The sequence below is a fragment of the Leucopleurus acutus genome, assembly GCF_964270905.1.
Source record: "Leucopleurus acutus genome assembly, chromosome: 16".
NCBI lineage: Eukaryota > Metazoa > Chordata > Mammalia > Artiodactyla > Delphinidae > Leucopleurus > Leucopleurus acutus.
This window is the reverse complement of record NC_139158.1, coordinates 29,669,659-29,903,423: the sequence shown is the minus strand read 5'-3', so window position 1 is coordinate 29,903,423 and position 233,765 is coordinate 29,669,659. Positions and strand designations below refer to the sequence as shown.

Below are 233,765 nucleotides of genomic sequence, written 5' to 3'. Positions count from 1 at the left end.
GCGACAGAGTAGGGGGAGGGGAAAGAGTCAGAACGCAATTCAAACCTAGACGTATCCTAAGGCTACAAAAGCTGAAGGTAACCGCGAGCTTCATCAGCACCCGGCTGGACTTGAGTACTGGCGTCACGCCTTTTTGGGACTCAGTTTACCTGCTGTAAAAGGGGGCGGGGGGGGCAGGGACGGTGGACCTTACCTTGAAAATTTTGGCCTTTCCTAAAGTGGCAATTTTCCACGGTGGGGAAGATCAATCAGTGCCCCCTTTATCTCTCCAAATTCTGGCTGCTGGAAGGTCTGCCCCCTCAGCGGGGCGGGCCGGGGATTTTGGTAGATGGAAATCTGCCTAATAGGGTTCCGTGACACCTGAGTAAAGAAACTCCCGGCAGGTCAGACCTGCAGCACTAGGGTTGCTTCTTGTTTTTACTTTGTAAAACACGTTTTAAAACAATAATAGTGCACGTGGTTAAACATTCAAACAACCAAGAAGTACACAGAAAAGTGAGTCTCTTCCACTCGCTGATGCCCCTCCCCAGCGGTAACCCCTCTACGTCCTTCAGGAGGCTGATTTTGCCCAAGGTGGCTCCCAAAGGAGTCCACAGACCTTTAAATCTCAGGTCACGTTGAGCTGGGTGCTCTACAGGCATTGCTTAATTGGAGCCAGATGGGGAAGTGTATGTTACTCATTTTTGCTGATGAGGAAACTGAGGCCCAGAGAAACAGGAGGACCCTGGAAGCTGCTGGGCCTGTGTGTGTTTGGAGGCCAGAACCTGCCCTTTTTTCTCCATGACTGTCTCTTGCCCCTTTAGGTGAATTACACAGCAAACCATTAACCCTCCAACTGCTGAAGGTGAAACAAATCTTCATTCATTCATTTATTCACTCTGACAATATTTGTTGAACATTTATTATATGCCAAACCTTGTGCTAGGCACTGGGGAGAATATTGACCCTTAGCCCAATTCTGTCCTGGGCACAGTTAATGGGACACAGTAGACCTTAGATAACTGTGAGGTGTAGAAATGAATGAATGGATGAATGAATGGTGAACAGGGCAGTATCGCCTCCATGGAGCTTCCCACTCCCGATACAGGAGAGAAATTTAGATACATCTTCTTGGCTGGTGTAGGAAGCTGTGTGTTTCCTTATTTTTATAAGTGTGGTTGTTTTGGAAATGGCATGGATTTTCGGCGAAGACCAGAGAAATGCTCTGAAAGCACAGGACATTCAGTTTTGGTACATTGTTGCTTGAAGGCCTTTCAATATTTATTTTTTAATTGAAGTAGAAAAAGAAAAAGGCTGTGAGGACAAACCAGGACGTTACCGGTTTTCTGAAGTTTCGTTTGTTGGGGCATAAAAATAAGGGTGCCTGGGTTTGAACCTTGGGTCTGCCGCTTATTAACTGTATGACCTTGGACAAGTCAATCCCTCTGTGATTCAGTTTCCTCCTGGGTAAAATGGGGATAATAGCAGTACCCACCTCACAGGGATGTTGTGAAAATTAAATAACAATATATGTAAAGCGCTTAGGGCAGTGGCACGCGGCATACGCCAAGCAACAGCTATTCTTAGTCTTATCATAAAGGTAATAATTGTTAATATTGTGGTAACTTTTATTCCCCAATCTTCACGGATTCGTTTCTCAGGGCTCCGCCCATAGGTTTCCCATTCCCGCCTATCCCTAAGATACTGCGGACTGTCCTCCTCTCGCTCCGCCTCTTTTCCAAGGTCGCCGGCCTGAAGTTGCGTGATGCACCCCGGGCCTTGTAGTTCCTTCGGAGAGTCTTGTCAGCAGGGGCCTCGCGGGCGAACTGCATTTCCCAGCGTTCCTCGTGACGGCGCCGTAAAGCGCGGCGGTCGAAGGGCCGGTTCCGGCTGAATGTCAGTGCTGGACTGTGGGCCGGGGGGGGAAGGTGGTTGGCAGTCTCTCGAGCACCTCAGCCGCTGCTTCTTCCGCTTGTGCCGCCGCCGCGGGCGCCTGGCCTCTCGGCCGCTTGGGCATGAGACCGTGAGGCAAGCGACTGGCCGGGGCCGCCGACATGTTTGGCCGCTCGCGGAGCTGGGTGGGCGGGGGCCATGGCAAGTCTTCCCGCAATATCCACTCCTTGGACCACCTCAAGTGAGTGTACTGGGGGCAGAAGGGGGAGGCCGCGAGGCTGGACTTGGGGATGGAGGCGCATAGCCCCTGGCCGGGGGCGCTGGGAAGTGTGAGAGCGGAGGCGGAGGGCCGAGAGAGGCGCTCGGGAAAGGCTGTGCGGCGGTTAAGCGCTAGGGCTCTGGACTTAGGGCGCCTGAGTTCGAACCCTGACCCCGTAGCTCCTCTCTGTGTGACCTTGGGCAAGTCGCTCCGCTTTTCAGAGTCTCAGTATCCCCATCTGTAAAGTAAGGGGATGAGATTTCGGTTTACGGATGCAGACTTCGGTCTTGCTGGGGCCGGACGATGGGCACCAAGCTTCCCCGGGGTGGTACTTCTTAGGCTGGACAGCTTACGGGTCAGAGGTCTGTATCCTGGAGTCAGACAGATGTGGGTTTGAACTTAAGTGGATGAATTTAGGCCTCAGTTTCCTCAGTTGTAAAATGGATACAGTGAGAGCACCTGCTTTCTACGATTGTTTTGAGGGTAGGGTCAGAGAATGTACGTAAAGCTGGAAGCTTCTACAAGTGCTCAATAAAGAACAATAATTAAAAAACAAACTAGTGGGCTTCCCTGGTGGCGCAGTGATTGAGAGTCCGCCTGCCGATGCAGGGGACACGGGTTCGTGCCCCGGTCCGGGAGGATCCCACATGCCGCGGAGCGGCTGGGCCCGTGAGCCATGGCCGCTGAGCCTGACCGTCCGGAGCCTGTGCTCCGCAACGGGAGAGGCCACAACAGTGAGAGGCCCGTGTACCGCAAAAAACAAACAAACAAACAAAAAAACAAAGTAGTTTCTTAGGGGAGTCTAAAGCGTCAGAAGTAGAGCTCCGAGGGAGGCCGGTGGCAAAGGTGGTCCTGGGAAGCAGGAGTACACAGAGTGGCTTTGCAGTTAGACTGGCATTCAAATCCTGATTCCACCATTTAATGGCTTTGTGACCTTGGACAAATTGTTTCACCTCTCTGAGCCTCTGATTCCTCATCTGCAAATGGGAATGGTGAACATTGTGCAAGGATTCAGTAATATTGTGCGTGGAAAGAGATCGATCCAGTGTCTGTTATACAGTTGGTGGCCAGTAATGGTAGCAGTGTTTATCAGCTGGGCAAGGCCTTCCCAGACCACCCTACCTAAAGTGCCTCCCCTGCCTCAATTCCTTTCTGTTAGATTTCATTCATTTGATTAATCTCCACTATCTGCAATTATCCTGTGTGAGTTTTTGTTTTGTTTTGTTTTGTTTTTTACTGCTGTTCTGTTTGCTACTAAACTGGTACTTCCCGGAGGGCAGAGATGGCTTGTTTTGCTCAAAGCTGTATTCCCAGCATCTAGCTCTGAGCCTCTCACACAGTAGGAGCTCAATAGATACTTAAAGAATGAAAAAAAATAATGAATCGGGGAGAGGTGCAGAGCATGCAGGCAGAGCCTAGGATATTTTAGCGGGGGGCGGGGGGGCGGGGTGGAGGTGAAGGAAAATAGAGACCTTTGAAGAGGGAATGACTTCAGGGAAGAAAATACAGTGTTGAGGGGTGGGGGGAGAGAGTGGGGGAGTAAGCAAACCTTTGGTGGTAAGAAATTGGCTGATTTCCAGAAGGAGCTCTCAGGATTACTAATGGGAAAGAAGGATGGAGAGGGCGGGCAGGGAACAGTAGGAGGAAGACAGGGGCCCCTGGAAAGTGTTGGTGGGAGGGAAGTTAGATGGGGGCTTCTCATTTGGCTGGGGGTAGGGGTGCTGTAATTCTCAGCTGTGTCCTTTCTAGCATGGAGCAGGTGTTTAATAAATGTTTGTGGGTCTCAAAGAGTGGGCGGCAGGAGGGATCATTATGTAATAAGGAATGGTTTTTGGGGGTGGTGATGAGAGAGGACATGGGGAGGAGAGAGGCCTAGGGCAAGCACGGGGCTGTGTAGGGAAACAGGAATCTTAAATGGGAGGGCAGCTGGACGGGAAAGGGAGAGGCTTAGAGATTTCAGGAATTTAGAGAGTGGGTGGATGAGGCCGAGAAGAAGGGAAGGAGGGGTATCTAAAGGAGTTTGGGCCTGCTGCCAGCATCCAGGTATCTGCAAGCTCTCACCTAACTCTGCCTGATTCTAACCCTTTTAAATTACTTTAGTAATTATTGAATGCATTTCGGTGCCAGGTGCTTGTTAAGGAATTCCTGTGTGTTATTTCCTTTAGTCCTCATAAGTCTTAGGAGTTGTCAGAAATATTATTGTTTCCATTTTTTAGACTGGAAATTAAGGTCCAAAGAGGTTCAGTCACTTGCCCAAGGTGACAACAGCTGAACAGTGTCAAAGCCAGGATTTGACTTCAGTGTTTGCACTCATTACACTGTCTTTTTGAGTAAAATTTCCTAAAAGTCAGTTTGGGAAGACTTTCAACTTGGCTGAGTCTCACTGCCCAATGGCCATCTTCGCCCTCTGCCCAGCCAGGGAATGGTGAAGGTTCTCAGGTTCCTTTGAAGTATCCTGGGAACTGCCCAGGTTCATTGTTCAGGTCACACGGCTGTTGGGTGCTTTTTGGAAACCAGAGCTGCCTGCCCTGGATCTGGTGGATCAGCTGAATCCACACTGTAGCCTGAAGAACCTGGCGATTTGTGTGTTGGAGGGGGGCTTAGAAGATCCCAAAGCGACTTGGGAAAGAGTGCCATAAACAGCTAGTGCCCACCCCAATGCTTGGGCACAGAACAGCCCGTTCCCTGAGGGAGCTCGCCGGCTGGTGGGGGAGATAGCCATAGAGCCAGTGACTGTGGTATGACAAGTGCTGGGATCACCGTAGGTTCAGGGCTTTGTGGGAACCCTTCTTGGGAGCCCTCTGGAGGAGGCAACCAGAGCAGAATTGTCAAGGATGAGCAGGAGCCACCGTGTGGACACGGCCCTGGGGTCTGTGGAGTGTCAAGGTGGGGCTGGTGGTTATGGGACACAAGGCTGGAGGTGGAACAGGGCTTGGGCCTCCTCTGATACAGAGAGCCACCAACCGTTGCGGGGCACCTGGGACTAAAGGGTTTCCCAGGACGTGGGACTTTCAGTGCTAAAACTGGGAAAGTCCTGGGCAGCCAGTACTAATTGGTCACTCTACCAGTGACAAGTGACAGTTCCTAATACACTGTTGCCCTGACCTAGGGCAGTGTGGGTAGAGAGGAGAGATTAAGATATTTAAACGAATTTAGAATTGACAGTTTTGGGAGGGGGGCACGCAAAGCATCTGAGAACCCTCTTCCTTTTTTTTTTTTTTCCTAAATAGACTTTACTGTTAAGAGCAGTTTGAGATTTACAGAACAACTGAGAAGATAGTACGGGCAGCTGGAAACCCTTTTTGAACCACATTATTCATAACATTCCCGGCTTTCAAACTGTAAGGGAATCTTGCTTTAAGACAGGGTTTTACTTTTGCTAATTAATGGAAAGCTGTGTACTGTGGTCTCTGTCTACTGAATGGAGTTAGTGATTTAGTTGAGGCAGATTGAAATAGTAAGAGGTCATTTGCTACACATCATGGGTGGTTTATTGCCCAGACTAGTGGCAAGGCTGTGACATTGACAAGCGGAAACCTTGACTGATGGAATTGCCTGATTGCTACTGAAGCATCACCTTCACTAGGGACTGAGTCCACAAACTGCTAGAACTTTCTTGGTGCTGGGTTGTGTTGTTGCCTTAATTCTAATCGCCTTTGTGTATGGGTCAAGGTTCTTGGTGTTGTTGCCTTAATTCTAATCACCTTTGTGTATGGGTCAAGATTCTTGGTTTTAAGTGACAGAAGCCCAGCTGGAATTGCCTTAAGCCCCAAATGGAACTGATTGGCTCTTGCCACTGCGCAGGCTGTCCTAGCTAAGCCATGGCTGCGTCTCAGTGTTCAGACGAAGCTGTCTGTATGTGCTTCTTTCCAGTTCTTGTCTCCGCTTTCTTCTGGGTTGGTGTCATTCTCAGCATGCTCCAGGCTTACATCATATCAGCTTAGCAACCCCTGGGAAAAAGAGAGCTTCTTTTCTTAATATTGCCAGCAGAAGTCCAGAAATGAGCACCATTGAACCAGCCTGGGGTCTCATGCCCGCCCCTGAGCTAGTCACTGTGACAGGGGGGCATGGGGTACTCTAAGTGGCCCTTCCCTGGAGTCAGGGTGGCATCAGCTCCTTCCAAGCTAGTGGACAGAGAATGAGAGAAAGGGATGGTTCAGCGTAGGAAAATTAGGGAGAAGAGGAATGTATACCCAGCAGGCAGACATTCACCTACTCTTGGTATATTCAACTTTTGCCTAAGATAGCACTGATTATTTTTAGAGCTTGGGGTACAATATCGCCAGATTCATTTTCTTAGAGTGTCATATTCATCGTATCACTCATAGTGAGTCCGACGCATCCATTATGTCAAGTCTAAAGTTCCCCCAGGCCATCAGAGCACTCCAGACTGTTCCCACCCATCTAAGCTTGGGAGCACAGATGAAGACCCTCTAACCCCAGCTGGGGAGCCAGGAGCATCCTTGGTAGGCAGACATCCATTTACATGGAGACATAAAGGATGAGTGGTTGTTACAGGCAGTAGGGGGCAGGCTGGAAGGGGGGATGCTGCAGGCAGAGGAAACAGCGTTTGAGAAGCCTGCAGGAGAGAGACACAGGGCAAGGGGGTGTGTAGGGCCCGAGAGCAGAGCCATGAGGCGGGAGAGGTCACAGAGCCTAGGTCCCACTGGGCCTTGTAAATTCTGTTGAGGAATTTGGACACTAGGCTGAGAACAGTGGGGAGCCGTGTGCTGTGGTCTGGCCGAAGTTTGGAGAATGGACTGGAGGAGCGTCCCCTCAGGGGCTGCTTCTGTCTTACAGTACGTGAGGGTAGTGCCTGCAGTAACCCAGGAGTGTTTCTTGTGCCATTTCACGTTGATGGTCCTTCTCTCACTCACTGTTGCACACACCTCACCTGTCTGCATCTGTGCTGTCTCCAGATGCCGAACTGTATCCTTAAAATACCAATTCTTGGGAATTCCCTGGCAGTCCAGTGGTTAGGACTCAGCACTTTCACTGCGGTGGCCCGGGTTCAATCTCTGGTCCGGGAACTAAGATCCCATAAGCTGCGTGGCATGGCCACAAAAAACAGAACAAAACAAAACAAACCTAAACAATTCTTTCATAAAAATTGCCCTGGTGACTTAAGCCAACAAGGAGTTTTACTGTCATCTGCAGCTTCTCCTGTTCTTGCTCCCACCGTCTCACTCAACATGTTATCATAAGGTCCTCTCATCGCCAAAGAGTTAGACCAGCTGGTGGGTGCTCTGGGCTCTTCAAGCTTTATCCCACCTGTGAGTTAGATCCCCAGGAAGCTGGCCAGGGTTCCTCAGGCATGACCTTTCACTATCAGAAATGGTCTTACTTGAATATATGTTTGTTTCCTTCTCCCAGATTTGAACGTAAGCTTTGTGAGGACAGAGGCCTGGGTGGCTTGTTCACGTGGAAATTGTCAGATGCCAGTACGGGGCCTAGCACGCAGTAAAAGATCAACAAGAATTCGTCATAGGATGAATGAAAGAGGCGAGTTCTGGCCTGACTTTTCCTAACAGCAGTTTGCTCTTGCCAGTTTGGGCACCGCGCCTGTGCCAGAGCTGTGACTTTTTCTAGGGCTGAAAGCCCTGCTACGGCAATCTCGCCGTGATTGCCGGCTCCCCGGCACCTCAGCATCTCAGTCCCGGCCTCACTCGCTGGCCCAGTTTGACATCTTTCAGGGGTGATTCATCAGGAGAAGCACCGCCTTTAACACCTTTTGCTAGTCTTCTAGTCTGCCTCCACCCTGCCGGGAGCTTCTCCTTGTCCTGCTGGCCAGAGGGCTGGATCCTGACCAAATGGAGGTTTTCAGGACACAGAGTAGGACCCTCTGGGAGGTGTCTTCCCTGGTGCTGAGGAGGCCACACAGACACAGGCTCCATGTCCCCTCACCCCAGACGTTGTTATTTGGGGGGTGTGCTTTGGGGGAATGGATTTCCAGTCCCCCTAGGCCCTATCCTTCCTCACACTCTAGCTTGCACATGTTTCAGTATCTTCCAATGGGAGCATCCTAAGAGACATGATACAGGTCATAAAACTTGTATGAATTTGAATTTAGTATGTCTGTCTCTGAAGTGGACATAATTATTATTAACTGTAATGGTTTAACTTGTGAAATAAGTGAGTCTCTTGAGAAAGCAGAGTCTGTGGAGGAAGGATTTGTTTACAGTCCGTGGTCCTTGGTGATGAGCCTCTAATGTATTGGTTGCACGTTGGTAACAGGCTGCAGTTTTTCTGTCTCCAGGCGCTTCAAACTCCTAAGCTTGTCTCTCAAAGTAAAGTTTGCTCATGTGCAAGAGTCTGAAATTGGGATTCTACATTCTGCAGAACTTCCTCTGGAGATATGATAATGCCGGCTCTCTTCCAATAAAGTGGAATAAGGGTCAGTGATAAGCACTTATCTTGAGATCTGATACGTGTTGTCATGCCTTTTCAGTTTGTTTATTTGGTTGTCTTGTGTGCTAGGCATTCATAACTTCATGGAAATGCTTGGCTAATAAAAGCGTTTAACTCATTGTTTGCATCTTCGGTACTATAATGGTTACAAGCAAGGGGTTACTGCCTGGGTGCCCTGTCCTTGTGTTGGGACTCTGGGTGGGTCCTAGCCTCCCAGAGCCTCAGCTCCCCAGATCATCAGCCCTGCAGGATTGTTGTAAGGGTTTAATGAGTGAACACATCTGAAGCATTCAGAACAGGGCCTGGCAATAGGAGACTGCAACTGTTTTTATATTTATTTATTTTTTTTAAATTAATTTAGTTTTGGCTGCGTTGGGTTTTCATTGCTACACGCAGGCTTTCTCTAGTTGCAACAAGCGAGGGCCACTCTTCGCTGTGGTGCGTGGGCTTCTCATTGCAGTGACCTCTCTTTGTTGTGGAGCATGGGCTCTAGGCTTGCTCTAGGCTCTAGAGCGCAGGCTTAGTAGTTGTGGCGCACAGGCTTAGTTGCTCTGCGGCATGTGGGATCTTCCCGGACCAGGGCTTGAACCCGTGTCCCCTCTATTGGCAGGCGGGCTCCCAACCACTGCACCACCAGGGAAGCCCAGGAGGCTGCAACTGTTTTTATGATGATGATGGTAAAAATATACACACATAGAGTTTGAGAGAAAATGTTATCATTGTAGCAGTTACTATCATTGTAAGAGAAAAATCTGTCACTGTCCTTGGAATCTTATCTAGATAGGGAACACAGCTTTGCACATAGAGATGGCTGTTAGCTTGTCGATCATCTGAGCCATTAGGAATCTAACGCCCAGGAACTGCTGTGCCGTCCTTTTAGTGGTGTACTACGTAGTCACTACTGATGCTTGAGAACAGTTGCCAATAACAAAAATGCTTTTATTTTAGCCAGAGGTGGGAAGAAAGATGGGCATGGTAATGGACATACAGCATGAGCTCAACTATGTTAATATCCATAGCAAAGAAAAAGACCCAAGGAAATAGATTGCAACTCCAGCAGTGGTCATCTCTGGGCAGTGGCATGATTGACAATTGCCGTTTCTCTTTTTGTTGTTGTTGAGGTTTCCAGCCTTTCTAAAATGAGTGTTACGTTTAAGACCAGAAAGTTATTAAACTATATTAGTATCTCTGAGGTAGTTGAATTACTTGATCTTCCAAAGTCCTGGAATTAGATGCAGCATTAAAATATTAATCTTTAATCCATTCAGCTTTCTTTCTTTTCTCCCCCCACTACATTTAAGCAAACATATATTGAGGGTCTCTTCCAAAAAGATTACCTGAAACAGTGTGCTAGGGCATCGTGAGGGCAAAAGGATGAGCCAGTGCGGTGGGAATTTAGAGCTTGAGATCTAGCGGGTGTTTCCATCTACCAACAACAAACATTTAGACAATGAGTATTTTAAAACACTCCCATTTACAACAGCATCAAAAAACCCATCAAATACCTAGGAATAAATCTCACAAAAGATGTGCAAGCCCCCATCCAGCAAACCTTGAAGGAAATGTAAATGTCATCATGTTACACTCTCCAAAAGATGTCAGTTCTCTCTGTATTTAGCTATAGGTTTAGGGCAGTCTTAAAGGAAATTTAGCAGGTATTTTTGTGGAAATTGAGAAGGTGATTTTAAAATATATATGGAAATTCAAAGGACCAAGAATAGCCAATATAATAATAAAAGAAAAACAAAAGGAAAGAAGTTGGAAGACTTACATTATCACATTGCAAGATTTATTATAAAGCTACAGTGATCAGACAGCATGGTGTTGGCGCAAAGGTAAACAAATAGATCAGTGGAACTAGAGCATCCAGAAAGAGTCCCATGCGTGGTCACCTGATTAATGGCAACAGTGACATCGGTGTGCTTTGGAGAAATGAGGACCTTTTCAGTAGATGATGCTGAATCAACTAGATAGCCATATGGAAGAAATGAATTTTGGCCAGTATCTTACACCATATACAAAAATGAGTTTCAAATGTACTCTAAGTCAAAATGTGAAAGGTAAAATAGTAACTTTTTAAAAGAAGAAAACAGCATTTCTTCATGACCTTGGGGTAGGTAAGCATGTCTTAAGGTTGATACAAAAAACACTGTCCAAGGGAAAGATTGATAAACTGGACCGCATTAAAATTAGGAACTTTTGCTCATCGAAAGACCACTGTAAAGAGAGTGAAAAGGCAAGCCACATTCAGAGAAAATGTTTGCCATAAGTATATCCAGTAAAGGATTTGTATTCAGAATGCATAAACTCCATAAAATTAATAAGAAAAAGGTTCTCTACCTAGAAAAAATGGGCAAAAAACTTTCACAGACACCTCACAAAAGTAGATATTTAAATGGCTCTGAACATGTGAAAAGACACCCAACTTCATGCGTGGTCATGCGGTGAAACCCTGGCGCGGCATCACCACGTGCCAGCAGATGGCGCCACTGAGAAAGGCAGAGCGCATTAAGCCCTGCCGAGGTGGGGGATTGGCTGGAGCCCTCTGAGCCAGCCTCTGCCCTTTGGCTGCAGATGAGCTGCTGAGCGAGCGTCCCTCAGTTCCTGTCCTGGCCTGTGCCGTGCTAGTGATGTGCACAGCCCCAGGTTACTGCGAGTATGAGGGTCACAGGAAGGCCGGCACACAGGGCCAGGCATGTAGGCCATGCACCGCACATGGGAGCGCCTAGAATCTTCTTTTCAAGACTTAACACCCTCCCCTTACCCTGGGTTTGTCTGTAAGGGCCTCCTCATAGTTACTAGAATTTTTTTGAGGGGTTATTTAGTGAAGGCAATGATAACAGTAATAGCTGGCACTTGTGTCATCCATGGGAACTGCCAGGTTAGTTGTCTACCTTTTTACTTGTTTGTTCCTAACGACACCATGATAGGTAGGTACTAAAGTATTTAGGTGCTATTGCCTCTCCTATTTTACAGGTGAGATAACTGAGGTACAGAGATTAAGTAACTTGCTTGACATCACCCAGCTAATACCAAATGTTCCACTTCCTGCTCTGGTTTCTCTGGACCTTCCCATAACTCCTGCAGTGAAGTCCTCTTTTCATGACTGTTTGGATCCAGCCTGATCTCTCCTTCCTACCTTCTTGGAATATTCTTTGTATAATGTAATAATGATTTTAATAGCCCCCCTCATAACAACCACCTTATAATAATAGTAGCAGCAGCTAGCCCTGCATCCGTTGAGCACTTACTGTGTGCCAGGCACCATGCTCAGCTCTTTCTATGTGGTATCACATCAAATCTCTGGAACAGTCCAGCAAGGAGGCCTTGATGGTTGTAGAAGCTGACGCCCAGAGAGGTGAAGTGCCTTGTCCAAGGCCACTTATAGGAAGAGACAGGGCCAGGAATCAAGCCCAGGTCTGTCTACTGGACTCCAAATGTTTGAACTCTTCACTACCGCTCTGTTCCACTACTTGCTGTGTTTGGCATTTGGCCCCTTGACTATGTTTGGTCTTGTATGCTCTGATCTACCTCATATTCATGGAGATGGTCCCCTACCCTTCCTCCATTCAGCATTTATTTAGTGCCTACTGTGTTCCAGACATTCTGGAGTCTTTTGAGGTCACCAAGATCAATAAGATGATGTTCCTGACCTTGAGGAGCTCAGGTCTAGTAAAGGAGGCAGATCATTGCCAATCAGGGTGGTCTGTGCAGCAGCAAATGCATATGGATACAGAGGTGCCAGAGAGAAGGCTTCACCAAGAGATGCCTGAGCTGTATGAGTAAGAGTTTGCTGGTTGGTTAGGGCAGCAAGGGTATTTCAGGCAGAAAGCACAGTGAATAGAAGTCAGGGCTGATCGTCAAGATTTTAACCTCTCCTATCCCTATTGGGGGTCTTCAGAGCAGACCCACTTACTCAGGCTGCTGCCTCCTGGGCCAGGAGTGTGATAGTGAGGTGATAATGCATGTTGTCCTCTACGCAGAAGGAAACACCAGACTGGGGAGAATCCGCCTCTCCCCATGTTGCCAACAACGCCTGTCACAGCAGGTGAGGGGCGTACTGTTCACTACATGGGCAGTGTCACTGACGGCCATGGCGTGAGTGATGCCGTGGCTCTGAAACAAGAGTGGGAGCTCCTTCAAAATGCAGATTTGGGACCCTGCACCCAGGGCTCAGATTCTGGGAGTCCGGGTCGGAAGCCAGAATCTGCAACTTAAGCAGGTGATTCTGACGTAGGAGGCCTGTGAACCACAGTTTGAAAAACTCTGCTCTTTGAGCCTTTTGAGGAAGAGGCACTCGAGGCAAGATGGAGATGTGGATTCATGAGTGGGTCCCCTGGATTCATCCCAGGGTGGGTCAGTGCTGTGGAGTCACCTAATCACAGGGGACCACTGGCCTCACCCCCCCCCCACCCCCCACACAGCCCTGCCGGTGGATTTGGGCACAGGTGCTAGAGAGTTCTGTTTTGGGAGAGCTATGCTAGTTACTGCATGTTAAAAGTTGCATGTAGTTTTAATTAATTAGATTAACTAAATGATTAAAAAAATGATTATAGTGTGTCTTTAGACAAACAGCACAAGCACTAATAACTAAAACCCCCTAAAGCAGCAGATGGCCCCTGTGGTTCCATTTGCAAGATTCTACCTCTTTACACCCTACCCATTTTTAGAGATCTTCAATGGTATGACCTATCTAGCCTTTCCCTGCCTTTCTCTCGCCAGTCCCCCACCCCCAAACTGAAGGTGGCCAGAAAAGAAGTCGGGAAGTGAATACTCCTGAGTCACTCCCTCTTGCTGCCCCCTTTTCCTTCCCAAGCCGTGACAGCTGAAGTTGCCTCAGTCTGCCAGCCCTGGAGACACTCTTAAAACCGTGCCAGGTGGCGCTCCCAGGGCATCGGCCAGGCTGCTAGTCCCCACACTGCTCAGGAGTGGCCTCTGCGATTCTTTGGCTTTTGCCCTCACCAGCGGCAGAGGGCCTTCAGGACTAGGCCGGGCCCGCCTGTCCCTGCACATTCAGGTGGGTGAAGTATTGAATACATGGCCATCGCCTCTCAAACCCACTTCACTTTACTCTGTACACAGCAAATAAGAGCTGTGCCCTTGAACTGCAAGCCACCTGCTTCATCTGAGCCATCAGTTCTGTGCTTCATGGGGGATTAAGGGCATTCCAAGGGTGATCACGACGGCACCTGATTTGTGCTCCAGCCACTGGCTCTGGGACCACCCTCCCTGCTGTGTGACTCCACGTCTGATCTCTGCATCAGCCAGGCAGCGGGTCTTAGGCTTTTGGCACTGAGCCGTGTGTCTCCACTTGCTCCGCCAGCGTCAGAATCACCCAGGAGAGTGAAAAAGGCCGATGCCTGGTCTTCCCTCAGTGCCGCTAAATCTGAGTCTCCGGTGGGCTCAGTGGCCCCGCTTTGTCCAGCTCTCCAGGTCATTCTCTTGCACACACTGGAGTTTGAGGATGGTTGTCTTCAAAAGCTTGACAGTCTTGCCTCAGTTTGGGTTAGTGTGTCCCTGGTTATTGAACACTTCGAATCATTGTCTGCCATTTTTCTCGGGTGGTGAGTTATGTCTCTTCTAAATGGGAATTGTGCTAACAACTGTGTCTGTAAAAAGCACAGCCAAATTGTCCCTAAAATGTTGCTAATGGTCACTGAGCTTGGCTTACATTTCAACTGGTAACCTTTAGTTCTCTTTTCTTTTCCTTTCTCTCAGATATCTGTACCACGTTTTGACCAAAAACACCACCGTCACAGAACAGAACAGGAACCTGCTGGTGGAGACCATCCGATCCATCACCGAGATTCTGATCTGGGGGGATCAGAATGACAGCTCTGTATTTGAGTAAGGGTTTCTGGTTTTTTGCTTTTTGATTCTTCTTCTTCCTTTGAATAATTTTCTAAATGTGTACCATGAGTCATTCCTGATGATGTCAGGGTTTGATGCCAATTTGGTCCTGCACAGATATCTGTCTCTCTCCCTCTCTGTCTCTCTCTCTGTCTCTCTAAAATGTCCTTGAAACACTGTAAAAATGCCTGCTGAAAATGGGAAAGTTATGGAAAACAGTGTCCCTAGAAAAATTTGAAAAGATCATGGATAATTTTCCAAGTAATGTCTGATTATCTCCCCCAAAGGAAGGAGAAAATGTCTTGAGTAGTTAGATTCTAAGTGAACTGAAAAGACCCTTCCCCAGGTGGAGACACTAAGGGCTAACATTGATTGTGTTTACTGATGGGTGGCCACAGTGCTGAGCTCTTGATGAGATAATCCTTCTAAGTCTCCCAACTACCCGAGGGTAGAGGACCATCATCATCCCCATCCCCTTCCCCATCTTCATCCCCATGCCCATCCTTATCCTCATCCCCACCCCTTTTTATGCTCAAGGTCAAACGGCTCACACCTAGAGCCCATGGAGGGATTTATCCTCACTCTCATACTTCCTAGGTGAAGAGTCTCAGGCCCGCCTCAGTTTGCTCATCTTTAAGTGAGAGAGAGCAAGTTCCCTGCCCAGTGCCTGTTACAGAGTTAGGCACTCAAGAAATGTTAGCAAATGATCATTTTAAAAGGTGTCCCTATTGGGACTTCCCTGGTGGCACAGTGGTTAAGAATCGCCTGCCAATGCAGGGGACACAGGTTTGAGCCCTGGTCCGGGAAGATCCCACATGCCACGGAGCAACTAAGCCCGTGCGCCACAACTACTGAGCCTGCTCTCTGGAGCCCGTGAGCCACAACTACTGAGCCCGCATGCCACAACTACTGAAGCCCATGCGCCTAGAGCCCATGCACCACAACGAAGAGTAGCCCCCGCTCGCCGCAACTAGAGAAAGCCCGCACGCCACAATGAAGACCCAATGCAGCCAAAAATAAAATATAAATAACTAAATAAATTTATAAAAAAAAAAAGGGCGTCCCTATTGGACAGTTAAAAAGCAAAGACCGTAACCCATGAACTACTTTCCTCAACAGACCTGTCCCAGCATCTGAGTGCAGAAGGATTAGGGTTATGACAACCACCAAACACAGATTTTATTTTTATATAAAATAATCTCAATTATAAGTGTTGAGGCCACTTAAGAAACACATTTAAAACAAATACAGGTGTTCCATTTCCAACCTGGCTTCTTACTAGATATTTTGATTTTCTGGATAGCTCTATATTTTCGTCAGCGAGGTTAGCTAATACGGAGCTACTTGTGGAAAATGCAAATTGTTTAAAATGCAGACCTGTGACACTGGCTGAGTTCCCCAAGGGAAAACACGAGTAATAAATAGGTGTTGCTCATAAATGGGACTAGTTGCCTTTCAGGGTCCATGGGGAATTCACTGTTTGTTGGTTGCTTGATATCTGTTTATGGAAATGAGAAAGACCCTTGGGTTAAAGATTAGAAACCACGCCACCTTTACTAGAGTGGCCGAGTCCATCCGTCGTCTTAGGAAAACTGCCGAGCTCTTAGAGGCCCAGTTATTCTTAAAGCACTGCCCCAAAGAGGCCCCAAGAGAGCTTGTTTTTAATCGATTTTTAAGGTTGGGATAATTTTAAATTTAGATTGTACAGAAAGTTCCCATTTACCCCTCACACCGTTTCCCTGTTAATATCTTATATGACTAGAGTGCATTTCTTAAAACATCACCATTACATCAACTCCAGACTTGATTTGGAATTTACCAGTTTTTCCATTAACATCCTCTTTCTGCTCCAGGATCCCAATCCAGGCACCCACAGTCATTTCAGTTGTCACGTCTCCCCAGTGTCCTGTGACAGTGTTTTAGTCTTCTCTTGTTTTTTATGACCTTGATAGTTTTGAGAAGTACTGACCAGCTGTCCTGTAGAATGTCCCCCAATCTGGGTTTCTCTCCCGATTAGCCTGGGAATTTTGGGGAAGAGTGTCACAGAGGGGAAGTGTCCTTCCCATCCCAGAATGTCACCGTTCCTGATATCCACATGATTCCTGGAGAGGTTAACCTGATCACTTGGCTCAGGTGGTGTCTGCCAGGCTTTTTTACTTTAAAGTTACTCTTTCCCCCTCCCCTACAGTAGTCTCCGAAAGTGAGTTGCTAAGTTCAGCCCACCTGGACCTTGGGGGCGTGGGAATTAAGCTTCACCTTCTTAAAGGGGGGAGTATCTACATACACTGTTTGAAATTCTTCTTCGTGGAAGGTTTGTCTCTTCTCCTCATTTATTTATCTATTCAATCATTTATTATATGCATCCCTTGAAGATCTTGCAGGTTTGGTTCCAGGCCACCGCCATCAGGCGAATATTGCAGTACAGCGAGTTACACGAATTTTTTTGGTGTCCCACTGTATATAAAAGTTACGTTTACACTGTACTGTAGTCTGTTAAGTGTCCAATAGCATTGTGTCTGAGAAACAATGTACATACCTCAGTTAAAAAATAATGCTGTTGGGAAAATGGCGCCAATAGACTTGCTCAACACAAGGTCACCACAAACCTTCAATTTGTAAAAAAAAAACACAGTATCTGCAAGGCACATGTATATCAATATGGACTCATGGATATTTATTTTATCCTCTGGATTATAATCCCATACTACGTTATTTATTTTTTTGCTGGCATTGTTCCAGCTTCAGGCACTAGGAGCTCTTTCAGGCTGCTTCCTGTGTCCCTTTGCCTCAGCCCCATCCTTTTGGTTTTTGGAGCACTTCCTTACTTTCTGGTACTCTGAGGTGCTCCAGGCTCATCTTGCATTTTATCTGCCCCAGCCCTAGAATTAGCCACTTTTCCACGGAGCCCCTTACTACCCTAGGGAGTTTTAAAAATCCAGGCTCCTGGATTTCACACTAGACCTTCGGAATCTACCCCTGGGCAAGATGTAGGTACAAGCATTTTAACAAGTTCCCAAGTCGGTCTTGGGCTGCAGTGAGCTTGTTGGGTGATACTTGGGAGTCAGTGCTTTGTACAACCTGCCTCAAAGGAAGACACGATAGGTCCAATGAATGAAATATTCTGGGGATCAACATGGATGGCATTTGTAGGCACATGGGCTCCCAGAATCAGAGTTGGAAAATAATTTAGAGGTCTCTTTAAGGTCATATTTATTTATTCATTTACCCTTTCATGAATTCAAACAGAAGATCTGCAGCACTGAGCAAGTGCCAGGCCCATGTTCCTGCCACTTGACAGCAGAGGGAAGAGGGAGACCCAACACTGAGTCAACCAACAGACCCACGGGACTGCCGGGAATTGTTCTGAGTATCCCAGATGAGAGATCATCTGGTCTTAGCGTGAATACAGAGAACACCAAACTAGAAACGTCATTTTCTTCCTTTAAAGACAGGCATTAGGGGGGTCTGCATTTCAAGACTAAAAGAGCCAATGTGTGCCTCCCAAAGTCATTGCCCCCAGGCTGCATGTAGACAAATGTCCCGTCCAGGACAAGAAAGGCAAAGCAGACTTGGGGACCAGCTGGGGTCCCATGACCACATCAGCACCTTCTCTTTCCTTCCAGTTCTCATACCCTAGATGTGGAAATGACAAACTTGTTAATTGAGAAACCCAGACTCTTAATATTCAGCATGATCTTACCCCTTTGTAGGGAATTACTCTGGTTCCCAGGTTGTTGGTGAACACTCAAAGCTATGAAAGCAAAGGAAAGAGGCTTAGTGAGGAAAACTGAGCTTATAAAATATTGGATGGAAAATGCTGCTTGTTGGGTTTATAAGTGTAGGTAGGTCACTGTGTAATCATTTAGTCAGGAAAGATCTTTCCCACTCTGTCAGAAATCACTGCTTCCCAGAATCAGCACTGTTCTCACGTTCCGGGAAGAGAGTCTGAAAGGTCGCGTTTTTCTTGATGGAGGACAGCATCGTGGGAGCTGGGTATCGCAGAAGCCGAGGCCACACGGGTGGTGTGATCTGGCTGCTCTGCGGATGCCTTTGTTGGGGTGCACACACGTGTGCTGGGCGTGCAACCAGAGGACGACATGCATTTCCACGTGTAGAAGCAGACCACTGACACTTTCCCATTCTCTCCCCAGCTTCTTCCTGGAGAAGAACATGTTCGTCTTCTTCTTGAACATCCTGCGGCAGAAGTCAGGCCGCTACGTGTGCGTTCAGCTGCTGCAGACCTTGAACATCCTCTTCGAGAATATCAGTCATGAGACCTCACTTTGTAAGGACAGTCCTGACACTTGCCTCTGCACCTCTGAGTGTCAGCTGCGTGTCGTTTGCCGTGGCATTCATGTTGCTGTTTGAATGTCTGTGCTTACTGTGTGTCTTGGTGTGCTTGGGCTGCCATAGCAAAATACCCAGGCTGGGCAGCTTAGATGACAGAAATTTATTTTCTCATAGTTCTGTAGGCTGGAAGTCCAAGATCATGGTGCCATCAGGGTTTCTGGTGAGGCCTCTCTTCCTGGTTTGCAAATGGCCACATTCTCTTTGTGTCCTCATGTGTTCTTTCCTCTGTGCACATGGAGAGAGGGAGAGTTCTGGTGTCTCTTCCTTTTCTTAGAAGGACACGAGTCTTCTCGGATCAGGGCCCCACCCTATGACCTCATTTAACCTTAATTACCTCCTGAAAGGCTGCATCTCCAAATACAGTCACCGAAGGGTGTGGCTTTGGCCCCTGACCTGCCTGCTTCAGTCCCACTGCCCGACTGACAAGGGTGTGACTCAGAGCCTCTTCCTGGCCCTCGATCTTGTCTGAAACAACCAACCTGCGAGGCAGGTGCTGTCAGTGCCCTCATTTAACACCTAGAGAGTTTGAGTCACTGGCCCCAGGTGACAGCTCTATCAAGGCAGGAATTGAGAATGGGTTTCAGCCCAGGTGAGCTAGCTCAGTGGTCCTCAGCTGGGGGTGACTGTGCTCCCAGTGGACATTTGTCAGTGTCTGGAGACATTCCTTGGGGGCGGGTCCTACTGGCATCTAGTGGGTAGAGACCAGGGATGCTGTTAAACATCCTACAACACACAGGACAGCCCCCAACAATAAAGGATTAGTTAGCCCAGAATGTCAACAGTGCCGAGGGTTAGAAACCCTGGTTTAGCTCCTAATCATCCGGGCTTGATCAGGGCTTGATCACGAGCTTTATTTTCCAAGATGACTGCACCAAGCCCCAGGCCCTGCCTGCAGGAAGCAGGGAAGAGAAGACAAGTGATGGAATGTCTATGCCACAGGCAGGCCCTAGGTCCCCAAGACAGGTTTTAAAAAGTTTCTGATGGGTGGAGAGAGGTAGAGATGGTGGCATTCCTCCTGAGGAGGGAGGAGGGAAGGATAGGAAAGAGCTGCAGACTGATGGCCACTAGATGGTGCTGCTGTCCCAGGAGACTCTCCTTACGCGCTTCCCCATGTCTGTGAGTTGCCAAATGTGAGTTGACTCACTCTCCCTGAGTGGTTTCCCAACAGCTTTTGTTACCCTGGATATCAATTGCGTGTGGTTTCTGAAAACTCCAAGAGGGGAAGGCCCAGCTCGCTGGTACGGACCATGGACTCAGACCCAAGCAGTTCTGAGCCCTGGTTCTGCCACAAACACCCCAGGTGTATTCTGGGGAGTGAACTCTCCAAGCTGCAGTTTCTGCATCTGTGAAGGAGAGATAATGCTAGTACCTGGTGATTAGAGTGGTTTGAGGATTGAGTGTGACAGTGGGTGTGCAGAGTGTAGGATCGGGTCTGGCAGGTGGAAGTGTCCAGTTAGAGTTGGTTTTATCATGAAATCCAGCATTCCCCCAAATGACTGTTTTCTGATAACCCAGCTAACCCCAGGGCTACTGGATTGAAGAGGGGGTTGAAAATTCTGGGCTTTCTGGATCATGTGGCCTTTCTTGTACTAGGACTAAAAAGGGTGCTGTGCTATAAGAAAACCCAGGCAGATGCTGCTGGCCATACAGGGGAGTCCATCAGAGTGCTTTCATAAGGCCTGCCAAAGCAGCAGAAATTACTCACAGTTTACAGAACTTGGATGTATGGGGGTGAGAAGGATGGGTGAGTTTTGCTTTTTTTTTTATTTTCTAATTATAGAGAGAAAATGTCCTCATTATAAAACAACAACAACAACAAAAATCAAACATTAAAAAACTGTAGAAAGCAAAAGTTCTATAGAATCTCACCCTAAAAGTTCAGTGGACACATACCATTTTGCTGTTTGTTTTATTTTTCCCAACTTACTAGCGTATCTTAGATTTTTCATATTGTCCGTTCATGCATCCCTACCTTGTTTGGTTTAAGAGCTGCGTCTTGCTGGGCCATAACTTATTTAACGTGACCATGGGCGTTTAGGTGGTTTCCGGATTTTCATTATTACAAGCAGCCATTTCACGAGAGCACCTGTTGCCTGTTGGGTTTGGTGACCTACCTGACAGAAGGCCTGAGAGCCTGAGATTACTTATAGACTCCTGGGTTTATTATAAAAAGAGACCACAGAAAGCTGGCCAAACAGTAAGGGGGTAGTAGAAAAATCCCAGTCGATTAATAGAGGCACCTCCGCCACCCCCATGGTGGCCTCACCAACCACAGAGTCATGTCGTGGAGGCCCTGGTAAAGTCCCTGCTGGGGAAGGATGGGAGCGTGTGGCTCTTCCACTTCAAGACTGCAGCCGAGACGCCCGAGCTTGCACATCTCAAGCTGCCAGCATAGGCGTCTGTGCCCCTGGTGGCCCGGCAGCCACTAACCAGTCACAGTGGGGCTAACATTCCTTCTCCGGCAAGCCCATTCATCCCCAGCCAACCACAGCTGGCAAGACAGCATGAAAAGAAGTGCTTGAGGCATCAGCATCACCTGGCTGGTTGTTACAGGTGTGGATTCTGGGTGGGTAGATTGTGGACTGTTCAAGGAACAGGATACTATATAGCAGGAAGGAAGAAAAAGGAATGCACTGCTAGCACACATGCAGCAACATGGATAACTGAGTTGTGGTGATGAGTGAAAGAGGCCAGACACCAGAGGGAGATTCCTGTATGAGTCCATGTATATGAAGTTCAAGATCAGGCAAAGCGAGTCTGTGGTGCTGGAAGTTAGGCTAGGGGCTGGCTTTGGGAAGAGAGTATTGACGGGGCAGGGGTGTGAGGGACCTTTCGGGGAGCTGGAAATGCACTGCCTGATCTGGGTGGTGTATTTATTTGCAAAAATTCATCAAGCTGGACACCTAAGTTTTGTGAGATGTGTGCGTGTGTGTGTATATACATATATATATGTATATATACACACACACACAGGTATGAGTACTTAAGATTCATATATATGTACATTTTCACATATATCAAGCTTTAGATTTGTGATATATGTAACTTCATTTTTTTTACAAGATATTAAATATAGTTCCTTGTGCTATACAGTAGGTCTTTGTTATTTATTTTATATATAGTCGTGTGTATCTGTTAATCTCAAGCTCCTAATTTATCCCTCCCCCACCCCCCTTTCCCCTTTGGTAACCATAAGTTTGTTTTCTATGTCTGTGAGTCTGTTTCTATTTTGTAAATAAGTTCATTTGTATCATTTTTTTAGATTCCACATATAAGTGATATTATAGGATATTTGTCTTTCAAATGTATGACTTAATTCACTTAGTATGAAAATTTCTAGGTCCATCCTTGTTGCTACAAATGGCAGTATTTCATTCTTTTTTATGGCTGAGTAATATTCGTGTGTGTGTGTGTGTGTGTGTGTGTATCTAATATCATCTTTATCCATTCATCTGTTGATGGACACTTAGGTTGCTTCCATGTCTTGGCTTTTGTAAATAGTGCTGCTGTGAACATTGGGGTGCATGTGTCTTTTTGAATTAGAGTTTTCATCTTTTCCAGGTATATGCTGCACAGGAGTGGAATTGCTGGGTCATATGCTAGTTCTATTTTTAGTTTGTTAAAGAACCTCCATACTGTCCTCCATAGTGGCTGCACCAATATACATTCCCACCAACAGTGTAGGAGGGTTCCCTTTTCTCCACACCTTCTCCAGGATTTGTTATTTGTAGACTTTTTGATGATTGACATTCTGACTGGAGTGAGGTGATACCTCGTTGTAGTTTTGATTTGCATTTCTCTAATTAGCAACGTTGAGCATCTTTTCATGTGGCTGTTGGCCATCTGTATGTCTTCTGCCCAATTTTTGATTTGTTTGTTTGTTTTTTTGATATTGAGCTGTGTGAGCTGTTTGTATATTTTGGAAGTTACGCCCATGTTGGTCACACTGTTTGCAAATATTTTCTCCCATTCCATAGGTTGTCCTTTCGTTTTGTTTATGGTTTCTTCTGCTGTGCAAAAGCTTACGAGTTTGGTTAGGTCCCATTTGTTTGTTTTTGCTTTTATTTCTGTTGCTTTGGGAGACTGACCTAAGAAAACACTGGTATGATTTATGTCAGCGAATGTTTTGCCTATGATTTCTTCTAGGAGTTTTATGGTGTCATGTCTTATATTTAAGTGTTTAAGGCATTTTGAGTTTATTTTTGTATATGGTGAGAGGGTATGTTCTAACTTCACTGATTTACATGCGGCTGTCCAGCTTTCTCAACACCACTTGCTGAAGAGACTGTCTTTTCTCCATTGTATTTCTTGCCTCCTTTGTTGAAGGTTAATTGACTGTAGGTGTGTGAGTTTATTTCTGGGATCTCTATTCTGTTGCATTGATCCATATGTCTGTTTTTATGCCAATACCACACTGTTTTGATTACTGTAGCTTTGTAGTATTGTCTGAAGTCTGGGAAGGTTATGCCTCCAGCTTTGTTCTTTTCCCTCAGGATTACTTTGGCAATTCTGGGTCTTTTGTGGTTCCATATAAATTTTAGGATTATTTGTTTTAGTTCTGTGAAAGATGTCATGGGTAATTTGATAGGGATCACATTAAATCTATAGATTGCTTTGGGTAGTATGGCCATTTCAACAATACTAATTCTTCCAGTCCAAGAGCATGGGATATCTTTCCATTTCTTTAAAGCATCTTCAGTTTCCTCTCTCAGTGTTTTATAGTTCTCAGCATATAAGTCTTTCATCTCCTTGGTCAGGTTTATTCCTAGGTATTTTATTATTATTTTTTGACATGATTTTAAAAGGGATTTTCTTTTTTTTTTTTTTAACTTTCTCCTTCTTATATTTCATTTTAGTGTAAAGACATGCAACAGAGTTCTGTATGTTAATCTTGTATCCTGCTACCTTGCTGAGTTCATTAATCAGTTCTAATAGTTTTTGTATGGAGTCTTCATGGTTTTCTTTAGAGAGTATCATGTCATCTGCATATAATGACAGTTTTATCTCTTCCTTTTCAATTTGGATGCCTTTTATTTCTTTTTCTTTTCTGATTGTTGTGGCTAAGACTTCCAATACTATGTTGAATAGAAGTGGTGAGAGTGGGCATCCTTGTCTTGTTCTAGAATTTAGTGGGAAGGCATTCAGCTTTTCACCATTGAGTATCATGTTGGCTGTGGGTTTGTCATAAGTGGCTTTAATTATGTTGAGTTATGTTCCCTCTGTACCCACTTTGGTGAGAGTTTTTATCATGAATGGATGTTGAATTTTATCAAACGCTTTTTCCGCATCTAATCATCTATCATCTGCGATGATTACATGGCTTTTGTCTTTTCTTTTGTTGATGTGGTATATCACAGTGATTGATTTGCATGTGTTGAATCATCCTTGTGACCCTGGGATGAATCCAACTTGATCATGGTGTATGATCTTTTTTATATGTTGTTGGATTCAGTTTGTTGAGGATTTTTGCATCTATATTCATCAAAGACACTTGCCTGTAATTTTCTTTTTTTGTTAGTGTCTTTGTCTGATTTTGGTATCAGGATCATGGTGGCATCATAGAATAACTTTGGGAATGTTCCCTTCTCTACAGTATTTTGGAACAGTTTGAGGAGGATCACTGTAAATTCTTCTTTTTATGTTTGGTAGAATTCCCCAGTGAAGCCATCTGGTCCTGGACCTTTGTTTGCAGGGAGTCTTTTTTGTTTGGTTGGTTGTTTTTTTAATTACAGATTTTATTTCACTTCTAGTGATTGGTCTGTTCAAATTATCTATTTCTTCTTTTTTTTTTGCGGTGCGCGGGCCTCTCACTGTTGTGGCCTCTCCCATCGCGGAGCACAGGCTCCGGATGCGCAGGCCCAGTGGCCACGGCTCACGGGCCCAACTGCTCCGCGGCATGTGGGATCTTCCCGGACCGGGGCACGAACCCGCGTCCCCTGCATCGGCAGGCGGACTCTCAACCACTGTGCCACCAGGGAAGCCCTATCTATTTCTTCTTGATTCAGTTTTGGTGGGCTGTATGTTTCTAGAAACTTGTCCATTTCTTCTAGGTTGTCCATTTTGTTGGCATATAACTCTTCACAGTATTCTCTTATGTTTTTTTGTTTTTCTGCAGTATCGGTTGTTATTTCTCTTCTTTCATTTCTTATTTTCTTATTTGGGTTCTCTCTCTTTTCTTCTTGGTGAGCCTAGTCAGAGGTTTATTGATTTTGTTTATCCTTTCAAAAAAGTAGCTCTTGGTTTTATAGATTTTTTTTTCCTATTGTTTTCTTTATCTCTCTTTTATTTATTTCCTCTCTGATCTTTATTATTTCCTTCCTTCTGCTGACTTTAGGTTTTGTTTTTTCTTCTTTTTCTTTTAGGTGGTAGGTTACGTTGGTTTTTTTTGTTTGTTTTTTTAAGATTTTTCTTGTTTTTTGAGGAAGGGCTGTATCGCTATGAGCTTCCTTCTTAGGATTGCTTTTCCTGCATCCCATAGATTTTGTATAGTGTGTGTAACCTCATTTTTAAACATATTAAAATTCTTAGGACCACACTTCAGATCTACTGCCTCCTCTCTTAACGTGGGCCCCAAGATTGACCTCAGGAATTGTTATAATTAGGAGATTTGGAAAACTACAGACATGACGTCCTACCTGCAAAGCCTGCTCTGAGACTGTGTTCTGAGGAGCACCCAGCCCACGCTGTGGCCCATCTCATGACCCGTGCTCCTGGATGGCTCTTAGTGTTGTGTTTGGTGATTCTAGCCTTTTCAGTATACTGTGATTGGCCTAAGTTAGGTACCTCTTTGGCACCAAATAAAACTTAACGGTTTATTTCTGTTCCGCCCAAGGACAACAGTCATGGTAACCGGAGGACTGGTGGTGGAGGTTAGGAATCTCCAAGCTTTAGTGAGAAGATGAGGGGCGGCAGCTCATGTGATTGGGTGCTCCCTCTGTGCTCCTCCGGCCCTCAGTGCTTTTTGTGCATGATCTCCTTTAATCCTCACAATGCCCTGCCCCACGAGGAAGGTCTTCTTATTCCTGTTTTCAGACAGGGAAGCTGGGGAGTGGGGCAGGTAAGTGTCTTGCCCAAGGTCACCCAGCTAGGAAGTGACAGAGGCAGTGTGGGTCCAAGTTTACCTTTGAACCCAGTGCCTCTGAGACATGAGCATGACAGGAAGCCCTGCAGGGCTTCTTAACACACGGAGTGCTGGGCCCTCCCAGAGATCTGAGTGGGAGGCCAGGGCTGGGGCCCAAGCCTCCGCACGTCTGACAAGCTCCTGTGCTGTCGGTCCCACGACCAGACTTTGAGTAGCAAGGCTGTGCCCCACCCTGCTCCCCTGCCTCACCGCGTCTGCCTGTGGTACATGTGTGGGTCACGTCCTGCCTTTCCCTGTCAGTGGGGAGGCAGCTGGGATGGTGCAGAGCTCACAGGCTGGCAGCCCGAAAGGCAGACAGTGGGCATGGCAGCACTGGCTTCACAGGGTGTCTGGTAAGGACTCAGAGGATAACGTGTCTGGCCAGGGCCCAAGACCAAGATTGCAGACAGTGGGCCCATGGGTCGCAGTGGGTCTGTAGACCCATTTTCACTGGCCAGCACAGCTTTCAGAATGAGTTGATCTAGTGGCTGACATTTCAACATCCAAGATACAGCATTATGATCTGTGTTTTCCAGCTTCCTTTGCACAGTTGGAAGCTCTCACCACGCTGGGCCTGCACTTCTGCAGGGGCTGGGCCCTGGGAGCTTAGCAGGGGTAGCTGCTCTCCTGTGGCTCCAGTGCCCACAGGGCCTCGTCATCGAGTTTTCATCCTTGGCCCCCATTAGTGCATGGTATTAACACAGGACATCGGACCTGAGTTTGAATTCCATCTCTGACTTACTGTCTCTGTGTCCTCGGGCAGGTAATTAGCCTTAGTTTTTACTCATCTGCAAAATGAGGAAGACAAGGCCCACTCTGCAGCATCATCATGACAGTGAATGATAATGTAAAGCAGTCAGCCTGGTGCTGGGCAGGTAGTGGAGGTTCAGCCTCAAGTGGCCTTTATGAAATCATGTTGCCTTATGGGAAGGAAAAAACCACGCGGAGCCCTTTGTGGCATTCGAGGGTGACAGTGTGACTTTTGATGGCAAAATGGGGCCAGCTTTTATAAGATACAGTGCAGCTTTCCCTCATCCGTGGGTGGTTTGTGAAAATACCCAAATACCAGCTCGTCTGCCCCACCCCCCGGCTCTCTTGTTGAACTCTGCCAGCAACGAAAGAAAATGCTCAAGTGTTCTTTTCTGTGGTGTGGGAGGCAGGGTGACCCGACTTTTCTCTGGCATTGCTCTTGAACTTTCTAGTGACTACACCTGGTGGCTGATTTCTTTGCTGGTTAAAGGTTAAGCTGCTCCCTATTAACTTGACTGGTTCAAGTACTGATACATTCTCATGGTCATCTGCGTGTTCCTGGACTTTTCTCTGCTTGCCTTTCCTCCAGCATGAATTAACTAACCTGTTTTCTTTTGTGTTTTTTTTTTCTCCCTCTAGATTATTTGCTCTCTAATAACTATGTAAATTCTATCATTGTCCATAAGTTTGACTTTTCTGATGAGGAGATTATGGCATATTATATATCGTTCCTGAAAACGCTTTCGTTAAAACTCAACAACCACACGGTCCATTTCTTTTACAATGAGGTAAGTAATTGCAGAGGGGCACGTTTGGGTGGAAAGCTAGCCAATCAGAGCAGCCCCTTTGGTCTGGGTGGCCTCTGTTTACAAAGCACTTAGGCATTCACTGTTTCCTCATTTTCATAGCAACACTGTTTGACCTTGGCATGCTTTAAATTTCTTTTTTATTTAACAAGCTACCTTTTCCGTTTTTAATGTAAAATGCAATTTGCACTACCTGAGAGCATGATACTCTTGGTAGGGAGAAGTGCCCAGAAATTAACTTGGGGTCGTGTTCCTCTGTTGGCAAAACAGGAACTTCAGTCAGGCCCAGCTTTGCCACTTCCCTGCTGTGTGACCTTAGAGAAGTCCCAGTCCTCTGAACCTCAGTTTCCTCATCTGAGAAATGGGGATGTTAGTTTCTACCTTGGAGGGTTTTCCAGGGGTTGAATTAAATAAGCTGATGTCTTCAAAGCAACTAGTATATACCTGGCTCCCTAAAACTGTACCCATTGCCATTCCTTATAAGCTAAAATCCCTGGTATTCCTTGAGAGACTCACTAACAATTTAAATAAATAAATAACTGTTGTTCTCACAATGAAGAGGAGCTTGAACAATCAGGTCAATTTATCTCACATTCCAAAAGGTACAGATGCTGGCTGTCTTGGGGCTGGCTCATCCTGTGGCTCGACCACTTCATCAGTGACCCAAGCTTTTCCATCTTCCTACTCTGCTGACCATACAGTTGGCATCTGTCTTGAGGCTCAACCCCTCATGGTCTCAGGATGGCTGCAGGAGCTCCAAACATCACGTACTTACATGCCACTGCCGAAAAGCCTGATGAGATCACATCCCTTCTTGTGCCCCCTTCTAACTTTCCAAAAAACTTCTTTCCCAGAAGCCTCCCAGCAGACTTCCTTTCCTGTCTTGCAGGTCAGAGTTCTGTCACATTTCTCTCACAGTGTGTCTGACGTTGGGGAGTGGGCTGGCAGGGCAGTTCTGGCTCAGTCTCTCCGAGGCTGCAGTCATCTGAAGGCGGGGTTAGGGTCGGGGGATCTGCTTCCAAGGTGGCTTGCTCACATGGCTGACCATTTGGTGCTGGCCATCGGCGGCAGGCCTTGGTTACACAGGCTCCTCCAGGGTCTGCTTGAGTGTCCTCACAGCACGGCAGCTGGCTTCCCGTAGAACAAACGATCCTAAGAGACCAAGGCAAACTGTAATGCCTTTCAGGACTCGGCCTTGGAAGCCACATGCCATCACTTCCACTGTATCTTTAGGCCGCACAGGCCAGCCCTGACTTAGCGTGAGAGGACGCACAAGTTGTGACTTCAGGAGGAGAGGGTCATTGGGCCATCTTGGAGGCCACGTGCTGTCTGCATGGCAGGTGTCTTCTGATCGGTGGTCACACATGCTGCACAGCCTGTATTTGAAGTCAGACCATAGTCCCAAACATTTCCTCTGAGTTCGGGCAAAATTCATCTAGCTGTCTCCACGGGATGTGGCAGCAGCAGCCTGCACCTTGACTTTCTTTGTCTAGATTTGTAGTGGCGAGAGCTGGCCTCAAAGGGGAGAAGTACTAGCTGCCAGTCACAAAGTGTGGGGCACTTTGGAAGATGGACATTGTGCGGCCCAGTGCCTGGCACACAGTTGGTGCTCACTAAACGTGTCCAGAGACCAGAGGTGTGCTGTTCGCGTTCTCCCAGAGGCTCTCCCGGGTGGAAGAAAACCCACCTGCAAAGTTCAGACCAGAGAGGGAGCCAGATTGTTCCCCCACTCGGGTGCAACTGGGCTTCTGTGCACCTGGTGGGGAGGGCAGAATGTGGGGATTCTGGGGCCCGAGTGATGCTTCTGGAAGAGTGTCCTGCTGATCACCAGAGGAGTGGTAGGAGGCTGATTTTTGAGGTGGACTTAGTTTCCTTTTCTGTGGACCAGTGCAGTAGCTACCACCTGTTACGTGCACATCTGCTTCTAGTGCTCAAAGTGCCGTTGCCTTCATTAGACAGGTGTCACCTCGCTGAAGGTCATGGGTTCCCTCTTCCCCGCCCCTCACTGCCTGGAGGTGCCCTCCAGTCTGATCCGGAGCCATGTGGAAGACTGGCCAGAAGAGGGCAGCAGAGTGCGCCGCAGCGTGCTGTAGCCCGGATCCTGTGTGCCTTTTCCTTAGGGCTCCGTCAGTGGAGTTCTTTGGTTCTGAACTGTTTTGATCTGTTCTGCTGACCCCTTTTTAATGGCAGAAGATTCCCGAGACCCTCCTTTTCCATGATAATGTTTACACTTTTAGTGTTTCCAAATAGGGAAATATATATTATAGATTCTGAATGTAGTCAGACTTTGCATTTGCCTTTTATTAGTAGAAGCGGCATCTAATCATAACAACTGGCATTACTACCGAGTGCTCATTAGGTATCAGGTGCCAGGGTAATCACTGTACCTGAAATAGTCTCATTTAATCCCAGCAACCATAAAGTGGGAATTATTATCCTCATTTTATAGATGAAGAATCGGAGGCTTAGAAATATTACATCACACAGCTAAGAAGTGGTAGGAAAGATCATGAACCCAGGCTTGGCATTTCCTGGACCCGCTTCTGTTTCTTCCACGGTCTCACCTTCCCAACTCTCCCCACATTCCCCATTGGGAATGAACCACTGGCTTAAGGGTCACGTGGGTACTTTCTTTTTTTTTTTGGTCTTTTACTGAAGTCTCTGATAGGATTCAGAAAGCTGGGATAGGGGCCAGCCTGTCTTATGGGTCTGTAACTCATTTTCGGTACTTCTTGTGTTTTAGCACACTAATGACTTCGCCCTGTACACAGAAGCCATCAAATTTTTCAATCACCCCGAAAGTATGGTTAGAATTGCTGTAAGAACCATAACTTTAAACGTCTACAAAGGTAAGGTTCCTTATGAGCTCATGCCTCATCCGGTTTCTAACTTCACTGCTAGTGCTTGCTCTCCTGAGTCCATACAAACAATTCCCTGGTGGTAACAGAGCTCATTTATTGTAGCTGGGGCTGCCTGTCTCATGAAAGGTTGTCATCACTGAACATTTAGCTACCCCCTTACATAAATTTGTGTGCCACCACCTTCTGCATTTTAAAGCCCAGCTCGTTGCTGATACCCAGAAGTCATGCATGTCCTAAGAGAGGCACATGTGGGACTCGGATTGGCCATGTGATAATTAGGTAAGGCAAAGCTGTCTTTGAAATGTGAGAGTTAAATTCTTACCTTTGGCCCGTAAAATACACTTCAGTATAGCCAGGGGGTATGTTATCTTTAAATAATGTATGAGAGCATTTCTTGTCGCAAACAGCAGGGGGCAGTATTGCATTCTCAACCGACTACAAAGCCCAACAACAAATTCCTCCTTTCTCCCAAGAAGTACTTGATGCCCAAATCATTGCCTCCAGGAGAAAGCCCTTCCGTGGCTCCCCGCCTGCACTAGCACAAAGGCTGACTGGACACGAGTTTCCCGACCTGGAATTGCCCTCCAAGGCTACGGCCTCTCTGCCTAACACCGGGGTTATTTCCCGTGTAGTCACCACCCTAGAGCTGGGATCCCATTTTCTCAGGGACCAATGTTTTGACCTTCATGAGTTATGATGTTATTAATTGAGATGACTCCTAATTGGGAGGGGGCGGGAGCTCCTCGGGGACTCACTCCAGCCTGGTTCTGGGGTTGCCTTAAATTGGAGAGCCTTTGAAGAGCCCAGAGGGGCCCATCCGGGGGTCGCAAACTGAGGACCTGAGGGCCAAATCCAGCTCTCAGACAGGTTTTCATTGGCTTAGATATTTTTTGAAAAAAAAATATAGTTGTCAGTATTTAAAACTTGGGAGAGGTTGGGTAACAGTCTGGATTTCTGACTTGAAAATATAGATGTGGCTGTTTGGGCCCACAGTCCTGCAGGGCAGTGGTGAGCTGACGCGGAGAAGCAGCTTCCCCCTTTGGGGTCAAGGCCTGTGCTGCCCCATTCACCCACTGGGCCGGCTGGCTTCGCTCACCAAGTTATTGTTGGCCAGCCTGTGGGCTTCTGAGTTTGCGACCTGGTCTGACCCCCAGTCTGGCCGCCTCCTGCTCTCTGCTCTCTCTGTTCTCTTCTAACCTGCGTCTTTCTGTCTAGACGCCTCCTGCCCTAGCTCTCTGCCCCTCTGAGCAGCTGTCTCACCCTCCCAGTTCCTAACCCTGTTAACTGTTGTCTGTTTTTTGCCTTTCCTTCAATGACGATTCCCGTGTTCCTTATTCCAGTGTCATGTAAGTTAATAACTTCTGGTTTTCTGCTTTCTTAACTTATCCTTACATGCAAATACAGGAAACTTGCTTGAGAATGGTGTAGTTTTCATTGTAGTCTAGCTAAATGCACTGCTGATAAGTAGGCTTCCTAAAGCACTATTTTTTTTCTTTTTTTTTTGTGGTACGCGGGCCTCTCACTGTTGTAGCCTCTCCCGCTGTGGAGCACAGGCTCTGGATGCGCAGGCTCAGCGGCCATGGCTCACGGGCCCAGCCGCTCTGCGGCATGTGGGATCTTCCCGGACCGGGGCACGAACCTGTGTCCCCTGCATCGGCAGGCGGACTCTCAACCACTGCTCCACCAGGGAAGCCCCTAAAGCACTATTAATGTCTACCTTTATTAATTAATTTTATTAATTATAAAAATAACGTAAGAACTACCTTGATGAGTATAGTTTTCTGCATAAGGTAACCATTTTAAAGTATTTCCAGGAAAGACAGAAAAGATTCAGATTATAGTAGAGGGCTTTTTATTGTGGTTTTGTTGTTGTTGTTAATATCCCCCAAGTTATATTTGGTAGCTTGACTTTTTTTTTTTCCCCTCTTCTTTTGTGGATTTTCTCAGTGGATAACCAGGCCATGCTGCACTATATCAGAGATAAAACTGCTGTCCCTTACTTCTCCAATTTGGTCTGGTTCATCGGGAGCCATGTGATCGAACTTGACAACTGTGTGCAGACGGATGAGGAGTAAGTGATCCCCCAGGGTGCCTGTTAGGTAGACAGGGTGCTTAGGGGAGAATTCCGTTTTTGTAGAGAGAAAATAAACACTAGAACAAAATTTACCCACCTATGTGTTCGCGGAATATGGACTTCCATACTCTGAAAGGTTCTGCCCATCTTTCCACTTTGCATAACAGTAGGAAGTTGGAAACAACTCAGATACCTCCCAGAGGGGAATAGGGTAAGTGAATCCAGTACATCCATAGATGGGGTGCTAGGCAGCTGGTAAAAAGATGAAGATGATCGGCCACTGGTAAATGGATGAACAAAATATGGTATTTGCATGCAGTGGAATAGTATTTGGCGATAAAAAGGAATGAAGTACTGACACATATACCATGGATGAACCTTGAAAGCATTATGCTCGGTGAAAGGATGCGAGGGACAACCTAGTGTATGATTCCACTTATATGAAATGCCCAGAATAGGCAAATCCCTAGAAACAGTAGATTAGTGGTTTCCTAGGGCTGGAGGAGGGGTGTGTGGGGGAAATGAATATACTAAAACACATTGAATTGTGTACTTTGGGTGAAGTTTTTGGTATGTGAATTATATTTCAGTAAATCTGTTAAAAAAAAATTAAGTTGGTGATGAATATAAGTTCCAGAACAGGATTTCTCAGACTCTGCACTATTGATCTTTCGAACTAGGGAATTCTTTGTGTGGGGCTGTCCTATGCGTTGTAGGGTGTTTAGCAGCATCCCTGGCCTCCACCCACTAGATGCCAGTAGCACCCCCTTTCCAACTGTAAAGACCAAAAATGTTTCCAGACACTGCCAGACTTCTCCCTTAAGGAAAAATTGTATCAGTTGAGAACCACTGCCCCAGGGTGACAGCTTCGCACAGATCTGGTAAGAGGCACACCTAGATGGGGTAAGGACGATGAAGGGACTCAGGAAGGAGGTCTCCTGGGGGCAGAGGGCTAGAGAGAGAGAAAATATTAGCTTCCATATTGGGAAAGAAGCAAGGTGAGGTGGATGGCAGATCTGATGGGGCATTTGGGAGGATAAGGACCCATATAGATATGGATAGTCATGGATATGAGGCATAACGAGACACAGCTCCAGAAAGAACAGAAAGTTATACGAGGAAGGAAGTGAACTCCTGGTCCTCCCTGGGGCTCTGCAGTGAATGATTATAATGTCAACACCAGTTGCTGATGACTGCTGGGTGGGGATGGGTGGAGGGAACACAATGAAAGGAGGTCATTATGTAACATCTAAAATGGCTCAGTCGCAAAATAGAGGTCCTTGTCGATTTTATAGAAATACAGGAGGAACTATCCACAGAAACACCTAAAAGAGTTGAAAACCGCTTCCTCTGGAGAGTGGGCAGGGGTTGGGGAGGCGAGGCCAGGAGCTGCTGTGTTTTAATATCAGCTCATCAGTACTATTCGATTTTTAAATCCATCTGCGTGTATTACTTAGATATTTTTTAAACTAAAGGTTTAAAAAGTGAAGTGCATTAATGATCCTGCTGGAGGAAAATGAACACAGTATCTTATTAAGTGCGGGGAAGGGATTGCAAAACATTGTGTATAAATAAATGTTCTGGGTCTCATGGGAGGTAGATTCATGGGTGCTCATTATAGTATTAGGCTTTACAATGTGTATTTGCTATAAATATTTACTAAACATCTTATTAAAGCATAATAAGGAATAATTATCCAAAATTATGTAAAAGAAGCAAATTTTTTTTTTTTAAAGCATATGTGATTAGATGGATAGACATGTAACACCTGCCTTTTAGATGTGACTATAGGGACGTGGAAATAACGTAATATTATCTGTTAGTGGTGGGACTAGGAGACTTTGATTTCTTTTTGCTTTTATTTTCTTCGTCTGTCTTCTACAATGACCATCTATTACTTGAATAATAATCATAATAAAAATAAAAGGTCTTATGGTAGCTAGATTGCTCTTTGCAACCGACAACGCTTAGGGGGAGGTGAAAGTGCCCCGTCGGCTGTTTCAAGGCTTCGTCCTTGGCAGAGACCGATCCACTCTTCACTGGAAGCAGGCAGGGCCTCCTGGGCTTGGGGTGGGGTGTCACGTCCTTGCGCTGTGCCCCCCATACGGACGGGGCCTGTGGGTCGGACGCGGCTGCTGAGGCCTGCTTCTCTCTTCAGAACTCCCCTGGAGCATTTAATTATCGCGGATTTGTTGTTCCATTGATGCTGCTGATCTTGGGCGCCAAGGGATCTTGCCACTTGGACCAGTGGCTGCTCTTGCTTGAAATGGCTTGCTAAGAGCTTCATTGGGTTTTGCTTTGTTTACCGCTTTGGTTTTGGGCTGTTGTGGTGATGGTGGGGTGAGTTGTACTGAGGCCCCCGGAAAGTGGGGGGACCCCATGAGTCCCCTAAGATCGAATGAAGCAGACCTGTCCATCCTCTCTTTCTGAAATCCACTGGTCGGGCCAGGATGGGTGTCTCTCGGGACTGGCTCAGGTATTCGTTTGTGAATGAAGTGCCACCTGCGACCTCAGTCTCAGGCCATTGGTTCTAGGCTCTGAGCTTTGGCGTCCGGGCTGAGATGGGCATTTCTCCCGGCAGGCATCGGAATCGGGGGAAGCTGAGTGACCTGGTGGCTGAGCATCTGGACCACCTGCACTATCTCAATGACATCCTGATCATTAACTGCGAGTTCCTCAACGACGTGCTCACAGACCACCTGCTCAACAGGCTCTTCCTGCCGCTCTACGTGTACTCGCTGGAGAACCAGGACAAGGTGGGCCGGGCTGAGGGTCGTCTGTAGGAGGGGAAGAGCAGTCACCCCAATAGGACGGGGCTTTGCAAGGGACCAAGCCTTTGAGCCTGAGGGAGATTCTTTTCAAAGCACGCTGGCTTCCCTTTCCTTTCCTCTTATTTCCTGAGAGGGGGTGGAAGGAGAGGGAGAGAGAGACAGAGTATATGTGTGTGCGTGTGTGTGTGTGGACTGTAAATGAATGAGAAAAGATTACTGACATCAGAAGGAAACAGGAAACCTCTACAGATTCAGGCTTTTGGTTTCTATGCATCCTTCTCTTGAGGTGTTCTCATCCCTGGTAACTTTTTCGGATAGTTGCCAGAGGTAATTGATTTGGAGAAGATCCAGCCAGCCACAACACTTGCACAGAATGGACAGGAGGGGATGGAGCGCACCTAGGAAAAGATTCCGGGGCAGTGATTGTCCACAGTTACGGCTCGAAGCCCTTGTGGGGATAGAGCCTGTTCAAGTGCATGTCCTCGGATGCCCTCTCACTCCTCTCAGGGATGCTGGCTCAGTGGGTCTGGAGTGGACCGGGAACCTGCCCCGCAAGTGATTCTGAGCTGGTGGCTCTCGGTGCCCCCGTGAGAAATGCCACTTCAAGGAGGGGAGACCTTCGGCCAGTACCTCTAAGAGTTAAGGGACAGAGGCCTTGGCAGGAGGCGGGACAGAGCCAACTGGTTACTCTGCAGGGGCTTCGGCCTCTGCAGATGTGTCCCAAGGAGGTATAGCTTTCTTTTTGGAGATGGAACATGGTGCTTCTTGTTAAAAATAAGTGAATAAAAGAAAATTGCAACCCTAACGAGATCTGCCAGCTGCAGCTCTGGGAGGCAGAGAGAAAGCATGGGAATTGGAGTTTTCAGACGTGGGTTTAAACTCTGCCTCTTCCCTTTCCTCATTCTGCGACATTGGATGAGGCAGTCAACCTGCCTGAGCAAAACGAGGGTCTTGAAGATCCTCACGGGGTTGGTAGGAGATGGAGCTTGTTGAAGCCCAGTACAAATGAGGGGCTTCTCGGAGACCAGAGTGCCCCAACTTCTCCCTGCCCCTCTCCTGAGAACAGGCCCCCTGGGGCCTCTCCTGCCGGGCTTCCGGCTCTCGGTGCCCAAGCTGGGGGAAATTAACATTCTTGGTAATTTAAGGAGCTAGTTCTTCTCTCGGGTCCAGCCTCTAATCCATGACTCATGGTGAAAGATTTCTCAGGTGGAAGAATAGCGGCCTTGCAAATGGTATCGGATAGGATTAGGTTGTGAGCTTATTTTGCAGGGTGGACTTTGCCACCAGGAAAGAAGAATCTTAGGGTCTTGGAGGAAGTCGGGGTGCTGGGCGCTGCTCCTTCAGACAGATGGCTTCTGGCTTCATGGATTTTGTGCTGCTCACATGTGTAACCCAGGTTTCTCTTTCTCTTTCCCCCAACCTTCACCAGGGAGGAGAACGACCGAAAATCAGCCTGCCGGTTTCTCTCTACCTTCTGTCCCAGGTACGTCTGATCGTTCACCTGTGTCTCCAGCACACTGGGGGTCCTTGGAGTGCTGCTGCCTTTCAGAAATTTCCCAGGCCACATTGCCCCATCTTCCCTCTCTGTGTCCCCCATCTTGAAGTAAAGTAACGACACTGAGTAGAGGGGCTATGTATCTTCTTCGTGGTAGTACTTGGAAATTTAAGGAGAAATAAATCAGACCTGACAAATATGTAGCTGGTTTCTACTGTGGGGCCTGAGGTTTCCAAAACAAGCAAGGAGTCTTCTAAATACCCTGGAAATGTGGGCTGGGTGGCCCCTGTTCTCAGCCATGTTGAAATAAGCCCCAAACTGCAGGACCCAGTGTGTGTACACACACAGCAACCGGGGCTTAACAAGCTTCTACTAATGAGGCTGTTTTTAAAGGCTTTTGTCATGGTTCTAGTTCCGAGATTACCTTATGGAAAGTGTCTTGTAGCAGGCTTAGCACCCAGATTTGTGTCTTGAGCCAATTTATCTGCCTCTCCCTCTTAAACAAGTGTGTTTCCTTCTCGTAATTATATAATATTTACAAGAAGGGAAAAACTCCATGGTGACCCAGTTACATAACTTTAAAAATATTTTTATTACAAGCAGTCCAGACTCTCAGGCCATCTCATTAGACTGTCAAGTAGCCAGACGTTTGACCAGAGCTCTGTTCCCACTTTTGCAGTGGCCCAGGTATTTATTTGCTTTGCTGAGAGCATGTCCTTCTCACTTGGTCCCTGGGCCGTTTTGAGTTTGAGGCGGGTCTGTCTCCTGTTGGCCTCTTCTCAGTGGCCGGGCCAACCAGGATCCGCATGTGGCCAGCTCACGTTGCTCCCGGAGTCTTGTTCTGGGGGCTCTGTTTGTTCAGAGCTGCACGCCGACTCCTGAATGCCCCTCTGTGCGATGGAGCTCCGTGCAAGCCCCGCCCCTCCTGGCAGCAATTTCCGCCGCCTCATTACAAATCCGCCAGCTTCTCCTGCTTGGGATTCTGGGAGTCTGGCAGGACCCGAGCAGGCCAGATGCTGAGCCACAGGAATCCCATGGCAAGGCCCCCAGGACCCTTCAGCTGCTGGTGCACCCCGAGGAGCACGGGGGTCAGGACACACTTTTTCTCCGAGAACCCGTTTTCTCCTGCTTTCCTCGTGAAGGACCAGCAGCTCAGGCACCTAATTACTTGTTTCAGTCTCTCACAAAAAGCATTGTCATTGGCGTTCCTCATCCTGAGTAAACGGCTCTCGCTCCCCTGCATTTCCATGGGGCTTTATCATCACGTTGCCCGAATGTGTGAAAACCTCGAATTGGGTATAAATCCCGGTCCTTAATTAAACTCTATATCAGAACATCCTTACAAATTATTTTACAAACATCGCTACTAAACCAAGAAAATTCACATTAACGATGTTAATTTGGTGTGACGAGGATGCTGTCCAGCCGAAACTAAACCACCACTGGGGACAAGAGCGTGACTCGGACAGGCTGGCCCAGCCTTTCGAGTCTGGCCCACACACGCTTCCACGTACCTTGCAGTGACCGGCCCTCCCCAGGCTTTTCTCCGTCCAGAGCCCAGGAGGGAACGAACACCATGTATGTCCACACCGGCCTTAGCAGGTGCTCGCTGAATGTTTGTGGACTGAATTCCTTCGTCATCATCATAGTCACCCATGCTTGAATGCCTGCCACAGCCCTGGACATGGGCTAACCCATTTGGTCATATTGTCTATGGTAGCGTTTCTTTGGTGTTTTAAAAACAGGTGTGCTTTTTTTGTTGTTTTTAGGTAGGTATCACATTTGTCTATTCTGCCTGTACCTTTAATCTGAATTGTATTTATTTTTTTGAACAATATATTCACCCTACTCAAACAGTACAAAATAACATGTAGGGAAAAATCTCCCTCTTACCTCTGTCCCCCACACACCCAGTCCCGCTCCCCAGAGGCAGCCAGTGTTTTAGTTTACGCCTTTCCTTTTTTTTTTACAATATTTTTTTTAATAATTTTTTTTTTCAGTTATAAAGTTCAAACAGGTGAAAACCAAGCTGCCTTTCTACTTTTGTTCAGTCTCCTGGTTTCTCTCCCCAGAGACAGCTATAGTTACAGGGTCTTCCCGGGTCCTTCCAGAGACGGGGAGAACTCTGCCAGGGATTCTCAACTGGTGGTGATTTCGCCCCACCCAGGGGGACGTCTGGCAGTGTCCGAAGATATTTCTGGTTGTCACGCCTGGGGGAGGGGCTGCGGCTGGCATCTAGTGGGTAGAGGCCAGAGATGCTGCCAAATGTCCTCCAGTGCCCAGGACAGCCCCCCACAGCAAAGATGTATCGCCTGACAGTAGTGCCGAGGATTCGAGACCCTGTTCCCTGTATATATAAGCAAATACAAATGGGCGCACACACCCTCTGATATACAGATGGTCGGTACATCCCACACTGCACTGTGGTACCGTGTTGCCTTTACATTTTAAAAGAAACCAGCAGGTGTGTCTGAGCCAGCTTTGCAAGGCGGTTTTGGTACCCTGATTACTCAAGCCATTCCTCTGAACGCTGGGCAGCAGGGTGGGGTGGCCGGGCCATCCCCGACAGCCCAGCACCTTCTGATGTTGCCTCCTGGCACAACTCGGTCTGTCTCTGGCTTGTGCGGCTTTTCCTCCCCATGGCTTCCACACCTCCCAGTGCTGCCCTGGAATTCTGGTGCGCTCAAACCCACCGCAAGGGTCAGAGCTCATTCCAGGATGGGATCTCCGCATAGACATCTTCTGCCAAGTCCTCGATTGGAGCAGGGCTCGCCAGCCCCTTCTTCCATGTAACCGAAGTGCTGGGCCGGTGCCTCCTAGTCTTATCCTAATTGGATTTGACACTGAAATGCCTGTGGAGAGGAAGGAGGGTGTGGGTTTGGCACTCCCTTCTCACGTTGCTCCACTTCAGCCAGATTTGGCTGCAGCCGGCCTGAGGGACAGTCTCGCTTTGATGCACTTCCTTCCGCCGAAGAACAGCCAGCCAAATAGGTAACAGTCTGAAAGAAGGAGGGCCCAACCCTAGAAGGAGAAGAGTATAACTGGTTTCTCCCCAGTGTGACCCATTCTTTGGGTTTTGCACCACCAGGATTGCTGCTGAGACTCATGTAGCCCAGCCTTGTTGTTTCAGATCAAGGAAGGAAGAGGTTGAAAGTCTGCACACTTTAATGTGCATCCCATTTTTTTTCCCCCTCACCAGGTCTTCCTAATTATACATCACGCACCCCTGGTGAACTCATTAGCTGAAGTCATTCTGAACGGCGATCTGTCTGAGACGTACACTAAGCCCGAACAGGATGTTCAGAGAAGCTGTGTAAGTCATTAGTGGGGGACTGTTTTGAGACCCTGATAAAAAGCCATTGCTCATTTTGTTAATGTGTGTTTCTTTAAAACCAGAAACCAACATCCTGCTTATTACAGCACTGATGATGCATAAGCTGGTCTGGGATTCAGGGAACCTAATCAGTCTTGACATGCATACCCAGAGGAATCTGGGGTCGGGTACTAAGAGTGGATGTGACTGAGCGTGTGTTATTGAACATGGAATTGTCCTGTTTTGGGGCCTCGGTTGTGTATCTGTGAGACACTGTTACTGGGTCCGAATGAGAGAATACTTTGTCCGAGGCACCAGCATCTACAGAGGATGGGCAGGGAGCATCTGTGAATGACACGGGCCCCATGAGAGGGTAGTAGGGAGCAGTGGGGACTGTGACAAATTGGAGGGTGTGTATGTCCTTTGTGAGCAGCCGTTGCTCACCCCAGCCTCCAGTTGTTCTGCAGGAACGTGGATGCTGTATTGCCAGGTTTTCTCATGTTTCTGGAGACACTGGAAAGCTTCATTTTTAGGCAGATACTCCCAAGTTTTAAATTATCACCAACTGTGGCCTAAACAGCATGTTTGTGGTTTGTGCATGTTTGTGCTCTGCTAAAGGGAAACCCTGATCACCAGGGTGATGACTTCTCCTGAGGCTTTCCCTGCTTGGCCCTGTGTCTTGCCTGCCTTCCCTCCTCCCATCCTGTTCACACACACACTGAGCTCCAGGCTACCTCAGTCCTGGCCCTGCTTGCTTCTTCCCCAGCGTGCTCTGTGCTTTCTTCCCTCCACACCTGTGCCCTTAACCCTACGCACTGCCTGGAAGGCCCTTGCTCCTGGTTCCTTCTCGTTAAAGGTCTTACCTGCTCTGAGCAGGCGTCTTGTCTGTCATTGGATCTGCTGCAGCGTAGGCTCCACATACACGTCTGAAATGAGAGGTGTTTACACAAAGGCCGTTTCATGAGAGCTCTGTCTCTGCAGCCCGGTTCTCAGTCGGCACGCAGGTGAAGGGACTGGGCTTACCCTTGGGCAGTCGACTCTGGTCATATCTGAGCGAGTGGGTGGAGAGTGATCCTGGAGAGTGATCCCGGAGCGTGAAGGGCCAGCACTGCATGGAGTACAGTTACAAGAGGTCCCTGCCCTTCTGGGTTTTCCCCTGTACAGTGTCTTGGCCGGGCCACTGTGCTTTTTAAGGCTCATTAGAGCCTCTGAAAAGGTTTCCAGAAACCTTCTGTCCTCATTGGTGGTGGCGTTAGTTCAGCTGAATTGAATAGGGCCTTGTCATGGTTCTTGTCTGGCCTATCCCTTCTTTGCTTCATTCAAGAAGTATTTATTAAGGCCCTTTGGCTCAGGCATCATGCTATCTCTGGGGATATACAAAACCTAGATAGCCCTTGTCACGCTGGAGCTTTACAGTCCAGCAGGAGAGACAGATTTTGATTAAGCTTACAAGCAAGTGTACTATCTCAAGTCTTATATGTGCTCTAAAAGGAAGGAGTAGTGTTTGGTGAGAGGATTTAACCTGGAAGTGATGGGGTGACGAGTGATGAATAGGAAGGGCTCCCCTAGTGGTCCATGTTGTGACAACACATGGGCTAGAGAATGTGGAGTTGGCTTAGTGTTGATGCAGCTGGAGATAATTTGTTTGCAACTTTCCTAAACTCGCTTTTGCTGAATGAATGCAAGTAATGGAATGTTGAGTCAGAAGAATCAGCAGGGCCCCCAGGCAGGGCTGCTGAGGACCCCTCCAGCCAGTGGGTTACCCTGGGCAAGTCGTTTTACTCCATTTAGAAAACAGCGAGTGTAGGTCCCACTCGGGAGGGCCGTGGTGAGGATGGGGAGAAGATAGATTTAAAGTGCCCATCAAGTGCTTGACAGGCTGCAGTCTGGCCCTCAGAGCTGCTTGGTTTGGTCTTTACAGTGTTTGAAAGAAAATTTTATGAATCGCCAACTTTAACATTTGGGAAGTTTCACATGAAAGTCCAGATTTCAGGATGGTCTTGAACAGTCAGAAGATCTGGTCCCGGTTGTGCATATGTTCCTGCAGGAAGCTTCTCAGAAGCCGCCCGCATCAGATGAGGCATGTGTCTGCCGTCAGATTTGCCCAGTCCGCCCCCACCCAGCCTGCTGTTAACTCATACTAAATTTATGTTAATAACAGACCGGAATGGAGTGGGTTCCTTTGGACTTTGTTTTGTCACATGATTTCCAGAGCCCAAGATAGCTGCTAATAGCTCATTGCAGAATGTCTATAAGACCCTATAAGACCCTCGCTGCCGAAGTTAGACTTGGTGTTCCAAGAGGTGGACCCAGAGATTGTTGGGGTGCTTGGGTTTGCAGGGTTTTTTCATTGCAATTCATTGACGTGCAGTTGCAGGAAATGATACAGAGAGATCCCTTACCCTTTCCCTAGTTTTCCCCCAGTGGTGACATCTTGCAAAACACTAGTACAGTGTCACAGGCAGGATATTGACATTGATACATGGAGGATTTGCAATTAGAGCAAAAGCAAATTGCAGGAAGTTACTGGTGACCTCTCAGCTTAGGATACCCACTTTAGTTGAACCCTCTAATTGGCGGGATTGTCTAGGAGATCTGTTCTTTTTCCCAATGGCCTCCCCTTGGGATGAATTCCTGCCTCCGCTGTGATAGATGCATGGCGCTCGTGTGGCGGACACCTGAACTGAAAAGGAGATTCTTTTGAGTGTGGAAGGAATTGCCAGCCCAAGTGAAAGTGTCAGCCTTCTACTTCCGGTTATTGCCTTTCCCTGGGTGCGAATTCGAAGTTTGTGTATTCTGATGACTGCAGTTGAAATTCGGGAAGAGTTTATCTCATCTATGACTTGTTTGACAATAGTCCTGGTAAGATTTACCTTCCTTCCCTCTGAGCAAGAACTGTCTCCTATTGTTTCCTGCCTAACTCGGATGTGGTTTGATAATGCTTGTTTTAAGTTTCTTGGTCTTTTTTAACCTACTTTCTCCTTCCCGTAATTTGTAGATAAGTTACTGGTATTGCTTCATTTTACCAGCAGACATTTCACAAAACCAAACCAAAATTGAAGAGAGAGAAGCAGAGGGGAGAGTAGAGTTATTTGAAAAGTCTGTAATTTAGGGTTAAATTGAAAACACATCAGCATGGTTAGATAAATGTCTAATTGAAATTCATCTGTGCATTCAAATCATATGGTTCCTGCTAAGGGATAATTCTTGCTATAATTTTAATGCAGAGCAGATAGTGTTTCTTGTCGGGGGAAGCAGAGTAAGAGAACACTCATTCTGAAACTGCTAACATCTCATTATTTTTGCAAAATGAGCATACAGATTAGATTATGGGATATGCATCATTACCTGTAGGTACTTTTTTGTTTTTGAAGGGACTTTTTTCATCCTGGGTTTCTGTGGAATCGCTTCCTTGGTTTTTGCATTCATTCATCCATTCCCTGAGTGGAGATGCACTGGTGCCCAGGCAAGACACGACCCCTGCCCTCACTGGGCTTCCCAGCCCCCCTAGAGGACAGGAGACGGTGTCTTAGAGACGTCTGCGTCGCCTGTGCTGTCCCAGGACTGGCCGGGGATGCTCGGGGGCTCACAGCAGGCACGAATGACTCAGTGGGTGAACTGGCGGTGGGGTCACAAGGGCTCTTGTGATGTCCTTCATGACTCTTAGAACCTGACCCTCACATGCCACCTTCTCTCTGCTCAGAGGCACAGTGGGGAGGGAGTGGCAGAGGGGTTGCTTTTGGTGCTGTTCCACATTCTGTCTGGTGCAATGGACTCTGCAGCCAGGCTGCCTGGCTCCTCGTCTTACTAGGTGTGTCCCCAGTCAGGCTAGTCCACCTCTCCGGGCCTCAGTGTCCTCACCTCTCCAATTAGAATAAAAACAGTGGGTTTTCGGAGAGGATTAAATGCAGCAGCGTAATGTGCTTATTCCGAAGTCTGGCAGACATCACGGCCTAAATAGCAGATGTTAGCTTCAGAAAGGTCTTAGAGTGAAGTAAGTCAGAAAGAGAAAGACAAATACCGTATGCTAACACATATATACGGAATTTAAGGAAAAAAAATGTCATGAAGAACCTAGGGGTAAGACAGGAATAAAGACACAGACCTACTAGAGAACGGACTTGAGGATATGGGGAGGGGGAAGGGTGAGCTGTGACAAAGCGAGAGAGAGGCATGGACATATATACACTACCAAACGTAAGGTAGATAGCTAGTGGGAAGCAACCGCATAGCACAGGGAGATCAGCTCGCATAGCACAGGGAGATCAGCTCGAATAGCACAGGGAGATCAGCTCGAATAGCACAGGGAGATCAGCTCAGTGCGCCAGGAGGGTGGGATGGAGGGAGACGCGAGAGGGAAGAGATATGGGAACATATGTATATGTATAACTGATTCACTTTGTTATAAAGCAGAAACTAACACACCATTGTAAAGCAATTATACTCCAATAAAGATGTAAAAATAAAAAAAGAAAGAAAAAGAAAAGAAAGGTCTTAGTTTCTGAGGCTTTGGAACAACCCTGCATCCCCTACTTGGGACGTCCCTTCTTGGGATGGTTAACACAGAGGCACACTTAGTGTACCCCAAAGGGAGGTGTCCTGTGACCAGACACAAGGGCGCAGAGGGTCAAGTGTAGCAGCCATGACGACTACCGTGACGACAGCGGTGACAGCACCAGTTGTGAACGTTGCCGTGTAGTGCCAGCAGCTGAGCCTCTGAGTGCAGCTGGGCCTCCACCTCAGCTGGCCCCAGATTCTACTCTGGAAAGTGCAAATTCTTAGCCAGCCAGCGTGCATTTACGTGGTTGGCTGCCTCTGAATTCAGAGTGGGGACAGAATTCTGGGGCAGAATAGGCTTGTTTGTCCCAAAATGAGAACATCTGCTGTCTCTCTATAGGCACCAGTTCAGCCAGTTGGGATGGTCTCCAGGTGATTCTTGGGGGATCCAGAAGGGTGAGCGCACACTCCAAATGTTAGCCACTGGTTCTCTACGTGACACCTGTCCTTCCTGGGAGCTGGACCCTCTGTTGGCAGAAAATTCTGCTGGGGCGTGGTGTGTGGAGCTGGCAGCTAAGGAAGTAGCAGCCTGGCTTCTCTGGCTTGTGTGTTTGCAGAAGCAGAGAGTTCATCATTGGCTTGGGTCCCCGGGTTGCCAGTGCATGGCAGGCTTTCCAAACCAGGCTTGAATCAGACGGCAGCAGAGGCCCCCGAGAACTGAATGCATCGGGCAGAATAGCCCTCTGCGGCTGGGATTAGAGTTCCCCCATATCTTTCGGTGCCCCTGACCTTACCTGTGACCCCCAGGGTAACCAATGCTGGTTCCAGAGCACACATGTTCTTCTTCCTGGAAGTCGTAATCGGCTTCTGGGAGGGGGTTGGTCGGGAACACCAAAGGGAAAGAATAGACTTGTATAAATCAAGGGCCTTAGCTGGCACCGTTTCAAGCATTCCCACAAAGAACTAGAATTTGTGTGTATTCTCCCTTTTTGCTGGGCCGTTGTGGTCTAGCCCATTATCCCTCAATGGGGTTATAGCTCCCAGGCGCCCCCGCTGCCTGCAGAGCCCTGTGTGTAGCAGCGCTGGCTCGTAGGCCATGGGGGTTTGACAGAATCAGAGAGAATCCAGGGTGCAGCACATTCCACGTAGGAACCGTCGCCTCTCCCTTCCTCCTGGGTGGAAGCGGGGGGCTGCACAGCTGATGGAAGCCCTGCGGCGTGGAGGCTCACAGAGGCATGGCCTGTAGCCAGGGCCACCGGCGACTGACCTGCGGGGTTGAGGGGCAGGTCCTGGTCCAGGGAACAGAGGAGGGCCAGGGATTCTCGGGATGGCTACAACCTGGAGGAGCTGACAGGGCAAAACACAGTGGGTAATGCGGGGGTGGGCACGGAGAAGGTTCTGTGACTCAGGCCTGAGCTGGCTTTTCTGTCTGCCCAGCAGCATGACACAGAACGGACTGGGGCAGCCACCGGGCTGGAGACCGCTCAGAGGTGGCTCGGAGGGGCGAGGCAGTGTCACTGAATGGAGACCTCCCCTAGTCTGCATTGAGCCATTGGTGGCTTCTTCCAGGTCTCGCCTGAAATCAGGAAAATCAAGGGTGGGGACAGGAAAAGGAGGCACCCACCACTTCTACTGTCTGTGCCCTGGGGCTTTGTGAGTTTTTAATCAGTGGCCAGGCCCCTTTGGGCATTTGAGGTGTTTTTTTTTTGTTTTTTTGTTTTTTGCGTACCCGGGCCTCTCACTGTTGTGGCCTCTCCCATTGCGGAGCACAGGCTCCGGATGCGCAGGCCCAGCGGCCATGGCTCAGGGGCCCAGCCGCTCCGCGGCATGTGGGATCCTCCCAGACCAGGGCACAAACCCGTGTCCCCTGCATCGGCAGGCGGACTCTCAACCACCGCGCCACCAGGGAAGCCTGGCATTTGAGTTTTGTAACTAGACTTTGGGTTCCTTGAAGCTGGGACAGCATTATTTATTCATCTGTTCGATACATAATTACTGGGTGTGTACCAGGCAGTGTTCTAGGACTAGAGAGACACGATGAACAAAACAAAGACCCCCTGACTTCCGGGAGCTTCTCTTGTAGTGGGAAGAGAGACAGGAACCATAAAACTATTAATGAACAGCAGAGCATGTTCTGATGTGAGACGAGCTCTGGAAGAGCAGCTATAGTGAAGCAGAGGAGGGAGGGGGGCTGTGCTAGGAAGCTTGGGAGGAGTGCACTTCTCCATAGGGTGGCCTCACGGGGAAAGTGACATTAGAGCGTAGATTTTAAGGAATTGAGGGAGCAAGTCATGTAGAAATCTGGGGGGAAGAGCATTTGGGCCAGAAAGAACAGCCAGTGCAAAGGTCCTGAGGCGGGTGTGCCTGGTGTGTCAGGACCGGCAAAGAGCAGCGTGGTGAGGCAGAGTGTGGTGGGGCATGAGGCGTGGTGGGGGATGAGACGGGGCGGGGCGGGGGGGGCGGTAATGAGAGTCCGAAGCAGGTGGCGCCTTTCAGGCCATCGGAGGACTCAGGAGTTTACGCTGGGGGAAGTGGGAACATCCTAACCTCAGGGTCCACAGTGTTTGTCATGCAAGACAACTTCAGTTGTCTTGAAATAATGAATCTCAACAGGGACAGCAAGCACCGTATCTCTAAGGAGCAAGGAAATCCCGTCCTGGTCAGGGCCAAAGTCCTCCATCCAGGAAACTGGGTTTTGCTCGGGGGTTGGGGGGGGGTGCTTCACCTGACAGGAGGCTGGGGGTCCACACATGGGTAAGAATAGGGCTACTCCGGTCACTCACTGCTCAACCTAGGACAAGTCATCATGGCGGGTGGGTGTAACTCTCATCCTGGAGGACGGATAGTGTGGTTGCCCCCGTGAGCTCTGAGTCCTGGCTGGCCTGAGATTGACTGCCCGCTGACCACTTGCTGCGATGCTCATAACCTCAGGGGACCCCCCCCCCCCCCGCCCCGGGAACCTCTAGCCAGGTATGGGGGCAGATTCTTGAAAGCTTCATGAGCAAAGAAAAAAAAAGAAACTTGAAAGGGCTTTATTCGGGCCATCGGTATTGTTCTGGGTGAAACTTGGACTGTGGGTGGTCCGTCCCTAGCAGGAGCAGCGCCCCTCTGTCAGGCACTGACCGCATGCCAGACTGGTTGGCGTGCTTGCTGTCCCTCCTCCCCCACCTCCCACCACGGTATTCCAGGAGCACCCACCCATTCCAGGCTGGCGCGGTGCTGCCCTCAGGGGCTGCAGGACAAGCAAGATGGACAGATGAGGTCCCTGTCCTGACATCCTGTTGGGGAAACAGACGGTAAACAAGCATGTCAACACAGATCTAAGGTTTGCGTCTGGGAAGACATGGAAAACAGCTTTGGGAGATGACGGTGAGGGAGGTGAGGTGACACCGGATCTGAGGACGAAGGATGAGGAGCTCACCTTGATGAGAGTGGGGTGGTGGTGAGGGTTGGGATGGTCAAGGCACGGAAGATGGTGGGCCAGAGACCTTGCTGGTTATGAACTGGCTGTCTGGGATCGGAAGAGGGGCCAGAAGGCAAGCAGCGTGCTGGGTCAGTGGGGGAGGGGGACGTGTAAACTTTACAGACGAGGAGCGCGCTCCTTCGCCTCCTTTACCAGCTCATTTTAGGCTGCTAATAACCCACGGAGTGAGGTAGTGTCATCATCACATTCTCTGCATGAGGAAGCCAACGCTAACTTAACAGGGGTTAAGGGGTCATTCTGTCATCCCCCAATTGTGCGGGACTGCACGCATCCAACCCCAAGTCCCCAGGCTGTTTCTACTTCGTGCTCTTCTGCCACCATCCCCAATGATGGTCTCCAGGTTAGCGTGAGATGTGGGGTTCTGGACCGAACATTTCAGGTCACTGAGAGTCACCACTATTTCATAGTTCATTATGTTTTCTTAGAGGACAAGATGTAAAATACTCTTTCTAAAGAAATACCAGCTAAGTGCTTGGTTTGTCACTGTTTAATCAGGGTACAGGGTATTTTATTTTGCATGAGCGTTGAACATGCCTCTTCAATCATAAATATCTTGGGATTAATTCATCCTACAAGCATTCATTAGTTCTTGATGGAGTGCCAGATGCAGCGTCAGAGGGACAGGCTAGGCAATGCTAGACGTTGAGAGGGACAGAGAAGATGACCAGGGATGGGGAAGGACGGGATGAGGCTGGTCTCCTACAGACCCAACAGCACCCCGAGGTTGCTTTCTAAGAAGTCCCAACACCATCTTGACATGACCTGCGGGTCCCCACAGAGTCTGAGCACCGTCTGTGTGCAGCGCAAGGCGTCTGAGCACCGAGAGGGCTCCGATTCCAGATAAATGCACACTGCTTTGGGTTATGCCTTGGCCGCCACAACACTCCCTGATAATTGGCCGATCGTGGGGAAGAAAGCCACGCTCCTCTTGTTAATGGAAGTGGCCTGTTACCTCTTCATGTTTCCCCCGCCACGGGTTTTATTTTCGCCATTAAGCTCAGCTGTGTGGCCCAGTCGCCTCGCTGATGTGGCTGCAGTTGTGAATTCTGGACACGTGTGTGGGCTTTGGCTCAGCAGCCCCGTGTCACTCAGGGTTTGGCATGTAGCACACGCACCCATACATCACCCAGGAGTTCATTGCGTCTGATGTTTGCTTGCTGATCACCTCGTTCTGGAATGAGCATAGGCTCGCTTGGCGGCAATTAGCGGCCCTGCTTCCCTGTGAAGCCAGTTGCCAAGCTTGTGCTGCAGTGCCATCGGTTACGGTTGGCGTAAACCTGGGTCACTGTGACCCCTGTGACATTTGGAGCTCTGTGCATGTGAGACAAAAATGGGAAATAATTACACACTGTGCTCGTCCCTAATGCCTGTCAGGTCAGAGGGCCACCCAGTGAGTGATGTGATGTGTGGACTGTCCCCAAGCAGGGCTACCTGCTCCTCCGAGCAGTGTGACCCCGGTATGGCAGGGCCTTTACATCCACCCTTCAGGGGACTGGGCTCACATGGGGAGGCTCGGCAGGTGCTTGTGGGAGGGAGTGAACGCTTGAGTGGGGCAGCAGAATGGTTGAGCACGTGGGGAGCGCTGAAGCTGCACTTCCCAGGTTCAAACCACTGCCTCTCATGAGCAGTGACCTAGGGCAAGTCCCTCGCCCTTGGCAGCTCCCTCCCGCTTCTGTTGTTTGCAGGATAAAGTGAGTCAGTATATGTCAAGTGCCCAGAGCAGCGCTGGGCACATTGCACATGCTCACTGGGTGTTAGCCATGGTTGTTATCATTACCTGAAAAAAATAACAAGAAAGCACGTTACTACCTCTGGGCACCTCACGGGAGCCCTGCGGGGAAGTGCCAATGTGAGGCCCATTTGATACACATGGAAACTGAGGCCCGTAGAGGAGAGAGCAGCAAGCAGGGTGCGTGGGACAGCGAGCCGGACTCCGACGGCTCCAGCGCCCCGTGGATCCCACCCTTCCTTTGCGCCGTACACCCTGCAGGGCCAGAGGCTGGAGGTCAGGGAGGGGGGCCGGGGCCCAGGAGCACTTTGGGGAGGTGAGTCTCACGCACTCACAAACCAGAAAGCCAGCGAATGGTAAGTTGCTAGTTTGATTGGATTTTAAAAGTTAGCCCCCCTCCCCTGCCATCTCTTCCAGCCTAGTGATCTATTTGCCAGGGCGGGGGTGGGAGGGCAATATTCGAAGGTGAATAAATATTTCTAGAGTGCCTCTTTGTGGCAGGCGTCATGCCAGCAGTTTTGTGTTCAGCATCTTACTTCAGCCCCATGGCAGCGTGTGATGGAGCTGCTGTTGTCAGATGGGGGAACTGAGGCTCATTTGGTCAGGTTCGCTGCTCGCTTGGCCAGCAAGTGGGTCAGAGATCTGGGCTCAGGTCTGCCCTTACGCTGCGCATGTTTTTCTTAGCATCATGACCTGCCTTCTTCCATAGAGGAAAACCTGTCTCCTAGTTCTCAAGTCCCTTAGAAAGCTGTTTGAGCAAAAGGATTCTAGTTGCTTCCTCAGAAGGTGAGCAGACTAGGGCCTGGGAAAGCCTGGAAGGTGAGCTCTCTTAGCTTGACCATTGTGACAGCTCCCACAAATCCAGACAGAATTCCGGGCCATGTCACCTGTCCTTTCCCTTACCTGCCCCTTCCAGCCACCAGTCTCTTTCTCCCTCCTTTTCTTCTCAGTCAGGATTCTGCCCTGGGTGGTCTGCCTCTTGTCCCCATGCTGCCTTCTCCCCTCCCCTCTGCAGCACTGAGTGGCACCAGGAAACCCACTCAACAGGTTGTATGTGCCAAGGCAGGGGCCACAGACCTCTTTTGCCAGGCCATGAGCATCACGAACTCCTTCTTGAACAACTGGCTGGAGAGGCCACCTGACTGGCTCAGCACCACCCCCTGCTGCTACCTGGGAGCTGGCCAAGCACACTGTGTCCCAGGGCACCACCGCTGTCACCACGTGCACCAGCTCCAGGTGGTCCTGGCCTTGACAGAAATAAAGGTGACTGTCCAGAGCTCTGAGCTGGCCTTCAAACCATTCTCCTCTACTCCCATGTATTCCGGTGACCTGCTAACACTCAAGACTCAGACCAGTCATTTCCTTTGCCACAAAGGCTTCCAAAGCTCCCCCACCCACCCACCCCTGTCCTAGCACAGTTCCCCACTCTTCCTCTGTGCCCGCAGTGTCCTCTGTCTCCTGGTGTCCATGTGGGATGCATAGCAGCACGTTGCAACTCCTGGCTGGACTGTGAACTCCTAGCCCAGCGCCTGGTGTTTAGTCGGGGCTCAGCCCCCTGGCTACTGCTGCGAAGCCAGCTTCTCGAGTTGTCTGATTTGCTCCTAGCTTATGTTTAGGGCATAATGACGATCTGAATTTATTGGAAATCCTCTAGCAAACATTTTTTAAAATCGAGGGATAACATGAGTCAAGTGCATAAAAGTGCAGTAATCTTCGCTGTACTGCTTGATGGCTTTGTACCTATGATTACATTAATGTGTGCAGGCGTCTCCCACTTTTCAAAAGTTTGCTTGAGGCTGCTTCTCTGTTACCAAAGACCACTTTGCAAAAGACTGAAAGAAATCTAAAGAGGATTTTCACTTTTACGAAAAAAGGTGAAAAGTGAAAATAAGGTACAGTGTTGGTTTTGCAGCAGCCGTTACAGAGGCAGTGCGCACCCCAAGCAGTGGGAGCGGCCTCACCAAGCTTCTTCCCGGGAACCACACTCAGCACCTCAGCGTCAAACCCCCGTAGCTTTGTACTGTCTCTGTGAGCATCTGCTTTATCACAGTTTATTTTGCATATCTGTTAGCAAGATGTGTCCTAAGGCAATTGCTTCTTGCTTTGCACCGTCCTGGCTTACAGAAGGTTTCATGGGAATGCTCTACTTTCAGATTGCGGGGAAAGCTTGTAATTCAGGTCAAGATAGAAAACATCTCTGGCATCCCATGCAGCTCCTTCTCAGTCTGTAACCAGCACCCCACCCCCCTCCCACCAGCTAATCACCACTCTGACTTTCAGAGGTGCCTTTTTTAAAGTTTTTTTTTAAATTGTGGTGAAATACCTATAACAAGTAATGTTTACAATGGACTAACCATTTTTAAGTATACAATTCAGTGGCGTTAGGTACATTCTTTAAAGGTATTCTTTACATTTTAATGGCACTGGTAATACTTTCTTGGGGTAAAACAACTGAATGATACAGAAGTGACTAGAGTAGAAAGTGAAAGTTCCCCCAACCTCAGTATCTTCCTCAAAAGGAACCGCTGTTTTCAGTTTGTGTATCCTTCCAGACCTTGCTCTGTGTACCGTCATGCAAATATCTATCAACACAGGAAAACATGGTGTACATGTACATGTTTTAAGTTGATAGTTTTGTTTTTTAACTGTGAACGGAATCCTCGACTGATCGATTGCAACTTGGTCCGGTCTGTGTCAGGGTCTTTCAAAGGGCTGCACCAAGAACTAGTGGAGGACATTCCGTTTGATGTCTGTGGCATTGGTGATACCGCCTCTCCGTTTCCACTCAGATGCCCGGGCCTTGCATGTTTCCGTCCTTCCTCCTGACCCCTTGCCCCTGACCCCTCTCACTGTCCTTGCAGAACCTGTTCTCAGATCCCACAGCCCCTGAAAGGCCTTAGTTATCGCTGACCCCTGGGGAGTCACCTTTTCGATATTTAACTTTGAAGCAAGGACCAAAGGTCGGAGGCATGAAGGCTGGCGGAAGGCGTTGCTGGCCTCCAGCTGCCTCTGACCCCAGAAGCCAGCCTGAATGTCCCAGCCACAGAGCCCAAGGCTCCCCTCCTGCATCCCCCACTCGGGTACCCGGCGGGATCTCTGGAGTCAGCAAGGAGCGCCCCGAGTCTCCATGCCTCCTGCAGCTCAGACTCCAGGGCCCTGGGAGGTGAGCCCTTGGTGAAACCCGAGCCTGCGGCCTTTGGGAAACCTAGACCTTATTTGCAGAAGGCTTTTCTCTGAGGCATGCGTGGTGTGCTTTCTTTATGAGAAGATAAACCCAAAGGCCTTCTGTTTTTTGACTCTGAAGTGAGCTTTCCCATTTCTTCTGGTTGATTCCACGGTGCTGGCTCTTCTACTAAGCACACCTCCTGAGATGTTAGGCTCCTTTCTTAATCGCCCCTCTCTTTTCTTCTTGTTCTCTCCATCATGTTGGATGTGTTATGATACAGGCCACCATTCAGCAGCCTGTCAAGGCTTGCCCTGCTCCAGGTTCCTGGTTTAGTGGGAGAGCACAGCAGGGTGCGAGGTGGCCCTTCTCCTGGGGGCTTTTCGTCTGGAACATCTGAGGTTGTCCAGTGTAACACAGAGATTCCTGGGGGGCTAGCAGCCAGAAGGCTCTTGATGAGAAGCAGCAGAAATGATCAGGAATGCCTGCCCACATTTCCCAGCCACGCCATATCAGCTTCTCCATGATAACTATGGGATCTTGATGTTGTTAATATTAACAACAACAACAAAAATCAGGCTTTTTAAATATAGAAGAAAAGGGGGGAAAATAAAGTCTATAACTCCAGTGTCCAAAGGATCCCTGTTGAACTTTTTTAGAAGTTAGCATGCATACATGATTAGAAATTTCAAACCAAACAGAAAGGTATAGAAATGAAAAACTCTTAAGTGCACTTCTGTGGGTGTGCACACACAGTACCACCTGCCTTCTTTCTTTCCCCAAACATGAAATGCTAATATATTCTTATGCAGCTTTCCAGGAAAAGTTGTGTTTATACCATCATAAAGCTTTACCCAAAAGGGACTCTGCTTTATTTCTTGTTCTTGCTTTTTTATCCTGATGCTGTTTCCGCATCAGCATTATCTAGATATAAAAAGTCCTCAGTCTTTTTTAACATCTACGTGGATTCCCGCTTTATGGACAGACCATAATTACCTAATCACTCCCCTGTTGATGGGCATTTAGGTTATTTCCAGCTATTTACTGGGTAGGTTGCATTTTAAAGGTTTGAAATGTCCCTGTTAAGCATCCTTCCCCCCTCCCTCCCCAACAACTGATCATGGAGAAAAGCAGACCCCTTGGAAAGTTTTTGAATTCATTTTCACAGTTGACTTTTTTTTTTTTTTTTTTTAGTATAGTCAGGGAAAGGAAGGTAACTGTTGTTTGCTTAGTGCATTGCCAGGCTCTGAAGGAACTTTCTACCCCTGATTTCTTTTAGTTCTAGGAAGCCAGAATTGCTCCATGTTTTAGACAAGTAGCCAGAAGCTCAGAGAGGCCCCACCACTCATGTAGGATTCAGCTGGGGTTCACACCGCTCTGACCAGCCCTGGAACTCGTGCACTGCTCCGCTTCCCTTAGTGCTGCCGGTTTTTCTGTACATCTAAGTCTATACAGAGCTCAGGGAGAGGTTTCTGCATCTATCCATGTGAATTTCTGCTCTCAGCTTCTAACTGAGTGGTGTTTTGCTCTGAGTTTGGTCTCAGTTTTCTGTTTCTGAAAAGCTTTGAGTATGGTATGCTCTAAAATTCACTGGGAGTAAGTGGTAATCAGAGGAAACAGTCACTTCATCTTGGGGCCCTAACTTAGCGGGTTTGGGTCCTTTAGGAGAGGATGAGGGGGGCATCCGGGGCTGCGTTCAATCGCACAGCGTCCTAAGTGGGCTCTGATTGATGCTGTCTGTCAAGTGGTGCGTGCCCGGAACGCTCCCTTCTCTGGGCTCTTGGTTATTGGCATCTGTAATTCACTATCTGGGTTTCTTGGACAGTAGAATCATGTCTCAATTTATCTGTCATTTTTGTGGATGAATGATCCAAAGTAGGTAAATAAAAATTAATGTCTGGATTTAGATGCTAATTTAACTTTCAATTAGGTTTTGTTTTGAGTGTTATTGAAATTAATCTGTGTTCTTGGAGCACATTCCACTTATTGGCAAGGTACGGTGGCCCCCAGAACACAATTGGTGGTTGTTTGGGGTGAATTCATAAGATGGATAGACCATATCAAGATAATGGAAAAGTTTACTTTAAAACTTTTCTGTTTTTCAATGACAAAATGATGTCGGAATATCATCCAGACCCTGGAGAAAAACACTTCAATCAGAATCCTGCCCCAAACAAATCGGGGACAATTTTTTTGTGTGTGTGGTCTTTGCTACTTTCTAGACCTGGTTCATTTGCATGTAAATACTTTTTAAAGAGCACTAAACATGGAACTGAGTTTGAGCTCCTGGTGAAGCACTGTTATTTTAGAAAGAGCGTGGGCTTTGGGATTGGGCAAGCTTCAATTCAAATTCTGACTCTGCAGCTCAGTAGCTGTGTGACATTGGGCAAGTCACTTAACCCTTCTGAGCCTCATTTCTCATCTGTAAAATGGGACTGATAATCCCTACATCTCATGGTTGCTATAAGGACTGAGATACAGCCATGTTTTCCACAACGCAGGATATGAACCATGGTGACACACAGGTCTTTTTCATTTCTCTTAGAAGCCTTCCGACTTTTCAGGGGAAAACGTCTTCCTTGGGGGCAGGCTTCCTTTGGGGACGAGCTTTAACTTATCACTCATACTTGCCAGGCTCCCCTTCTAAAGAGAGCCAGCATTTGGTTACATCCAATACACGTTGCTTTTTCTTTTCTATTTTTTATTGTTATATTAGCAAGGTACACTGGTGTTCCATTTCTGTTGTGATATACAGTTCCTTTTAAAATAAATATATTTAAATTAGAAGTTAATAGTGTGCTGTGGTTAAGACATAAATTGTGCAGATGGTAAGTGGTTTTGAATCCCAGCTTTGCCACCTCCTGGCTGTGTGGCCTTGGGCGGTCACGTAACATTTCTGAACCTCAGTTTTCTCATCTGAGCATAACATGGGCATAGCAACAGTACTATTTTGTGGGGTTTTTGTAAACTTTAAGTGAGATAATATAGTCAGAGCCCTTAGAACAGCATCGGGCACATAGAAAGTACCATAAAAGTACCACTTTCAAAGTGTGTTTCTGACCTTTGGGAAGCAGGGAGCTGGTGTGGGTTAAGTGCAGAGTGACTTAGGACTGTGGGCAGTAAATGGTAGCTGGTGCTGTGGTTTGGATTATTTAATAGTGATGATGTTATAATAGTCGTAATAATCAACGAGGAGGTAGAATTTGTTGTATTGAAAGGAATTTCTTGGGGCAGAGACTCTCAGGAAGCTTGAGAGGAGCCAGTGAGATTGCAACGTTCAAATCCGTCTGTTACCTTGGTTTGACTTTCCAGGCCAAGCCCAGCATTCGGTGCTTCATTAAACCCACCGAGACGCTAGAGCGGTCCCTTGAGATGAACAAGCACAAGGGCAAGAGGCGGGTGCAAAAGAGACCCAACTACAAAAACGTTGGGGAGGAAGAAGATGAGGAGAAAGGGCCCGCCGAGGATGCCCAAGAAGACGCCGAGAAGGCTAAAGGTACAGAGGGTGGTTCAAAAGGCACCAAGACGAGTGGGGAGAGTGAAGGTGAGTTGCGCCCGTGAACGCCGACCTGACAGCCAGGCTGTCCTCTGTGTCTGGTCCCCCTTGTGTGTCAGTGGGTGCAGCTGTCATTCCAGGCACCGGTGTACCTCATTCTACACAGCCAGCCACTGGGAAGCAGCTGTGGGCAGATCTGGTTCAAGGCCTGCCCTTGTCGGATGGGTGGCTTGGAGCAAGGCCCTTTCCTTTTAGCCCCGTGCCTCCGTTTCCCCATCTGTCAAAAGAGGCTAACAAATAGTAGCCTCTTAATAACAAAGTATACTTTGTTATTAAGAGAACTAAACAGATTAATACAAGTAACATGCTCAGAGCAGTGCCTGGCACATGTCATAAGTATCTCCCGCTACTGTTACTACTGCTATTATTGTCAATCTTTATCATTACTGCTGTTCTTATTACTCCCGATAACCCGGGATTATGATTTTTGACAGAAGTCATTATTTCCAGTGCACTGCAGGAAGAAAAATAGCCCATGTTTAATGAAATTAGGTGCTTTTAATAAGATTGCGGTTTTTTGGCATCAAATGATCAAATATAATCCCCTAGATTCTTACATAAAGATTTTTTTCAAGCCCTCATCTGTTTAGAGTGAGGTACACTTGTGTTTGGTGCCTATGTGCTCAATAAACAGAATCGTTTTGTCCTCTTTTCTGCCGTTGTCAGGAATGATTCTGGTTTATTTTTCACCTCCCTGTCGTTTAGATGCTAACACCTCCTCCATCTGGAGAGCGTTGTCTGCTCTGGGATGAAGCAAGCTTGAACTGTCCAGCTGCTTGTGTCATGGGCCAGGCTCACAGCCACACAGATGGGGTCTCTGGCCATGGCCCCAGGCACTCAGGGTGGAGGAGGTGATGGGATCAAGTGGGGTAGGGGCTCTGCTCGCCAGAGGGGAGCTCCCACCACACCTCTTGGGACAGACACGGGCTCTCCTCAGCTCCCAGCTGTGTTCTGCTGGGGGTGTGGGGAGCACTTCCTGCGAGCCATCCTCCTGAGTCCTGGGCTAGCAGTGGCTGCTCTGCAGTCAGCTCCCCAGCCCATCAGCCCGGACTGTGTGCGTCCAGGGCCTCTGAAGCTGGAAAACAGAGCAGCTCAGTAAATCAGTGACTGAGAACACATTTGTTCTGGGGAGTTTGCTGCAATTGGGCAGCCAAACCCCACCCCATCCCCACCCTGCTGGCCCCATTCTGATTTTCTTGGCAGTTCTCAGCGAATGCCACGATCACATTTCGATAAGTATAACCAGAGTGTCTCCCCAGTGCCACCAGCCCTCTTTTTAAGGCTGAGATCTCTAGTACGCTTTTATTTCTGTTCAAAGTGTGCAGTAAGCATCTTGGTTTAGGAATTCCTTTTTGGCTTGGGAAACCTTTGCCAACAAATGTCACTTTGGTGGGGAGGTGAGGGGCAGACACAAGGTAAGCCATACGTGTTTGCTTATTTGGATCGTTTTGACTTTTTTTCCAACTTGGGAGAAACCTGTCTTCTTAAACCCCTGGGTTTAGCTGTCCTGTAGCCATACGGGGGGGAAAAATGGACGACTTCACCCCATTTTGCACCCTGTGTTCTCGTCAATTTTGTTTTGGAAAGATGCTACCTCTTTTGTTCCAGTCCTTTTAAGGGCTGCTGTCTAACCAGGCCGGGGCCGTGACTAACCGTGGTGTGGACAAGGGCAGGCTTGGCCTCAAACACACAATCAAGTGACTCAGCCAGGCGGCCCAGTCCTGGCGCACAGGGGCTTCAGAGGTTCAGCAAGGCTGCTGTCCCAGCTCCCAGGTTGGGGTCGGGGGAAGGACTCCCTGCAGGCTGGGCCCACCTGCCCTGTGCAGGGGGCACGGGGAGAAATGTTCACCAGCCTCCAAAACACTGTTTTCTGGGCGGTTACTCAGCCAGGTTGTGCCAGGCAGGGCCCAGGAATTTCCCCAGAGGCTTTACTTGGACGGCTGATGCAGACTTCAGAGCCCGGCGGAGCGAGGCTCTCCGCGACTCCTTGGCTTTGTAGTGCCCTCCTGCTTTCTCGAATGCATATTTGTCTTCCCACCCAGCTCACTGTAAATAAATACAACTTTCACAGGCCTGTCCAGCAAAGAGACACCTAACTGGGCAGCAGCAGCTGTATTCTGGGGCTTTTTGAATTGTTTATTTGATCTCTTAGTTAGTCTCCTGTTTGAAGGTGTTCTCTCCTTAGACTGTATCTGTGTTTGGGTGAAACCACACAGCTGTTAATTCCTGTGACTTGGAAGGGTGTCAGGCACATTTTCAAGCCAGAGGACAGTGTAGATGGGGGAGGTGCCTAGGAGATGGGAGATGTGACCTATGGTCCTGTCTCACCAGCTAGACCTGTTGTGTGCCTTGGATGGCCTCCTCAAGCTCTGGACCTCATTTTCCCCATCTGGAAATTGTGACTGTAGGAAATGTAATGACTTTTTATTTTTTTTAATGTTAGGCTATGTTAGGATTCTTGTAGTTGTAAGATTTAGACATTCAACTCAGACTAGCTCAAGCACAATAGGCAGTTACCGTTCATGCGACTGGGAGGCCTGGGCGGGGCTGGACCGGGTGCACAACCATTGGCCGTGAGAGGCTCGCATCCTGCCAACCTACCACCGAGTGGAAAGGGAGCTGCTCCTTCCCACGGGCTGCAGCTGGAGTCTGGGAGCCGATGCTCGTTGGTGCTGACGGACCTGGCTTGCCCACCCTGTAGAGGGATGTTCTGTGCTGAGTGGCCAGGCCCTGTGTTTCTACCCTAAGGTGACTGCCTCAGAAAGAAATGAGGTGCATTTATCAGAAGGAGGGGGCGTGGGTGCCAGGCCAGCAGAAACAGCAGGTGTTCCCTTAGAAAGCCACACTATTTCTGTGTACTCCGCCATTTTCCTCAGGCCGTCTTCTCCCTTCCTGTATTTTATTTTTCTTTTCCATTCCCTTCCTGTTTTGAGGTGGACATGTGGCTGTTTTCTCCTCCAAGTCATTTCTTCTCTAGCGTGCTTTCTTGCATTGTCCCTGGATCTAGGGGCTTGATGACAGCCTTGACTCTGAGTAAAGAGGTGCTGGCGCCAGTTCCCCCCTGCATACCCTGCCATTTTCATCCATTTCAGTGGTGAAATCTTTACTTAGAAAGGTGGCGTAAAGCACAGGAGTCAAAAGACATGTCACGAGTCACAGTTCTGCCATGACCTGATTTGTATGTGGCATTGACTTGTTTTTTTCCTACAAATGCAGCACCCAGAATTCACACCTCCTCCACATTTAAGCCCTGACAAGAGTTGTGTGAAATGAATATGCACCCCTGGACCCTCCACTCTCACCCCCAGTTTGCAAAGAAATGGGCTCTGCCTCGGGTCCCAAGTGATGGGCAACTCATTCTGAAACCAAAAAAAATCACAGGGCCCCCTCACTTTTCAGAATTTGAGTGCTGAAAGGAAGACCAGGGTGCCCTGGTCCCTCTGGCCAGAGGCGAGTCCACCCAGATGCACTTCCATGTCAGTCTCCTCTTCAGTCTGGAAGGACCGTCATCTCTTTTTGGATTCAGTTAGAGCAGTAACTTAATAAATGGGCCTAGGACAAGAGACTGAATCGTTTGAACTTCTTGTTTGAAAAATAGAGTTTGACCTATGGAAAAATAGGTTTTTTGCTTATGGAAAAAGTGTAGGCATCAGTTTCACAGCCTGACCTTCAAAGCTTACTCCTATCTTGAATCCCCACGTGGGCATGGAGGGAAGGGAATGGCGCTGACTTTGAACCTGCCAAGTCAGCTGGGCGTTGGGGGTGCCTAGGAGTTTAGAGCCCCAGCTTGGCTTTTTTTTTTTCTTTCTTTTCTTTGAAGTTTCTACTGAAATGAAATGGAACCTGGCCTCATTTCTGCAAAGCCAGAGCCAACCCCAGGCCCGGCAGTTTTCTGATTGGGGCGAGCCAGGGACTAGCTATCAGGAGGTCGGGGTCTGCATCCCAGACACCTGTGGCTCAGCCCCCGAGGAGCTGTGTGACCCTGGGCAAGTCATCACCCTTTCTGTGCTTCTTTACCGATAGAGGGGGCTGCACGATGCCCAGCCCTCAGGTTGTCAGCGATGAGAACATCGGTGCCTCAGCATTTAGCCTGTGACACATGAGCACTGAATAGGAGCCCTGGCAAGATGAAGAACAGAGTGAGGAGCCTGGAAGGGGGACTTGAGCTTGGCTCGGGGGACTCTGTGCTTGGTCACCCCGGCGAGTTTCTGCGGGGCCTGTTTCTCTGTTCATTTCTGTAACAAATAATGAGGTGGCTGAGTTGTGGTGGGGCATGGGCCACTGGGGTAGAGAGGTGTGGGAGCACCAGCTTTTCCAATGGGCTTAACTAGTATAAGGAGAAGGATTGGAGGTCAGTTTAGACAAATCCTCTGAAAAGCAACTTCCCAGAAAAAACATTCTGAGTTCAATCTCGTGCTGTCCAGTAAACGGTAATAAAAGCAAAGGAAGGGGTACCCCCAGACACTCAGCACATACACACCCTGTCATTGCCAGGCTTTGTTGGCCTCTTGCAGTTCTACTCCAAAGCCAGCCAGTAGCATGTGGTCCTTCCCATATTTCCTAGGTAACCAGCAAGGGCATCTTTCTCCTCTTTCCCTTAACCTTCTTCTGAAGGCTTTCTTATCATCCCCTTCCCCTCTTTTTATTGTCTGGCCTCACCGTGATTGCTGGAATGTTGACCACAGAGGACAACTGAGAAAATCCTTGAACTTGGAAAGTCAAAGACTGTTGGGAGGTCATGCCTGTCATTTCCCTGAAAAGCACTTTGTTTACCAAATACTAATAGATTAGAATGCCCATCATCCTGGGAAGTTGATGAATTATGGCTGTTATTTAAAAAAATCAAGTGTGTCAGAGTACTGGGGAAGCTCACAGGTTGGGCCAGAGTTGTCATATCAAGGGACGGAGGTTGACGTCCTTGGGTCCTGAGAGTCCTCGGGCCTCTCCTGCACATTTGCATCGTGGTGCAGCCATCACCACCTTCCAGCCCCAGAATGCTTCATTATCCCAAACTGTAACTGTACCCACAAAACATCTCCCCATTTTCCCTCCCTCCTGCCCCTGGCAGCCACTACTCTGCTTCCTGGCTCTATGAATTTGACTAGTCCGGGTGCCTCATATAAGTGGAATCAATACAGTATTTGTCTTTTTATGACTGGCTTATTTCACTGAGCATCACGTCCACAAGATTCATCCATGTTGTAACATGTGGCAGGATTTTCTTCCTTTTTAAATCTGAACGATATTTCATTTTTTGGATATACTACATTTTGCTTATCCTTCCATGCATTGGTGGACACCTGGGTTGCTTCCGCCTTTTGGCTACTGTGAATAATGCTGCTGTGAATATGGATGTGCAGATCCTCTTTTGCTTTTGGAGGTTTTTGTGGAAACAGTAGAGGCCAAGGAGGGCCCAGTCAGGGCCTGCTGAAGCCAGAGGAGCTGGACATTTGGCTTCTTGCTCCCAGCCTGGCAGCTTCACAGGCATGTCCCTCCACTCCCAGAGGCTCAAAACTCAGTGGTGTGAGGGGTCCCCCCACCAGCAGGCTCGGGTGCTGGAGCCTTCACGATCATGGGCCACGGTGCCTGGCACAGGAGCTGATATCGCACAGATGCTCCTTTACACGACACAGCTGACGGGCAGAGCTGGAAGAGGCGCCTACAGCAGCCAGGGGCAGAGCCCACCTCCTGACCCCTCTGCGCCTCAGTTTCCCTTCCGTAAGCTGCCGAGATTCCGCTAGATCAGCATTGCCCCAACTGTGGACATGGAGATGGCTTTGGGTGGGACAGAGAGGGCCTTGAACACCATAGTGTGAGGATTTTTGCCGAGAGCTCAGCTTCAGGGGAGCCTCGTGGTGGGTGTATGTGTCTGACACCCCCTCACTTTCCCTCATCTCCCCTTTCCATGCGTACAACAGGCCTCAGCACTGTTTTGTTTATTCATCGTGTGTATATTTCCACAGTTGCTTTCTGTTTATACTGGTTTTATGCTGATTGTAGCAATTGCTAAAAATATTTTATTTGAAAATAATTTCAAATGTATAAAAAGTGAAAAAAAGCAAAAATAGTATAAAGAACACCTGTTTACATCTGGAGGCACATGATGCCCTTCTGTCTGTCCTTCGTAGGTGATGTTAATTTTGGCCACCTGGTTAAGGTAAGGCCTAGTTTCTGCACTGTATTGTTACTTTCCCTTTTCTTAGCAACTAATTAGCAATCCATGGGGAAACACTTGGAGATAATGCAGATATCCTGTGCCTCATTAAAATTCTCCCTTAGAACCCTCCTGCACTGTTGGTGGGGATGTATTGGGTTGGCCAAAAATTTCATTTGGTTTTTTCCATAAGATGGCTCCAGTAGTGCTTAGTTGTCTTTAACTTCATTTGAAACAATTTTGTTAGATTGTATTGTGATAGCTGTCATATCAGTGTGCATTTAAAAAAAAAAACTTACCAAAATTGGTGAATTTTTGTGTAGACATTTTAATATTGAAGATGGAAGAAAAAAGCAACATTTTCGGCATATTATGCTTTATTATTTCAAGAAAGGTAAAAACACAACTGAAACGCAAAAAAAAAAGATTTATGCAGTGTATGGAGAAGGTGCTGTGACTGATCGAACATATCAAAAGTGGTTTGTGAAGTTTAGTGCTGGAGATTTCTTGCTGGACGATGCTCCAGGGTTGGGTAGACCAGTTGAAGTTGATAGAGATCAAATCGAGACATTAATTGAGAACAGACAACGTTATACCACACGGGAGATAGCCGACCTACTCAAAATAACCAAATCAAGCGTTGAAAATCATTTGCACCAGCTTGGTTACGTTAATCGCTTTTGTGTTTGGGTTCCACGTAAGTTAAGCGGAAAAAAACCTTCTTGACCGTATTTCCTCATGCGATTCTCTACTTAAACGTAAGGAAAGCATTCTGTTTTTAAAGCAAATTGTGACAGGCAGTGAAAAGTGGATGCTGTACAATAATGTGGAACGGAAGAGACCGTGGGGCAAGCAAAATGAACCACCACCCGCCACACCAAAGGCTGGTCTTCATCCAAAGAAGGTGATGTTGTGTATATGGTGCGATTGGAAGGGAGTCCTCTATGACCTTTTTCCAGAAAACCAAACAATTAATTCCAACAAATACTACTCCCATTTAGGCCAACTGAAAGCAGCAAAAAAGCATCGAGAATTAGTCAACAGAAAACGCATAATCTTCCATCAGGATAATGCAAGACTGCATGTTTCTTCGATGACCAGGCAAAAACTGTTATATCTTGGCTGGTAAGTTCCAATTCATCTGCAATATTCACCAGACATTGCACCTTCAGATTTCCATTTATTTCGGTCTTTACAAAATTCTCCTCATGGAAAAATTTTCAATTCCCTGGAGACTGTAAAAGGCACCTGGAACAGTTCTTTGCTCAAAAAGATAAAAAGTTTTGGGAAGATGGAATTATGAAGCTGCCTGAAAAATGGCAGAAGGTGGGGAACAAAATGGTAAATATGTTGTTCAATAAAGTTCTTGGTGAAAATGAAAAATGTGTCTTTTATTTTTACTTTAAAAACCGAAGGAGCCTTTTGGCCAACCCAATAAACTGGGTGCAGCCACTGTGGAAAACAGTATGGATATTCCTTTAAAAACTAAAAATAGTTTTACCATATGAACCAGCAATCCCACTCCTGGGCATACATCCAGAAAGAACAAAAATCCTGATTGGAAAAGATACACATACCCCAATGTTCATAACAGCACTATTTACAATACCCAAGACATGGAAGCAACCTAAGTGTTCATTAGCAGATGAATGGGTAAAGATGTGGTGTATATGTGCAATGGAATATTACTCAGCCATAAAAAAGAATGAAATAATGCCACTTGCAGCAACACAGATGGACCTAGAGATTATCATACTAAGTGAAGTAAGTCAGACAGAGAAAGACAAATATCATATATCCCTTATACATGGAATCTAAAAAATGCAAATGAACTTATTTACAAGACAGACTCACAGACATAGAAAACAAACTTACGGTTACAAAAGGGTAAGTGGTGGGGAGGGATAAATTAAGAGTATGAGATCAACAGATATACACAACGGGACCTACTGTATAGCACGGGGAACTATATATTCAATATCTTGTAATACCCTGTAATGAAAAAAAATCTGAAAAAGAATATATATATGTTCAAGAATATATATATGTGTGTGTACTTTGCTGTACACCTGAAACTAACACAATATTGTAAGTCAACCATACTTAAGTTAAAAAAAACTCCCCCTTAGATATGGCATTCATTGATGATTCTTGCTGACCCAGTCTTTACCAGGATGGTGGTACAATGTTGGTTTTCCAGTGTCAGCACTCGGTATTCCATTGTAAGCAAGATTCCTCCCTTCCTCCCACTCATTTATTTATTTATCTATCTCTTCTTGGCACAGACTCATGGATTCCAGTTTTTTAGTGCTTTATATTTCATTACTGTGTTTAACTAATTTGATACTCAAATCATCCCAGATTTGGCCCTTGAGAACCCTTTCAAGCTGGCTCCTATATCTTTGTGATCTGCCCCCATCATTTTTTTTCAATCAGTCCTGACACTTTCTGTCATAACAAGGTATTCAAGGTTCATTTCCCACCTACTGTGCCCTTCCTCAGGGTTCATTTCTCTGAAAAGCCCTGGTTCCTTTCAATGGGTGATGGTGTTAGAGGCCAAGATCTGGGCACCAGATGTGCTCATGACTACGTGGGGTGTCTTGCTTTTTGGCCCTTTCAATGCACAGAGCTAGGAAATATGTGCGTGTATGTATACAAAATACACATTACCGATTCCTCCAATTCCAGTCAATTCCCAGAGGGTCCTTTCTTGCCTTCTCCCCCTCCAGATTTGGATGTCTCTTCTTTTACAGCGAGAGCCCTGGCTCCCAGTGACATCAAAACATTTACGATTTGCTCAATCCTATAATACATCTTTTAAAAGTTCCAGAACTGTTCATTGTTTGATAAATAAAGAGTTCAGGGTTGTTTGCAGTTTCCTGCTCCCCACCACCACCAAATACTTCATGTATCCCCAGTCCACAAATTGAGGGTATAGAGTCAAGTATTGTGTCATGAACTACTTGGATCTGTCTGCCTTGCCTTTCTTTTCCCCCTTCAGGATAGGTATGGTATTCATTTGAAATATATTTTGGTCTTTTTGTTTGTTTGTTTGTTTGTTTTAGTTTAGGGTTCTCCCTTCTCATTCATATTGATTTAATTTCTTTTTTTTTAATAATTTGGAATGTTAACAAACTCAAAACTTTTGCAAAAGGGTTTGTACAAAGAAGTGTCCTTCCTCCCACATTCTCTCCATCCTGTTCCCCTCCCTCTTGTAGATAACTAACTTATTGTTCTCTGGAATATCCTTCCTGCACTTCTTTGTGTAAAAAGCAGCAGAGGTAGGTATGCTTCCTTATTTTCCCTTCTTTCTTAGATGCAGGGTGTAGCCCACGGTGTATGCTCTTTGGCACTTGGCTCTCTTCACTTAGCACTATCTCCGGAAATCACTCCGTATCAGTTCACCAGCGATCTTCCTCATTCCTTTCCCAGCTGCACTGTGCATACTATAGTTGATTCAACCAATCTTTATGCTCAGACATTTAGGTAGTTTCCAGTATTTTGTAATTACAAGTAATAGTGCACTGAATACCCTTGTAAGTGTGCATTTTTATATCGTTGGAGGTGTATCTTCCAGATAAATTCCTGCGAGTGGGATTGCTCAATTGAAGGATATAGGAGTGATTTAAAGTTTTCGTTGAAAATGTATTTAAGTAAAAAAAAAAAAAAAAGTGGGAGTTCAAATAAAATGATTAATAACAAATAGTACAAGCAACACACAGACATGGCAGGAATTGTAAAGGCAGGCAAATGACTGAAGTTTGAGCAAAACTGGGCTAGAGTGTTGCTGCAGTCCCTTCAGACTCCAAAACAGAAACCTGGTGGGGTGGGAGCTCATGGTAAAGAACCTAATAACTGAGGGTCAGATGGAGCCCCCTGGGAATTCATCATCAGCACCTGGGTCCTGGCCTCAGGGACCATCAGTGGAAATCTGTGTCCACGTGAGCCCACTGTTCTGCTTTCCCTGGTGGCGGCAGCGTGACGAATGCACCTTGGGAGGGGAGCTAGGCCTCTCTGAGGCAGGTGTAGTGTCAGCAGAGAGGTGTGGCAGTGGGGGCCCACAAGGCTGTGCAGAACCATGCCGGACCTCCTGGTGTGGCATAAAGAGGGGTGCCCTTTGACCCTCGATCACCAAGACAGGCCAGATGCTCTTCGGCAGCCACTTTTGAAGATGGCTGTAGAATCCATTTTGGAACGGTGAGAATCTGGCGAGACCCTCTCCTCAAAAACCTATTACCCACTCCTCTCATGCCCACATAGCATTTTGCATACAGTTGCAGGGAGCTGGCAGACCTAGGTAAGCATCACTACTTTTAAGAGTTGTCTGGATAAAATTGTTTAAAAGAAGGGGAAAAACCTGTTTGGCTTTGAAAGAAGCGTTGTGTATTTTACCTAGAAAACTAAGTGGAGCAGCTCATCCCACAGCCATGCCAGCTGGAGGAGGAGTATGTCGGGGGAACAGGGGCGCAGCTGTGAGAACCAGGGTGCCACAGCCGAGGTTCAGAAACCTCCTTGTGCATGGAGATTCCCTTGTGGGCCTGGTTCTGCACCAGGACATGACCTAGGAGGTGGGAGGGGGAGCAGGCTTGGCTTCTGCTGCTGCTTTTCTAGCTGTGTTGAGTCATACTTCTGGGTTTCTGTTTCTTCAGATTCAGTATTCAGGACCAAACTAGTGGGTTTCAGGCCATTGTGTGGGAAGCTCCAGAATTCCAGAAAGGAGCTTTAGGGGCCTCTGTGGAGGCCGTGAGGGAACCCGTGGTTGGAGATGTTCGGGCACCCGCCCACCCACTCTGTACCTGGAGCCGCTCTGCTCTCACCTCCTACCATGGTGGTGCCCTGGGAAGTTGTCATTCAGAATTAACATGCACCTGCTCAGCAAAGTTTGGTGAGCACTCGACTGGGTTGTCTTTAACCTCTCCTCTATTCCAGAATTCTCAGAGTCCAGGGAGATTAAGAAGCCAAAAAGGGACAACCATGTCACAGCAGGTGGAGGCACTAGGGCTTGGCCCCGGAACCTTGGGGAGTCCTTGGAGCTGAGTTCCTGCTGTGTCAGCCAGGCAGTCGAGGAGGAAGGGGGCCTCGCAGCAGTATGGGAAGCAGGTCAAAGGTCACAGGGCAGAAGCCGGAGACTGGCACCATCATCTCACTTGGTAGTCTTCAGATGTCTTTGATGACATGCCCTAGTAGTAAACAGAAATAAATGCATTATTGAGCATGCATCTCCCCAATAGATATACATTTATTATAAACTGTACATATCTGTATTAATGTACAAATGTTATGTACATCATAACACAGAGTAGATTTTTAAAAGATGATAATTAAAAATAAAAGAGGTACTGCCTAGCGAATCATCTGGCATACCCACTGAAGTGTGTCTGCGCCCCACTTTGGAGAAGACGGGGGTAGTTGGGCGGCATCTGAAGGAGGCTGGTGGAGGGGAGGATGCGAGTACGAGAGAGAATGGTGCTTCTCAGACAGCAGTCTGCAGCGCCTCCCGCCCTTTGCCGTGGCCGCAGGCTGCGTGGACTGCTGTTTACTCCGTAGCTCTTGGTGAATTGATTCACTTGTTTTTTCTTAAATTTAGCTTCATCCTAAGCAGTAACATCCACAAAAGAACAGGTTTTGTGTGCAGCTAGAATTTTCTTCTAATGCACATTAAAATAAATACAAAACTATGCAGGCACATTCCACTTAAAAATCATGTGTCAGCCCCCACCTGTGTGAGAGGGTTGGCCCTGTGGGAGACTCTGATCTGTGGTGTCTGACTCCAGACCACATTGGGAGGGAAGGGCCTGGTGCAGGCAAGCCCCCTCCTCCGGGTCCGGGCCCACGTGGGCATGTGGGGATGCAGTCCTCAAGCCAGAGGATAGTTGCAAGCACGGTCACGCCTAACAGAGTCCCAGAAAGGTGGCGAGGATGCGACATCCCCCGGTGAAGGCACTGTGCACACACTGATCGCAGGCTGAGTGGGGCGCCCTGCACGCCACAGCTGCCGTGCATCATTGCCAGCCCTGCCTGCCACCAAAACCACCCCCGGTGGCCTGTCATCCATTGCTCCACTCCAGAGATGTGTAGTGAGCACTTGCCGTGTGCCAGGCCCTGGACTAGACACTGGAGTTCTGGTGGAGAACAAGACAGATAAGGCAGCTACTCTCAGGAAGCCCACATCCTAGTTGGGGAAGGCAGACAAGAAACAAGCAAACCAGTAAATAGAAAACAGAAAATCCAGGTGCAGGTTTCCCCCCCGGGATCCAAAAGTAGAGTGGTCCTATGAAACCTTTTGGAGGGCAAGATGGCGTAAAGCCAAGACGCAATTACCTTAGACATATCTTGGTAACAGATTCACAAAATAAATGGAGGTAAAGCACCAATGCTCCCAGACACAGTTCAGAGCCACGGCAGCTTGACGCTGAGGTGCTGAGTGGGGTTCCCGGGAAGGAGCTTGGCGGGGCCGCTCCCGCTGCATGGGGTGCCTGCCGCCTCTGTAACGGTTGCTGCAACACCAACGCTCAATGCTATTTCTGCTTTTTGCCTATTTTTGTAAAAGGGAAAATCCTTTTCAGGTTTCTTTTGGTTAGAAAAAGAGGTACTAATGTAGGTCTTTCATAAAAGCGAAGTGGCCTAAAGCAAACTTTTCGAAAAGGTGGGGATACCTGTAGTTATACATGCTATAAAGTAAAATCAAGATGGGGGAGGGGACAGATCTATACAGGAGAATTCCCAGTAACTTATGTAGCTGTTCCTCCCTCAGGGAGACAGAACAGAACTCCTTAATCCTTAAGTGTGGGCTGTGCTTAATGACTTGCTTCCAAAGGGTGTGGGATGCAAGGAGGAGGAAAAGTCACTTTCCAGTGGAGAAACTTGACCAACATTCTCTTGGCCAAATGACTCAGATGAGCATCCGCAGCCATAAGTCATGTCCGTAGCCTGTGCCCTTGATAGGATGTGATGAGAGGAGCACTGCCCCTCTGCGGTCTTCCTCCCAGAAACCCGTAACCCCAGTCTAATTATCAGAAAGACGTCAGTCAGAATGCCCCAGATTGAGGGGCATGCTACAAAATGAAGACCAGTCTCCTCAAACTGTAAGGAAGGAAGGTCTGAGAAACCGTCACAACCGAGAGGAGCCTAAGGAGATATGACAGCTGGGTATAACGTGATATCCAGGATGGGATCCTAGAATAGAAAAAGGGTATTAGGGAGAAACTAAGGAAGTCTGAATGAAGTATGGAGTTTAGTTCATGATAACTAAAAGAGGTAAAGGAAAAACCAGTGGGGAGGGTGTCTGAGAAGACGTCTCTGAGATGGTGATGTTTGAACTGAGCCCCGAATAATGTGATTGAGTTGTGCCTGGGTAGGGAGGACTGGGGTGAGAGCGTTCCAGGCAGAGCAGACAGCTCTGTAAAGATCCTGGGGCAGAAACAAACTCACTCCGGTCAAAGACAAGTGGGAAGGAAGCTCAGCACAGCTGGCGGGGCGGGGAGGGCCCCGAGGTGAGGTCAGAGGTGGACGGGGGCCAGGCCGTGCGAGGCCTTGATATCATGAATGGCATTTGGATTCCATCCCGAGTGTGATGGGAAGGCAGAAGGGGACCTGGGCTAATTTCCACTTAAAATCACTTCATTCGGTGTGGACCACAAACTAAGGGGGCGAGAAGAGAAGCAGAGGCCACGTGGGAGGCACGAGTCCAGGGGAAGACGATGACAAGGCCGTGGCAGAGCCCAGGTCCGCGGCCCATCATTCCTGAACAGAGAGGCAGATTCACATTTCATCCTCTGTTTCCCCTCATCATGTCTCCCGAAGATGGGGGGCATTACCTGAACTCTGGGTTCTAAGAACTAAGTATTTGAAGGTCCACACCTGTGCATCAAGGAACTCTGTAACAGGACACCTCACGGCACAACAACCGTCCACCTCTAACTCAGGATGTTTTCCTTTGTTGGTTCAGACCTTTTTCTCAAAATGAAAGTGTGCACCGTGCTCAAGTCAGGTGCTACAAAAGTTGCCCCTACTTAATTGGGAAAAATAAAACGGGGTCCCTCCCCCTCTCTGCTTTCTGGAAGTTGTTAAGTGGGAAGGGAAAACAAACGCTTCAGTCATGTCAGAGCCTTTCTACAGTGTAAACAGTTTCAGAATGTTTTCAGTGAATTTGGTTATGTTTTATTAACCACGTATCATTTCTTCCACGCTCCTCAACTCCTCTGGGAAGGAAGCATGGTGTCAATAAAGTAGAATAAATAACTGTTGAAGAAAAAAATCTTGAAATAAATCATTGCGATCTGTGCTTTCTTGTCAAAATCAGGGCCCCATTTCTCAACGCTACCAAGATGAAAGGAGAGAGAGGTTCAGGCCTCGGTCTTATTTCCCCCCAGCGTGCGTATTGCAGGGGCCCCACCGCCGCCGTCGAGCGTTTGCTGGACGCGTGCGGAGCAGTCTGCCAGGCTCCTTCTTGAGCACGAGAGTATCTGTAAAGCTCGGTCTGGGGCCTTGTGGGCTCATCCTGGTGTCTGTGTTTGCTTCCAGAGATAGAGATGGTAATCATGGAGCGCAGCAAGCTCCCGGAGCTGGCGCCCAGCACCTCGGTGCAGGAGCAGAACACCACGGACGAGGAGAAGAGCGCCGCCACTGGCCTGGACAGCGTCCAGTGGAGCAGGTAGTCGCCAGGGCTGCGGGAGGGCTGCCCCCGAGCCAGCCATTGGGGGCTGGGGGTAGGGCACCGCTGCTCAGTCTCTGGGATGTTGTGGAAGGGGGTGCCTTGGCCGGGTGCCCACAGAGGATAAGCCAGGCCTCTTCCTGCCCCCGGCCCCTGCCGATGGCCTCTTCTGCCTCCCGGCCAAGCCGTTATGCTTCTCCACCAGAGACACGGCTCCTCTCGAGAGGCCACAGGGACACAGCTGGCCCTCAAGGCCGTGGTATTCGCCCCTTGGAATGAATGACCGAGGCATGGCACTACCACCCCAAGCACTTCGGTGCTGGGCCGCGTCCTAACGAGTGTGGCCTTGTACCAGCCACTCCTGGCCATACTCTGCTGTTCCCAGAAAGGATCCCCTTGGGGGAAGCGTTTGGATTTCATTTGCTGCCGCCATGTGCACCACCGTCCGTAGGGCCTGACCTCGTGACTCAGCCGGCACGATTCAATGCTGGATTTAACGCTGCTGTCCACCTTCAACTTCTTGCCTGATTGTTCATTTCAGTGATGGCTGCCCAAACTACATCCTCTGAAAGCTTCCAGATGCCACATTGCCTGCAGCCTTGCTGTAGCACCACCCCTTCCAGAAGGAATTGGGTGGAGGGCTGCTCCTGAAGTTGCAGCAAACTGTTAGGAGGGCTTCTTCATCCTTATCAGATGGCCCTACTGCGCAGATGCCTGCAATAACCTCCTAATCCCATATTAGTGGTAATAAATGCACAGCAACATGGTTTCTCTGTCAGCCTGCAAGGCATTCACTTCCTGAACTCTCACGGTGGGGTGGATGAAACACACACACACACACACACACACACACACACACACACACACACACACACACACACACACACACACACACACACACACACACCCTATTTATTAATGCAACTTAAAGACTCGAAGCAGGCTAATTTTTTCCTCTGTGTCTTGTTTACCTCTTTCTTGGCACGTGTTTCAATTGTCTAACAGACAGGATTAATTTTTATCAGTTGCACAGGGAAGCCACTTTTAGTTTTGGTTAAATAAAAGCCATTGCAGCACAATGTGGGCCGTCAGTTGTACTGACAAGGACCTTTCTGATTTTGTGTTGTGACAACAAAATGTGACACCTGAAGCTCTGAAAATTAAGAAAATCATTCTAAACACAGAAAGGGAGGGGGAAGCAACCTTTAGGTGCTTGCATGGCTTTAATTTGAATATGAATCATTGAAAAACCAAAACTGACATGTCGTGGGGGATGCTTAGGCTAATGTAGGCGCATCTACTTAATAGAATATTAGCGGCTGCTTTTCCATGAATACTGTCATGATGTGTTCAGTTTCTTAGGATCTAATAAATGGAAACAGCACGTATTTTGCATAGTATGGTAATACTGTAGCTTTCCTAAAGGAGGAAAAATACCCATGTATTGTCAAAAACAAAAAGTCAAGCGACCAGAAAGTTACGTTGGAGTGTTGGAGCTGAGACTTCTTTTTTTCCTGAATTTTAATGAAGAGAGGGGTTTTCTTAGAGTTGATTGAGATTGTTTCTTAACTTTCGGTGACCTTGTCATCTTCTACCACGTGGTTCATAATGGAAGCTGATCCTGTGTCTTAAGTTGGGCCACATGCAGATTTGTGACCCCCAGGGACTCTGGGCAGGAGCTGCGCTCTGCTCTGAGACCAGGTGCTAGGGAGAGACTGTCCCTGGTGTAGAGTTGCCAATACCTTTGCAAAGGTATTGAGTTGTTGGCTGTCAGAGACACCGCCACGGACTTCTGTCCTCTCACCTGCACTGAGCCAGGAGGAGGGCACTGAGGGTGAGGGAGGGGACAGTTTGTCCTTGACATGAATTGGATCTTGACATTGGTCTATTTGTCCAAAGAAACAGCATAGTACAAAGTGGAACTGTCCTTATATTTGCCATACACTGTGGGCTGTATCTGCATTCATGGTTAAATATAGGCGTAAGAAACCAGAAACCATTCACAACATTCTCTCTTTTCTTTAAAAAAAAAAAAAATCCTTTTAAAATTTAAAAAGTAATATACATTCAAAAATGTAAAAAAGCTTGAAAAGTATAAAGAAGGGAAAAAAGCTCTCCATAATTCAAAGGCAGGTGTTATTAGCATTTTGGTGATTTCCTGCCAGTCAGTTTTCAGTGCCAATATAGTGGGAATTCTGCCCTTCTTCTCCCCAATAGCTTATACCCCCAATAGCCATGTATATTACTTTTTATTCTTGGTTTTCTCTAATATCAAACCCCAAGCATCTTTTTCACTTTATTGTACTCTTAGTAAACAAAATTCTAATGGCTTCATAATACTTCGTCTCATGCAAGATGGTATATCCACTGAGCCCTCCCTCTGCTACTGGGCATTTGGTTATTCTTATTATTCCCAAAGGAAAATACAGTCCAAATTCCAAGCAGCTGGCTTACAAGAAAGTGTTTTATACTTTATCCTGCTCTTACGTTTGGAAGCGTTATTGCTAGGGGCTTAGAAAAAAACAGATCCACACGTGGCAAAACTATTCACGCATTTGAATGGTGATGACAGGTCGGGGGCTCCAGAAAAATAGAGCCTGAACATAAATGTTCCTTAAAAGTTTCTTCCTTTAATTTCTGTGTGTCACGTGTTTGTTTGAAATGTTATGACAAGTGCGTTTCACTGCTTCTGCATTTTTCAATATAATATTTTGAATCGGTGATACATTTGTGGAGTATCAAAATTCAAAAAAGTATAAAATGTTTTGCAGTGAATAGTCTCCCTGTTTCTCTGCTGCACCATCTCGCCCCCCCACTTCCCCGCCCAGTCAGCAGTGTTGACAGTAGCTTGTGTCCTTCCAGGGGTAAAGTGTGCCCTTGGTCACTCATCGAGTTGCTGTGTTCTCTTGGCTTCAACCTGGCATCCGGGGGCAGCCGCAGACAGTCATGGGATCAGAGCCTCCTGCCTACAGGCCAGATCTGTGCATACTCTATTATCCTCGTGTTGAAGAGTCTTTCCGGGCCAGGCCCTTCACCTGGAAGGGCAGCATTTAGGGTGTGCGGTTTGTGATATTTGCAGCCACTCTATAGATCTCACCCACAAAGCATCAGGCGAGAGACTTCCTATCGATCCCTTCCAGTCCGGGAAGGTCAGCCCAAGAAATCACTGGGCCAGGACCTGCCAAAGTGAGATCGTGGAGAAGTGCCTTTGGAATACTCAAAATAGAAATCCAACAGCAGCTCTCATGTATGAGCACTTTCCACCCTGTGCCTGGGCCTGTGTTAAATGCCTCTCTGTTTTCATTTCACTTGAATCTTCACTGTAACCCCGAAGGGTTTAATCCCTACCTTGCAGATGGGGGAAAGCTTTAGGTAATGTACCCAAGGGTTTGCAGCTAAGTAGAGGCAGAATCAGAAGTCGAACCCAGGCAGTTCTTGCTCCAGGGTCCACATTCTAAAATTGTTCAGACTTGTTGGTACCTTGTCTGCTAGTGTGAGTCTATTACATTGCCCCGTTTTCTTCATTCTCTTGCCACTCTTTGAAGTGATGATGTGGCGTGTCCATTCTCTGTCTGCCCCCCTGGCATGGAAGTGCCACAAGACCAGAGACTTGGTATTATTTATCCCCAGTGTCTGGGACAGCGGGTGAACGATGCCGAGTGATTAAGTGGTTGGTTCGTTCCTTAGTCGGTTTACCCTGGAGACGACAGCTTCGCACGGGCGGGGCCTGCCTCTCAGTCCCCTTTGTGTCCTCCAGGCCTGGTGCTGGACTGGGCACACAGCGGATGTGCTGCATGCTGGCGGTGGGGCTGTAAAGGGCTAAGGCAGCTGCTTCCCGTGTGCAGGTGAGGCTCGTGCGTGCCACGAGGCTCATGCGTGCCCCTCTTTTCCAGACCCTTCCTGGATATGGTGTACCATGCCCTAGACAGCCCAGATGACGATTACCACGCGCTCTTCGTGCTCTGCCTCTTGTACGCGATGTCTCATAACAAAGGTAAGCTGCTCAGCTTGTCCGCCTTCAGGGAAAAGGAAAGCTGCTTTCCTTGAAGAATTTCCTTTCTGGTTTTGGCAGACTCCCACAGGACTTCTCTTCAACCTCGTTAGAATTTCTCAGGTGCTTTTCTACAGACTAAAGCCGCGGGAATCGGTTACTCAGGCAGCACGGGGCTGGGGCAGGCAGAGGGGGAGTTTCAAGTGTTGACCGTCCAACCCAGCATGACTGTTCGCACTGTGCTTTGCTTTCCACCCCTTGGTTTACAACTGACTTAGGCTTCCTACCTCTTTCCTAACATCAGAACAGAAATCAGTCAAATTGTAATCTTGGTTTTGCTATTTATAAAAGTTGATGTGTTGTTCTGGGTTCAGAGCTAAAATAGACTCTGAGTGGATTGTGTGGAAGCGTAGGTTTCCTTTCTGAAGAAAGGTGTGGTTCTCTGGCTTCCCTTGTTGAGGCCGAGTGGTCAGGATCAGACTCCCGCGGAGCTGACAGATTTGATTAGAATCCATTCATTTACTTCCTCTCTGAGAACAGTCGCTGGTGTGTGTGCCACCTGGCTTGACACGGGCAAGTTCTCAAAGCACCACATCAGAATCTCTTTGAAGAAGTCAAGAATATTCCTCTGGCCCCTGCCAAGTGCTGGGCTTGGCATAGATGAGACTTTGCATCAAGTGTTGTTTTAGTAGGTTTTTCATGAGCTTATTGGGAGGTAGTTGGAGGTGGGTTTTACTAAGACAGCCTATGCCTGGAGTCATTTAGAAAGCACTCAACATAAAGTATGTACTTACTCTTAAATCATTAATCATGATAAGTTGATTAGTGGCAACAGGAAATATAGTGAGAGGCCTCCTCTCTCATTTGTCCTCCAGTGCTCTTCTTCACAGGCAGTTCACGTTAACAGTTTCTTGTGTGTCTTTTTAAAGATATCCATGCAAACCCAAGTACAAGTGTACATTATTTTATTTATGTGGGTTCCCCCCTCCCTGCCCAACGCGGAGGTTCATTCTTTATCGTCTGTTTTGTGCCTTGTTTTTCTCACATCATCATGTATCAACACGTCACTTCCCATGCCTATAGAGCTGCCTCATGCTTTTTAATCCTGTGTCTGTGCCATCACTTAGTGTGCCATCCCCTTACTGAATGACACTCAGTCCATTTCCAGGCTTTTCCCACTAGAGACAGGACCGGCCATGATGGCTCTTCTCCTGTATAAGTCATCGTGCTCACGTGCAAGGGTGTAGGTCTAGCCCGAGACTTCCCTAAAGGATGCCTAGCAAGCTCCGAATCCTCCGTCCACAATCTCGTTCACTCCCATGGCTTCTGCGACTCCCTCCAGCTCCTGCCTTGGTGACTGGCACACGGGAGCCCTCAGTTAGTGGGAGTAAACAGAACTCCAAGCCTGACCGATGGGAGTCGGTCCCACCCGTGGATTGCCTGCCGTTCCCCCGACCCTCACCTTCCATGCCCGCCTCACTCCAGCCCTGCAGTCTGAACTCCTGACCCTTGCACGCTGGAGACTTCTACCTAGGTGATTGAGCAACACTTTGAAACAGTCTGTCTACACCACACTCATCCCCCCAAAATATACCCTGACCTCATCACACTTCCTGCCATTTCTGGTTCAGTTGAAATTGCCAGCCAAGGTTGAAACTGCCACGACCTTTAACTCTTTCCCTCCTTTGATCCCAGCATTGAGTCATCAGGTGTTGTCATTTCTCCCTCTTCAGCCTATCTGATCAGCAGAATTTAACTGAGCACAACTCAGTGCCTGGCTCTAAGTTAGGTGCTGGGGGCGAGAACCAAAGGCACAAGAGCAAGAGAGATATGAGCACGTCATCCCGGTGGCCATTATCGCAGCCTCCCCGAGGGGTCGAACACACGGCCATTTTATAATCCATCCTCCACAGCACTGCCAGGTGATTCTCTGTAAGACTGTGTTGACCGTGTCCTTCCCCTTTTCAGAAACCTTTGGTGCTTTCTTCTCTCCCTTGAACTCCAGTCTCCTGTACCTGCCATTTTGAGTATCTGGATCGCACCCACCATTCTAACTTGACCTGATTCCACCAACTTCCCTGTCATAGACCCTTGGCTCTGGCCCAGGGAGTCAAACTTTACTACGCAGTGATTGAACTCTTGCATGGAGATAAACTTGCAGTGGCTGTCACCGTACTCACTGAACTCTTTAATATTCTTTTGGTTGCAAGGCGCGGAAACCACCTCACATTAACTTAACAAAGAGAGAGAGTCTTATAGGAAGGCCCCTGGGGCAGCTCATGGGATCCAAGAAGTTGCCGAAAAGCCAAGGGAAGGGCAGGACCAGCTCTGGGGACTTCCCTTAAGGTAGATCGTGTTGTGGGCCCATCAAATCCCAGGCAGGGAGACTGTCTCCGTTCAGGTTTCAAACTGTTGGGCAAGAGATCTCATTGTTCCAGGTTGGTGATATGTCTAACTCCAACAGTCAGTTATGGCTGGGGGTGGGGTGGGTGAGAGTCAGGGTCACATAGCACAGAGCTGGCTCCAGGGGTTTCAGCTCTGTGTCTGGAACTGCTCCCAGAGAAGGGAGCTTCTTTGGAAGGCTGGCAGCTACCCCAGTCAGAGCCAACACGCCTACCTGTTCTTGGCTGATCTGCCACCTTCTTGTATCCATCTGTTTTTTCCTGCCATTTTCTCTGCCGTAACATCACCACCTATTGAAATTCTGCTCAACTGTCAAGGGTCTGCTGAGAACTCACCTTCTCCTGGAATTTTCTCTGATCCCTTCAGGTGATACTCACTCTGGGTTAGTACCGCCTAGTGTGGCAGGCACATTTTATACTTTGCTGGATTTGATTTGCTAAAACTTTGTTAAGGATTTTTGCATCTGTGTTCCTGAGTGTTATTAGTCTGTGGTCTCCCTGTAATTCTCTTGTTTTGTTTGCTCTCAAGTTATGCTTACCTTATGAAATTAATTGGAAAGTATTCCCTCCTCCTGAATTTCTTGGAGGAGTTTTGGTAGAACTGGTATTATTTCTTCCTTTATTTTACTATTTGGTAGAATTCACCAGTGAAGCCATCTGGGCCTGGAGTTTTCTTTGAGAAAAGGTTTCAAAGTATTCAATTTCTATAGTAGATATTGGGCTATTAAAGCTTATCTGTTTCTTCTGTTCAAGTTTTGGTAGCTTGTGTCTTTCAAGGAATTTGTCATTTCATCTAAACTGTTGAATTTATTGGCATAAACTTTTTTACTATATTCCTTTATTATCCTCCTTTTTTTTTTTTTTTTTCATTTTTCCTTTTTTCTCGGTCGTGCTGTGCAGCATGTGGGATCTAAGTTCCCCGACCAGGGATCGAACCTGTGCCCCCTGCAGTGAAAGCACAGAGTCCTAACCACTGGACTACCAGGGAATTCCCCTTTTATTAGCCTCTTAATGTCTGTAGGATCTATAGTAGTGCCCCCTTTCTAATTCATGGTATCAGTAGTTGAGGTCTTCATTTTTTTTTCCTGATCAGTTTGGCTAGAAATTTATCAATTTTATATTAATTTTATTGGTCCTCTCAAAGAACTTTCTTTTGGTTTCATTGATTTTTTTTCTCTGTTTTATATTTCATTGATTTCTGTTCTTTATTCCTTACCTTTAGCTGCTTACTTCAATTTTAATTTACTCTTCTTTTTGTTAAGATGGAAGCTTAAATCATTGACTTTTTTTATGCTACTCAGTTTATTTTATTTTACTTTTGAAAATTAACATACAATAAAATTGACTTATTTTTTGTGTAGTTCCATTAATTTTAGCATATTTATGGATTTGTGTGAACACTGCTATAATCGGGTGTTACATTGTAGTTCTATCAAGCAAAAAATTCCCTCATGCTATTCCTTTTCAGTCATAGCCTCTCAATACCAGTCATTGATTTTTAAACTTTTCTTCTTTTATAAAATATGAGTTTAATGCTGTACATTTTCCTCTAAGCACTGCTTTAGCTGCCTGCAGTAAATTTTGATATATGTGGTTTAATTTTTATTCAGTTTAAAATATTTTATAATTTCCCTTCTGATTTCTTTTTGTCTATTCTATCATCTGTGTAATTTCTAGCTATATTTCTATTATTGATTTTTCTTCTGGTTTGATTTTAGGTTATATTTGTTATATTTTCCCTTTTTTTTTTTTTTTGGCATGCCAGATTTATTTATTTATTTTTTTGGCGGTACGCAGGCCTCTCACTGTTGTGGCCTCTCCCATTGCGGAGCACAGGCTCCGGACGCGCAGGCTCAGCGGCCATGGCTCACGGGCCTAGCCGCTCCGCGGCATGTGGGATCGTCCCAGACCAGGGCACGAACCTGTGTTCTCAGCATTGGCAGGCGGACTCTCAACCACTGCGCCACCCAGAATCTGGGAAGCCCCCAGATATTTTTTGATTGGTTGACAGTTACTATGAATTTTATGTTGTTGGATGCTGAATTCTTGCTTCCTTTCTAGATTTCTGGGCTTTGTCCTGGGACAAGGTGAAGTTACTAGGAGTCGTTTGGGTCTTCTTAGGCGCTTGCTTTTAAGCTTGGTTGGGGCTAGTCCAGAACACCCTTTAGTCTCTGGCTCACTTGACCCCAGTACAGAGGCCGTCCCCTTCCAAGGGCTCTACTGGACGAGCCATGATTAGGTAGTCCTTCCACGCTGGCCGCTGGGAATGTGAGCTCTTCTCAGCCCCGTGTGAGCTCCTGGGGTTGTTCCACCTGCCTCCTCCCAGCAGGCCTTTCCCTTTCCTCACCTGCATGCACAGGGCAGAACACAGCGGGAGCCTAAGAAGGAACCCTCTTGCCGATCTGTGCAGTTCCCCCGTCTCTGCTACTGTCTTATATCAATTCCAGCCACTTGGCCTCTCTGAACTGCAGACTCTGCCTTCTCACCTCAGAGAGACTGTGAGCTTTGTTTGGGTTTTCTCAGTCTGTGGTGAGTCCTGGAAACTTTCCAGACGGTGACCTGGAGCAATCACTGGGCACACTGCCTTAGTTTCTTCTCTCTCAGGATCACCCTCCTATGATGCCTGTTGTCCTGTCCAGTGTCTCATAACCATTGTTTTAGATGGTTTGCCTTTCTTGGCTGGAAGCTGTAGCATTTAAAAAAGAAAGTTTTATCAAGGTATAATTGATAAACAGTGAGCTGCACATATTTAAAGTGTACAATTTGATAAGTTTTGACACATTTATACACCCATGAAACTATCACCACAGTCAAGTCAGTGTACGTATCCATCACTCCAAAAGTTTTCTCCTGCCCTTTGTCACCCCTCCGTCCCTCTCTTCTCCCACCCCTCTCCCTAGGCAACTCTGAACTGCTCCCTGCCACTATAGCTTCGTTTGCACTTTCTAGACTTTTATGTAAATAAAATCATGCGATAAGTACTCTTTTTTTGTATGGCTTCTTTCAATCTGCATAATTATTTTGAGATTCGTCCATGTTGCTATGTGTATCTGTGGTTCCTTTCTTCTTATGTTTGAGTAGTATTCCATGTGTAAATGTACCACAATTTGTTTACCCGTTCACCTGTGAACGGACGTTTGGGTTGTTTCCAGCTTTTGACCATTACAAACAAAGCTGCCGTGAACACTTGTATATAAGTCTTTGTATGGGCATGTATTTCCATTTTTCTTGGACAAATGCTGAGGAATGGGATGACTGAATCATGTGATAGGTGTGTGTGTGTTTGTTCTTAAGAAACTGTCAAACTATCTTCCAAAGCGAACGCGTGCTTTTACATCCCACCGCCAGTGCACGAGGGTTCTGGTGTTCTGACACCCTCACCAGTGGGTGGCACGACCACCTTTTTTATTTTAGTCATTTTAATGGGTACATAGTGGTTTCGTATTGTGATTTTAATTTGCGTTTCCCTAACGACTAATGACGTTGAACAGCTTTATCAGTGCTTAGTCTGCCGTCTTCTCATTTCCTTTGCCCGTGTTTTAATGGATTGTCCATTTTCTTATTGTTGAGTTTTGAGAGTTCTTTATATTCTATATACAAGTCCTTTATCAGATGTGTTTTGCAAAGATTTCCTCCCAGTCTGTGGCTGGCCTTTTCATTTTCTTAATAATACCTTTGGAAAAGCAGACGCTTTTAATTTCCATGAAGTTCCCATGGCACTTGTTTATACTTTTGCTCTGCGTGTTTTCTCTCCCACTCTGGACCGCTGGGCCTCTGAAGGCAGAGACCGTGTCGCTCTCAACGGCCTCCTGCAGTACTCAGCTCGGCGCCCGACACCCGGTCAGCGCTCAGCCAAAGCTTGCTGACTGATTGCCTCTCAGCCGAGTGGCAGCTCCCCAGCGCTGCTCTCTTCCTGGCAGCCGGTGCTCGGTGCTCAGGGCCTCCGCAGGGAGGGTGCTGTTGGGGGCGGTGGGGATGCCCAGCTCCAGAGGGTCAGGGGGCACGTGGGTGAACACTTCGTCTTATGGGGGGCTGGCTTTCTGAGCAGGCTTCCTTCCAGGAGCCCCGCCGTGTGCTGGGGAGTGGAGAAGTGGTGGCTGGCACGCCACGCTCCTTCGTCCATGATGTGGCCAGAGAGACGACCCTGCCGAGGTCCTGCTGGGGAGCCCACCTCTCTTCCTAAGAGTGGGACTGTGTATTCGAGGGAATTTAATTCCTTCTTCCACTTCCTGCTAATGCTTTTCATTTATTTATTCATTCACCCTTCTGACAAATATTTCTGAAGCCCTTCTTAGATGCCAGGCACTGTGGTTAATATTGAGAACACAGCGGTGAACCAAACAGAGATTCTCCTGGTGGTGAGTGTGGCTGCTGCGGAGGGAGCAAGGCGACAGTGGTGGAGGAGAAGGCAGCGTGACGGGTGTGATCTGTGATTGTGGAGGAAGCCAGGGGTGGTGGTGCAGGGGTCACTAGCTTGGGTGGTCAGGGAAGGCTTCTCTGAGGAACAGACATCAGAGCTGAGGCCTGAAGAATGGGAAAGAATCGGCTCTGCAAAGATCTGAGGCAGGAGTGCTCCAGGCAAAGGGAACAGCCTGTGCAAAGGCCCTGAGGTGCAAAAGACCTTACAGGTTTGAGGAGCAGAAAGCCGGTCAAGGTGAGGCTGACCAGGTGGGCAGGGACCAGATCGTGAAGGGCCTTGAAGGCCACAAAAAGGAATTTAGATTTTATCCCAGGTGCAGTGGGAAACACCTAAAGAATTTTTAAGTAGAAGAGTGACATGGTCAGATGGAAATTTTTGGAAGATTACTCTGGCTGCTGGATGGAAAGTAAGTTAATGGGGGTGGGGGAGTGAGTTGCAAGGCAGAAAACTGGGAGGCTTGTGAGGCAGCTGTTGCAGTAGTCCAGACAGGGGTAATGCAGACTGAATTATGGCGTATTGGCCACGGAGATGGAGAAAAACTGGCAAGTTTTACGATACATTTTGGAGCTACAGCCAGGACGAGCTGATGGACTGGATGTGGGGGGTGAGTGAAAGGGACACTGGGGCAGCTGTGTGTGGCCATTTATGAAGACAGGGAGACAAGGGCAGGAGTGGGGCCGGGGGCAGAGATTTCTGCTTGATTTGGGTGGGAGTGGGCACCACGGGAGGAGTCTGTGTGATGCCCAGGGCCCTGCCTCCTGCCACTGTGTGACTGGTGGTGCCATTTCCAGAACCAGCAAGTGTGGGCTATGAAGCAGGTTTGGAGAGGAAGCTGGAGAGTTGAAGTTCAGCACCCTGAGGCCCAGGTGCCTGGGGTACCCGCACGGGAAACTGCCTAGCAGGGGGAGCTGCCGCTTGGTTTATGCTCCAGTCTGGCCTGCAAGCACAGGTCTGCATTTGGGGGGGGCCATTTGGTGGTGGTGGTGGCGGCGGCGGTGGGTGGGTGGGTGGTTGCTGTTTTGGTTAGGCAGCAGGCAGTTAGCTGCACTTAACCTTCAGCCTCTCTTTTCCAGATCCGTGCCCTCTAAGCAGGGCCCCTAATGAAATGGTCTCTTTCCGATAGATTTTCCATCATAAGACAATTTTAACATAAAAGCAATGTTAATAAAAACCAAATGTTAGCTCAGGCCTTCCAGTAAATCATAATAGATTAGATGCTGCACCGAAATGAATATCACAGTGGAAAGGGTTGACCGGTTGGAGGAAGGCTCTCGCTGTGATTCAGTCGGGCCCCGTGATGAAGGCTGGTTCCTATCTGTAATAGCAGATGCAGCCCTCTCTCCTTTGTCAAGTCTGCAGGGCCCTGGCCCAGGGGAAGGGGAAGGGGGGTGAGTTCTGCAGCTTTGTCTTCCTAAAGGTTCCCCTGCTCCACCCACTAACCCTTCTACCCTGCCCCCTCCATTTATCATTGTTTACACAAGAGGAATCTTGGGCTTTTTGCTTTTTCTGTTTTGCTGAGAAGTTACTGGAACATGGATGAGAGGTATGGGAAAGGTTGAAAGGTAACAGGATGATAAAGGGAGGCTTTTGCTATGTGGAGAGTTGGGAAAATATCATTTTGGATCTCGACTGACACATAATCAGAACTGGAAGTACATTGGAAATTGGCCCAACATATGGTTAGCTTTCGAAATAGTTGGTCTATAGTCTTCCAAAGCTGGCAATGCTTGTGTGACTCCAGCAAAGGAGACCAAAAGAAAGAAAAAAAATTTTTTTTAATTAATTAATTTATTTTTGGCTGCATTGGATCTTCATTGCTGCATGCAGGCTTTCTCTAGTTGCGGTGAGCGGGGGCCACTCTTCCTTGCAGTGTGCGGGCTTCTGGTTGTGGAGCATGGGCTCTAGGCACACGGGCTTCAGTTCTTGTGGCACACGGGCTCAGTAGTTGTGGCTCGCAGGCCCTAGAGTGCAGACTCAGTAGTTGTGGCACACGGGCTTAGTTGCTCCGCGGCATGTGGGATCTTCCCGGACCAGGCTCAAACCCATGTCCCCTGCATTGGCAGGAGGATTCTTAACCTGCACCACCAGGGAAGTCCAAGAAAAAAAATTTTTGACTATTATTTTTACCTGGCACTATTGTGGTCTCTTTATGCAGGTTTGTCTGTCTACTTCTTTTTATGTAGCTTTGGTCTGGGTCTGTTCTACCCTTGTCCTGAATGGGGGTTTCCACTAAGGAGGAAGAATCTAGAACCCAGAGGGGAAGCTTAGGAGCTGGTTACTGACATCACGGAGCCACACCCTTCCCTTCTATTTGGGATTCTTTGAATTAGTTAGTTGGGAGTTTGGCCCCCACCAGGCTGCAGCCCGGTGCTTGTAGGGTGGGGGTGATGACAAGGGAGACCCGTTCTGACTCACTGGGGCAGAGCGGGATCTGACCCCGGTGGGGAGGGAGCGAGGAAGCGTGTGGTCTGCTGGAATCTGGACGTGCGAGCGCGGCTTCCCGGGCCATGTGAAGTGCATCTGGGTTTCTCTGGAATTTGTCACTCGGCACTTAGGGGGTTGAAGCAAATAGGACAGTATATTATCTACAGTGTTTATTTCAGTCAGAGGGAAATGGCTGGCGAAGGAACTCGATCGGGTTTGCAACAAAACCTGCATCTCAGTGACTGGAAACCTGTGTGTGTGTGTGTGTGTGTGTGTGTGTGTGTGTGTGTGTGTGTGTGTGTGTGTGTGTGTGTGTCTATGTCTGTCTGTCTGCCTGTCCATCCGTCCACCTGCACATGTGCTGTTTCCCTTTCACATGCATATCATTGTCATATTGTCACACTGACCTTGTTCATTCACAGCTGTGAGCCACTGTTTTGTTTGGACCCAGAAGAATGTCTTAGAGACAGTGGTGGGAAAAAGAGAGAGACGGGGAGGGAATGAGGCACCTGGCCAAGCAGGAACTTTGGGGAAAGAGCGGAGATGCCCAGAGGGGTTCTTCACAAAGTTTTGCCATGTGTTGTGTGGAATGGACCCTGCTCTCTGCCTCCCCTTGGCTGGTGGTAAAACCTACTGCACATAGGATGCATTGCAACATGGAGTCTGTTTTGGGAAAGTGCTGGAAGCAGGGAGATCACCTTGAGTGGCCAGGGGGATGGAGGCTGCTCTAGAGTTGGCCATGACAACCAGATCATGTCACCTGCTAGCTGCCCTCCAGGGGTCCTGGCATCCAAGCCATTTCTGTCCCTCCCCTAGCTTCTGCCTCATCACTTCCACCCAAAGCCCCGATCCCACTCTCCCCGAGCTCTCCCATACTCCCTGCCCTGCCCCTTGGCCTGGCAAGTCCTGGTCGTCCCTGAGCAGCTCATCCTTCAGAATCCAACCTAGCTGCTCGTCCCCTGCACTCCCCACAGACAGTTCAGCATGCCTTCTTTGGGCCTTCTAGAATAGCTTGACGTTAGCTTTGGTTAGCTTGTTTTCCTTTCTGTCCTTTTGTTCTTTCATTCTTTCTTTCCTCTTATAACACAGCTGATATAGAACTACATTAAGCCACGTTCAAAGTAAAAATTCCCATCAGTGCAAGGTAACGACAGGTAACTATTGAACGTGACCGAGTGCTGCTTCTTACTGCGTCCTGACAGCAACCCTGGGACGGGCAGTTTCTGTAATTATTCCCATTGAACATGTAAGGAGGCTGAGAGTCCAAGAGGTAAGTATCAAAACAAAATTCTTCCAGCACCTGGCACCTGGCTCTTTCCCCTTCCATCCCGGCCACAGTGCAGCAAGAACCCTGGGAGAGAACGAGCCCAAGGGCACGAGGAGGCCTTGCGGGGCGGGCGGTTGCTTTTGTCAGACCAGAGGGCAGGCCCCTCTCAAACTGTTGCTGTGGTCAGCTCACCACACAGGGGGTGCCACCCCCTTCCCAGCTGGATCCTGTCCATCTCTGGAATCAACCTAGTTCTAACTGTGCCTCTAACGTGGTCTGTGACCTTGGGGACGTGACTTAACATCTCTGGGCCTTAATTTCCTCACTAAAGGAAGAGGTTGCATTGGAATCTGGTCCTGTGATGTCTTGAGGTTTTTCAGTCCCCCTGGTTCCCCCGCTTCACGGAGGGTGGAGCTACCAGCCGAGGAAGGTCAGGATAACCTTGGCAGATTTTTCTTCCTGTTGAGAGATTTTGCCACAGATTTCCTCATTTTTGACAAATTCTAAGGGAGTCAGGGCAATAATAGGCAAGAGACAAAAAAGGGAACTCGCCATGGAAATTCAAGAGCTGCTCCGAGTCTGCCTCCCAGGCCCTCACGGCTGCCGCTGCGTCCCCGGGGGAGCCAAAAGCTGGCTCCGTCTTCTTTGAAGTGGGGTGACGGGTTGGGGGTCATGGAAGTGGGTGATGTGCCGGGCAGGCCGGGGAGCCATTGTTTTCCCCAAAACTGCTGCTGACAGTTCCCAGAGGGCCAAGAACGAAAGGGTAGAGAGAGATTCACACGGTGTTGACATTTCTGGAAAAAAGCAAATGGTAGAAAGATTCAGTTGATGTCCTTCTTGCCATTTAATAAACCAGAATGCTTCAGAGTTAGACATTTAGCATCAAAACGAGATACAGAATCCACAAATCAAATTTTCATCACAATCAAATTTTTGGATGAAGCCACATCGGTGCGGTGTGAGAGGGGGACCTGCTTACCTCCAGCCCTTGGGCTGCCTCCACCCGTGTCATCTCCTTGGCATGACTTAGCCTCCGCTTCGGAGTTGGAAGGAATTCAGTAGCGCAAGATATATTGTTATGCTTTATTACGTCAACGTGTGAGTGTGGGAGTTACTTAGAATCCAGACACTCAGCTCCTCGCTGCTATCCTGCAGTATTTTGTCAGGGTTCTAAATGAAGCATCATCTAGTACTCAAGGGGCCGTATTTCAAGAGTTCCCAGAAGTGCCACCACCCCCCTTTTGTAGAATAACAGGAAAAGACGTGCTTCAGGCACAAACAATCCTTCCAGCTCCCCAGGCGTGGAGCAAGTGAAATGTTTGTTTCTGCGAGCTTTTCTGCAAGCCTAGTTTTCCAGAGCCGGGCTCAGCGAGAGGAGAGGGATTTGGAGCACTGCCCGTCTCACACCTGGTCTGGCGAAGTGACCCCAGCGGGGTCGTCCTGTCGCCCTAGCCCCCAGGTCCTGCTTTAGGAAAAGTGATGCTCGGTTCACTTAGACTCTGAGTGCGCCCTCTCTCCTTTCCCAAGCCCCCCACCCCACCCTCACCCTCCCCCACCCCACCCCCACCCCCGTCTCATCTTGGTCATTGAAATGCTGTTAGATTTCCCTGGAGGAAAAGTGATTCCTCTGCCCCTTAAACGTAGCCCCATAGATCCGCTCTCGTGCCTTTCTGTGAGCCCGGCATGGGGCTGCCGCCTCTGTGTTTCCCACGTGGGGGCCCAGCTCTCCAGTTTGGTGTTAAGAGCAGGAGATGCAATTGGTGGGCACGATTGTAGGTTCCTTTCTGTCTGGTCTGTTTCCCCCATTGTGGGACGGGTCTCACACAGGGGTACCCTCGGGGGGTGCGCAGACCAGCCCCGAAACGGCAGCAAACCCCACAGGGCCAGAGTTTCTCCTTTTCCCACCCCCTTCCCGCTCCTCTGACTGTGCCCAGGAGCATGTCACAGTCGGGCTAGTGTAACCTCAGCACCTTTCACATACCTGCCGATCGCCCTTTCTAATTCAGAGCAGGCCTCGGGCCACAGTGAGTAGCCAGTCAACAGTCTTTGGCTGAAACGTAAAAACCTTGTTGCTGTTGGTATTGCAGCCATGCTGATTTCCCGTTTGCAAGTAGTGTTAGAAAATGTATGTTTTAAGGAATTCCCTGGCGGTCCAGTGGTTAGGACTCGGCGCTTTCACTGCCGAGGGCCTGGGTTCAATCTCTGGTCGGGAACTAAGGTCCCTCAAGCTGAGCGGCGTGGCCAAAAAAAAAAGAAAAGAAAAGAAAATATATGTTTTAATATATTTACTTAAGTTCCAGTTACAGAAAACTCTGAGGTGAGTCATAGTACAGGCAGCACCTGGTCATGGCAGGAATCACAAAGACGACCGTGGACGGCCGAGGTTGAGGAAGACCCGCTCGAAGGGGCCTTTCAGGACACGGAGGGCACTCGGTATGGCAGCTGCGCCTACAGCCGGCCCCTTCCCTCCGTTTCAGGCATGGATCCTGAGAAACTCGAGCGGATCCAGCTGCCGGTGCCCACTGCGGCCGAGAAGACGACCTACAACCACCTACTGGCTGAAAGACTCATCAGGATCATGAACAACGCAGCCCAGCCAGGTGCCCGGGCGTGCAGGCGGTTCCCAGGGTTGGTAGAGTTACGGGGACCAGGCCCCACACTGGCACCAGGAGCCCTGGCTTCTAGATCTGGCCCTGCTGGGAATCTAGGCAGACCTCAGCCATTCCCCTGCCACATACCCCCGTGTCCTGGGCCACCCGGACCCCTCCCGTCCAGCTGTGTCTTCGTCTCGAGGTCTCCTCCTCTTTCCTTCCCCCATGGTGTTTGTGCCAGACCCTCTCTTTCTTCTCCTTCCATACTCAACCCTGCTTTGGTCAGTTTTGCCTGTGTCTGCAGCCCTCCTCTTGGGGTGGCCCAAGGCCACATTTGAGCATGAACTAGGCTGAGAGTATGAGTGAGGGGGAAGGTTGATAATACGAGATGTGCCCAGTGTCTGGCACGTGTCAGCCTAGTTTTGAGGTCTTGGCCAGCACCGACCTGCAGCCACATTAGGGGCCAGAAAGAGCAAGTGGAATGAACTAGCACAGTGGTTCTCAGCTGGGGGCAGCTTTGTCCCCAGGGGACATCTGTCAATGTCCAGGGACATTTTTGGTGGTCACAACTTGGGGAGGGGTTGCTACTGGCATCTGGTAAGCAGAGGCCAGGATGCTGCTAAACATCCTACAGTGCACAGGACAGGCCCCCACAGCAAAGGATTATCTGGCCCCAAATGTCAATGGTGCCGAGGCTGAGAAACCCTAATTGCAAGGCAGGGAGAGAGGCCATCGGGGCGTGAGTGAGTGCGCAGGGAAGGGCCGGACGGAGATGCAGCTTGGTGGAGAGAGAACCGCTGGGCTGAGTGATCAGGAGCAGTCCAGGGGGTGGCCCCAGTCAGGCTCAGGAGAAGGGCAGGCGTCCAGGGTTGGGACTGCAGATGAGGACCTCAGAGTCAAGGGGGGAGGTGGCCAGAAGCACAGTGTGACTGCTGTGGAGTGAGTGCAGGGGCTTGGAGAACCGGGTCCAGGGCCTAAAGGGTATCAGTAAACTCAACAAATGTTTATTGAGTGCCTCCTGCATGCCAGCCTCTGTATGCGAGGGACGAGGGTATAGGAAGTAGGGGACAGACGTGGATCCTGTACTCCAGGAGCCACGGCTGGGGGTCTGTGGAATCTAGACCTCAGTGTGGGGTCAAGGCCAGAACTAACACTGTGGGGCTCACAGATGTTTTGTTTGTTTGTTTGTTTTTGCGGTATGCGGGCCTCTCACTGTTATGGCCTCTCACGTTGAGGAGCACAGGCTCCGGATGCGCAGGCTCAGTGGCCATGGCTCACGGGCCCAGCCGCTCCGCGGCATGTGGGATCTTCCCGGACCGGGGCACGAACCCGTGTCCCCTGCATTGGCAGGCGGACTCTCAACCACTGCGCCACCAGGGAAGCCCTCACAGATGGTTTTTAAAGTCACAGGAGAGGAGAGAGGCGTGTCTAGGACTGAGCTCTGGGCCACTACCGATCTCTGAAGGTGATATAGAGGGGGAGCCAGCTCCAGAGCCTGGGCCAGGCCCCACGTGGGAGGGGGAGGGCCAGGAGGAAGGTGTCCTGGGTGGCAAGAAAGATGTGGGTGGCTCAGGACCAAGGGGCGCTCAGTGGAGTCAGTTTCCACGGGAGGTCTAGTTGTGGGAGGCAGAGCACGTTCCTGAGGTTGGTGGCCCCAGACCGGTTGGCAGGAGCTGTGTAACTGGACGGGCCTCGGTGATGGGGAAGGTGGAGCATGGCCTGGGTGCTGGGGAGGAGCGTCCACGGTGGGGAGGATCGGCAGGCCCCCTGAGGACGGTGTATTTCTGAAGAGAAGAGGTTGGGGCAGCTCAGAGGGACAATCTGGAAGCTTCGATGAGGCCTCAGGAGTTTGCTGCTCCCTCTGTTCCCCTGGAGATATGGACCAGCAGGAGGAATAGTCAGCAACTTGGCAGGAACTTGCAAAGGAAGAAGGGTCTTGGTGGAAAATCACCATCCGCTTGCCTGGAGGCAGCAGGAGGGGCGTTTCTGACCTGGCCCACAGCGCATCTCCGCATCTCCGTGGAGGGGCAGGCGGGAGTGAGACTGTGCTCCGGAGAACTCCTGAGCTTGGAGGAGGGCGGGGGGAGGGGGTGCACTGCCGGGCCTGGGCCGCGGTGCAGAAGTGGTGGTGGGGCTGGGACGGGGAGAACGGCCGAGCTGAGACTAACCAGCCTCTGCCGGGTGGCCCCTGGGGTTGTGTCGTGCCTAGGAAGGCCTGGTTTTGCTCGTATGTAACCAGTTCATTTTTGGGCAAACAGATTCCCTCTTCTCACCTGTTTGCTGCCCTACCCCCACCCCTGCCCTAACACACACACACACACACACACACGCACGCACGCACGCGTGCGCGCAGCGTTAAAGACCAGCCAGGGAGGTGTGCAGTGGTGTGTCTGCCTTGAGTTTTTCCCCAGTGGTCCATCCTGGTTCCTGTTGTTTCCAAGACCTCGGAGATGTGGCCTAGAAACTACCCCCTCTCCTGGCCCCTCCTTCCACGTGGAGGCCTCTCCCCAGAAATGAGATTAAAGACTCAGGGGGAGTTTGCTAAGAGCAGAATGCCCTTCAGTCAGGCGGTCACGGGTGCTTTCTAGGGACGATGCCAGATGTGGGTTTTGGCATTCAGCGCACCTGGAGTCCACCACAGCCCAGGGTGAGACTTGGGACAAGCCACTTCACTTTTCTAAACCTCAGCCTTTAGAGAACCCATTGCAGTGGGGTTTTAGAGAGACTCCTTGAGGGAGCGTCTCTAAAGCACCCAGACCATGCCTGGCTCACAGCAGGACACCAGGTTGTGTTAGTCAGAACTTGGTTGCAGTTGACAGAAACCCAACTGAGACTCGCTGAGACAATACAAACAAACAAACAAGACTGTTGGCTTGCATGACTTCAAGTCTGTTGGGCGCTGGCTTGAGGCACAGCTGAATCCAGGGCTCAAACAATGTTTTCAAGCCTGTCTTTGGGCTCTGTGGCCTTCTGCCTTGGCCAGATGACTGCCTGCAGCTACCACCACCTGTCTCTGTCAGGCTCTAGACTTGCTGTAGCAGAGACGCTGGGCAGCCTGGTGGAAGGGAGGACTCAGGGCTCAGTTTGTAGAACACGCTGGTGAGGTGACCACTGCGGACTATAGTGCTCGGGCCATCAGGGCCCCACCGCTGTCCCTGTCCTCTCCGCAGCCCAGCACAAGGAGAGGGTCTTGAGCCCGGTGGTTCCAGTAAGTTGTGGAACTGCGCCTTACTGACTGTGACTGGCTCCCTTGCTCACCCCCTACCCAGTCACTGTGACCAGGGGGCTGGATGGCCCTGACCAGCCTGGGGGAGGGGCCACCCCTGGGACAGGGGAAGCAGGACCAGCTCCACCCAAATCACATGACCGAGAGCAGGGCTGGTGGATCTCCAAGGGAAACTGGGGGTGCTTGTCCCTGAAGAAAGGGAAGGAATGCTGGACAAGCAAAGTGACCGCAGATGGCCACTTTCTAGGCCTTCAATAGTAAGTAGTTACCCATTTTTCCTGCCTCCTCTCCCCCCATAAGGGGACTTTGGGTAGCATTTGGTACAGGCGATTTTGATGAGAACATTCAATTGTAATTGATTGGGAAGGAGGTTGGCACATGGGGGCTCCCTCTGTACAGCCACTGGATGTCGGGGGACCTGTCAGCTGACCTCCAAGTCGGGAAGGCAAGAGACTGCCTGTGAGGGCATGCAGCCCGGGGTACGCGCGGCTGACCCCGGTGTGCTCTGCAGATGGCAAGATCCGGTTGGCGACGCTGGAGCTGAGCTGCCTGCTCCTGAAGCAGCAAGTCGTGACCAGCACGGGCTGTGTCATAAAGGACGTACACCTGGCCTGCCTGGAGGTGAGGCCCCCTTCCTCCTGCACCCGTGCCCCGGGGGAGGGCAGGAGGAGGTCGAGGGAAGCTGCTGCATCCAGACTGCAGCCCGGTCCGCGGCACCACTGCGAGGAAGCTGGGCCCCAGACCCCTGCCGCCCCCTCTGCCCACTTGCTCCCGCAGACCTACCCTTCCACTGAGATGGGCCCGAGAAGCCCACTTACTAGTGAGTTTTAGTAGTTCTCTTGTATTTGGCTCTGAATTTGTCTCTGGGATTTTTTTCTTTTTATATTATGAAAGTTTTATACGTGTACAGATACACATTTATTTATTTATGGTTTATCGTGCTACTATGTTCATTCATTGTTTTAAATAGCTTTCATTGTCTTCCCTCTTATTTTCCATGTTTATTTTAGAAAGTTTAGAAACTACAGAGAGGTAAAAGGTAATGATAGTTGACACTTCGGTGTGTGTCTTTCCAGATACCACATACACTCACACACACGTTTACAAGTGAATTTTTCTTTTTATAAAAACAGAGTTATCAAGGCCATGTTGTAGAGCCTGTTTCTCTCATGTAACTGTGTATCAACAGCTTTCCATGTCATCACATTGAATCGTCTGTCCTTTGCCCATTTTTATTTTGAGCTCCTTCTCCCCCACCCCCTTACGAAGAACCACTTTATAGATTAAGATTATTAGCCCAGCGTCTGTCTTATATAGACTCAGACTTTAGAATTTGTGATTTACCCAACTCACTCGCCTCCATGAGACCTGCCCCCTCACACCCTCCCTCTCTTTTAACAGGGAGCCCGAGAAGAAAGTGTCCACCTGGTGCGGCATTTCTATAAGGTAAACTGCCGGAACTCAGGGGTACAGCAGTGTGTGTGTGTGTGGTATAAACCAGACTGTAGTGTCTTCAGTTATTTCTTACACCCTATGGGTCCTGAGTAAAAATGTTCAATTTCATCCTCTCCGGAGCAGTGGTCTCTGCACTTTTCTGTCCATGCTCTTGTATCAGTACAGCTTTTGAGGACTCACCCCTAGTATGGGACTGTTTATTTATCAATTATATATGAATTTGTTTATTGATGAATTTACATGTAAATGATGAATTATATACAGATAGTCATATGACTAAATAATACATATGAACTTATGTGTTCATGAATTACATATGCTTATACATATAAAATTACTGAATTACATATGAGTTTATAAATTATATGCATGTGTATTATTTATATACATGTACAGGCAGACCTCAGAGATCCTGTGGGTTTGGTTCCAGATCACCACAATAGAGCAAATGTCACAATAAAGAGAGTCACGCAAACGTTTTGGTTTCCCAGCGCTAATCAAAGTTATGCTTACACTGTACTGTGGTCTGCTAAGTGTGTGATAGCATGGTGTCTAAAAAAAGAGTACATACCTTAATTAAAAATACTTTATTGCTAAAACATGCTAACTATCATCTGACAACACAGGGTTGCCATGGACTTTCAATTTGTAAAAAAAATTCAGTATCTGTGAAGCAGTAAAGCAAAGTACAATAAAATGAAGTGTGCCTGTGTGCACATACAGGCTCTAAACATTTATCATGAATGTAGTGAGAGCTGGTAAAGGACCACCATAACTTTCAGTATTTGGAAAACTTGTAGATCTGTCTTCAGTTTCCAGATGATTCGTTTTAAGATACTGCATTGTGATGGTTTTGTTTACCTCTTTTCTTAAGGCATAATATAGCCTTAAGAAGGCTCATCATTTGTCAGCAACAGTGGATTAATCCATATGCCAAGCAGTCTTAGTTTCTGACTCTTTGGCCTCCACATCAGATCTCTCCAGATCCAGTGAGTGGTGGTTTCCCCTTGTACTCTGGCTGATGAAGAGATCCTCCCTGGAGGAGGAAAGGCGTGGGCCCCACCCTTTTCTCATTCACTTGCGCTGTTATTCATTGTTTGTACTCACAGCAGTTTAGCTGTGAGCTAGATACACATATGAACGGGAATCTTTTTCTTTGTAAGAAGCTTTTTAAGCCACCGCCCATCATTGTCAGTGTTCGTTGAGATAAAACCAGGTCATGTAATCTGGAAGTGTACCTTGCCGCGATCAGATGACGCCACGCAGCTGCAGTACGGCGGACATGCCCAGACGAGGGTGGTACCACTGTGGGCCCCACGCACCGGGGCAGAAATCCCAGTCTCCCCTTAGACCGGCCCAAACCACACTTGGCCTTGAAGTGAGGATACGAGTCCTCGGCAGAGGCATCTTTGAAGCTCTTTCCGGTATAACTGCTCTTAGTTTATTCCCCTGCCCCCCACCCCCACCCTGGCCCCCAAAGAGCTTCTGGATTGCAAAAACAGGAAGACATATAGGTAGGCATCTTCCCAGAGGATTTTTCTTTCTCACTGACAAAAGGAGAACTGTATTTGAATTGCAGCTCCCTTCTCCCAACCCAGATTTTTCTCTCTTGTATCCTAAAAGGTTTGCACCCTAAGTACAGTATCTCACAAGCTTATGGATATTCTCAAGGGTTGCTATTTCTGTGGTTATTGCATGGTTCTCACACCACACAAGAACTTCCAAGTTTACCTGTGGTTCTGATCACTGGAAAAACATATAGAGGACCTATTGCTTTTCCCACCCCCAACTGTGTGTGGGGTGGGGGGGCGGGGAGGGCGCTTAGGAGACAGGCCAGGTCTAGCAGCCCTGACACGCTCAGCCAAGTCTCCCCTGCCCTCCCCCGTTGCAGGCCTATCCAGGGTGGTCATAATGACTTGTGTGCATCAACTCATTTTGTCTTCCTATTGCACAGACGTGGGCTCTCATCCCAGTCTTGCAGTGAAACAAAGAGAGGCTCCAAGAGGTACGGCTGAGATTGGCCCCTGGTCTATGTGTCTCACAGCCAATTCCTCCCCGCCACCCTGTTGTGGGAGGGACCTCCGGGGCAGAGTCATCTGGGCTGCAGGAACTCCAAAACCCCAAAGGCGCACCTCAAAAACAAATGGAACAAGCCGTATAATTTTAGAGTTAAGCATATTTAATCATACTCTTCCTTTCAGAGGTGTGGAGCCTCATAGCTTTAACATGACAACTTAACCGAGATTCTTATTTTCTCCAACCATTCTCAGCAAGCAGATGGCCTTAAATACTTGAAACGTTAACCCTTTTTATATTTTAATTATATATGAAGTTATTTTTGTTGTTTTTACTTAACTGCCTTGACACTAGAAATCTAACTACACATGCTTGAAAAAAAGGAGAAAAGTGTTGAGGTTCCATTTGATATTTGGGCTTTCTTTTGGGTGTGTGTATTCTTATTCACGTGTGTATTTCACTTCCTGGTGATTTACCAGAACTCGCTAATAAGAAACAGATGGTACCAAAAACCTCAAACTGGAGTTTATAATACTTTGTTGTTTATGGGGAAAAAATGTGCATAATCTTCTCTTTCCTTCCTTTCTTTTTAGGGAGAAGAAATCTTTTTGGACATGTTTGAAGATGAGTACAGGAGCATGACGGTGAGTGAGGGGCCAGACGCGCTTGTGGGTATGCAAAGCTTGTCCTGCCGAACCAGGGGAGAACTCGTCTCATTCGGAGCTTTCCATCCGAATGACAGAGACTGGTGGGGAAGTGCATTGAAAACAGTGCCTTTTGATCCCCACCAGTGAAACTTCAGATGACATTCACTCCCCCTAAGTTGGGCTGAGTCATAAGATGGTTCAGAAAGATTCACTTTGATATGAATAGTATTTGATTGAGGACTTAGTCCGTGTCAGGTGAGTCCGTGTCAGGTGTGTGCAGCATGTCGTACATGTGAAATCTCTTAATCCCCATGTCAGCCTGATGGGAGTCACTGCTATCATTATCCTGCTTTTGCCGATAAGGAAATAAGAGTCAGGGAGCTTGAGGGAGGCGCCCACATGTGCCCAGGCATCGAGGAGCAGAGCCGTCACCTCCCAGTGCCCTGCCCTGCTCTGCATATTGTGCTGCCTCCTTCTTCTCTGTGCCACCAGAATGTTCCCGCACCTGGCTTTCCCTCGAACCTGCAGTGCCAGCCCGGGGTCTCCCCTGTCTTGCAGAAGATTGCAGGTTGCTCTGTTTTGTTCATTCGCCTCTGGATCCCCAGCACCTGCCCCTTAGTTGACACTCAGTAACTAGATGATAAATCGCCCTTTTCACGGACAAAAGAGTGAAGTGATTCGGGAACTTTACAATAAACCCAAGGGTTTAAAATGTCAAAAAGAAAAAGACAGCGTGTGCTGCGTGGCTCCCTGGCCCGTCTCCGGGCGTCTGGATGGCTGGGCCCTCACCACATCCTCGCTCACAGCACATCTGAGGCCTCGCGGAACCTTTTCAAGGGAAAAGTGTAAATTGGTATAATTCACCTCCAGAAGTGCCCCAGCAGTGACCAGGCCTCCTCTCGGTGCTATGTGAGCCGCCCGTGTGCGCCTCACACCTTTGATGCCCACGCCCCATTATCCCCTCGACCCCCCCCAAAGAGTGTCTCAGTCTTCTACTCTTTGGACCATGAATTGGAGTGGAGTGGAGTCAGTGGTCAGCTGCCGTCTTATGTTATGCCCGTGACGTCCCCTTCCACAACGTAATTCTCCAAAAGTTTGGCTTCTTGTTTGGAAACGTAAGACTCGTGTGTCACTTGACAACACAGTAAAGCTTGGGCTCCTAAACCCCTGCACAGTTTCTGCTTTTGCTACTTACTAACTGGAACCCTGAGCGGGTTGCTTACTTCTGAGCCTGGATTTTTCCATCTGTAAAATGGGGCCCAGACCACACAGCTTTCCAGGCTGGTTGTGAAATACCTAAGGGCTGCCTCCTATAGAGGTTCAGCACCACGGATATTCGGTTCCCCTCCCTCCTGCCCTAGGGAGCTTCCTGGGTTTTGTTTGTTTGTCTCAGTGACACATTTATTGCATGTTTTGCACAAAGCCTGGAACTCTAGGGAAGGAACAGCTGGCATATACCCAGCACCCCTATCTGAGTTGTTAGCTCAGACTTAAGGAAATCAGCACTAAGCTCAGCGAAGTTGGCACAGCCTCTCGGGTGCTGCCAAAGCCAGGCCTTCACTTCTGACCCTTCACTGTTTCTCCTGTCACCTCTTGCTTCATGCAGAGGCATAATGGGCAGGAATCCTAGAGGGGGCTTGTCGGAGGTGGTTGAGAGCGGAGGGGTGGAGAGGAGGGAGCTGCGAGGGAGCCGAAAGCAGGCCGGGAAGGCCCTGCGGGAAGGCAGGAACCCCAGGTGCCCCGGAGACAGGGCTCTGCCACCCCCACTCTGGCGTAAAGGAATAGCGACGGTAGACCTCAGGCCTTTGGAGGAAGGCTTCACGGGTCCAAAATAAGAAGGTAGGCAGCACGTGCGAAGGGGCTCCCTGTTCACCAGGTCTCTGGACGGCCGGACCCTCTCCACAGCTCTGCCTTATTTAGTCAGCTTTATGTTACAGGAGGGGAAAAAAGTGTGATATGATTGAAGCCCACTTTCTAAAAGAGACATGAAAAAGCTCATGATGCTTAAAGGAGTAAAATTAATTCTATAGAATATTTACCTTTGTGAAATGTCATTCCTTTATGATGCCAGGTAAATGAAGTGTCAGTGTTCAACAACACGTGCAATTAAGGGGTCAGTACTGACGCAACAAAGTTCCAGGAGGGGTGGTGATGTTAGCATGTGTCTTGGTAATCGGAGAAGGCTTCCTGGAGGCGGTGTGGAAGGAGGCAGACAGCTCTGCCCCTCTGGCCCAGTGGCTGTGGGCACGCGCCCTCCCTCCGAGCTCAGCGAACCCCTCTGTAGTATGGGACAGCCCCGGCACCCGCCCAGTAGGAGGTGAGCCCTGCAGGGGCCTGGCGAGTAGTAGGTGCTTAATAAGTGACTTGGTTCTGTTACCCCAGGTAAGAAGCCAGGGGGGACAAGGAAGGAAGGGGGAATGCGGGTTGTGTTGTGGAAATCATAGTGGGTCTGGAGAAGGGCAGGCCTGGGTCCGTGTCATGGTTCTGCCGCCAGCCGGCTGAGTGCGCCCACATCCATTCCTCGGCTTCCCCAAGCCTCCGTTTTCTCGGTAAGTTCGGCAGCCTCCCTGCTGGGGTTGTTGGGAGGCTTGGACAGGGCCTACGTGCAAAGCCGCTAGTTCTCTGCCTGCCCTGCAGTCAGGTCCCCTTAAACGGGGGCCACGTCGCTACATCTGCTGTCATCGTATTGGAAGTGCCAGCGAAGGAGGCGGGCAGCAGTCAGGCTTCCGCACACAGGGCAGACCACCCTAAAGGGACCACCGTAAGGGACTGGCCTCCTTACTGAGGCCCCTCTCCCTGCTGCGGCGAGGGGAACAAGAGGGTGAGAAAGAAGAGCTTTCCACAGCAGGGAGGCAGCTTCTCCAGAGTGTCTGAGCTGTCACTGCAGATGAGGGGACATCTGCAACTTCAAAAACAACAAGGCACATCTCTCACATCTGGCTGCCTCGAGGCTTCACTCAGTCTGAATCTCAGTTGATGTGCTCTTTAATATGTGCCGATGGAGGTGAGAGGCCAGTGTCACCTGCCCCAGCACCTTGCTCCCTTCAGTGAGCTTCCCTTCGATGTCTGTCTTCTAGATGAAGCCCATGAATGTGGAATATCTCATGATGGACGCCTCCATCCTGCTGCCCCCCACGGGCACGCCGCTGACGGGCATTGACTTTGTGAAGCGGCTGCCGTGTGGTGACGTGGAGAAGACCCGGCGGGTGAGTGGGCGCTGGACTCAGCCTCTCCTGGGCTGCTGCCCTCCAGGAGCACCTCCGGAGCGGGGGGCGGAGGGTTCCCGACCACATCCAGACCTGCCTTCCAACACGCCTTCAGGAGAGCCAGAGCTCTTCCCTCGCACCCCGCCACCAGGCCTAACTTCCCCAGGCGCGCTGCCCTTTGTTAAAGCAGAGATTGAAATTCCATCGTATCTGGCCACGGATACCGGATGTCGGTGTTGGTGGCAGGCAGGCTGCCTTCGCTGGCGCGGAGCTGGCCCCAACCCCAGAGCTCTGAAAGAGGAAGCGGGGCCAGGCTTCTGCGAAGGAGCATGGGGGGTGAGCAGTCGACAGTGCAGGTGAGGCTGCTGTGAAATCAGCCCCGTGAGGCCGGGTCCCCCAGAGATGGTGGTGTTAAGGTATCTGAGGGATCTTGGGGACGAGGCACACGCGAATGCAATTGTGATTCTCGCTGGCCTGCAGGAGCGGTGTGTGAAGAGATTAGTTCTCAGAACCCAGCTGCAGTGTGCGCTTCCGTTATCAGCTCTTTTTTCTGAAGCAATCTCCCAGCGCTGTTCAGGGTATTTTATCTCCCTGGTAAGATCAGTTTCTTTCTTAGAAAGCACCATAACCTTTTCCTAGAAAATCGTTCCCTGGAGATGTGGCGGTTAGTGGATAAATTAGAGGAATTCATTGCACTCGGCTCCCGTTATCAGGCCGCATCTTCCTCTGAGTTAATCCAAGTGTAACCAGAGTGGCAGAAGTGTTTTAACCTTTAGATTTTGAGGAGCGGGATTAACTTGCTGGATCTGCCGAAAGCAAGAGGATCCCATGGCCTTCCTGCTGGTGATTTTGCCTCAGATGCCTGGCGGGTGGGGGTGGGTCACAGAGGAAGTTGGGCCTGTGTCTGCAGTCAATCCACATTCCCTGCTGTCTGACCAAACCCACAGCCCTCACCGCAGGACCCACCCTCTCTCCGGGCCAGTGACACCTTCCTTCCTTGTGCTCCCAGCCAGGGCTGTGGGCCCCATGGCCGGGCACGTGATTGTTTGCGGGCGGCAGTGTTTGCACTGGGCATCCTTGGCATCGGCTTTTACGGGGGGATTGGTTCTGACAAATGCATGTCATGTCTGCACTCCTCCATGGAGTGGACACGCTCACCCTTAACCTTTGGTTGGCCTAGGAGATGCTCCCAAGCAGGGTAATGGCAACACACCCAGTCAAGCTGTTGTATCCCCAGGCCAGAGAGGACCCCGTCCCCAGGTCCTCCTTGGACCCTGAGCCAGAAGGTCCAGAAGATTGTGAACGTTGAGAGCTGCTGCTCTGGGCTGCATCCTGCCTTCTTTTCAGTCCACAGTCTGTCAGGTTTCCTTAACAGTCATATGAGCTCATAGCCTGTGTGATAAAGCAGATCATTCATATCAGTTCTTTGTATGAATTTCCTCACGTAATTCTACAACCACCCTAGAAGGTTGGCGCTAGTATTATCCCCATCTTGCAGAGGGATAAACTGAGGCACGAAGAGGCCAAGTGATTTGCTCAAGGTCCCCCAGCTAATAAGTAGCAGAGCCAGAACTCAACCTAGGCAGCGTGGCCATTCTGACCCGCTGCCTGCCACTGCCGCCTTCATTGTGTTTATTAGCCCCACTCCTCAAGGAATCAGAGTCTAGAGGGCGAGGTGGGAAGAGGCAGTGCCAGTCCATGGGCCAAGGCCGTTTCTAAAGGAACATGGGGTCAGGTCCCTAATCCTACCCGGGGAAGGAGGTGGAGCAGCACAGAGGGCTGGTCCTTGAGCCAAGACTGTGGGGAAGGGCTGGGCAGCTGGGGGAGGCAAAGGCCCAGAAAGACGTGGCACATTCCAGCACCACCGACAAAGAGGGGACTGTGGCCGGAGCCCACCGTGAGGGAGGCTACGTGGGAAGTGATGGGGCTGGGAGGAGCTGAAGGAGGCAGTTCCCAGAGGCCTTGGAGCCCAGCGAGGACCTTGGCCTTGTTGGCTGGTTCCTGGCATCATGTCCTGCTGGCTTGGGGCAAACGATCTTGATCCACAGGAGAAATTCAGGGGTGAGATGTATGGCAGAGGGAAGGTTGCTTGGGCTTTGGGGTTCCTGCTCCCTTCTGAGCCACTGTCTCCTCACCCAGAAAGCAGCAGTGCTTGCCCTGCCAGCGTCCTCAGGAGGACTCAGCAGTAAGGCAGAAACACAAAGGCCAGTAGGTGCCTGAGGCTGGGGTTCTTCCTCCCTTGCCCTCACATCTCTCTTAGTTCAAGTTCCCAGGACTGTGCTGCACGCCTCCCTTGCCCCAGATGGGCTGCATGGCCCAAACTGCTAACTGAAGCACAGGCAGAGCCCCTGGGACGTCTGGGCTTCCCTGGGGTCACTTGTGTCCGGTGAGTTTATAAAAGCAACTCTCAAGTCCCAGCATCCGTGGGTTTAGAGCCAGGGAGAAGGTGGCAGGATGAGATAAAAGGGGGCTGGCCATCTCAAAGCAGAGCCATCCACCTGAGAGAAGCTTCCGTTTGTGACTTCCAGGATCCGTTTCTGAAGGGGAATTTTGACCCTTCGCCCCAGTCCAGTTCCTGATGCAAGGCAGCTGTCTGGAATCCTCCAGAAGCTTAGCTCCTCTGCCCATTTCAAGCATCAGAACACAGCAGTGTGCTTTGAATTTGAGCTAAAGGAAGTGTATGGTTTAGCAAGCAATTGAGGGCTTATGTGGTTTGTTTCATGTTCTTTGCTTGTATCCAGAGAACATTCCATTTCGTCCTGTTGGATTCAAAGGTTTTCCTTCCCTTTCTTTTTTCCTTCTGCCGAGTATAGGCTTTTCTAACTTTTAGGAGGCTGACCCTTTTCAGAAATCCCACCCTTTATTTTCCTTAAGGACTTGTCAAAGTAGTTCAAACCACCCTTACTGGTAAATCATTCCTTCGTACGTTCGTCAAAGAGCCGCTGGACTCCTGAGGGTGCAGGAGTGAGTAGGGCATGCGGCCCCACTCGGGGCCTCTCATCACATGGAGAGAGGCAAAGTTTATGAACAAGTGTGATACCAGGCTGCAATGAGGGCTCTGAAGGAAAGAGGGGGCACCGCTTTGGAGAGAGTGATCAGGGGAAGCTGCTCGGCCAAGGTGACATCTGAGCAGAGACCTAGAGAGTGAGAAGGAGCCAGCCAGGCAAAGATGTAAAGGAGGCACTTTCCAGACAGAGGGAGCAGTAAGTGCAAAGGCTGCGAGATGCAGAAGAGTAAGGCATGTCCAGGGAGCAGGGTGACTGGAGCAGAGTGAAGGAAGGGGTTAGGAGAGGAGGGTCAGAGCCTTGCAGACCGCGGGGAGACATCTGGCAATAAAGTCATGTTTTCCCTCTTGCGTTTTGCAAGTTACACCATTTATCCTATCATTCGACATATTTATCAAGCATTTTCTAGGCACTGTGCTAGATGCAAGAATAGACAGAAAACAAATAATACAAAATAAGACCAAAATAGCAAGAGTGCCACTGAGCCATCCCAGCTAAGAAGGGAGATTCATGTTGAAATGAGGTCACAGGAACTACTGGCATCTGATGAGGACATGCATGCAGAACCTTGGACTTGAGCTGGACCCACCCCACATGGAAGGGCAGTTGAGAGAAGCAGTTAAGAAAGAACACAGGCTCACAGACCAACCAAGGTTCAATCCCAACTTCAGCTGTGTGACCTTGAGCAAGTTACTTAACCTCCCTGAGCCTCAGGTTCCTCATGTGTCCTGCCTGTCAGGTCTTGCCCAGAGTAAATGGGAGAGAGCAGCAGTGAGGTGCCTGAAGAGTCGTAGAGCATTCTAGCATCTTGAGTGGGAAAGAAACAGAGTCTTTTAATGATCTAAACCTACTGAAGCTTAATGCTAGAGAAAAGAGAGTTAGGGAGAGGACTTTCTGGTGAATACCCAAAACTGAATTTAAGCCACTAGCCATCTTTTCTTTTTTAAACATCTTTATTGGAGTATATTTGCTTTGCAATGGTGTGTTAGTTTTTTCTGTATAACAAAGTGAATCAGCTATACATATACATATATCACCATATCTTCTCCCTCTTGCGTCTCCCTCCCTCCCACCCTCCCTATCCCACCCCTCTAGGTGGTCACAAAGCACCGAGCTGATCTCCCTGTGCTATGCAGCTGCTTCCCACTAGCTATCTCTTTTACACTAGGTAGCCATCTTTATGGAGTAACCATGGAAGCCATCATGAAATAAAGATATTTGCATGAAGTTTTATTTGTCCCTCCGTACGTTCTGTGTCCCTGTTCCCTCGTAAAACCACAAACAGTTTTTGTGTTCATCGCTATTGACATTGAGGAAATAGGCTATTTTTCTTTTACTCTTTGGATGTATATTACACATTAAAGAAAATACAGTAACATCTCATGAAGTTTGGAAGGTAGGGGGAAAGAATTTCCTGTGATTTCATCACCCTAAACAAACAATACATTTTGTGTGTCTTCTCCCATTTTTGTTTGCAAACACATCTTTTCATGGTTGCGTGGGTATGGACCCATGGACTTGTATTCATCCTTGCTGCTTTTCTCTCTCCATTGTAGAGCAAGAAGTTTTTCATACTGTGATACAGTTTTAATAAGCCTAATTTCTTACTGCTGCATAAAAAGTTCATCTGGTGACTTTTGCCATAATTTACTCAGGCATTTTCCTGCTGGTGGACATTTTGGTTGCTCCCAGTATTTCATTATTTTCAACTAAACTGTAATGAGCAGCTTCACAAATACAGTGTTTCCTTTCTTTTGGCTTATTTCTTTAGGATAAGTTCCCAGAAGTGGAATTTCTGGTTCAAAGGGTATGAATATTTCGTTGTGTGACTCCACATATTGCCAAATTGCTTTCCCAAAGGGCTGTGCCCACTTTAACTGCTTCAGCGCTCTTTTAAGAATGACTGACTTGCACGGCCTCGGTGGGCTCCTAACTTGAGTGACTGTCGCCTGAACTCATCAGCTTGTGCACCCGGCAAGGGCAGCGGGAGAGAGGGCTCGGACCAAGCGTTGCTCCAGGGCTCAAGGTGTCCCCTCCACTGTCTCCCACCCTGTGATCGGGGTGGTGGGCACTCCATTTCCAGAGCTCCAGCCCAGGCTCGGGGGATCCACGTGACTCGCCTGACTCCAGTATGAACCAAGCTCTGTCTGACTCGGAAGCCATCCCCCACCCCACTCATGGGGCTCTCCTTGCCAGGGCTTACTCCCAGCTGCATGGAAGCAAACCGGAAAAGTCTCTTCTTTATATTTGAGCTTGGTCAGCCGTCACGCCTTTCCAAATCTAATCTCTTCTTCCAGAATCAGTCTTTGTATCGTTCTATGATAGCATCTCAAAGAATAAGGATGCCTTTTTCCTTTTCAGTAATACTTTTAAACTTGCACATTTATTTAGCAAAGTCAAGAAAAACACTCAATAAAAGCCTGGGCCCTAATCCTTCAGTCTTTTGAAGGCAAAGGCATGTGGTTGGAAGAACACAGACTTTGGAGTCTGGTTATTAGTTGAATCACCTTGGGCAGGCTACCTAACGTCTCTAGGCTTCGGTTTCCTGTCTATAAAATGGGAACCATGCAGGGTTGTTAAAAGGCTCGAACGAGGTGACACAGTACAACCCTCACCTGTACCTGGCAGGCCATGGGTAAGCATAGGGAGTGGTTATTGTTTTAGAGGGCAGTGGGATGACCTGATGACCCTTATCCTGGTATCTCACCTTTCTTTTGTGGATTCTCGGAGTTGTGGGGCTGGTCACCATGCCTGCCAAACCCCATAGACGCCCATGGGAGCCCCGCTTTCGCCCAAGTGGAGTACTTGGCCCTGTGGGAACATGCCCTCACATTCATGGGTGTGGGCTTCTCACATGCTCTTCCTTCTCTTAGGAGTTGGGGCAGGACACAGGAAAAGTATTATTGGGGGTGTTTATTTTGTTTTATATTTCTAATTATTTTATTATTGTTATTATTTTGTATTCCTTGAAATATCTTCCATTTTGTTACTTGAAGAGCAAAAGCAGATGTTTTATCAAAAAGGTCTACCTTAGGAGCCAAATTCCAGGCTCCTTTAATGTTGGAAGGTTTCTGGTTTTCAGAGTGATCGGGCTGTAGAAAGCCACACACCTTTCTCCTTTCTCATCCCCCAGCTTTGGTCCTGCTTGATTTCTTTGCCTTCAGAACTCCGAGAGGAATGGGTTTTTGTCACAGAAAAACCCTTCTTCTGTTTTATTTCCGTTTTCTGTTTTATTTCCCCTCATCTCTGAGGTCAGGACTCCTTACTTGAGAGCTCAAACAGCCAAGTAGTTTAAGTGACCACCCACATCTTGGGCTTTCTGCACTTGGGCTGGGTTTGAATTCCCTTGTGTATATGCCTAAGTGACACAAGTATCAAACATTCCTGGTTTCAGTCCCCACCTCACTTCTCTCAAGTGTGAACTTGATCACCCTGCCCCTCTCAGCTCCATTCCTTCCTGCTTAAAATCTTTACATTGCAATAAGGTGCCCATGGTGCCTGGCACGCAATTGGTGCTTAATATAGAAAACCTGTGTTGCTGGGTTTATAGTGAAACTACAACTCTTTTTCTTCTGATTATTAGATGTCTTTATGAAGACTGCACTTTAAAACATTAAAAACAATCTGATCAATGCCACCACCACCACCATCATTATCATATAAAAGCTTATCTTTTCTCTAGTGCTTCTGGTTGACAGGGGATACCTGACCTCACAATAGGTCCAGGAGATAGGACTGTTCTTCTAGTTTTCTGCATTAGGAAATTAAGTAATGGGCCCAAGGTCTCCTGCCAGTCCTGGGCCAAGGCAGGATTAGGGTTTAGAGGTGCCCACGGGCACCCTGGTTGTCTGGGTCATCGGGAGCCAGTGCAAGCCTGGCTCTTTGCGAGCAGTCATCTGTCCCCCCGCCTCTTGCTTTGGGAGGCACCTTGTCTTATAAAGGGCAGCCTCCCGTCTCAGTGACCCAGGCCTACAGCCTCAGAACTTGGAAACAAGAGGACCCAAAAGCGGCTGCATGGCTCACCAGTGGCGACAGTGGTTTGTCCCTGTCGCCTCCCTGTGCCCAGATGTTGAGTGGCGGGAGTAAGGGGTGGCTGCCCCTTTACGGACCCCGTGCTGGCTCCTGCCTCGCCAGGGTCATCTCAGAATCTCCCAGCAGCCCCGTGCGGTAGAGACTCCCGTCCCCATTTCACGCAGGAGGGAATGGAAACTCGTGGGGGTCAGGGGCCTTGCCCAGCGTGGTGGAGCTGAGAGTCCAACGCGGACCTGTATGTCTGACTCAGGAGCCGTTTGCCTCGGGCAGGCCCACCAGCTACAAGTCAGGGAAAGTGGCCCAGAGGCCACCTCCCCTGTGGCTGCCCCTCCCCCTCCTGGCCTCTTGTTGGTGGGCAAGTCAGCCCCAATCTAGGACTCAAGCGGAGGGTACCTCCAGAGCAGGCTAACCCCAGGGTGAAGGCTGCTTTCTGCACAAACTTGTCTGGCTTCCAAGGCCTGGGATTCTGCTTTGTTTCTGCTCTCTGGAAATGCCTGCTCACACTGGAGTCTGCCAAGACTCCTCGATGGGCCAGGAATCCCTGTGCTGATGGGGGCCACCTCTGTCCCCAGAAAGCTGGCTGGGGAAGTCTGAGGGGCTCTCGGGGCACTGACATCACTGCACACTTGCCAGGTGGCAGATCCTCTGCCCTGTCAGTGGCACAGCCCCTGTTGTAAGGCCAAGGGCCAAGGCTCCTGGGTGAAGGGCTGCCGGGTCTGGCCATCCCTGAACCCCACCAGCATCTCACCTTCTGTCTCCCTCACCCCCACATCCAGTAGGTAGGTCCTTGAAACACTCATGATTTGGATTTCCAAATTCCGTGCTGGTTTAGTTGGAAGAGGCCTGGTTCTTGCCCTCCGTAGATGTGAGCAGGGGGCAGGTCACTTGGCCTCCTTGGGTCTCAGTGCCTCATCTGCGAAGCGGGGCTGCCTGCTGAGCAGGTGTGCCATGAAGGTCACATGACACTAGAGGAAAGGTCTTGGCAAGTGACAGGTGCTCAGTGAGGTGAAGTGGCCCAAACCTGAACCTGTGGATAATTGAAAACAGGGTGCATCCTTGATTATTTTTTATCTTGGCTCTGAAAGCACCAGAACCGTGATACTCAGAGAGGGGGGCTTTATTTTGTTTGTTGTAAATCGAGAGTCACTGTGTGATTTCTCCATATGGAGCATCTCACCAAAATGACTTCAGTTTCCATCTTCTCTGCTCTCCGAACTGTTGGTCCAGGCCATCCGGGTGTTCTTCATGCTCCGTTCCCTGTCACTGCAACTGCGAGGGCAGCCCGAGACCCAGCTGCCGCTGACGCGGGAGGAAGACCTGATCAAAACGGATGACGTCCTTGATCTGAGTGAGTTGGTCACCCCAAGTCACGGCGGGGGTGGGGGTGGGGCACCACCAGGCTGGCTCACGCGTCGCTCGGAGGGTCATGTGCGACCTGCATGTTGTACTGGGATTGATTCGTGACCATGAGCTAACAGAGTGTGCTTGTCACACGAAACTTTCGAAGAAAGGGCCCTAGATTCTGGGCACCTTGAAGTCAGTCTGTGGGCCCTGCTTTCTGGAGACCAGTGGGCGCTGTGCGGGGGTTTTGCTGAAAGATCTGTGCACAGTGATTGGGGTCTCAAGCGGGGGTGGGCACAGCTCCAGGGTCCCTACCCTCCGTATAGTCATAGCAGCACCAATCTGATTGGTTTTGTGTATTAAAGGTTGTCTGTATGATTTTAATGAGGATTCTAAAGGATTCTGCTGCTAAAACAAAGAAAACTTTCAAAAATGCAAATCACCAGCATTTAGGTAAAGATGATGGCTTTGGAAGCCAGAGAACCATGTGCTTAGCCTGCAAGCCTGGGCTTCTTATTTAACCACGCAGTGCCTCAGTGCTCTACCTTGCAGTGTGAGGCTGAGATTTAAAGGAGACAGTGGGTATAAAGCCTGATCATGTTCCCGTAACCCTTCTCATATTCATATAACTCTCTTTTTCCTCTGTTTGCTGTGGGGCACGTGCACACTGACGGGCAAGATAGTTTTTTGTTTCTTAAAGACATTATGATATTTTAGGACTCTTTGGTTATAAGAGATAGAAAACCCAACTTAGACTAGCCTAAGGAAAAAGAAAGGGGAATTCGCTGATAACCACTGTCAAACCAGAAGTAGTTCTGCCTTCAGGCATGGCTAGATCTAGGGACTCAAGCAGTGTCATCAGGAAGCTGCCACCCTCCATCTCTCAGCTCTGCTTTCCTTTGTTCTGGCTTCATCCTCCAGGGGGCTCTCACCAAGTAGTGACAAGATGGCCAAGATCTGCTGAACTGGCTAAGCAGCGCTGACAAAAGCAGAGCTTCTCTTTCCCTATAACTTTTTAGAAGTTGGCTAGGCCAAGGTCACATGCTTAGCTGTGGTGCTGGGAGGTGGGACCTGTTCCTTTTGAACCCCATCACCTGGGGATGAGGAAGGAGGGGGCCCTCAAAGGAAAATCACAAAGAAGAGATGGGAGCTGGAGAGGCAGGAGCAGCAGATGGCCACTCTGTAGTGTACAGTGATGAGAGGGCCCTTGTTTTAAATCAGCGTTATTGAAATATAGTTTACATCCAATAAAATTCACCAAGTTTTAGTGTACAACTGAATGAGTTTTAACAAAACTCATTCAGTTGTGTGACCAGCGATTATGATATAGACCATCAAGGGCTGACTTTTGAGCCAGGTACCCCTGCCCTGCTCTGTATTCCCTCGAGCAAATGATTGAAACCACCACAGATTCTGTTTCCTCACCTGTAAAATCAGGATGATCTTCCTTACATTACGGGGCTGTTTTGAGACTTGAGTGAACTGTAATATGAAATAGAATATGCCCAAGCATAGTGCCTCGCATATGCTCAGGAGACCGGAGTATTACCCAATAATCAAATGCGGTGGTGCCTGTGAAGAGCAGGGCACGCTGCCTGACACACGGAAGGTTCTCGGTAAATGATTATTATGGGTTTTACCTGATTGTCCGACTCCTTTTTCTTGCCTCCTCTTGGTTTCTGCTCTTTTTTCCTTCTCTCTCAGAAGAACAAGGAAGCTACGTCCCCTCTGTGCTCTATGCCCATCTTCTTTGGCCCTTTTTCCCCTTGAGAAATGGTCACAGGGGTTTCTGTAAAGGTTTAAGTTGATGGAATTGGCTGGAGAGACCCATAAACCCATCTTTCTCTGATTGGATTCAAGGAAAGAGAGAGAAACAGTGTGCTTTAAAGGGGGCCACTCCATCAAGGCAGCAAGAATGTTTGCATCCCTGAAATGGAATTAAATTTTATGCTGGGAATTCATATTCCCTCCCTCCTCCCGCTAGGAATGGCCTGCTGAAACAAAGGTTAAAAGTATTTCACTTATCAATTTTAATTGATTAGATTGCTAGTTGAGATCACTTAACTGAGCCTTTTTGGGTAGTTGGCCATTAAGAAAGTAATGGCTGGCGCTTCCCTGGTGGCGCAGTGGTTGAGAGTCCGCCTGCTGATGCAGGGGACGCGGGTTCGTGCCCCGGTCTGGGAAGATCCCACATGCCGCGGAGCAGCTGGGCCCGTGAGCCATGACCGCTGAGCCTGCGCGTCTGGAGCCTGTGCTCCACAACAGGAGAGGCCACAACAGTGAGAGGCCCGCGTACCGCAAAAACAAACAAACAAACAAAAAGGAAAGTAATGGCTGTCTGTCTTTACCCAACCTGATTGCAAATTATGTCTTTGCTAAAGAGGGTGCTGTCCAGAAAATACTATGAATTATGGATTTTATGAGCATATGGTACTAGAGTAAGATACGCATGTGTTGACTTTTCTTTTTGGTGTTTATTCTTAAATGCTGGAGCTTCTCACCTTCCATTGGGGAAAAATTAACATGCTTTGCACTTCACAAAAATGCCTTCCTGTGTATACTAAAGGTAGGAAACCTCCTAATGTAGGCGAAGGCATTCATAGGTGCTGAATGTTGGAGGCTGGGCTTGCTTCTTATGAGGCCGTGTTTTGTCTCCCTGAAGCTTGAGGAAGCTGACTCAGGGAGAAGTGTTTGGGGGTTGGTCAACTTTTATCTAAGGTGATAGGGTCTGCTTAAAGGAATGCCAGCTCTGCAGCAGGAAGAGACTTTAACTGTATTTGCTAAACTTGTCACACTTTGATAAGAAACCACAGCATAAGAGCACTCAGGAGCCATCCCACATGTCCAGCAGCCAGCTGGGGGGCCAGGTATGGCAGGTGAGCTCTGTCAAGGCGGCTTCCAAAGAAGAGCATCAAAGAGGCCATCACCCCTTCGGAAAAAATGTGAACCGTGCTGAAAGCCTGTTTCGTTTTCACTGGAAAGAAGTGTGGTGTGGGGAGGAGGTCAGGACTGGCAGCCATAAAGGAAGGAGGGGAAGGTGAGGGAGGGAGGGAGGGAAGGGGGAGGGGAAGGGAAGACTAGAGTAGACTTGACTAGGTAAAGTCGATTCGATTTTAGAGGGAACATAGAGTCTCTGTACACGCGGGCTTCAGCTTCAGAAGTTTGTGCCTTGTGCTAAGCCTCATTTCCTTGGCTCCACCGTTTCTCTTTTAACCACCCCTGCTCCCCGCCGCCCCCAGTGTGTTAAAGCAAAGGGAAGACATCATGTTACTGCATCTATAAATACTTCTCTCTAACAGTTAAGGAGTTTGGGTTTCTCTCCTTGATTGAATTGGTTGCCGCCGTTGCAGATGGTGAGCTTCCCCAGCCCCGACGCTGCTCTGTGTAGAGCCCGGAGATGGGGCGCGCTCTCCTGTGTTCCAACCACCTGGCCCCATTGACGTTTGGTTTTGCAGCCCCTGCTGTAGTTGGAAGCAAGCAGCTTTGTGACCTTGCTCAGGGTCTTAATGCTCGTGAGGCTCAGTGGCCTTGCCTTTAAAATGGTTCTAAAAGACCTTGCGAGGAGGGCTGTTGAAGATCAAAAGAGATCACGTTCATGAAGCGCACGGCGCCCAGCTTGGCGCGTAGCAGGTGCTCGGTGAATGAGAGCTGGCGTCCCCTCAGCAGCTGCTGAATCAACGAGATAGAACTCATGCTGCAGGATGCTGAGGGGTTGGCATTTTCTGCTTTGAGGAGCGCATCCTGAAATATTTAGATCAGTTCATCACTTGTATGATGACGCCGTTTTGGGGGGTAAGAAAGACGGCTCTGGCTGCGTGGCCCAGATGAAGGGCGCTGTACTGCATCCAGGCATCCAGGAGGGCGGGGCACTCCTGCACAGTCACCGCCGGGCCTACTGACCGACAGCCCAGTAGTGTTCTGAGGACAAGCAGAGGAGAAGCCAGGTTCCTGCCCGTCTGCCTGCGTCCAGATAACATGGGCAGTGACAGTATGGGAAAGTCCCCCCTAACCCAAACACCCAAAAGAGATGCCAGGCAGCCACCAGGCATCCTCAGGAAGCATCCATGTGGGCACTTGACATTCACATAGTTGTAACCATGCCATTTGCGGCACGCACCTAACCTTGTATTCTGGTTCTTTAAATCCATTCAGCGAAACCCATCCATTAATTCAGCTTACTGAGCACCTGCTGCATGCCAGGCACAGTGCTGGGATCTAGGATGTCATAGTGAACTGAAGTCAGACTTGCTCTGTGGTGCTTACAGTTGGGGGCAAGGGGAAGGGACCATAAACAGGTGAGGAAGTAAATACTAAAGGCACAATCACAGGTTGATTGAGGTGGCTCTGTGGAGGTGATGAACAGGGTCCAGGGCTAGAGAATAACTAGGAGAAGAGGGCTCACAGGCTGGCGAGGGAAGCCTCTCTGGAGAGGCACAGGCAAGGAGGGACCAGCAGATTGCATGAGAAAATGCAGAGATGAGGCCTGGGAGTTCGAGAAGATGTCAGAGTGGGAGGCGAAGGCGAGCGTGAGCTTGCTACAGCCTCCCAGAATCCTGGAGGAGGCCCATGCGGCTGGCAGGAGAGGAGCAGGGGAGAGAGCGGCTGCGATGCGCAGGATCTCAACTCCAGTGCAGTGGGAAGCCATCAAAGGGTGTCCACGGGGACAGCCATCCTGAATGTTCACTTCTAGAACCGGAACTGCTGGGTCAGACGGTGCCAGCAGAGGCCTGTGAGCCATGTCGAGGGTCTGGAGAGGCCATGTAACCTAGTGGTTATGAGTGTGGGCTCGGGAGCTACGCTGTGCCGGGAGAAATCCCAGCTCGGCCCCTTGCCACCTGCCACCATATGACCTTCAACGAGTAACTTAATCTCTTGGCACTTCAGTTTCGTCGCATGTAAATCAGAGCTGTTGGGAGGAGTCAGTGAGTCAGGGTATGTGGTGCGCCTGGCACAGTCATAGGGAGGCCAGTTAAGAGGTTGTGATAGGGCCAGTGGCAGTGGGGAATGAGGCGTGGGGACGCAGCCTTCCCCCCCTGCCACGTGGGAGCAGGCCGCTCCATCCTGGGGGCAAACACCTGGGGCTCTTCCTTGTCTCCCCTCCTTCTCTCAAACTCAACTTCCTGTTGGTCAGCACACCTAGGTCGCGCTTCCCTCCAGATATATCCGGGATCTGACCGTCTCTCCCAGCTCGACCCCTCAGTGCCTGGCTTGCCATCATCTCTCACCTGCACTGTTGGCAGCAGCCTCTTAACCGGTCACTGGCTTCTGCCTGGTCCCCTACAGTTTATTCTTGACACTGTGTGCAGTGTCATCCTCTTAACACGTTAAGTCAGATCACGTCCTTCCTTTGCTCAAAGTGGCCTCCATCCCACTCTGACGAAGAGGAGAGATGTTTACAGGGGCCTATGAGGCTGGGCATCACCCGATACCACCTGGCTCTCTCTGCGTCTTTGCTGTTCTTCAGACACACCAGGCGTGTTCCCACCATGGGCCTCTGCTCTGGCTGTGTCCACCCCCCACCCCCCCGCCGCCTGCAGACCGCTCGTGCCCCAGAACAAGCACAGCTATGGGCACGTACAAGGCCCACGACGCCCACATGTGGCAATCGTACTCCAAATTCTCCATCTACATTTGAATTCTGGACCAAGCCCCACTCTCTTTATTATCCTCTTGTTAATGAATGTGAATGTGAATGTTATATATTCCCTGTTTCCCCAGTTTCCAGCACTCTGTGTGCTTCGTCCTAACGCCCTTGCAGGCGAGAGCTTTTAGACAAAGTGGACATCTCTGGCTGTACTCATCTGAATGCCTAAAGAGTCGTTTCCAGCAGGAGTATTGTGAAGCTCCCTAAGCAAGTTATGTGGTTGGATTGTAAGTCCGTGAAAATGTGAGCTCGTTGATTTGCTTCTCTTGCAAGGCCAAGGCTAGTTTTGTGGTCCTGTCAGTTCTGCAAAATCCTCTACGTTGCCTTATTTTGCTGATGGCCCAGTCACTGTCATGTGCCTCATCTTGGCAAAAATGAGAAAAGAGCATAAATAGTAAAGACTCTGAAGACAAACCCAGAATGCGGGACATTTAGACAACTTTTCACAAATGGGAGTGTCAGGGAAGAGCAAACGGAATGGAGAGGGCCAGGGTACTGTTCTAGATTACTGAAATGGAAGAGACATGACAACTGTCGCCTGAGATTGGATCTTGGATTGAGGAATAAAAACAAAGTGGCTTTAGAGGGCTTTTTTTGGTGAAATTGGAAAAATTTGCACATAGATTGCGATTGGATAACGTAATCGAGATCAGTATTACCTTTCTTGGGGATGTTGATGGCATTGTGGTTCTGTGGGAGAATGTCCTCGTTCTTAGGAAATACAGGCTGAAGAGTTTGGGAGTAAAGTGCCATGCTGCTTACAACTTTGGAATGATTCACAAGGTAAAAATGTGTGAGTGTGTGGGTATAGTGAGGGAGGAGGCAAATGCCACTAAATATTAACCATTGATGAATCTAGGTTAAGAGCATATGTGTTTATTGTACTGTTCTTTAAATTTTTTTGAAAGTTTGAAATTTTTCAAAATAAAAGCTTAATGAAGTGGAAAGAGAAATCAAGTCCTTGAAAAGTCCGACATTTAATTAACAAGGAGTGTAACGTTTAGGATTCGGGGCTCTGGATTCAGAAAAACCTGGGTTTGAATCCCAGCTGTGTGGCCTTGAGCAAACTAGTTAATCTCCCTGAGCCTTTTCCTCATCTGTGAAAGTGGGGAGATGATACTGCCTGCTTCAGAACCGTGCTGTTGATAAAGGGTGAGTCCATCAGAAACTGCTCAGCACCGTCCTCAGTGTGCGAAGGCTTTCCTAGTGGAAACAGTCAGTAGCATTCTTCGTTTGGACGGCGCACTGGGCACGGAATGAGTCTTCTGAACTAGCAGGTGCTCTTCAGGAGTTCTGAGAAAGCAAAGCCTCGTGACTGTTTCCGTCCAGGGGATACACTGAGAAGTGGAGGAGGTCACACAAGCTTGTGAATTAGATAAATTTCTTGGAGAGATGACTTTCAGGAAAGTGGGTGCCCGCTAACTGGAGAAGAACTGAAACCTGTAGGGGGAGGCTTGATTCAGACCCAGATGGCTCCTCAGGGACAGCTTAGTTCAAGCATTCAGGCCTGGGGCTCCGGAGAACTGGTTTGTTTTGTGCTGACGCTGAAGAGGACTAATGTTGTTAGCCTGAAACCCAAGAGGCAAGTCTGGATGTGGCATTTGAAGTCCCATCTCAGGCAAGTGTGGTTTCGTGGCTCTTCGGCCTGCACTCCCCCACCGTGTTTTGTCTTTAAAGGGAATACGGTCCAAGCTGGGTCTCTTCACATCCCCACCTGCTGACTTGGAACCACTCCTGACCCTGCTCCAACCCCAGGGCCAGGGGGTCACCAGCCATCCCACCTCTGCAGCTCTGCCCCCTCCCCAGCCCAGACTCTCTGTGCCCAGTGTCTTCCATGTGGGATCCCAGCCCATGGCCTTGCTCCACATTGGTCCGTCTACCCTGCTGCTGTGTCTGAAAGGCAAATCTAGCCCACACTTGTAGATTTAACACATCACTTTCCTCACTTGTAGATTTCAGAGCCCCTGGCCTTCCACCTCTGCCTTATGTCTCCCTGTGTCTGAGCCCACCTGCCTGCGATGCTGCTTGCAGGTTCCTAGACACAGCCTTCCTGCCTTTCCCCTCTGCTGGGCCTTTGCCCAGGTGGCCCCTCTGCCAGGCTTGCCCTCCCAGCCCCGCTCCCAGCCTCCCTCCTCCTCAGTGCTGGGTTGGGTAGCCCTCCTCCTCCACCCTCCCCAGGCACACCTCAGACATGCACTTAGCACTTTGTTTTTTCTATCCCTAGTACCTGGCACAGGGCCTGGCACATAGTAGGCACTCAAAGAAGCCTTGTTGGATTGAACTGATTAAAGCTTTAGCACTCTCTTAAATTATGCATAAACACATAAGGCACTTTCATTAACATGAAAGTGGCATTTCTAAAGGTTGTCTTGAGTAATTTGAGGCAGCTGGATTGTGAATTGAAAGCATGATGTTTGTTCATCGTTACCATAACATTTGAATAGTCAGGTTCCCAATGCAGGCTATTCCCCCCCTGTTGAAATATACCAAGAATCTTAAACCCACCTTGGTATTTTCTAAAAATGTAGATTGTCCTGATTTCAACAGTTGAGCTATTCCAAATCATTTTACCTAAGGGATAACATGCTGCTCTTTTTTTCCCTATCCTTCTTTGAAACTAGAACCCTGAACTAGACTGATCAGAAAAAGTCACGTTTGAATTAAACCACCAATTCTCTAAGGAAACGGAAAACATGGAATTAACAGCGTTTCCCGCCCCCCCCCCCACCCACCCATGAATTAGGCTGCTTCTCTGTGTGCTTGATGAATAATGTTGCTGGCCCCTTTTCAGAAATGAAGTAGAAATATGGAGAAATGAAATTTGTATCTTATAAAGTGACTGGAAATGTGATTATAATACAGCTGTCAGTTTTGTTCAAGTGGAAAATTTTAAAGTAAATCCAGTTGCAGCATTATTTGGTTCTTTTAAAGCAGAGTGATGTAGCCATTTCCTACGTATTGATTATTTGATTGGTACCTGTCTGCTGGACCTTTTTTTTTTCCTCAGTAGCACTCATTGATGTGGTTTAATGTATATTCCTGTAATCTTTCCCTGTTTTATAAACTTACAATCATAACTGAGCTACATTAGAGAGACATGTTCTGCTGAAATCACAAGGTCACCTAATGGCTGTGCCCTCTGTTGTTGGTTATGTATTAAAGTAGTCCTAGACAGTTCTGAAGAAGACAAAAATTATTATTTTTTCCCTCTACAAAGCAGAATTTCTAGATTCCGTTCTGTGCATTGGGGAGATGAGGTGTATGAGTGTAGAGACTGGGTTCTGAGCTTTCTCCTTCTTTGCCTGTTAAAATGATCGTTTCTGCTGAAGGCACTCTACAATTGAAGTATTTTTTTTCCAAACCCCAGTCCTTCCCAGGCATTTGAAAATGGGGCCACGGTTTTGATTTCTCTGATCACAGGGGACCTGTGGCTTAGATTTGCTAAAGGAACATCTTCTGAGGCATGTCACACCCTTAGGAAGTGGTTGCGGCCGCATCTCAGGGCAGCTGGGAGAGTGGATGGGTGTCCAGGTAGTGGTGGGGTCCCAGCTTTAGCACTGTCACACTCTGTGTCAGACATGACCATGTTCCCCTAACCTCAGATCTCTCTCTGTACCTCACGGGAGAGATGCTGCCTGCCAGGCTGAGCACAGTGCTTGGCGACTTTATGGGGCCCGGCCAGCAGAGGCCAACAGAGTAGCCCCTTGTACTTGACCATCTTTCCCTGTCAGCAGACGGAAGTTTGGTCCTTGTAGTCACTCGGGCCAAAAGCCTTGGAGAATCCTACCTCCTCTCATCCCTTCAGCCAAGCTCTGCCAATTCTGCCAGTTCAGGCATCAGATAGATCCAGAATCTCACTCCTGCTTAGAGCTTCAGCGCCTCCACCCTGATCTGAACTCTGGAAGCCGCCCTGTGGCTGACGTGCATCTTCCTCCACTGCCCATTCTCCCCTCTCCTTCGTACAGTGGCCCCTCCAGAGTCCTGCCTGGGCTCTTCAGAGCCTTCGTGAAGAGGCCCCCGCCCTCCTCCCCCTTCTCTCCCTCCTGTGCTCCTCCAGTCACAGGCTCGCAGGTGAGTCCCGCCCTGGGCACTGAAGCCAGCCTCTGTGATCACTTCTTTACTCTGGCTGATGGCACAGCGGTGGCAGTGAGCTGCCACAGGAAACAGAAATTCATGGGGTAGTGGGGTTGAGGGTTAACATTGAGTTTCAAGACATCCCTCGCTCCAGCCCGCTCGGCGAGGCTGTCTGGGGCTCTGCCTACACAGGCCTCCCCACCCCGAAGCCGCCGGTTCCTGCTCACCTCCACCGCCCTGCCTTGCCACCAGGGACCGCACGGGATCCAGTGACTGCTCAGGCCTTGGAGCGGAGTGTTGGCCTCTGGCCCTGCTCTCTGACTAACCACAGAACCCCCAAAACAAAGCTCTGGGGAGACTGAAGCAGCGACAGGCAGCGTGACATTTACCAAAGGTCTGTGACAGACGCAGGCGCCTGCCCTGAGCCTGCCATCTCCCTCGGTCCAGGACACCGGTGCCACCGTCTCCAGCACCTGTCTTGCTGCCAACCCTGCTCTGATTTCAGCCAATCCTCAGCCTCCAGCCCACCCCCGTCCCCCATTAAAGACCAGGAATGGGGGGAAAGGGACCAGCACCTTCCTCCACCTCTTGCTGAGGAGGGAGACGTGTTGCATTCAGATGAGGCAGAAGCACTAGGAAGGTTGACACCTAGAGTCCTAAGTATGTTTTGAAGTCGAGGCATGGGAAGCAACTGGAATAACATAGACTAGACCATTGAATCTGCCTTAAGAGAATGTCCTGATTAAAGACTGAAGGAGTCCCATGAGGAGGACCGCCCTCTTCCCAGCACAGCAAGCCGTCTGCACTGATTTTTCCAATGAATGTCAAATGTAGTTTGCTCTGCTGAGCTTTCGAGAAATGTATGGAGTACTGATCTTGGGACATTGAAATGCTTAAATTGTCATTTCCACTTTGACCTGCCTGGAAATAGAAGCGAAAATTGGTTTGCCACGCTGCCCTGCCTGTGGCTGCATATCAGAGGAGCTGCCCTGGGGGTGGCTCACTTGCCCCTAACTCTGCAGGCCAGGGTGGGGACGGAGCGGGCAGTCTCTGGTCCAGGGCTCCCTGTATCAGAACCCGCCATGTGCCTCAGAATCACTTTAGGAGCTTCAAAAACTATCTGTGCCCAGACCCCATTCCAGAAGGTTCTGATTCACTTGTTCTGGGGATGGGCCCTGGCCTCTCTAGTTGTAAGTGCTCCCTAGAGGATTCCATCGTATAGCCAGTGTTGCAAAACTTTGGGTTAGACAGAATGAGGAAGTTTCTGGAACTTAACACTTGGTCTCTGCTTTGCTGATCTTCATGAATTCCAGTTCCCTCTCGGAGCTCTCCTTGCCCACCTCCTGATCAACCAGATGTCACCAGGGAGGCTGGCTTTGTGGCATGATGCAGCGGCCACATCTCTCTCTAGGTTCTGACGTCCACTTGTCAGGTGGAAAGCTTGTGCCGTGCAGGTTACCCTTACAGATCCCTTGGGAAGGTGAAGCGTAGGAGAGTCACGTCCCTCGGTGAGCCAACACAGCCGGTCTTCGCTCCAGGGCTGAAATTGACCTGTCCAGAGCACCAGAGGAAGAGGAGGTTGGCTTCCTGTGTGAGCGCGCAAGTCTTTACCTGGGAGCGTCTTGCTGGGCACTGGGAGGGGCCCCTAGGGTAGAGGCAGGAGAGCCTGAGGACCCTCGAGGGAGGCACTGAGTCTCACCTGCCCCTCAGGCTGTGCTCCTTCAGTGGGGTGGCGGCCAGAGCAGCCACAACATCTAAACTTACATTTCTCTCCCCAGTCCCTTCCTGAATGCATGAGTTTGTGTAAGTTAACTGTGCATGCAGTGTGCTTCTGCCTTAGTTGAAGGCAGATCACGTCACCTCTCCAGCCTGGGGCACCTTTTTTGAGAAACGAAGCGCCTAGTGACCGGCTGGGCCTCCTAGACCGCCACCCCAGCCCAGCCCTGCTGCTCCATCCAGTGCATGCGGGCTGGGCGAGAACCACCCTTGCTGACCCAGCAGTCTCTGCAGCACTGAAGCCCCAGCCCATTCCTAACTCTCCAGGTGTCCTGGACCAGCGCCAGACCTGGAAACAGCCTGCTCTGCTTCAGGCACAGTTGTAAAAATGCCTTGGGAGCAGACAGCCAGACCAGGAGCCTCAGGAGCCATGGACTGAGCCTGCCTTTCCAGGTCTCCCCACTGTTTAAATTGTTTTGCTTATAATTGAGAGCTAAACGTCCTCATCCCATCTTCCCTTCCTTCCTCCCTTGGTCTGCTCAGGGCCGCCATTCTTTTATACCAGGTTCAAGGTGAAGTAGACCTTTCCTCTCCCTGCCAAATCCTTGTGCAGAAAAGCCCCGTGCAGCTTCCTGGTTTTCAGTTTGGCACATCCAGGTTATCTTTTGCGTTCATCTGTTTCATCACCCGTACCCAGGCCTTTGAATTTTATAGTATGCTTTACATTTTTCTAAGTGCAGCTGGGGTTTTCCAGAGCTGTGCAAAGCCAGGAAATAGGCATGTCGTTTAAATAACTCCAGTTAACCTTTAGCCTGTAACTGGTGCCTCATAAAATGTGCCTCCCTCCCAGTGATGGCTTGCGTTCTCCAGAGCAGCAAAATTGATGAAAATCTACCGCTTTCTCTGTTCCCCGCTGGGCCCCCTTCCCTTTGCTCCCTTCAGCCCGATGAGCCCCAGCACCAGACTCATACAGAGGAAGCTGGAGGTAGAAACATGAGGGCCAGGCAGTGTCTCCTGAAGGTTCTAGACTAGATTTATGCAGCCTGATGCCACTCCCTGAGGTCTCCTGGCCCCTGGCTTTAGCTCTTCCCTTCGTGCTCAGCATCCTCTGCTGGACCCCACAGGAATGATAATAGGTGCCACCTGTTGGTCCATTTCCTTGGGCCAGGCACTGTTGTAAGTATTTGACATGGGTTAACTAGTTTAACCCTCACAACCTGGCCAAGTAGGTCGTGTTATTATCCCCATCTTATGCACGAGGAAGCCAAAGCACAGAGAGGTAAAATAACCTGCCCAGCGTCACACCCTGCCAGGAAGTGGGGGAGCCAGGACACACACACAGGATTCAGACCGCAGAACTTGAACACTTGACTCTGGGCTACAACCCCTCCATCCATTCCCTTACCCACTAACGTGTCCATCGTTTACAGAGTGGTAAGCACTGCCAGGGCGCTAGAAATGTGAAGGAAGAAGAATAAGACACAGCCCTCCCTGCAGGCAGCTGGCGGCGTTCTGGCAGGAATTACAGCAGCAGATGGACAATGGGTGCTTTGATGGGAACTGCAGGGTGCAGTGGGGAGAACAGGGGGGAGTTGGGCCCTGGCTGGGGGTGGGGGTGAATAGGGACAGGAATTGCTTCTGAGAGCCCCAGCCATTGAGCTAAGTGTTGTTCTGAGTGGGTGTTCAGAAGGCAGACAAGCTGGGCAAGAACGTTTCAAGCAGGGGGTATCCTAAGTGAAGACAGCGTGGGTGGTATGGCAACCTGGTCATACCCTGTGTCTAGAATGTTGAGTGATGTGTTTGTTTCCTGTGGCTGCTATAACAAATTTCTACAAACTTAATGACTTAAAATGATACATACATTTATTATGTCACAGTTCTGTAGGTCAGAAGTCTCACTGGGCTAAAATCACTGGCCTGCTTTCCTTTCTGGAAGCTCCAGGGCAGAATCGTTTCCTTGCCTTTTCCAGCTTCTAGCTGCCTGCATTCTTGGCTCCTGGCCCCGTCCTTCATCTTCAAACCAGCTGCGGTGGGTTGGACCATTCTGATATCCCATCACTCTCACCTCCTTGTCTGCCTCCCTCTTCGACTTTTAAGGACCTCTTCTGGTTAGACAGGGCTCACCCAGATAATCCAGGATCATCTCCCCATCTCAGAGCCATTAATTTAATCACATCTGTGATATCCCTTTTGTAAGAAACCTTCACAAGTTCCAGGGACTCAAGTATGGACATCCTTGGAGGCCATTATGCTGCCTACCACGGGTGGGATGTGGAAACTGGCAGCAGATGGGGCGGAGGCCCTGCGTGACGCCCTGCAGTTAAGGAGTCCCTGAGAACCAACAGCAGATGCACCGGCTAGGGACAGCTACCCCTCGGGTGCTCCTGGGTTATGTGACCAGACCCCACCTCCCACCACATCTTCCAGAACCTTCAGCCCATGTAGGGCTGAGGCATGCCCGGCAGGGCCCCACTCTGGTGGTACAGGTTAAAACTCTTCTCTCCATGCCTCCCCACTTCCTGCCACCATCCCCAGGTGGTCCCTGGTCTCTGCCCACTGACATTCCCCAGGTCGCCTCCCCCGGTTCCAGCACCCGGCCACTTCCTGTCTTTCCTGCCAGTCTTTCCGTCCTCTGGGTTCCTGGTGCCGAGGCTCTTCCTGTGGTTGGTGTTCTCCCAGGCAGCTCAGTCTCCCTTCTCCCCAAAGCTCTCCTTTTGACCTAAAAGGCTCCAATGTCACCTTCCATGGCCATGTGACCCCCCCAGTCCTGGACCAGCACACAGACACACACACACACCCCACCACTCCCTCGGGTCCTTAAACCACAGGGGTCCTTATGGTTTCTTCCCCCATGCCATTAGTCTAGGACAGCCGTGCTAAGAGTGCGGGTTCTCTCCAGCCGATTTTGGCCAGGAGGAATTTTAATCAAAAGCCCCTATTGGGTTTTGAGAAGGACCTTTTTCCAGGAAAGGATTAGAGGGTTCTGGTCATTAAATGGTCTGTGGCAGAATGTTAGTCCTTGACTAAACTAGCTGGATGTAAAAATGAAATAAAATAAATGTGTTTTGGGGTTGTTGTTTTTTTTGTTTTTCTCAAGAAATGAGAACATTGTTGACCATGATGGAAAAACATTCTGATTCAGGCCTTAAGTATATGTATGAGAATTGAGGTTTTGCAAAATTGTGCAGACACCTCCCTCGATTTTGATAGGTCTTGTTTAAAAAAACAGAACAAAACAACACAAAACCCACCATAACCTTAGATACTGCGTGTGTGCACGCGTGTGTGTTTAGGTGTATGTGTGTGCGTTCGAGCACCTGTGTGTACGTAACAGGAAAGCACAGTGGCTTGCTTTATGGAATCCACATCCACTGATTTACAGTCACTCTCCCCTCAGGGCCAGGGACCTGTGCTCATGGGTGGTGCCACTTCCCCACCCAGGCCGCCCCACCCCTACACGCAGGTCCAGCTTTCACTTCCTCCTGCTGGGAAGACAGCGTTTCTCCTGAAAACAAGCGACAGCCCCCACCCCATGCCCTAAATGACACCGGGTGACACCAAGACAGGAACTCATTTGGGTGAAAAGTTGGGAATTGAAAGTGAGACTGGACAAGGCTTAAATCCTGATGGGTTTACGGGTGAGTTGGGAATGAGTTGTGTGTCCAGATGGCCAAAGGGATGCCTCTGCATTGGCTCTGCAGCCATTTACTGAGGCCCTGCTACGTGCCAGCTGGGCCCAGGCCAGTCACTGGGAATAGAGACAGGGGGGCCCTGCCTCTTCAGTCCCTTTCTACAGCCTTCCCTCTTCTCTTGAAAAGAAAGACACACACTCTTCCTAAGGCCAGACTCACGTGCAGCCGGGTCCAGGGTAGCAGGTCCTTCCCACCCGGAATCTAAAGTTTTAAAATATCCATGTTTGGTGAATCTATATGCTGGTTTTGCTGTTTGGTTGTGTGTGGGTGTGAAATTGTATTTAACTCAGAAAATTGTGGGAGGTGGAGAGTCAGATGGATGGCTTCCCTGCCTCATCAGGGAGAGAGTGGGAGCTCCCCATCAGGGTCTAAGGGTGCAGCTCCTCCTCCAGCAAGTCCTCCGGCTTATCCTCCTGGCTGTGACCCCTGCAGAGCCTGGTCAAGGGCTCTGAGACATCCTGCAGACCCGAAGCCGCTGAGCAGGTAGGCGTGGTAGGAGCTGCCCCTCATTGGCAGCTCATCAGACACCAGGCACTGTCTGAGGGTTTATTGCAGACGCCTCACCCCACAGCCTGGAGGGGCCCAGCTAGCACCTGACCCCAGGCCCGTTCTCCTCCAGTGCCCAGGCTCCCACCCACCAAACCCCACCACCACCTCCCCTATCCTGTGTCACCCAACTCTTTCAGCCCTAAAGCCTTATTCCTCCTCAGCACAGGTAATAACATTTCCAGTTTCTCCAGTGCTGGTTTTGGCCGATGGTGGAGCTTGGAGACCAGAATAAACACGAGGCCCTGGTCCAGGGTCCCAGCCCTCTCTCCTGACCTGGGGACCCTCTCCTGCCAACCTCCCCCTGCCTGTCGAGCTGCTCTGTCGGCTGGGAGGGCCAGGCAGGCCGTCTGAGGGGAACCTGTCGTAGAGTTTGCCTCGGGAGAGGGAAGGACGGCCCTGAGCTGCCTTTGCCTGTGATAACCTACCAGGATGGAAACCAGTGGTGGGCTTTTGGCCTGGTCAGGGAGAGAGTGTGGGGAACACAGGCCCCTGTCCTCTGTCAGCAGCACATCTAAGCTCAGCTCTCCCTTGCTGCTGTCGCTGTTGACCAGCAGAGTTCAAGGCCTGAGCCCTCCAGGGCCACCATGCCTGCACAGTCGGGCCCTTAGCCTCCTCTCCAGCTGCACCACCCGCCCTGGGTCCTGGCTGCATTGCTGTCTTTAGTTTCCCTGACCATGCTTCTGACTCTCACACAGGCCAGGCCCCTCTGCTTGGGACGCTCTCTCCTGCCACCAGGGCCCCTTTGCTTGGCTCACTCCCTGACATCCTTCAGATCTCTGCTGACAGCTCACTTCCCAGCAGAACCTTATCTGGCCACCAGATCTCTCTCTTCACTGCATTGGCCACTCACCCGTAAACCCATCAGGATTTAAGTCTTGTCCAGTCTCACTTTTAATTCCCAACTTTCTATTTTCGTGCTGCTATTTGATTCATGTGGGCACCAAGCTGCTTGGGGCAGGAACCCTGACTCTCTTGTTCACGGCTGAATCCTAGGACTGACAGCGTAACGGGTCCTTGGGTGAAGATTTGCTGCAGGTGAATGAATGGAAACAGGAGAGTGGCTTAGGGTCCAGCCTGCAAATGGGGGCACTGACTTTGTTTTCAAAAAACAGACAGTGATTCCAGGGGCCAGGGGCATACTTGGGGGCCTCTCCGTTCTGACGGCATCTGACATTCTCCCTGGCTTTGGGTTGGTCTCTTTGCTCACTGGGAGTTAGAATGAGATCAGGACTGGACTTGACGGTCCAGCATTCGTCTTCTGAGCGTGCCCAGCTGTGTGAGTCATCTCCATTGTGGAGGGAGGCAATCTGAAACTCTACAGGTCAATCGATGCGTCCAAATGTGTAGTAAATCACACCGCTCTCTACCTGGTGCTGCTTCCAGTCCCTTGAAATGCCTGCCCTTGTGCAGCTGCTCTGGAAGACACTGCTTAGGGAGAAGCAGCCCAGGCACAGATGGTGACTACCTCGAGGAAAATTAATACTGTGCCATCAATTCCAGAGGCAGAAAGGGCCCGTGGCCAGATGGCTGTGCATTGGCTGGAATAACTCAGGGCGGTTGTGGGCCCTGGTTTGGGGAGGCCCCTCCTGGCCTCGCCTATAAATCAGTGGTTCTTCTGCCGATAGCAAACAGATGGCTTTGCAGGGGTGGGAGAAGGGAGTCAGCTCCAGAGCCCCTCTTCCTGGGAGCCTTTCGTCGTTGTTGTCTGAGGGGTTGAAAGGCACCTCTTTGACACCTGTTCCCAACTGGGGCCGAGCTCTGGACTCGTTCACAGACGGGGCTGAGAAGCCCATATCCTTGTCCCTGGTGGGATCGTGGGAAGGGGCTTTCAGCCTTGTTGTCAGAGAAGAACATGACAGGCCCATTTTCATGCCGCAAGCCTTCGTTGGATGGTCAGAGGGCACATCCGTGGCTTATAAAAGACAAACGGTGTGGCGATTTTACGGAAGGAGAGAGAACGATCACCTCAGATTGAGTCCCCAGGGAGGGAGCTGCTGGGAGGCAGCAGACTGGCGATCACAGCCGGGCTCAGGCCAAGTCCCAGCTCTGTCAGTCACCACAGGGCCTCGGTCTCTCTCTTCATCTTTACTAGTGTCTGTTTTTCCATCTGCAGAATAAGGATAAGGAGGCCCAACAGCATAATATACGACTGTAAAGAAGATTTGGTGAGAAAATGCATTTAAGACCATTTAGCACAGCGCCTGTGCGTTACAGGCAGTCACTGCGTGCTGTGGTCTTGGCTTGCCAGACCCAAGACCAACCTCGCAGCTTACTCGTAAGCGGCTTCATCTCGTGGTCTGCGGCCCCGAGTGCCGGGTGCCGCTTTCTCCAGGTCAGGCCGGGCTGCGCCGCGGGAACAACGAACCTCTGTTCCCTAACATGGTGAAGGTTTATTTCCTGCTCACGCTGCTTGTCCCGCGTGGGTCAGCGGGGTGCCCTGCTCCTCACATCGCTCCAAGGCTGGGGCGACGGAGCCTCCACCGTCCCGTAGCTGCGCCACCTGGCACGCCCCTTCTCGCAGTGAAGGGCAGGGAAAAGCGACAGAGCTGCTTCAGCCAGAAGGGCGAGCCTTTTGCTCACTGTCTCTGTGGCCTCACCACTGTCAGAGGGTGGAGAGACAGTGGAGGGTGGGGAGATGGGAGGGTGTGCCTGTTCGGTGCAGTGAACGTCTCTGCCATGCTGGTGAATACACATCCTCTGCTTAATCCCTGGGAGCCTCTTAGTTCAACAGCTGGCAGTTGCGGGACCAGTTGCAGGACCCAGGCCCACCCCCTACTCAGCCAGGAAGAAATCTGAGGGACTGACCATGAGGGAGAAGCAAAGACCGAAGCTGAAAGGCAAAGGGAAAATCTCAGCAAAAAGGCCTTGACTGATTTCAAGATGTTAGCAAGTTCTGGGCCGGGCTGAGATGGGGCAGGCCCACTCAGGGAGCAGGGTTCATTTGCAAATGGTCATGTCCCTAAACCATCATCACTCTTGCTGGCTGACCATCCGGCACCAGAGGAAGCTCCAGAACTGCCCTTGGGTCCCCCCCCCCAGCACTGCCACCAGAGAAGAGGGAGGCCGGCAGAGCATGGACACCACTTGACCATCTTGGTCGGCTGCCCCTGCAGGGCTTCAGCAGTGTGTGGACTGAGGGAGATAATGACACGGGTGGCAAGGCTGAAGCCTGGGAGGCGGAAGGGCCGGAAGGGGCTGTGGACATGAGGTTTGGGGCCTGGCTGGCCCGGGCCCCACTTGCAGCTCTGCCAGTTGGTGGTTGTGTGCCATGGGAAGTGACCTCACCTCTCGAGCCCTCTGTTGCCTCCTCTGTGATGTAGGAAGAATAATAAATCATGGGTATTCAACCAGGATGTCATGAGGATGGAACAAGATAGCGTGTGTAAAGCACAGAGCCGCGGTTTGCTGGCAGTGCACCGTTACTATTATTGCTGTTGGTGGTGGCGTGCTTGTTTTTGAAGAAGATTTTGTCTGAGAAACTTCTTTGGTTTCTAGGGTATGCACACAGCACCAGAGCCAAGGATGAGGCTCAGGTGGGGGTCCCTGGGCTCATGCCCTGGCCTGACAGGCGGCGGCCCTGGATGTCTTGGTTAGGAGCCTGGGCTGGGCCTGTCCCCCCAGCTCAGGTCCCCACTTGCTTCCTCTGTGCCGTGGGCAGGTGACTTCATGTCACCCATGGTATGGGGATAGTAACCATTTCCCCCTTCTAGGGGGTATAATGAGGATTCTGTGAGAGAATCCATGTTGTTTTCACAGTGCTTTGCCATAATAAATACTTGGGACAGTAACTCAGGGGTAGCTACTTTCCCTGTTAAAGACTTAGCCGAGACGTGTGGCCCTCAGGTAGTGGCAGTTGCCGAGTCACTTTATACCACTGCCCCGGAGACGGCGTGAAGGCCTGAGTGCCTGGACACAGCCCCAGTGCTTGCCTTTCAGGAGCCTGGTGTCATCTTTTAAATCAGTGCTACCCTGTCTCTTCCGTTCAATTCATGTCCACTCCTCTCAGCAGAGGCACCCGGGTACCAGTGTTCCCCATGCGGGAAGTGTTCAAGTACCACCTCGGAGGTGTTTGCCACGTAAAAGAACCAAGTGTATTATTATTCGTTTAATCTTTTTCTTTGAGTCTGTTCACAATAACTCCCTCGCAGGGCCAGGTGGGCTAGGTTAAGCTAATCCTAACTTTTACCAGAAATCTTGGGATCCATAGTAATTAATAAGCGTATAGTTTTCTCACTACACATGAACATAAATATCGAGCGACTAAAGTAAAAGTAACCATTCACACGTGTGCCTTCTAAAGCCACCTCACGTTCCCCCCGGGGTCTGCACGTAAGGTGTGCTTTTAGTCACCCCCAGGACCCCACCGGCCTGCAGAGCCCCGTCTGGTTCCCAGGGCGTCCAGGAAGTAGCGCCCCCTCCCTTGGGCTTGGCTGTGATTTTTGTCTTACAGCGGTGGGGTGGTAAGGCAGTTGCACAGCCACATTTAATATTCAGTGCTGTTATTTTTAATTGACGAAATAAACCCAAACTACGACTTATTTTTTACGGCCACCTATAGATATTAAATGAGACAGATTTTGCTTGGTGGAGCGTGGGTTTAGAAGGCTGAGCTGGCGTAATACAGGGGGTTTCGATCCCAGATTTCTTTTCGCCCCAGGGAAGAAAGTTCTATTCCTGTCTCAACACTTCTTCCAGGGAATCAGGGAACATATACCAACAAATTATGTATCACAGTCACCAGGGATATAGATTTAAAATGCTGATAAACTAGTCTGGAATCTGCATTTGTTACCAAGTTCCCCAGGGCGTTGGAGGCCACACCTGGTTTCAGTGGTCCCCTTACATGGGTTCACGGAGTGGGGAGGGGGTTCTTGTGGAATCTTTCTGCACCTCTGAAGAGGTAACATCTTCATTTTACATCTTTGAGGACTGAGGCTCCCAGAGGTCACGTGATTGGCCTAAGTTTACACAGCTAAGACACAGCAGAACCAGTCTGGGGACCCTGGCTGCCTGGCCCCCAAGACTCCTTGCTTTCTTCTTCACGGCCTAGGCAGAGTCAGGCTGTCCTTAGCCAGGAGGGCTGATGTTCATGGGCTGTCCTCCGTGTACCACTTTTCGGCTGGGTGTGGGTAAGGGCCTTGATGGGGCCTAGAAAAGAGAGAGAGCTGCTGATAGAAGGCCCGCAGTGATCCCCGGCTGGGCAGGCCGAGGAAGCGCAGCGCTGTCAGCGCTGAGGCTGTCTGATGCACAGCCTCAGTCTTGAGAGTGTGCCCGTGACCCCAGTCATGGCCAAGACCATCTCCAAAGGAGATGATGGGCAGCTGGAGTCAGTGCTCTGCAAACCTTTTTTTCCCAAAGAGCCTGGAGATGATGCAGAATCACAACCTCAGCTCTGGTTGGAAAATGGCCTCATACTTAACGCCGTCTCTGCCCCTCACCCACCCCTAGAGTGGTCACCCATCCTGGGAACAGTCAGGTTGGGATCCTGCCATTGAGTCAGTAATTCCATGTTTTTCTTTGCTGTTTAAAGGTCACCAAATAATACAGAAACACATTCATGTTGTTTAAATTAAAAGATCAGATAATACAGTGTGTAGAGTAAAAAGTGAAAGTACCCTTTCACCCCTCCCAGCGTCCTGCGGCCGTTCCCTAACCCTCCAGCCTCTACGGCGGTAACTCTCAGCTCGGGCTGGGCATATCTCCTCCCAGACCTTGTTCTCTGCACTAGTGCACATAAGTTCATACTCGTAGGCACAAACTCTGCCTCATTTATCACCGTCACCCCGGTCCAGGCACGGGCCTGGCACTTAGTAGGCACGTGATAAATGCTTGTTGAATGCATGACCATCGCTGTAGTTTTTACACAGATGGGATCACGCATATCTTGGTCTGCATCTTGCTTTTTGCAATTAACAGTGGGGCTTTCCTTTGTCAGGACACACGGATGGAGCTTGTTTGCACATTATGCGTTGAATGGAGGGGCCCGAGGTGCTGTCCTCGGGCAGCCACTCCCGTTGATGGGCGTTTGGCCAGCTCCCCACTGTTCACTGTCCCAACAACCCAGGAGGGTTGGGCCTGGAGAGCAGCTCTGCTTCGCTGTGAAACCGCTGGGGTAGAGTTAGGTATCTCGCCATGTACGACAGCTTCTATCAAGTTGCCCTCCACGGAAGCTGCTGTACCCATCAGGCCTCTTGCTGACAGCATAGGGAAGGCCCATTTCCTCACCCCTCGCCCTCAGTGACCACTGTCAGCCTTCTTCATTTGTGCCAGTGTGATGGGCAAGAGCACAGCCATCTGCTAGGCACCGTCAGCCTGGTTAAGTGGGCAGAGGGGCCTGCAGGAGCTCCACCTTCCAGACCCCAGGCAGCCTGGGTGCTCGCTGAGGAGCCCGGGCTCAGCTCCCGGCTTGGGTTCAGCCCACCCAGCCCCTTGAGGCGCCACCCAGACCAGTCAACCCCGTGCTCTGCTCCGTGGTTCCCATCCCCCGCTTTGCTCCTCGGAGAGGCGCCAGAAGAGACTTCCAGCCCTTGGCAAGCCTGCCTCCTCCGTGTGCACTAGGGGGCGCGCAGCTGTGTCCTCTCAAACCTCCACCATCCTTCACACTCAAGTATCTGTTTAGATGTTCCCAACCCCCTGCTTGGCAGTTGTTTATTTTAACACAGTACCAGAAATATGCTTGCTTAGTTATTTGATTCTCTGCCAAGCCTCCATCTCATAAAATAATACATCCCCTGTATGAATTCTGGTTCCTCAGAAGAACCACAGAAGGGGACCTGCCTCATAGGACTAAAGCTTCATCAGTCCCACGGGTGGCCCATCAACATTCATGTGGCTTGAAGAAGAGCCCTCAGAATGTTTCATCCTTTTCCCATGTTTGTGGATTCACTGAATGATTCTTAGGGGCTGGTCAGGAAAGGGACCATGGGGTCCTCGAACTGGAATTCTTATACCATGGGTAAGGGAGCAGAGGGTGATGTCTGAGGGCATCTCAAATAGTGCCGTGGAGCCTCTGCAACCCCACAGCAGACCGTTTTATTTCTCCATCTCTTCCACTAACTCCCCAGCCACCTGCCCACCCTGGCCCCCCAGCATGGAATCGGCAGCCCCGTGTCTTCAGAGGCTCCCATAGACATCGCTTTTAAAAGCTACCCATCTCCTTTCTCAGTAAAGTCCTGAGGTAAACAGTTTTCCGTCCTATGTTTATATCTGCCCCGACTCACACCATGAACTGCTTCTATTAAAAGACACAGGAGGGCTTCCCTGGTGGCGCAGTGGTTGGGGGTCCGCCTGCCGATGCAGGGGACGCGGGTTCGTGCCCCGGTCCGGGAGGATCCCACGTGCCGCGGAGCGGCTGGGCCCGTGGGCCATGGCCGCTGAGCCTGCGCGTCCGGAGCCTGTGCTCCGCAGCGGGAGAGGCCGCAACGGTGAGAGGCCCGCGTACCACAAAAAAAAAAAAAAAAAAGACACAGGAGATTGATAACCGGCATAGAGAAAGGTATCACTTATTCTGAAGGGTGAAAGGGAAGTTGTGCGTGGCTTTCAGTAAAAGCTCGCTGGCTTATTCAGCTTATTCAGTGTCAGCCACTCCATGAAGAAGGCTCGCTTTGTAGGGGTGCTCCGGGGTCTGAGAGAGTAGGGCCTTTGGAGGCTGGAATTCTGGCCCAGCCGCTTGGGGTGGCAGAGCTGTGCGCCCTGGGCAGCTCCTGCCCCCCCTCCCCCCACCCAACCCCGGGGCTCAGAGCTTCCCACCCACCTCTGCAGGGCTGTCAGGAGGTGCAGGCACCACAGAGGGAGGGGCCCTGGCCCAGCGGCAGGGAGAGGTAGGGAGGGAGCGGTGCACCCCGAATGCCTACCCCCCAGCCCTCCAGCCTGCCCTGCCGCTGGTCAGCTGGGTGACTTTGCAGAGACACTGAACAGTAGCCTGAGCTTCCCTTCATCTGGAAAATGAGGAGAATTGTCAGGAAGGCCCTGAGCACAGTGCCTGAAACACAGCAGGCTTCTAAGAAATGTGAACCAGAGAGTTACCACTGAGGCTGCAAGATGACCTGCTAGGCTTCTGGTAACTAAGCTCCAGCCCAGGCAGGGCCGGAGCTTTCCCTTCTAAAGCACCCCACTTCTCTTTGCAGGGAAGGCATGTCCTGAACAAGGGTGCTCTGAACCTCCGTGGGCAGTTCTGAGCAATGTTACCCACAACTGCCAGGGGTTTGCTTGGTCAGAATGGTTCCCCACCAGCCGGCCCATGCCCACTGCAGGGTCCACTTGGGCCTGATATGCAGGAGCCCTGCGTATGTGATTGGAAGGAAGCTCTTTAAGCTCTAAAAACACACTGAAACCAGTCCCTGGCTCACAGGCACTCCCAGCGTTTCCTTGAAAGTGGATTTGCAAATACAAATTCAAACGTAATTGATTCCAGTTCTCACCCCAAAAACTTTTGGTTTGCTTTCTCTCTTTTTTCTTCCCTTCTTTTGTTCTGGGCCCAGCGGTAAGAGTAGGGGCTCCTGATACATGTCAGAATGTATCAGGGTTTGAGTACCAGCTCTGTTGTCTATTAACTACATGACCTTGGACAAGTTCATTAAACTCTGAGGACCCCAACTTCCTCATCTGGAAAACAGGGTTATTGTGAGAATTAAATTACTTAATATACCAGAAAGTGCCTGCCAGCACCTGGCCTGTAATATAATGCTCGGGGCATGTCAGCTGTCATTATTGTCCTCATTGTCACGACTGTCCCCAGCCCAGTGGGAGACAGGCCAGGAGGCAGGCAGCCTCCCTCCACAGAGTACTGAGCTTTGCGTGCAGCAGCGGGGAGCCAGAACCAGCGAGGACCGTCCTCGCCTGGACCATTCCCTCAGGACCCATCCCTGGATTCTCGGTCTCCGGAGTCCCCACACCCTCCAACCCTATGGAGCTTTGGGAGCAGTGCATAAAAGTGACCTTTATCTCACGTGAGCTCAACTAGACCTGCTCAGCAAAGCAAAGAGAGGGAAAGGCCGCATAGAGTGGCTCATTCTTGTCATCCCTCACACAGAGCCTGGGCCCTGGAGCCAGGGCCTCTGGAGAAAAGAAGCAGCTGTCCCTTAGCCAGTATGAGGCCACATCTCAAAAACGTGTGTTTGGAGTGCATCGCGGTCTCCTAAAGACCAGCCGACACAGCCTGCGGTGCTCAGCCGAAGAAACAGCAGGCTCCCGGTGGCAGGGGCCGTAGAGCACGCCCTGGCGGGCACTTGGGTGGTTTTGCCCAGACTTGGTTTTCTCTTTCTGCTCTGCTCCCCTTGGTGGAAGGAGGGCAGCTTTCTCTCTGTGCTTCCTGGCAGTGGGTAGCCACCAAATACCTGCCTCTTGGAGCAAAGTAAACTCATTTTTGAAGAAGTAAGCATCAGCCAGGCCTTCATGGGAGGGTGGAAACCCACCAGGCAGAGGGCACAGATGGGTGGAGAAGGGCAGGCTGTGCACAGGACTGACCGAAGAGCAGGGAGGGGAGAGGGGAGAGCAGAGCGCACAGAGGATATGGCGGGGTCGAGGGGGCCTCTCACAAGGAAGGAAAAGCTGTGCTTTGAGCACAGGTGTGACAAACTGGGATGTGCGCTCCAGAAAGGTCCTGCCACACCATGGTCACGGGCAGTGGTGAGGCAGCAAGACCTTAGGCGGGCAGCTGGTGGAAGGGGCCTCTTGCTGGATCTGGAGCTAGAGGATGATGGCACGAACCAAGGCGGCCCGTGGGGATGGGGCCAAGGGCCCAAGGGGTAGAGAGGGTCCTTTGGCCTCATGCCCTGTTGGAGAGGGTGGGCGTGGGGCGAGCGCCCTTGGTTAGTCGGGCAGGTCTCTCTGGCCACACCGCGCCACAGTGGTTTAGCTCTGCCTTCCTTTATAACGGTGCTGTTAGGAAGCAGGACTGACCCCAATCTTCTAAGTGATGCCCAGGTCTCAACCTCTTCTCCGGGGTACTTGCTGGCCCTGCAGGGCCCTTCCCAGCCGGTGTCCTAAGGAACTGCGTTGTAATAGGCCCTGCTGCTGTGTCACCTTTTGGTGACAGAAGATGTGGCCTCTGGGGGCTCAAAGGGAAACTGAAAGGTGATGTGAGTCAGGGGTTCCATAGGCTTGACCCAGAAGCTGCGAGCGCCAGTCCCAGTCAGGCCGTGCCGGAGAAGTTTCCAGCCCTAACGGGTGATTACAGTAAACGGTCTGGAGGCCCCTGCCCTCCACGAAGGCCAGCCTTCACCTACAGGTGCGAGGTTGGTGGGAGGAGGCAGACAGTGCTCACTTGTGGCTTAACGGGCCCTCTAGGCACAGCTGCTCAGGCCAGGGGCAGCTGAGCCCCGCAGGAGACCTGCCCTCTGAAGTTTGAGGCCTTTGCAGGCTCTGCCTCCCCCGCCCAACCCCCAGGCCCATTTATCACAGCTGCCTGGTTCACCCGGCATTTCCCTTCTTGAGAACTGACCTCACGTGTCCTGTGTGCATCTGAGTTCTTTAGAAAGAATCTTTCCCTTTTTTTCCTTTGGGGCCCTGCATGCCTGCCTGGGCCCTCACCACTGCCCAAATATGCCTGCTCTCATTTCCCTATTGCCTCTGCCATGGAGTTTATAACATAACTCAAATGTGAAAAACCAGCTTTGCATGAATTTTACTTGAATCATATTTAAACCAATAAGTCTGTAGAATGAATGCAGTTATCCTTATTGTGAAGAAGTGGGGGCCCCTTTAAAAGGGCCGTGGACCTTTAAACATACCCCTCCTTGTCAGGGATGGAAAAAGTTGTCCCCCAGTGGATCAGCCACGAAAAAGCAAGTAACCTTTCTCAGCCGCTGGGCTTCCTCAGTACCCGGGATGCCTTTGAAGTTTCTACTTTCTTCTTGGGAGGTGTGATCAAGCAGAACCAGAATGAAAGTCAGATTTTCCGTGACTTGTTTCTTCTTTGAATAGTTGATAATCTTTTTTTTAAGTTGGTAATCTTTTATATGACATTCAGTTTCAAATGTGTGAGCTTGGGGTCTTTGATGTAAATAGCAGGAAAAAGTGGGCGGTAATGTTATGGAACGTGGCCTGCCTTTTCTAGGCTGTGCTTTAAGAGCAAAAACCAGAGAGAAGAGAGACAGGAAGGGGAACAAGTAGCCGAAAGGAGAGTGGAGAATGAACAAGAAAGGGTAAGAAAAAAACCCCGTGAGGGATGTAGGCTGTGTGAGCCCTGATCCCAGCCTGGCCACAGTGTGTTCTCACTCTGGGTCCGGGGCTCTCCCTGCCACCCATCTTCACCTTGCTGGCACCTGGCTTCTCCCCACAGCCAGCTCCGTCTCACGGGGAACGAGCCAGCCGCATGGCCGGGCAATTGGCCGCACGCCTCTGGATGGTCAAGGTGTGGTAGCGGCGTAAGATTGCCACCAAACGGGGCCTTTGCTTTGGGAGTTAATGTTTTTCATTAACTTCTAATTACATAAATACCGTACAAATACGCTGTCCTCATAAGAAAACAAAACTAAGTAACTCCTGCCCCTCTCCCTCCCTGCCCCATCCCTCCGACTTCCCCAGGGGTAACAGATTATAAGTCGGGCCTTGTGTCCTTCCAGACCTACCTCCCAAGAAGTACATGGGGACCTATAGGAGAAATACAGGACCACTGAAATTTTTATAAAAATTTTTATTATAAAAGTCTTGTCGGTTCATTGTGGAAAATTTAGAAAATACAGAGAAGCATTTAAAAAATCACTTATAACCGTACCGTAACCGTAACCCGAAGATAACCATGAGTTTGTTTTACAAAAAACGAGGTCTTTCTGTGCGTGCTGTTTGGTCACCTTCATTTTTCACATCAGGCCCCACGGGCACGCCTTTCCTCATATCAGCCACTCTTCTCAGTGTGCTTTTCAAGAGGGGGTGCCTGAGACGGTTTGGGGTGGTGCATGGATGAATATTTTGTGCATTTAAATAGTTGTCTTCTGTTGACAGATGATGCTAATTTTGCACTTCTGTAAATGATACAAAGTTTCCTTTTAAAATAAAGTTAAAAGGGAGGGACAGAACTTAAGGAAAATATCAGATAAATGGTACAGATGGTGGTACAACCATGGAAAAATCCCTAGGGTGGTAAAGAAATGACTGAGGTTTAGGAAACACTATTTTAACAGCATTTTTTAAGACTGCCTATATAACACCCCGTCGCGAGAGTCTGCCAAGGCTTAGTTTCCTTTTACCCATGAGTTTTTCCCTACTTAAGCCCTCTACACACACACACACACACACACACACACACACACACACACACACACACACACACACACACACACACACACACACACACACACACAGAGTGAGCCGTACCATACAGTTCTAGAAGTGGGCTTGCAGGTTCAAGCTCAGTTGGAAGATTTCCTTCCTTATTGCCAAGTTTCCCTCCAGGAAGGCTGTACCAGTATGGGCAGCTGGGTAAGTAACCAAGCGCTGTTTTCCTCATTTAAATCACAGCTGTAAGTAAATGCCTCTCATCACTTACCAATTCCTTTATCTGAACGATTTAATCACTGCCCTCAGCCTTGACAGATTTCATTCTCTCTCCCTGTGTTCTGGGGGCCTGTGTAAGTGCCTTTTAATATTTCCATTGTGTGTGTTAATCTTTAATTAGAATTTGATGTATCAGAAATATTTTTAAAAGGCTTAGTTCAATTAACTTCATTCCCTGCCGTATTATTTTATGTCTTTCTTTACCTGAATCATTAATGGCAAAGAGTGCTGACATACAGGACTGAGTTCAGGGCTATTCTAATTAACTCCGGAAGATGCCGTAAGCAATCCATCAGACCCGGGATAGCGTTACAGCCCCATGTATTTACTGGTGTTTTTCAACATACCCTCCCCTGTGCGTGAGACCCCCACCAGCTTTCCGGCCCTGCTGAACATCTGTTTTGTGAATGGCCTGAAAACATCTTGCCCCAGTGTCTTAGAGTAAGATGAGGGAAAGGATTTTGTGATTTGTTTTGTTTTGGATTAATTGATGGGCTGCAAGTTCCTTGCGTTTTAATAGCAGGATCGTAAGCCTCTTTCTTCATCAAGGCCTGGTTCACTGTTGGTCAGGGTGTGGTCTTGGCCAAGTCTGTCTCCTCAGCTGGACCAGGGGGACAAGGAGGGGGCATCTGCCTCCTCAGGCGATGCTGTAAGGCAGTGGTCTGCGGACTTTGCTGCAAACCAGAGTCGCCTGGAGACTCCCAGTGCCCGGGTCACACCCTGTACTCGTGAAATCAGATGTGCAGGGGTGGGAGCCGCATGAGTGATTTTAAAGATCCCCGAGTGATTCCACGTGCAACAGAGTTTGGGTGCCACTGCTGTAAGGTTTAATTAGGCCTCTGTGGCAGACTCTAGCCTGCTGACTAACAGAAGGGTGCTCCGTGCCCACCCCTCAAAAAAACTGGTTTGGGGAGAAGTTGGAGCACCAGAAGTCAGTCCTGCTCAGCCCCTCTCTGCGGGAGGGCCGGGTGAGCCTGCGTGCTGGAGAGGATGTCTGCGTGACGCAGACGGCAGGCCCGAGGAGCTCTCAGCCTCTTGTTCTAAATTGCCACCTGGTAGCTCTACGTCCCCTCCTGGGAGAACTGCCAGACTTCTCAGTAAGGAGAACCGGCCTGGCTGTGGCTTCTTCACTGTCATAAGCGCTGATCCTCCGTGTAACCACCGGTACAGCTCTTTGGGCCCTCACAGGTCTCCAGTCATGTGTCCAGAGACCCTCGCGGGCTCCACCCGCTAAGTCCAGAGTCCTGAGCTCTGCACTGACCACCGGTGCCCCGGCCATCAGTGGCCCTCACTGTGAGATGCCCTGGCCCACTCCCAAGGTGATGTGTCTGAGCTGCAGCCTCTTCAGGTGTTTGAACCTTCCCTTCCAAGTATTAGATGCGTAGCAGTAACTTTCCAGCCCATTCGTCCCACGAGGCTTTCCTGCCCCCTACACGTGGGGGCCAGGACGTCGAGAAAGCCTGGCAGTGGACGCCAGACCCTGCCTGTCCTTGGATGCCTGGCTGCAGAGAAGCAGGAGGCCCATGAGGACTCCCCACCCAGTGCAAGATGGAGATGCAGAGCCTGTTGCCCTCGGTGAGTCCCCAGTGCTGCAGAGCACTGTGTGGGCGTGTCCGCTGTGGATCTGCAGGGACCTGAGGTGACTCATGGACACTAGGCTCCCACACTGAGTGAGCCGGGAGCCAAGAGTACAGGTGGCCGGGGCACCCCACTCCTTCCAGGTCAGGGAGCTCCCAGGCCCTGGCTCACGCTGACTGGTGTCACCAAGGTTTCCTGAGAAGTCATTCTCAGTCGGAGCTCCTGCCAGAAGTGAAGAGGGGCCACTTCCCACAGGCCATACATGGTCAGATCCCTGCTTTCTCTTTGGGTCCCTCTAGCCACGAGCCGCGCATGGCTATCTAAATTTCAATTAATGAAAATAACATTAAGTAAGGCGAAAGATTCTGTCCCTCAGTCACACAAGCCACGTTTCAGGTACTCAGTAGCCACATGTGGCTGGCACGACAGAGAATGAAAAATTTCACTTTATTTTCATTTAAATAGCCACACGTGCGGGTGGCTCCCATCTTGACAGCACAGATGAAGGGCATTTCCATCAACGCAGAGAGTCCTGTTAGGCCAGTTGGGGGGATAAAGTCAGGAAACAGGGAAAGCACAGGTCTTGGGGTCTTTCAGAACCCCGGCTCTGTGTTCTGAGAACCCCTCAAGTGCCCTCATCTGTGGCCTGGAGGGCAGGTGCGGCAGTGATGATCACAGAAACAGTGGTTACTGGGCACTGATCCCCTGCTTGTTTAGTCTCCAGTGCCTGGGAGCTAAGTGCTCTCATCACCCCTCTTTACAGTTGGGAAAGTGGAGGCCCAGAGCCTGCCCTGCATGTAAGCCCCCAGCACATGGCAGGAAACAGAAACGGTGAGGCTTGCGAGCCTTGTCCAGCCAGAGCTGCACGTGGGGGTTAGAGGCACGGCTGCTGGAGGTGTCTCCGCCCACTACCCAGCGTCCAGGCAGACCTCCGCAGCCTGGCTGTCTCCTCTTTTCCTCGGCCCGTGCCTTATTATTTATCTCCTGGTGGACAGCCTGACTAGCTCCCACATAGAGAGCAGAAAAGGCACCGCCCGCCTTTTCTTTGCCTTCCTTTTGCTTGATAAATTTGAATCCATGGCATCCTAGCTCTGCAGACGTGCTCTGTGCATCAGGCTCAGGGAGGCAAGGGGTTTTCAGCGCCCACCATGCTGTCGCAAGGAGGTGGGTGTGCGGGGCTCTCAGCTCCCCGGATTCAGTGCTTCCTTGCCATCTGTTGCTCCCTTCTACCATCCCGCCCAAATCTCTGTCTCTCTTAACCTTTCCCTTTCTTTCCCTGTTGGTGGATTTCCTCTGCTAAGAAATCAGCAAAGCAGCCAAAGGCAGTGACGTTCACACAACCCAGCCAAAACGGAGCCACTCGGCTCTTGCTCTAAAAGCAGCCGTGTCTGAGCACAGCTGGTCAAACGTCGTTTCCCTGGCTGGTCCAGATTCATCCAACTTAGCATAGAGTGTGACCCACGGAGTCTTCTTACAGGATTGGGGTTTGGTTTTAAGTGGTTTCAAGTGTGTGGAGGCACTTGGGTCTGACTCACCGTGGGTATTTCCTGCCTGGGGTCCTGGGAATTGACCATACTGAAAATCACAGCGGCACAGCCTCGGGCAAGTGGATAACTCTGGCGAGGTCTCAGTTTTCTCATCTGTGACCTGTAGATGATAGTACCTTCTTCGTTGGATTGTTTTGAAGCACAGAGCCAGGCACTTATTAAAATACTCAATAAACTGCAACTGTTAACTTTTGAAATTAGCATAGATGTGCATTTGCAAGTGGCACTTTTTTTTTTAAATTGGAGTATAGTTGATTTACAATGTTGGATTAGTTTCTAGTGTACAGCAAAGTGATTCAGTTATACATATATATTTTTTTTCAGATTCCTTTCTCTTATGGGTTATTATAAGACATTGAATATAGTTCCCTGTGCTATACAGTAGGACCTTGTTTATTTTATATGTAGTAGTGTGTTTCTGCTAATCCCAAACTCCTAATTTTTCCCTCCCCACCCCTTCCCCTTTGGTAACCATAAGTTTGTTTTCTATGTCTATGAGTCTGTCTCTGTTTTACAAATAAGTTCATCTGTGTCATTTTTTTAGATTACACATATAAGTTATATCATATGATATTTGTCTTTGTCTGATTTCACTTAGTATGATAATCTCTAGGTCCATCCATGTTGCTGCAAAGGCATTATTTCATCTTTATGGCTGAGTAATATTCCATTTTGTGTGCGTGTGTGCGTGTGTGCGTGTGTGTGTGTGTATACCACATCGTTATCCATTCATCTGTCAACGGACACTTAGGTTGCTTCCATGTCTTGACTGTTGTAAATAGTGCTGCTGTGAACATTGGGGTGCATGTATCTTTTCAAATTAGAGTTTCCTCCAGATATATGCCCAGGAGTGGGATTGCTGGATCATGTGGTAACTCTGCTTTTAGTTTTTTAAGCCACCTCCATACTGTTTTCCATAGTGGCTGTACCAATTTACATCCCCACCAACAGTGTAGGAGGGTTCCCTTTTTTGCAAGTGAAACTTCTGAATAGTCTGTTTGCAGGATTTGCAAATTAACTTTTGAAGAGTCTCTTTATAAGCAGGGTAAGCGTTGCCTTCCCATTGTGTAAGCATACTTTATACTAATAGGTTTATTCAAGTTATTTGTTTATGGTCTGTCTGCATCCACCAGACTGTGAGCTGTGTGAAGACGGGGACATTCTTCTTCACTCCTGCATCCTTAGTACTTGGGGCTGTAGCAAATACACAGTAAATATTGGCTAAATTGATAAATAAAGGACCGATTGGGAAACCTTATTAATTTTTTTTCATATCCTTAGTAAGCCCTTTTTTCATGTATATTATAAGTTCCAGACTGGGTCTTAATTAGAAACTTCCAATTAAATTCCTGAATTAAGTTTCAGCAAATAACCGCAGGCAAAACCTTTAGTTGCCATGGCAATCTTCCCTGAGTCCCCAGTTCTGAGCATCTGGTTACACTCCTTGGTATGGCTTTAATAAACAGCCGTTACTGACAGGTTCCCCAGGTCCTGAAGCCCGGCCCTCCACCAGCCCTTGCTGCCTTGTTCCACGTACTCCAGCCCCCATGAAGGACAGCAGTCTCCCAGACTCCTCATGTTCTCATATGTCGCTGACCCACGGCTCACACACTTCCCCCTGCCAACTGCAACATATCCTTCAAAAGTCTGTGAGGACCCACCCGCCTTGAAAAACTAAAGTAAAAGGAATGAATGAAGAATGAATTGCTTTCCTTATTTTGCTCTTCATGAATTTCATAGAGTGGTTCATGTTCAAGTTTACTTTCAAAAGAAGAAAAAGCTCAGAGGGGAAAAATAGTTGAGATTCTTGATTCTTATCTTGTTTGAAACGCAGTTTAGTAATTTAAAAGAAGGCCATCTGATTGGGTGCCTAGGATTATACAGAGTTAGCTGATAAGATTTAGTTTCATATTAGCTGCATCACTTTATTTTTTTTCTTTATTTTTTATACAGCAGGTTCTTGTTAGTTATCTATTTTATACATATATATATGTATATATATATATGTTAATCCGAATCTCCCAATTCATCCCACCACCATCACCCCACCACCACCTTTCCCCCTTTGGTGTCCGTACGTTTGTTCCCTACATCTGTGTCTCTATCTCTGCCTAACTGCATCACTTCAAATCATACGCTTTGGAAGTGTTGTTCTAATGCCCAAACGTCTATCGATACTCAATTTGAGCACTAGCGATTAAAAACAGAAAGCAGGCAGTTTGGTGTGTGAAGGATACAGCGTTTGTTTAAGCCCAAAGGTATGGCTTGTCTCCACCAGAGGTCTCCCATATTTTACTGTTAATGTTTGAAGTATACTGAATTCCCACCAGCTAATTAAAAATCAGGCTGCTGTGCCAGTAAGCATTCACTCCGTGAACTAATTTCTGCCAAACGGCCATAAATGTGTCCCCTGGTATGAAATTTAGATGTTCTTTCCCATCAGAAAAGAGGTGTGTGGTTTAGTCCCAACCTCTTCATTTCAGGGAGAAGGAAACTGAGGCCCGCCCGGAAAGGTCACTTGCCCTAACTGAGGCCACACAGCCTCGTACGTGCCCAGCTGGGATTCAGACCCAGGCCTCTTCTCGCTCTCAGCTCACTATTCTCACCAAACCCTTCATGCTCTCGCCGAGGAGTTTAGAATGCTAATTCTGTTATTCCTAGGTGACAGGCACTATTCTAGCACTTGACAAATATCACTGAGTCTCCACGGCAGCAGTACTGTAGTGCTGTCATCACCCCATTTGATGGATGAGATACCTGAGGTCCAGAGGGTGGACAGCAGCGTGCTGAGGACCCGCACCAGGCAGTCTGGCCCCTTCCCCATGCTCTTCACCACCAGACTATGCTGTCCCAGGAGGCTAAGACCCAGAGAAAGGACAGATATAGAGGCAGGACCCAAGTGATGGGCCAGGGAATGCGTGTGGATGCCCCTCCAGACATTCTGACCAAAATCAGGCAAAGAGCTTGAAACCCCAAGGGACAGGTGAGAAGTGGGAGGCTAGTGCTAGGCCGGGAAGGGTCAGATGCAAAACCGTATCAAAGAGGAACCCGCGAGCCCTCTGGAGGGGGCTAATGGCTTGATTTGGCCTGGAGCACTGCTCTCTCCCCCTGCTTGGTCAATTCCTGGGCTTCTTTCAGGATTCAGTTAAAACTTCACCTCCTGCAGGAAGCCTTCCTTGACTGCGACCTGTGTCAGTGGGCTTCTTCTGGCCTTCTGCAGCTGCTGGCCTTTCCCTGCCATGGCCTTTGTCGCATTGTAATGTAATGGTCACTTGTTTGGTCTCCCCCGTGGAACACAGGAGCCCCTGAGGGGTGAGCCTTGCCCATCTCTGTGGACGCCTTTGCCAAGCACAGGGTCCAGCCTGGAGGAAAGTGCTTCAGAAATGTTGGAATGAAAAGTGTGAGACAGTGAAGGGGAAAGAGGATATGAATGGTTCTATCTACAAAGCCATTTCCTTCTGCCACCGTCCTGTCTTGAGAGAGGAGGGTCCTGGTTGGATATTAGCAAGACAGAACATTCCCCACCCAAGAAGGGCCTTGAAGGTCAAGCTCGGAGCCATTGACCAGAAGAGCCCCCTGAAGTCCAGCCAGCATCTGTGGGTGCACAAATCCCCCACAGATGCCTGTGTGACGCCCAAATATGTCTTCTCTAGTGATGTTAATAGTATAAATCCTGGCAGTTTTAACACTTGGGGGAAACACTCTAGCCCATGTCCTCTGCCAGAAGGAACCCCCTTCCTCCCACCCCTGCCCAAGGAGGGAAAATCCCCTGGGCCAGATCTGCTCTCTAGAATACCCTGTGTACTTTTCTGATGAAGTATCATAAAGAGGAAATCTGAGGGAAAGAGAAGATTCGGCCCTGTCTTCAAGAACCTTCTGTCCAGAGGGAAAAAGGAGATGTGCCCACATGACCCAAGCAGAGAAAATCACAGGCCTTCTCTGTGCCTCATCTCATCTGCTCCTCACAGAATCCCTGTGAAGTAAGTGGTATATCCATTTTTCAGATAAGGAAACTGAGGCTCAGAAAGGTCACCCAGAGCAGGGACCTCCGTCATCCCTGTGGCCAAGCTCCTGGCACCCAGTGGCCGCCAGGCAAATGCCAGGGAGAGAGACTGGTGGAAGAATAAAAGAAGGAAGGGAAAGGCGGAGCCTTCATATCCTGGGGAGGGGCCCAGAGCAGAGAAATCTTGGGGGTGGGGGGCACCTGGGCTTCTGAAGCCCAGGGTACCCTCCTTCATTGGCTGCTGGGCTTCTGAGTAGCAGGAAGGAGGGAGCCCCACCCAAAGTCCATTCTGTCTATCTCAAGTCTGTCTTGCAATGCATGGGGAAGAGCTTAGGTATTCAAATCTTTTCTTGGAAATCTCAAGTATTCCATTCGGCTGCCTCAGAATTAGGTTAACTTTATTTACTCATGCTAAACAGGGCCATTTTCTGAGAGGAAATTATGCAATGTCCTATGCAGATGTGGCATCTGGAGAGTGAGCGTCAAGATAAGTGTGGTTGCCAATGTGTTATAAAGATCAGATCGCTGTGCCTCTGGTGGCAGGCTGTGTGTCACTTGATAAGGGGATATGCCATGCTCTACCTGGAATTGCCGCTCACTTGGATTCAGATTCTGGTAATTACATTTCCACCGAGTCGTCTGTCTGTGAACTTTGTTGAGTGCAAAGAAGGAACAGGGAATAAAGCACTTGCAAGTGGCGCATCCTCATGTAGGCTCAGAACAGTCAGAGGGAGCTGCCCCACACACGTCCAGACGTGTGGAACAAGAAGAGTCAAATTCTTGCCCTTTGTTCTCCCGAGAAGAGAGTCTCTTGAAATTTTCCAAGGGGAATGGTGAAGACAGACAGGGGATGGGTTTTCTTGGCCACTTTGTGAAAATCAGTCACATTATTTTACTAAACATGACATGTGCTTTCCAACCAAGAGTGAGGAAGCAGCCATGGAAAACCCATCCTCGGGAAGCAGGTAGAACTGGGCCCGAGCCCAGCTCTGTCCCCAGCCTGTGCGGCTGGCCTCCCCAGGCCTTCAGCTCCTTGTCTGAAAATGGCAGCAGGCCCTCCCTCCAGCTAGTTCTTGCTCCTGGGTCACTTAATAGTCACCAAGGCACCAACCCGTCACACGGTAACTGCTTGAATAATTGCTGAATGAACAAATGGCAGACTTATCCACCCATATCAACAAAATGAGTGTTGATGTAATATCCTCGGTGGCCCTGGAATCCACTGGGCGATGTTAAGATTCTACAAGGTTAAGAAATGCTACAAAGAACACTACAGGTACCCCTCAGGCCCCAACTCTTCCTGTTAAATTCAAACTCGGGAACCAAATAGATCTTCACGGCGAGAATTAATAATAACCTTTGATTGCCCAGCCTGAGTGTGTTACGCACGCTGCTGTGTACTTCTGCACCTTTCACAACAACCCTAGGTGGTCAGTTTTTTCCCCCAACATTTTCTTTTTAAAAATTTCAAGCATGCAACCAAGATGACGGAATTGTATACGGAACACCCTGTACCCATCATCCCCGTTCTGCCACTAACAATGTACTGTACGGTTGACCCTTGAACAGTGGTGGGTCCACTTATACATAGATTTTTTTTCAATAAGTACTACCTCTATTTTCATTTTATAGATCTTTAAGTGTGGGGAAAGGTTTGTGTTGGATTAGGGATCACAGTATGTGGAATCAAAAGAACTAGGGTTTAAGTCCTGATTCTATCCAGTGTTCAGCTAGCTTCCTGCCCTTGGGTGCCATTTATCACTTCCTTTGTTTGGTTTTTCTTTTTTCGTTTTTAATTTATTTTTATTTATCTTTGGCTGCATTGGGTCTTTGTTGCTGCGCACGGGCTTTAGTTGCAGCGAGCGGGGGCTAGTCTTCATTGCAGTGCACAGGCTTCTCATTGCGGTGGCTTCTCTTGTTGCAGAGCATGAGCTCTAGGGGCACAGGCTTCAGTAGTTGTGGTGCGTGGGCTCGGGAGTTGTGGCTCGCGGGCTCTAGAGCGCAGGCTCAGTAGTTGTGGTGCATGGGCTTAGTTGCTCTGCGGCATGTGGGATCTTCCCAGACCAGCACTCAATCCCGTGTCCCCTGCATTGGCAGGTGGATTCTTAACCACTGCGCCACCAGGGAAGCCCCACTTCCTTTGTTTTTGAGGCAGAAAAAGCACTAAGTGGATTTTCAACTGCACAAGAGGTCCGCACCCCTAACCCCCTTGTTGTTCAAGGATCATCTGTACTTCTTTTATCACATGTCTACTCTTGTATCCAGCCATCAGCCCATCTTTTCTTTCTTTTTCCTTGTTATTTTTTTCTTTTTTGCAAAGTCAGCTGCAGACATCAGTACCCTTCTCCCTAAAAACATCAGCATACATATGGTAAAGTAGAGCAATACAGGCCTTTTATTACCCTGGCCTACAGATGAGGCAACCAAAGCAGTCAGGAGCTCAGGGTCAACACAGCTAGAAAGTGGCAGCGCCACATCTCAACCTCAGGCAGCCTGGCTCGTGACTGTTCCCTGCAGCCATCCCTGCCTTTCGAGCTGTAGTTATGGGGTGGGGAGCAGAGCTAGGTGCCTTGGGAGTGTTTCAGGCAATTGTCTCTTGGAGCTCTGGGGGAGGGGCCGGTGGCAAGGACACCGAAGGCCAGGTCATCAGTGTGGGTTTGGGGATAGCCTGGTGATCATGGATAAAATATTGGAGCCGAGCACTAGGTGACAGTTTCCCTGGGTGGTTGGGTTTCAGTACCTATCCTAAGACCTGCATCCCTGATTGCTACACCCCCTTGCAAACCCGAGGAACACCTGTACCTTTCCCCCTTTATTCTTGGAGGGACAAGACTCATATACCTGGCAGTAGAAATTGCCAAGACCTGCTCTCCATCCAGGAAATATCACACTTTGCATCTGCCCTGTGCCGTGCTGGGAAGGAAGGCTTTAGGGAGCTTCAAAGAAGACACAGTAATTGATTGCTACTTGCAGCAAATAACCCATAAGCTGTTGCTGCGTTGATGGAGAAACAGTTACTTAATTTTCTTCAAAGGATTGATTGGACTGTCAGGAGACGCAGCCAACCTAATTGAGTGTGTGCTGGTTCACACCCTAAGTGGGAACCGTCACATCTCTTTCTCCTTTTGATTTCGGAATGTCATGGGCCGTGTGTGGAGTCTCCCCTTGGTGCTCAGAAGGCTCCAGAAGGTCTGGGTGTCACCCGTACAGGACCGTTCTCCTCCTTTCTGGGTCTGTAGAATCACCAGGGCCCGGTTCCCTGTCACCCAGCTCTGCCAGGTTACATTTGAATCAGCACAAGACTTCCTTTTCTTGGCACTCAGAGCAGCTCCCAAGGAAATGCATGTGACTTTCTCATGCCCCAGAACGGCTATCGTTTTCAGTTTTGTAGCAGATGTTGATGGAGTGGTGACATCTGGGAGATGGATTGCAGTTTCCCAGAGGGCATCTGATGGACTGCCTTGTACCGCCTGTGCCTCCCTCTCCTCCCAGACCTCCCCCAGAGAGCCTGATGGGGCCCGATGATTCATCAGCTGCTTCCCAGCCCTGCATTACTGGTTAAGGCCTCTCCCCTCAGCTGCATCCTGTCATCAGAGAGCCACGCCAGGCTGGTTTTCCGTGGAGTGGCTGTCAAAGCTGTATTCAGTGCCACAGGGTACCTTCTCTGTCTCAAAGGGCTGCCATCTGCCCACTAGTCTGAAGGCTTCATGAGGGCAGGGGCTCGGCCCATCCTGCTCGCACTGTATCCCTGCACCTGAATGGAGCCCCAGGGCGGCAGGTACCCAGCGTGCCAGAAAGAGGAGGTCCCAGGGCTGCCACTAGAAGGGGCCGCCAAGTGCCTGGTGAAGGGGGACCTTGCCCAGGAGCACACAGCCGGTTCACGCCATCAGCCACCATGAGATCAAACCCCTGGGACCTGCCTGCAGAGAGCTCTGGTCATTTGACTGTCCCCCTGCTGGACCCAACCAGTATCCTTCACCCTTCAGATCTAGCCGGGATCAGGGGTGCCCCCTTCTCTGAAGGAAACGGGGGTCTCTCCTCTCTCTGGCCCCATCCTGAAGACTAAAACCCCAGGTCACAATCAGCTTGTTCAGGATGCTGTGAAGGCTGCATGTTCACTCTGGCTTCATAGCTCATCACATTGTGTCAGCCATGTGCCGTTGGGGATGTTACTTGACATCCTGCAGTTTGTGTCCTTGGGAATCAGTGAACCCGCCTCATAGGATCCCAGGAACTTGTCAAGTTGGAGCTCAGTGCCTGGCCCACAGAAGCACTGGTTGTGGTGTCAGCACAGAACTGCTGGGGGCAGGGGCGGGGGCCCTGTCCAAAGACAGCCCTGACAGTCTTTCAGCATGTGGTTTTTGAGAACCACAGGCCCGAATGGCCCGGCATCCCCCCCGGACGCGGCCACCAGCTCCCAGGGAAGTCAGGCATCTCCACGTCTTAGCTCTCCCTGCGAGGGCCCACGGTCCCCTGCAGTTTCTTCCTCACTAATCCCTGGCACACCTGCAGGTCTGGAAGAGAAACCCAGCCTGCTCTTGGATCCAGAGAGAGGCCAGGACCACACATTCCTTGCAAAAGGACTCAGATGCTTTTCTGCTCACAAAGGAAATCCTGGTCTCCTATTAGCTGTGAAGGGTCCCTGTGGGCCTGTTATCTTAGAATCCCAGGGTAAGCCTGCCTTTCTCAAGGAATCTGTACCTTGTTCCCAGCCCTTCCTGACCTCTGATTAACAGAAGGCACCTGAAAGACTTGGTAGTGTTTACAGAGTTGGTAATCTAAACTCCAGCTGTGGTGGTGTTCCAAGAATTGGCCCTAAAGCCCAGGGTATTGGATTTCAAAGCGCTGGAATTCAGCTGGCCTAGAAATCCCACTGTAAGGATAAAGACCTCGATTCTAAATGTATCTGCAGCCACCAAGCCAAGAATTAAATTACGGTATTGGCATCCATACTTTATTATGAAGGGATCATTTAAATACAGCAAAAGTCAATCAGCCCCATTTATTGCTCAGTAATGAGCTATGGCCTGTCAGAGGGAGCTGTGGAGGAAGAAGGCTTCAGCCCGGGGGGCCTAAGAGGACAGCCGTTGCAAAGTCCTTTGCCTTCAGTGGGGGAGGACCAGAAGATGTTAGCATCTCTGCATCCAGTGACAAATACTTCTTCATCGCCTGCCACTGCCCAGCCCCGCTCCTGTGGGTACAACAGTGAGTGAGACAGGTCAGGCCCTGCCTTCTTGGGGCTTCTGTCCAGATAGGGAGCAGGCCCCAACCAGGGAGGAAGGAGTAAACGGGACCCTTGGAGGCTGGCAGGCGTTAGGGATCAGCAGGGGGCTAAGGTGGGTAGATGTGGTGGAGAGTGAAGGGGTGGCTGGGCCCATCACCCCACAAGAGTTCTGAGAAACAGCCAAAAGCCATGATTTAGTTTCTCCCTCTGAAGAGCCTTAGTCTAGAGCCTGCATCCAGCAAGCGTGACTTTACCTCAGGCGGAGGGGTTCTGACCAGTGAGTCAGGGCTCCAGAAAAAGTCGGGGCACTCCCAGGCAACAACCACTGCTGTGCTGGGTGCGGCCCCAGGCCTCCCTCAGATCTCTTGATGGTCCTGCCAGGGTTATAAGTAACCTGAGATGCAGAGAGGGAGGTGGCTTGTCCAGGGTCACACAGCTTTTAATGGCAGAGCTGGGATTTAAACCCAGGTCTCTACAGCTCCAAAACCCAAGCCGTTCTTACCCAGACAAGTTGCGCTGATTCTGCACTTCATGGCAAGGTGCCTCTTTCAAGCTTTTTCCTCTTCTCCTCCTCTCTCCCAGCGTCTTAAACTTCTGTTGGAAAATGGCTGCACTCCTTTCCCTTCATGCTGCTAAACTCTGCAGGACCTTTCGTGCATCCACATCAGCCCTGGGCTGTTTCTCCAGGCTGGTCCTCCATGGTGTGGTGTGCAGCCCCTTGGTGGTGCTGGAAGAATTTTAGGATTTTAAGTGTGCCTGGATACAGTAGTAAATTACACTAAATCACGGTTGCAATTCTCTATTGCTGAGTAACAAACCACCTTAAAATTCAGTGGCTTAAAACAGCTACCGTCATTCACTTTGCTCAGAGATCTATAATTTGCCCAGGGCTCAGTGGGAATAGCTTATCTCTGCTACACATGGTACCAGCTGGGGACTAGAGGATCAGCTGGGGGCTGTGGGTCCAGGGCCTTGGTTTCTCTCAGTCGGTGTCTCCATGGTTGCTTGGGCTTCCTCACAGCATGGCGGATAGGTTCCAAGAGCATTTTCATGACCTTGCTTAGAAATCATACAGGATCGCCTCCACTGTACTCTGTTGGTCTAGGCAATCACAGAGGCCCACCCAGGTTCAAGGAGAAGGGACACAGACACTACCACCTGATGGGAGGAGGGTCAAGGTCACACTGTAAGAAGAGCACATAGTGGGGGAGCTATTGCTGTGGCCAACCATAGAAAGTATAGTCCACAAGAAAATACGTTTCAGTGCCCCTCGGGTCCTTTCTGTTACATCAAGGAGAAGGTCTCAGATTGGTACTCGTTTGTCTTAGAACTTCTCTGACTCCTGGGACTCCCTTTTTATCAAAAGAGCAAGCTTTAGGCTATAATTTAATAAAAATATCTTTTCAATCTATTTTCATGGTCACCTTATTTATTGTAAGTAATTCCGCTTTTCCATTCATTGTAATGATAGGAAGTTAACTTTAAAATACATTTATTTTGGTAAAACATGAGTGCTTTCAAGAGAAGAATTGAGGACAAGTTCTACTTTGCTGCTCTAGATTTACTCTCACATGAGCATATGAATAGGAGGTTCCTTTGTCTGTTGTAGCAAAAGTTTATAAACAACCTGAATGGCCATCAGCTGGGGAGCTGTGAAATCATTAAGAGTCACGACTGCAGTGGGAGAGAATGCAGCTATGAAAAATAGTGAGGCGCGTCCCTGCGTGCTGATGTATCACCAAAACGCGGGCTTCATTGGTAAAAGCAAAGGGTGTATGTGGCATCTGTGAAAGGCAAGGCAGGGGGTGGGGGGTACAGCTACATGTATACTTGGAAATGCAGAGTGGACAGATAACAAGACATCAGTAGTGGTTGCCTCTGCAGAAGAGGACCGGGGAGATTTACCATCCACTATAAAAAATTCCACATCTTTTTTTTTTTTTGAAAATTGACCCGTTTCAATCTCTTGAAAACAAAAACACGACACAACATCAGTTTTGTTTTTTTGTTTCGTTTTCTTTTGTTTTGCCATCTACAATTCAGTTATATCTAAATTCTAAGACCAGAGTCCCCTGCCCAGAAGCAAAGAAAAAATTCCACACCTTTTAAAATAGGAACATGCTAATGTATTATCTATTCAAAGCGATTGATAAGCTTAATGTCTTCAAATAGAATAAAGTGACAAATCTTTCCCCCTTTCAAATAAATGAACCGAAAGGCAGTGCCTAAGGGTAGGAGGAACACATCACCCCTCCCTGGAGGGAGGTTCCTTCTGGTCCTGGGGTGCAGTGGAGGCGTCTGTCATCCCACCTGCTCTGCCCCTAGGGCCCGGTCCCTCCCCCCATGGAGACTTGGTCTGCATTATGGTTTGTGGTCCCGAGCCCCAGCATCCCTGCCGGCCCCCAAGCCCCTTGCGGCAGTGCCAAGCCTCATTCTTCACGGTCTGGTTCCCTAATACAGGATCTAACACCCACACGTTTGTTGAACTGGATGCCAGAGCTCTTCAGCTCACACATCTGGCCAGTTTGGAAACGTGCACACCTGTGTGCCCAGAGGCGCTGCCGGTTTCTTGCCGTTGCCCTGGTCTCAATGATGGTCACTGCACTTCGAGATCAGGGAGAGCCGTCCGGCCGACAGCTGGGCCTGGTGCTGCTTCCCAACCCTGGCTGGGCCCCGGAAGGACCTGAGGCCCTTTGTGTAGGAGAGTCACTTTTTTTTTAATTTAAGTACACAAACAACATACCTCTTGGAAAAATCAGAACACTGCATATAAATTAAAACGACCTTGACCCCTCACCCACAGTCCCACCTCCTCCCCTCCAAAGAGATAATCACTCTGCACCCTGCCAGACATTTTCTTAAACTTTTCTTTTACACACACATACTTGAGTCCATAGAAAATATACAGTGTGATTTTGTGTGGTTTGATTTTATACAAATTGTGTCATACTGCATGTGTCATGCAGCAACATTTTCCACTCAGCAGCACGTTCTTGAGACTAAACCTTGTTGAAACATCTAGAGATCTCATTCCTTCCTTGTTATTGCCATATGTTTTTACACCGAATAAACATACATTTTTTTAAAAAGCTTTCCCTTCTCACCGGACATCTGGGTCATTACAGCCCGAAATCCAGCTGTCAACATCCTTGTTCCTGTCTCTCAGCCCACGCGTATGTCTTCCTGGGAACATACCAATTGCCGGGTCATAGAGTGTGAAACTTTCAGTTTTAATAAATAATGCTGATTTGCCCTTCAAAATGGCTATGTTAATTAATTCTACAAGCAGCGTTTGAGAATGTCAGTTTTTCTGTGGCCTCCCCAGTACCTGATGTTATCAGCCATTTTTATTTTTGCCAGTGCGGTGGGATCCAGTTCTCATTTGTCTCCTGATTTAGCACAAGGGGGAGCACCTGTGTGTGTGTTCATTCTCTCGTCTGTGAATGGCCTGTGGAGTTCTTCATATTTTCTCCTTTATTCATCTTTTGCCTTTTAAAGGTATTTTGCAAATATTTCCCCTCGTCTGTTTATGGGCTCGTTTGTTATCCGTGAGGTAAATTTTAATTTTGAGTAGTCAGTTTATCAGCCTTACACTTATTTATTCATATGTATGGATCCTCATTTCTTTTTTAGAGAAATCCTTCCCTAAGGTCATATGGACAGTCTGATAAATTTCTGTCAGTTTAAAAACTAAAGCCCTCGGCCCCACCCCTTTTGAAGTGAAGTTGGTGGGGGAAGGACGCAGGAGACCCAGGTGGGCCGAGAGATTTGAGCAGTGCCAGTGTAGGGGTGGCCCGTCACCTGCACGGGCCTCCCCCGACCACAGGCCAAGCCTCAGAGGCCGCCACGCACCCCGACATAGCCGCCCGCTTCTGAGTCCTCCCCACAAGCCTGCATCCCTCCCTCCCGCTACCTGGGTACCCGGCACGCCTCCCCCCGGCTCAGAGTGAAATCCACGGGCGCCTGCTCCCAGGCAGCAGGTGAAGGACTTGGACCGTGGGCAGAGCTGGGCCCCGTTCCACAGCTCTCTCTCCTGGGTCCTCCTCCAACGGGAATGCTCACAGCCAGCATGTGGAGCAGCTGAGGGGAGAGCCCAGGGGGTGAAGGCGTTTCCTGAGATGCCGCCCCAGGGGCCCGCAGATGTCACCCCAGCCAGACTCCCTTGATCTCTCTGCAGGGTACCCATATGCCCTTCTGTTAGTCCACGGAAGCCGCTTCATTTCTCCTTAACTGCTCCCACAGCTGCTGAAAAGCCAAGGGCTCCCTCCCTCTTGGAGCCATCCTGTCTCACTGGTGACGGTTGCCTCTTAGTTTTCTTACAAAATCTCTCACGGGGCTTTGATGTCTCAATTGCATTTCTGAAAGTTGTTCCACTTTGGGGTTTTGTCCTTCCTTTTTTGTTCTTTGTGACAGAGGTGGTAGGTCTATTTTTCCCCCTGAAGTCCCTAAGGCCCCTGGGCTTTGTAAAGGGGGTTGCCTGCCGACAGACCCCACTGACACCAACGCCCTGGCTGTGCCCGCTTTCCCGGCTCTCACCCGCACATGAACCTCTTCTGTGAATGTGGGGAAAGAAGAGCCAGGTTGTCCTGTTGAGGGGGGAAGGGAAGGGGGAGAGAAAGAGAAAGGAAAAAGGAAAGAAAAGGCATCCTTTATGAGTTTAGTTTTCTCTTTTTAAAAAATAAAAGATTCTAATTGGGGAACATGTTTTAAGTATTGAGTAAAGAAAATAAACTCTACCTACCACAAAGAAAATGTTTGTAAGAAAGAGTGTGAGGGCTTCCATTTCTGATAATACAGAAGACTAGTGTCTTCCATGTGGAACTAGAAATTCTGGATACAGTCATTTTTAGAACTCTTCTTAAATACTTGGCTGGACCCTTGGGAAAGGGAGGACGTTTCTTGCCCTCAATAAGAGAATGTGCAATCCAGACCGTTGAGCCTGTCTGGTGCTGGTGTTTGCCACGGGGTATCTGGCTGTGCCGGGTGGTCATATGCTGGGGAGGAAAGACAGAAACACAAGGTCTTTCAAAGCTGAGACGATAGACCGGAAGGCATCCCATGAAGCCAGGATCTCAGACGGATTATGCTCTCAGAGGGTTAAACTGAGGTAGTGTGGGAGGTGGGGGGAGGGGGAAGAGGAGGGAGGGGAAAAGAAGATGGCAGAGGAGAAATGTACCTATCATCCCTTAGATCTAAATGAAAAGTAAAAATGGAGAGGGAATGTGTGGCGAAACCTTGGCAAAATACCTGAGTCCAAGGGTTTTTTGTTGTTGTTTTGTTGGTTTATAAATTTATTTATTTTATTTATTTATTTTTGGCTGCGTTGGGCCTTCGTTTCTGCATGCAGGCTTTTTCTAGTTGCGGCGAGCAGTGACTACTCTTCATTGCGGTGTGCGGGCTTCTCATTGCAGTGGCTTCTCTTGTTGCCGAGCACGGGCTCCAGGCGTGCAGGCGTCAGTAGTTGCGGCACGCAGGCTCAGTAGTTGTGGCTCGTGGGCTCCAGAGCACAGGCTCAGTAGCTGTGGCGCACGGGCTCAGTTGCTCCACGGCATGTGGAATCTTCCCGGACCAGGGCTCAAACCCGTGTCCCCTGCATTGACAGGTGGATTCTTAACCACTGCGCCACCAGGGAAGCCCCTGAGCCCAACTTTATCACATGTGCTTGGGGCTAGAATTGTTACTATCTGTGTTACCTTTCCCCCCAACCGGCCACCAATAAAATGAAGCCAAATATTAGGTCACAGAACGTATTGGGGTGATGAAAGTGTTCTACAACTGGAGTGTCACCGTCAGTGCACAGCTGTAAATTTACTAACACTCAAACTGTACACTTAAAATGGGACAATTTTATGGTATATAAATTATCCCTCAATAAAGCTGTTTACGAAAAAAAAAACCCACCTACCATTCTTCTAATCAGGACTGTCGTTTTTTGTTTTTTGTTTTTTGCGGAACGTGAGCCTCTCGCTGTTGTGGCCTCTCCCGTTGCGGAGCACAGGCTCCGGACGCGCAGGCTCAGCGGCCATGGCTCACGGGCCCAGCCGCTCTGTGGCATGTGGGATCTTCCCGGACCGGGGCACGAACCCGTGTCCCCTGCATCGGCAGGTGGACTCTCAACCACTGCGCCACCAGGGAAGCCCTCAGGACTGTCTTTTAATGTTTCAGTATATTTCTCTGTGCTTGTATTTCTTTGTAGGGATACTTTTTTTTTTAACATATCAACATCATAGTTATAAAGTTTTTATCACCTTATTCATTTAAAATTGTAATGTCTTTTCCAATGCCATTGCAGTTATTTGTAAATAGGATTTTTTACTTGGGTCTTTAATACGTATTTCAAAAGTACATGTTGAATACTTTCTCATTTTAAAATAATTTCAAGCAATACAGTGGTATAGAGGGCAAAAATTAAAGTTCTCCTGTTGATACCACAGACACACACACACACACACACACACACACACACTCTCCCACCCACCCCAGTTCTCACTTCCCTCCCCATAGGTAACCACAGTTCACAGTTTAGTTAAACATAATTTTTAAATGGATATATAATTTTCCATATGATGGGAAAAAAATCATACTCAAGTGTTTCCCCTATTTGGGGGCATTTAGGTTGTTTCCTAGTTCAGCTGTTTCTTTTAAAACATGTTACAGAGGGGCTTCCCTGGTGGCGCAGTGGTTGAGAGTCCGCCTGCCGATGCAGGGGACACGGGTTCGTGCCCCGGTCCGGGAAGATCCCACATGCCACGGAGCGGCTGGGCCCGTGAGCCATGGCCGCTGAGCCTGCGCGTCCGGAGCCTGTGCTCCACAACGGGAGAGGCCACAACAGTGAGAGGCCCACATACCACCAAAAAAAAAAAAAAAACACATGTTACAGAGGGTTTCACTGGAGGGAACTCAAAGCAGACTGTATATTTAATGGCCCTGCGTTACTCTGGTGATTTCAAAGCCATCAAGGACAAGCAGTAAATTAGACCTCAAATCTGGGAGTAACTTCCAGCTAAGAGAAGGGACCGAGCATAAGCTGAGGACCCCCTGCTAAATGCTTTACCTCCCTGTTCTCATTTTAAGGCATCAGACACCTCAATATAGGGGACATTATTCCCATTTTACAGATGGCAAACCGTGGTTTAGAGAGGCCAAGTGCCTTGCCCCAGATGGCGCATCATCTAGCGTAGAGCTCGGCTCTAAGTTGTCAGACACCAAACTGAGGTCTTGGTGATTCTATAACCGAGCGAGGGGCTCTTCCTTTCCTGTCTTCACTTAATCTAGGTGAATGCCGTCACAGGTGTAAACCACCAACGCCTGCAGGGAAGCACTGAAATGTTACTGGGATTCCGGATTTGTTGGTTATTTTTTTAGGCAGGTGCAGTGCCGAATCCACAGCTAACATTGTACTGATGCTTTATGTGCTTTATCTGAGTTAGTCCTCACAAACAGTGCTTTGAGTGGGAGGGGCATGATCCCCATTTTTCAGATGAGGAATCTGAAGCCCAGAGAGGTACAGTAAGTTGCCTACCATGACTTGGAGGAGGGACTCAGACCCAGGTGTGTGTGACTTCCAGCCCAGGCTCCGGTGCCAAGCTGCATTGCCCGGCAGAACACAAGTCAGCTGGAGTGTGTCCGTCAAGCTGGGCAGCGGACTGCGCCTCACGATGCTCTCTGTCCCCCTCTACCACAGACAACAGCGACCTGATCGCGTGCACGGTGATCACCAAGGATGGCAGCATGCTCCAGCGGTTCCTGGCTGTCGACATTTACCAGATGAGTTTGGTGGAGCCTGACGTGTCCAGGCTGGGCTGGGGAGTGGTCAAGTTCGCAGGCCTTCTGCAGGTACGATGGCCGAGAGCTCCGGAAGCTCTTCTCGGTTGGCTGTACAAACACCCACAAAAGTGTCATCTTTACGGTCAAGTTCTAATGATATAAGGGCCACGTGAACAGATTATCATTGACAAAAGTTAGAATACCTCACAGATAAGAGCCAAGTCCCCTTTGACCAAAACCCAATTCTGACTCCTTTCATCCGTTATCAGATACGGTGCTTTGCCGAATATGTGTATGACTATAACTACGTGTACTGTTTTTAAAAAGTGTACAACATATAGTTGGAATGGGGTGTGTGTGTGTGTATTTTTTATCCTGTCACATTGAATGTATTGTAAACTTTGCTTTTTTCACTCAACTAATGTTTTGGAGAACTGACTGTGTTAGTCTCTGCAGGCTTACTGGTGTTCTTTTAACTGCTTCCTGACCACACACCAAGGCAGAGTTAGCCAGCACCCTGTGGTTGCTTCCAGCTTTTTACCCTTACAGACAGTGCTGCCGTGAACAGAATTGCCCTGACTTCCTTGTGCACTTGGGCCAACGTTTCCCTAGGGAAGATACCAAGAAGTTGGGCTGTGCCTATTTCCTCTCTAGAATGATTGTTGCCACTGGTGATTTATGGACGTTCCTGTGTCCTCCACCTCTCCAGCATGCCTGGGCTCTAAACTGTCAAACGTCAAGCTGAAGCCTGGGTTTTCTTAATGTTTGTCTAAATGATGGGTGACTAATGCCAGCTAGTTGGTCGAACGAAGCGTGGAACCAGATGAGTTGAAAACAGCCTCCAGCTCACGCGCTCCCCAACCATCACCCCCGCCAGACCCCCAGGCCCTGAGTTGCCCTGCGCTGAGTCCGTTTTCTTGCTGGGCAGTCCTGGTTGCTGGCAAGGCCTTGCTGGGGCGACCCACATCCACCTCTCCAGGGCAACCCACTCCCCAAGAGGGCCACCCACGTGTTTGAGGATGCTGTTGCAACCATTTCCCAGCCTCCTCTTTTTCAAGATCTTTCCATTTAAAAAAAGTCTTTTACAGAAGGTGGTGTGAGAAGCAGCTATCTGAAGAACCTCTCATTTAGAAAAAGACTGTCCATTAGGTGACTTAGTGCTTCTTATTTATCTAGGTTTATGATCAATTTCCTTTAGAATTTAGTGTCAGGAAAGTGTTTTTATCCCTCAAAGGATTAACACATGTCGTCCCTCAGACAATGAAAGGCACATAAACCTTTTCTTTTGGTTGTCTTCCAGTAGCTTCCATTCGTCAGGCCATTATTACATGCCAGCCTCTCTCTCCGTCTTAAAAGCATAATATCTCATCTAATTCCCACTGCAACATTTTGTGCCAGATTGAATGCCTGTGAACAGTATCTGTCTTGCTTCATGAGCCTTTTCAACATTTTCCCCACCTTTCTGACTTTCATGTCTGTCTCCTGTCTCCTGCTTTTATCTGAAACCTTACTTAGTGGGAAGCAAATTCTTTGCACAGAATCCAATCTGAGGTTTTAGATTGGATTTGTCCTGAGGATACTTGCTGTACGTGAGTTCTCCTCTACCTTTCAAGTGTAACTTTCTTCAAACGTCTGCTAAGTGGTCCTCCCCTGTTCCTTTCTCGGAGTTAGCTATTTCCTTTAGGGACCAGGAATTTGTCAGAGACATACAAATGGGAGCTAAGGATGCCCCCTTCTTAAGAGAAGCAAGGAAGGAATTGTTACGCTGGAGGAGATCACACTGGAAAGGACTAGGAACTTGGGTTTGTTATCTCTAGTTCTCCGAAGCAAGAATTGTTGGAGTCTGTTGGGCTCCCTGAGGCCCCATGTAGAGGCTGGTGTCCCGTGTGTTTACTAGCTGTCTCAAGTTCTCGCGGGGATGGAACCGGCCGCCACGGCCAGCATCAGCCACTTGAGCTGTCTGTGCTTCCCACCGCTCACTTCCCGCCAGGCCTGGCCTGGCCTGGTTTGTGCCCATCCTTGACTCTCTCAGACTTGGGGGGCTGATGGTCTCCTCCAGAGCAAAAGCAAAGTTCAATCTGGGGGACCTCATTCTAGATGAGACGTGAATCCACAGCTTCCGAGCAGCTACCTTCCCCCTGAACCTAACAGACACCCTTTCTTTGGCCTCCTCCCCCGCAGGACATGCAGGTGACTGGCGTGGAGGACGACAGCCGCGCCCTGAATATCACCATCCACAAGCCTGCATCCAGCCCCCATTCCAAGCCCTTCCCCATCCTGCAGGCCACCTTCGTCTTCTCGGACCACATCCGCTGCATCATCGCCAAGCAGCGCCTGGCCAAGGGCCGCATCCAGGCGAGACGCATGAAGATGCAGAGAATAGCTGGTGAGTGCAGCCCTGGCGGGTGTCCTCTCGGCAGTGGGGCAGCAGCTGCCGCAGGCCGTTAGCATGACTCTCACGTTGACCTTGAGAACCCTTGTGACTCCTCTAGAAGAGGAAACATATGGTTCAGGAATGAGTTGTGTTTTGGTGAGAGAATGGAGAACCTTGAGTGTTTGGTTTCTACAAGTCTAGGGCTGCTTGGAAGAGGCAAGCCCTCCCTCCCAGGCAAGAGGCAGCTGTCAGTGTGGGACGACGGTTCTCCCTCCCGCACACGGACGTTCTCTAGCGTATGCCTGCAAAGCGCTTCGACGTTCCTCTGCCACCTCTGACCCTTAAAACAACCCTTGAGATGAGTGGGGCCTGTTCTGCCCATTTTACAGAAGAGTAAACTGAGGCTCAGTGACTTGCCCACAGCCACGCAGGCAGTTAGTTGGCAGAACCCAAACACAGAACTTCCTACAGTAAAGCCCATCCCTTCCTCCTCTCCGTTCCCAGCTCTCATGAGAGGCAGCCCTGCCTGGTGAGGGGCCATAACCCAGCACTGGATTCGGAAGTGTTATTTCACATTGCACCGGGACTGTGGTGAATCTGTGAGATGGCCCTACACCGCCCAGTATCAGGAAGGCCCCAGCTTTCTTAGAAGTGAGGGCACTGAAATGAGGGCATTCCCTTCATCAGGGTGGAAGGCACAGCGTCTCCTCCTCGGGGAAAAGGCGTTCTGTCAACTCCTAAAATCACGAACAGCCTTTCAGCTCAAGCACCAGTGGTCGTTCTGGTGTGGTCACTGGGAGGCTTTCCAGTCCACTGGGAGAGAAGGGGAGCGTTCTCGAGGGGTCACCTAAAAAGAAACACTTGGAGGGCAGGGTTTCTGGATATCGCGAACTCAGTCATTTCCTGCACGTGCCCCGTTGATTTGCGCAGGCCTGCATCCCATATAGTCCTCACCTTATTTCTCACTTAGCTGAAACTTGGCCTCCAAAATCATTACAGAAGCATTTTGTAATGTGCAAAGTGACTTAAATCATTCAGTCCTTTCTCTTAAGATTTATTTCCAGAGGGTTGTTTGTTTGTTTTTTAATGTAAAGCAATTTCTCACAGCTGGCATCAAGGCTAAATATTTCATTTGAAAATTGAGAATTATGCCGTAAAGTGGCTGTTAGAACTAACGCCTTGGGTATTTCTCACATTGATTTTAAAAAGCCCCTCCAAATTGCTGTATCGTGAGATTTCTGCGTGGAAGAGAGGACAGCAACGGAGACACACACATAAATACACAGGCACACGTGCGTGTAAGTTCTGTCTCACACACTCTTCCCCACACGCATAGATTTATGAACTGTCACAGCAGAATTGGCCCCGTTTGCTTTGGGGTCTGAAACTGTACCCAGGGCTAAGCCTTGGTAGGGTCTTTAGTGTATGGAAGCCAAGAATCCGAGGTGAAGATGGGCCTGGCGTTCATCTCTGAACCGCTCTGTAGGCACTGCTTGTGTTATGAGCCTCAGGCGGGACCCTTGGTGTCACGCTGGTCTCCCCAGCTCGAGGCTGCTGGCTGCCTGCTTGGCATTGTCCGAGGGATGTGCCTGGCAGGGATGTGGCCACACCTGCTACAGCCGTGCCACCCAAAATCTTGTCACCTACATTCCCATCCCACGCACGTGCTGAGCTTGAACCACCGGTTTGTTTGAACGTAGCCCTCCTGGACCTCCCGATCCAGCCGACAACTGAAGTCCTGGGGTTTGGTCTCAGCTCGTCCTCCACCCAGCACCTGCCTTTCCGCTTCTACGACCAGTGCCGCCGGGGCAGCAGCGACCCCACAGTACAGCGCTCTGTGTTTGCGTCGGTGGACAAGGTGCCAGGTAAGCCGGCCCCCACCCTGTGCCACCTCCTGTCCCCTCCGGGGAGCGGGAGAGGGGTGGTTCCAGGACCTTCTCTGTCTTGAGCCTGTGTAGGCTTTCCTTCCCCTCTCAGAAACCCCGTTTCTTAGAACTTATCAAAGTGCTACACAAGATTAAACACAAGCCCCAGAAAGAAATCTTGGCTTTCTCTTTGGTGTTCTGCCGCCGGGGTTTGGTTTTCCAGAGATTTGTTTGAAGGTGTGGAAGAACTTCTCAGAATTAAGGCTAAAAATTTCTTGGAAATTTCTTGGAAATATGTTAGATTATTAGTAACGAGGTTGTGGGAGAGTCATTTCCTCCATGTAGGATGACTAGAAAGAACTAGTGTGTGCAGTTCCTGTTTAAGCCCCTGAAGAAGTGAGACTTCAGAAGAAGGTCCCGCTGCCCCTGGGGCGGCTGCCACTCTCTTCTTTCTGGGAGCCTCTCTTCCCACTTTCCCCGAAGCGCATCTCTAACTTTCCTTCCTGCCTCTCCAAAAGAGAAGCATGAATAGAAAGTTCAGGGTCACCTGGTGAAGCTGAAAGTACTGGTTCTCCAGAAGGGCCGGCAGGCTCCCCCTTCCTGTTCTGACATGTCTGCTTTAAGTAAATCCATATGCATCCCAACCCCTCGAAAGACAACCTTGCCCTTGGTTACAAAGCTTCAGAAAACTGGCCAAGCTGTCCACTTCTCCGCAGTTAGGGCTTCGAACCTCAATTGCAAATGTGGCAAAATGTTTTCAAAAGCAGTTATACATTTAAGAACAAAATCTAGTGAAAAGAACCTGACCCAAACAAGGATCCCTGTTTCCCCTCCACCCCGTGATTCATTCTGATTTCATTCTTTGATTTGATTAATTCATTTCAGAAATATAGTATATACTATAAGCATATGATTTCTTTAAACCCAAACAGGACATGATAAAATGAAAAATAAGACTACTTGGCCCCAGAAGTGACCATGGTTAACAGTTTCTTGCATTTCCTTCCAGAAATGTTTGCTTGTCTGTCTTTACACCCGGGGTTATACCATATGTGTGATGCTACATCTTGCTGTTTTCACTTATTGACAAGTCAGTGTTACGTGTAAGCACATGTAAATCGACCTAACGCTCATTCACTGTTGTGTGGTATTTTATCATATGGACGGAACAAAAAAGTCTTTTATAACATTTTGTATTGATGGACATTTGAGTCATTTCCAGTGTCTTGCTCTTCCATTGTCAAAGTGAACCTCCTCGGGGTATCTTTGTGTAAGTGTGCAAATCTCACGTGTCTATGGGATAAATTCCCAGCAGTGGATCTGCTGAGTCAAAGGGGAGGTTTTTTCATCTTAATATATGTAGTCCCAACATGCACTCTGGAAATAGTGCCCCAGTTCACGCTGCCACCCACTGCCTGCAACTGCTTTCATTCTTTTTTTTTTTTTAACATCTTTATTGGGGTATAATTGCTTTACAATGGTGTGTTAGTTTCTGCTTTATAACAAAGTGAATCAGTTATACATATACATATGTTCCCATATCTCTTCCCTCTTGCATCTCCCTCCCTCCCACCCTCCCTATTCCACCCCTCCAGGCGGTCACAAAGCACCGAGCTGATCTCCCTGTGCTATACGGCTGCTTCCCACTAGCTATCTACCTTACGTTTGGTAGTGTATATATGTCTATGCCTCTCTCGCGCTTTGTCACAGCTCACCCTTCCCGCTCCCCATATCCTCAAGTCCGTTCTCCAGTAGGTCTGTGTCTTTATTCCTGTCTTACCCCTAGGTTCTTCATGACATTTTTTTTTCTTAAATTCCATATATATGTGTTAGCATACGGTATTTGTCTTTCTCTTTCTGACTTACTTCACTCTGTATGACAGACTCTAGGTCTATCCACCTCATTACAAATAGCTCAATTTCGTTACTTTTTATGGCTGAGTAATATTCCATTGTATATATGTGCCACATCTTCTTTATCCATTCATCTGATGATGAGCACTTAGGTTGTTTCCATCCCTGGGCTATTGTAAATAGAGCTGCAATGAACATTTTGGTACATGACTCTTTTTGAATTATGGTTTTCTCAGGGTATATGCCCAGGAGTGGGATTGCTGGGTCATATGGTAGTTCTAGTTTTTTAAGGAACCTCCATACTGTTCTCCATAGTGGCTGTACCAATTCACATTCCCACAAGCAGTGCAGGAGTGTTCCCTTTTCTCCACACCCTCTCCAGCATTTATTGTTTCTAGATTTTTTGATGATGGCCATTCTGACTGGTGTGAGATGATATCTCATCGTAGTTTTGATTTGCATTTCTCTAATGATTAATGATGTTGAGCATTCTTTCATGCGTTTGTTGGCAGTCTGTATATCTTCTTTGGAGAAATGTCTATTTAGGTCTTCTGCCCATTTTTGGATTGGGTTGTTTGTTTTTTTGTTATTGAGCTGCATGAGCTGCTTATAAATTTTGGAGATTAATCCTTTGTCAGTTGCTTCATTTGCAAATATTTCCTCCCATTCTGAGGGTTGTGTTTTGGTCTTGTTTATGGTTTCCTTTGCTGTGCAAAAGCTTTGAAGTTTCATTAGGTCCCATTTGTTTATTTTTGTTTTTATTTCCATTTCTCTAGGAGGTGGGTCAAAAAGGATCTTGCTGTGATTTATGTCATAGAGTGTTCTGCCTATGTTTTCCTCTAAGAGTTTGATACTTTCTGGCCTTACATTTAGGTCTTTAATCCATTTTGAGCTTATTTTTGTGTATGGTGTTAGAGAGTGATCTAATCTCATACTTTTACATGTACCTGTCCAGTTTTCCCAGCACCACTTATTGAAGAGGCTGTCCTTTCTCCACTGTACATTCCTGCCTCCTTTATCAAAGATAAGGTGACCATATGTGCATGGGTTTACCTCTGGGCTTTCTATCCTGTTCCATTGATTTATCTTTCTGTTTTTGTGCCAGTACCATAATGTCTTGATTACTATAGCTTTGTAGTATAGTCTGAAGTCGCCTGATTCCTCCAGCTCCGTTTGCCCACTCTTATTCAACATAGTTTTGGAAGTTTTAGCCACAGCAATCAGAGAAGAAAAGGAAATAAAAGGAATCCAAATCGGAAAAGGAGAAGTAAAGCTGTCACTGTTTGCAGATGACATGATACTATACATAGAGAATCCTAAAGATGCTACCAGAAAACTACTAGAGCTAATCAATGAATTTGATAAAGTTGCAGGATACAAAATTAATGCACAGAAATCTCTTGCATTCCTATACACTAATGATGAAAAATCTGAAAGTGAAATCAAGAAAACACTCCCATTTACCGTTGCAACAAAAAGAATAAAATATCTAGGAATAAACCTACCTAAGGAGACAAAAAGACCTGTATGCAGAAAATTATAAGACACTGATGAAAGAAATTAAAGATGATACAAACAGATGGAGAGATATACCATGTTCTTGGATTGGAAGAATCAACATTGTGAAAATGACTCTACTACCCAAAGCAATCTACAGATTCAATGCAATCCCTATCAAACTACCACTGGCATTTTTCACAGAACTAGAACAGAAAATTTCACAATTTGTATGGAAACACAAAAGACCCTAAATAGCCAAAGCAATCTTGCTTTCATTCTTAAATCCAGTCTTAGGCTACAAGACTGATCGTAGCCCTGCCTCTGTTTTCAGCCGCGCAATATGAGATGATTCTGCCTGCTCAGGGGTCTGGAGGCTTCTTTGTTAAAAATTCTCCAGGTTGCTTTCTGCCCTGTAGAGATGGTTGCTAAGTAAATATAAATGATGACCATGAGTCTAGGTTAACTAAATACACACTGGCCTGGTAAGAAATCATTTCTTTCTTCCTTTTTTTTTTTTTTTTTTTAAACACACAGTTGTGGGCTTCCCTGGTGGCGCAGTGGTTGGGAGTCCGCCTGCCGGTGCAGGGGATATGGGTTCGTGCCCCACTCCAGGAAGATCCCACATGCCGCGGAGCGGCTAGGTCCGTGAGCCATGGCTGCTGAACCTGCGTGTCCGGAGCCTATGCTCCGTGACGGGAGAAGCCACAACAGTGAGAGGCCCGTGTACTGCAAAAAAAAAAAAAAAAAAAAAAATCAATAAACACACAGTTGTAATTTTATTATAACATTTATATAAGCACCGCTTCGTAATTTTTTAAATTGAAATGTAATTGACATTTAAGATGATATTACTTAAGAAATCAGTTCTTTAGGGTCATCAGGGCTTCTCTGAGCTCAGGAACTAATGGGTTAAGGAGAAAAGCTTGGTCCTTATTTCCGCTCCCCCATCTTTGGGACAAGGCAAGTGTAAATTAATAAACAGAGCCGGATGTCACGGTCTTCGGCCTCTGCATAGCCACCCCTCTGTTTGCAGAAGGCTTTGCAATTACTTACTTCTCCCATCCTGCCTGGGCTCCAGGGGAAGAGTGAGGTTATCCAGTGCTGGGGGTGTCACCCTGCCGACAGTGGCCCAGGCCTGCTGCCTCACGGGTTGGGGAGTGGGCAGGGGGGCACAGCTGGAATGCCCAGTGTCTTCTTGCTGGTCCCAGGGTTGGGATACGTGACACTGGGCCAGTTGGGACTGTGGAAGTCAAAGGCGGCGCCTGAACGCAGCCATCCACCCCTTGGCAGTGTCTCCCCCCCCGACAGCCCCTGGTGGTGGGGACATTCTCTCAGCTGTGCCCCGGAGGGCAGCTGCTCTGGGGCCTTGGGTGAAGAGGGCTCGCTGCCCCCCTGTCCTCGCCTGGGCCAGAGGTGTGACCTGAAGAGTGAGCCTTAGCGTGACTCGAGAGAGGGAAAGGAACCCGCCCGCCCCGCTCCTCACCACCTGCTAGCTCAGATTTGGCCCCGCAGGTGCCCAGCATCTTGAGGTCATCCTTCGTTTTCCCTTTGCTCTCCCACACCCACAGGGCTGCTCTGCGTCCAGAACACACCCCACTATCTTCCCCCGCCCCCAGCATCTCTTCCTAGATTGTGGCAGCAGCATCAGCGGCGTTCCCCGGCTTCCAGCCTCGTTCCCTCCCTTCCATGCAGCCAGAGGCATCTTTCTAGAACATAAGTCAGATCATATCATGCCCCTGCCTGTAGCCCTCCAGTACGCTTCCCGTTGCACCCGAAACAAAATCCAGATCTCTTGCTCTGACCTTGTGTGATCGTTGTGGGATGGGCCCCAGCCGGCCTCTCAGACGCAGCCGCCCCCCTTCGTGCTGTCCCTGCCCCGGCTGTACCACCCCTGCTGCTCCTCCAAGTCAGCGCTTCTCAAGGTTTTGGCCTCAGGATTCCTTCTTCTTCTTTTTTTTTTTTTTGGCCGCACGGCATGTGGGATCTTAATTCCCCCACCAGGGATCGAACCCACGCCCCCTGCAATGGAAGCTCGGAGTCCTAACCACTGGACCACCAGGGAAGTCCCAGGACCCTTCATACTCTTTGAAAGGTATTGAGGAACTCACAGAGCTTCAGTTTGTGTGGATTATGTTTATTGATATTTCAGGTATTGGAAATTAAAACTGAGAAAGACTTTAAATATTTACTTATTCGTTTAAAAAATAATAATAAGCCATCCTATGTAAAAATAAATAACATAGTTCTTTATGAACAATAACTGTTTTCCAAAACAAAAAAAGTTCATATTTTTGCAAGTCTCTTTAATATCTGGCTTAATAGAAGACAGCTGAATTCTCGTATCTGCTTCTGCTTTCAACCTGTTGTGAGAGCGTGGGCTCTGGAAAACTCCTCTGTGTACTCCTGGGAGAATGAGTGTAAAAGGAAAATGCCAACATTATTTTTATGAAAGTTCTGACCCTGGGACGCCCCCCAGGGTTCCCCAGACCATGCTTTGAGAACCACTACCCTAACTCACTGTGCTCTCTCCTGCCCCAGGGCCTTTGCATTGAATGTTCTTCCCTACATCTGTGTGTGGCTACTTCCTGCCAATCACTCAGGCTTCAGTCTGCGTGCCACCTGCTCAGAGAGGCCTTTCCTGATCCCCACCCCCACCCCCAGCCCCCCCGCATCATTAGCCTGGTTCATGTTCTCCGTGGCCCTGGGGCTCCGTACCTAATTGACGTATTTGTGTACCTTCCTCCCCCATGGAGAGGGTCACTTCCACGGGGACCTGGAGTGTCCCCTTCACTGCTGTACCGCAGCGCCTAGCACGGCACCTTCATTCAGTCTTCACTGCGTAAGGAGTGAGGCTTTGTTCTTATTCTCCGCACAGCCTCAGAGCAGATCCCGCCAGGTGCCTTCTCCCTGTGCGGACACCAGGGAGAGGAGCAATTCCCACAGGGGCCCCAGACGTTGGGTGGTTTAGGCTGAGGCACTTTGACAAGGGAACACGAGGGAACGGCGGCCCCCAGATCTTCAGCAGCATTCCTCGGCTTAACTCCTGTCACAAAGTGAGTGAGATGTGCGTCCCGGGCACCCGGGTGATAAGACTTGGGTTGGTTGCACGTCAGTTTCACCACGCTCACCTTAACTCAGAGTTTGCTGGAGGGGTCATCGGAAGCCCGGCCCAGCTTGGCCTCCAATGCTGTGGCACCCATAGCCACCATCCGGGTGTTGCTCTGTGTCCCTTGCCATAGGCCACACTGTTGCAACATCCCAGGCCAGGTGGGATCCTTGCTTCTGCCTGGGAACAGTTCACAGGGGAAGAAACAGTGCTGGCCACCTGCCTCTGGGAGATTGCGGGAAGAGGCAGCTCTACTGTGACACATCTTCCAATTTTATCTGCAGGTCCAAGTAATTGTCACAGAGCCATTTGTCTCCCCCTTTCCAAGCTATACATGATTATATTTGATGAAAATATACCTTTCATTTCCTTGGAAGAGATATTAAAGTAGAATATAAATCAGGACTAATAGGCGAGTAGCCACTTTGGTATATTTTTCTTCTTCCATTTGGCTTGGAAAGGAACCACAAATTCTGTTTATTGGCCGGCTTTATGTTTGTGGCTCTCGCCCCCATAGAATGTTCAGCTCCACGAGGGCAGAGGCCGGTGTGCGCATGGCCGGGGAGGGAGGGGTCAGCAGTGACGGGCGTGCCTGGCGGGCAGGCGCGGCCGGCTCTAGAGTCCGGCTTTGAGGTGCGGTGCTCCATGGCTGGTGCCCTCGAGGGTTTGTTCCACTGACGCACGGTGACAGCTGATTGCCAGAATCTGCCAAGGCAGGGCGGGGTGTTGAAAACTAGCCCACAGTGCAGTCTTCCCATGAACACCCGTGGACCAGCAGACCCCAGAGCAGAGGCTATTCCCGGAAGTAAGCCTGGGCATCAGGGGGCAGTGGGCTGCAGTCCACGGGCCGGGGCTCTGGCCTTCCTGACCCCTTCTGGGCTCCTTCTGGCCCAGAGGCTGCTCACAGGCGTTCACCTGGGGGTGGGAGGGCTGGTGACAGAACACCACCGTCCCTCTGGCTCGGGTCCTACCCAGGCCCTTCCTAATTCTTACCCAAACAGAAGGGCTCTTAGAACCCAGCGTGTTACGGGGATTGGAGTGGGACAGCCAAGCAGGTTGACACCCACTGGCCCTTACTGACGAGGGCTCAGTGACATGTTTAAAAAAGTGACCCTTGCCCAGCTGAGGACAGTCAGCTGCCTCCCACCAGCCTTTTAGCTCCAGGGAAAGGACGGTCTGCCTCTTTCACTGCCCTCTACCCTGTTCAGGATAGTCCTGTTGCAGTCTGGCCCCTGCCCCCTTTACACAATTAGCTCCTCTCTCTTCTCTGTCCTGGGCTCTCTTTGCAGATAATAAAACAACCCAGCATTTCAGCCCCATTGGCTTTCTGTCTGCACCTCGCGAGGGCCAGGCGCGTCCTATTCAGGACCTCTGTCCTCGCGCTGCCCTGTGGCTGGAGCCTGAAACCCTCTGTGAGGCTGGTGCCTTCTCAGCGTTCAGCGCTCTGCTCACAGTCCTCTTCGGAGGCCTCCCCAGGGGCCCCGCCCACCCCAGTCCCCCTCTGTGCAGCAGCTGGGTTTTAGTTTTTCAATTGAGGTGAAATTCATACAGCGTGAAATTAACCATTTGACAGTATACAACTCAGTGGCATTTAGTACCTTAACAGTCTCGTGCCACCATCCCCTCTACTAGTTCCAAAACATTTTCCTCAGCCCCAATCAACGCTGTACCCACTAAGCCGTCACTCCCCATCCCCGCTCCCCCCAGGCTTCTGGCACTCACTCATCCACTCTGTCTCTGGATTTCTCTCTTCTGGATATTTCGTACAAACCCTACAATGTGTGACCTTTTGTTTCTGGCTCCTTTAACTTAGCATGGTGTTTTGGAGGTTCATCCACATTGTGGCGTATGTCAGAGCTTCATCCCTTTTCATGGCCGAATAACAGCCCATTGTGTGGATAGACCTCCTTTGATTTATCCATTCTTACACCTGTTGGTGGCCATGGGGGTTGTCTCCACCTTTCAGCCAATGTGAATAGTGCTGCTACGAGTGTGTGTGTATGAGTTTTTGTTTGAACACCAGTGTTCAGCCTTTTGGGCCGTCTACCTAGGAGTGGAATTGCTGGGTCGAATAGGAATTTAACTTTTTGAGGAGCTGCTTTCCCACAGTCTTCAGAGCCCTCACCTTTCACTGAAGTTGCCCACTTGTCTTCTCGTCTGCATCACTGCCCTGCGCTAGGATAGAAGGTTCTGGGGCCCTGTTCGTCCTGCCCTCGATGGCTGACACTTCATGAGCGAGCAGGTGCTCAGTGACTGTCGAAGGCGAAGGCGGGTGGGGACGTGGATTGGTAGCTGGAGGCTCGGACGGGTGAATTGTTCCCAGCAGACTGTGACTTACTTGCCTCGCTCGCACCTGGGTCTGGCTCCGGCTCCAGTTGGTAGGGGCTCGGGGTGCCAGTGGGAGAGTCAGCTTCCCTCACTTCTTATCCCACTGGATTCAGGGTGCCATCTCTCTCTGGGCAAACATCGGAATCACTGAGCACGAGGGCGAGCGCTGTGCTTTCCATAGGTGTGATCTTTGTCAAAGGCAAACAGAGCGGCCTTATCAGTCACTGACCCAGAATACTAAATAGTTCCGTGGAAAGGCAGTGCGGTTCCAGAGCCAGCCTCTGGCAGCTGAGGAACTGAGGAAGGATGCAAGATTACAGTGCCAGCCCAGCTGACCACAAAGCCTCGACTGACATCCGGAAGAAAAAAAAAGAAAAAGAAAGGGAGAAAAAAATCAATGTTTAATTCATAGACCTCAGTTCTGACTTCTCCCCTGGGGAGAACATACTAGGTGCTAATGTCATCTCATGGCAGTGTTCTCCAGAAACTAATTATTTAGGCCTGTTATTTTTCTTGTTTCTAATTATAAAACTGGAGCCAGATCTCTCCTACCAGCTCACCCAAGGGGAAGAAATACCCTTTCTGGAGCCACATGGGAAGGAGAGCCCTCCCCTCCCCGCTCCAGTCTCCCTAGTCCCATGTCAGCCCCTCCCAGCCACCAGCTCCCTGGTCAGAGCCTCGGGCCACTGGGTTGGTGAGTTACAGAAACTTGAATCTGACCCCAAGAGGCCTTTGTTTTTTTTATTTAAAGCAAAATATATAGAGCTGCTAAGCACTTTATGCAGGGTTCTCATTTGATCTGCCTCAGGAGGAAGTTTTTACCATTTTCCTCTTCTACATACGAGGAAGCCACCCACCCAAGGTCACACACACCCGATACCCATCCACAGCAAGGCTTTGAACACAGGCCTGCCCAGGTCACACCCTGAGCCCCCACTGCCACCACCGCCAGTCCCTTGCATTCCTGACTCAGTTTTGATGCTCCCGAAGTGACTTCTCCCCACCTGAGGCCTCAGTGGTATCGGGCAGAATCACATTGCTGGCTCCAACCCTCAGCATGTTTCAGACAGAAAAGTCCTCTATTTCTGGAAGTGTGGGGTACAGTTTGACTGGAAGAATTAACTGTGCCAGGCACTTTGTATACATTAATTCTATCCTCCGCACAGCTCTGGAAGCAAGTAGCACTTGCTCTGCTGTACAGATAGGAAACAGGCTCAGACCAAGCCCACAGAGCTCCCACGGGTGGCCGAGATCCCTGCCTCCACTTCCTGCCTCTGAAGACCACTTGCTTCAAGGCTGGCTTGGTGATGGCTGAGCAGCTCCACCTGACGGCTCTGCCACGTGAGAGGTTGGCAGGACAGAGCCTCAGGAGAGAGGGGACTCTTGGGTGGCCCTGGCCCAGGCAGACCACTCCGCATCCCTGTCTTCTGTGTGACACACCTGCTCCTGAGTCCTCCCACTCCAAGCCCGCCTCCACTGGATCAGGGACAAACCTGCAAAGCTGTGATGCAGAAAGACACTCTTCTCCCAGAGCCACCGCTTCCAAACCAGGCTAGGGGTCAGGGTCACTCAAAGGCCATCCTCGTAGAAATTTGTTCCTGATCTTTCACGAACAAAAAGCAGAAACGAGATTTCAGAATCCTGCCTGAGCAAAAGTAGCAGGATTTGTGCTTCTTTCAAAGCTGTCTGGCATTTGTGTCTAAGAGATCAGTCTTCAAGTGGCTGAGCTGAGTCCATGGGGTTCCTGCTCGCCAGACTGCTTCTCGGTGTCCCCAGGGCAGCTGTGAAGAGAGAGCCTGAGGATACTGCCAGGCTGGGAGCACACAGGCCTCGGAAGGAACCACGTTCCCAAACCAGGGCCCACAGTGTTTCCCCCTGGAATGTGCACCCCCCGACAGACACTTTCCCAGTAGACACACCAGCCCTTGTCTGAGGAGCCCTCTTGTGAAATGAGCACTCAATAGGCAGAGCCAGCCATCGTGCTCCAGACAGGCTTTTCCGGGGGGCGCGGAGGCTGGAAGGAGGACAGAGTTCCGAAGAACTGAGTGTTGCTTCACTTCTTGAGGTCATTACCCACCTCAGATGATGAAGCAGCTGGGTGCCCTGGAGCCTTCTGGCAATGACAGTGCATCAGGGAGTGTGTTGCCGGCAGAGAAAAGCTTGGGAGCCCAGGCAGTGGGGTGTGGGAAGAGACCAAAACCCCAGCTTCATGCTGCCATTTGACCTTGGCTACACCTTGGATCGTTCTGTGGGCTCAGGCAGGCCCACACGGGGCAGCCTCGCTGGTCGCACAGGACAGGCAGGCGTGTTCCAGAGCAAGCAGCACAGCTACTCGTGCGCATGCCTGTCCCCGCGCCCAGAACGCAGCTCCTGTCACTTCTCGACTCCGGACTTCTTAGTATAAGTGAAGTACGTTTATTGCAGAACAATTGGAAGGATGGAAAAGTACCAAGAAAAGATAGAAAGGATAGACTGTCCGGCGTCCTGCCCCGTTGTTCTTTCTGTTCATCCTTTGTGGGGTTTCTTTTCTCAGCAGCAGTGCTTGCCCAGGTGAGAGTCAGCAAAGGAGGCGGCTTAGCACAGCCCTGGAACAGACAGTCAGGTTCAAGTCCTGGCTCCACCTCATCCTCGTTACGTGGCCTTGGGACAGTCAGTCACCCCTCTGGGCCTGTTTATTCATATAAAAAATGGGGATGATACACAGCAGTGTGAATGTACTTAACACGACTGAACTGTGTGCTAAATATTTAAGGTGGTACATTTTATGTTATGTGTATTTTACCACAATTAAAAAGGAAAAAAAAGAGGATGGAAATGTCACCTACCTCATTAAGCTCCCGTGAGCATAAAATGAGTTAATTCACATAAGTACCTGGAACGATTGCCTCCCCACGTGCAGGGTGCTGTAAAGGTTATCTCAGTACTTTTTATGGTCGTTGTTATTAGTCAAGGCTGACCCTTGGGACCCCAAATAAGTTCCCTTTCTACACGTTAAATCAGTTTGCACAAAGTTAATAATCCAGGGGCCCCTCCTGCTGTAAATAACCAAAAAAAAACCTCGCAGTTGTACAGATTTGCTCATTTCAGAAAGGCTTTTATCAAGTGCTGATAAAACACCAGGGCAGAGTTTCCTTTCCCCTGCAGAAGGGCCATGAGATTTCTGGTCACATGATTTGCCTGAGGCCCCACAGCTCTAGAGGCAGAGCCAGGGCCAGAGACAAACAGAGACACGTACCCTGCAGCCCCGGCCCCAGCACATACCCTGCACCCGATACTGGCTGCCATCATTGACTCCACGCCTGCCTGAGCCGGGCAGTTCCACTGAGCCTCGCAACAGCCCTGTGGGGCTGGCGCCTTTCCTCAGTGTGCTGACCAGGAAACCGGAGCTTGGAGAAGGGGAGCACCTGGCCCGTCGGCTTCCCACTCCACAAACCCCTGTGTCTTCAGTCCTGAAGATTATCCGGTGGCAGAACCCCTGAGGATCAGGTGTGCTTCAGGAACCCTGGGAACCATCGCTGTCTCCCATTCCAGGAGCACAGAAACCAGCAGAGAATGTGACAGTGCTCTGTGGATGCAAGTCTCCACGTCTAAAGGGAAAGTCCATAAAGTTATTTGAAGAAACTTTCCAAGCTTTTTCCCATTGATGGTTTTTTCTGCTGAGTCATTTGTTTTATTAACTGCAAGTTATCATTAGCAGATAAGTGATTACAAATGCTAAGGATCGAAGGCTCGTTTGTGGGATAAAACTCAGAAACTGAGAAAATTCTAGCCCTTTGAATTCTAGACCACTTTGATTTGATTTTATTTTTTTTTTTTTGCCTTAAAATGTCTCCCAACTAGCTTGAGGAACCCCAGGGTTCCCCCTGGAACCGGGTTTGAGAACCACTTTACCACTTCCCAAGAATCAGTCATAGTGCCCACCTTGAGATCTAAGAGGATGAGATGCCAAGTAAGCGGCATTGCTTAGTGTGCAGACGGCTGGAAGGAGAGTTGTTAATTCACGAGGACCTGCAAAGCAGGAGAAGAACCAAAACAGAAGGTGGGGACGGGACACAATAATAGCACTCACAGGTTCACAGAGGCCTAAGTCATTGGGTCTTCCACATGTCCTCTCCTCTGTGCCCTAGACGGCCCCCTCAAAGCACGGCAGCTCCTAGGGGCCAGGGTAGGAGACCACCAGGAGAGAAGGAATTGGGGGCCGGGGGCAGGTGAGGGAAGAACTGGCATTTTTTTTTTTTTTAAGGACTTTAAAAATTCCAAGACAGTTACATGATGCATACACTAACTAGGGTCAGGAAAGGGAGGATCTTTCTGAGGTCTCTCGTGAAGTAAATAAATGCTGTGCAGAGCTACATATAAAGAGGACCAGATCAGGGAGAGGGACTTATTAACAGGTCGTGCAGAGCAGAGAGGCGGGCATGGTGGGGCTAACACGTGCAAAGGCTTGAGGGAGCAGGTAACATTTGATGCCACAGCCGTGAGACGTGACTAGGCACAGCCTGGAAAGCCAGGCAGGGTCAGAGGGTGAAGGGCTTCCGGGCCTGCCGAAGGGTTGTACTTTTACCCTGGAAGCAATAGGGAAGGGACTAAGGAAGAGGAGTTATGAGTCGGGAGGCTTGGGGTTTGATTGACTGGAGTCAGAAAGGCAGGGGAGACGGGGGTGCCAGAAAGGAGCGAAGCGCACTCAGCCCCTCCCTTGGCGCTCACCACCGGTGCAGTTTGAGGCTGTGCCCGTCTTATGGATGAGAACAAGTCTCCACAGAGGTGCCCTCTTCCTCAGCTTGGTATATATCCTTCGATACCTTTTCAGGGCATTTACATACTATACTTGTACTAGTATTATATTGTCTTTTTTTTTTTTTTAACCTAAATGAATGCTATTTTCATCAACAGTATGTCTTGCCTTTGTTTTGTGTGAGTTCATAAGAGTGCCCTCATTCATTTTTGACTGCTGCGGAGCAGTCTGTCATGTGGGCAAACTGTTGTTTATTTAGCCAGTCTCCCATTGATGGATGTTTAGGTTGTGGCCAATTTTTTGTCTTTAACAAATAGGAGCGCCTCCCTGGCCCTTTGCACAAGGATTTCCCTGGGGTAAGAAACATGAAGCAAGTCCAGAAATAGCTAGGCCGTGGAACTGGCAGGATTTGGTGACCAGTGAAGTGGGTGGGTGGACGGCCACAGGGCTAGTTTCAGGCAGAATATCAAGGAGCCTCAGTTTCTCTCGGAATGTTCTCTGTGTATTTAACAAGGGCATTTTGATGATCCCAACTTCTGACCCAGGAAAATCCTCATTACTTGTGGATGTTTTTCTGTCCAGGAGGCCTTCAGGAGCTGTGATGATTGGAAAAGTTCCCAGGGGCTGGCAGGGGTCTCCAAGGGCCGGCGCACCCATGGCTTGTTGTCACAGACAGAGTGTGGTGGCAGGACAGAGCCACCAGTGGGGTCTGCCCCTACCTCCTGGCACCCCTGCTGAGGGTCCGGCTCTCTGGGATACTTTTCTGTCTGGAGCCAGCATCCCATGACTGAAATACAGCTTCCTTTATTTGTGGCTGTCCAGCCATGGCATTTTGTATAAGTGTGCTTTTCTCCAAAAACACACACACACACAGTATTTTTTTTTTTAACATCTCAAATCCCCAGAGGGCCAGAAGTCAATACGATCCCAGCATAACGGGAATGGCTGCTTTGTGACATCTTTCACACTTAAGCAGCCTGCTTCCTTTCAGCCCCAGAGTAATCACAAAAACATTCCAAAGCCCATCAAATTGGGGCTGATGAATTGTTTTACTCTGTCCCCGTCTCTGCCTGCTGTGAACTCAAGTCCTTGAAAGCTGCATCCTTACAACGTGATTTGAGAGTAGACACTTTAACTGTGTGAAATACTAAGTTCAGACTGTGCCTTGCAGTGACTCCCCCCGAAATATTTGTGAGTTGATAAAAATTCAGGTGCGTGGTGTGTGTGGTACGTACTTCTAGCGTCACAGGTTTTTTTTAAGGCCCCAGGATAAAAGTCCCTTTTATTGAATGCCAGCTATATGCCAGGCACTAGGCCAGTTGCTTTACAGAAAATCAGGAGGTAAATATGTGAAAACTGTCTTGTGACTAATCCCACTTTTGCAGATGGGCAAACAGAAGTCAAAAGCAGAGTCACTTGCCCCATATCCCAGAGAGACTGAGCCTGGTTTCAGACTCCTGCTCTTTCTAATGCTTCTACCTGCTTCCTGAGAAAGAGATTATCTCCTGCTCAGTGTTCTTTCCTTTCCTGCTAAGTTGACTTGAAGCCTCCGTGGTGCTTCTGGGGTAAAGCTGCCCTTTGTTGTGGCTTTCTGAGCGTGTCGACTTCATCAGCTACAGTTGGGCCTCAGATGCTGGGTCCCATGCACCCTCCAGCTTCTTGAATCTAGCAGGTCCCTGTCAATGCGATGGAGCCTCCCCTAAACCTCCCCCTGCCCCCTCACTCTTAGTAAACTGGAGAATGTTCTGAAATAGTTGACATTTATAAAATCTTAGGTGTTTTGGAAAAACGTTTCGTGTGTGTGTGTGCCAGATTTCCTGCCCGATGCCCAAGGGAGATGTCCACCCACTCAGAGCAGCATCCCAGCACCCTGTAATAGTGCCCGGGCCTGGGGGAGGCTGTGGCCCACTCATCGTCCCCTCTCTGATCTCTTCACTCCACCCTGAGCAGAGAGCAAATGCAGAAACCACTCTGTACTGACTCCTGGCCCCACTGTCAGCAGAGGGGCCCTCCATGCCAGCTGGGACACCCACAGGAAGCTCCTGGCCTCAAGCCACTTAAAGGATACCAGCATTTGGGCACCAGTGTGTGCCACCATGCTGTTCAAGCCTGCCACGTCCCTGCCAGGGAGCCCTTGCCACAAGGAAGTCAGGGGCACACGTCCTGGAGTCGGCCCATCTGGGTTTAACTCGGTACCTGCCCATCAACAGCTGTGTGATGTCAGGAAGTTCCGTAAGGCCTCTGAGCCTCAGTCTCCTCTTCTGTCAAATGGGGCTGATGATAGAACCTGCCTCACTGGGGCAGCTCAGCCCTGTGGGTGCTTCACGCTGTCCCAGTATCTGAACAGCTGCTTGTTGAGGGGCTGGGGGGGAGCCAGAGGGCTCGAGCAGCCCGCCCCTCCTCCCCTCGCAGGGCAGCTGGCCCAGCTCCTCCAGGACACTCCACAGGGAGCTTGCATGTAATCTCCCCAATGCCCTCAGGCTCTGCCAGTCAAGGGCACCTCTGGGCAGCTTCCCTGATAGAGCCACCAAAGAAGGAGCCCCCGTAGGCGGCGTGCACTCTTCCAGCACCTCCTGCGGCTGACGGCCACGTGGGGAGGCACACATAGAAATGGGGTGACCACTGCGCTAGAGATCCTGGAGGCAGTCACCACAGGGGTGTTGCCTACAAGACCCATGCACTGGAATGCAGGAAGTAAGGTGCGGGGGTAGGGGAGCAGGTGGCCGAGGTGGGAGGGGGCCGGCCTGGGGAGGGCGTGTGGATTTCATACTGAGCGCTCAGGGGAGGGCTGCGCCTGATTCATGTCTGTCTGAGCTTGTGTGGCAGCTGGGTGGGGAGTGGATTGGAGACAGCGGTGCGGGGGCCGTTGGGGTCCACCCAGGAGCCGGGAGCCAGGCGGGCGGGGGTACGCCCTTAGCTGGCGTGGTCGGTGATGGGTTTGGGTACAGCTTGCCAGGTTGTGACGGATCTGCCCCTGAGGATGGTGCTCTCCCCGCACGTCATGTAGCACCTCAGGGTTGGCAGAGCATTTCCCACTCGTGATCTCAGCGACACCACGAGGAGGGGGAGATGGAGAAACTGAGGCTGGAGAGGCGAGGTGACCAGCCAGCTCGCACCTCCAAGAAGCAGTAATGTGCTTGGATCTCTGCCCCGCTGAGCCGTTCTGAGGTTGAAATGTCTCAGCGGCTCGGGTAGCACTGAAGAGGGTTTCTTGAGGCTCGCCACGTTGCTAGCCTCAGGCTAGGTGTCTCCATACTCAGGGGTCACAGCAACCTGCAGGGGAAGGCCCTGTACCATCCCCACCTCACAGGTGAGGCAGCTGAGGCCCAGAGGTTAAGTCACACAGTGACTACGTGGTGTTGTCGGTCACTCCAAGGCCATCTCACCCCACAGTCTGCTCAGGGCTTGGGGACCTGAAGAAATTCTTGGCCTCACCCTGGAGGAGTCACAGTTGGAAGCTGAGACACCGTGATCTCAATTCACACGTGATGTCCCCTCACACGTGGTTCCTAAGCTCCAGTTTCCACTACTAGGCCAAGAAGGGTTTTCTGAGCACACCTGTCAGAGCTTGCTGATAAATCAGGCCTGAGGTGCCTGTGTTTGGCTGGCAGCACTAAGTGGTTGTCTAGGTCTCCTCAAGCCAATTGACATTTGCCCAATAGGTGTGATGTATCAACAGCTTTTTCTCCTACTTTTTGTAGCCCGGGCTGGCTCTCAGCCAGAACTCTTTAAAAAGTATATAGTAAGGTGCCGACCTGCAATGGAAAATGCTGGTGCACCAGCCAAGCAGAAGCCTCTGCAGTAGAAATTTAAGGTCTGCTGGTCAAGGATCATTTAGAAACCTTCTGGAAAGTTCTGGGGCTGGCAGAATATAGTCAAGCCCTGCAGCGATGTGAGTCTGGGGACTTCTTTAGCTCTTTGCCTTTGTGAAGCCACAAAGATGGGTGGGTTTGGGGGAAAGCAGTGGAGTTCACCTTTTCATTCATTCTTTTGTTCTATAAACATTTATCGAGCATCCACTGTGTGCCAGGCGCTGTGCTTGGGTTTGAGGTGACAGCCATGAGCAAACAAGACATGTATGGCCCTGCCACATGGAGCTTGCAATCTTATAAGAATAGTAGGCATTTTTCATAGAATCCTACGAGTAAATAACTGGTTGATGATGGGGAACCTGGCCTTCTCTAATGGGGATGGGGGAAGCCTTCCCTGAGTAGGTTGTGCGTGTTGACAGTGGAAGGTTTCATTGGATAAACTGGATGGGGAGGTAAGAGGGTGTTCCAGGCAGGAACAGCATGTGCGGGGGCCCCGAGTCAGGAAGGGACTGAGCCACAGAGTGAGGGGGGCAGGCCCCACTGGCTCCCCATCAATGGTCCACCTTCTGTGCTTCAAGGTCTGTTCCGCGCATGTTCACGGATTCATTATCTCACCTTCAGAACCTCCTGGGGAGAGGTAGGCACGTGTTCAGTTTGCATTTGAGGTTTTCTGAGGCTCATGGTGGGTAAGTAACTTACCTGGACCTGCACAGCAAGTCAGCCGCACGGGTGTCCATCCTACCTCTGCCTGACTCTGACTCCAGCTCACAGCCTCACTGTCTATGTTCTCGTTTTTACTCGTATTCCCTATCTTTGTTGTTCCTGACATGGCTCAGGGGCCTGCCAGAAGGCTCAGAGCCCCATAACTAATGAGCCCGCTGGAGGAGAAGTGCTGCTAAGCTATTGACCTCAAATCTGCAAACAGCCAGAAGCTCAAACCTGTGCCTTGAAGTCTCTCCTGTCCCCAGCATGTGGCACTTTCTCAGCAAACCACTCAGTTGATTGACTCTCCACCTCACTTCATGCACCTTAGAGTAAGCACGTCCCTGAATCTCCGTCAGGAAGCACATCCAAAGAGGGGCAGCGGTGCCGTGCCTGAGGCGCCAAGGGGGCCGAGTGCACTGTCCAGCATCCCAGGGCGTCCCTCCAGCCTCAGGCTAGAGAGTGGCCTCATCCTCCCACAGGCACTGGGGTCATGGGGCCTCCTCAGCTCAGCACAGCCTTCGGCTCAGCTCCTTGGTCCTCCAGGCACGTGGGCTTGTCCTTCCACGGTCCTGTACCTCCGCAGCTTCCGTGGGGTGGCCAACTAGGTGATCAGGAAGTCAGTCGACTAGAACCCCTACACTCAGCTGGAGAGGCACACAGGCACTGCCCCCACGGTGCCCGGGGAAGAGGCATAGCCCTTGTGGAAGCATGGAGTCCCAGCCCAGGCAAGATCTTCTCCCGCCTGAGGCCCTGGCCCAAGCCAGCCTACCCCTGTGCCCTCCATCTTGGCTACGTGTTTCTAGAATCGCCTTGGAGAGCATTTGAGAAGCCCCAGTGTCCATGCCCAGTGCATTCCAGTTCAAACAGTGAGGCGAGGGTCACTGTGTTCGGTGACTCGCCCTGGCTCGTTCAAATGTCCACCCAGTCTTGAGAACACAATCGGAGACGAAGTCCTCTTAGGTGGCTTTACAAGAGGGTTCTCGGTGACCACTGGGGTCAAATGCTGTGTCCTGATTGTCATTCCTTTAACCCTCAAATGCTCACCGAGCATCTTCCATGGGCTTGCACGACACAGGGCCCAGCATGACCGAGGTCCCTTCTCCATGGGCCAGCAGCCTCGGTGGTCGCCTAGAGATGGATTGACAGCTTGGCAGGCTGCAGGGTGCTTAGTCAGGAGCTCTCCTCCATCAGAGCAGCTGCTGCTTAGCAAGTTTGGGGGAACCAGGGGGTCTGGTATAGGAGCAGGATGTATTCGATACCCTGGGCCCAGTTTCAGGAGAGGCCAGTTCTTCAAACTTGTCCCACTTTCGGGAAACCTTATGAGCACTGCCCTGCGCCACGCTCTGCCAAGACTGGGGAGTGGAAGGTTCTAGACAGACCCTGCCCTCAGGGAGTTCACAGTGTCCTGAGGGAGATGACGCCTTACCCACTCTTGCTATGTAGTCTGGTCATGCATGATGGTGTGGGAGCCCAGGACAGGGGCACCGGCCCTCCCAGAACTGGAGGGCAAGGAGGGCTCCTGAGGGAGGTCTTGACAGATGGGCTAGGTTAGATGTGGGGCGTCCTGGGCAGGCGGCAGTACCCAGGCTGTAAAAACCATGGTGTGCATGCGCGTCCTGCAAGCAGCCTGAGCCATGCAGGCAGGAGGTGGCAGGAGATGAGGCCCGCGCAGGCATGACCCCCTGTGCCTGTCGACTGTCCTGGACTTCCTCGGAGGACCCAGGGAAGCACTGATGGGCTTCAAGCAGGGGGGGCTAAAGGTTGCCCACTAAATGACCACAAATAGCCGGCCCCGGGCTGGGCTGCCCACGGGATCCCATGACCCACACTTAGCTGGAAGGAATATGTGGCCGAAAACATGTCTTCACGTAGAGCAGCTGGAGACCAAACCACTTCTCCATTCCAGGGCCAGAGCTCACCCAGCCCCAAGCACTGTCCGGGGAGTGCAGCCCCAATCCAGTCCCCTCTCACCACTGCGCCCCATATCCTAGGCCAGGGGTTCACTGACTTTTCCTACAGGGGCGTGTGATGTCTGTCAGAAGGAGGCTCCACCTGCAGCCTCGCAGGACAATATGCAAATGAGCAGGCGGGGCCTTCACTTATAAAACCAGGCCCATTGCCTGATTTGGGGATTTGGCCTTCTGGAGGTTGTTTGCTGCCTCCTGACCTTGGCCTTCAAAATCCGTCGTGCTGCTTCTCTCCATGGCCAATTTGGTATTCTCAGCACCGTAGCTAGAGAGATCCTTTTCAGGTGTAAGTCAGATCATGTGTGTCCTCTGCTTAAATCCGTCACTGTCTCCCATTTTACTCAGGACGAAAGCCAAATTCCTCACAGTGGCTCCCGAGGTCCCACACAGTCTGCTCCCTCTGCTGCTCCTAAGACTGACCTTGCCTCTTCCCACTGTCCCCTGGCCACTCCAAGGCAGCCGCAGGGGCCTCAGCTGAGCCTCCACTGTGCCAGATGCCTCCACCTTGCAGCACCTGCACTGGGTTGGCCTCTGCTTAGAACACTGTCTTCCCAGGTACCTGCCTGGCTCTGTCCTCTGTCTCATTCCTCAGACCTCGCTATCTCCGAGGGGTCTTCCCTGACCATCCTGTGCCCCACTCCCAGCCCTCCGGACGCCCCCTGCCCTGCTTAACTCTCTTCGTCGCGTTCATTCCCTCCCAACAGTTTCTGTTTCTTCATTGTCTGCCCACCCCACCCCCCCAATCCTGTCCCATCCCATTATTGAACTGTAAGCTCCAAGACAGCAGACACTGTTTTGTTTACTGCTAAATGCCCAGCTCTCCTGGAGATGTACCGGGAGGTATATAGGTGTTGCTTAGAAAGCATTGGGTGGATGGATGGACGCATGGATGGGTGCATGGATCGATCGATGGATGGAGCCAACGAGTCTTCAGTACCCCTTTACATGCTAGACATTGTTTGCTGTGGACTCAGGGGTGAGCAAAACAGATCCGTCCTTTTGGAGCTCCCAGGCCATGTGGATGCCATAGATAGTCCAGAACACTGACCGTGATCGGGGCCCTGAAGGGATCGGCCAAGAGCTGGGACAGTGTGCAACAGAGGGATCTGACCTGGACAGGATTCCTGAGGGTAGGAATCCATCCCAGACAGGAGCCCACACAGATGGGAGAGCCGTTGATGCCTGGTCCCACAGGCTGCCCAGATCCTCAAGGAATAAAAACATTACTGTCCATGTGACACCTGCTGCCAGTTTGGCTGGACACACAATTCCCCTTTGTGATCAGTTTCCACCGTGGCCACATAAGTGGGGCCCAAGACCTTGGTCCTGCTTCCCAGGAAGGTGTTTAGCCCCAGGCCCCCAGCAACAGCTCCTCCCCTCGTTAGTGAAGAGGAAGGAGAAACTGGACCTAGGACATTTTTCTGATGAATTCTGTTGGAAGGGATAGTTCTTGGCGCAGAACCTGATGTGAAGAATGAAACATTTTATAATACTCACAGAACAGATGGCAGAATCTGAAGTGGGAGTTTCTTGAAAAGGTCAGGTGATGGGCTCATTCAGCATAGTCGGGGATACATGTGTTTGTAACCCCCAAGTTAATTCACAACTAGTTACACGGGATGAAAATGTTCTAAAATTGATTGTAGTGATGGCTGCATAACTCTGAATGGGCTAAAAATCATTGGATTATACCTTTAAATGTATAGATTATACAGTTATGTGAGTTATACCTCAATAAAGGTGTTGTATTTTTAAAACGAGTTCTAAACTAGTAGGACTCACAAAGTTGTCATCTTTTTCTGACGACCAGGTTATCTCATTTGTGTCCCATTTAATTATAAAACAGTCCGATTTATGCAACATTTTCCTTCAAGCAATCCAACGGTGAAAAAAGAAATTGGAACCCACAAAACATTCTGGAATAATTTGGAAACCTTCATGCAATCCAGTCTCACCTGGCACCCTTCCTCTTCCCTAAAATTTGCCTTTTTTCCATTTCTTCTTGACTTTGAAGAAATGACTCTGTTCTTGCTGGTAAAATAGCCTCCTGTTCCCTTTCCTGTAAATTATGAGATAAGTTTGCATTTCATACCTTTCCAGAAATCTCTGTTGATTGTGGTCTGACCTCAGAATCATGACTTCTGGGAAAGAAAGTAGGTATTAGAATCACTGCTGCAAGCGTTTGTTGAAAACCTCTGAAGTAGCAAGGGTTCATTTGCGTTGTAGATCTGAGACAGAAAACAGGTGAATACTACCTGCTGGTCGCTCTGCAGGTCACTTCCTGCTGTTGGTAGATGACATGTCAGCCACTCTTTCCAGCTCACTCCAGTGACTTTTAAAATTTGATCCTAAATGCCCCACGTTATTTCTTGGAGATGCTTAGGGCTAGTTGTGCTCCTCTTTTTGTGTGGTTGAAACTGGCGAGGGGGTCTGGAGCCCTGGCTCAGAGCCATGCCTAGTGCTATGACTTAATAATACCAGCTCCTATTAATTGAGCAGTTACTATATATCAGCCCCTATGCCAAGCATGGTTGTATGTATTCTTCTCATTTAATCCTCACAACAATGCATGAGGTAAGGATTATTTTCCTCCATATTGTACTCAGGGAATCCAAGGCTTAAGGCTCCACAGGAGGTCAGCATCCCAGGGCTGGGACTTGAACATGTCTGTTTCCAAAGCCCACACTCGCACTCGCCTTACCTCTATTTCCCTGTCCATACCCTGGCACTTAGACCCGCCAGCCCGGTACTCCATCCTCCCGTCCCTTCTCTGAGGATAGCTGTGAAAGCGCAGCAGTCTTGTAGGATGGAGAGCAGCTCAGATACTGAAAACACTGTTGGCACCCTCCCCCCACGCATGGCAGTGATGGACCAAAATGCTCTCCTTCTAGTGACGGGTGATGTGCCCTTCACAGGCCTGGAGGGTCCCCAAAAGAGACGCTCCAGCAGTTCTGTTTAGGAGGCAGGATGTGCTTCTGTCCAAAGAAGTGCTCTTACGATTATTTATTAACTGTGAAAGGGAAGAAGAAAAGAACAGGGTTTCCTGGAAAGGGATAAAAGTTCAATATGATAAACTCCCCAAAAGCAGTCAAAGGCCAAAGAAAAATAATGGACGGAGAGAGTAAGAGAGATGATGAATCAAAGTGGCAAGTATGTGAGTAGCGCCCCAGGAAGGGGCCGTATTTCATGGTGATGGAGGTGTGGCAGCCGAGCGGAGCACGAGCGAAAGGGGGTGGTGGTGGCAGTGAGTCAGGGAGAGTGGGCCTCAGCCCTGTAATGTCACCAGGGCCCTGGGGATGAGCTGGCAATGACAGGAATGGATGGAACCAGTCATGTGTCCGCTGTTGCTGCAGGCCCCTTGTATGCATTTGTGGCATTAACGCATGCATGTAGCAAATTGTCAGTGGAAACTGTAAGGCTACAAGAAGAAGAAATCACCATGGTCCCTCCACCCCAGAAAAAAACCATCACTAATATTTCACTTTACTTCTTATCTGTGCTTTCTCTGTTTTTTATTCTCTTTCTCTTTTTTCCCTAATCTTTAATTACCCAAGAAATGCATGCGTTGACTCTTTATTAAAAAAATAAATAAAATGTTACAAACGGGACCTAAGTCCCCTTTGACTACTCCTCCCCATTCCCCCCACTCCCTGGACGTCCATGGTTTGGCTCATCTCCTTCCAGAACCTTCTCTGTGCAGCTGCATCCATATGTGCACCATAGCCAGTGGGCAGTGCAGGGCCTCAGCCCTTCTCTGCAGTTCTGAAATCCACACAGCACTGAGCACCAAAGGAGTTTATATAACCCACTTGGTGGCAAAACCTGCCCTGAACTATTTATAGGCTGTGTATAAGACTTGCAGGGATTTCCCTGGTAGTCCAAGTGGTTAAGAATCAGTCTTGCAATGCAGGGGATGCCGGTTCGATCCCTGCTTAGGGAACTAAGATCCCAATGCTGTGGGGCAACTAAGCCTGCAAACCACGGCTAGAGAGAAGCCCGAGTGCCGCAGTGAAAGATCCCCTGTGCTGCAACTAAGACCCGAAGCAGCCGAAAAATAAATAAATACTAAGAAAAAAAAAAGACTTGCAGATACCATTTATTGTGAATAGACTTGGTTTTTTCCTGCAGAAATTTAATAGGTTTGGTTTTTAGCTGCCTAAGACCCAGCTGAGGGTCTAAAGTCTAGAACACATCCAGCCTCAAAGGTTTAGGATAAGGGCTTATGGATCTGTGGTTGTCTTACGATTTGGGCTGCTCTTTTTTTTTTTTTTTTTTTTTAACCTAAACAGAATCATCATTCTGCATACCCTTCTGCAGCCTGCTTTTCAGACACCACTGTGAATCACAGATCTTCCTGTGTTAATGCGTATAGACTTCGCGCATTCCTTTTCAGGGTTGTGTAATATTCCACAGTGCGGATCCACGTATTCCTTTGGCTGGGCGTTTTAGGTGTTTCCTGGTTTTTGCCACCCCAGACAGTGTTGCTGTGGGCACCCTTGGACACGTGTGCAGCCTAAGATCAGAACTGCTGGGTCATGGGGTGTTTTTTGTTTTGTTTGTTTGTTTTTCCCTTCTCCCTGTCCCCACACACCTGCTATTCCCTATACAACAGAGGGTTCCTTTTTTAAAATTTAACTATAGTTAATTTATAATATTGTGTTAGTTTCAGGCATACAGCTTCAGATCCTTTTCCATGATAGGTTATTATGAGATATTGAATGTAGTTCCCTGTGCTCTACAGTAACTCCTTGTTGCGTAGGGGTTTTGTTTTTAACAACGTTGCTATCATGCCAGAAGCATTTCCCTGTGCTGTCAAATACCTCTTCCTAATACTTCATTTTTCACGGATACATATAGTCTGGGTCTGAGTATTCATTTCCTACAGCTGCTATAATACAGTACCACAAACTGGATGGCTTAAAACAACAGAAATGTATTGTCTCGCAGTTCTGAAGGGTGGAAGTCTGAGATCAAAGCATCAGCAGGGTTGGTTCCTTTTGAAGGCGATGAGGAGGAATCAGGCCTCTCTTCTGGCTTCTGGTGGTTTGCTGGCGATCTTGCTGTTCCTCGGTTGCTGCACACATCAGCCCGACCTCTGCTTTCGCGTGGCGTTCTCCCTGCATATGCCTGTGTCCAAATGTCCCCCATTTCATTAGGACACCACTCACATTGGATTAGGGCTCACCCTAATCTCAACTGATTACATCTGTGGAATGACCTTCTTTCCAAATAAGGTCACATTCTGAGGTAGTTGGGGTTAGGACATCAACATAAGAATATGGAGGAGACATAATTCAACTTGAGAAGTCTGGAGTTTAGCAGATATTTACTTAGCCAGGCCCCGTATTTGGCTACTTACGTTGTTTCTGTTGCGTCATGAACCACCCTGTGATGAACCTCCTTACACAGAAATCCTTGTCCGGGTTTCCAGTGATTTCTTTAGAAAGCATTCCTTAGGATCAGTGAGAATGCCCATGTTTAAGGCTCTTGATAGCCCCTTGCTAGGTTGCTTTCCAGAAAGCAGAGTGGGGGATGCCCATCTGGCCACACCTGGACCCCGTATGTTCATCCCCCGGGCTCTCCAGAGCCGCCAGCCTGCTCAGCACTTCAGGTCAGAATCCTCTCCACAGCGTGTGTGCACGTGCTTCCAGCATGGGCCCGTGCGTCCTTTCTAGCAAGAATTTTATTTTATTTCTTATTCCTGCCAAAAAGAGAGAGAGTCCACAGGTTAACAGCAAACTGGAAACCATGACTCCAAATGTCTGTTTAGGGCACGTTCTCTTGCAACCACGTATACGAATAAAGGTTTCAGAAATACTGGGCTCTCTGGGCATCAGGCATGAAATCAGTCAGTGAAATTTCACTCACAGGACAGCTTGCCAAGAGAGACCAGGAGAGAGAAGTAAGTTCTCTGGTCAGTTCAGTCCATAAGGCCCTTGGCGGTCTACATCACCTCACTCCCTCTAACAGCAGTCAGATAACAAGCACTCAGCCACTTTGGGGTGCGGGGCTGGGCGGGGAGGGGGTGCTCATGCGCCGTTCGAAGCCAGCCAACCTGAAGGCTTTTTGGGGTAGATTTTTGAGAGCTGGAGCCGGGTGAAGACCTCGGGTAGTTGAGGTTTAATACGCAGGGACTTGAGGGAACGAGGCAGCAGAGGACTCTTGGAGGAAATTGGGGGCAGGGGGTTGTATGCCTGACGCACAGCAGGACAGGGCCAGGTGCTTGAGTACCACCAGCGAGGTGGGAGTCTGAAGACAGACGCTTCACTTAGCAAGACTAAGGCCAGCTGAGTGCAGAGACCAGAGAGCAGGATGCAGGGAAGGATAAATTTAGCTGGCGTTTCAGGGGAAAACATCGATCTCAAATGTAGTACTGTCTTTTAAAAGAAAGTGGAAGCTGCAGGCCGGTCATTTGGGACAAGTTCTCTTGAACAGATAAAAGCCCAGGAAAAAGGAACACTTGTAGCTGGCTTATTCCTACTGGCAGATGCAGAGGATCTTCTTTTGACAGGAAGGCGGCTGGTTTCTGCAGGGGCACGATGGATGGTCCACCCCCAACCCCCCCTGCCCGTTCCCAAGAAAAGGTGCTGCTTTGCTTTCTGGCAAGATTTGAGGTTTCTGTTTACAGTCCCAAATGTTCATCCTCACAGTGAGTGACGCAAGGCCCAGGCGCCGAGTTTGCTCTGCTGCTGGCCAGGCTGCTGACATCCGACGTGGCTCATGTGTCAGAGCAGGGCCACCGCCAGCCCCCGTCCCAGTTGTCCCGTCACTGAGCAAAGGACTTCTGGTGGCCATAGACAGGTTTGTTTTTTTAAACTGGACACCTCTGACATTCACATGGCATCACAGGCATCGCTTCTACCTGGGCCAAGCTGAGGGAACCGCGGTTCGTCCCAAGCAATAGAGCACCTGTCTGAATGACGTTTCCGCGACCTCGCTCGCCTGGTGGCAACAACATCTTTCATGCAGCCTCACTCTGACACTGCTCCCTTGTTTGGAAGGGGAAGAGAGTCCAGTCTGTCAATATTTGGGGCACTAATCATCTGCATTCCGGCACCAGGGGTCACTGAGAGGCTGAGACGTTTCCAGGAATTCGTGGCTCTAAAGCTGTGGGGCTGACCTTAAAGAATATCCAGGGAGGATATGAAAGAAAGAAACCCAAATCTCAGCCCCACCCCGACTCATTGTCCATTGTGTCTCAGATTCTTGGGAAGAAATGAAGTCAATGTACACGGTGATGTGGGTCCAAGTTAATAATAAATGTGGAGGGAGGAAAAAGGATGCTCAATTTTTTTTTTTTTTTTTTTTTTTTTTTTTTGCGGTACGCGGGCCTCTCACTGTTGTAGCCTCTCCCATTGCAGAGCACAGGCTCCGGATGCGCAGGCTCAGCGACCATGGCTCGCGGGCCCAGCCGCTCCGCGGCATGTGGAATCTTCCCGGACCGGGGCACAAACCCGTGTTCCCTGCATTGGCAGGCGGACTCTCAAGCACTGCGCCACCAGGGAAGCCCGATGCTCAATATTTAAACATTGCGGAGCGCCTCACTTGGTTTGCCAGTCACTGCCCTCCACAGACTTCCTGGATGGGTCTGTAAAGCCGAGCATCCTTTCCCTAACTCTACAGCTGGCATCTGATGCTGGTGATTTAGAGAGAGAGGGAAACGGAGCCTTCTCTAGGCAACCCCAAACCGGCAGTATTTCTGCCTGTTTTCTGCTGGCTTTCTGAAGGGCGGGAAGAGAGACGAAAGTGTGGAGACTGAGGTTTTTATGACTCTTCAGGTGCTCGAAAGGAGTTTTTAAGCTTTGGGGTCATGTCTCAAGTTGTCTTTAATTTTCCCATACTAGCTTCTCTTGGAGCTGTCTTGTATTTTAACGTAAATTTTGTGCTTTGGTTCTTATTTCTGGCTTAACAGTGAGACACAGTGGTCATGTTTAGGAAATGTCTGTTCAAGTACCCCCTTCTGGATACGTTCCTTCAGAGTTGCCTATGATGCAGAATTCTGTGAATCAATTCCTTTTTTCTGCTTGACACACATTACATAAAAGGAAAAGCATTCCTTTGGGGGGAGGCAAAAAACATTTGGCCCTAAGACATAATAAAATCATGCTTAAGGATGCAGCAAACTTTAAAGTCTCTTGGTTAAAGGAAATCAATACTTTTATGATGAAATATTAATAATATTAAAAAAAATAAGTCAGAACTACAAATGAAGAACAGCCGCGATGATTGTAACGAACGCGTTAGCTTAGCATTTGCAAGGAAGCACAAAGGGAAAGCACAAGGGGAAGACAGGAACCCACCTGAGAAGCCTCTCCAAGCCCCTGTAAGCCCCCTTTTCAGCCGTCTTCCATCAAGAAGACACACACCTCTCCTTAAGTCCCAACATCATTGCCGAACATTTTGTTAAAGCCACTGCCTTTTGGAAATGAAAAGATGAATCTGAGCTGGAGAAAGGGCCACACACATGTGAGCACAGACACACACACACACACACACACACACAGCTGTAATGGCAACTGAGAAGGGAGAGCTAGGGAAAGCCACTTGTTTGACTGCACAGTACCCAGCCGACTGTGTTCCCCTCCCCTTCCTCCAGGAATCACTCCAGTGGAGGTCTTTAAGAGGGACGAATTCATATTAGGTTGAACCATAGGAAATTTCTGATTTTATTGGTCATGTTGGTTGAAATAGGGGCAATTTCATATGGTTCCACAACGCACTCAACTCTCCAGTGAAGAAATACTAACAAACAGAACACAGTCTTGTGTGTCTTGAACCCAAACATAACAGATGAGATTTTAAGAATCTAGGTGAAAGTAACAAGAACCCCATTTTCTCATATACTGTTTTCATATAAATCCTTCAAACTCAGATATTTAAAGTTCCTTTAGAAAAGTCCTGTCTTGGGACTTCCCTGGTGGCGCAGTGGTTAAGAATCCGCCTGCCAATGCAGGGGACACGGGTTTGAGCCCTGGTCCGGGAAGATCCCACATGCCGCGGAGCAACTAAGACTGTGTGCCACAACTACTGAGCCTGAGCTCTAGAGCCTGCGAGCCACAACTACTGAAGCCCACGTGCCTAGAGCCCGTGCTCTGCAACAAGAGAAGCCACCGCAATGAGAAGCCCGCACACCGCAAGTTAGAGGAAGCCCGCGTGCAGCAACGAAGACCCAACGCAGCCAAAAATAAATAAAAGAAAGAAAGCCCTGTCTCTATTAACTCCTAAAACCTTCATTCCTAACAGCTAACACGAGGAACGATTCTGCTCTGTGTTGTGTTGTTTTCTCTAGCGAGCTGAGCCGTTTCTTTTGTCACATACCCCATGTGTAGAGACCCTCATAAAAATGAAAATCCCCAGTTCTTGCCTCATTGGGCCCAAATTCCAGGTACCATACATGCCAGCTAAGTAGTCAGAAGAGCTAACGCCAACTGAACACTTAGACCATAGCAACTTGTTCAGTCCTCGTGGGCCCTGTGAGGTGAGCTGTTGTCACCCCCGCTTTACATGTGAGAGCCACGGGCTTGTCCTAGCAGGGAGTGAGGGGACTGCAGGGGGTCCCCAGGGTCCCGCCAGGCTGCAGGGTCTCTGCCATTCTGAACCCTGACCCATGTTGGTGAATTCCTTTATTTTTGTGCGAATTCCTCAGAGGAGGCCTGCGTGAGCACCTGGCCTCGCCTGGCCCAGTGGGTGTGCCGCTGTCGGACTTGACTCTGAACCCTGCTTCCACGCCCCCCATGTTCTTTGAGCATTTGCGGGTACTTTGGCTTTTCTGGTGTGGCCCCCAACTCCATGGCTTCCAGCCCCCATCGCTGGGCATCGCTGTCATCTTGCGGGGGGGGGGATGGGCTCTAGAGCCAGCCTCTCGAGTCAGAAACATGGACGAGAAAGCTCTGTGTCGCCTGTAGACCCTGTGGGCTGCAGGCTGAGTCCCACACTCAGTCCCAGCCCAGCACCTCCTCTCTGGCCCCAGGGCCCAGGCAGGCTGTGCTGGGAGGTGAAAGGGCAGAGCTGAGGAAGGAGCCAGCGAGGGGAGAAATAAGACCACGGCTGCGCTTGCCGTCTTCGGCTTTGTGCGCGAGGTCACGAGGCCAATTGATTTTTTTACTGTTTCCCAGCATTGAGGAGTGGTGAGAAAAATACGAGCAGTGCATCCTCACAACCTGAACCACAGCCACGGGATGAATTTTCTAATGAAAGGCTGACCCGGGGTACACCCCCACCCCACGGTCCTCATTCCAGCCGAGACTGTTGAAACGCAGGGCCCGAGTTTTGTCAGGGTGGACAGCCCTCCCCTCCAAATCTTAGATCTTTTTACTAAAAGATGTCTCTTGAAAAGTGGACTTCTTTGAAGCACATCCGTGTGAGCCTTAAATGGCTTGGGGTCAGAAGGCACACACTTCAGGAGCTGGGCAAGGTGGCCTCGGCTGTGATGGCCCCGGTCTCAGCCTGGAGCAAAGGCCCACGTGGACAGGAGACATGCCTGGTTTGACTTGCCTGGGGCTGCCTGCTTCTTTTTCTAAAAAAGGGAGGTGAGGCAAGTTGTCGGCAATTTAAAAACTCAGGAGGTTTTACACCAAAATCCAGATATCCAGCTTCTCTTGAAGAACAGGGAGCCATGGCCACGTTCTCAGGTAGCAGCAGTCAGGAGAGGCTGCGGAGCTGCAGTTTCCAGTTTTCTCCAGTCTCCACCAGTCCCTATCATCTCCCTGACACAGGCTGAATGTCCCATGTATCATGTTTATTTTCCTGATAGGAGAGAACGGTTTGTCAGTGCCCATGTCGCAATCCAACAAGGGGAAACAGATGGCGAGTGGGGGGACTGTCTGCCTTTCACCCCTGGCCTCTCCTCTTTCACCAGTGTTACCCGTCCAGCCCTTGGTGCTCGAGTTTGCAGCCTGTAGGCTCGAGGCTTTGAGGTTCCCCCCTGACATGTCTGTGATTTTCAAAGGTAGCTTCTGCAGGGGTTCTAGAAAAGACAGGGGGTGGGAAGCCCACCCTTGATCAGGCACCATGCAGCCAGGGCAGTTCTGTTTTCATCTTGCATATAAACTAGAATTTCACTGTCGAGAAAAAAAGTTTGCAAAGTGCTGTGATGTGCTGTTATCTTTCCAGAACGAGGCCCCATCTCCAGCCAGGCAGCTGGATCTTCCGAGAAGCTGCCCTCAGGGACCTTGCCCAGGAGGGTGTAATGGGACAGGAATCTTGCACATGAACTGGGATGTCACAAGAGCTCGGTCACTTGGGACAGTGTTCCTAGAGGTCTTGGCTCCCGGGAAGCGAGAGCCAGGTGGTAACCTCAGCTTCCCCTCCCTGGAAGTTGTTCTGGTACAACTTTTCACTTTCCACCCACCTTTATTGTTGGACTCTCACCGTTTAGTTTGTGTTTTCGTGGCTTTCAGCATTTAGTATTTTCATTATTTAATAGCCAGGCATTTGGGTTTGGGTTTTAAAATACCAGTCACCTCAACTCCTTCCTGGAAGCGGGAGGTCTGTAGGGGCAAGGCTGTGGGGTGAGGTTGGTGCCGTTCAGTGGTCACAGTCCCCGAGATGAAGTCTAAGCCGGTGGGGTTCCTTCCCTTTCAGCTCTCTAAAAGGTCCCTGTGGAATCCCCTGCCTGCTCAGGTAGTTTTCACACTTTCCAGTTTTTAACCTGAAATAGTTGCACTTCAGTCACGTAACCAGTATCTGTTATATATAGTTATAGTGTGCAAAGCAGCACAAGCTCTGGACAGACCGAAGAGGTCAGCTGAGGCCTCCCTGCTCCTCGGAGGTTTAGGAAACCTTTGGCTCAGACCCCCAGTTCCCTTGCCTGCACACGTGCAAGCCTTCCCACCCTTTACTCTCACGTGGTTCCGGCTGTCTCCAGGTCTTGGCCTTCACGTGTAGTCTCTGTGTGGCCTGGTGTGAACCCAGATGGAAACACAGTTCCTTCACTGTATCCACCAAAAAAAGTCCACTTGCACCACACAAGGAAAGAGTTGAAGGAGCATTTCCTAAAGATGTGGGGGGTCGTGGGGGTCACCTCCCCTATCTCAATTACCCCTTCTCCTCTTTCTCCTCACTTCGCTTCTCCCAGCTTGCCCCCAGGAAGTGCAGGGCAGCTTTCCCTACACTGGAAGCTCTGGGGGCCGGCTAGTCCCTGTCCCTACAGAGCTCAGCTCACATCCCTGCCTTAACAAAGCTTTTTCCCAATTGTCAGCTAAGATTAGGTTCAACTACATAATAGAGAAAAACCCCAAAGAGTTTTATTTCCCTCTCAGAGAGAGGAAGCCTGTATGAAGGTGGTCAGGGGCTCCACAGAGGCATCAGGGACCCAAGATCCTTCCTGCTCAGTGCTCAGTCCCTAATATGTGATTCATCCTCGTGGGCCATGACAGCTGCTGGAGTTCCAGCCATCACATTAACGTTTCAGGAAGCAGAATGGAGGAAAGCATACCTCCTTCCTTTTAAGAAGCCTTCCTAGAAATCAAACATATCACTTCTATCTCATTGGCCACAGCTTCGCCACAGGGTCGTGCCTAGCTGTCAGATTCTGTAATTGCAGATGGAGGGGAGAATGGGTATTGGGAGACAGCTCACAATATCAGAAACACTTTCTAAAACCCTCTGAACCCCAGAGGATTCCAGGTGCTGGCTGTTAAAATAATGACAGTTGTTTCCCAAAATAGCAAAGCGTCTTTGCAGTCAAGTTTCTTATGCCCTTTTGGCCTGTGCCTTACGTGGGCTGACGGGGCCCCAAGGCTGGACAGGGCAGGCTTCGGGAGCACAAGGGAAAGAACCCGTTAACCCCACTGGCTGCAAAAACTCTTGCCCAAGCTGGCGCTGAGCTGTGTGAGCCTTAAAAGATAGGGAAGGGATCTGTGAAGACAGGAAAGAGGCAAGAGGGAATTCCAGACCAAGGGAACTGCCCAGCTGAGGCCAAGAGCAAGTGGTTCTTGTCACACAGTCTGAGATGAGACCTGTCTGAGCTGCTAGAGGCAGGCAGCCCCATCTCCACCAGCCCTCCCCTCACCCCCACTGATTGGGGCGGGGTGAGGGTAGGGTTTGAGGAGGGAGCTGACAAAACGTTGCTGGAGGTTGGAACCCTAAGTCCTGTGGATCTGACCAAGAATCCAAGGATACAGAGCAAGAGATTAATAACTGAAATGCTGACGAGCACCCGGCGCGTCAGGTTGGGGAGGGGAAGGAGCCAGCTCACCCCCTCCCTCCGGTTGCTGCCACACGCGAATGGGGCCCAGCGATGCCAGATCTTTCTTAAAGAAGCCAGAAATCCAGACTTGTATGGACAGTCTCCCAGTGTGTGAATGGCAGTGCCTGAAACAAGCAGACAAGCACAAACACGATGTGAGCAAAGCCAGATGCATCTGCGAGCCTCTGGGCTGCGGCTGGCCGGCACTGGGCCCTGCCTGCCGTGGCATCCTGCTTCTCCTGGGGAAAGCTTCGTGGGTGTTCCACCCAAAGACAGTGGTGTGCCCAACGTATATTTGGGGTGCACTTTTCAGCGTCTTCTCCTTTGCCTACGTCCCAAAAAGGCTGTGGGGTTCAAGTCAAATTCAGATTTATAGGTGAAAATAAAACTACTGGCCATTTAAGCCAGGAGACCCTCACTCACTGTACTGTGTTTCGCATAAAGACATGAAGACTCGTGGAGAAGAGGGGGCTTGTCCAAGGTCACAAGGCCGTTTGGGCAGAGCTTCAATTCGAACTTGGGGTTCTGACTCCCAGCTGGGTGCTCCCTCTACCAGTGGACCTAAAATAGAAGGCTGACCTTTTTGTGGTATTTTTGTACTTGACAAAGAACGGGGAGTTACTCACGAGTTCACCGTCCCAGAATAACTGTCAGAATGGGGCCAGAGGGCAGCAGGAAGACCCCAGCCTGACCCTGTGAAGCCCAGGGCTCCTGGAAAGCGAGGGGTGCATTTCACCGTTGGCCCGCCTGCTGTGGAGCTTGGCATCTGGCCCCAGCTGTGGGGAGGTTCTTAGTGGGTCCAGGGGAGAGACCTTTGGAGGCCAGAACAGATCCCAGGGCTGTGTTAGGGACCCAGCAGCTTCAGCCTGCCCAGCTCCCAGACGCCTCGTGTGCCTTCCTTCATCCTCCATTCTTTTTTTGGTTCAAGATACTATTTGTGGTAGGAGTCCTGGAAAGTTCAGACAAGCATGAAAAAATTAAACAAACTCACCACAGCAAACCACCTGGTTCTCCCACGACTTCTGCTTCAATCCCTCCAATCTGTTTGCTCTGCTCCCCGTACAAGGAGGGAGGCAGAGCCTAGATTTTTTTTTTTTAATCTTTTATTTTTTTACAACAGTGGGAGCAGGTGGGACGTGCTCTTTCTAACCTTTTTTTATTTACTATGTCTTGAGCGTTTCCCTCAGCACTTCATCTGCTTTTTTTTTTTTTTTTGCGGCTCGCGGGCCTCTCACTGTTGTGGCCTCTCCCGTTGCGGAGCACAGGCTCCAGACACGCAGGCTCAGTGGCCATGGCTCACGGGCCCAGCCGCTCCGCGGCACGTGGGACCATCCCGGACCGGGGCACGAACCCGTGTCCCCTGCATCGGCAGGCGGACTCTCAACCGCTGCACCACCAGGGAAGCCCCACTTCATCTGCTTTTACGCCAGCATGTCTAACAGCGGCCGAGGATTTGGTCAACCCGGCGTAGGAGACTCGATTTGGCTTTTCCCTGATTGGTGGATGTTCCGAGTGCCTCCACCTCCCTGTCACACACACCAGTGCTTTGAACATCTGTGGACCCACCAACGGCGCCTTCCGCAGCATCAGTCAGGTTCTAGATGGGGAATCAGCCGGCTGGTGTGAAAACCCATACGGCCTTTGATACGCATCTCACAGGCTGTTCTTGAGACATACTCGGGGACGGCCAAGAATTTTATCTGCTGGAGGAGCTCTCAGGGAGACCTGTCTGCCTGTGCCCTTGTCCCATGATCTCTGGCGCATCTGTGCGTTTGCAAGTACTTGGCAGCCTGTGTGCGTTTGACTCGCGTCCAGAAAACCTCTCGGCACCCCCGCCAAAGCTACTTCATCGAGAACTGCCTCCCCGGGAGAAGAGCATGGGGCCGGGTGCTTGTCTTGAGTTCTCTGCAGAGCCCTCCTGACCCCTGACATGTCAAACTGGCTCTCAAAGTGTTGCCACCTCGATTTGGGGAGGAGCCCCATGAAATTGCAAGGGGAGTCTGGGCACCGAGCTAAAACAGAAAGAAACAAAAAACTTCGCTGAGCCTTTCTGAGTCCCCATGCCATGGAAAGAGGGGAGGTGGATTTTTAGTAGCAGCAGACAAGGGAAAGATGCATTCAGTTGCCTCTGCTCAGCTAGACCCGCAAATGGGTGGTATCAGGGGTTGGTGATTTTTTTTTTTCTCTCTCTAACTCTTAGCACCTACAGAAGGTGCACCATATTTTTTGTCAACCTATGGCTTGACCCCTAATACGTTCTCCAAATGAAGGAACTTGAGTATCCTGACCTCAGTCTTAGCATCTCGTCTGCTACCCCACGCACTCCACCCCACATGTCTTAGAGTAATAAACCAGGGCGTTAAAGTGCATGAGAGAGAAGATGTGTGTCTTTTTTTTTGGAGGGGGGGCTGCATTGGGTCTTCGTTGCTGCGTGTGGGCTTTTCTCTAGTTGCAGCGAGTGGGGGCTACTGTTCGTTGCGGTGCGCAGGCTTCTCATTGTAGTGGCTTCTCTTTGTTTCGGAGCACAGGCTCTAGGCACACGGGCTCAGTAGTTGTGGCACACGGGCTCAATAGTTGTGGCTCGCAGGCTCTAGAGCGCGGGCTCAGTAGTTGTGGCGCACGGGCTCAGTTGCTCCGTGGCACGTGGGGTCTTCCTGGACCAGGGATCGAACCCATGTGCCCTGCATTGGCAGGCAGATCCTTAACCGCTGCACCACGAGGGAAGTCCCAAGATGTGTGTCTTAAGAGAAGGGGTGGGTGACCACCTTGGTGACTGCCACGTCATTCCTTCGTTCTGGCTGGGCTGGGGCGTTTGTCGGGAATGTAACGGGGTCGGCTTAGTCTCAGCTCTCTTACCACACTCTCCGGCCCCTCTGTTCATGGTTCTGATAAATAAGCAGCTCAGGGAAAACTGTCCTGACGTTTTGATTTGTTAAGGAGTGATTCATTTTCAAGGCAAGTAAACAGCTTGTAAACTTGGGGGTTTACCACTTGAAGTGATTAAGAAGTAAGCAGCTGTTAGGCTGGTTCTGTGGGGCTGTGGCTGCCTGCCCCCTGGGAATCTTCCTGACTGGTGTTTGGATTCTCCTTGATGTTTGCCGTGCTTAATCAGAGGCCCTGCCACCACACACACAGTATATCACAGGATGCCTCTTCCTGCGAACTCCAGCACGGTGATCCTACTGTTCTCCGCCGTAGGTGGGTGCGGGGAATTTACCCACCGTGCTCTCTCCAGGCCTCGCATCTGCATGCAGTCACATCGCCTGAAACCCGGGATGGCCTGGCTGGGGGTATAAATACACCCAGCTTTTGATCCTTAGACAAAAATAATCTTACACAAACATTAGTACAAAAGAGCTTCTCCACGGTGGCTGGGTGTGGGTTCCCCTAAGTCCTGAGGTGGGGACAGAGCATCGGGTCCCCTTGCATGCACCACCCCCCAGGCCTGCCCACCAGTGGGTGGAGGGAAGGAGGCTCAGGGAAGTGGGGAGACTTACCCAGGACCCCGCGGCTGGTAAGCAAATGGATCAGTATGGAGCCCAGGCTTTCCTGGTGCCAGAGCCAGTGCCCCCATCCTCTTCCAGGCTGTGCACACTGTTTCCATCGAGGGCCAATATTTCAGGCTTTGTGGGCCGTGCAGCCTCTCTTGCAACGGCTCAGTGCTGCCATTGTAGCTTGAAAGCATCTGCAGGCAGAATGTAAGCAAAGGGCATGGCTGTGTTCCAGTAAAACTTTATTTAACAAACAGTCAGAGGGCCATAGTTCTCCAACCCCTGCTCGACACCCCGCTGCCTTCCTGAGTTCTGAGAAAGGCGTGGTCAGGCCTGGAGAACCTGCTGGAAGAAGTGTCAGTGGGCTCTGGGCCGAGTGAGGTGCAGGCGGCGCAGATGGAGAGCATGAGGTTTGGGGCCGGGGTGAGTGTGCTCGGGGTGGCAAGGCTTGATGTGACTGGCCAGGAGGGTTGGGGTCCCCACTCTCAGGTGGGAGGAGGACTTGCCCCCATCCCTGCCCTGACTTGGTGCAGAAACAGGCTGGGGCACAGAGCACAGAGCTCCTGGGGAAGCAGCACAGTCTGCACAGGCTCCTGGGAGCGTCGACGAGTTTATTCCTTGGGAGCTGTCCCGTGTTCTGTGGATGGAATCGGAAGCCGCGGCCCTTTAGAAAAGCAGGCTGTACCAGGGCAGGAGTCACGGTCTGGGAAGGCACGTGCCTACCGGAGGAGGGGCTCCGGCGGCTCGGTCAGAAGGGCCCCCTCCCATCTTAGAGAACAGCCTGCTCCCACCGCGTGCCAAGCGCCGAGCAGGCTGGATGGGCCTGCTTGTACCCTCCTTGTTCTCCCCTTGTACCCCCGCTGCAGCGGGGTGGGGAGAGGCCGGTGACACACGGCCCACCGGCAGCTGGGAAACGACACTGGGCACGCGTCCTAGTGCTTCTGCTGGTGAAGCAGGGTTTGCCCAGGTCTGCAGGTCTCCAAATTGTGAAGCTCCTCCACTCCCCCGGGCTCTTCCCGGGCTGGAAAGGCCGCAGGCCCCAGAAATGTGCAGTCCCCGTCTCCAAACCTGGAGTTGCTCTGAGGGCCAAGTGAATCTCTGTGATTGCTAACTTTTCACCAGAGCTTTCCTTCTTCCCACCAAACTCGCCACCAGACCCGCCAGGGCAGAGCAGATTCTCTGGCAGGGAGCGTTTTCAGGGTCTCCCCTCCCGTCCAGTGCGGCGTTAAGAGCCCCTGGCAGAACTTGAGTGTGTGAGCAAAGGTCCCGAGGTTCGGCCGTGAGGATGTCCCAAGTCCCTCTGTGAACTTCACCAGGACGCCTCTGAGCCCTGAGGCTGTGTGTCCCCTTCAAGGGCGCAGCCGGCGCGGTGCAGAGCCAGCGTCAGCACCGATTTACGGCTCAGCCCTGCCCCAAGCCCCCCGCACCCCGGCTATGGCGGCTGCACCCTTTCCCTTGAAATAGCTTCGCAGCGTGTCCAGGTCAGTCCCAGGCCCGGCGAGCTCAGCTGATAACGGGGAGCAGAGCCAGACTCCGAAGGAGCCCGCTTTGTGTCGCTTACCGCCACCCTCACGCGGAGGCCGCCAGCCCAGCCTTCGCGGTGGGAGCTTTCCCAGGGGGCCACACACGCCGTCCCCGGGGAGGTGGCACCCCTCCCGCCAGGCCGCCTGTCCCTCCCGCCGGGTCACGTCCCCGCCTTGTCTTGCAGGCTTCGCCGTGGCCCAGTGCATGAACCAGCACAGCTCATCCTCCCTGTCCTCGCCGTCGCCATCTGCCAGCGGGAGCCCCAGCGGCAGTGGGAGCGCCAGTCACTGCGACTCGGGGGGCGCCCGCTCGTCGTCCAGCCCCTCGGCCGCCCAGAGCCCTGCAGGTATTGGCCACGGACACGGTGCCGTGGGGGGACTTGAGGGAACCCTGCGACCCCTCCACCTGAGAGCCCTGACCCCCAGCTGCTCCTCACCACCGTGTCTGGGGACACTGCCACTCGGGGTTCCGCATCTGCTGGGACGTGGCTGTTGGCGGCGGGCGGCTGGCTCGGCTCCCCGCAGGGGAGGAATCACTCCCTTTGCAGGCTGGCCCACTGGAAGGCCTCCCCGGCGGCAGGTAGCTGAGCCTAAATTCTCCCCATTGTCACCTCCGGAGTCTTAGGTGTCACGAGGAGGGGTCTCCCAGACGTGATTGTTTGAACTCTGGCGAAAAGAATCGTGTCTCTGCTAATTTTTTTTTCTCCTCCGTAACACACCAGTTTCTTCTTTAAATGTTTGGTGCAGTCCACTTGTCTGTGACGAGGGGGTGCATCTTGCCGCCCTTTTGAGAGTCTGTCAGGGTGGGCTAGAGTCACATCCTGCCCTCCTGTAACTGTCACAAGTGTAGATGTGGCACGGAGAGACCCCATGAGCAGGGAGCCTAGAGTGAGACGTGTGCGTGGTCACCGTGTGCTCTGAGCTGCCGTGAGCCCCTCGCACGTGAGCACCTCGCCGCAGTGCCTAAGATCCCGGGAGTGCAGATGCCGGCTTATTTCCTGAGCAGCACGGCCCCAAAATGCAGCCGGAGGAGCAGGGCCTTGAGAGCGCATGACGCTTTGCACCCCGGCGGGGGACCTGTGGTTCTGGAGGGCCCCGGACATCTCTGATTTGAGAGATCACCCCGTAACTCTGGTCTGCGCCCCCATTTGGGAACCCTCAGTGTCCTTTGCTGTTCCTGCAGGGTCCCATCCAGAGCCCTCACGCATCATATTTCAGGGACACCTGTGCAAACCCTTGTTAAGTGATGGATCGATGGGTCTTGACAAAAGCGGTGCTTCAGGGCGGCAGCCACCACGGCGCCAGGAACTTGGGGACCCCTGGCCACCGTCCACTCAGCACCAGAGACAGAGATCCCCTCGGGCTCCCGCACCTCTCTGCGGAGTTTTCAGCTTCCACTTTTCTCAGCAAAGGGTTAACCCCGCCTGGTCTCTGTGCCTGTGGCTCAGGGCACCTGTTGCCTGCAGCCCCTCCCTCCTCCTCCCACAAGCATCCATTACCTCCATCTCCGACTGACATTCATGGGGCCCCGGCAGCAAGGTGACCCTCAAGCCACCTCCCATAGACCCCCGTCCACTCGGCACCTGCTCCCCTCCCTGCCCCAGCCCAGGGAAGATGGCTGCCCCGTCTGAGCTATTTCTGAGCCCGACTTAAGGTTGGCTGTGTATCCGAGCAGTCGCTGCTGCTGTTCCCAGGCCCGTAGCTGGGAAATTCAGACAAAGCTTTCTCAGAAGCCAAGATCAGCCCTCTGCCTCCCCCTGAAGCCTGGTCTCACGCTGGCTCTGGGAACCAGAGTGCAGGGGTGTGTGTTTATGTGCTCACGTGTGTACCCGCGTCCTGCCTGCATGTGCACGGAGTTCTTTGTCTCTGTTGTGTGGACCCAAACACACACACATACTTACAATTGCATTTTGGGTGAAAGGTCTCTTCCTGGTGCCGCTGTGTGGGCCTTTTCTCATTTTTAAGGAGGCACAGCCAACAGCTGAGCGAACCGATGAGCCACACGCTTCTTTGCCTAAAACTGGAGCCAGCAAAGACCCACATTATGAAAATCGTGCCTGGTGTGCAGCTGTCCACCTGACCGTGGGCCCTGGGGCTCTGCACCTTGCCCTCCTTGCACCTTACACTAGTTTCTTTGTTCTTGGCCTCCCTCAGCCCCTCTATCTCTACCCCCACCATCCCCTGCTCGGTGCCAATGACATGTCTTCTCAACTCAGAAATGCAGGGGCTGTTAGCCTGGCTGTCAGGTCGATAAGTGATGGTCAGGCCCCCGGGTGTCTGCTCCCGGTCGGTGTGTCCCTGGCAGGCCTGCGGAGGCAAGCGTGCAAGGCCCCATTTTTTATGCTGCCTGACAGTAAAAGCCTGGGGCCCAGCCTGCCTGTCCAAATCTCCGTAGACACTGAAATAACTCACCTCCTGATGCAGGGCCGTCCTGTGGGGCGGCTGGCGCTTCCCTCTCCACTGAGGAGCCAGCTGTTGATCCCTGGAAGGAGAGAGCATTGGTGCCCACGGACTGGGGTGGCAGATCTCAGGAGGACCACCAGTCCCTTCCTCTCAATGCCAAACTTGCAGGCCGGCCCTCAGCCACCGGGTGTACCCAGAGGACACCACGTGGGGTTTCCGTGTTCCCTGTAGGGCAGGTCTACCCAGACGGTGCCAGCATCTGCCTGGCGTCCTACCGAGCCATGCTGGGTGGAAGAAGAGAGGCAGGTTTTTGTTGGGACAGGTGCCTTCTGCCCGTTCCCTGGTTGACGTCAGCCCAGGGTGGTGGCCCCGTGTTCAGGCGTCTGATTTGGAAGCCACCAGACTTCCCACCGCAGGGCCTGGCCACCACCTGCCAGAGGCAGCATCCTTGGAGGGCCAGCCGGGGCCGCAGGATGGGCCAGGGCCTCTCCTCCACAGCCCACCCAGCCTGGATGGCAAACAGCTGCAGCCCAGCCACGGAGCCACTTGTCCTCAACGCGGTTTTGGAGGACACAGTGCAGAATCAGAAGCATTCCTGATCCCGTGTTTCCAGAGCTTCCCGGAGTCCAGGAAGTTCTTAGAGTGGAGAGCAGCCACCAGGCCCTTTGCAGCCGGAATTAGCAAACTCCAGGGGCTTTTTTGCTCTTGAAGCCACACTTTGCACGTCAGGGTTTGGTCAGGAAAGCACCTGAGAGATACCGTCTACCAGGGCATGAGACAGGCCCAGTTTTCCATATCTCTGCTCCATTGGGTCGAAACCTGGAATCGCACAGGGATACCCGTAAAAGCCAGGGGCAACCCTCGCACTCTCAGCCATTGATGTGGCCTGCCCCCCGCCACCCCGCCCAGCCCTCTGGGTGTGCACCCACCACGGGGCGTCCCAGTAGGCACTGCTCCCAAAACCCACGTGTCAGGCACGGTGCTCACAAATACGTCACAGACACCCCCTTGTTGCGTCCTACCACCCTCCCGCCTCACACTGTGCTGTTGAAAACACGGGGGCTTGGAGAGGTCACACAGCTTGGCCATGTGCTGCAGCTGGTAGCAGGGGGGCCCAGATAGGGACCCAGCCTTGGCAACCCAGAGCCCTACTCCGCCTCCTGAGACAGCCCAGCGGAGCATCGCTTCGGTTCCTAAGTCTGTCCCAGGTGCCTCCATGGGGCGTCCCTGAGACCTGGGCCCCGGGTTCCGATCGCGGTTGGGGGCCGCCTATGAAGGGCGCGCATCTCTCCTCCCCACACGACGGTTGCTCTAGAGCCAGATGAAGAGCCTCAGCCCATTCACAGAGGCCCAGGTGGCTGTGCAGCCCCAGCCGGCGAAAGCAGGGCTATGCAGCTCCAGGTGGGGGGAAGCCCAGTGGTCCCCAAATCAGCAGCAAAATGGACCCCAGATGGCCGCCTCTGCCAGTCCAGATGGGTTCACCCCCAGATGAGGGTGTGAAACTGTTCTGATGCTCGGTTGTGTTTTCCGCCTCCGCCCTCTGTCCAGCCCAGGGGACCTTAGCGTTCCCTGCCTGGGGTTGAAAGAGGCCCACGCTTATCCCTAATACAGATTTCCTCAGCTTCCCATGGGGCCTCCAGTCTGAGCGCCTCAGGCCTTGTGGACACCAGGCCTGATCTCAGAAGGGTCCCTCTGAGCGTGGCCCTCGACCTGCCAGCCCCGACACCCCATCTAAGAGGCTGTTCTCTCTGCCTCTTACTACCTCGGCCTTGGTACCCCACGCCACCCGCTACTATGCACATGTCCTGGGCACAGAGGGTAGCAAAGCATGGAGGGCACAGGCTGGCAGGGGAGGACCACACAGATAAGTGTCCAGTTATAAGCTGTGAACTGGAGGCTGTGGGCGGGGCCAGAGACTCCCAGAGAAGGTGTCACTGGAGGTGAAGACCCGAGGATGAGTGGGTGACTGGGCCAGGGCTCCCTGAAGAAGGTGGCCTTTGGGTGTCACACAATCCACCGAGGCCCAGCCTGGAAACTGCCTGGTGACAAGTTGATTCCTTTTCCCTATCGTTCTGGGATCTACCTATCAATTCCACTCTTCCACATACAGACCCAGGGGGCGGTCTGTGTCTGAGAAACAGCCCCTATGCCCATCAGGGCCGAGGCCCAAGTGCCGGCTGCAGGCGCAGCGCAGGCAGAGGGACCGTCACCAGAAGGGGGAAGCGACACCGCCTAGAGGCGCCACCGCTTTGCCAGTCGCCCAGAGACACCCTCTGCGCTGCTTCTGAGTCTCCTTCACACACCAGAGGCACATGGTAGACCCTTGTGAGTGGCTTCTCAGCAAGTACAGGCCCTCAAATCGGGGCCAAGAGACACCCCAGACAGAAAGGTCAAAACTGAATTCTGTGGTAACCAAGGGAACCAACCAGAAAGAGTTGGGGGCAAGGGGGTTTTATTTTCATTGTTGATTATTTACCTGTTAAAGCTGTGCCCAACAGGGTTTGCCGTCTGGTTTTAACACCTGATGCACGAGCCCACCTGTTCCCATTGTCCTTTAAAGACAGTGCCCCGAAATCCTCTAGTCTTTCCGGGGCGGGCTGGGCGCCCCACACTGTGGAAAAGTCCAGGAACCTCTTGCCTGCTCATCCGGCATAGCCAGCCTCGTGGGCCTCGGCTTGTTCCCCAGGGAGAAAATTACGGGGTTGGAATCGGCATTTTTCTTTCCTTAAACATTTTATGGTTTTGAGAAGCTGAAATTGCAGAAAACATATGGCGGGAAAGAGAAAATAGATCCAATTTTAGAACCAAATGTAGGATCAGTAGGAATACTTTAGAAACATCTTCTGGGTTATGCCTGTACACGCGCACACACACGCGCGCGCACACGCACACACGCACACACACACACACACAGCATGGGATTCTAGTAAGAAAGCCATCTCCTCAGCTAAGAGCTCCGTGACCTACACCAAGTTCCTCAAACAGCCACTCTGCCTCCAATCTCCAATCTGTTGCGTTTCACAGGTGTTCTGGGTGAGCCACTTTGAGGAGGATGGCAGAAAATCGTTTGTTAAAAAATGAAGTCATAGGCTTCCCTGGTGGCGCAGTGGTTGAGAGTCTGCCTGCCGATGCAGGGGACACGGGTTCGTGCCCCGGTCTGGGAAGATCCCACATGCCGCAGAGCAGCTGGGCCCGTGAGCCATGGCCACTGAGCCTGCGCGTCCGGAGCCTGTGCTCCGCAACGAGAGAGGCCACAGCAGTGAGAGGCCCGCGTACCACAAAAAAAAAAAAAAAAATGAATTCAGACTGAAGGCCAGGCTGCTCTTTCCAGCATCCATTTTCAGACCCAGGGAGTTCTGAGCTGGGGCCACTCTGACTCTCCCCTAAGGGTTTATAGAAAGAAGGAAGAGCTTGGTTCCTGGTGGCCCCTGTGCTGGGAGCCTGACACGGGCCTTCCCTCCCCCATCCTCACCTGCTCCCTGAGATGGTTGTCTGAAAGTACGACCTTCACCCCAAAGCACCATCCCATTTGGGCCAACTGAGCACCAGACAGCCCGGGACCGACCTGCGTGTTACTGAACCCGGGCACCGTGGTCAGGTGGGACTTTTAAGGACAAAACCCCAAGCCAAACGTGTTCTCTTTTCTCCCCAGTTTTATCCATGACGTTAATATTTTTTATTGCGGTAAAATACACGTAACATCAAATGTGCCATTTTAACCATTTTTCAGCCTACAGTTCAGTCCATTCGCCTTGCTGTGCTCCGTGGCACTCATCTTAAGCTCTGCTGTAATCCCGATTGTGTCTCAGAGGTGGCGGTTCCTCCCCAGGGAGATGCTCCTAACGTTTCTGTTGCAGCTGCTTGGCATCTGCCCTCAGATCTTGCTGCTGTGGTTCAGTCTTGGTTTCAAAGGTGCGGATCACCAGAGTGTGGCCGGGAGAGTGTCACCTCGTGGCTGGGGAGGGGGTGACTAGGGAGGGGGTCACGGGAGGCTCTCCCAGAGCCGCACTGGTGGCTTCGGTGGCTGCCACTGAGAGCCCTCGGCCTCATCAGTTGGGGTCAGAAATCTACTTGTTTCCCTAACTGCTTTGGCTCCGATCCCCCAACCACACACCCTTCCCTCCTCAGACTGGCCCATGGATGCAGGGTTTTCATCTTCACCGACAGGCAGTTCTGTTCCTCTGCCCCCGAGGGTGCTCACCGAGACCAAGTGTCGCCGCTGACCCCAAGAATTTCCTTCCCGACAGGACTGACCTCCGCCGTCTTAACCCGTCTTTGAGTCCCACAAGCGGATGATCTGGTTCTTAGCTGTCCCAACACCGCCTCATCGTGGGGGGCGGAATGGGGGTGTCCCACCTGCATGGGGGCAGCGTCACCAGCACCCGCTGGGTCAGGCCCCCCTGCCTCACGCTCTCGTCGATGCTTCGCGTCCATCGCTGCTCTGTGTCCCCTCTCCGTGTCACCTTCTCCGTCCCGTTGTTAAAGGCTTTCTATGATCTGTCGCTGTGTTTCCCTCTAGTCAGGAGTGGCAGGAAAGGACGCCGGCGAGTGTTCAGCCTGTCGGAGGCCGACAGTCACGGCGGCCACTGGGTTTAGTGCTTCGATCGGCAGCTGTCACGGCACCTCTGGCACGGTCACTGCAGGCAGGTCTCCTCCGGTAGCCTCCTCGGCCCGCGACGCCCCTGCACGCTGCATTTCCACACCAGCAGGCTCCCAGGACGCCAGGCGAGGGCACGGGGAGCCCGGGCCACCAACCCGAGCCATTTCCTCAGCTCCAGTCCCTTTCTGGCCTCATCCCGCCTGAGGACCGAACCCCCGGCCCTTCACCCCTGTGTCAGCTCCTCCGAGGCAGCCTTGGGCAGCCTGGAAACGCTGTCCTCCGCACCAGGCTCGGTGCAGGCCCTGAGCTAGGGGGGTTCTCCAGCCCCATCCCCACAGGGCCCCCCCAGTTTAGGCCACAAGGGTTGGGCAGTAGAATTTGCAAAAAGCCACAAAGAAGTCAACTAGTTGCTTTTTTTCTTTTCCTTTTCCCTTTATCCCCCAGCCTTGCTCGAAGCTAAGTGGTAGATTCCATCACGTTCCAGCCAGAGGCCAAGTCATTTCACTTGTAAGCGCACTGGCAGATGTGACTCCATCAGCTCCCCTTCTTGCGTTTAGAGCTCCAAATAGTGGCCGCGGGTGGGCCGTGGTCACTGCCACCCTCCCGTGATGCTTCTCGTAAGGTTTCCCACCTGTGCCCTCCCGCTGGGCAGCTGCACTTGCCAGGCAGGAGCCTTTGCCTTCTCTTGTGTTTAAAAGCTGCTTCCTCTGAGCTTTGCCCTCCAACTTGCTGTGCTGCACTGTCCTTCTCTTCCCCATGTCTCTCAGTCCCACCTCCCCTGGCCTGAGTACATCCAATCCTCATTTTTATTGGAAACTGTCACTCACTCGCCAGGGGTCAGCTGAGCCCCTGCCCTAGAGCCACAGATCAGCTTCCGAGGGTGCCGGCCAGGGACTCAGGGGACCCGCTGCCTTGGTGTCAACTTGAGGCAGCACCACAGGGAGGCCGAGCACCCCTCACGGGAACCTGGACGTTGGGCTTTCCCGCTCCAGCCTCCACTCGTTTCCTGGGTCAGGCCCCAACCTGTGCCCTCAGAGCTCAGAAACACCAGCAGGTGAGCGAGGCCAGAGGGTCAGCGGTGGCCGCTGTGGGTTGACCATACACTGACCATAAACTGTGTCCTCGCTAGGTAATTTCCCCCCCGTGAGAACTTGGCAGAGTTCTTGGTTTTTTTCTGCCTCTTGAATGCATAAATTTGTAGCTAACATTCAGGAAGCAGTTCTTGGTTTAAAAATAGGTAGGTAGGGGGCTTCCCTGGTGGCGCAGTGGTTAAGAATCCGCCTGCCAATGCAGGGGACATGGGTTCCAGCCCTGGTCCGGGAAGATCCCACATGCCGCGGAGCAGCTAAGCCCGTGCACCACAACTACTGAGCCTGCGCTCTAGAGCCCGTGCTCCGCAATAGGAGACAACACCGTAATGAGAAGTCTGCACACTGCGACGAAGAGTAGACCCTGCTCGCCACAACTAGAGAAAGCCCACGTGCAGTAACGATGACCCAACACAGCCAAAAATAAAAAAATTTTAATAGGTAGGTAGGTAGATAGATAGGTAGAAAGAACAGTGTTGTAGGTGATGGGTAAGAGGAGGTTATTTTTCCTATTTAAAAAAAAAAAATAGGAAGAGTCTGTTTTTCAGGGGAAAAACCAACCCTTTTAATAAAATGGTTGGTTCTTTTCCTAAAGAAGGAACCAGTTTTGTGTGTGTGGCATCGTTCGCTGGTTTGTTTTCTAATATATTTGATGGCAACTTTCCCACACACTTGATCATTCTTATCACCAGAAACCCCATTAGGGATCAGGGAAAGAGGTTTGTCAGCCCTTTTGAGTATCTGCATGCAAATGCAGACCTGAGCAAAGAGGGAATTCTCACAGAGAAGTCTGGAGAAAACGTGAAAGAAATGCTCTGAAGCTCTGTCTCCAGGTGGCACAAAAGTGCCCTTGGAGAATCAGTCATTTCTAAACTGCCTCGTCAGCAGCTAAGTTGACACGTGGGTCCTTATGTACGTAAGTTCCTGGACACGCTTGTTTGAAGCAAGGTGAGCCTGCACTCAGAGCCCCACGTTCAGATTGCGATGGGTCACAGCCTGAGCCCAGGCCTTGAAACCAGCCCATCACCACAAGGCGTCCTGAGTGGAGCAAATTCATTGAAATTCAGAGAAACCAGAAAGTGTGTGGGGTGTTTACTCAGCATTTGTGGGCTGAGATCACACCTCAAATCATTTTTTCCACTAGTGCTCATCCATGTCCCACTGCCACCCTCTCAGAGCGAGGACAGACCCAAAGCCCCATGCAGTGGTTTTCTCTGGGCCTTATTTCTCTTTAAAAAAAAAAAAAAGAAAGAAAGAAGAAAAAAGGCCTTGTGAAGAAGTGACCTGGGGCCTTTCTGAGCTCACCGTGCCCGGGAGTCCTGTGGGAAGCTACGACGTGTCCTTTGGGAGACTTGATCTGTTGCTTGAGTTTCCCCTGCACGCTGGGGATCCTCTTCCTCTCCTTCCTCCCACTCTGTGTGCCCTTCGGTTTTATTTTGCTCTTGGTTTTTCCATTCTTTTCCTCTGTGTTCAATTTGCGGTTCTGTTTTGTTTTGGCTTAACTTAAGAAAAAACAAAAAAAATACAACTGACTTAAGTGGAAGCACATTGAAGCAAAAAATGTCTGCCATCATCCCAGGGCCCAGAGTGCTTTCAGATTCATTGTCCACACAGTGTCCTCAGCGCCTTTTTGGCCCCAAGATCTGTAACAGAGGAGATTTGCTTTCCAAGCGAGATGCCCACGGCCTTCGTACCCATGTTTTCAAATCACTGGCACATAAAGTCCTGGAAGATGTTTCCCATGAGGAACCCCAGTGGCAGCTGGTATCTCTGTCCAAGCCAGCTCGTCTTTGGAAAGCAAATAGGCCACTTGTCTGTAATCTAATCACAGATTTTGAAAAGCACCAAAAAATGAAATTGCCGCTCCTAAAATAACTGCATCGGGCCACTCCTCCCTTGTGACGTGGTTTCTCTCCGTGGCCCCTGGGGGAGACCCTCGGGATAAGAATGGCCTGAGCGATCACAGCCCCTTTCTGGGTGCTAACTCAGCACTTAGAGGAGGACCAGGTGACAAAACCACAGTCCGAGGTTTTGTTTTAGCTTTGCAAAGCTGAAAAATTGTATAGAATTCCTTTTTCTTTTTTTTTTTTTTTTAATACTGCAGTGAGTTCCCTCTTGGGGAAATGTTACCAAATATAGACTCTGGGAATGGCCTGAGGTGATAAGCACACCCAAGCCTGTTCTCTACCTAAATGCATGTTTATCATCAGGGAGGTGGTTCACACACACAGCCTGTCTGGGCTGTTTCCTGGCACCAGGAACTGGGCTTCTGGAACCCACTCATTGGTTCTGCACAAGCCCCTAATGTGTCCCTTGCATCACAAGTCAGAGTAACCATGGGCCCTGACAGGTTTCCCCCAGGCCTAGGTAGGGCTGGATTTGCCAGCTTCTGTGTCCCCAGGAGGAAGTGGAGACAAGCTATTCCCCCAGCACATCATCCCCCAACCAGACCTCCCTGGGCCTTTGTTCAGCAGGGGAACGGGGTGCCAGCGTGAGCAGAGCATCTCAGAGCTGAGCATACCTTTGTTTTTTCTCCCGCCCCCCCCCCCCAGATGACCCCATGACTATGGAGCAGCCTCAGCCTAACCTTCCCGACCAGTTGGTGATCATCAGTGAAACAGAAGCAGAGGCCAGGCCCAGCAAGAGCCTGGCGAGGAGCGCGGACGTGGAGACAGTCAACCTGTGCCCCAGCCTCATCCCCGCCCAGCAGCCCACCATCTCCCTGCTCTGCGAGGACACTGCCGACACGCTGAGCGTGGAGTCACTGACCCTCGTCCCGCCCGTCGACCCCCATAGCCTCCGCACCCTCACCGGCATCCCCCCGCCACCCACACCAGCCGCGGTGGGCACAGGGACCCCGGGCGAGGGGGCTGCGCAGCCAGAGCCAGCGGGCCCCGCTGAGCACTGAGTTGACCTCCCTTCGTGCGTGCGGCCCCGCTGGCAGGGACCCGGAGCAGCTGACACGACAGACACCTCGGGAGCGTCTGAAGTTCTCCTCGGCCCGGTAACCGCCTCGAACCATCCTTGCAGTCCTTTGCTCCGTTTGAATTCCCCTTTTATTTCACACCTCTTTGAGAGCAGGCTGGGACCAGTGGCGACACCCCAGCGAACCCAGATGACTGAGGCAGAGGAGGTTGGGCTGGTGTCAGAGCCCACGGCCCCAGGGCAGCAGGACCCACCGACAACACTCCCTTCATCAGCCAGCCCCTCCCCAGTCTCGAAGGTCCTCTGCCAGCGTCCCCAGTGAGCACAGAAGAAGCGGACGTGGTCACTTTGTGTAGAAATTTGTAGAAAAGCAAACTTCGATAAACATCTCCTTTGGATATTTATTCCTGCTTCTGGCAGCAGATGAAAAACATCTATTTTAAAAGTTCAAAAAAAATCCTCCACCCTGAGGTTTGATGTCATGTTAGAAGTGTAATATTACTGTTGAGATTTCATTTTCATTTTGCCTTGAACTTCCCAGCGTTTTGGGTTTAGAGTTCTCAGTCTGGCTTTCTCCATTGTCTTAAGGGATTCCATTTCTTTATTACTCACTAACTCTGCAAGCCTATGGAATGATAAAAGTCCCTTCCTGGAAAGGTTAGAGTATTTTTTAAGCAAAAATAAGGGAGAGACTCATATTCTCAGGTACACACAGAGCTGGGAGGGCCGAAAGTTTCTCTGCCGTGGCAGCCCAGGGGCCTTGCGTTACCCAGAAGATCTTTCCGTGAAAGGGGGATAGTGCAGTCAGCTCCCCGCTCAGGACCATTCCTCGTCTCTCCGGACTGAAACCAAACAGGACGGTTTTCCGGCATCACCTTCGGTTGTCCCCATCTCTCTATTTGTCTAAGAGAGAATGATTTGGGACTGCAGACACTCCAGCCCCCGTGGCCGTGATGGAAAGGAAAGGCCATGGAAACCGTCCTCTGAGTCCGTCGCCTGCTGTTCAGTGGTGTGGGTGCCTGCATGCAGGGACATCCCGAGAGCCAGCCCCCGCCCAGCTGCAAGGACGTGGCATCCGAGCTCACAGGGCCATCCTGGGAGCTCGGGGTTTGTCCCTCTTCCTCTCAGCTGCTGCTGTAAAGATGCAAGCTCATTTTTAAAATGGAAACCCCCAGTTCCTTCTCCATTTGGGCTGGGTGTGTGCAGGCCAGGTCTCCGCTATATCCGATAAAGCTCCCAAAATGTTCTTTCTACTCAGCCAGGCCAGGCCAATCGACCCTCACCTCTCTGGTTGATGCTCAGACCTTCCAAAACTTGCCTCCACGTGTCCCCCAGGAGTGCCAGCACCCGTGGTGTCAGTGTCAGCCGGTCCGGGTTATCAGGTGGCCTCAGGAAATGCTCCGCACGCTTACCTCTTAGAGGACCCGCTCCCCGGTACCTCCCCCAATCTGCTGTCAGGCAAGGCCTGCCCGGGCCAGACTTCAGCCTCCTGAAGGAAACACACTGGTCCCCTGAGGAAGGGGAGTGGCGCCTGCAGGACAGATCTCTCCAGCCTTAAGAAGCCCTCCGGGCAGGTGAGCCCAGCCAGCACCAACAGGGGAAAGACCCAGCTCAGAAACGTAGCCATTTAGGCAGAAATTCCAGGGGCCCTGGCAAGGAGGGACAAGCCATGACCTTCAGGAGAGTCCCCTGGAAAGGACAGGCAGGGGGAACGGAAAGAGGGAGAAAGTCCATGTTGTCAGGGACAGGGGCCCCCTGGTTATTCTGCCAGGATGCAGCGGCAGGCCAGCCCCAGAGCCACTCACTTCCGGTTTTGAAACAATTCTGGAGCAGCAGAAATGAGAGGCCAGTGACCTCCCAGCCGGTGGCATTATCGTGAGGAACAAGCCGAGGCACGTGGACCCTGCCCTGGGACCACCAGCCTGCTCTCTGAAATCCAGTGGCTCCAGGTGGCTTCAAGCTCTACGGGAGGAAAGTCTCGGCCGGGGGACAGCATGCCCAGGAGGACCCGCAGCAGTATCACCCAGGCAGGAGAGCTGAACGCAGCCCAGCCTCCATGGGCTCTTGAATAGCAGGTGCGATCAGACCAAGCTTCCGCCCCACGTCTGGCCCAAGGGCAGGCCTCTCCCCGGGTGGGCTCGAGGGGTTGGTTGTGGGCAGCCCACAGCCGGCTGGCAGCCAGGTCTCCACTGTCTTGGCAGCAGTGGCACAGCTATGTCTTCAGGAGCCCCCAGAAAATCTAACAGTGGGGGCACCTCCAGAGGGGCCCGTCCAGACAGCAGGTGCTGGGACTCTGGGGCAGAGAGGTAGAGCCAGGAATCCTTGGCGAGCCCGGGGCAGGGGCCATGGCCTGTGACACGTGAGTACCAGACTCGGATCTCTCAGCAGGCCCGTCCAGCCCGCTATCTCCATGTCCCCGCAGAGACCCTCCCCAAGTCCACATCGGGCCCACTGAGTTTGCCAAGTCAGGGGCAGGGCTGGCCACATGAACCCCCAAACGTCAGCTTTGAAAGTTGCTGGGGAGAAGCACATGTCCTTTCCAGTTTGGGACCTTGAGCCAGCGAGGACGCCTCTCAAAGTCAGACAGGTACGTGCGCCCCCCCCGGGGGGCGGGGGGGAGGGACTGTCCTCCTGCCACCAGCAGGCCCTCTGTGCTGCCCTTCCCCATCACGCCTGCCTTGCTGCGCTCTGCAGAAGGCAGCTCCCACCCAAGCACCTGCACTGCGACCTGGGGGTGGGCGAGGAAACGCACGTCTCAACAGGCATACACCAAGATTTCTCTAAGGTCTCAAGATGCACTGTTCAAAAAGGCACAGGGTGAACCAATTCTCATCTTCTTTTCTAGACGCAATAAATAAGAAATATTTAATGTAGTCATGATGATATTGGGCATAAACTGTAAGGGTTCCTTAAGTTCCTCTGAGTTGAAAATATGTAAATAATTCTTGTCCCAAGGAGGAGCGGGGCTGGGAAACCTCATGCTTCTGGGCTACGGGACCGTTCCAGGGAAGTACCTGCTCTCGCCAGCATGACTCATGTTTCGTGGGTACTGAACACGAGGGTGGAAATGAAAACTGGAACTTCCTTGTAAATCTGAACTTGGCAATAAAAGAAAAAAAGTTACCAAGAGTGTGGCTGCTGCTCCATGGCTCTGTAGCGGGAAGGTCACGGCCAGGCGAAGGGGAAGGTCCTTGGCCGTCTGCAGCTGCTTGGCGAGGGGCAGCAGCTGGGCCCCGGGATCCCCACTTCCTTAAAGGGAGGTGGCGTAGCTCCTACCCAGGGCTGGGAGAACGCCTCAGGTGCTCCCTTCAGAAAGGGCCCCAGCTTCAGGCAGGTGCCGTGAGCCTGGTCCATGTCTCCATCCCTCAGCTGTTGGGCTCCATTGAGCCTCAGGTTCCACGCCCGGAGGGCGGGCTCCTCACATTCCTGTCTCGCAGGCCAAGCACAACCCAGCGCACCAGGGCGCGGGGAGCCTGTGCGATGCCGCTGCCACGCCAGGGGAAGCGAGAAGGGCTCCCCGCTGAGGACAGTCAGGTGAAGTCGTGCTGAGGCGGGCAACTTTCCTGAGCACACCGACGTGCACCAGCATGAGCTCTGGAAATCCCTGGAGATGGGATCACGGTTCTTCCAGAAACTTCTGACTCTCCACCTCAAGCCTGGCCCAGAAACAGCCGGACCTTCTGGGCCTTGAGGTAAAACCCGAGTTGAGTGCAAGGCATGAATGGGGCACCCCACTCGTGCCGAGGGTTGAGGTGATGTCGGTGGAAAGTGTGGGCTGCTGCTCCGCGTCCAGGCTCGCACTGGCCGCCAGCAGGGGTTCAGCCCCAGTAGGTTCCTCCGAAATCTGCCCATGAGGCCTGCAGCTGAGGTTGGACCCCGCTCTGCACCGGGGGCCTGCTGGGTGCCCGGTGCTGGGCCGGGACCGGCCTGCAGCCTCGCAGGCACATGGACACTCGTGTCATGACGACTTTGGTCTAGAAAAAGGCACTCGCTGGAAGGATGCCCAGGGAAAAGGTGGAAGACCGGCCTCAGGACGGGTAGAACCAGGGACAGCAGCTGTTGGGGGTTCGGCTCCCTCCTGCCCCAGGGCTCCCTCCAGAGTGCCTCAGAGCCTAGCTGGGTCAGCTGGGTCAGCTGAGGGCCAGGCCTCGGGGTTGGTGGGAGGAGGGAGCGACAGGTCAGGGGAGCGGGGCGAGGAGCCGGGCAGGCGCTCTCCTGCAGCACAGCCCTGCCCTCGCACAGGTGAGGAAACAGGCCCAGCAGGGCTCTGCAACCTTCCCACGCACCGGCCCTGGAGCACAGCCGGCCTGCGCTTTGTGCTACCCCCAGGCTGCTGGGCCGAGCATCCCAGGCTGTTTACAGGAAGGAGGCAAGCAGCAGTTCTGGGACGTGAATGGCTGTCGGAATCATCTGGAACACTTGTCCACCATCTTGAACCACGTGCCGTCCCAGACGGGGTCAGTGAGAGCCGAGATGGTGTCCGGCAGGAGACCCTTGCACAGCGTGGCACAGAGGGCCTCCTGGCTCTTAGGGAAATGCCAGCCTCTCTTCAGGAGGCAGAGTCTGGAGCCAGGTCACCCCCGCATGCTTGGGTTTCCTGTCTGCAAAGCAGGGACAGAAACAGGCTGACCCGTGGGTGGCTCGGATGGGGAGAGCCTCACAGGCGTAGTGCTCGACTCAGGGCAGGGGGCCTGGGGGCCCCGGGCTCTTGGTGTGAGACCCTCAGTGGCAGCTTCCACCACCCTCTTCCCGGGAACGGCACGTGGCCTGTTTGGTGGCCTTGGGCCGGTCACTGCCTCTCCTAGTCTCCAGTTCTTTGTCTGTAAGGCAGGCTGAGGAGCCCCCAGGCCACGTGTGCCCTCCAACTGGAAGTGGCCCCGTGTTCCCCTGGGGCTCTGCCCTGGGGGAGGTGCCCGGCAGGCCTAGCCGAGCCTCCTCTGACGGTACCTAGAAAGTGGAAAGGCAGGTGAGGGCGGGCGGGCAGTGTTCTGCCTGTGAGTGACCTTGCATCCCGCACAGGATGACCACTTCCCAGCTGGCCGCCGGCTGGAAACCCCTCCCCCTGCTGTCCTGCCTCCTCACAGCCCTTAAGGGCAGTGGGGAAAAAACCCTCAACATCTGAAGTGCTTTTCTCTGAAGGAAGATAGGCTTGAATCACCAAACCGGGAACAGGCGGGGGCTTCCTGGGAACTTACTAGAGTACAGATGGGGCCGTGCAAGGCCTCCCCGCAAACCCCCCACCAGAACCTCTGCTCCACACCCCCCCAGCTCAGCCTCCTCTGGCCCTGCCAGTCCTCCTCCTGGGCCACAGCCATCCAACCCAGCCTGGTTTCCCCCCAGAACAGTAGCAGGTGCCCACCTGGACACACCAGGCTCAACACCTGAATGTCACTGCCACCTGAAACCACCTCCCTAGTTCATTCAATCTGTGTATCCGTGCCGAGGCCCCTGATTTGCAATGGCTTCTGTGCCGGACTGGGCTCCGCATAGATAAATGATGGTGAATAAGATGGAAAGAAAGGCAGGAGGGCATGCTGAATGTGAGCCTCGGCCCAAGGCACCTGCCTGGGCGGCCACTCGAGGCCCCTGAAGCTGTTCCAGGAGGTTTAGCCTCCGTGCCGAGAGCAGTGGATGAAGTGGGGGTTTAAAAGCCAAAAAGTGATGTAATCTGATGCGTGTTGCAAGAGATCACCGGGCCTGCAGGTGAAGGACAGTCAGGAGAGGCCCATCGCAGTGCCGAGGGGTCGCTAGGGAAGTGGGTGGCCCGAGGCATATTTAGGAGGTAAGACCAAAAGGTTTGCTGGACTGGCCACAGGGGAGAGAGCTCAGTGTCCCCCGAACAGCCAGCTGTCACCTCCTCTCTCCACTCCTTTCTTCTTTGATGTGTTTGCTTCTCTTTTACTCTGTTGCTTCCACTGATCGCCAAAGGATTGCAGAACCCTGGTGACAATTTGGCAAAGCATAGAAAAATAGTATTTTCCACAATTCCACCATGAAGGGACAGCTCCTGTCGGCACACTGGCAGATTTCCTTCCAGTCTTTTTTCTATGCATTTTAGCGATTGACATAATACAGTGGGTGTGATTTCATGTCCTGCTTTTGACACTTAGCCCCCTGGTGTCAGCATTTCCCATGTTACTGGAAGCTCCATTTCCAAAGAGTATAAAATGTGGGGGGACGTGTCCCTCGGGTTAGCTGTTGCCCAGGGGTGGCCCTTAAAGTTGCTTCCGCTTTCATTATTTTAAATTACCCTGCAATGAACACCTTTACACATAAACCTTTGTCCATGTTTTATATTATCAATCCCTAGAAGAGGTTCCGAGCATAGGTCATAGAGACATAAATCACTTTAAGGCTCTGGCTGTAAACTGCCAAGTGGCTTTCAGGTCGGCCCATCAACACTCCCACCAGCCATGTGCCATTTCACCACAGCTTCCTCTGCCTGAGTGTTGCCAATTTTTAAATCCTCCCCATTCTTACAGCCCAGCTCAAAGCTCACCTCCTCTGCAAAGCCTCCTGGGATTTCTCCTCTCCATCCTCCACTTTCCGAGGCCAGTCGCTCCCCTCCCTCCACTTGCCCCGAGTCCATCCCAGCTGTGGTTGACTTTGGTCTGATATTCCCAGGCATCAGGCAGATGAGTCCCCCACCCACCCAGCTTCCTGGCCCCAACTAGCCAGCACATTTTGAGCTGCTGTAAGATGCCAAGAAGCTTCCCCAACAGCCTATGAGGTCAGCATTATGCTCTTTTACAGAGGGGGAACTGAGACGCAGCCCAGAGAGGCCAAGTGATTTACCCAAGGTTGCACAGCTGCTAAGTGGTATTGCAGGGGCTCTAATAGCAACAACTCCTGCTTAACGGAGACTTTCTTCAGGCCAAGCCCAGCTAAGCGAGGTACATGCCTGATCTCATGCACCTCAACAACCCTACCCGACCGGCACAATTATTATCCCCATTTTACAAATGAGGAACCCGAGACCCAAGGTCACCCAGCTCAGGAGTGGTGGAGCCTCAAGCCGGAGTCTGTTAGGCTTCCAGTCACATCTCTCGCCTCTCAGAGAGCAAAGCCAGGAACCACCACCCCACGTGCGAGGGGCCAGGCCAAGCAGGCCCCTCACCAACTCCAGCGAGCTCCCAGGAACTGCTTGGATCCTGCCCTATCTCCGCATCTTCTCTTGAACCTGCTTATCTCCTGCACTTTATTGACTTGGCTTTCCTGCCAATCCACCTGGGCAGGAACAGCCCTTTTGGGGCACCCACAGCCAAATACCTTGGAAACTGCACCGTCTGCCTGGCCTTGGTGGCATCTGTCACTGAGAAGAGGTGACTCAAAGCCCCACCTCCCTCTGGCCCCTCCCTGGGAGGCCCCGGTGGGCAAGGAGGAAAGGTTTCACTTCCCCCATCGTTTGAACATTTATTCAACAAACATTGATTGAGCACCTACTGTGTACCAGGCACTGGGGAGGCAGCAGTGAACAAGTCAGACAGAACTCCGTGCCCCTGGAGCAGACCTCCCAGGAGGGGGAGGCCAGCAATAAAAAAAAAAAGTATAGAAATTCCGTAGTGACTAGAAAAAGTACTGAGTGCATGAGAAGATACAAATAGAGCTGAGGTAGGGGTCTCAGGCCAACTGGTGAGAAGAAGAAAGGGGCTGCTGCAACTTAATCAGGGAGATCAGGGAAGGTTGTGCTGAGAAAGGACATGTGAACAAAGATGGAAGGAAGTGAGGGAGGGACAGACATCTGGGGTTAAAGTATCCCAGCCAGCGGGAACAGCCAGTGCAAAGGCCCTGGGGCACACTGGAGGAACTGTGAGTGCTGGTGTGGCTGAGGAGGACTCAAGGAGGGTGAGACCTGAGATGAGTAGCAATAATGGGATGGACTGGGAGGCCACGGGGGCCCTTGGACTTTTCTCTGAGGCAGATGGGGAGCCCTGGGAGGACTGTGAGGAGAGGAGGACGATGTCATGACCTAGATTTTAACAGGGTCACCCAGACTGCTTCTTGGAGAAAATTCTGGATCAGGGTAAGAATGGAGGCAATTGCCAAAAATCCAGCTCACCAATCTGACGAGGCCCTGTAGCTTTGCCCCTAGGGCTACGTGTACACACGCTTACGTGTAAATGTGCACATGTCCACACACGTGCACGTGCATACACACACCCGTAGACCTTGGGACCAGACGGACCCAGGCTCCACCCCTGACCCCACAACCAACTTTCTTTGTGACCAAGAGTAAGCATCTTCCCATCTCTGAGCCTCAGTTTCCCCTCCTGGAAGATGGAAGTTCAGACACCTTCTTCCCAAAGTACCAATGGGCAAATTTGCAGTTTGCCGAGAGGAGGGATGGCGAGTGGGTGGCCCCCAGCGGCACCCACACAATGACCCTTTCTCCTTAACGTGCTGTGGATGGTGAATGACCTGGTTACCCTGGCTTCTGACTCCAGGGAGTGGCTGCCGGAAGGTGCCTCTGGTCAGGATTGTCCCAGGCTGGGCAGGGAGCTGCAAGGGACCACCTCTGCCCTTAGGGAGTGCCCAGCCTCTGGGGAGGCATCCCCATAAACAGCCCACCACAGGGTCCAGCCGAGGGTCTGGGACCCTCCAGGCTCACAGATCCACCTTGGATGCTTCTAAATTGTGAGAAGGTAACCGTGAGAAACACACGTGGAAGCACGTTCCGAAGGTCGAACCCACACTTTCCTGCCCTGCGTTACTCCACAAACATGTATCATCATCCTCGTCATCTTTACCTTCACCTTCACCACCTTCATCCTCATCCTCATCCTCAGCATCATCTTCTTCATTCTCATCTTTTTTATCTTCTTTATCCTCATCCTCACCTTCTTCATCTTCATCCTCACCTTCATCCTCATCATCTTCATCATGTTCTTCATCTTCATCACCATCATCCTCAGCATCCTCTTCATCATTGTCTTCATTATAATCTTCATCACCATCTTCTTCATCCTCATCATCTTCTTCGTCAAAATCCTCATCCTCGTTATCGTCTTCACTAGCCTTTACAAAGCATCACCTCGGTATCAGGCCCTGTGCCAAGCATATTGTTACGCTCCATCTCATTTAATCCTCTCAATAACCTTGTGAGGTGGGTACTATGATCTCCCCATTTTCCAAACTGAGGCACAGACAGATTACAAGACTTGCCCAAAGTCACAGGTCTGGGGGACAGAGCTGGGATTGATTTCCACGCTGATAGGCCTGCTTGAGTGCCCTGACCTTGACCCCAGCCCAGTGGGGAAGCCCCAGTCATGGCCTGGGCCCTGTTGGCAGGCTTTGTACGCAGGCCCTGCCCTTGCTGGGGTCACTGTACCTCGTCCACGTCTGCACTGATGCCCTGCCTCTCCCTCAGGGCTTTCCCTTTCCCTGGGTCAGGGAGGATCGGCCCTGCTTCCCAGAGGGGGCAACTGAGGTGGGGAGAGGCAGACTTACTCAGGTAGTAAGCGCAGGATTCAAACCCAAGTCCTCTCCCCACACTGCGTCCATGGGGGGCTGGTGAGAGGGGGGCAGCCTGTGAGGCTGGGGACAGTGTTACCAACCACGGTGCATACCCCCCTCCACCGCAGCCTCCAGGGACCCTCTAAAACCACCCTCCACGCCCCTCAAGTTCCCCCAGTGGCTCTTGATGTCCCCACTGGGTCCCCCCAAGTGAGAGAGATGACTTGGGGTCTCAAATAACCTCAGATCACAGGAGAGAAAGTGATTCCCCTTTTCTTATTCCCTTCTGGTCCTTCAGGTGGAGGCAAAGAGAAAACCTCCATTGGGTGCTTGTCTATCTTTAACAGCCTTTTGAACATTTCCTGATTTCCCCTTTTTGCAAAAGAAAGAACCCCCCTCCTGCCGCCCCCAGTCTTCAACTGGCAACCTCTGGAGCCAGAACTGTTTTATTTTCATTGTGCTTGTTTAGTTACCCGCTACTTATGGCAAGTGGGACCGGTGTTTCTCTTGTGGTGATATTGTGAAATGTCCTTTTTGATTAAAATTAGCTTTTAAAATAAATTTATTAACCATAGTGAGACATCACCTCACACCTGTTAGAATGGCCGTCATCAAAAAGATAACAAACGCTGGAGAGGGTGTGGAGAAAAGGGAACCCTTGTGCACTGTTGGTGGGAATGTACATTTGTGCAGCCACTGTGGAGAACAGTATGGAGGTTCCTCAAAAGAAAATTAAAACTAGGACTACCATACGATCCAGCAGTTCCACTCCTGGGTATATATCTGAAGGAAATGAAGGCGCTGTGTCAAAGGGATTTCTGCACACCCGCGGCCCCTTGCCGCATTAGTCACGATAGTCAAGACACGGAAACAACCTAAGTGTCTTGTCAATGGATGAATGGATAAAGACGACGTGTATATGTTCACGATAGAATGTTATTCAGCCACAGAAAAAGAAGGAAATCCTGCCACAACATGAGACAGCATGGATGGACCTTGAGAACATTATGCTAAGTAAGTCAGAGGAAGACAGATACCGGCCTGCCATTTATACGTGGCATCTAAAACAAATGAACTCACAGAAGCAGCGACCAGATTGGTTGGTACCCGGTGAAAACAGGGAGACCAGCTCTGGCTCAGCCCAGGAGGATGGGTGTGGGGCTGTGTAGACCCCGAGAGGACGGAGGGGGCACAGCGTCTAGGTTGACGTGGCTGCGACACACACACAAGCCGAGGGAGGGCCTGAGACCGTGCCCACCCCGGTGTCCTCAACCTGTGAAGGGACTGCAGAAACTCCAGAAGTTCCCACGCGCCCAGGTCCTAAGGATTCCGGAATCCAGCTAGAGGCTCGAGGGTTTGTGTGTCCACCTGGCTCAGGTCTCGGCCTGGGTCTGCCGAGAAGCAAGTGGCTGAATGCAGCCAGGGTGAGGTCTCGCTCGGCCACACGTCCAGCTTCAGCCCAGGCTCTCGCCCCCTGACCGAGCGAATGGTCACCAGCAAGACGAGGATGGCCAGTGCTCTCTGCCCGTACAGCCCCGGCACAGAATGGCTCAGCGTGGGGACGGCCATGATGGGCAGGACACCTTTGAAGGAAACCTTCAGGCAGCCTGTTCCTAGAAGGAAGGGCCTCACCCAGCGTTTACCTGCTGGCACCAGGTGCCCGTGGCCGGCGGGCTCTGTCACGTGTCCCCTCCAGGGGAGACAGCGAGCAGTCAGGGCGCCTGGGGCGGGGCTCCTGTGAACCCGCCCTCCCGTTGGCACCCAGGAGGTGGGCAAAGCAGGAGGCTCCGACTCTGAGGTCCCCTCCCCCTCCACCCCTGCCCCAGGCAGGCCTCCTTCTCCCCTCCCTGTGCCTCGGTTTTCTCATCTGATTCACGGAGACAGTAATACTTTCTTCCTGGGATTGTGCAAGTTAAATGAAATCGTGTAGGCTGGCGGGGCCGCTTCAAGGAGCCTGGACTTCGTCATGAGCCCATGAGCCCGGTGGAGTTTTCAGGGGGATCAAATGTAATAAATAGAACAAATTTTAAAATACATATTGATAGGCTGAGAAGAAAGAAAAGCAAATCCCAGGGGCCAGCAATAAAGAGGGAATTCAAGGTAGGCTGGACATGACCTAAGGTGGACGCTGGAACTTCCTGCCCACCTGGGGCTGGCAGACGGGATCTTGGAACGGAGCCTGGAGGGGGTCAGGGGTGCAGAACCAGCATGACGCAGGACCGTGTGAGGCCGCCCCTCCAAGAAAGGGGGCTGCACTCTGCCCACCCACCCAGGGATGCAGCTGAAGACAAGGGGGCTGAAGCATCTGATGAGAACTTCAAAGTCTGAGACTGGGAGGGTGGGAGTGGGGCAGGTGGGTCTGGGATCCGGACTGATGCTGCCCTGGGTCACTACAGTCTCAAACCAGAGCATCCTATGAAGACCTGTCTCCCGCTGGCAAGCCCCCTGCAGCATCAGCAGAGCAGCCTCAACAGGCCTCTGGGGAAGCCTCCCATCTTGAGGCAGGTGGGACGCCCGTTCACACAGGCACAAGCAGGCTCGAGATCCTCCCACTGCAGATGAGCTCACGGTGAACCTTAGAAACCACCAGAGGAATCCCACCTGGCGGGAGGAGCCTCACCTGGGCGGCCTTTACCCGCCGAGCAGTCAGCAGCTCTGCCATCCCCTGCCGCAACCCCCTGCCTGTCTACACTCCCAAACCTGGGAAACCACGCTTCTCACCAGCTCCTCGTGGGAGCCTGGGGTTCGTGTTGAGGAATTCCGGGGTGCGGGAGGAGCTGTCTCCCCTGGGTACACGAAGTGAAGACAAAGAGAGCCCTGGTGCAGTGTGCAGTGGGGAGACCACAGGCACTGAAGCCTCTAGAAGTCCTCAGAGAACTGGAGACAGCTGCGGGGCCTCCCGCAGGGGCTGAATGCAGGATGGGGGAGCTGTGAATCTCCAAGAGCTGAGTGTGAAGATGCCCGTGATCGGAGCAGAAACCCAAGGGGTCAACCAGGTCCCTGCCCTCACAGTCCCAGAGCGAGGCAGATGACTTGAGCTGTGTGGGGTGCCCCGGGGCTGGTACAGGAGAACAGAGGAGTCCCCGACCCAGTGGCGGAGGCACGGCTTGAGAGGTACAGTGACATTTTTTTCTAGAGACGGTGGCAGGCCTGGATTCAAATCTGACTCCACACAATGGTGCTGAGTTTTCATGTGCCTCAGTTTTCCCCTCTGTGTAATGGGGGTAATAACAGCCCTCCTCCGGGGCCCTGGGAGGATTGTAAAAGGTAATGCACTTGGCGGGGCAGCGGCTGGGAGCCCAGGCCTGCAGAAGGATGGCTGGGCTTATTATTAATGAATGAAGATGAGTCACCCAAATGAGCCACCCTGATCGATCTGATGCAATGAATGGGCAGATGAGAGAAATGAATCAATGAATGAAAAGTTAGGTACTTGCCTGCCGAGAGGGGATCTTAGCCCCGGGGAGGGGAGGAGATGCCCGCCCTGAGTCAGAACCTGGCCAGAGGTCAGATGATGGCTCCCCACGGCGCAGGGCACACACCCATGACACCCCACTTAATCACTCCCCCGTGGTAACATGCCAAGGGCCTTAGCGGGATCCCCCTGGATCACCTTTCCTGCAGGCCAGGCCTCCAGGCCTGCAGCTCAACTAGCCCCCACGCCCCCAACCCCAGGCCAGGCAGACACTGAATCGGGGCTTTTGAGGGGTGGGGAGGGGTGAAAATCCAGACTCGGCAAAGAGTGTCCCAGCAAGTCAGAGCCTGGCCCCTCCCTGGAGTAGGGGCCCCCCTCCCATGGCTGCAGAGCTTGGAGGTCCCTGGGGTGGGACCGCGTGGCCCGCCTGCGCCCCTCTGCTCTGGGATGAGCCTCTGGGTGTGAGGTCACACCTCTCAGTCAGCCCTGCCCGCCACAAGGAATAATAGTAATGGCAACGAAAGGTTTACGGAGCCAGGCACGGGGCCAAGGGCTGCCGCTCATTTCTTCACCCAGTTCTCTTACCTATGGGGTGGCGGGGATGGGTGGAAATGATGGAGCCCCAGGGCACAACTGACAGGCCACTGATTTTAGAAACAACAGTCCCGGGTGTCCTTCATCTAGTGGTCTCGATAGCCCCATTTTGCAGAAAACTGAGGCTCAGGGTAGCCTAGCAGCCTGGAGAGGGGGATGGGAGGGGGGAGACCGTCGGGAGCGCTTGGGGAGGAGGGGCAGGAATAAGGAGGCCTGGGTGTTGACTCAGGGGATGGAAGGCTGCCCCTGGCGATCCCCGCAGGGGAATTTGGTGCTGGGGATTTGAGCAGTTGGGGTCTTAGGCTGGGGCTTTCTGGCCCTTCCTCTGGGGCCCCTTGGGGAGTGGGGTGCTTGTGCCTCCATCCCCACCCCAGGGGTGACCCTCACTGAAGCAGTCTACGGAGCCTCCCTGGGGCATTAATTTGCCTAAGAAAAGGGGACCAAGGCAGAGGGGAATGCCAACTCAAAGGAAGGGGCCGGTGCTTCAGGCAGACTTGAGTCCGGCTTCCTCTGTGGGCAGGGAGGGCGGGGAGGCCTTTCTAGAACTCGGTAACCCTCTGGGCAGATGGGCACCCATGTAATTGGTCTGTGGGCCAACCAGCCCCAGATGGTTCTGGGAATTGGAATCTGGCCAACCTCGAGGAGATGCAGATGCTTTCTGTGAAAGGGGGTGGGGAGGGGAGGAAGCAGCCCTGAAGCAGTTTCTCCTTCTGCTTCGAAATGTGGTCACAAGGGAACCCTTCACCCCCCAGATTGTGAACTCAGGCCTGGCTCAGGTACCACCACCAACAACAACACCAACACCCCTTACCCCGTGGATGGGGCATCCTCTGTCTACAGGGCACTGTGCTTAATTAAGTACCCCCTACACAGGGTCTCCAGAAGTCCCACCATAAAGCATAAGCAGAGGCTGCTCTTTCCCCATCTTCCAAGAAGCCAAGAACAGCCAGAGAGGCTGAGTAACTTGTCCAGAGTCGCACAGCTCTGGAAGGTGGAGCCAGGATCAAAACACAGAACCAAAGGATTCTGGGCCCTTGTTCTTTTGGCCCACACACCTCAGCTGCCTCCAGAAATGTTTGCTGAAATTACAGACCTGGTTAAGTTTATTACAGTCTGTCCATACCATGGACTCTCCACATTAAAATGATGATTTGGAAAATTTGTTTCCTCTGAGAAAACGCCCATGGTCTTTCATTAAGGGAAAAAGCAAGTTGCAAGAGTTTGAAAACGACAACTCTGTTTTTGTTCATTTAGAAAGTGTTTGCATAGAAAAACAAGCAGAAAACAGTTGTATGTTACAATGCTGGCAGCAGTGACCCTGAAGGAGGGAGAGAGTGGTCCCACGGGGAAGGGTGGGGCGCAGCCCACCAGGCATGGTGCCACAAAGCTGTTCTGCCTTATCTGTGTCAAGAGCTCCCATGTCTTGGGAAAGGGGACATCCCCTTTAATGGGTGTCTGAGGACCCCAGAGCGAGGGAGAGAGTGGCAGTGTCCAGGTGGGGAGGCTCAGGGGCCCTGTGGGTGGGGTGGGAGGGGCTCGGGGGAGGCACATTGGTGCCCAGGCTGACTCCTGTGCCTGGGCTATCTCCTCTTCCATCCTCATTGTCAAACCTGTCAGTCTTTGAGGCCAGCTCAGCTATCCCCTCCTCCAGGAAGCCTCCCTGGATATCCCCACTTAGCCCTTCTCTGGACTTCTCATATGAGACTTGGTGCTTCCAGCCTCCTCCCCTCAACCCTGACCTCTCTGAGAGCCATGGACGCAGCCATGTAGGGTTCATTTCTGTAATCTCAGCCCCTCCCATGGGGGCTTCTGCAGAGTGGAGCTTGGTGGGTTCATGGCCACCTGGAATTGCACTTCTCCTCCCACCAGGCCCTTTTCATGCCTCATCTCATGCAGTTCTCACCACCATCCTAAGGGGCGGGTACCACTGTTCATTCCCATTTTATAGATGCGGAAGCCGAGCCTCAAGGAAACTAAGCAACTCTCCCTGGGTCACACAACCAGCAAGTGGCAGAGCCAGGATCCAAACCTGGGTCGGGCTGTGTCTGCAGGGTGTCTCGGGGGTTAACCTTCCTTCGCCATGCTACATCTTCAGAAAATGTTAGAATCTGGTTTCTCGTTCTATAGCTGCCATAAAGAGGCCCAAAGCATAGCAGCCTAGGTCAGATGCGAGCTCTAGACTTGCAGTAACTCACATGTCTGTGGTGCCCTCCCTCAGTTCTCCTCTTTGCCAATCATGAGAGGTAGGCACGTATATCCGCATTGTACAGATGGGGAGATTAAGGCCCTGGGGTGGGGGCCATCCAGGGCTCCAAGGCTACCTGGCTCCGATGAGGATAAGCCCTGGCATGGTCCCTGAACTCCTGGCTTCTGAGTCTGGCTCGGTACGTGGAGTCACTGAGCCCCGTCCAGCGCCGGCTGAGAGGCATCTGAGAAATCGGCTTCCAGCTCCAAGTCCAGTTTGCTTTTGGGAAAGGAGCTGGGGGAATTGGGAAGGGATGTGGAGCGGGTCAGGTAGCAGGCAGGCGTACTTCCTGCTGGAAGAAAGTCTACCCGTCACTTCTGGGAAACAGAGTGGCTCAACAATAGCATGGTGCACTTTGACCCCAGAGGAGCACCGAGCTGTCACTGTTGACGGCACAGCTGGCCTGCTTGGAGTCTGTATGTCTGAAATCCAGGTGTGCCTATCCGGCCACATGTCTGGCCGCTTGTCTGACTGCTGGACAGGGCACTCAGCTGGGGCTTCTGCCAGCTGTCTGGGGAGCGGGGAGCTGGGGTGGGCAGCCCAAGCTAGGTCATCCCAGCTGAGCCCTGAGCTGGCTTTGCTGGGGCCCAGCCCCTGCTGATGAGGCAATGTGAGTCCTGTTTCCTGTTACTGTGGCTATGCAAATGGGGGGTAATCAGGGCCTCTCCTGGAGCAGGCTTCCCGGAATGATGGCATTGATTGTCCCGAGAAACCTTGCCCCAGTGGGGCCCCCACGGGAGGGGGAGGGTGTAAATGGCTAAGATCCCTTTCTCTCCTGGTGCAGCTCTTGATGCAGGAGCCGGAGCTGTGTGCTGGGCTGCTGCCCTGCTGGGAAAGCATCTTCAGCTCAGACCTGGGCGGATTAATCACGTGGCCAACCCACCTGGCCCAGCCTTCCGGGAGAGCCGGGTGGCAGCTTCCACATCTCCTCACTGAGTCCTCAGCTCGTGGGAAGCGGGGGAGCAGGAAGCAGAGGTGGCCTCATTGGCTGTTGGTCCCTGTCCCAGAGACGGCCACAGCCAATCCCCTCTTTACAAATGAGGAAACTGAGGACCCCAGGGTGGTCTGGGAACTTGCCCAGATCTCTTCCCCTCCCACTCACCTGGACACATCCCAGCACCGTGGCAAACCTCTGGTTGCCACCAGAAGCCTACTGGGCCTCTGAATCCGTCTTCTGGTTTCTGCTGCCTCACCAGCCTAGTGGGCCAGCCCAAACCTGGCCAGCTGGGATTCTCGCCATACCCCTGGCTGCCCCCCAACCCCGCACCAGTCAGGCTGTCTAAGGGGTCCTTCTCAAGCTCACATCTGACCATTTCACTCCTCCACCCTGGCATCAAGTCCTCGTTCGAAGCCGGGCCCCACAGATGGCCCATCATCAGGCCCCTCCACTCTGTGTGGCCTCATCTCTCAGCACCCCTGCCTCATGCATACCCTGGAGGCTTCCAGAACTCCTCCGAGTTCCCTCTTGAGCCTCCGTAGCTTTGCTCAATCTGTCATCTCTTCCTGGGATGGCATTTCCTCCACCATTGCTTCTCTAACTCCTATGCATCCTTTAAGACAGCACTGCCACCTCCAGGTAGCCTTCCAGATACCCCCAGCAGGACCAGGTGCCTCCTCTGGGCTCCCCCAACCCTGCATGTCCCTCCATCACCGCATGTGTCATGCTGGGCTGTCATGGCCCCTTTAGCTCCCGTCTCCTCCCCTGACCTGGGGGCTCCTTGAGGAGCTGGCATAGAGAAGGCAGGGAGATAGCCTACAGGTTTGATGAAGGATTGGACATGGTGGGAGGTAGAGGGAGGTGTCAAGGAAGGAGTGGCAGGATATTGCACGGCTCCTTTGCCAGAATGCTGGGCGTCAGGAAGACACTGAAACTTTGGTCACCTTAGAGCCTTCCACCGCCCGATCCCCCTTCCCACATTAGGAATCTCCCTGTCCTGCCTACCATGGGCCTTGGGGCAGGACAGAGCCGCCTCCCATTGGAGGAGCACAAATAGGCCACACCTACTTTCCCATCGTCCCTTGCTGTGACCATGTGACCTGGGCTCAGCCAATCAGAGGCACCTGCTCTGGAGTTAGCACTAGGAGCTGGCCATGCAAAGGAAGGATCTGGAAAGTCTTTTTGGAGGGAGCCTGGGCATCATGGAGTTCCTGGGGCAGCTGTGAAGGAATGTGGCATCGCCAGGCTGGCTCTGTGGCAGCATGGGAGTTGGGCTTCTTCATGTGGGCTGCCTGCCCTCCTAGGCCTTCGGTGAGCTCCCCAATATCTGTTCAGTATGTTCTTCTTCTGTTTAAATGAGCCACGGTTGGATTCTGTTGTTTGTCACTAAGAACCGTGGAGTCCCCTGGGGAGACAGGGCACCACTGGAGTCTACTTGAAGGAGGAGTCAGTGTTTCTGGAAGGACAGTAAGTGCATTCGCGTGTAGGAACAGCTGACCAGGGTCAAGGTCAGGCTTCAGGGACATATAGGGAGTGTTAGGGGTGACGGCTCATCTGGGTTTGGAATGTGGGGTTCAAGGTGGAGGATGAGGTAGGAGATGTCAGGGGTCAGATCCAAGACAGCCCCGAATGCCAGGACAAGAGGAAGCGTGGATGCTGTCTTGCAGGCAGTACGGACCAAATGACTGCTTTAACTGGAGGTGTGCTGATCAGATCTGTGTTTTAGAAAACTCACTCTGCTGCTCGGGGGAATCTAGACCAGGGGTGGTCTTGGGCATGCCCCCCCTGCTTTCTCTGAGCCTTACCTGGACAATGGGGGACCCCCTCTCCACCTTGCACCACCTTGCAGGGGAATGAGCAAACCCAGGGTAGGACCTGGATGCGGACCCTGGGAGCTGTTAGGGACTCCATCCCTTCTTGGATATTGAAGGGCTTTCTGGACCTTTTGCCTCTTCCTCTTCCCCGCCTGCTGCACTGCAGAACCTGTGTGGGACGTGCCTGACCTCAGACTGGGCCAAGCCTGACTCCCTCCCACCCACCCCAGGGAGCTTTGGGACTCTGGAACGCCTCTTAGATCCACCAGGAGTCCTCCTTGCCTGAGCACCCTGGGGGTTCCTGGAAGCAATGGGAAGGGGCATTCTGGGATGGGCGGTCTTGACTCTAAGCCTCCTACCCGAGATTTAGCGGTGGCTATTCCCCATCGCACACCCAGCCCTTCAGCAAGGCCTCCCGGCCATGTGTGTACACCCCTCTCCATCCCTGTGGCCACCACCCTGGTCCAGGCGCCCCCCTCTCACCTGGACTGCTCGTGGCAACAGCCTGGTCTCCTGAACCCCACTCTTCCACTGTTCCACTTGCCATCCTGCTTTGCCTGCTGTCAGGACGAGGTCCAGGCCTGGGCCTGCAAGGCCAGGTGGAGGACCCCTGCGTGGGGCTCCCCGCCCACCCCTCTCCATGCTCCTACCCCACCTGCCTTCCCTGTCTGCACCTCTGAATCCTTGTGACCCCCCTGCCTCCTTCACACATGCTGGTCCCTCGGCCCTGTGGGACCGGTTAGTTGAAGTCAAGCAGGGGCTCCCCGCTTGGGCAGCCTGGGCCCTCTGCTCCCCATGGCTCCACCCCCCGATCTATCATGGCACTTGTTTTATCGTCTTCTTAGACGTGAGGTGCATTTCTCATCCTTGGTCTCCATCAAACGGGGTATCTGGGGAGGGCGGTGGGCTGGTACAGGCCACTCTTGGTTCATTCATTTATGTCACTTCCCTGCACCTAGAGGCAGCTGAGTTTGCAACCTCCGAGGGCTGGGGGCCACCTGAGAGGAGGGTGTTATCCACCAGCTCTGTGTGGACAGCGGGGCCGGAGGGAGGCCACAACTCCCGTCAGGAAGCCCCTGGGCACCCCCACGAGACATGAAGGTAGCTGTGGGGATGGAGAGAAGCAAACATTTTCCAGAAACAGGAGTCAAATCAGGAGTATTCAGCAGCGGCCGCAGATGCTGTGGGTGCCCCGTCCACGTCCCCCAGCCCTTCACAGCCTCCTGCCTCCTCTCAAGGAACTTCCTCTGCAGCAGTCAGCACCTGCCCTTCTGTCAGACCACCATTCACTGGCAGCACCAGCTTTGCCCGCACCCAAGAGAGCCGAACAGCCTGGGCATCCACTCCCGCAAGGGGTTTGCCCCTACCAGTCCCGGGACGTGGGGGTAAAAAATCTCCACCTCGCTGGCCTGATCAGGGCCCCCTCAGGGTGGCCCTCACTGCTCCAGCGTGAGGCCCCTGCGGGGTCCGCCCCCTTGCCGAGCTTCCCCCCACCCATGTCTTTCCTGCGAACACAGCTGGACCCTCACCTCGGGTCTGCTTCCAGGGAACCCACACTGAGGACAGTCGCTGATCAGATCTGGGGGCTGAGAGGAGGGGAGACGTTGAGTCCAGGCTACGAGGGCGGCCGTCCTGAGACAGGGCACATTGGACTGGGAGCCCCGGCTGGAGGCAGGGCAGGGGTGCAGGTTTCCTTGTGGACAAGTTGCTATATTGGTCACGTTGCCAGAAGTGCACTGGGCAGTTCCCTATCCAGAAAAAAAGGTGCCCCAACCCGGTGAGGCTCCCCTCCCAGCGGGGGGCTGATGAGCCTTTTCCTGGCCTGGATGGGCGGGCACAGCTGAACCCCGGACATCTGCACAGGGCAGAGGGAACCAAAGGGAGCCTTCCTGGAAAGTGCCTCCCGGGGACAGGGCTGGTCCCAGAAAGCATGAGTCATGAGCAAAGCAACTCAGTCGGGCCCCTGCCCTCCCCCTCCCCAGGGCCAGGGCAGGCAGTGCCTCCCAGGCGCTTGCCCCAAAGGGACTCAGCCTCCCTGTCATCCTCAGATCAGGACGGATATGGGGACCCCTCCTCCTATCTCTGCCTTGATCCCAGGCAGCCCACAGACCCCCCTGGGCCCAGAGGACGTGCCCATCAGCAGGTGGGGTGGCTGGGCCTCAGGACTCACCGGGCTCACATGGTGGCACAGAGCCTCGGCCAGCTTCCTGACACCTTTCTGCTCGACCAAGCTGATGCTCCGGTTTCCCACATACGAATTCCCCAGGGCCCCGCCCCGCCCCCTGCGCCGGCACCCTGTAGAGTCATGTGGCATGTGGGTACCAGTCATCCGAACGCCCTTCCCAGCACAGGACAGGGAGAGAGCCCAGCTCTGGGTGGACTGAAGCCCAGGGCACCCTGACCTCAGGACCCCTCAGCCCCTCCCTGCACCCCTAGACCCTCCCACTCCTCCCAGTGATGCCTCGTGGTTGGTGGGCCTCCGCCCTGCCGCTCCCAGCTGTGAGTCCTGGGGCAAGGCCAGAACGTGCACAGGGAGGATGGGGGGCTGGGTGGGCAGGTGATCCTGGAGTGGGGTCTCTCTCTCCCTCTGGTCTCTCCTGGCCTTCATAACCCTCTCGCCCAGCTCCTACCCTGGAAGGCTGGCTCGGCTGTCCCCTGTAGGCCACCTACCCTAGCCTGCCTCCAGAGCTGGGGGCAAGGGACTCGGTGGGGTCTCCAGTCTCCTGGCCCAGGTCAGGATCCTGGAAGCTAATTATCAATAACAACCAAATCTATTAAGTGTTTACCCCATGCCTGGTCTTTGGCTGAACATTAGGCCCCTTGTCGTTGAACTGATGATCCCCATTTTTAAGATAAGGAAACTGAAGCTCAGAGAGGTTAAGCAACCTACCCCAAGGCACACAGCTAGTACATGGTGGGACTCCTATGTGACTCTCAATCCCCAGCCTTTGTATTCTTCATAAACCCATGTTGTAGATTCAGCCATGCATACTCAAGGGGGGGCTTCTGGCAGCTTGAGAAATATCCATGGAATGAATAATCATAGCTGCTACTCTCTGAGGGCTGCCTACGTTTTTATTTACTTATTTGCCATTCAGGTGATCTTTTTGAAAAGATGGTTCAAAATGCCAAAGGGACAAAGAGGTTCCCATCGCCACCCCTCTGTCCCTCAGCCACCCTCTCCGATGCAAGTTTCTTAAGTTTCACTGGTGAGATAGTTAATGCATTCACCCCAATCCTAGTATACTGTACATACTGCATTAGTTATCTATTGCTGCATAACAAGTTACTCCCATACTTAGCAGCTTAAAATATCAATAAATCTTTATTACCTCACAGTTTCTGAGGGTCAGGAATTTGGGAGCAACTCAGCTGGGAAGTTCTGGCTCAGAGTCTCACATGAGGTTGCAGTCAAGTTGTCGGCTGGAGCTGTAATTATCTGAGGGCTCAACGGGGACTGAAGGACCCACTTCCAAGATGGATCACTCATGTGGCAACGTTGGCAGGAGGCCTCAGTTCCCACCACACGGATACTTGAGTGTCCTCACAACATGGCAGCTGGCTTCGCCCGGGCGAGTGGTCCAAAGGGGACAAGGTGGAAGCTGCATTCTCTTTTATGACCTAGGCTCGAAAGACACACATTTCTGCCATATCCTATTAATTACACAGGTCAGCCCTGGTTAATGTGGGAGAGGACCACACAAGGGCGTGAATAATAGGAGGCAAGAATTATTGTGGTTCACCTGGAGGCTGCCTACCACACGTATTGTCCTGCACCTTCCTTTTTTTCACTGAGCAGTGGTCTTCAGAATAGTTCCGTATCGGTACACATAGAGTGACCTCATCTTTTTAAATGCGTGGTATTGCACGTGGGTGCCCCATGATTGATTGATTGATTTTCTTTTTTTTTTTTTTTTTTTTGTGGTATGCGGGCCTCTCACTGTTGTGGCCTCTCCCGTTGCGGACCACAGGCTCCGGACGCCCAGGCCCAGCGGCCATGGCTCACGGGCCCAGCCGCTCCACGGCATGTGGGATCCTCCCGGACCGGGGCACGAACCCGTGTCCCCTGCATCCGCAGGCGGACCCTCAAGCACTGCGCCACCAGGGAAGCCCTGATTGATTTATTTATTCAGGTTTTCCCAAACGAGCTTTTTGGCCAACCCAATATTTACCCAGTCCTGTATTGAGGTCTCTGTTGCGGTTGTTCCTGATTTTTTGCTGTTACAGTCAGGGCTGCAGTGACTGTCTTTGTACAGGAATTATTTCCAGTATATCTGGAGGAATAATACTCAGGGATGGAATGGCTAAGTCAAAGGGTGTGGTGCTTTGAAAATGTAGTCATAAAATTTCTGATGAAGAAAAAAGAAAAAAGCCCACCAAGTGGACTTTTGATGAACTTAACCAAGGGAGTATTGCAGAAGCGATGATGCTATGTGACATCCGAGGCTGGTTCACGAAAGGCCATGCAGTCCCCACCTTGTTTGCTGGAATGCTTGCCTTTGGAGCCCTGAACCACCGTGTGAGGCTGCCAAGCTGTAAGAAGGCCCACAATACATGAAGAGGCCACATGTTGGCACATGAATCAACAGTCCCAGTGATACCCAGCCTTTGAGTCATGCCAGTGAAGATGCCACTCATGAGAGTGAAGAAGAAGCCTCCAGACATTGAGTCACCCCCAGCTGAGGCCTTAGACTTCATGGAGCAGAAATAAACCGTAGAAAACTGGAATAAAGGGTATGGGTATTTTTTTTGTGTGCCAAGCACTTAACACACACCTTAGCTCATTCCATCTTCCTAACAATCCTTCAGGGCAGGTATTATCATCCTCATTTTACAGATTGGGAGACTGAAGCTCAGAGAGGTTTGGCAACTTGCCTAAAACCTCACAGCAGATGACTCAAAGAGCTGAGATGCTAACCTGGGTCTTTCTGACTCCAGACCCACCCTCTTATGTGGTCACAGGGCTGTCTGCTGAAGGAGAGAAGCAAGTCACTGTACCAAACTTTCAGTCTTAACCGTATGGAATTCCTAGACCTGAAGAACACACTGGGTTAGATTAGAAGTTCCAAGCCTGGGACCTTTGGGAGCTGTTTTTGGCAACAACCCCATGGAAATTGTGTGTTTATTCTCTCTGCCAGTGTGGTTTATTCAGGGAAGACTGTGTAAGCTCTCTATTATTGCCAGGAATTCAGTTCATTGAGAACCTTGACGGGTCAGAGGTTTTTTCTAGCAGTTAGTAACCCCTTTGATTAACAAACAAATGAAGATATTACTTCCTTTAGTGGGAAGAAAGCTCTCCAAACGTGGGATTCTGTCTAAGCACTCTGCTGGGGAGTAGGTGGGAGTCCCCATCCCTGGGTGATTTCTCCCCTACTGGTGGTGGGTGGTATTGCAGCTCAGCTCAGACCACAGGGAGGTGAGAGCAGCTTACACAGGAGACCCACTTCCAAGGAAGGCTCCACTAAGAAGCAGTGCTGCCTGACGGTGAAACCGGCCGTCTCAGGAGTCAGGTGTTCTGGGTTTAAATCCCCGTCCTGACATATGTCAGGAAAACAGAAACCACACCAGGTGTTTCTAGCAAAAGAAAATGGTTACCTGAATGATGGGTCAAATCAGGGTATGATGAGCACCAATAGGACGGCACCCTGAGCACTCGCGAGATGGGAGGGAGACGGGGAGACGGTTTTCCAGAGCCCAGGAGCCGGGCCACCCGGGGGCGGAGGAATGGCCGTGGAACTGCTCAGGGGGAGGACTTTCCCACGGGAGCTGGTGCCACAGAGAAGTCCCCGCTGCTGCCAAAGATGCCACCTGATGCAGAGGGAGACCCCCACCCCCCGCTTCTCCCCTCCTCCACCCTCCAGTCTCCTGCTGGCGGAACCCAGCTGAAACCAGGGCCAAGGCAGCCTGGGAGTGTCAGGTCTCGCCACACAGAGGTGAGCGGGAATGGCCCCGAGAGCAAGCAGGCCAGTGCCTGACACCTGTCTCTAAATGCCACCCCGGGCAGGAGACAGCCGCCCAGGTGGCTTCCTGCTCTGGGCCTTGTCTTTCTCCTCTGAAAAGGGGGATAACATCCCACCTCACAGACTCACGTGAGGGTCAAGAGAAACAACCCAGGGAAATCTCCTGGCCCAGAGCCTGGCCTGGGGTCAGTGAGCCCTGCAGGCCTGGGGGCTGTCGGGAAGTTGCCTGTGCTGCCCCAGCGGATTGTTCCCAGAGGACCCAGGTCAGATTTGAGGACAGCAGGGTCTGGGAAGGGGGGTCAGCTTTGCTTTGCAACAATGTGTCACCTGTCACCCGCCTTTTGTATGCAGGTGTCCCAGACAAGGCTCTGCTCTCAAAGGCTGTGTGTGTGTGTGTGTGTGTGT

At 50.7% G+C, this 233,765-nt stretch overlaps 1 protein-coding gene across 2 annotated transcripts; it reads left to right on the top strand.

The window, feature by feature from the left end:
- Nucleotides 1-1,904: 1,904 nt before the first annotated feature.
- Nucleotides 1,905-208,925, top strand: CLEC16A (C-type lectin domain containing 16A; the record flags this gene model as incomplete). Of its 2 annotated transcripts, none has more annotated exons than XM_082857533.1 (23): nucleotides 1,905-2,113; nucleotides 14,258-14,386; nucleotides 18,541-18,674; nucleotides 27,249-27,397; nucleotides 30,159-30,264; nucleotides 32,224-32,347; nucleotides 34,932-35,106; nucleotides 36,551-36,604; nucleotides 39,816-39,929; nucleotides 56,115-56,298; nucleotides 71,036-71,165; nucleotides 75,059-75,159; nucleotides 88,147-88,269; nucleotides 91,998-92,107; nucleotides 92,888-92,932; nucleotides 95,551-95,601; nucleotides 98,682-98,810; nucleotides 107,075-107,195; nucleotides 155,395-155,546; nucleotides 157,659-157,863; nucleotides 159,552-159,716; nucleotides 198,112-198,273; nucleotides 208,570-208,925. In XM_082857533.1, exons 1-23 carry the CDS (start codon nucleotides 2,034-2,036, stop codon nucleotides 208,923-208,925), a joined length of 3,099 nt encoding a protein of 1,032 aa, XP_082713659.1. In that variant the 5' UTR covers nucleotides 1,905-2,033. The 2 variants fall into 2 exon arrangements, with proteins under 2 accessions (XP_082713659.1, XP_082713658.1); XM_082857532.1 differs by having other exon boundaries at nucleotides 56,115-56,346.
- Between the last annotated feature and the right edge of the window lie 24,840 nt (nucleotides 208,926-233,765).